This window comes from Phascolarctos cinereus, unplaced genomic scaffold (genome assembly GCF_003287225.1).
Source record: "Phascolarctos cinereus isolate Bilbo 61053 unplaced genomic scaffold, phaCin_HiC Scaffold_7;HRSCAF=346, whole genome shotgun sequence".
NCBI lineage: Eukaryota > Metazoa > Chordata > Mammalia > Diprotodontia > Phascolarctidae > Phascolarctos > Phascolarctos cinereus.
Window position 1 is genome coordinate 37,367,665 of NW_027556180.1, and position 288,358 is coordinate 37,656,022.

At 37.9% G+C, this 288,358-nt stretch overlaps 1 pseudogene; it reads left to right on the forward strand.

Annotated features, from left to right (window-relative positions):
- Window positions 1–74,200: 74,200 nt before the first annotated feature.
- On the forward strand, window positions 74,201–230,414 carry LOC110203492 (elongation factor Ts, mitochondrial-like; annotated as a pseudogene).
- The last annotated feature ends 57,944 nt before the right edge of the window (window positions 230,415–288,358 follow it).

Genomic DNA, 288,358 nt, shown 5'->3' on the forward strand with positions numbered 1-288,358 from the left:
GAATTTAAGGATCATTTGGTGGGCACATACCTTTCTTCAAAGTGGCAAAACAGCCATTCACATCAATTCGGTAGAGACAAAAAATCTGCCAGATTGACCAGTAAGTTGCCTGAATGGAGGTTAAACATTTCTTCCATTAGTCCAACATACATTTAATCTGAACCGGATTGGGTAAGAAGCATGGGACAATGAAAGAAGGATATACTTTGAAGTCTGAGGTTCTGTTTTCAAATATCAACTCTCCCTTTTAGTAACTATGTGAGTAAATCAGCTAGTCTTTCAATGACTCCATTTCATTACATATAATATGAAGAGAAATAACAAGGTTCATTCAGGTTCTAAATCCCCATGATAAAGAGTATTTACCTAGGTTGATATTTAAATTATTAGGCAATGTTTCTCTGTGGTCCCTTTCAGTTCCATACAGCATCCATACATGGATGAAGCATTTAAAAAACACTGAGTAAAAATATAGCAAATACACCATGCAGTTGGAGAGGGATAAATAGCAAAAAAGTATCTCTCATGCTGGCTTTATTACAAACTTTTAAAATAATCAGAATATTTTGGTTAATTGGAAACCCCAAAGGAATGTTGGACTTCAGTGAAAGTCACCTTCGTCTGACTTCTCATTTTCTGATGGGAGTTTGTCACCTGCTAGGAAACCAGATGCTGCTTCAGAGTTGTTACAGTCCCAAGTTTCCCAGTTAATGAAACAGTCATTTGCACATCTGTAACATTTTTCTTGTCAGGATTCCCAGAGATTAATGATTGTGCATACCAATAATACAACCCAATCTATGGTGCAAATTGGTTTTGTTATGACATTATATCTTCATAAGCATAAAAAATGGTAAACTTCTTGAGGACAAGGGACTTGTACTTTTTTTTTGCTAGACCAACCCAACCTTAGTCAAAAGAATGTAATTTAGGTACTCAACAAATGTTGAATGAATTATATTTATGCATTTCTATGAATAGAAATATTAATTGAGGACAATTGCTATGAATTTTTGACAAATAATCAATATAATTTAAATTAATTTTAAGAGGAAAATGTAGTATAGGAAGAGCTCTGTAGTGAGTGGAAATAGGCTCATATCCTGCTCCTGATGTTTACTACCCATGTAACCTTGAACAAATAACTTATTCTCCTTAGGCCACAGTTTTTTCTTCTGTAAAATGAATAGATTTGACCATATGGTCTTTGAGGTCTCTTCCAGATCCAGGTATATGGCACTACTTTACAAATTACTTTTTTAAAAGTCATAACCAAGAATCCTCAGTACATTTCAATGGCATCATGGTCTCTAGAAGCTCAACCAATAGCAAAAAGTTCTGGAAATGAAACTCAAAAATCAGAAGATGGCAGAACCAGAACCATAATTAAGGAATTTTGTGCTGTAGGCCAATTCTGGGGTAAGCAGCCCGAAGGACTCACTCATTTAAGGTAGTCAAACACCTTCTATAACCTTCTTTTAACTAATTGGGGTTTTTTTTTTGTTTATTAGATACTATGCTTAATTGTTTCTATTATGTAGGGGGCTTTCTAATGCAGTCAATGTTCTCTAAATTCTTTGTTCAAGACACAAGTTCTAGTCAGCTCACCTTAATGATGGCTCTGATCAAGATCTACTTAGGATTTTGACCTAAGTTCAGGCCATACCTCACTGGCCCTCTTTCTTTAGAGGTGAGGACTCGGGGGAACTAGTTCTCATCAAGGGATTGTTGTTGCTGTTAAGTCATTTCCAGCTGTGTGACCCCATTTGGGGTTTTCTTGGAAAGGTACTGGAGTGGCTTGCCATTTCATTCTCCAGTTCATTTGACAGATGAGGAAACTGAGGCAAGTGGAATTTAGTGACTTGCTTAAAGTTACAAAGCTAGGAAGTTTCTGAGACCAGACTTGAACTTGGAAAGATGAGTCTTCCTGATTCCAGGCTCAGCACCCTATCCACTGCACCACCTAGCTTCCTGTTAGGGGATTGGAGATTAATTTATTTGGTCAGTCTAAGAGACCAATTAATCAGTCAAATGCAGGTGGGAATTGTACACCTACAAAGAGAAGGGTAGACTGTTCTGAACATTACAAGGCTTTTAATTTCTCATTTCTGACGAAAGATAATAGAGTTCCTAACATTATTATTTTTCAGCATTGGGAGAGGTGGCAAAGAGAGAAAATAAATACTTGATAACTGAATAAATAAAATATAATTTTAAAAATCCCAGTGCCCTCTAAAGTAGTACTAAGGTAGGCTGAATTTAATTAAAGCAGGAAGACCAGGATTCATATCCAACTTCTGATACTTACTAGTCATATGAATGCCTATAAGTTATCTAAACTCACTGAGTCTCAATTTCTTTATAAAAGAGTATGATCAACCCTGTAGTATCACCAGGGTACTGTAAAAATCAGATGTGTTTCTCATCATACACAATACTAATATATGTATGTATATAATATATGTATATATATACACACATTATATATACATATATCACACACATATGTACCAGCTATTTATATACATATATAATTACATTGCATATGTGCTGTCTCACACTCTCTCTACACAGAGAAAAATAATAATACACATACATACAAATGCAGAGATTCTTTGTTAATTTTTTAATTGGTCAGCACCTAACAAAATGACTCTAATCTCATAGATAATAACCACTTATGGGATTGAATGGCTTGAATTAAGGAAGGTAACAGGCTCTCTTTTCTTTATGTTGCCACTACAATTCTGATCCAAATTATTCTGCCTTGTGTCCAGAGCAATAATGTTCTGTCAAACAAGGACTGGTCAGGAAAGGAAATCTTTTTATTTACTGATAGCACTTTTTGATAATGAATGCATAGGGAAAGCCACTGACTCTATTGTTCAGCCAAGAATGATTTCTTCCCAAAGTGCTAGAGTAACATTTCTTCAAAGGAAACCATTGTCCTACAACATGTTTTCTCTGGCTGCCATTGATGATTGCAAGGAAGAGTCAAAATTAATTTGCTGCTTGTGAACTAACATTCAGCACATATTATGGCTATTTTTTTTCTAATGTACCAGAGCATTTCTGCCAGTAAGAAGATGATAATGTACAGAATGTAGAAAGGAAACATTTTAGGTTTTATCATGAAGTTTGTGAATCATTATGGACATCACAAATCAATGTGCTGATCTCCACTGCACCTATAATGTATTATACCTACTTGCGCACATGTCAATTGTCCCTACCAGACCATAAGCTCACTGAGGGCAGGGACTATGACTTATCCATATATTTTGCATCATAGGGTCATAGATTTAGAGCTGGGAATGACTTTAGAGTAGAAATAATCTAACACTCTCATTTTATAGATGAGAAATCTGAGGCCCAGAAACATGAAATGATTTGCCTAAGGCCACACAAAATAGCAGATAGCATAAAATAGGGTGAGATTTGAAGTAGGCGCTCAATTCCAAATCTAGTATCTTTTCTAATGCATCACACTGCTTCTTGATCTTCTAGTCCAATACTTTCTTTTCACACATCAGGAAATAGAAGACAAGAAGGGTAAGTAATTCACCTAAAACTACATAGATGATAAATGTTGGAGAAGATGTGGGAAAATTGGAACACTAATGCATTGTTGGTGGAGTTGTGAAATGATCCAACCATTTTGGAGAACAATTTGGAGCTATGCCCAAAGGGCTATAAAAATGTGCATATCCTTTGACCCAGCAATAGCACTATTAGGGCTACATCCCAAAGAGATCATACAAATGGAAATGGGACCCACACGTACAAAAATATTCATAGCAGTTGTTTTTGTGGTGGCAAAGAATTGGAAATTGAGAGGATGCCCATTAATTGGGGAATGGCTGAGCAAGTTGTGGTATATAAATGTAATGGAATACTATTGTGCTATAAGAAATGATGAACAGACTGACTTCAGAAAAACCTGGAAAGAATTGTATGGTCTGATGCTGAGTGAAGTGAGCAGAACCAAGAGAATGTTGTACACAATAACAGCTATGTTGTGCGATGACTAATATTGATTAACTTAACCCTTCCCAGCAATACAAGGATCTAAGACATGTCCAGAGGCCTCATGATGGAAAATGCTATCCACATCCAAAGAAAGAACTATGGAAGTTGAATTGCTGGGGTTTCTTTCTCTTCTGTTGAGTTTTGTTTCCTCTTTCTGATGGTTCCTCCTATTGGTTTTAATTTTTACTTACAACATCACTAATGTGAAAATATATTTAATAGGAATGTAAATGTATAGTCTATAACAGATGGTGCACCATCTTGGGGAGGGCGGTGGGGAGGAAGGGGGAGAAAAAATTTTAAACTCAAAAGCATACGGAAGTGATTATTGATAAATCAAAATAAATTAATAAAAAAAAAGTTCCTGTCAAATCTAAAAAAAAAAGATGAAAGCTATGGATTACTTGCACATTAGTTTAGAGGACCTGTAGTATGAATGTACTAAGTTCCTAAACAGCAGAGACTGCTTCACTTCTATCTATATATTCAAAGTATCCAATACAATGCCTTTAACATAGTAGGTACTTAATAAGGGATTGTTAAATTAGATTGAAAACTTACACCCAAAGGTAATGTCTTTATCAAATCTCATTACTTAATCTTTTCATCTAAATCCTTCCTCTTCCAAATTTCCCTAATTTTTCAAGGGCATCACTATCCTTCTAGCCACCTAAGTTCACAAGCTAAGTTTCATTCTCAACTTCCCACTTTCACTCACCCCACATGTACAATCAGTAGCCAGGTTTAATTCTTTCTCCACACCTGTCACATTTGTTCCCCCTGTCTCCACCCACATAGCTTCCATCATTATTACAATAGCCTCCTAGTTGCTCCTCCTCACCCCCCCCCAATTCCTGGAATCTTGCAAACACTCTAATCTGTCATCTACTCAGTTGCCAAAGTGCTATTCCTAAATTTTCCTTATTATCATGTCCTCCTATGCAGTACCTTCTAGTGGCTCCCTCTTTAATCTAGGATCAAATAATATTTCATCTTTGTTTAATTCTATTTTTGTGTAAGTTCTGTAATGTGCTAATTATTAACATAGCCATTTATGTATATGATTTATAAATGCATGAACATGCACATATTGGGATCATATGCTCCCCAGTTTCCTGATAGAAGTTTATCATCAAGAAAGTTTAGAGACCACTCCTTTAGATTAGTACATACTTTCATTCATCAATTTTAAAATTTTCTGCCAACAGTAAATGCTACTCTTAAAATTAAATAACCTTGATGCAAGTTGGTTAGACTAGGTATCTTGCCCAAGGAAGATGTGGAGAAAATAAAGAAAAAGAATGCTTTATGAGTCCATTGAGTATAGTCCCTGATACCAAAGGAATTCTACCAGTTCCTGAGTTTGGCATCATATTGATGTATTCCAAGATACCTGATAGCTTCTAACTTTAAATTGGTGCATTTTTAAAATGCTCCACTTCCTCTTGTTTACTTCAATTTAAAATCCCCTAGACCTTAAACTCCACCTGGAATTAGCCTGAAAAGTTTGGTAAAGAATGAATTTCCTGGAACTATCATGTGTGCTTTTTCATTTCTAAGAACTAAAACCCATATCAGGACCCTGGAGAGTGGTGAGGTGGCCAGGGAATATATGTCCTCAATATACATACTTTGACTGTTAGAATGTTTTCTATGTTGTATTAATAATCCTTGCAGTCAGAGCAACTCAGTGTGAGACTCCATATCGATACCTTGAAATCTAGGTTGGGGTCATATTGGTACACACCCAGAAACTACCTTTTGTTATCTATCCATCAACACACTGAATTTCACATTATTTGCCCCAAAGGTACCTCATGTTCTCTCTCTCTGTCTCTCTCTCTCTCTCTCTCTCTCTCTCTCTCTCTCTCTCTGTCTCTCTCTCTCTCTCTCTCTCTCTCTCTGTCTCTCTCTCTCTCCCTCTTTCTCTCCTTCTCTGTCTCTCTTTTTGTCTCTCTCTCTGCATCTCTCTCTGTCTCTGTCTCTTTCTATCTCTCTCAAATCTAAATTTTTCCCCTTACAAACCTGAAGGATATAAAATCAAAATAAATTTAAATATCAATACAATTCAATGTAATAGGACACTTCTCCTTATCCCTAGTCCTAGGTCTCCCTTACCCACCCTTGCAAGTTTTGTTGGCCTTTCACACATCTGAATGAAGAAAGATGAATGTAAAATGCAAATTAATTTTTCTGTGATGTCAATGTGGATTCAGTTTTTATTTACATATTGAACTGAGCAGGAATAACCAAGGAGTTGTTTTCTTTTTCCCTCTCTAAGAAAATGATTTAGGTTAAATAATAGATCTTTTTCCCCCCTTTCTTCCAAGGTAGAGAAGCTATCCAATTTATTTGTCAGTTACAATAGGATAACAGAAACATTTCCAGCTTAAGAGATTATTTGCTCCCCTGAAATACTATTTAAAAATGCTTTGTAGGTATATTCACAAATGGACTCTGATAAGGGTGCTTGGACTCTAAACTTCTTTCTGAATAATTTGATCAATCCTCTCCAGGAAAGAAACCAGTAGGCATTAGAAAATGGTAACCTGATTTTCCAGTCCACATTTGGAAGAGCAGCTTCCAGGAAGTCTCTGTTATATTCTCCAACTCAGAAATGAGCCCTTTGATATTTTAATTGATCTTATTTTTGAAACTACAGCACAGCCTCCAAATGTATTTACCTTAAGTGACTAACACAATTACGTTGAGAGATTTCAGTCTCTGCCTGTGTGTTTAAAGGACTTCATTTTGATGCAAATCAATAAACAACATTTGGGGAGGATATTATGATCCAAATAAGCTAGATTAATTTTTTAAGTGACTTTATAATAGATTACCTAACTGAAAATGTTAAGAATTGAGCCAAAATATTGATGAAATAATCTAATTACATGAGTTTCTGTTTTTATGAAGATGAAATTGATTTACAAAGAAATGTAAAGTTCCACAAGGACATTTGCCAAAATTCTTTTTTCAGAAGTCTTATGTATCTCTTGAGCACATTACTAGATAGACTCATCACTGTAAGTTCAATGATCAGGAATCTCTCTTAGATTCCATTGCATTCCAATTGTCAACTTGGTTGCTGAGCTGTTAAACACCTACTCAACTTCCACATTCACCGCGGGAGAGTAATAGCTTGCATGCATGTTTAGAGCATTTTATATTTTAACAGTTGTTTTCTTCACAACAACCATATGAAGTAGATAGTGAAAATAATATCCCCTTTTTGCAGATGAAAGGACTGAGGCTCAGGGAGAGTTATTGGCCCATGGTAATCAATCAGGGCTGAAACCTCTTCCATCTCCAAATCCAGATCTCTTTGCATAGGCAAATTTTTGCAAACTCAAGTTTGACACAATTAAACTTGTCCTTTGGCATTTGTACAAAATAGGGCCAATGGCTTATTGCTTACCAAAGAATGTATATGGTCTGAAGGGCTCCAACTTAATTCCACCAATGCAAAAGATGAATGGCTGAGCAGTAAGAAAGGTGACGTGATGCCACTTGCATCATTTCAACATGTTAATAAACTTACCTAGGAAAATGGCCTTATCCTTCCAGATGACACTTGTAAGCAAAGGGTGTTCTAGGGGACTGATCATGCTATAGGGCATGACAAGTTCTTGCTAGTCTGAGTTGAGCAGCTGGTAGATCCCAAAGGTGCCAATTAGCAGCTGCAAAACACAAAGACTGCCTAGGAAATTGTGGTGTCTCTGAGCCGAGAAAAGTAAGCTCAGGACAGGGTGTGCAGGGTCTTAGGATGCTAGGATCATAGATGTAGAATGGAAAGGGACCTTAGAGATTTACTAGTCCAATCCCTTCATCTTACTGATGAAGAAACAGAGGCGTAGCGAGGGTCGGTGCCTTGCCTAAGATCACTTATGGAGTAAACATTAGAAACATTAGTGTGATTTGCACTCCTTACTTCTGACTCCAAATCTACCATCCTTTCCACTACAATATGTTTCCTAGAATTCCAGGCCAAAGCAGACTCAAAATACACCAGTCACATTAGGAGTTATTTGAGTTGAAATATGTATATGGGAAAATAATCAGAATAATTTTGTTAGTACCTGGTTAAACTTAACATATACTTAAAAAAACTTTGTAAGTTTACAATTTCATATAGATGCTGCTTTTTGTTCATTTATTATCAAGTTCATCGTAAAACATTTGAAGCTATATTCGAATACTTTTTAGTGATCAGCTGATTCACATAAGTTAATAGGCATCATGCGCTAATAAGTAGAACACACCAAGGTTTACAAAGAGCAACACACATCTTTCAGCATTTGATCCTCACAACAAGGTAATGAAGTCAGTAAAACATGATTAACTGTCCCCATTTTACAGATGAGGAAACTAAGTCTTAGAAAGCAGTGACTTGCCCAAGGTTGAATCACTAATAAAGACAGCAGGAATTTCAAGTCTCTGGACCCCCAATTGTGTTCTCTTTCCACTTCATCACAGCTGCATCTCCAACTTGTGTGCTTTTTACCCATCATTTATGGATCACATGCACTTGAGGACATTTTTAGAGTCATGGTGATAGCATTTGGCATACTAGAATAATCTATATCACATTTGATGACACATGTTTAAGAACTTCTTTATAGACAAAGTAGTGGAGGGAAGGGTCTATTCAGAGTGAGGAAAGGAGACTGAATTTAAAGAATTCATGTGAGTAAAGGAGGAGTTAAGAGAATAGTTAAATAGTCCTATATTGCTTATTTTATTAGCCAGCCCCTCAGATCTGAGCTATTATTGGGACACAGCTATGTGTAAACACTTGGTTACATCACAGCCTCAACCTTAACTTCAGGCTGGCTCAATCAGATACATTCAATCTACTCAATTTCATACCTGAACACTTGGTCTTCACTACCAATAATAGAGTCATATAAATGGACACCAAATGATCAGAGCTGCATATAGTGTCGGAACTTAGAGGGACCTTAGAGACAATCGGATCAGTTAATCATAAAACTTTGTGCAAAAAAAGACTTTAGAAGTCATTGAATCCAACCCTTTCATTTTGCAGATGAGGAGTTGAGACTTAGAGTGGTGAAATAACTTGCCCAGGATCACACGGCTAACATGTCAGACATAGGATTTAAACCCAGGTCCTTCTAACTCTAAATCCGGCACCTTATCCCTTGTGCCATGTGACCCTGATATTCAGTCAATGACCCAAGAAACATTTATTAAATGCTTGCCAATCACTGGAGGTATAAAATTAGAAATGACATAGTCTGTGTCCATTAAGAGTAAACATTTTATTGAGATGATAGATCCACAGATGTAAAGAATCTCAGAGGTCATTTAATCCAACACCTTCATTTTACAGATGAGGGAACTTAGGCCCAGGGAAGTTAACTGACATCAAATGCTCAGTTTGCCATTCAAAACCTTCTATAACCTAGACCCTTCCTACCTTTCCGGTACTCTTTCACTTTACTCCCCAACATATACTCTTCAATCTAGTGATACTGACCTCCTGACTGTTCCACAAATAAGACACTCAGTCTCTCAGCTTTGGGCATTCTTCTGGCCATTACCCAGGCCTGGAATGCTCTCCCTCCTCTACTCTAACTATTGACCTCCCTGGCTTCTTTTAAGTCCCAACTAATATCCCACTTTCTACAAGAAGCCTTCCTCAACCTATCTTAATTCCACTGTTAATTACTTCCAATTTATCCTGTATATAACTTCCTTTGTATATATTTGTTTGCCTGTTTTCTCCTCCATTAGACTGTAAGCTCCTTGAGGGCAGAGCTTGTCTTATGCCTCTTTTTGTATTCTCAACACTTACCACAATGTGTAGAACACAATAGGCACTTCATAAATATTGGTTGATTGCCCAGAGTCACATAGTATTGGATCTCATGGATTTTATCTTCATTTTTTTTATTTCAAACAATCATTCCTTTCACTAATAATAGTGTTGACTCCAAAGATTTAGGTCGTAATGTATCCATGACCTTTCAACCTATGAACCTGCATCTGACTTTATAGATGGGAAAACTGAGTCCTAAGGAGGGGATACAGCTAATTAAGACCAGAGGCAGAACCAGAATGAATTTCTTTTGGCACTCAGGATCTGGGAGGCTCTTCATGCTCTCTGAGTGAGCATCCCATTTCTAACCTCAATACACAATCAATTAGCCTGAATAGTTCCACAGCTACTGGTTTATAGTGGCAGCCATGTTTTTAATCATTCTCTCAGAGTTATGGTACTGTTGGAAATGCATCAAGAAAAGGGTATGTGTTATGTCATAAATGCCCCAGAGTAGCTTTTGAATTAAAAAAAAAAGTGTGCTCATTTTCTAGAAACTGTGAAACCAGAATCTACTTGTTAAGATCACACAACTTGGCAGAAAACTTAGTCAACCAACCCTCTGAGGTAGAGTAGGGGACTTAGAACCTCTCAATCTTCTCTTCTAATCAGATGATCCAGGAAAGGAACAGGAGGTACTGTGACAAGTGACACATTTCAGAGACAGAACATCCTTCATGTTCAGTCAAATGAAGAGTTATGTGGGGATTAGTTGTGTCCTCTGTGTGTGTGTGTGTGTTTCATTTTCAAGCTTCAAGCACTTGACAGATTTGTTTGGTGTGAGCTGAAGAGAATGATGAGGAAAAAAATAGATGGGAATGTGACAAAGTGCTGATGCAGAGAATTGACAAACAATTAGAGTGAAATGCACCCTCCTAGTTAAATCAACAATTATATAAGAGCCTACTGTGTACCAGCCTGGCAATGGATAGAAGGGTTCTCTCAGAGTCGCGAAAACCTGTGACACATCTATTTGAGGGCCTCTGGAAGGAAGCCTTTTCAACTTCTCAATGCCCTAGGCAAACTCTCCAAGAACAAAAATCAATCAGCATTGATTGAGGGTGCTTCCATACCAGGACCTTTGTGCTAGGTTGCTCTCTGTCACATAGCTAGTAATTGTCAGAGCCTGGATTTGAACCCAAAACTTTCCTGACTGAAAGTCCTTGTACCACCAACATCTAGGAGTCTTGTTAGATGAACCATATTTCTTTGATTAAAATCCATGATCAAAACCATAATATAGCAAAGGAATAGAGGGTGAGGTCCTCATGTGTTCCTGTTTAAAGAGGACATGGAGCTGATATTAAATATTAAGAATACTAAAGAGCCCACACATTGAAATCCATGATTTTTCAGCAGAGATGAAGCCCATAACATGTAATGACATGTCATTTGCATAATGTATTAATATTTGCAGAGTACTTTGCATAGAGTATATCCCAGGATCTAAGCTCAGCAATGCATAAAAAGACAAATAATACTCAAATAAGTCTCTGAGCTCAGTGATATAGTTGCTTCCTTCAATACTGCACCTCATATCTATCCATCAATACCTGACCATTCTGTGCTACTTTTGTCCATGTCCTTCGTTAAACTGAAGAAAAACCAGAATTGAATCATTTTGCTGCCCAGAACCTGGCACAGTGCATGGCACAGAGTAAATGATTGATAATGTTTGCTGTTGATGAAGAACAAAGTAGAAGTCTGAATTGTCCTTGGGAAACTATACAGTGTTTTACATGGTCCCTCCCAAGATGCTCCCCAGGGCAAAAATGATCTTTAAAACAGATGTTCTCCCAGCAATTTTGTCTGGCTGTGAGCCATATTAGAACTCTCTAAAAAGACAAAAGATGGCATGATGAGGGGCCAGTGTATTTCTATTGATGACTTCTGCCGAAAAAGTGATATGAGACATTGTTGAGAAAATACATAATTGGGGGCAGCTAGGTGGCACAGTGCATAGAGCATCAGCCCTGGAGTCAGGAGGACCTGAGTTCAAATCCAGCCTCAAACACTTGACACTCACTAGCTGGGCAAGTCACTTAACCCCATTGCCTAGGAAAACAAAACAAAACAAAAATGAAAATACATAATCAAAAAAAGGAGAACTGGTCAAGGGAAACTTGATGGATAAATTGTCTGATGCATTGGCAATCAATGCCTGTACAGAGACCAACAGGCGGGCCTCTTAAATTTGAGGATAACTCTTCTATGGAGGAAATGTGGCATACTCTGTGGTATGCTATGGAACATGGGTACTATTTGCATACGATAAAAAGCCACAGCTAAGCTGCAATATGCACCGGTGGAGGCGATATCCACACTGCTGACATCTTGGATATATTTAAGCATATGCAAAGTGCATATCTGGAACTGGAAAAGATGAACCTTGAAGGCCATCAACCCCTCATTATACAGATGATGGAATGAAAGCTTGGACACGTTTAGTGAATTGTCCAAATTCACATAACTAGTACATGACTGAAGTGGGATTTGAACCCAAGTCTTCCTGATCCCAAGTCTATTATCCTATATAATATAACACACTCTTAGTTTTTGAATAGACAAAACAAAATAATCCCTGCCCTTAAGGTAGTGGCAATGTGCATTTAGAAAAGCACTCTAACATTCCAATTGATCTGTGATGTCATTAATGTTGGTATGCTCTTCAGGATGCAGATCTAATCTATTCGTGTCTGTCCAACCCAATATATTAACTTCCCTTTATACACATACAGGTCCACACAATGTTTCAAGTACTTTCCTTGTATTCTCTTGACCTTGAAATGATAGCAAAGCAGCATGAGTGTTATTTAGTTATGCTTACTTCCCCTCAGTCAGATGACTAACCCAATTCTGGTGTGATTCTACCTCACTTTGACATCCTTACCAACAATTCTGAGCCACTACTTATTTGTAGTGGGATGCATCCTCGCCCTACCTGTCATGCTTCTCTCCGTTGACCTTTGGACGAGCCTCACTTTCAGTTAGCTGGAGACTAGATTGTGTTGCAAGACTGACAAATACATCAATGTGAGTAATTGAGAAAGGAAAATGCAACAACAAATGGAGTATGGGAGGGTCAACTTGGTACTCCAGTCATGGCACCACATATTTTTGGAAATGGAATTATGAATGTCTCCCAGGATTTCAAATGATATGAGAATGAATGGTTTGTGATCTTCATTGGTGGAAGCTGTATTCCATGTTGATACAATCATAGGCTACACTGAAGTGTTATGGGATATCATAACTAGAAAGACATTCCTAAAGTATCTGCTTAATTCAAGGAATTAAAGAATTAGGAAAAAGGAAAGGAAGAAGAGACTCAGAAAACTTAAATGACTTACCTAAAGTCAGATGATTAGCAAATGGCAGAATCAGAACTTGAACTCAGGGTCCTTGACTCCAATGGAGTGGTCTTTTCATTAGACCATGATGCCTCTAATACTAATAGATGCATCTATACTTTTAGGACAACTTGATGTCATGCTAATTGGAAGAAAATAAGATTTTCCATCTTTTCAACTTGAGCTAGCATGATATAATGGATAGAACCTTGGACTTGAGATCAAACCTTACCTCAGACACTTACTAGATGTGCGACCCTAGGCAAGTCATTTACAGATGAGTGCCCTCATTTATGAAGTGAAGTGGCTGGATGAAATGGCTTCTGAGATCCCCTTCTAACTCTAAATCTATGATTCCCATACAGAAATTAAATTTAAACCCTTTATATAAAACATCTCAGATGTCTATCCCAAATTGATAATCCATTTAAGAAAATATAACTGTCTATTGTAACTATTATAACAGTCTTCTATACTTACAGAGTTTTCTTCTTAACAAGAAATCTTCCTACCTCCATCTTTTCTCTTGTTGGAGGTTGTATCAGTGATTATCTGTGTCCTCTGGTTCATGTGCAATACACTTAAAAGTCATAAGTGAGCTGAGCTGGGAGGGTTTCAGTGCCCCTTAGCCAACTCACCTTCTCTTTTCCCTTCTTCTTCCCCTTTCTCTTCATGTACAGGATAGGCTGATTATTGTATAGGTGTTTTTTGGTCACTATTCATTTTCCAATCTTTTTCATCATTAGACTTAGAATGATCGTTACAAATGTTCCTGAGCTTATACCATGTATTTCAAAACAGTGCAGGAATCACAGAAGCATATAACCAGAAAGGACAAAAGGGAAAGATAGAAAAAGCTCTGGTATTGTAGTCAAAAGTCCTGAGTGACAATCTCTCCTCAAATACTTAATATCCATAGGACTATGGGTAAAACACTGCAACTCTCTGTGCCTCAGTTTCCTCTTTTGTAAAATGTGAATACTAATACTTGTATTAGGAAGCTAAGCATGAGCATTCCAACCTGTAGTTGGCAAAATAAACCTCATCTTGGGGTCTAGATTACAGATTCAAGTCCTGCCTTTTATACACATTGGTTGAATGACCCTGACCATGTCATGTATCCTCTTCATGCCTTACATGATTCCCTAAGACCATAAATTGCAGAGTAGTTGTGGAACTCAATTGACATCAATCAATCAACATGTATTTAAATTGGTAAAGGGGCTTTCCTCATCAGGAGTCTCCTATACAAAAGAAATTACAGATACTCTATTTTGAAATCTCATCATCTACCTCATACCCAGAGTTGCTTGTAAATCTTAGTGCACTATGAAAATGTGAGATATTAATATTGTTCCATTCTTCTGTGGTGTTTGCAAATGTTCAATATTTACTAAATGTACTCATGCACAATGCATTATGTCTAACCAACTCATCCTACAACTGATCTCCAAGGATTTGTGACACACTGCTACCTCTGTGCATCAGCCACTATTCAGTTTTTTTAACCACCGAAGATCTCTCTCTCATTCTCTCTCTCTCTCTCTCTCTCTCTCTCTCTCTCTCTCTCTCTCTCTCTCACACACACACACACACACACACATATACACACACACAAAACACACATGTGTACATGTATACGGGTGCACAGACATACATTTTACTAACACAATATAAAAAGAGATTAATGAACTGAATTGAGCATACATCTAAAAACAGAAAAATCCATAAATATATATGCTAGAGAAGGAATTTCATTGATAGAGGAAACCGCCCTATCAATGGAGGGAAGATGGGCAGTTTATTTGTAACTGATGTTCTTAGGGAGTTGCCTAGTGTACCTAGAGTTTAACTAATAATAGTAACAATGACAATGATAACTCGCATTTACGTTGAGTTTTAAAGTTTGCAAAGCACGTTATATATACACACATACATATGTGTGTGTGTCTGTGTGTATATATATATATATATATATATATATATATATATATATAATCTCATTTGTTCATCACAACAGCTCTGTGAGATAAATGCCATTGTTGCCTTCATTTTACAAAAGAGGAAATGGAGACTGCAAGAGATTAAATTATTTGCTTAGACAAAGTCCTACAACCCATATGTCAGAGTTGGGGCTTGAGCTCAAGTTTCCTGGCCCTGAGGTCATCTTTCTATCCACTGTTCCATGCCTCCTTTGCATATTTAAATCTCCATACTACAATCTCTGATGAATCAACATCATGGTCACCCAAAGGACACTGGAGAAAAGCATGGTAGGCATTCCTGGCATATAGTAGATGTTTAATAAAAACTTATTGACTTGATTAGGCTGCCTCATGTTCTGAAGTATGAACTACATGCTTAATTTATCCCCAACAAGACATATGACTGGAAAAAGAGGCTGGCTAGTCATATAGCAAGAGTGGGGGATAAACAAGAAAGAGCTTGTGTACTACACTTATGCCCAAAGAATGTCAAGACATGAATAGACAGGGTTCCGACATTTTGGGAGAACCTCTCTTCAAGGATTTAGAGGAAGACATGGACAAGAATTGTCCATGATGTGAAAGTATAAAAGGATTGCTATATATGTCTTTGAAAGTAGTATTGCTTCTGGTGAGATCACAGATGCATCTTAATATTGAATACACCAAGACAAGGAGCCAGTTTAATCAAATGGGACAAGAAAGGGAAAATGCTTTGGAAAAAGTACCTCAGTTTACTTGGCTATACATCCCTCCTCATACAATCTTTTTGATTGGCCATCCTTAAAAGTTGGCTTATGTTTCTGAATAAACCTCTTTAAAAGAGAGAATGGCTATAGTACCTTAGATTTCATATACATCTCCTGGCTTCTTCACTTGAGATAAAATCATAAAAACTATCTTCAAATTAAATAATTGAAAAGTTTTATGCAATGCTTTGCCTGAGATGCTGATATATTTTTAAAAGCTAGAGAGTTAGATATATAGCAATATGTTGATTGCTTGAAAAATCAATCACATTCTAGTCCACAATGAAAGCTACAAAGCAGACTATTTTGGATGATACGAAAGTGAAGTGGAAGAAAGGCAGTGTTGAGAATATTAAAGGAATTTAAGTTCTATTTACTGGAGAAAAGCAATCACCTTTTTCTGCAAGGATATATTTACTGGTAGGTTGACCTACCTATGCATCTTTACTCCCGCTTTAGTCATGAGGTCAAAACACAGGCTATCACCTTCTGAGCCTTTTCAAAGAAAGATTATTCCTTCCAGTGTTTTGCCAGTTATTGCAGTGAAGTGGGCTTGCAACAATTTTCCGTTCCTAACTTATAGGAAAAAAGTCATTTAATTTTAGTTTAAATATCCGTGAGCTGCTGACAAGGACAAAATTCTCCCATTAATTTGCATTAAAGAAGCAACTAAATAAAATCATGAATTTATTATCATCTATCTTCTCTACACTAGCCTGCATGGCCACAAGTTTTTTCTTCCTCTGACAAAAAGATGTGCCATACACCAAAATAGAATCATTAAAATTTTCTCTTTTTGTACTTCCCTCCATCCTCACTGCAGGTGCAATTGGTCTCCCATGTTTTCAGAACAAGAGGCGAGCAGCCAACTAAACTGGGAACTTACCAATTATAAGGACGGTTTTTGGCAGGCATGAAGTCACAGATGCTGAAGGATTGGCTCCAACGAAACCATAATGTGTGTAGACAAGTCAATGGGTGGCCACACCTTGATCTCATCTGGGTTCTGTTTAAGTATCAGAAGATGGGCTACAGCTTTCTATCTTACACCCACAGAACACTTGCCTATAAAAATATGGTTTTCAAAGCAGTTGCGTGTTCTTTAAAATGATTGATAGTCACCAACCCTTTGTAGCTGTGTGTACCCTATGCCAACACTACTTAACAGTAGAAAAAAAACCAGTAAACAAACTTTTGCAGACACATATCACAAAGCACCCAAATGAGCTCCTTTTCCCCTGCTGCCTTAGTGAATGGTACACATAATCTTATAGCATGCTTGCTCAAAGACTATATCTCTGACCATTATTGCTCTAGCAAGAACATTATTTAAATTCAGTTCAATACAGTGAGCATTTATTAAGTGCTTACTATATGCCAAGCTCTGTGCTTGGCACCAGGGACACAACACATAATGAAAGTCAGTCCTGTCCTCAAGCAGCTTGCCTCCTGTAGGATACAACATGAAAACACTCCAGCATATCCAAGAAGATGTAAGGAATTCTCCCTTTTTGGGTAAAGACACTTTCCTTTATAAGAATTACATTCGTCATGTGCACTATATATAAGGGCAGCTAGGAGATACAAGGGATAAAGTTCTAGATCTGGAATAAAGAAGATCTGAGTTCAAATCTAGCCTCAGACACTAGTGGTGTAACCCTGGGAAAGTCACTTAACCCCATTGCCTAGCCAAAAAAAAAAAAAGAAAAAAGAAAGTCCTTCATCTAAGAACCATGTTAATTACTGTGTATAAAGCTGTGTCTACACCTACCACAGAGAAAGACTATCTTTTCCAGCTTCCTTTCAGTCTTAATATTTTTTTCTTCCTTTTTCAGTCATTTCAGTCATGTCCAACTTTTCATGACCCCATTTGGAGTTTTCTTGGCTAAGATAGCAGAGTGCTTTGCCATTTCTTTCTCCAGCTCATTTTACAGATGAGGAAGCTGAGGCTAACAGTTAAATGACTTGCCTAGGGTCACACAAATAGTTTCTGATGCTGGATTTGAACTCAGGTCTTCCTGACTTCAGACCTGGTGCTCTATCCACTGTTCCACCTAGCTGCCCTAGAAGAGCCTTATTGCAGAGCAATATAACATATTTTTTACAGGAAGACATAACAGAGGTTAAGTGACTTGTAGCAAATGTACACATCTTTTTCCAGGTCTTCCAGAAAAGTAACTAAGGTAGGACACTTTAGGATCTGACCCAGGAAATAATGAACACCAGGATATGATGACAGCATTTGTATTCTTTCAGAAGACAGAAACAACTTATTTTGCCATCTAGATAGGCAGCTAAAATTGGTAGGTATCAGGGCCCTTGCTTCCTGGTAGCCCTATTCCAGATAAACTGTTCCTCAACCTGGATTATCTCTAACCCTTACCCCTACCAATGGCTTTCCAATGCATAGCCTAAAGGTATCTACTCTCTCCTTTAAAATTCCCTCCTTAGATTCTTCCACACCCATTAGTTATCTATATCTATAGCTATACATGCATATACATATATATGTATACATACGTATTTATCTAACTATAGATACACACACACACACACACACACACACACACACACACACACACTCCCCTTTGTGATCAAACTCCAAGAGAAAAACATTAATGTTTTTTTCTTCCACTTTCTCTCCTCTTACTCTCTTTTAATCCCTCTAAAATCTGTTTTCTAACCTCATAATTCAACTGAAAGCATCCTCTCCAAATTACCATGATCTCCTAATTGCAAAATCTAATTGCCCTTCATCCTTTTTTGACCCTGATGATCACTTTCTCCTACTCAATGCACTTTGCCCCCCTGGTTTCCATGGCATTGCTCTCTCCTGGTTTTCTTCTTTTTGTCTGACCACTCATCATGCACTTTATCTGGTTCTTTATCCGTATCACACTTGCTAACTGTGACTGGCCCTTGAAGCTATACACTGGATTTTGTCTTCTTTTTATTCTATGCTATCTTGATTCATGCTCTCATTAGCTCCCATGGGTCTAATGATTATCTCTATGAAAATAATTTTTAGATCTATATATCCCCATCTCTCAAGCATGCATCACCAACTACCTTTTTGACATTTCAAATTCATAATGTCCACAATAGAACTCAATATCCTTCCTGTATGCCCACTCTAAACCCTCTCCTTTTCTGAACTTTCATATTACTATTGAGAGTGACACCAACTTCCCAGTTACTCAGACCTTCAACTTGGTGACATCCTCATCCCTCACTGTCACTCACCAATGCATTTATATATCCAATCTGTTGATAAATCTTACTGTTTTTGCCTTCACAACAGCTCCCAGGTGTGATTTATCACAGCCACCATGTATTTCAGGTCTTTATCACCTCTGACTTAGCCTTGTCTAAGGCTACCTCCAGTCTCTGCCTATTCCAAGGTCTGACCATGTCATCCCATCCTCCAATGAGATCAATTGCCTCCCCTTTACCTCCAGTATCCAGTATGAAGTTCTCTGTTTTTTCCTTTAAAACTTAGGTAACTACACACTCCCTTTCTAACTTTCTAGTTTTTTTTTTCACTCCACTACATGCATGTCATAATCCTTGAATACGATACTCCATTTCCCATCTCTGCTTTCACATTGGCGGTTCCCCATGTCTGGAATGTTCGACTAGCCCACTTCCATTTCTCAGTTTCCCTGACTTCTTTCAAAACCCAGTTCAAGTCTTACCTTTTGCATGACGCCCTTCTTGTTCTCCTAACCCACCAGTGGCTTCTCCTCCCAGATTTCTTTCCATTTATTTTGGGGATATCTTGTAGATGCTTAGTTATTTACATGTTGTCTTCTCCATTACAACGTGAGCTCCTAGAGAGCAGCTACTCTTGTTTTCCTTTCTTTGTATTCCCACGTCTTAAGCATAGTGCCTGACACATAGTAGTATTGACTAGATACTTGTTGACTTACTGAAGTGTCTCTGTCTGCATAGACCTTTGTCTGTCTCTGCTATAACAACAAATTGACAATCATTTACTTCCTCCTTGCATTCTGCAGCTTCTCACCTCCATGGAGGATGTGGATCCCAGTGTCTGAGGTCTTTATCCCCAGGAAACATGTTAATTGAGTTTGATTAGAAAAGTTGATTGAAGAGTATTATTTGCTGCTTTCCCTGGACATGTAGAACTTGTCCTGAATGTTCAAATTGGTAGGGTTCTGAAGGCAAATTATGATTAACCATACAGGTTGAGGATGTAGTTGGCTAGCAGGTTGAAGGGAACATTTCATAAGAAGTGATGAAGTTTTCACTTGCATTATTTTGCATTTCTCCTTTAATGGCCAAAAGAAGAAGAAAGGAATAAGCATGTATGTAACGCCTATGATGTGCTAGGCGCTGTGCTGTGTTTTTACAAATATAATCTCATTTGATTCTCACAACAATAATCCTGGCAGGTGAGTGCAATTATTATTCCCATTTTACCACTGAGGAAGCAGAAGCAAACAGAAATTAAATGACTTGCCCAGGGTAATATAGCCAGTAAATGTCTGTGGCCAGATTTGAACTCAGGTATTTTTGACTTCATACCCAGTGCTCTACTCACTACACCACCATATTTATAGAGCCTGATAATTTGAAAAGTAGTAGTTTCGCTTGTTTATAAATTGGGAATTGATTCATCAATCAATAGGTATTTATTATGGGCTTACTATGTGTCAGGCACTGTGCTCCTAGGAATATACCTGGGGATGCTTGAGGCAGATCCAATCTCTCTTGGCTTATTTCCCTTCATCTCTGTACATCTTTGATAAAAGAATAGGGAGAGTAGAAACAAATCCCCAGCTTTAGCCAAAGGTCTGAGGCTTTCACTGGAGAGAATGGCATCATGCAGAATAATTCACACAAAAGGTTTCAATGTTCTTGTGACTGGGAACACAATACAATAGACTTTCTTTGAAATGCAGAAAAACATGAGAGCAGTAGTAGTTAATGAAACATGAGCACCTTTTCCCCATGCAGAAATCAACTCTGAGAGTTAGAATGCTGATAATTAGACTTTCAACAGAATAGCACAGGATTTGTGATGAAGTGAAGGGCTTTAGCCCCCATGGCAGGAACATGGAAGCTATTCATCTCTCATTGCTCTCTCTGTCAGGGCTTGACCATGACACACAAACAGCTGAGTGAAGAAATAGCATGAATTCCACAGGGTGTTCATCAAATTCCTCTTTTCGGCTATGGACTAAAACAAATCTATGTGCCCTAAGACCACTTTCTTTTAAAATTTTATACAATGTTCCACATTTTCAATGTCATCAAAAGGAAGGAAGGAAGCGATCTACTGGAATAAATTATTATTGAGTAATTAATAAAAAAGATGGTCATTTGGCTACATCTCATAAACCAAGACCCCCTACGGAACCGGCTCAACACTTACATGCTTTTGGAAGATTGGGTGTTTCCAAGAGGTGGTAATCAACTCCGACTGGTTAATAATTAATGAGAAAATAAGCATTATAATGACAGGTAGACCCATTCTAATGAGAGGCTGGGAGAACCTGACAGAACTCTGATCACTCTTGCACCAAGACCATCCCTAGCCTAGGGCAATCTAGACAAAGGATCTACCCCCCACCCAAGCCTGAGTAGGACATGATGGGCTTCCCCACTTGAATGAGGTCTGAAACAAGATTGAGGAGAAAGTTAATCCAGTTTCATTATCAGTAGTGCCCAGATGCTAGTTTGACCTAGTAGAGAATAAGGAAATAAGAAGGGGAAAAAAACTGGGTCTCTTTAATAATTGCCTATTTAATAATCATTTCCTTCAGAATCTACTATGGATTGTGATCCACTTCCTCTACTTACCCCACTTCCTATCAAAGATGTTGTTGGAATACCAAATGAGGTGAGGAAGAGAGGATGAAGACTATACAGTTTAGAAAAAAAAACACAAATCCCAGTGTACAACTAGGAAGAAAGTCAGGACCCTCTGATGGAAGGGTATCTTCATGTGAAGTAAGAGGTCTTATGCAAGGAAGAGACTCAGAGTATGATACTGTGACAAAGTGCCAGCAGTGGATCTATGAAGCCATGCTACAAAGAGGCATATTTAGGACTCATGCCGGGAAAATTTTCCTAATAATTAATTGTAGGGGAAGGGACTTGCCTTGGGAAGTATTGGGCTTCCCTTCACCAGAAGTTATCAAGAAAAGGGTCAATGACCACTTTTTGGGTAAGTTGTAGAGTGAATTATTTCTTTTCAATTTAATTTATTTTTCTTTTTCGTATGTGTCATAGTGGATGGACATTGGAGTCTTTTTCCAATGCTGAAATTCCATGACTCTCTGTGTTTATTATTGCCAAGTCTCAAAGGATGATCTCTATCAACAATCCTTGTTTCAGAGGATAAAATAATAATAGCAAGTGATATTTATATAGCACTTAGCGTGTGCCAGGCTCTATAATAAGCACTTTACAATGATCCAATTTGATCTTCAAAATATTCCTGGGAGGTAGATGCTATTATTATTCCTACTTTATGGCTGAAAAAACTGAGGCTGACAGGGGTTAAGTAATGTGCTTAGAGTCACACAGCTAGGAAGTGTCTGAAGCCAGATTTGAACTCTGACTCAAGACCCAGTGCTCTATCCACTGCACCAACAGATGCCTCCTACTTTAGTGAGGTAATAATAGTGAGATAACTCAGCAGGTAGTGGGTAGAGAGAACTGCAACCCTCATCATCAGAGAATAGGTGAAGAGGGGAATTCATACAAGAGCTGTCTAAGCTCTTACTTCATAAGAAGTGATAGGAGGTGACTATTTAGGAAGGTAGGAGAGGATGAATATCATCTGTTGGGAGACAAGAAGAGCAAATAAAGAGATGTGAGAGAATTAGAGTTAGAACTTGCCACCAAAAGGACCGCAAAAGATTCAGTAGGAGCTGTGTATGGAAGAGTCACACCAGAGAGAATTGCAGTTGGGAATTCTACCCAGTCTGTAAGTGGCTGAGCTTATACAAGTCTCTAAGGGGTCAACTAGACAAAGTGCACTAGAAGAATTTACACTCACTCAATTGCTAGTGAAAAGGGCTATGCTCTAGCATGGGAGGCCCAAAGATTACCTTTGCCAGGGACTGGGGACACAGATTCTAGAAGGAGGGTGCACAAGATCCAGATCCAGGAGGGTAGCAGCACCAGAGCAGATGTCAAAATGGTTTGAGTGGATGGCTGGCTGGCCAGAATGTGGAGACAAAAGAATAGCCACTATTTTTAACTAAGCTTTTACATTCCTGTGACATTTACTACACTCATGGCCATCTTCAAGACTGACTTCAATTGGAATGTTGCTAAGAAGTATAGACAGGGAGCCATTGTAACATGATTCCAAGTTACAAAGCATCCCCTGATGAACCTGTTTCATGCATAAAACTTAGTTCAAGTATTAATTGCTCCATTCTTCAGGCCTTAATCCTTTAGGACCAGGGAAAGTGAGGTACATCTCCACAACTGACTGAGGAACTTTGTCTTCACAGAACACAAATGATTGGGAAGCACTAGTTTTATAAGAAAATGGGGAAGATCCCCTGGAGCAGCCTTCCAATAGCAATGAAGGAAAGCAATGACAGCAACAGAAAAAGCCTGCCACTCTGGGCAGCTTTCCTGGATTCACATCCACTCAGTACTCAGACATCTATGTGCTTTTCTAAACTTCAATGGAGTGGGATACTGAGGGTGACTTCTCTTATTGTTCAGTCACATCTGACTCTTTGTGACTTGTGTGGAGTTTTCTTGACAAAGATTCTGGAGTTGCTGGCATTTCCTTCTCCAGTGAATTAAGGCAAACAGAAGTTAAATGATGTGCCCAGGGTTACATAGCTACTGAGTGCCTGAGGCTGAATTTGAATTCAGATCTTCTGGACTCTAGGCCCCGCGCTCCATCCACTGAGTCACTTCCCTACATGTTTATAATTCATTAGATTGTGAGCTCTTTGAGTGCAAGGGCTGTTTTCCAACACTTTTTGTATCCCTAGTGTTTAGCACTGTTCCTGACATATATAATGTGCTTAACAAATGTTTACTGACTGACCACATGTTAGTGATCTGCAGTGATTATGCTCTTAAATCATAATAAGCTGTTTTTGTTGCCTGCATAGTATATTACCTATGTTACTCATGGAAAGGGTATAATACTCAACATGTTTTCTTTTCTTCAATAGGAAAATGGCATTTTTTCTCTAACTTTTAAAAATAGTAAGTAACAAGGATTACAATTACTGATTAGTGTTATGGGATGATGGGATAGTCTTGCCTATTTGTATCTTTGGCATTAATCAGGAGAAACTGTGTTCCATTGTTCATATTTATTCAAAATCCCCAAACTATGCAAAATGGGTGGTGGAGCCAAGTTTTCATTTTGTTCTTTCCATGCTAGACAGGGTTCAGTAGAAGAAAAGTACTCTAACTTTGGACCTTCTTAGTCTACTTACACTATATAGTTTGTATTGTAATTGTGTTATATGCATTTTAAAGGTATACAGCTTTAGACCTTAGACATCCAATCTCCTTTAACAGATTACAAAAATCTAGAGACTAGGGACGATGTATCATTAATCTTTGTAGCCACTTGAATGCCTTTAGTAATTATAGTAACTTTTTCATTTAGCATTTTAAGGCTATGAAGCACTTTCTTTTCATTATTTCATTCCATCTTCAGAAAAATACTATGAATTGGGCACTTTTTATCTTCGATGGGAAGTGGGGTCAATACCAATGAACTATGTGACATAAAGAACTCTCATTGTGATAACTGCCTCCCCTGATACAGAACTGCCAATACCTTCTATTTTAGACAGCTACCTAGGGCATTAAGAAGGCAAGTAACTTTCCCAGGGTCATGCAGCCAGTTTGCGTCAGAGGCAGGATTTGAACCCAGGTCTTTCCGATTCCAAGTCCAGGTCTCTATCTCCTATTCCATTCCACCTTTCTGATGTGCTTTTATTACCACTATGAGGCTCAGACAGGTTAAATAACAACTCCATGGCCACTCAACTGGAAACTCTTAGAGGCATTATTTGAACCCAGATTTTTTTCCTACCCCAACATTAGTGCTCTTTCTGTTATCCAATATTCTATTTTCTTTAAATGAAGGAAATATTTGTTGACTCAGTGTTCTAATATGATCATGTAAGAGCCCAATGGGTAGCAGCATTTCCTCATATATATCAATAATTATAATTAACCCACATATCAATAATTATAATTAATCCAAGTAGTAACAAACCATAGAAATATGGTTAATAGTAGATAGAGCTATGCTCCAAAGATTTTGATTAACAAAGGGACTTTCATCAAGCCAGAAAGATACCATTTTGCAGTGACTCCTAGAAAGTCAGGAACAAAAGCTTCTCAGATTTCTAAAATACATAATTGTTCTCTGGGAGAAAAAGCAAATAATTATAAGCAGGAGTAAATTTGTTATGCTGATCAAAGGCTGGGAGTTTTTGAAATGCTGAGAGATTTGACCTGGGACAACAGTAAAAGCTGGTCTATTATCATTTACAGAGGAGAAAATGCAAAACAAAGGGACACAATTATTCTGAATCTTTCATGCAGATGGTATAAAATTACCTTATGTAATTAAAAAAGAAAAATTATCCTGAAAAAAGGGAAATATTTTTGCCTTGAATTTCTATGACTTATCTGGGCACGGAATAGACAACACAAAAGACTGGAAGAAGGGGTAAGAGAACACTGCTGTGGAGCTGTGTGGAAGACAAAGTTTACACGAAAAAGCAGCAACTTCAGAATAATAGCAAATAATAGCAATGTGTAGTGTTTTACATGTATTAGCTCATTTGAATTCTGAATATTGTTATTCCATTTTACAGAGAAAACTGAGGATTGAACTCTGGGTACAAATTCACATTTTTTTTTTAATTTCACTTGATTTTTCTTGGGGTTTTTTTTGGCAACAAAGCTAACATGGAAATATTTTTTGCATGGCTCCACATGTATAATGGGTATCATATTGCTTGCCTTCTTTATGGGTAGGGAAGGGGGTGTCACAATTTTAAAAATGTTAAAACCCAAAAAAATGCTTTCACTATGGAAAAAGAAAGAAAACTGAGTCTTATTAGAGAGGTTAAATAACTTCCACAGAGTCAAACAGTTTGCAAGAGCCTGGAGCAGGATTCAAAGATCTTTCTCTCTCCAAGTCCAGTACCATTTTCACTATATCATAGGGTTACAACTAGATTGCAGGCTCACTGAGGGCCTTTCTCTGTATCCTCCAAATAGTCTTTAACATAGTACTTTGCACATGATAGGTCCTTAGTAAATATTGGTTGACTGAAGAAAACAAATTCAAATATTTAGTAGTTACACACTGTGTGCTAAGCAATATGAGTTAAAGAGATGAATGAGTCATTTCTGTTCTTAAGGAGAAGCATCTGAAGTTAATCTTGTGTTTGTACATGAGCCAAGAAGTTTGTTTGTTTTAACAATCTTCTCACCAAATCATCTTTTTCTGTCTCACTAGCTACCTCCCTGAATCACTGCCCAATGGGTTATAGGAGGGTAGGGGTCACCCTATCTTGGGGTCTACAGGAATCACCCACATTCATGGTAATAAGGAAAGCCTGCTTAGAGAGTTCACAAATTCTTTAAATGATGGTGCATGTCTTGATCAAATAAATGTAATGGACAATAATCTCAAAATGTCTTCATGGACTTAAAAAATCAGGATGTAACCAGGTTCTAATAATGTGGTCTGACCATAACTTTGTCTCACAATATATACAGAGGTGTAAAGAGCATTTAATATTTATGTTCATGTAGTATAATCTCCCTTCATCACTGAAATCAATATATAAGAACTATATTCTGTGATCTATATGGATCCACAGGGAACCAAATCTAGCCATCCCTGGTACCACTTTCCCCATAGAGTGATAGAAAGACTTTTAACCAACTATTTACTTTGAGATACTAGAACTTTAGTTAGAAAACTCTGTGGTAGCCATTCATCATGCACTTAGGTATTGAATAGCTAATTCACTTAAATCTCTCCTTTTCTCATTATTCCACATATAAAATCAATATAATTTGTTCAAATAGTCATAATCTTAGCTTCTCCCCAATATATAGATTATGCAGTTAAGTAGATGGATACTTACACACTAGTACCACTTGAGGTTTCATTAGCTCATTTCCTGAAGTGCTCATGAGCAAAATGTAGAATACAAAGCCAAACACTATTTTGTTGAGTACTGGAGTTCTCAGCAGTATGGTTCCTACACTCTAACCTGGGAAGCAGATTAAAGTGATTTCCATTGTGATACATTTTTCCCCAGAGTGAAAGAAAAAATAATTCTCATTAAACAACCCCTTTATTTTACAGTATACCTATGAAATACAGTGTAATATACTACCTGCCACCCACCTGTCTCGCAGGGTTGTTTGAAGATTAACTAATAAATGATTGTAAAGAGCTTTGAAAATAGAACATGCCACGTACATGATAAATAATAATGAGCCATCCAAAGAAAACTGGAATCCCTTCAAATTAAAATGAAATATACTAGTCATAATGCATATACCCCACCATTTCTACCTTATTGAAGATGAGAAAGTGTTTTCCAAAAAAGGAAGGAAAGGAGAAATAAAAGAACCCTGTTTCTGGTCCCTCTTTCCAGGGGGTAGAGTAAGTAATAAATTAATCTTTTCTAAGGATTAAGAAAATATTTACCTTGGTACAGGCAGAGGGAAGAGGTAAACACTTTTATTCTCTCCTTAATCTATGGTTCAAACTCATTTTCATCTATCATAGTAGACACCTTAGACTAAAGGTGTTAAATATGCACCTAGGGCTTTATGTGGCCCATAACACTCCTGAGTGTTTCAGAACCAGATTAAAATGTAATTGGAAAATATTTAACAAGATAAAGATACAATAAAGCATAAATAATGTTAATGCATGGTTTTCTAATTCAATATGTGGCCCACAGGGATCCTTATGTACGATTTAGTGGGCCCCATTTCTAGTTGAGTTTGATACCCTTGCCTTAGACTTAGAGCTGGAAGTAAGAATTTATGTGGCAAATGGCATGAATTTCACCCTTCCTTGATGGCTGGCAAATGGTGTGGGACATGAACATATATGGTGGTTGGGGAAGGCACTCTTCCTTCTGTGAAAACTAAAAGGGGCAGGAAAAGGTCCTACTTTAACTACTTATTCTTGCTAATTAGGTGATAAGCCTTGGACCTTTGAAGACTACAGATATTTGCAGTACTCTTGGCATATGTCACTTTAGGTAAAGCCTCCCCATCACTTCACATTAGGTAGAACTTTACTGTGGCCTTCTGGTGAGGATAATGAAAGGCTGCTATGATTTCTGACTTCCTTACCAATAGTCAGCAAGGGAATTGAGTAGCCTACCAAGAGACATCCACATAGCAGCTGTGAAAATAAAGAGAATTGAGACCACTCCATTGATTACTCAAAGGTTGGCAGGTGCTTCCACCAAGGTCAAGAAGGACAAACCCTGTTTCAACATTACTCTCTTTACCTGTAAGCTACTCTCCCTGCTAGAAGAGAAAAAGGAGGGGATCTGATCTGTCCATGTTCTGATTTATGAAACTGATAGTTCCCAGCATAGGAAGATATTTTAGATAAGATATTTGATGAATTGGAAGATGACCAACACAGTGCAGTAGAAAGGGGATTAGCTCTGGAGTCAGGTGACTTGGGTTCCAATCACAATTCTGATGCTACTACCTGGGTGACCTTGGACAAGGTACATCACTTTCCTTGGCTTCAGTTTCTTCATCTGTAAAATGAAGGGGCTAGACTGGATGGCCTCTAATGTCCATTTCAGTTCTAGTTCCATGAGCCTAATCCACTTCATGTCTCTGATCATTACCTACCTCATTTGTAAAATGAGAGGGGTTGGACTGAATAGCCTCTGAATTCTCTTCTATCTTTTAGGTTTATGACTCTATGATCCTATATTTATGATCCTATATATAGGATTGATCTCTCTCTCTCTCTCTCTCTCTCTCTCTCTCTCTCTCTCTCTCTCTCTCTCTGTCTCTGTGTGCGTGTGTGTGTGTGTGTGTGTGTGTGTATCTGAGATTATTTCCTATAAACAATAGTTAGAAGGAATTGGGGTTGTTTTGAGAAGTGTTTACTGGAGTTGTGGTGCTATGTAATAACTCTCTTCAAATATTTAAAGCACTTTTATATGGAAAAGAGTTTGGGTTTTCTATGTGTTCCAAGAGGGCAGAATGCTGAGCAATGGGTTGAAGTTATAAAGAGGTAAATTCAGGCTTGATGTTTTTAGGGAAAACTCCTTAGGACTAGGATCCTTCTATATAATAGTAGAATGGGCCATCCCAAGACAATGAATATCTACCTCATTGAAGGTCTTGGAGCAGAAGTTGGATAGCTATTCATCCAGAATATGCGATAAGGAATTCTTTTTTTCAGGTATGGTTGGAATAAGATGGCCTCTGAACTTTCTTTTAACTCTGAAATTCTATGACTATGACTATTATATTTAAACAAGGTCAGGAAGAAAATATATAGTAAGAGACAGAATGATATTAAAATCAGTGTCAAGGGGCTGTCAAGGGGAAGAATAGGAAACAGAGAATAATCAACCTTGCATGATTAAAGGCATGCAGTGGGTCTGAGGCTTTTCCCATAAAACGTAAATCTTGAGAATCAACAGCAAACCATGCAATAAGGAGGATTTGCAGGCACTCAGAGATGTAAGAGACTCTGCGCTAAGGAAAAAAGAAACACAGTGGTGATTGGTGACTTCCTGTTAAAGGGAAGAGACAGGAAGGCTCCTGGTTGTCATGGATAATAAGGGAGATGGGACATGTATCTTAGACATGACAAAGAGTTTGCCAAGGTTCATCAGATTCAGGGATGGCTATCTGCTTCCGCAGATACATCTAAGAACAAATGATACCATCAAAAGAAAACTGGAATGTATTTCTAATAACTTTGAAGTCCTGGCCAAGCAACTGAAGGACCTGGGACCATCATTTAGAATATGAAATAAAAAAGAGATACCAGACATTGCAATATATTACTGTAGAATTTAGGGAAGCAGATTTCAGAGAGTCTAGAAAAAAAAGAAAGTCATGGTTTCATAGTCAGAGACTTAGAAAAGAGATAATAGCTCAAGAGAGCTATGAATCATTAAAAAATTCCTACATTGTAATACTGCATGGTGCACTGGAAATTCAAGTCATCTACAAGCATTTGTAATGTACTTGCTATGTGCAAGGCACTGTGCTAAACACTGGGGATAAAAGAAAGGCAGAAACAGTCCCTGCTCTTAAGAAGCTCACAGTCTAATGGGGGAGACAACATGCAAACAACTACGTACAAAGAAGATATAGATGGGATAGATTGGGAATAATCTCAGAGGGAAGGCACTAACACAAGGACTGGGAAAGGCTTCTTGCAAAGGTAGAATTTTAGCTGAGACTTGAAGGAAGCCAGGAGGTGGAAGAGATGAGGAGTTGGAGAATTATAGACATGGGAGACAGCTAGTGAAAATACCCAGTCAGGAAATGGAGCATCTTATGTGAAGACCATCAAGGAAGCCAGGGTCACTGGATCATAGGGTTTGTAGAGGGGAGTAATGTTTAAGAAGACTCTAAAGGTACAAAGAGAACATGTTATGAAGGGCTCTGAGGCATAGAATTTTATATTTGATCTTTGAGGCAATAGGGAGCCTTTGGAGTTTATCAAATAGGTGAGTGCTAAGGTCAGACCTGTGCTGTAGGATGATCACTTCTGTAGCTGAGTGATGGTTGGGCTGAAGAGGGGAATGACCAGAGGCAGGGAGGCAAACTAGAAGACTGTTGCAGTAGTTCAGTCATGGAGTAATGAGGAAGTGCACAAGAGTGGTATCAGTGTCAGAGGAGAGAAGGACATATATATGATATTGTAAAGGTAGAATCAATAAGACATGGGCAAAAGATTGGATATGTGGGGGAAAGAAAATAAACAGTCAATGATGACAACTAGCTTGTGAACATGGCTGAATGAAAGGATGGAAGTGCCCTCCACAGTAATAATGAAGTCTGGGAGACAAGACTATTGGAAGGGAAGATAAAGACTTCAGTTTCGGACATATTGAGTTTAAGTTGTCTTTAAGACACACAGTTTGAGAGGTCTAATAAGCCATTGGAGATGAGAGACTGGAGTTCAGGACAAAAGGGAAGGCTGGATAAATAGATCTGATTATTATCTACATAGAGATGATAATTGAGTATATAGTAGCTAATAATATCACCAAAGAGAGTAGTATAGAGAGAGAAGAGAAGAAAGTCCTGGATAGAGCTTTGGGTAACATCAATGTCCAGCAGGTGAGTCCTTGATAAAGATGCAGCAAAGGAGATTAAGAAGGAGCAGTGAGACAAGCAGGAGGAGAACGAAGGAAGAACAGTAATGGAAAATTAGACAGAAGACAGTATCAAGGAGAAGAGGATGATTGACAGTGTCATAAGCTGTAGTGAAGTCAAGAAGAATCATAATTGAGAAAAGATCATGAGATCTGGCAATTAAAAAATCACTAGTTGGGAGGTAGCCTCAGCTCCAGACACAGAAATTTTCACCTCCCAGACAGTGTGGGGTGTTGGGAGCCTGAACAGGGGAAGATTGAGGGAATCTCTGCTGATAAGGGGGTACCAGGTTCATCTGTGCTGCTGAGACACTGCCCTGGGTGAGTAGAAACCAGCACATGCCCAATGAGTGCAGAAGCCATGGGGCAGGGACTCTTCTGGCTATGGACATTTACAGGAAGGTGGAGCCCTTGGTCTCAGTTCCAGGCCAGAAGGGAGAACTTCAGTTTGATCTGAGACCAGAGACACTATCCCCCATACTCCAGGACTAGAAATTATTATAATAACAAGCTGTTATAAGCAAAAAAAAAAAAGCAGCAAAGGAAAAAGAACCCAACCATAGAAAGTTATTACGGGATAGAGAAGACCAGGATTCAACTTCAGAGGAGGATAGTGAGGCAAAAAAAAAGCCTTTCTTACCCAAAGAGTAATGTCAAATGGTCACTTGCCCAAAAAGAATCCATAGAAGAACTTCAAAAAGACTTTAAAGATCAAATGAGAGAAATTGAAGAAAAAAATTCAAAAATAAGAACAATCCAAGAAAAACAAGATTATAAAAAGTCAACCAACTAGAAAAGAAAAGATTCAGAATCTTAAGGAAGAAAATGACTCCTTGAAAATTAGAATTGGGCAAGGGGAAGTCAGTGAAGTTATGAGAGACCTAGAAATAACAAAACAAAATATGAAGAATGAAAAAAAAAAGAGAAAGTGAAACATCTTATAGGAAAAACAACTGATCTGAAGAACAGATCAAGAAGAGAAAATATAAGAATAATCAGACTACCTGAAAGCTACAATAAAAGAAGAATCTTGATACAAGAGATCATTAGTAAATTTAGACAGGGCAATCTGAGTCAAATTATGGAGATGCAAGTCAGACTGCAGAGTTATCAAGAATGTGAAAAGAAAGTAAGTGGAAGCACTAAATGTAGACTGTCTACTCAATGAGTTTAGCCACAGAAGAGAAGACAGATACAGGATGACAGCTGGAGGGGATGGTCAGACCAAGTGATGATTTTGGGGAGAATGAGAAAGATAATGGGAATGTTTACAGGCAACAAGGAAGCAGCCAGTAGATGGGGAGAGATTAAAGATTAGTGAGAGACTGAAGATGTAAAGGGCAATCTTCTGGAAAAGATGGGATGGGGTTACTTTTGTTTGTATAGGGGTTTGTCTTGGAAAAAAGAAGGGTCACTTTTTCATGTGAGACAGGGATAAAGGAGAAGATAGATGCAGAAGGCTTCTAGGTGATGTGAGACAAGGAGGAGGTTATAAGGGGACCTCTCAGTGAATGGCTTAATTTCTTTTTGAAATGCTTCTCACCTGAGAAGGTTGGGTAAGGAGGAGCAATGAAGAGTTTGAGGAGAAATAAAAAGGTTTGCAAAAGCCATTGTGGTCAATGGGGTAGTGAATCAATTGGGAAGGTATAAAATTATTGCCCTACCACAATGAGAGCCCATTTGAGATTATGTAATGTACGTTTGTGCTAAACTCAGTACAGTTTCATGATTTTTCCCAGCTTTATTCAACAGCACACAGGAGAAATGGCAGTGATAGTTGGAAGTAATCCAAGGTTTGGCTTGACAGGGCAAGATTGACAACAGGATAAGGGGACAAGGGACTAGAGGAAACAGGATAGTGCAAAGCTGAACTAGTTCATCAAAGAATGAAGATGGAGAAAGAAGCAAAGGGTCGCCAGTATAGGATGATACAATGGGAAAAACTGAGAGATCAGAGGTTGTAGTAAAAACAAAGAACAGGGTTAGGGTCTTTAAGGAGAGGGAAAATTGGAATGATAAATGATTATGATCATATAAAAGAATTTTGGAGTTCATGAACACTAAAGTGAAACACTTGTGGGTGGTGACAAGATTAAGGGTACGACCATGTTTGGATAAGAGTGAATGAGATGGAGGAGGAAGCTGTTGGAAATTAGTAAGTTGATGAACTGGCAGGTTGGAGAGTTTGAGGGAGTGTCAACATGTATATTGAAGTCTCTTAGCGTGGGGTCATGCTTTGGGGAGGAAAAAAAAAGACTGTGAGTCAGGCACTAAATTCATTGAAAGAAAGGTAGGTTTTATTCAAAAGACTTGAATTCAAATTCTAATTTTGTTACTTCCACCTGTGTAACTGTACTAATCCACAAGTCAGAATGTTTTGGGACCTGTGTTCTCAGCTGCAAAATGAGGCTGTTAAACTAGATAATCTCTTCAACACTAATCTTTTTGATCCTATGAGAAATAAAGGAGAGAAGGAATTTAAGGAAAATATTGTGATAGTACCAGAGACTCTTTCTAATGAACCTAGGTTTATCTCATTTATTCATTTTTATTGTGTTAGCTAGCATATGCCTTAGCAATGCAATAATCAAAAAATAAAAGTGTCTGCTTTAAATCTTCCACACATTTTTTCAATAAATATTCCCCAGTCACTGCCAGTAACTAATATCAATAACAATATTATCTGATTAAGGTGGTATATTAAAATATTTTTAAGCAAGATTATGGTGTATATTTTCACCATACCTCTTTGGTGGTGCATTCAGTGCCTGAGGTTTGTTAGTTTTGTTGATGTTGTTGGTGGTGGTGGTGGTGGTATTTTTTTCCCCAGAGCAACACTACTGCTTGGAAATAAATTATATTGAAATAAATGTTCTATATCATAAGTATCTTCTGTTATTGTTTAATTTATCTGTTCTTTTACTACTCACCCCTTTTCCATTGAGCAAAAGCTAAACAAAAGTACCTACATTGGCTATATACAATGTATAGGTATCTTTCTTGAATTTCAAGTTTATTGTCTTTTTGATCTGAGGTGAGTGGTATTTTTCCATCTGTTTTCTTTGGAATGCTTGGTTTATCATTGAGTCAATCAGAGTTCTAAAATCCTTTAAAATTATTTTTTCTTGAGAGGGGTGGAGCCAAGATGGAAGAGTAAAAGTAATGACTTGCTTGAGCTCTCCCCCAAGCCCCTGCAAATACCTGTAAGAAATGGATCTAAACAAATTCCAGAGAAGTAGAACCCACAAGAAGCCAAAGTGAAATAAATTTCTAGCCCAAAACAACCTGGATGGTGGACTGAAAAGATCTACTGTGCCAGGCTGGGAGAGGAGTGCAGTTTGGCATGAGCCACATAAACAAAGACCAGGCCTCAGCAAACATGGAGCAGGCCTTAAAGGACTAAATCACAGGGAGATGTGGTGGTTTCCAGACTTCTCAACCCACAAACACCAAAGACAAATTAGAAGGTCAGTAGGAAAGGTCTGTCTAACTGTAGTAAGAGAAGAACTCGATCCAGCCCCAGTTCTGGCACAGCCCCGGGCTGGCGGCTGCTTCTTGACCTCTTGGCCGACAGACAGAGGGGTAATTGAGTGCCTAATCAGAAAAGAATTGTAGGGATCTCTTTGCTTGTGCTGAGGCAGGATTCTCTTGCTTTGCCCATGCTTGGATCTCGGTTGCAGTTTTGGGTGGTGGTCCTGGGGCAAGGAGGAGTGCTGGCATGGTGGAGCTTCTGGTAGCGGTAGAGTTTGTGGTAGTGGTACAGAGTGAATCCTCTTCACAGTTCCAAGTCAGAAAAGAGTGCTTGTGGTCATTCTTAGACCAAAGCACAGTCCAGGAAAGAGTAAACACCTCACCCTTGATCATACCACCTTGGAAGAACTAAAAACTTACAGGTCCCTAGAAGTATCTCTGAAAACAGCTTCACAAAACCCCCGAAGCTTGGGACAGTACATTCTCCACACTGGAAGCAGACCCCTACCTTAACAAACAGTTTAAAACTCAAGTAATTGGCTGGGAACATGAGCAAACAGTGCAAAAAAAAAGTCACACCATAGAATCTTACTTTGGTGACAAAGAAGATTAAAATATACAACCAGAAAAAGACAACAAAGTCAAAGCTCCTATATCCAAAGCCTCCAAGAAAAATGGGAATCAGTCCCAGGCCATGGAAGAGCTCAAAAAGGATTTTGAGAAGCAAGTAAGTAGAGGAAAAAGTGGGAAGAGAAATGAGAGTGATGCAAAAAAATCATGAAAAACAAGTCAACAGCTTGATAAAGGGGATCCCCCAAAAATACTGAAGAAAATAACACTTTAAAAATAGCCTAACCCAAATGGCAAAAGAGGTCCAAAAAGCCAATGAGGAGAAGAATGCCTTAAAAAGCAGAATTGGCCAGATGGATAAGGAACTCCAAAAGCTCACTGAAGAAAATACTTCCTTAAAAATTAGAATGAAGCAAATGGAAACTAATGACTTTATGAGAAATTAATAAATTGCAAAACAAAACCAAAGAATGAAAAAATAGAAGACAAGGTGAAATATCACATTGGAAAAACAACTGACCTGGAAAATAGATCCAGGAGAGAGAATTTAAAAATTATTGGACTATCTGACAGCCATGATCAAGAAAAGAGCCTACACATCATCTTTCAAAAAATTATCAAGGAAAACTGCCCTGATATTCGAGAACCAGAGGGTGAAATAGAGATTGAAAGAATCCACTGATCACCTCCAGAAAGAGATCCCCAAAGGAAAACTCCTAGGAATATTGTAGCCAAATTCCAGAGTTCCCAGGTGAAGGAGAAAATATTGCAAGCAGCAGAAAGAAACAATTCAAACATTGTGGAAACACAATCAGGATAACACAAGATTTAGTAGCTTCTATATTAAGGGACTGGAGGGCTTGGAATATAATATTCTGGATGTCAAATGTGATAAGACTACAACCAAAAATCACCTACCCAGCAAAACTGAGTGTAATCCTTCAGGGGAAACATGGAAATTCAATGAAATAGAGGACTTTCAAGCTTTTTTGATGAAAAGACCAGAGCTGAATAGAAAATTTGACTTTCAAATACAACACTCAAGAGAAGTATGAAAAGCTAAACAGGAAAGAGAAATCATAAGAGATTTATTAAAGTTGAACTATTTACAGTCCTACATGGAAAGATGGTATTTGTAACTCATGAGACCTTTCTCAGAATTGGGGGTAGTTGGAGGGAAAAAAATTATATGGATAGATAGATTAGATTAGATAGATAGATAGATGGATAGATGACACAAGGTGAGTTGAATATGAAGGGGTCATATCTAAAAATAAAATTAAGGGATGAGAGAGGATTATACTGGGAGAAGGAGAAAGGGAGGGGTAGAATTGTCTTACACAAAACAGACAAGAAAAAGCTTATACAGTGGAGGGGAAGTGGGTGAAGGTGAGAGGGAATGAGTGAATCTTATTCTCATCAGATTTGGCTTAAGGAGGGAATACCATACACACTCAATTGGGTATGGAAATCTATCTTACCCTAGGAAAATACGGGGGAAGGGGATAAGAGAGTGGGGGGAAGATAAAGGGGAGGGCAGATTGGGAGAGAGGGTAATCAGAAGCAAACATTTCTGAGGAGGGACAGGGTTAAAAAAGAGAATAGAATAAATGGGGGGGGCAGGATAGGATGAAAGGAAATATAGTTATTCACAACATGACTACTATGGAAGTGTTTTGCATGACTACACATGTATAACTTATATTGAGTTGTTTGCCTTCTCAATGAGGGGTGAGTGGAGAGGGAGGAAGGGAGAAAATTTGGAACCCAATGTTTTAAAAACAAATGTTAAAAATTGTCTTCACATGCAACTGGGAAATAAGGTATACAGGCAATGGGACATAGAAATCTATCCTGCCCTACAGGAAAATAGGAGCAGAAGGGGATAAGAGAAGGCAGGGTGGTGATAGAAGGGAGGGAAGATTAGAGGAAGGGGTATTCAGAATGCATGCCATTTTGGGGTGAGGGATGGGGTAAGATGGGGAGAAAATTTGTAACTCAAAATCTTGTGGAAGTGAATGTTGAAAACTAAAAATAAAAAAAAGTTAATAAATGTTTAATATTAAAAAATAAATAAATGAAAAAAAAGAAAAAAATTTCTCTATAATGTGATCACTGTATGAATTGCTTTGCTAGTTCTACTCACTTTGGTCTCCATCGGTTCATAAAGGTCTTCCCAGTTTTTGTCTTTAATTTTCTATTTTATTAAATTTTCTGAGGCACAATAATAGAATTATATTTATGTAATGCAATTTGCTTAGCCATTCTCCAATGGGAAGACACTCCTTTAGTCTCCAATTTTGACTACCATGAAAAGAGCTGCTGTAATGTATTTTTGTACACATAGCTCCTTTTCCTATTTCCTTTATTTCTTTGAGAGGATTGACCTAGCAGTAGTATTGCTGGATCAAAAAATAGACACACTTTTACTAATTTGAAGAGGGTGGATATTTCCATATTGCTTTCCAGAATGACCAGACCATTCACGTGCAGTTAGATTTTAAGGAAGATGTATGCTGAATATGGAAGAAGGGGCACATAATCAGAGAAATACAAAAAGGGAAACAAAATGTAAAGAAAGAATTATAAAAATTTAATCCCAGGATAATCCGAGGCTTATAGAAATGTCAAGGACAACTGCAAGTAACTTTTTAAGACAATATTTGAAGCAAAAATAAGGACAGAGTGGATACACTATTTCTGATGTTGCTTTGGAGGACTTTGAGGATCTTTATCCTAGCTCCCATTCTCTCTGGCACAATGAGTCCCCCAGAAGGCTCTCCCCAACTCCTCCTACAGTCTGAGGCATATCCCTTGGGGTCAAGAGATTCTTTTTTCAAAAGTAATCAGACTGATCCAAGACAATTCCAAAAAATAAAAAATGCTATCCACCTCCAAAAAGGGAATTGATGAACTCTGAGTGCAAATTGAAGTATACTTTTTTAAACTTTATTTTTCTTGGGGTTTGTGTGTTTCCTTTGGAAACATGGTTAATATGGAAATACATTTTGCATGACTTCACATGTATAATTGATATCATATTGTGTGCCTTCTTAAAGGGTGGGGGAAGTAAGTGAGAGAGAGAATTTGTAACTCAAAATTTTAAAATCTGAATGTTAATTTTTTTCATCTGGTTGAGAATACTGAATGAAATAAATAAACACATATTTAAAAAGTAATCAGATGGAATCCATGTCATGGTGGGGTTTCCACAGCATCAATTAGAAATTTTAGTTAACATTTTCCTTGCTGATCCAGTTATTAGTGCCCCCTTATGATTTAACTTTTGCAAAGGAATATTTACTTGAAGATATAGCAAGAACAGATGTACAAAAAATATCCCTGCAAACCAAGGGCACATTCTCCCCTATATCATCTTGTTCCCTAGAGAGAGTTTCATAAACTTAAAGTGGTTGCTAAAAAGCCTTCACCAGACCAAGTCCACTCCTAAATATGGCGGAGCCAACGGATGAAATTCTTCTCTTCTCTGGAGTACATTGTTTAGATTTTGTTCCACAGCTAGAGTAGGTCAAACAAGTCATTCCAGGCTTTGTTCCACACCAATCTCTATCACAGACTCCAGTTCCTAGACATCTGGTGCTCTCTCAAGCTTTCAAGGCTCACAAGGTTTTGTTTCCCCAGTCATACTACTTCCAACACTCCACCTAAGATATAGAAGAAGAGACACAACAGTAAGAGAAGCAAATGCAGGGCTATGTGCTTATGGCTTTATATCCATTCAGGTGGGGAGAATAGGCCACTGGTGAGCTCTCTCCCCAGAGTCTTATAGCAATTATTGCTTCCTCACTGAAACACAGCCAGGCAGAAAAGAGGCTGAGTAAGCCCCATGGGAGCCTTCTGTATGTACGTCCAATTCTGGCTCAGCAGCCTGGCAAAAAGGCCTACAGGAAGGGGAACAGAAGAAGTCAGAAGATACCTCTGCATGCTCTAATGTCCAATTGCACGAGTCTGAATGTGCTGCACATATACATAAGGACTGAATTCTCATTGGCCACTCTCATGTTCCACTGGGGTTTGTGTCAAACTATTCAACTCTTAGTTTGTTTCTATCTTCTCCAATGAGGGAACTGATCTCTAAACAAGAACCATTAGGAGAAAAATGACTAAGAGGGAATTGTAATAAATTGAATTTAAAAAGCATTTATTAAGTGCCTAATATGTATCAAAAAGATTTTGATGGTATGAAGAAAAAATTAGTCTCTTTGTTCAAAAAGTTTAAATTCTATTGGGGGGACAACACATATATATGTAAGAAAATTAGATAGTTTAATCAATCAATAAACATTTATTGAACACCTACTCCTGAGGATACAAAAGAGGCAAAAGACCATCCCTATCCTCAGGAAGTTTACAATTAGATAGATGGATTAGATAGATAGATAGATAGATAGATAGATAGATAGATAGATAGATAGGTAGATAGATAGATAGATAGATAGACAGACAGAATGATAGAAATTTTGAAGAAGGCTCATGTTAAATATAAAAGGCAGTTCATTTAAAATATATTTTTCCAATTATATGTAAAAAAATTAACATTCATTTAAAAAAATTGAGTTCCAAATTCTCTCCTTCCCTCACCTTCCCCCTCTCTAAGATGGCAAGCAATTTAATACAGGTTATATATGTGCAGTCATGCAAAAAAAAAATCATATTAGTCAAGCTGTGAAAGAAAACAGACAAAAAAGAACGAGAAAAATAAAGAATTTTTTAAATTTTATTTTTTTAAATTTTAGTCTTTTAAATTAAATTAATTTTTTTAAAAAAGTATGGTTTGAGCTGTATTCAAACATCATTAATTGTTTCTTTGGAGTTGGCTAGCATTTTTCATTACAAGTCCTTTGGAATTCTCTTGGATCATTGTATTGCTGAGAATTGCTAAGTTATTCACAGTTGATCATCATATCAATTTGTTATTACTGATACTATCCACCCTTACAGAAACAGAGAACAAATAAGTATAAATGTATATATACATATATGTATATGAATGTATATGTGTATATATGAGTATGATTATAGATATTTAAGAATATATATGTGTATAAATGTCCATATGTATTATACCTATGGTTGTGTATATGGGTACATATGTATGAGTATATGTATGCATGTATACATACATGTGGGGTAGAAGAAAAGAAAAAAGGAAAAAAAGAAATTTACAAGATAACTTTGTTGTATATTTGGAGAGAATACCAAACTGTATAGGGTAGATTTGGAGTTTCATATGCAATCATCTTTTTTATTGTACTGTGATATGTAAATACTTGTTTTGTTCCATGAATTGAAAAGAAATTTTTAAAAAATAATGAGCTCTTGTCCCCAAAGCTTGGATCTTTACATTTATCAAATACTAGATTACTACAGGCATTTACTACTATGTGTTGTGTACCTAATCTATTCCACAGATCCACCACTCCATTTCGTAGCCACTACCAGGCTGTTTTGATGATTACACTTTGTAATATACTTTAAGATCTGGTATGGCTAAGCCACCTTCCTTCACATTTTTTTTTCATTGATTCCCTTTGATTTTCTTAACCTTTTGATCTTCCAGATGATTTTTCTTCTTTTTCTAGTGCTATAAAATATTTTTTGGTAGCTTGGTATGGGAAGGGTAGTTCATTCATAGGCATTTACTAGTTGTATGATCTTGGCCAAGTCACTTAACCTCTGTTTATTTCAGTTTCCTCGTCTTTAAAATGAAGCTAATAATAGCACTTACTTCCAGAGTTGTTTCAAGGAACAAATGAGTTAATTATAAAATGCTTAACACAGTGACTACACATAATAGGAACTATATAAATATTAGCTACTATTAGTAATAAATGGGACCTCAGGGACAATGAGATAAGAATGTTAGAAGGGGAGGATAACAGGGATATTGAGTAGATTGTCTTGCTCAGGGATTGGGTAGGAGGCTTAAAGATGATTTTGTCTTTGTGTGGAAAAGTTGGGGCCCTCATCTATTCCTTCCTTTTGACTAAGACAAGAGTTGGTGGATTCCTGGTGCTAAGCTGGTTATGTAGTAGTGAAGCATATTTGACTTCTGAGATAGTCACAGAGAGAATATGAGAGTACATAGCTGTTTTAAATGGAGTCTAATTCTTTTTCAAGATAAATTGCCTCCAAGGTACAAAATTAAAGACATGACAACGGACCTACCATTTATTACTTTAAAAAATCATGTAGAATATGAAAGGCAACAGAAAATTAGAGGTGAATAAGGATGAGTAAATGGTAGATTCCCCACCCCATAAGCTAAAATGTTTAAGATTAATCCCCAGCAAAATTTTATAATTTATGAGTCAGATAGTGTATGATGACTTAGAAAAATAATACTAAAAAAAGTATTGTCAAAGTAACCTTGTTTTTATTTTGGACAGAGTCCTTAGGTTTATAAATCTGGGGAATTTCATAGACATAAGATATTTAGATTGCAGCTAGGTGTATGAGAAAGTTTCTTAGAATATCTTTATGGCCAAGATGGATAAAGGCAAATTGCCTGATAAGAGAGTAAGGTGGATTCATAGATAATTTAACAACCATATTTGAAGAATACTGACTAATAAATAAGTCAATATCAGCCAGGCAGGAGGCTCTCCTGTTTGACATATTCATCAGTGATTTAGATGAAGACATAGAAGGCATACTTTTCAAATTTTCAGAGAATATAAATATGGGAGAGAGAGCTAATATGTTGGATAAAAGACCAAAAATGGTTGACTTCTGCCTCTTGGAACCCTTAGCCCTTTTAAGACTCGGTTGAAGAGTCATATCCTATGATGTCTTTATTTCCCTAGTTAGTTTTACCCTTCAAAATTACTTCTTATTTTCTTTGAATGCCTTTTGTATTTGCTTATCTGGGAAAACACTATTTCTCTCCAGAAGAATATAAATTCCTCGAAGGTAGGTACTGTGTCATTTTTGACTTGGGTTCCCAGTGACTAGTCAAGTGACTAGCATAAAGTAGATACTCAATTAAAGCTTATTGGATGTTTGAAAGTACAAAATGATCAACAAACTATAAAAAGTCAAGCAGTCAATAAGCATTTATTAAGTGCCTACTATGTGCCTGGCACTATCCTAAGCACTAGAGACATAAAGAAAGACAAGAGATAGCCCCTGTCCTTGAGGAGTTCATGATCAAATGGGAGAGATAATGTGCAAATAACTACAAACATGCTGTAATGAGAGAAATAGGAATCATAGGATCATAGTGTGTCAGAAGTGGAAGAGACCTCAGAAGTCATCCTGTCAAACCTCATCATTTCACATGTGGGGAAACAGGCTCGGGGACACGAAGCAACTGGTCACATAGCAAATGTCAGACACCTATAATATAAGCCATGGTAATGATGACCGTGAGAATCATAACTAGTATTATTATAACACTTCAAAGTTGGCACTTTACATACATAGTACAAAGTTCAATATTTAGGTTTAAACAATGACTCACATGAGAATAGGATCAAAGAGACCTGAATTAATAGTGGCTCATGTGTGAAAATGTCTAATGATTTCAGTTAACCAGCAACTCAATATTTTTGTTTGGCTGCTAGAACACGTAATGCAATCTTACTGCATGTTAACAGAATTGCCTTATCTAAATAAAGGTAAATGATATCCCATTGAAACGTATTCCAGAGAAACCACACATGAAGAGCTTTTGGCCATTTTTAGCACCATATTAAAAAAGGATCTTGAAAAATTGGAGTATGTGCCCATAAACAATAACAGGAATTGCTTATGTCAATAAAATATATCTGGTCCTAAACATTTTTCTGGTAGTTTTCTAGACCATTAAAATTCTAGATTCACATAGATTCTCTGTAAATGCAAATGGTTCAACTTTCTCTCTTCTTTATTTTTCTTTTCTTTTCTTTTTCATTTTTTTTTTTAGTGAGGCAATTGGGGTTAAGTGACTTGTCCAGGGTCACATAGCTAGTGAGTGTTATGTGTCTGAGGCTGGATTTGAACTCAGGTTCTCCTGACTCCAGGGCCAGTGCTCTATCCACTGCGCCATCTAGCTGTCCCTCTCTCTTCTTTCTGAAGACATTATTAACATATTTGGGAAAAATGTGGCTGCTAGGTGGTGCCATGGATAGAGTACTAGATTTGCAATTAGGAAGACCTGAGTTTGAATCCTGCCTTGGTAAGTCATTTAATCAGTCTTAGCCTCAATTTCCACAACTGTAAAATAAAGATAATTAAATCACCTGCCTAATGGGAGTTGTGTTGTAAAGACCAAACGAGATAGATTATGTAAGGCATTTTGAAAACCTTAAAACACGATATACATGCTATTGATACTCTTATTTTCCTAAGGTGCTTCAAACTAAAGCTTAATATATCTCCAGAGAAATGCCTCCACTTTTACACAATATAACCCAATTCAGTATTCAACATTATAACCTCACGTTCTCACAGTTAATGAATGATTGACATTTTCTGAGGACATTTGTTCCCACCGCTCCTTTTAGGGGTTTCTCAAAGCAATGGCAGTATAAGCTAAGTTAGAGTCCCTGCCTCATTATTGCCACCTGTCCAAATCTCCTCTTACACATTTGAGGTACAACCAAGGGTACATAGAAAAAAGACAACACGTAAGGGATTAGAACAGGTCAAGAGCTGTATCTAACTTCTGACTTAAAGAAGTGACCAACGTCATTCATAGTTAGATATGAGTGCTGAAAAAAAAGAAAAATTGTGGTGTTGGGAAGGAATTGTAGAAAAATAGTACATTGAGCAAAACCTTGCAACATAGTGAGGATTGGAAGTGACCTTGTTAGTCATCTAGCTGAAGACCCCACTGTGTTGAACAAACATCAGACTACAGATTCCCTCTTAAGTAACATTTGTTGCTTCATCATCCACAACCTGAGATACATTCTTCTTTCAAACTCCAGCACCATAATTTACTCTACCAACAAATATTCATTAAACACCTACTATAACTAGATATTGTGCTAAATGTTTCAGATACGACAAAGGCAAAAATAGTCCCTGCTATGAGAAATGATTATTTCTCTCTTGTATTTAATAACTAATTGTTGTATTAGGACCAAGATTTTTCCCCTTTTCTATTTCCATACCCAGAAGCAAAACAGTATGGGAAATCTCTCTTAAAGATATATCCAGGCCAAGATCTAATCAGACAGTAAAAGAAATTCCAAGTTTGGGTTAATGGGTGCATTCCTGCTCATTGTGTTTGCTCAGACAGCCTGAAAAAAAATGTTGATTCTCCCTTTTGACAGACAGGTGATATGGAAATTGCTAAATCTCTTTGACCAAGATTTGGGTGCCCAAGTCAAATATCCCAAGACCCTTACATTAACATAGCTCACCTTCTCAATATTCATCTTCTCATTGTTAACCAATCAGAGTTGATTGCCACCCACCAAGAACACTTCCTCTTTGAAGGGCATATAAAATGTGAGCCCACCACTATGAGGGATCTTTGGTCTAAGAGAGAGATGGCCAAATGACCATCCTTTTATTAATAAATGTGCTCGCCTTATTAACAAAATTATTAAATTATCCAGAAATTGTTTCTTGAACTTTTTTAAATGCCATACTGCCTTGAAGGAGCCCATATTCTAATTAGGAAGATGGCATACAAACAACTACATACCTACAAGACATTTGTAGAATATAAATGGGTGGGATTTCCAGAGGCAAAGGGCATCTGGTTATAGGATCATATAAACCTGAAAAGGGACTTTAGAGATCACCTAGCCTACCTTCCTCATTTCATAGATGAGGAAACCGAAGTCCCCAGAGGTAGAGTAGCTTGTATAAAGTCACTTAGGAAGCAGCAGGGCCAGGATTCAGTCCCAGTGCCTCGGTTTAATTTCCTTTCTATTCTATCTCAGCTCACATGGGTTCCACCAATGAACAATATCCAATACAACCATGTCTGATGTTCCAAAATCCCCCGGGGGCTTCATTTCCTTTTTCTGCTTTCTCAGCTTGTTCTGCTCATTATGTTCCTGTATTCTTTCTTCCTCCCCTTTTTTATTGTCTTCCCACTTAAGCCTCCAGGTCGGACTGGCAGCTGTATCATTCATTCCTGTTGACAGAGCCTCAGAGTTAATGAGCTTGCCTGTTTCTACTTTAATTAAAACTAGAGTTCAGGAGAGTAATCCCCAGATATGCAACACTGGTATTTCAGGGGACAGCCTGAGTTGAGTGGGAAAATTCTGTGAGTTTACACACTTAGGCTAAGGTGAAGGTCCAAATATGATCATTGTGCATTCTGAAGAACAATTCATGTTGGGAGAGAACACATCTATTCTGTTTTAAGTGATACATCTGAGTTCATTCCGTTAGCATCCAATGGCTAAGACTGCTTGACCTTCCCAACTTCAGCACCTTCATTCAGGAAAGAAATGTGGGCTTCAGGAGACAAATTTTATCCTGACTCCACCAGCCAGTGCTGGGCCACAGCTTGTAGCTACCAAATATAATCAGGAAAAAATGTATAGCCTTGGGTGAGTTCCCTTGGAGGATATCATAGCGGATATGTCCCTGGAGCACCTACAAGTTATTTTTTTCCTTTTACTGTATGTTTATATATTTTTAAAAATACCACCACCCATAGATTGAAGTATTTCCTATGATGAAAAAGAATAGGTAAGATAAATTGGTCACGGGGAGAAAAGGGAAGAAAGCAAACAGTTTAGAATGGAATCCAAGTAACATCTTTCAAAAGATATACAGTGTAAGCTGGGGAGTCCTTAGCAGCTCAAGGGACTATGGGTCAATAAATTTAATAGGCTGCAACCACAGAGCCCTTACCAGTGCAATATGTAAATGGGAGCTTAGGAAGCACAGTCCTCTTTTCAACCTTAGGACACAGTTAATAGAAGGGAAATGACAGAATGCATAGTGGGGAGATGAAAGAGCAAGATTTTTTTTTGGTCCACCCCACAGTTCCTTTTTTTATTTATTTAACTTTAGAGCAAGGAACTAGACTCTTAGTTTAGAGATATCAATCAAGCCAGGAACTTTTCTTATCATCATCTGTATGAAAATGGTATTTTTTACTATTAGTAAATTAAGCATTTTTTTGCACTGCAGGCAGAGATCTTGAGATAAAAAGGCGATGGCAACTATGAGAAATATTTATTTGGATAATAGTAAAATGGTGATAATACAACATGTTGGGGTTCTTTCTCCCCAAGATAATGTGTATCCTCTTCTCTGAATGTAAGTCCCTTGAGGGCAAGGACTCTTTCATTCCATCTTTTTATCCCCAGCATCTATCACAGGTAAGAAATGCTTTTTGATTGAATGATTTTCACGTAACTTCTTATCTCCTCACATATTGTATCTTCTAATAGAATAGAAGCTCCTTGAGGTCAGGGACTGGTTCATTTTTGTCTTTGCATCTCAAGGACCTAGCACAGTGACTGACATATAACATGTGTCTTCCACTCATTAAGCTGAATCAATGCTTATTGATCAATTGACTGATTGCCCTCGCACTGAAGCTCTTCTCATAAGCCCTTCCCAATCTGGATGACTGATTGGTGGTATTTTTTCTCTGATTCCAGGACATACATGTTCTTGTATTACATTTCCTGGAGAGGTAGTCTGATACAGTGCATACAGAGCTGGCCTCAAAGTCAGGATGACCTGGGTCTGACACACACTGACGGCGTGATGTTGGGCACGTCATTTTACTTCTCAGTGTCCAAGGCAATTCTCTAAGGCTAGAAACTTCAGAGTGGGTGCTCATCTAGACTGGCAGAGAGCTTCTCAACCCTATGCATTCTCTTTACCCTTACTGTTCTCCACAGGGATGACATCACAGATCCAAACAAAAAGAACCCCTTCCTACCCATCCAGCCTTGGTCAGTTTCCCTGAGATATTCTCTCTAGCCTCTAATGACTCAAGTCTTCTCTGATTTTCGTCTTTATTTTCTGAACTCAGTCCTTAATTATTTTCCTTTTTTCTGACTTTCCTATGCTGTGGTTAATTGGGGTGATTCTTCTTTCTGTCCATCTCATTTCTCTCTACTATAAAATCATAATGTGTCAAATTCAACTTTAAATTGAATATTCTTAAAATAACTCCAATAAAACAAACAAAAAGAAGATAGGATTGGGGAAGGTGATTAGACATCATAGCTCCTCCCCTTTCCCCAGACTTCTTACCTAGTCTATTTCCTCCACTATGTCTTACTTTGCTATACAATTTCCAAGCCTCGTGGGTTTATGCTTCAATTTGGTACTCAACAAGGTTCCACACAACCTACTTTGGTAAAGACTCAGTCATTCTTGACTTGATGGGAAGATTTCTGATTTTGTGGTAAGTGCCTGACTGATGTGGCCAGCTGGTGAAGCATCAGGGATAAGTTTAGACACTGAGCGATTGCAAGGGTCACAAGAAGACAACAAGAGGGTGGTCATGGGAATAGGACACTAATTGAAGGCCAGGAAGATAATCAAGGCCCAAAAAGTCATAGCGGAATGAGTCAGTTGGGAGCAGATGGGAGGGAGACATCACTAATGATCACAAAACTTGGGTAGATCCAAAGTCAGAAATGAAAGCAAGAGAAACTCTTACTATCCTAATGAGTACTGAGCCTTGGTTTGAGGAATGAACTCCCCTTTAATGCAAAAAAAATCCAGCTGTGATGCAGATTGAATTATCGTTTCTTTTCTCTCCCCTAAACCCTGGTGGAGGAAATGGAATTTTTTGTCCTAAGTATAACCAGGAGGCCGAGGTCCCTAATGGTGAAAGTGGAAGTTTTAATGGCAAGAGATCTGGAGCCTGAGTCCTCAAAGGTTATAGGATAATGGGTCTCTCCACCCAGACTTACCAGGAATCCAGTTCAGATCTCAATTATCAGAAGTCAGGCCATTTCCATCCTCACCCCAAAGTATAAGTTCATTTCACAGAGATGGAAGAATCATTCAGGAGACTCAGCTCAACATAAACATGTATTAATAGTTTTTTATTCAATGGTTGATTAGGGAATGAAATAAGTTGCTGTTTGCATTCATATTGCGACACTCTGCTAGATAGTGGGCCCACCTGGTTTCCAGACAGAAATCTTGGCCATAACCCTAACTATTTCCTAACAAGGCATGAATGGATCAGTCATTTGTTTGCCTATCAGGCCAAAAAGGCCTCGTCTCAGTGGACCTCAGAAAGCTAACAGACAAGCTTTTGCAAACTGCTAAGGAACCTTGAAGCTGTTGATGTCAAGCAGTCTTTAAAATTGGGTTTTCCTGCTGAAATCTTTCCTAAGACAGAATTCTATTCAGCTCCAGCCCCTATAGAACACTAGCTTCTGCATTCACAAAATTAAGATTCATATCCCTCTCCGGACATTCCCTATGTGACCTTGGGTAAGCTTTTTTCACTTCCTCAGCTCATTCGTGGATATACCTCACATATTTGCATGTGTGAGATCAATTAGATGGGGATTCAAGGGGGCTGCTAGAGGATTGTGGCAATGATATAGGAATAAATATTTGGATTCATAATAAGGAAGAACTTCCTAACAATCAGAACAGTTTCAAAGTGGAATAAGCTCTGTTCCACAGTCAGTCATCTGCTTCTGGCTCTGAAGGTATTCAAATGAGATCAGATGACTCAGTCCAGGATAAAGTAGAGAGGATTCATGCTTAGGGAAAGGAGGAAATAGAGGTCTCCCCAGGTAACAGACCCATAGAATTAGATGGGGCTTTAGGGACGCTTTAATCCAACCCTCACGTTTTGCAGATGAGAAAACTGAGAAAGAAATCCAGTATCTTTGTCAAAAAAAAATAACATGCAGGGTGATGAAGAGTTGGACATGACTGAGTGGACTGAACAATAATAAATCCAATCCTCTCATTTTATAAAGGAGATAACTGAGACTCCAGTAGTTCAAATGAATTACTCTAAGTCACATAGCTATTAAACATTAGAAGTGGATTTTGAACCTTAACTTTCTGTCTCCAAAACTAGCTCTTTGCTTGGTACCATAATGTATCCCTTCCCATAATGCCTCCCTTCTACCCCAATTTCTCTCTTCTCTTCCATTTTCAGGATTCTAGGACATAACCTTCTTATTTGGAGCAAAGGGAAAACATCCATATACATGAATTGCACTCTTAGAATGCTAAACACAAGACACAGCATGGGATTGTAAGACAGGTGCTAGTTTTGGAGTCAAAAGAACTAGGTTCAAATCCTGAGTTGGCTTTCTATCTACTTTGCAGCACTGTCTCTCAAATATCTATACAAAATAAATACAAGGTGATGTGAGGGATGAAGGTACTAAGAGCCCTCATGAATAAATACTTGCATACAAGACAGATACAAGAAGATTTGAAGAATGAAGACACTAACTGATTTGGAAAGACTTTATATAGAAACTGATGCTTGAGTTAAGCCTAAAAGAAAACAAAGAATATTTAGAGTCAGAGGTCAGGAGAGAGTGTGTACTGGGTGAGTACATAGACATGGAGACTAGAAATGGAGCACTATATTTTTGGGAACAGTAAGCAGGTCAGCTTGACTGGACCATAGAATAGATGAAGGGAAATAATGTATAATATCAGTAGTAAATGTTTGTTAAATGCTAAGTTAATATTCTGTATTCTCTTCTAGAGACAGTAGGGAGCCAGTGGATCTTCTTCAGAAGGAGAGTGATATGGCCAAATATGTGCTATAGAAAATTCACTTTAGTAACTATGTGGAAGACAGATGGGACAGGAGAGACTCTTAAGACAGGGAAACCAATTAGGAGGTTGCTACAATAGTCCTGGTGAGAAGGGATTAGGCTTCAACCAGGGTGATAGCTGTGTGAGTGTAGACAAAGGATTTTATGTAAGAGATGTAATGGAGATGGAAATGATACAATCTGGCAATCCGTTGAACATGTGAAGGAAGGGAGAGGAAGGAGTTTAGGATTCTGCCAAGTTTATGAATGTTGGTTGGTGTCTGTCAAGTGCTGTCCTTGACAGTAATAAGAAGTTTGGGAGAGAAATAGGTTTCAGGTGAAAGATAATGAGTTCTGTTTTTGACATGTTGAGTTGGAGATGTCTATAAGGTATCCCATGAGAAATGCCCAATAAGCAGTATAGAATGCAGGATTGGAACTCAGGAGAGACACTAAGACTGGATATATAGGCTGAGAATAATCTGCATATTGATGGCAACTGAATCCATGGGAACAGATGGAGTCTCCAAGTGATATCTATAGAGGGAGAAGAGAAAAAGGCCCAAGACAGACCCTTAGCTAACATTTGCAGTTAAGAGTGTGTGATCTGAATGATGATCTCGCAGAGGACCAAAGTGGTCAGACAGGCAGGAGGAGAACCAGGAGAGAGTAGGGTCAGGAAAACTCAGAGATAACATCCAGGAGGAGAGGGTTATTCATAGTCTCAAATGCTGGTGAGAAGACAAAGAAGATGAGGACTGAGAAAAGGCCACCACTGAGAAAAGTGGTATCACTTCAAAAATAATGTGGTCGAAAATACCAAACCTAACCATTTTCAGACACTTGTGAGAAAATGGGTCTCTTTCTACATCACAAATAATACGATTATTAAAAGACCATTCTTAAAATAATTAAAAGACGATCTATTTTCAATTTTCAGAAACCCATAAACACTTTATGGCATGATTGTTGGTGATGTTAAAATCCATCATATTTTTTAAAAAGAGGCTGCCAATTACCTTTTAAATACTTGTCATTTTCCTCCCTGCATGACAGACTCTGAAGGGACTGTAAAACAAAGTTTATTTCCTTTCCAATTTTTCTTTTCCCTTCCAGCAAGTGCTGATTATTCTCCCTTGTGTTTTGAATGGAGTCTGAAATCAATGTGGATTTTGGGTTTACTATTTGATTAGTGCACCTGAATCATTAATGATATGAGCTCAGCTCTTAAAATAGTTTGAATAAAGTGCTGCTGTCAGTGAGCAAGTAAGAGGAGATCAACAATATGAACCATCATTTCTGGGCATAAATATTAACCATTACCCTGTGCATAAGTTTCTGGTTTTCCCGCCTATAGGCTAGGGTTTGGTGCCCAAAGAGAACCTTTCTATATGTAGACAAACAATGAACATTTTCCTTAGAGTATATAGGGCTTAGGCTCTCTGATCTAGGTTCTCTCCATCTCCATGGCCTGTCTGCAGGCCCAATGGGCTTCAGTTGTGGTCTATGGTTCACTTCAGCTTACACACAAACAGAGCTGCTCTCTCCTCTTCTTCCTTGGTCTTTCCTCAGTCAACAAACAGTGGACTTGCTAAAGTACATCTGACTATACCCAACCTTAGGAGGCCTGAGAAGAACAGAACTTTATGCCTCATGGTTAAATGAAACCCTTGTTCTAAGGAGTTCAAAGTGTTTACTTCCATGCTTCCATGGGCTCATAATCTCCTCAGTGTGGATCATACTTCAGTGGGCACAGATCACAGCTCATCTACTCTTCTGAACTTATTCTTATTCACACTGTATGATTCTGGCCAAGCTCTTTGTACTTCAGTCTTACCATTTATAAAGTGAGGCAATTGGATCTGAGGGCCCCCAAGTATTCTGTGTTCCTATATCTGTGCATAACTCTAATAAAGCAGCTGCCCAATGAGCTTCTAGGTTTTTTTTAACATTAAACGGATATCAGCATGGCACTCAGTCTGTCCACATGTTAATGCCTCATTCTTGATATTGACATGATGTCTTGATATTTCTTGTGCCAAAATCATTCTTGATAATATGTTTCAGCCTGCATACAACACCAGCACCTATAATCCAAGAATTCAATAAGCATTTACAAAATGGCTATTATTGGGCAGTATCCTAGGCACAAAGACAAAAAGAAAAAGAGCTTAACATTTGAACACTGCAGTCAGACAATACAAACACAGACACAGACATAGAAATACCATAGGGATCCAAATGACAAAACAAAGTAAATTTCAAGGGTGGGGAATCCAAAGATTAGGAAATCAAGCAAAGCCTCCTTTAGGCCATATCCCTTGAACTGAGGCTTGAAGAAAGCTGAATGAGGAAGGGGAGAACATGGCAGCCATGAGAGCAGTCTATTCAAAGGCGTGGAAGCAGAAGGTGGAAATTAGCAAACAAGTCAATTTAACTAGAACTAGATTGTGTGAAGAGCATACCGAATGTAATCGACCTATAAAGAGACTGGAAAAAGACCCTGGAGGGTTTTTTATATCAACCAGATGGGCTTCTATTTAAGTTTGGAGGCAATAGAGTGATAACAAATGTTCTTCATGAGGGAAGTGACATAGGCAGACATGTCATAGAAAAGTAATAATAGTTCATATATACACAATGAATTTATGAGTGCTTTTCCCTTAACAATCCAAAGGGGTAAGTAGTTCAGACATTCAATTCAATGTTAGGGATCAAAGACAAAAGAATAAAAAGAGTCCCTTCCCTCAAGGAGCTCCTATGCTATTTTGGTGGGGAGAATGATTGAATTTATATCCAACAACAATGCAAATTCAATCAACCATAAATCAACAAGCATTTAAGCATCCACTATGAGTTAGGCACTATTCTAGGCTCTGGGGATAAAAATACAAATTAGAACAATCCTCAGGAAGCAGACATTTTAATGGAGGTAGAGGGCACAACACTCTCAGAAACAAAATAAGGATATATAATATAAAAGCAAGGCAACTTGGGGGGGAGGGGAAAGAAACATTAGGTTCTAGGAGAGAGGAATCAAAAAATATTTTGTGACCCTGGGCAAGTCACTTAACCCCAACTGCCTCATCAAAAAGAAAAAATAAATAAAAATAAAAATAAATTTCATGTAGGAGATGGTGCTTAAGCTGATCTTCAAAAGCAACCAGGGATCCCAAAAGGTACAGAGGAGAAGGGTGTAAATTCTATCCATGGGGGTGGGAAAACAGCTTGTACAAAGGCCAAGAGATGCAAGATGGAATGTTGTGTGAGAAATAGTAAAAAGGGCCATTGGGTTGGATGGAAATGCATGTTAAGGGGAACAATGTGGGATAAGGCTAAAGAGGTTGGTTGAAACCAGCAAGTGAAGAGATTTAAATGCCAAATGGCAGGAGCTATTAGAAACTGATGTTGAAGTTGTGTGCCCAGCGTCACACAGCTTATAAGTGTGAGAGCCAGAATTAGTATCCAAATATTCTGATTTCATACTTGTGAGACCTTGGGCAAATCTCTTTACCTTTCTTGGAATCAGTCTCTTTATCTACAAAATTAGGAGATTACACTAGATATTCCCTGGGGTCTCTTCCACTTCAGGTCTGTAATCCTATAATCCTAGCTCTACAGGTCCCATGCTGATGATAATGCAGTTTCTTTAGCGTCACAAAATTGTATTTGTTTCCTTGAGCCAAAGACTTGGGTGGAGAGAGCTTTCTTCTCCATATCTTTTGTAGACACCAATACATTAGGAAGACCCCTTGTGGTGAATGTATGGGAGGCCATGCATTGGAATGGCTCAGGATGGACAGGCATGGATTCATTGAGACCAGTATTGTTGGAACGGACTTTCAAATCGACAACTTCCACATTCATTGGAGCACTGGTGTGTGTAGCAATATGAAAGAGGATATGTTTTCATTCTTTTTAATTACATATAGTTAACTTAATTTCTCCTATGAGTCACTCAAATCTGCTTAAAAATGAACATTCTTAGCAAAGGGGAGGATAGGTTTTAGTGTTTGAAACACATGCAGGTACAGTGGTTAAGTAAGGAAACCAATTATGGTCATCTTCCTGGAAAAATGCAACATAGAAGACTTTGGAATAAGAAAAAAGGGGCAGGTTATAGTCAAGATGAATTGTGCAAAGATTCCAAATTGGAGGATAATGAGAAGGTTTCATTTGGCCTAAAACCTGCCTATCAGTTAGCTGGGAATCACCATAGTGGAATGTTGTCAGTGGCCTCCTTAGACAGTTATTATTTTAGGAATGGCAGGAACTAATGAATTTTTCAGACTTGTGTCTAGTTTTTATTATACTCCTATACAACCTTTATTATACTCCTACAGAGTCTGGTTTTTATGGATTGTGCTATCAAGAGTAGGCCGAGGATGCCAGTGATTCTCATTGAGTCATATATTTTATAACTTTATAATACAGGCTTTTCACCCCTCCTGGTCCAGAGCATACAGCCAATTGTCAAGCCCAGCCTTAGCCTTCTAGATTCAACTCAGTGCAACCAACAAAGTCTTATTAATTTATTACTATGCACCAGGAACCATGCTAAGTGCTGGGGATACAAAGGTAGAAATGAAATAGCCCCAACCCTCAAGGAGATTACATTGTACTGGAAGTACTACAACACATAAACAGATAAGAAAATACAAAATATGTATGATTAAGTGGGAGGCATCATGCTATAGTGGAAAGAACATTAGGCCTGGAGTTAGGGGATATGGGTTCAAATCCCATCCAATGATTATTACCTGTGAGATTAGACAAAACACTTTACTACACTAAGCCTCAGTTTCCTCATCTGCAAAATGAGTGGGATGGAATAGATGTTCTCAGAGGCCCCTTCTAGCTACGATCCTAAATACAGAATAATTTCAGGAAAGGAAGACTAAGTGACCAATGGGAAAGAAGGGGAAGAACAATAGAAATTTACATCTAGAGGAATGTTAGTGATCATCTAGACAAAACTTCTCATTTTACAGATGAGGAAACTAAAGCCCAGAGGAATGAAATGACTTGGATGATGTCACACATCTAGATTGTGGCAAAGATGTGACCACAGTACACAAGTCTCCTTTCTCTTCCATATGTCACAATATGTGTATATATGTACATGTATATGCATATGTATATATATGTACACATGACTAGTCAGGCATATTGTCAAATGTCATATTATGTGACAATTTGAAATTGGCCCCAGCAGTTATATAAAAGTAGAAAAAAATACTTGTCAAGTGTTAAAGCTATCAGTTGAATCTTACTACAGAACAGTTTGGCAGTATCAGATAGCATCACAGGATATAGAGCTGGAAAGGATCTCAGAGTTCAAGACATGCCCTCTGTTCCCCAAACAGACTCTGCCCACCACCACTACCATTTTATAGAGGACACAATGGAGGCCTTGGAAAGCTTACTTCCTTTAAGCATTAATAAATGAGTTTTTCATTCATTCACTTATAAAAGAACGGGCCTGCTGAGGAGTCTTTCATTTTGATTCCCTCCAAAGCTTGGCTGACGCATACCTATGTTGAATACACATTTCTTGGGGGATTTGGGGGATTGCCAGGATGATAGAATTGTTTGCACACAGGTCTTTTTCTATGATATGAAACAGCTCAGATAGTTTTCTTCATCAAGTAGAATCACAGAGTCTCCTAGACAAGTCAGGCCACAGCTGAGTTCTCTTTCTTTGAACTTCTTAAGATCCTCTGTCAAACGCCTACTATGTACCCATGATGTCTAACTTGCGTTATAATTATATATTCAAATGAATCACCTCCACCTGAACTCTGGATAGATTATAAACTTTTTAAATGTAGGGATTGAACCAGTTGTCACAGAATCCTAGACATGTAGCTAGGAATTCTGGTGCGAGGGGAAAATATGGTTGAATGGAGGTCAGGGAGTAGCAATACAAAGGATAATTAATCTATATCAAATGATCATGAGAGAGAGAGATGGGTATATCCCCAAGAGAGCCCAATGGGATCCTCAAAGAAGGTGTTGTATGGCATGAGTATAACAGGGAAGTATATCAGGGGAGACAAAGGACCATGAGGTCTAGAAACACTGGCTACCTCAACGTACTCTTAGATGAGAATAGTTGTCCCATCCTAGGTATCCCTTTGATCACAGATTTGGATCCAGAAAGAACCTGAGATGTGATATAGCTCAACTGCCTCATTCTGTAGATGAGGAAATTAAGGCTCAAAGAAGGTCCCACAAAGTAGTCAGTAGGCAAAATGAAATTGGAACCTGAGTAAAACGACTTTTTTTTCCCGATTGCTCCAAATTGCCAATCAACTTTGTGTCCACAACATTTGGAATGGAAGAGGCCTTCAATAAATACTTGTTGATTGTTTAATTAAGCTAAGGGCTTCCTGTGTTCAAGGCACTTGGTGTGAATACAAATAAGCAGAAGAGAGGGTCCTGGTACTTGAGGAGCCTGTCACTCAATTGATGTGACAATACTTTTCCTAAACGATGGGAAAAGTTGTCCAATAGAGTTATGTCTAACAGTTCAAGACAGCAAACACATAAAGAACGAATCAAACAATAGCAATGAAGTCATTCATTACTTTGGTGTAGAATACAGGATTTGGAGTTAGAATGGCCTTTCCCCGAATTTATCTTGCATTTATTTTGAGTATATTTATATAAGAATGTGTAAATATTATCTCCCTTGATAAAATATAATCTCATTAAAGGCAGGAATTGGTTAATATTTGTCTTTGTGTCTTCAGAGCCTGGCGCATTGCCTGGCATGCAATCAGGCCTTAATGATCGCTTGTTGATTGGTCAATTGATTGACTGACTGACTAATTTGAGTTTGAATCTCTGGTTTTGTCACTTACTTGCCAGGGGACTTTGGGAAGGTAGACTAACCTCTCTGGGCCTTAGTTTTCTCATCAATAAAATGAGAAGTAGCACTTAATGATTTCTAATGTCTTTTCTTGGGCAGCTAGGTGACTCAGGGGACAGAGCTCCAGGCCTACAGTCAGAAAGACCTGAGTTCAAATTTGGTCTCAGACACATACCAGCTATATGACCCTGGGCAAGTCATTTAACCCTTTTTGCCTCAGTTCCCTCATCTGTAACATGGAGAAGGAAATGTCAAACTATTCCAATATCTTTGCCAAGAAAGCCCTAAATGAGGTCATGAAGAGTAGGGCATGACTGAAATGAATGACAACAACAATAAATGTCTCTTCTAGATCCAACTGTATGATCCTAAGTCCTTGGGGAGTTTGGTAGTGGGGTAGAGGAGTCAAGGGAGAGCTCATCATTTTGGAGTAGTCAGAAAAGGATTTATGGAAGCTTCATTTTATTCAAGTATTTTGGGAAGACATTCAACTTCTCTAAATATATTTGTTGAGAGAAGATAGGGAGATAAAGGTCAAATAGGAGCAAAGTCAGGTAAAATCACAATCAGTTAAGAAAGTAGAACCTAAGAGTTGTGATAGATGGATTGAAGTTTCCTAGTGGAATATCCTGGGAAATTCCTGGCCTCTGCTGTCTTAAAACATCCTTGCCAATGACTTAGAGGAAGCCATAGATTATGACATGCTCAGTGAAAATTTTAGAACTAAATGAAAGAATTAAAAATTTTCCCCAAATTCTAATAGGTAGTCATACACTTGAGCTAAAAACAAAGAAATCAATTACATATATTCAGGAAACATGGCAGAAAAACAGTTCACTTGAAATCAGCTGCAAATGAGGAGCTACAGCAGCCTTGCTTTTAGGACATTCATGCCGATGATGCTGGGGTTCGCACATGAGCATCATAATGCACAGTAAACAATGGGGAAATGACACCAGCTTTCTGGACCCAGGATGTTGGGCCACATAAGGGTCATCAGTCCTTCAAGAAAACAACTCCTGGAAACTTTATCTGAGACAATTTTGTGAACAATTGCCAGGGGGAACATGGAAAAATCAATATATCAAGAAAAGGCAGAAAGCTTGAGAATAGGTGGAAGTAGAGGATTAGAGTAAGAAAAAATAAAGTAAAAAATAGAACACAAACAAAATACAGAAACATTGCAAAGTAACACATTAAATAAAACAAATATAAAATGATATTTTAAAAATACATTAAAAGAGAAACATTGTGAAACAATTGTAAATTAAAAAACTAAAAATTGCAAATATATCTAATCATGAGGTTAACATTAGTAAATATAAAATAGATAAATAAAATTTTTTCAATATAAAATTATAAAATGAACAGTAAATGAAACAAATGATTTTTTTTGTTTGTTTTTCAGTAGGGTTCAACTCTTCACGACCCCACAGAGGGTTTTCTTGGCAAAGATACTTGAATGGTTTGCCACAGATGGAGCAAACAGGTTTAAATGATTTGCTCAGGGTCACAGAACTAGTAAGTGTTTGAGGCCAGATTTGAACTCAGGAAGAGGAGTTTTCCTGACTCCAGGCCCAGCACTCTATCCGTTGTACCACCTAGCCTCCAAAAACAAAGGAATAGTATATGTTATAAGCAAAATTCTAAAATAAAATACAAAGCAGAAAATACAAAAATGAAATTCAAATAATTAAATGAATCCATAGGCCATCAATTTAGATTTTTCCTACCATGATGTAGATAATAAGTAATCTGTCTCTGCCCATACTATTCAATTTGATTCTTGCCCATATCCTCCTATGAGTCAGGAATAAGAGCTCCTTCTAGAGATGTGCTAGTAGCTTTCTTTGATTTCTCCTGCTGTTTTGAGGGGACCAGTGCATTTCTTCTTCTTCCTCTTCATCTTCCTCCTTGTCCTCCTCCTCCTTCTCCCTCCTCCTCCTCCATCTTCTATCTTTTTATCATACATTTCCCTAATGACCTTCTTTACTCTTATTCTTCATGTTTCCTTGTTGGTTGTACATTGCAGCCCATTTAGGTGGCAGTGGAGAAAGAAGGCAGCATGGTACCCTGCAAAAGAGGGCTGACTCTGGAGTCAGAAGACCTGGGTGCATCCATATCCTACTACTTCTGTTTACTACCTGTGTGGTCAGTTTATTTCCCTGGGCCTCAGTTTCTTCATCTGTAAAATGCAAGGGTTGCTCTAGATGACCTCTGAGGTCCCTTCCAGCCCTAGTACTATAATCTTCTCTATTCTCTGATATCCATTTTTCATATCCTTAGAGATTAACAAGTTCCACATCTCATAGCCATACAACAACATAGCATATGATTATATTATAGCTTAAATAATAATAATTATGTTTATACAAACACATATATATTAGGGTGCTAAGAACAAATGCTCATTTTAAAATTAAAATAAGAAAACAGATAAAGCCGAAGTGAAATATAAAACGTACCTTGATACTTCAGCACAATAAAACTAAAAGATGAACCCTAATATAAACATTTACCATCTAAAATTTAGAAACATAAAGTTAAACATTTTGAATAACCAGAAAAATAAAATATGCAATAAAAAATAAAAATGAAATTATGAGTTAACATAAAAAGTCAGTATTGAAGCATTGAAATAATGAAAGGTTAAACGATAGAAAATACAATATAGTATATGAAATTGAACATAAACCAAAATTATATTTGAAAGAACACTGGAATTAGACCAAGAATCCTGGCTCTTTGGCATACCATCTGTGTAAGACACTTAATGACTTTGTGCCACAGTGCCCCCTTTTTATAAAACAAGGAGTGCAGAGTTAACTGAGTTCTAAAGTTTTAAGTTGATGATCCCAAAGCAAACTAGCAGAGAGCCCTTTTTATGATCAGACGGAAAGAACCTAGTCAAGGCTCCTAAGCTTTTATTGCAGGTTGAGAAAAGAAGTTGGTTCTGGTTTAGAGCAAGGAGGTTGAAAAGGCAAACTGAGGCCTTACCTTTAATTATCTCCAAAAGCTCAGACTGCCTGTGGCTGAAAGCAAGGACGTCTAGCCAGCCATAGAGAGAGAAACTCCCCAAGGTGATGCTTTGAAGCTGAGCAGAGTCGGCAGATCGAGGACCAACCACAGGGAAAGGCTTTGGACTCCAAGCTAAGATTCAAGGTGAGTGGATAAAAAGAACAAGTTAAAAAAAATTGTGAAAGAGAAATACTCAGTGATCCTGAGGTATTCTTTCTTTAGTCAGATTTCTCTCCCAGAATGATCTGTTTTATTGACTAAAGTTGTTTTAATTTGGCTTACATTCTTGGTAATAAGATAAGACAGAGAAAGCTTGCTAGTCTCTGCCCTAGGGGAAGGAACGTGGCTTGTGAGTTCCGAGACTGGCTTCTCTAATCCATACTTTATGACCAGTTGGCCAGGGAGCACTTCCTGTCTCTTGGCTTCAGTTTCTCCTTCTACCAAGGGGCAAGTGGTTGGATTAGACGACCTCTAAGTTACCTTCCTAATTCCAATTCTTTGAGATCTTCCTCCAATGCATCTATAATGTATAAGTTTGAACTATGACATACACTGCTCTCTGGGGGCAGTATACCTAAACTACAGGTTTAGGGCTATTTTTTTGAGAGATGTATAAACCCCTTTTGAAGACTGAATCTGCAAATACATGGGATAAAGTGAGAGAAAATGACATAAATGGAAAGAAATGTAAGAGTCCTTTGAAGCTAAGAGCGTACTTGGAGAAAAAAGGAAACAGGCAAAGCTTGTCTTCAGGGTCGTTTTCTGTCAGGTTCCCAGAACCTCAAAACCTTCAGCCTTCTGCAGAAAAATCTTGTCATCCTCCATTGAATCTGTTTCTTTTCAGCCCTTTATGCTGTTGATAATCTCCCCATACTCCCAAAACTTGGAGCAGGAGGCATCCTCAGAGAACATTTAGTTGGCCCCCTTTCCCCACTTTATGTTTCAGGGAATCTGAGGTCCTATCAAGTGGTCCTCTGATGCCAAAGTTATGACTCCTAACTTGATTCTGTGCTGCTTCTACCATCTAGCTCCTGGGTTAAGAAATGGAAAACAACTCAGAACTATTGCCAATGGAAGAAGATTCCTTAAGACATTGCAATTCAAGTTTCCCTTCCGCTAAAAATGTTGAATGAGAGTCTGAATGGCCATTTATTGGGTATGTTATAGAAAGAATGCCTATATTAGTTAAGGAGTTGGAGTTCGTGAGTGCTAGAATTTTCAGTGTTATTTATACTAAGTAAGTCTAGATACTCAGTCAATATCTATTGAATTAATACGTGCTATTTAATAACAAAAACAACATGATAGAGTGGATGGAGGAAAATCTAGGTGTAAAAGTTGCCCCTGACATACACACATGTGTGTGAATGTGTGTGTGTGTGTGTGTGTATACATATATATATGCACCTATATATCTGCATACACATACATGCATGTGAATTTATACATGCATGGTTGTATATATGCATACATTTATATGAATGCTGGCTATGTGACCCAGGGCAAGTCACTTAATCTCTGAGAGGCCTAAGAGACACTACAAACTGTAAATTGCCAGTAAATTACTAATTCACATTCACATTCCACACTGGAAATTCCCTTTACTGATGATCTCAGAGGCTCAGACCAATAAATCTGACATTCCTAAGATTTGTTCTCTAGGTGGTACTTGTGCTTCCGCAGGAGTCTTCTAGAGACACAGTCCTTTGAGTCACAAGAGTGACTTTGATGGGAGGAGTTTAGGCATGGTGGAAGATTTGTGGGAGGGAGATTTGGGGATTGGTGGTCTTCTTGGATATTCTCAAAATCACCCCACTTCAAGGTTACCTACTCTACCTACTTCTCCATATATTGGATTAGGCACACAGGGGTGCTGCCCAGGACCCTACACAGATTAAACATTCACTGGTGAGTAGCCAGATTGCAGGAGGTAGGCAATGATTTGCATCAGTCATCACTGCAGGGAATAGGAGGGAAAGAGCCCAACTCTGACATCAAAAGCTGGGGAATCAAATTGCATTTCTGACTCTTAATACTGGTGTGACATGTGGCATACCACTTAATCTGCCTAGCAGTCATTTTTCTCACATGTAAAATGAGAAGGCCTCTGAGATCCCTTCAAATCCTAGTTCAAGCTTGTAATTCTGTGTTTATGAGGTTGGAGGACTCAGAAATTTAGCAGGTGGAAACTAGATCATTTATGACCCTATGATGGCATTGTCATCTGAGATCATGAGATACTAGTCTATATTCACCCATCACTTTTCTCTGTGACCCAAGTAAGGTCTAGACCATCTTAGGTCTTGCTTTCCATTGGATGCTTTCAGACACGGTCAACAGGTCAGTCAGTCAACAAACATTTATTAAAGGACTACTATGTGCTAGGTGCTGTACTAAGCTCTGTGAGTACAAAGTCAAGCCAAAAGAAAGATAATCCCAGCCCTGGAGGAGCTTACACTCTAACGAGGGAGGATGACTCAGAAAAGAAAGGTGTTTAAAGAATTAGGATGGTGCTTGGCCTGGGACCATGGTAGAGAAAATCCTGCGGAGCTAAGTCAGCGGTGCAGCTTGGAGAGGAATGAAGATACCTTTGTCCTGGACTTGCTCCTTAAATTGGAGGGTCTGAGAAGAACCAGCCAATCAGAAGGCAGGTCTTAGGAGTGCAGAGTGCTTCCAGTGTGAGAAGCAGTCCACAGATGGAGTGAATTTCCATTATGAAGATGTTTCTATGGCATTGTAGAGAAAGTCTTATAGAGAGGAGTCAGCAGTGCAGCCTAGAGAGGAATGAAGACTGAGAACTGAAGATGGTCAACTTTAGAGGACGCTTCCTATTCTCTCAGTGTTTCTCTTCTAGTGACCCTCTGCACTAAAAGGGAATGTGTGGTAGTGTGAGGAAATAGATCCTGGTGAGAAGAGTTAGACAGCCACAGCTGCATCCAGCTGTTCCCCATTCAGATTCCTTCTCTTTTACAGCCCCCATTTGCCCTGATTCTCCCTAGATCCTAGAAATGGCTTCATCTTGCTGACACCATTGAATAATAATAATTATAGTAATAATTTCCATTTCTATAGTGCCGTAAGGCAGACAAAGAACTCTGGAAGGAAGGTAGTACAAATATTATTATACCCATTTTCCAGATGAGAGAATCAAGGCTTAGAGAAATTAAATTACTTGGTTGCACAGGTGAATCCCTAGACTAGAATTCTATTGCTTCATAGGTTGTCCACATAACTGTATGTTATAAAAGGGCCAGACATGTTTTTCATCCACATTTCCTATGTGGATGGTCTGTCCAAATACTATTAGTTGGTTATAGATTTTTTGGGGGGGGCTTCTACAATTATTTGGGGTTTAATGTAACCAATGTAATGTCATCTGTGAACAGGAGCATTCAGAAGACCTTACCATGCAGAAGGAAAAAGGACAGCCCCAGACTCAGGATGACCTGGGATCAAGTCTTGTCTCTGATAAATATTGGCTTTGTCAACCTGGGCGGGTTATTTAACCTCTGAGTGCCCCAGGAGATAAGATTTTTAAGTATCAAAGATCTATGTAGATAGAGGAAGGCCACCAGTGGGAGACCTCCTATAAAAAAAAAAAAGAAATAGCAGTTCTGGTAAAATACATAAATGAGGGAATATTTTTTAAAGTACCAGAATTTTGAGAATTAAGAAGAGGGAGGAGTTATTTTTGGTTGGGGTGGCAAGGTTCAGGAAAGATTTCTTAAAAGAGATAAGCACTGTAACTAAGAATGACTTTAAAGGATGGAAGGAAAGAGGGAAAGAAGTGAGAGAGGGAGGGAGGAAGGAAACAGGCATTTATTAAGCACCTATTGTGTGTCAGGCACCCAGGCATTGTGCTAAGCATTTTACAAATATTATCTTATTTATCCTCACTATAAATCTAGGGTATAGGAGTGTGTGTGTGTGTGTGTGTGTGTGTGTGTGTGTGTGTGTGTGTGTGTGTGTGTGTGCGCGCGCGCGTGTGTGCGTGCATGCATGCAAGTGCATTCTAGGATTAGCAAACAGCATGAGCTAAGGGGCATCACTTAGTTTCTGCTTGGCAGTACAGGGTCTCAGTCTAATCAAACATAACAAAGTCAGGGATTTCAGCAGAAATAAAAGGCAGAAATGTATTTTGAATGGATCTGACAGGCTTATCCAAAACATTTTTCACCTTCATAAGATCATCCAATCCCCACATTTTAAAGACAAGGGAACTGAGACAAACACAGGTTAAGTGACTTGCCCAGGGTGACCCACTTAGTATGGCCAGATTTGAGCTCAGTTACAAACTGAGCACTCTACTCATTGAACCACTTAAAGTGGGCTTCTTAGATAAATGTAGAGAGGACACTGTATCACATTTAGTGCTACCTTTTAATAGCACAAGCACCTGCATATTGTGTGGTTTTCACGATGTCCACAGCCAATCAAACAAAAGATTAAAGAACAATGTAAAACAACAGGAACCTGGCACAGAACACAGATGCCTCTTCCATCAAATGTACCGTTTCTAATGACAGTATTTCATAAAGAAGAAGCAAACTGACCCCTAGTCTCAGGTGGGCCATTAAAGTGTCCAGCTGTGTTAGATACATAGTGAGCCAATATAGAAAATAATCATTTCTAATTACACACACCTGTGCATACAGGCAGACCTACTGCTCCTAATGCTTTCCCAAAGTTGAGTCAAGAGAAATCAAGAGACCTCCATTACCGCTATGCCCTGGTCAGACTACATTTGGAGTACTCTGCTCACTTTGGGGTGCCACGTATTGCTAATAAACTAAACAGGGTCAAGAAAAGGAAAACTAACACGGGGAAGACTTTGGGGTCCATTGAAGGAACTGTGCATGAAAAGGCCAGAAAAGAGAGGACTTAGGAAGGAATAGGATATTTGTCTTCATGTAATAGAAGGACTTTCTTGTGGAAAAGGGATTATTCTTGTTTTTTTTGGCCTTGAAGAGCAGAACTAGAAGAAACACATGGAAATCACAGAGAGGCAAATTTAGGCTCCATGTCAGGAAAACCCTTAATAGTGAGAGTTGTCCAAAAGTGGGATGAGCTGTTTTGGGGTGTAGTGAGTTCCCATCACTGGACATCTACCAGCAAGGGATAGATGACCACTCCTCTGGTCTGTTATAAAGAGGTTTCTAGCTCTGGTGCAGCCTTGACCTGATGCCTCTGAGATTCCTTCTAATCTGAACATGGTGATTCTATGATTCTCAGGATTGTGTCCTACACTTTTTTCAGAAATTACATCCACATAGCTTTCCATATTTTATTTTATTTTTAATTTATGGAACAAAACAAGCATTTCCATAACATAGTACAACATTTTTTAATAATTAGAACTTTCCTGAAAGAAAGCCCTTTCAATATTATATAACAAAACCCCCAGATTTGTGCACTGTTTTTCTTAATATAGACACACCACAAAAAACATAGATGCCGGAGTTCTCACAAAATAAGTGCTTGTAGAATTGAACTGAATTGTGATTGATTTGAAGTCTGTCTACTGATATCAAGTAATATTTAAAAAATCCTGATCCAAGCACAGTGTGCTCTAGCAGAACGAATATCGGTCTTGAAGTCAGAAGACATAAGTTTGAGTACCACTTTAATGGGCGCTCAGTCATTGTCAAGCCATTTAATTTTTCAGAGACTCAATTTCCTCATCTGTAAAATGGGGATGATAATGTGCATGCCAACTTACAGTTAGGAAAGTAGCATATAAATGTGAGTTATTATTATTATTGACAGTAGTATAGTTATTATCTCATTCTAATCTTTTTTTAATGCAGTTGGGGTTAAGTGACTTGCCCAGGGTCACACAGCTAGTTAAGTGTCAAGTGTTTGGTTTGAGGCTGGATTTGAACTCAGGTCCTCCTGACTTTAGGGTCAGTGCTCTATCCACTGTGCCACCTAGCTGCCCCTTCGTTCTAATCTTTTTGTTTGATAGAGTTCAAATAAAAAATCATAGGACAAGCCTCTAATCTATTATTTTTATGCTTAAGTTTCTTTTTTCCTTTTTTTTGGTGAGGCAATTAGGGTTAAGTGACTTGCAGGGTCACACAGCTAGTGAATAGCATGTGTCTGAGGCCGGATTTGAACTCAGGTCCTCTTGACTCCAGGACTGGTGCTCTATCTACTGGGCCACCTAGCTGCCCCTATGCTCAAGTTTCTTCAAACTATTATTGTACATGTGTATATGATTATATATGTGACTAAAATAACTGCTCTTATTTTAGTTGAATAAAAGCAATGAGATATTTCTTTTTTTGTTGTTGTTTGGTTTTTTTGTTTGTTTGTTTGTTTGTGTTTTTTTAGCAATTGGAATTAAGTGACTTGCCCAGCGTCACATAGCTAGTAAGTGTCAAGTGTTTGGTCTGAGGATGGATTAGCAATGAGATATTTCTTCACAATGCAGAGGCTTACTGTAATAATTCTTGGTATCATGCTTGCCATTAAAATTAGCATTATCACTTATCTTATTTTCATCTTTTTTGATGACAGTCCTAGATCATGTCACCATCTTGCTATTAATCTATTGTATTTAATGTTCTTCAGACTATTATCAATACTATCATTGCTTATTATTATGAATAAAAGAATAGGGATGCAGAATCATCTTCTGTGGACTCACTTGAAAGCATCTTTGGGACAAGTACCGTACAGAGAGGATATTAGGGATGACGTGTAGCTCATCCTGGTTCCATATGGTTTAATAGTCTTCTGCTAAATCTCTACGTTTTGGAGGCTTTTAATTTCATGTCCTTTGAAGATTGTGTGTTCAGTATAGGGACGTTACTAAAAACGTTCTCCAATTTCTGTCAGCAAATGTTATGTCCAGGCAGTTGGAACAAAGGCTCTGTCCATAGTGGTTCTCCTGTCCCTGTACAGTTTATTTGGGGAATTTTCAAGGATATTCAAGGGTTTGAAATGTTATCATGATGGTTATCACCCTGTAACAGAGTCAACCTTCTATCTCTGGAAGCACAAAGGGCTATAGGCCACAGGGGGTAGGACACTTGGAACCCATCAGATGCAGAAATGATTCACAGATGGCATGTTCTTAGATCTCATGTCACTTCCTGGGCCTCACCAAAGCTTTCAATGGAAACTCTTGGCAGCTCAGAGTCACATTCAGTTCAGCAGAGAAATTCCTGCCAATGCAGAGGGGGCTTAGAAATGAATGATAAGGCCAATCAGGGTAAAGCTGGCATCCTGACCACTCCATTCCCAGTCACAGCATTTGGAGGCATGCTCTTTGGCAGGTTAGTATTATTTTAGGCATCCACAATTAAGGCTACAGCAAGGAAAAGCTGGCATTTCACTGCATTTCCAGGGTTCTTGGGATGCTTTCCCATTTCAGTAGGTTGCAAGCTGCATCAAGAAACTCTCTAACAGGCAAAATTATGGAGTTAAACAGGACTGTTGCAATCACACAGGCAGTTAGATAGTGTGGCTGGAGTCCTAGACTTAAAATCCAAAAGATCTGAGTTCAAATCCTGCCTAAGACACTGTTAAGCTGTGTCACTTTGATCAGGTCACTTATTAACTCTCAGCCTCAGTTTCCTTATCTGTAAAATGAAGATAATAATAACACCTACCTTAAAGAGCTGTTGTGTGGATCAAATTAGATAACATATACAAGAGCTTCACAACTTATAGTGCTCTATAGATATGTGACATTATTATTATCTCTTGAAGGAGATAATTTTTTTTGGGTGAGGCAATAGGGGTTAAGTGACTTTCCCAGGGTCACACAGCTAGTGAGTGTTATGTGTCTGAGGCCAGATATGAACTCAGGCTCTCATGACTCCAGGGCCAGTGCTCTATCCACTGTGCCACCTAGCTGCCCCCTTCCCCTGCCTTTTCTTATTTGGTGAGGCAATCAGGGTTAAATGACTTGCCCATGATCACACCATTTTTTTTAAACATATGTTTTTAAATTTTTAGGTTTCAAATTTTCTCCCTTCCTCTATCCCCACCAACCCTCATTGAAAAGGCAAGCAACTCAATACAGGTTATACATGTGCAGTTATGTAAAACACTTCCATAGTAGACATGTTGTGAAAAACTAACTCTATTTCCCTTAATCCTATCCTGCCCTCCCATTTATTCTATTCTTTCTTTTGACCCTGTCCCTCCTCAGAAGTATTTGCTTCTGATTACCCCTTTCCCAATCTGCCCTCCTCTCTATCATCCCCCTGCTCTCTTGTCCCCTTCTCCCCCTATTTTCCTGTAGGGTAAGACAGATTTCCATACCCAATTGAATGTGTATGTTATTCCCTCCTTAAGCCAAATCCTATGAGAATAAGATTCACTCATTCCCTCTCACCTTCCCCATTTCCCCTCCACTGTAAGAGCATTTTCTTTTCTGTTTTTTTTGTGAGATAATTTACCCCATTCTACCTCTCTCTTTCTTCTTCTCTGATATAATCCTCTCTCATCCCTTAATTTTATTCTCCAGATATGACCCTTTAATCTTCAACTCACCCTGTGCCCTCTATCTATCTATCTATCTATCTATCTATCTATCTATCTATCTATCTATCTATCTATCTATCTTCTATCTACCTATACATACACATCATTTTTTTCCTCCAACTACCCTAATACTGACAAAGGTCTCATGAGTTATAAATATCATCTTTCCATGCAGGAATGTAAACAGTTCAACCTTAATAAGTCTCTTATGATTTCTCTTTCCTGTTTACCTCTTCATGTTCCACTTGAGTCTTGTATTTGAAAGTCAAATTTTCTATTCAGCTCTGGTCTTTTCATCAAGAATGCTTGAAAGTCCTCTATTTCACTGAATGACCATTTTTTCCCCTGAAGGATTATACTCAGTTTTGCTGGGTAGGTGATTCTTGGTTGTAATCCTATCTCCTTTGCCCTCCTGGAATATTATATTCCATGCCCTGTGGTCCTTTAATGTAGAAGCTGCTAAATCTTGTGTTATCCTGATTGTGTTTCCACAGTACTCAAATTGTTTTTTCTGGCAGCTTGTAATATTTTCTCCTTGACCTGGGAACTCTGGAATTTGGCTACAATATTCCTAGGAGTTTTCCTTTGGGGATCTCTTTCAGGAGGAGATCGTGGATTCTTTCAATTTCTATTTTGCCCTCTGGTTCTAATAATCAGGGCAGTTTTCCTTGATAATTTCTTGAAAGATGATGTCTAGGCTCTTTTTTTGATCATGGCTTTCAGATAGTCCAATAATTTTTAAATTCTCTCTCCTGGATCTATTTTCCAGGTCAGTTGTTTTTCCAATGATATATTTCACATTTTTCTATTTTTCATTCTTTTGGATTTGTTTTACAGTGTCTTGATTTCTCATAAAGTCACTAGCTTCCAATTGCTCTATTCTAATTTTTAAGGAAGTATTTTCTTCAGTAATCTTTTGGACTTCCTTTTCCATTTGGCCAATTTTTCTTTTTGGGGGCATTCTTCTCCTCATTGGCTTTTTGGACCTCTTTTGCCATTTGGGTTAGGCTTTTTTAAGGTGTTATTTTCTTCAGTATTTTTTGGGTCTCCTTTAGCAAGCTGTTGATTTGTTTTTCATGATTTTCTTGCATCACTCTCATTTCTCTTCCCAGTTTTTCCTCTACTTCTCTTACTTCTCAAAATCCCTTTTGAGCTCATCCAAGGCCTGGGACTGATTCATATTTTTCTTGGAGGCTTTGGATGTAGGAGCTTTGATTTTGTTGTCTTCTTCTGGTTGGATATTTAGATCTTCTTTGTCACCAAAATAAGATAATATAGTCTGACTCCTTTTGCGCTGCTTACTCATGATCCCAGCCAATTACTTGAGTTTTAAACTCTTTGTTAAGGTAAGAGTCTGCTTCCAATGTGGAGAATGTACTGTCCCAAGCTTTGGGGATTTATATAGCTGTTTTCAGAGATACTTGTAGGGACCCGTAAATTTTCAGTTCTTGCAAGGTGGTATGATAAGGGGCAAGGTGTTTACTCCTTTCCTGGCCTGTGCTGTGGTCTATTAGTGACCACAAGCACTGCTTTCTGTTCTGGAACTGTGGGGAAGGTTTCCTTTACACAGCCACTACAAGCTCCACCACACCAGCGCTCCTACTCATCCCAAGATTCCTATCAGAGCTGTGACCCAGATCCAAGTACGGGCAAAGCAAGAGATTCCTGCTTCAGCACCAGAAGAGAGATCCCTGCAATGCCCTCTCTGATGAGCCACTTGATTCCCCCTCAGTCTGTGGGCTGGAAGCTCAGGAAGCAGCTGCCCACCCCAGGGCCGAGTTCTCGGGGAACTGGATCTGAGACCCCACCTTCCTCTCTCAGCACTGCAGAAACAGACTTTTCCCACTGACCTTCTAAGTTATCTTTGGCATTCGAGGATTGAGGAGTCTGGAAACTGCCACAGCTACCCGAGATTCAGTCCTCTGAGGCCTGCTCCAAGTTTGCTGCAGCCTGTGCACCCACTCCAAGGCTGAGCTCAGCTCTCAGACTGGCCCAACATCCCTTTCTGATCAATCATCCAGGTTGTCTTGGGATGGAAATTTGTTTCACTTTGTCTTTTTGTGGGGGTCTGCTGCCTTAGAATTTGTTTAGAGCCATTTTTTATAGGTATTTAGAGGGGTTTGGCAGAGAGCTCAAGCAAGTTGCTGCTTTCACCTAGCCATGTTTTCAAAAGAAAAGATCGATCAGTTGATCACCAAACATTTATTAAACACCTACTATATGCTAGGCACTAAAGATATAGAGACAAAAGATGAAATAGTCCCTGTCTGCAAGTACCTTTCATTCTACTAGGGAAGACACCATGTCTTATGTATGTGTTTATATATGCAAAATATATACTATACACAATAATAACATGAATGTAAAAATGACCTTCACCACAGGCTGGAAGTCAAGAGGACACCCAAACTGCAATTGTAAGGTTGGCTGTCCTAATCAAAAGGAAGAAGCCAGAATTCCCCATAACTATGGACTGATGGGATATGACTAATAATTCTTAGTATCTTAGATCTAGAGATCAAAAGTGGACCTTGGAGGCAATGTAGTCTAAACTCGGGTGTTTTCTAGCTGTAGATACTGAGGCTTAAAGAATTTTCAGTTACTTCTCAAAGATCGCCCAGGTAGTAGGTAACAGAAGTGGGATTTGAAGCTTGGTCTTCTGACTTCCAAAATGATGCTCTTTCCACTGTACCATTGAGCAAACATTGTTTAAACACCTACTATGTGCCAGGTACTGTGCTAGGTGGGTTCTGAGAGTAAAAAGACAAAATTGAAACAAGCCTTCTCTTTAGGAGTTTGCATTCTACAGGGGTGATGCAATGCCTTACCCAGATTGTAAATGCAAAATATATGCAAAATAAGGCAAAGTAATTGGGGGGGGGAGTGGTTAAGAGTATGATGAAGAGAATTGGAAAGGCTTCATGGAGGAGATGTCACCAGAACTGTACTTTGAAGGAAGATAAGGATTCTAAGACAAATGTGTCAGGCAGGAGTATAGTCCAGATACCAGAGAGAGAGGGGAAGAAGGTAGCATGTACAGGGGTTTCCAGGCAGAAATGAAATATTATGTGGGGCACAATTCATCTTAGGAAGACTTGTTATACATAATAGACTTGTAGTTTATGTGCAATAATTGTTTTTTATTCTACTATGTTATGGAAATGCTTGTTTCATAAATTAAAAAGTAAAATAAATTTAAAAAAGAAAAATAGAAATACTCATAAGAGATGGAAACAGTTCTTTTGGAAAACAAACATACAGACTACTGCTCATGAGGGGAAAGTGACATAAGCTGTTAAGATCGAAAAAGAGATTCAGCCATTACAAGTTCTCAGAATTTGAGAACTGGAAAAGACCTCAGAGCCCATCAAGTTCAAGTTCAGACTATAACTGACCAATACCTTCCCCCCATGACCACACACACAACAACAACATTGATGGTTATCTCCATTTGAGTTGAGAGAACTCACTCTTCCCTTAAAGAGGTACATTCTACTTTGGACAGCTCCAAGTGATAATACAAGCTTTCTTAACCTCTGTAACTGACACTCCAGTAGTGTAGTGGCTGCAGAGCTGAATCTGAAGACAGGAAGATCAGGGTTTAAATCCTATCTCTGATATCTACTCTGAAATACGTGTGTGTATATATATAAACACATAATATATATATATATATATATATATATATATATATATATATATATATATATATACATATATATATACACATAATATATATATATACACATATATATGTATATATATACACATATATATGTATATATGTATATATATACATATATATAAACACATAATATATATATATATACACATAATATATATATATACACATAATATATATATATACACATAATATATATATACACATATATATGTATATATATATACATATATATGTATATATGTATATATATACATATATATACATATATACACATATATATACCCCAAATTATATATAAAATATATACAATTTATATATAAAATTGTATGTATACCATATATATAACATACGTGTGTGTGTGTGTATGTGTGTGTGTGTGTGTGTGTGTGTGTGTGTATGACTCTCTAATACAATAAATTGTAAAGAAAGTATCAGTCTCACCTGGGGGGTTCTCTGTGTCACTGAAATCATAGATCCAGTCCCTCTCCTAACTTCCACTCATTGCTTCTAGTTGTGTCCTTTGGGTCCCAACAGGACAAATCTAATATCTCTCCATTGTGGCAACCCCGCACCTACTTGAAAACGGCCATTATGTGTCACTCAAGTCTTCTCATTTTCCTATGAATCCTCCTCATTTTCTTCAATCTATCGTGATTCACCCCTAAGGGTGAATACCATAAAGATGATACTTTAGGGGTGATACCCCTAAGTATGTTTATTATTCTAGCCTCCCTCCTCTGGATGCTTCCCAGCTCATACAAAGGATGGCTTGTACCCAGTATGGTGGGGACCACATAGCTTGTCAGCCATCTTATGGTCTGACATTACCATCAACACCAACACCAGTGGCAGTATGTTCAGATTCTAAAGATAGTTACAAAGTTCCTTGAGGTCAAAGTATTCCTGAACAAAGGTCTTGGCAAGAGACTTAAGATCTGCTGGTTCCTAAGCTTGTCTTTTATGATCCCATGGAGTTTCATCTTTTTGACTCTATCAAATTTCATTTGAGATCATTGTATATGGCTTGAGCTTCCTAGGTAATTTTTTTTTAAATTGTTAGGGAAGGAGAGGTTGGGATAGGGCAGATTCTGTTAGTGTAGGGAACATTTAATGAAGACACTCTCTCAGCTCAGGTCAGCAGCTATTTTGTGACTTAAAACAGCTGCTAGGTGGCAGTGTATAGAGCACTCGACCTGGAGTAAGGAAAACCTGAGTGCAAATTTGTACAGAACCATTTTAACGCTATGACCCTGAATAAGTCACTCACACTCTGCCTCAGTTTCCTCAACTCTAAAATAAGAGTTATTATAGCACCTACCTTCCAGGGTTATTGTGAGGATAAAAATGAAATAATATTTTTTAAGTATTTTGTAAACCTTAAAACAATGAGAGATTGAAATGACTTGTCCAGGATCATGCATCCAATGAGTCATAAGCAGGATTTGAACCTGATTCTGAGAACATTTCCCTATCTACTCTGCCATGTTCTTCCTCTAATATATTATTATTCACAAAATATAAAAATGGATTGTCATTTTGGGGAGATCTTTGGAAAGTTGTGGTAACTAAATTTCTCTTAAAAAATAGAAAACAAACAAAAAATCAAGCTTGACATGATGAGAAACAACTTAATAATTCAAGAATGTATAATGGATTAGTTTGCATTTGGAAAGCAGTAGTGAAGCTCCCAATCATTCTTCTTTTAGCTTAATTTGGGGGACACGATTCTTCAGAACCAGCCTCTGAAGTAGACCACTACTGCCATCTCCTGGACAACTAATCACATGACTCCATCTCCAAAGCCTTTCTCAAAACAGCCATACATTGTAGGACTGCTGAGAGGGGCCACGATAAATAGACGATAAAGAATTTAGGGTATTTACAGTAAAGACGATCATCACATTTGTATTATTTGTACCATGAATATCTTGCTGAAAATGCATTGGACTTCCAGTGCCAAGATGTCAAGGTGAGGAAGGAACCTTCTGAAGCCCTCCCAAATTCCCCTCCAACTAGAAAACCACCTCAGAATTGATCTGGGGAGCAGGGAAGCAGCTTACCAGCATGACGGGAAAGATCTATCTTGCTGAGCTAGGAGGGGAGCAAGGTCCAAGTGCAGCAGCAGCAGCAGCCAGCCTCACAGCAAGGGGCCTGAAGCAAGGCCCCAAGTCTGGGGCAATCCACCAGCAAGACCTCTTCCTCCTTCAAACTAGCAGCCACCTAGGCAAGTGAGCAGTCACTTGCACAGCAGGAGCTCACCTCAGCAACCCCCAGCACAAGCTACCAGCAAGATCTTGACCTCACTGTTGACCAGTAGTAAAGCCCTGCCCTGGGGCTGGCCAACAGAGAGATCAAGTTTCCTCAGCAAACCTCAGTACAGTCTGCCCTGGGGCAGACCAGCAATAAGATCCCTCCTCCAGGGCCAGCCACCAGAAAAAACTTTGTTACCATAGCAACCCAGCAGCAAGGCCCCACCTCTGGAGCTGGCCAGCAGCTAAACCCCATACCCAGGGGAGGCCAAGAGGAGGCCCCATTCCTCAGTCCAAGCCAGAAGGGAAGCCTACCCTTCAGAGAAAGTAAGTAGCTAAGTCCTGAAGCCCAGTGAAAGCCAATAGTAAGACCCAGAGCCCTAGCATAAAGAGCTTGGAACAGTGTAGGAACAGAGCCCAACTCTCACATAGAAACACCAAGTCATAAAAAAAAGGCAGAAGAAATGAGAAAAAAAAAAAAAGCTTGACTATAGAAAGTTACTATGGTGATAGGGAAGATCAAGGCATAAACTTAGAAGAGGACAATGGTGTCAAAATGGCTACAAAAAGAATTCCTGGAAGGGCTTAAAAAGGATTTTAAAATGCAAATTAGAGAAGTAGAAGAAAAATTGGGAAAAGAAATGAGAGTAATGTGAGGAAATCATGAAAAAAAAAGAATCAGTAGCATGAGAAAAGATATACAAAAATTTACCGAGACAGGGGCAGCTAGGTGGTGCAATGCATAGAGCTTCAGCCTTGGAATCAAGAGGACCCGAGTTCAAATCTGCCCTCAGACGCTTGACACTTAACTAGCTCTGTGACCCTGGGCAAGTCAACCCCAATTGCCTTACCAAAAAGAAAAAAAAATCACCAAGGAAAACAGCTCCCTAAAAAAAGGATTGGCCAACTTGAAAAATAAAATGCAGTACAAAAGCTCATTGAAGAAAATAATTCCTTAAAAATTAGAATTGAACAAATGGAACTAATGACTCTATGAAGACATCAAGGTACAATAAAACAAAAGTAAAAAGTAAAAACAAAATAGAAGAAAATGTGAAATTTCTCATTGGAAAAACAACTCACTTAGAAAATAGATCCAGGAGAGATAATGTAAGAATTATTGGAGTACCTGAAAGCTATGATTTTTTTTAAAAAAAGGCCTGAAAACATCCTTCAAGAAATTGTCAAGGAAAACTGCCCTGATATAGTAGAAGCAGAGGGCAAAACAGAAATTGGAAGAATCCATGTGAAGCTGGTTTTATGAAAAAAACAATAAAATAGATAAACCATTGGTTAACTTGATTTAAAAAAGGACAGACAAAAATCAAATTCCTAGTACCAAAAACAAAAGGGGTGAATTCACCACCAAAGAAGAGGAAATTAAGACATTTGTTAGGATCTATTTTGACCAATTACATGCCAATAAATTTGACAATCTAAATGAAATGGATGAATATATATGAAAATATAAATTACCCAGATCAACAGAACAAATGAAATACTTAAATAACCCAATCTTAGAAAAAGAAATTGAACAAGCCATCAGTGAACTTCCTAAGAAAAAATTCCTTGGACCAGATGGATTTCACAAGTGAATTCTACCAAACATTTAAAGAATGATTTATCCCAATACCATGTAAACTATCTGGGGAAAAAATGGTGAAGAAGGCATCCTACCAAATTCCTTTTATGACACAAATGTGGTGTTAATACCCAAACCAGAAAGAGCCAAAACAAAGAAGGAAAATTATAGACCAATTTCCCTAATGAATATCAATGAAAAATTTCAAATAAAATACTAGCAAAAAGATTACAGAAATATATCACAAGGATCATACACACTGACCAGGCAGGGCTGGTTGAATATTAGGAAAGCTATCAGTATAATTGACCATATCAAAAATAAAACCGAACAGAAATCATATGATTATCTTAATAGATGCAGGACTTTGATGAAATACAGCACCCATTCCTGTTAAAAAATACTAGAGAGCATAGGAATAAATGGAGCTTACATTAAAATGATAAGTAATATTTATCTAAAACCATCAGCAAGCATTATCTATAATAGGGATAAGCTGGAAATCTTCTCAATATCGGGGGTGAAGTAAGGATGGCCAGTACCACCTCTATTATTTAATATTTTACTAGAAATGTTAGCTATAGCTATAAAAGAAGAAAAATAAAATAAAGGAATTAGAATTGGCAATGAGGAAACAAAATTATCACTCTTTGCAGATGATATGATGTTATGCTTAGAAAATCCTAGAGAACCAACTGAAAAACTATTTGAAGTTATTAACAACTTTAGCAATTACAGGATATGAAATAAACTCACACAAATCACCAGCAACAAGAAATAGAAAGAGAAATTCCATTTAAAATATCTGTAGACAATAAACACTTGACAAGACAAGACAAACCCAGAAACTATGTGAACATAACTATAAAACACTTTTCACATGAATTGTCCGATCTAAATAATTAGAAAAAATATTAATTGCTCATGGGTAGGCTGAGCTAATATAATAAAAATGACAATTCTACCTAAAATAATATATTTATTCAATTCCATAGCAATGAAACTGTCAAAAATATTTATAGAGCTAGAAAAAATAATAACAAAATTATCTGGAAGAATAAAAGCTCAAGGTTCTCAAGGGAATTGATGGAAAAAAATGTGAAAGAAGGTGGTCTATCCATACCAGATCTCAAACTGTATTGTAAAGTGGTAATTATCAAAACAATCTGGTACTGGCTAAGAAGTAGAGTGGTGGATCAGTGAAATAGATTATGTACAAATCATATTATTGTAAATGACCATAGTAATCTAGTATATGATAAACCTAAAGATCCAAGGTTTGGAACAAAAACTCATTATGTGACAAAAACTTGGAAAAACTGGAAAACAGTATGGCAGAAACTAGGTATAGACCAACATCTCACACCATACACTAAAATAAGGTCAAAATAGTACATGATTTAAACATAAAGGGTGATACCATATGCAAATTAAGAGATCATGGAATACTCCATCTGCCAGATTTATGGATAAGGGAAGAACTTAGAACCAAAGAAGATATACAGAGTATTACAAAATGTAAAATGGATAATTTTGATTATACAAAATTAAAAAGTTTTAACTAATGCAACCAAAATCATAAGGAAAGCAGAAAACCGTGGAAATTTTTTTTTTTTTGCAATAAGTATATCTGATAAAGGCCTCATTTCTCAAACAAATAGAGAACTGGGTCAAATTTATAAAAAACACAAATCATCCCCCACGTCAAAGGCTATGAATAGGCTGTTTTCAGATGAAGAAATCAAACTTCTCTGTAGTCACATGAAAAAATACTCTGTCACTATTGATTAGATAAATGCAAATTAAAACAATTCTGAGTTACCACCTCACACCTATCAAATTTGCTAATATGAAAAAAAAAAGGAGAATGTTTGATGTTGGAGGGTATGTGGGAAAACTTGGACACTAATGCACTATTGATGGAGTTGTGAACTGATCCAACCATTCTGGAGAGGAACTGTGCATACCCTGCAATCCATCAATATCACTGCTGGGTCTATATCCCAAAGACATCCAAAAAAATGGAAAAGGACCTATCTATACAAAAATACTGATAACAACTTTTTTAATGGTGGCTAAGAATTGGAAATCAAAGGGATGACCATCAATTGGGGAATGGTTAAACAAGCTGTGGTATATGATTGTAATGGAATATTATTGTTCTACAAGAAAAGAAAAGCAGGATGATTTCAGAAAAACCTGGGATAACTTACATGAGTGGATGCATAGTGAAGTGAAAAGAACCAGGAGAACATCGTACACAGTAGCAACAGTATTGTTTGGTGAAGAACTATGAATGATAGCTATTCTCAATAATACAATGATCCAAGATAATCCCAAAGGACTAATGATGAAGCACACTATCTGCCTCAAGAGAAAGAACTGATATTGATTGAATACAGACTGAAGCATGCCATTTTTACTTACTTTCTTTCTTTCTTTCTTTCATTTTTTTCTTTTATTTGAGTCTTCTTGTACAAAGTGACTGATATAGAAATGTTTTACATAATTGCACATGTATAATCTATATCTGATTGCTTACCATCTCAGAAAAGGAGCAGGGGAGGGACAGAAGGAAGGATAGAATTTGGAATTAAAAATTTTAAATAGAAATATTAAAAAATTAAAAAGAAAGTATTTTGGAATATACAAATGGCTACATTTATTTTCTTGAGCTCATTTGGAACAGAAAATCATACTGTTTATGAATTTTTAAATTAAAGGTATCTACCTGTTATTGAAACAAATACCAAGAAGGCAACTAGGGGAAGGTATCCATTTTCAATACATTATGATAAGTGAGCTGGTACACTGCCATTTCAGACAGCTAAGAAAGTACTGCATGCAAACCACACAATCATCCTGATGGTATGGACAACACAATGACAACATTAATCAGTCTCTCTGCTTTGAGAGTTTTCAAGAAAGATGAATGATAGAGAAAAACCTTTATTTCCTGCCTTATTATATTCCCATGTTTCTCTCTATTTCTTCTTTCTCTCCTTATTCTCTTTCCACAGTTGCATGTGGCTCATGACTTAATTTCCATCCTTCCCTTTCTCTACCTCTGGGAGCTCACATCATCAACTGCTTCAAAGTTTGGTCTTAAAACTCCCTAAGTGTGTTGGGGGTAAGGAGTGGAAGCAGGAGAGGCTGTTTATGAGCCTGATATCATTGAAGTCTGTGAGCTGCACCTCAGGGTGCCATCCTATGGATTGCCATCTCCTGCTGAGGTCCAGTGAAAGAGGAGAATGAGAGGTGGCTTCGACTCATTACCCTGTCAAATGTGCCATTCCATACACAACCAGAACCTAGTATGTTGCCTTTTCAAACTATTCATTAGACAGAAAATGGTCATGATAGCAAAGATCTCCCCAAATCAGATTAGAATACCAATGCAATTAAAGGTTATTTTTAAAAAGAAATGCTAAAGTATATATTCCTTGGAAAAATAAAAGGACACATCCTTTACTTTTATCATATTTTATCATAAATTTTACATATTCCCTACTCTATTCCCAGCCTATTATCTCCAGATCACATTTTTTTTTTCACGTGAAGGGAAAGAAGAATGAACTTTATAAAAATGTTTAGAATTGAGCTCTGAAGTATGAAATCAGTCCAGTGAAGGGGGTTGGGAGAGTGTGTTAAAGTTTCACACTGCCTGCCTGTTCTACATGAACTAATTCAATTTCTGAAAGACACAGGTCTAGGAAAACACTAGTGGGATGTATTAGTGTGGCCTCAGAGACTGATCAAATGACTCAGAAAGCCAGGGGATAGATAGGAAAGTAGATCAGGGAATGGCTGTGGACCAGGGCTCTGGGGCTGCTGACAGTCTGTTTCTAATGAATCAGAGAGATGTCTCATGACTAGGGAGTGACCAAGCAGAAGTAAGATGAGTCTTGAAGTGAGGGAGAACTCAGAGTTAAAATGAATCTAAGATCTTAAAAGCAGACAGAGAAAACCTAATGAAAACTTCTGAAAAACTTTATTTTCAAGGAATTATTTAAAAAAAAAACTCATCTGAATTAAGTAGAGAGACAGTGTGGGGGATGGGTAAGAACATTGAACTGGGAGATAGGAGACATGAATTTTAGCTCTGGTTATCCTATTGACTTGGGTGGCTTTGGCCAAGACAGTTATCCTTCTGGGCCTTCTTTCTTCATTCATAAAACTGAGAGGATTCTTAATATGGAATCTATCTATGTATCTATGTATCTATGTACCTATGTATCTTTCTATCTATCTATCTATCTATCTGTATACATACACACATATACATACACACATTTATGTATATGTATACACATATCTGATAACTGCGTTTCAATATGACTGATTTCTGTTGTAATTCTATGTATTTTATTTAAATAATTTAAAACACTAGTTTTAAAATACAAAAAAAAAACCCACCAAAATTATACGCAAATGAATCCATAGGCTTGCCTACTCTACAAAAGGGGTCTATGACTCAAAAAAAAATTAATAATCTCTTGATTAGATGACCTCTAAAGGCATGACACTCTATGATTTTAATGGTTGCTGATCTCAGAGTGATTGACAATCCCTTTATATAATCCTCAGAATACAAACTCCTAGAGAATGAGGATGGTTTTATTGCTTGTTTTTGTATCTGCAGTACCAAGAACAGTGCCTGGCATAAAGTCAGCACTTAATAAATGATTGTTGATCAAATGACTTATTGACTTAGTAAATACAGGTATATGGCATGATGCTATGGAAATAGTAGTGCAGTTAGAGTCCCAGGACCCAGGTGCCAATTCTAGGGCTGCCATTTTCTACCTCTGTGACTATAGGCAAGACAGTTAACCTCTGTAAGAGTCAGTTTACCAATGGTAAAATCAGACTTTTGGATAAGATGACCTCTAATGTCTTTCTTGGCTCTCAGGCAATGACCCTATGATCTAATCTGCATTTTGCTAAGCAAATCTTGCAAATCACTTTCTATCAAGTGGTGCCTAAATTTGGCCACTTCTAGCTTTAAATGCTATGGCCTAAGCCTGGCACCAAACCTCTCAAATAATGGCTAGCATTTACAATAATGATAGCTGGCATTCATATGCTTTAAAGTTTATAAAAAGCTATTATGATAGTAATGGTAATAGCTAATATTTATATAGTGCTCAATATGTTCCAGGCACTGTGCTAAGTGCTTCACAATTATTATCTCATTTGATCTTTACAACAACCCTGGGGGTGGATACTATCATTACCCCCTTTTTGCAGATGAAGAAAGTGGGATGGCTAATCTAGTACCTTTGGTATAGCCTCTTAGATGAAGAGCTTGAGAAATCTTAGAGACCATCTAATACAACTTCAATGAAAGATCTATCATGTGATAGATTAGTGATTTTATTACTGAGAAAATTCCATAGCTTAGTAGTTGAGTCTGAAGGAATGGCCTGAGGTTCAGACATAAACTAACTTGCTCATAAGATATATAGCTAATGAGTGTCAGAAGTGGGATTTGATCCCAGTCCTGACTCCAAGTTCATCACTGTTTCTATAATCTCAAGCTACCTCAGTTTGACTATTATATTGATCTAGTATAGACCACAATCTCCCCCTTCTCCCAACAATATCATTTGTATGAGTAGACAATTAGTGAGTTTCTTCCCTCCCACCTACACCACACTGCTCCCCACCACCACATTGTTAGTGCATTTTTACATCACAGAGGCAGCCCTATCCTGGGGAAAGACAACATAAAAAGGATACTGGAAAGGTGAAGTGAAAAAGAGAGGAGAAGGTGCCAGCATGGGAACATATTAGTTTGTGTATTCTGATCATGGATACAGAATTGCAATCTCTCTACAACTTCTTAGATGCTTTTCACAAGTTGTCATGCAGAGATGCCATCAATCTGGGGCCACTCTGATGCTTTTACTAGTCTGGTCCTTAGATGACAGGCTTGCAGCCCTGCGCTACTCCTTCCCTCCAAACCTCTCTACAGCTTGGTAACATAAGTCAAGTCTGCACTTTGCTGAGATTCTAGCATTCAGTGCCATAGTTCCCAGCCCAGTACTGACCTCAGCAAAGCACTGCTGGCGCTGTCTTGGAGAATTGTGCTGAAGCATTCCCAACTTCCTTTGAATGGCTCCCTCTAGCCAGCGGTGAATTCATCTAAAAGAAGGATGGTCCAGCAAAAGCTTCTTAGCAGTGTCATACTGAACCTCCCTAGGAACCTTGATGATGTTCAGACAGATTTCGTCTCTTGCTTTCCCTTTATCTACATGACGGGTCACTTTATCAAAGAATGAAATTCAATTGGCCTGACATCATTTTATCTTCACAAAGCCAGGATGGTTACTACCCAGTACCTAAACTTTTCTTGGTGGTTGTGAATTGGTTTTTGATGAATCCTAGTAGCTCAGTTCTAGAGTTCAGTTGACTCCACAAGTACCAAGATCATCTTTCCTCTCCAAGGTCACCTTCCATCTACTCTATATGTAGCTTGTATTTTTGTATTTATCCATAGTTTGTCTTTTCTGTTAGAAGCTCTTTGAGGTCAGAGACTGGTTTTTACTTTAATTTTTATTTGTCTTCCTAATGCTTAGCACAATGTCTGGCATATAGTAAGTGCTTATAAAATGCTTGTCAATTGATCTGTTTTCTCCTTGCCTTTGAAAATAACATTTTCCCTTGATTTGTTCCTAGGACTTCCTGTGCTCTTCATCAGCTCTTAGAACCAAAGTGTGTACAAGAGTCATTTGTAGTCTCCAATTCCTCATCACTCAAGCTTTGCTCATTCTCTTCTAATCTGGCTTTGAGCCCACCATTCTACTCAAATCATTCTCTTCAAAGATACCAGTGCTCTCTTGTTCACTAACCTTAATGGCTTTTTTTTTCCCAGTCCTCCTGCTTGACTTCTCTGTTGCTTTCGATACTAGAGGCCTCCTGGTTACTCTTGGTTTCTATGGCATGAAAGACTTCTATATTAAGCCTTTCTTGATCCCTGCAGTTGCTAGTAGTACCTCCCCAACCCTAGACCAAGCTTGAGAGTCCAGTGGTTCAGGCTTGAACAAAACGGTGGGTAAACAAAGCAAGCCTTTATTCAGGACTTACTGGGTGCCAGGAAATGTGCTAGTAACATGGAATACAAATACAAGCAAGAAAGACAGTCTCTGACCTCAAGAAGCTTACATTCTAGTGGAGGAAGACAATACATGAAGGGGAGGTGGAAAGATGGGGTGCTCTATGTATGTAGCAGCATGGTTTGGAAACAGTGACTAGAAAGTAGAGCACAGGCCTAGTTTGGGGCAACATGAAGGCAAAGCTTACCCACCACAGTACAACATGCCATGAGCAGAATCCAACGTCGTGTTTGTGTGTGTGTGTGTGGTGTCACTCTTGGACAATATAATATTTTAACAAAAGGAGTTTATTTAACAATACTTCAGAAAGGATATTCAACAAAGAAAACTGAATTCATTCAGGCAGATTCAGTTCCACTCTTCCATTATATATTTTTAATACTCATTCTGTCTTCAAATGACTTTATACTTAACATATACAAAATATTTTTATTTACATATTATTTATACCTGTTTATTAGATTTATATATCTGTGCATATTTATTATTTATATATTCCCATGTTCAGTATTTATAATATTTATTATTTGTTATATTTGTATATATATAAAATATTATGTTTATTGTTTATATGCTGTTTGTGGGTATGTATATATTTCTTATATTTGTATTAATGTTTATTATTTTATTATATGTTCATTACTTTTATTTATTTATTATATTCATAGAATTATTGTTTGTATATATGCACATCTTGTATCTACACAGTAGAATATAAGCTCTCTGAGGGCAGGGACTTCTACAGCATCAGAGTCCATCAAGCCTGGGTCACCCTGACACCTTGTGAATGAACTCTTAAATTATATCAATGGTTTGAGCCTTAATCCTGTGGAGTAGCCTTCAGGGCATCATAAAAGAACTTTGGATTGTTATTATCAGCAGAAAACTGAATTTTATCTGCCTTATTACTGAACCAAGAATCCTGCATCTCTCTAAACTTCACTTGTACTTTACTTTTGATGGAATGAAATGCCAGGAAACTGAACTGCTTCCATTTGAATTATCTTAGAAAGATTCTGAAGATCACCTGGTAGTATAAGATACCAGACACTGGGGTCTTTTCTCAAACTAAACTGCCGAACATTCAAACTCTACTACAGAGATTGCAACTCCTATGGGTTGCCACATTGTTGGAATGCAAAATGTACACTTGCCAAAACAACTATTTTATGGAGAACTCACACAGGGCAAGCATTCACATGGTGGTCAGAAGAAGGAATACAAGAACATTCTCAAGGTCTCTCTTAAGAACTTTGGAATTAGTTGTGTGACATGGAAGACATTGACACAGGACTTCTTAACATGGCATACCCTCATCAAAGAAGGTGCTGTGCTGTATAGGGAAGCAGAATGAAATAGCTTAAAAGAAACACGAGATGTGCAAATTTAGAGAATACACCCCAAAAGTTCACATGGACTATTTGTACCCAACCTGTGGTAAAATATTCCAAGCTCATATTGGTCTGATGGGCCACAGGAGGACACACTGTAGTGATGTCATTTTGGTCCTGTTTGAGAATGAAGGACCACCAGTAATCAACAACTAATCCTGTGGACCAATGAAGTTTCAAGGATAATTTCATTGCCTTTTTTAGGGAAAGACTAGTCAATTTCACATGGTGGGGATGTCGCTTCTACCACAATAACCCAGTTGTCTAGCACTTATTTTGAATATGTTTATGTATGCTTATATATGTACATGTCATCTTCCCCTGGAAAATGTAAGTTGTTTGAGAGCGAGGGCTATTTCATATCTGCCATTGTATCCACAGTGCCTAGCATAGTCTCTAGCACATAGTAGGAACTTAATTAATGCTTCTTACTTGATGGCACAATGGATAGGGCACTAATTTGAGGAGTCAGGAAAACCTGGGTTCAGATACAGACTTTTGTCAAGTCACTTAACACCTTTATGCTGCAGTTTCCTCATATGTAGTACAAAGAGGCTGGACTTGATGGCTTCTAACATCATTGAAAGGCATGATCCTATGATTAACACAAGTCTTTATTGAATTCCCTCCAATTCATCTAGCCACTCTTTTGCCATCACCATTGCTAAATTATCTGGGTCTCCCATCATGTAAGTGTGAGTGTCTGTCAAAGTTTTTCCATGGGCCTCTTCTTTCTCTACACTTGGTGATCGATTTTAAGCATCAATCTCAAGTAGTCATCTGATTATGGAAGATCTCCACTTGGAGGCTCTCTCACTGTCTCAATCTCAACATTTCCAAAGTAGAACTCACTGTCTTCACCCCCAAACATATTATTCCTCTAAATGCCACTACCACTGGTGAGGGCACCACCCTCCATTTAGTCACAGATGTATGCAATCTTGGAATCATCACTGAATCTTCACTCTCCCTCATCCCGTGTCCAATCAATTATCAAGTCTCATTTTAATACCAACACAACATGCTTTGCATCTATACATTTCTTTACACTCATATGATCACCATTCTACTTGAAGACTCTGTAACCTTTTCCTAAGGCTTTTAAAAATAACCTCCTGACAGCCTTGCTTCCAAGTCTCTTTTCTTTAACATTTATGCCAGGTTTAAACATGCCACTATACCTCTGTAAAGCCTTCAGTATCTCCCTATTGCCAAAGGATAAACCTCAAATACACTAATGTTACATTCAAGTCCCTCTACAATCTGACTTTAATCTGCCTTTTCAGCTTGATTTCATAGTTTTCTCCTTTAAGAACTCTACATTTCAGCCAAACTGTCCTGCCAGCTTTTCCCTAAACTCTACAGCCAATTTCTTCCCATCACATCTGGTTCTGCCCTCTGGGGACCAACTGAATAAATGATCTGCATCAAGCTGTTCTTCTTGATTGGAATGCACTGCCTCTTCCCCTTCATCTGTGGTAAGTATAACCTTCTTTCAAGGCTCCACTCAAGTTACATACTCTCTGAGGCTTTCCCTCATGCCCCCCCATGTTGGTGTTCTCCATCTTCAAATGACTCTGTACTTACTCCTGTGTGTACACAATGAAACTCCATAGTAGAATGTAAGCTCTATGAGGGCAGGCACTTTTTTTTTAATCACAGCATGATGGAGGGGCTAGAGAACAGGTTTTGGAGTTAGGAAAACCTGGATTTAAGTCTTGCATATGATACAAACTAGCTGTGTGACCTTGGAAAAGTCACATAATCTCAGTGCTACAAGAAAGTCCCTAATACTGTAATGAGTTGCTCAGAAATTGCTGATTTTCCTCAGGGGAGTTTCCATGCTGGGAGTTATTTACCTATGAAATCAAAGTCCAAAAAGATCATGTTGCAAATGAAGAATTATGCAGGAGAAACAATGTAAAAGATGTCATAAGAGATATGTAGGACTAGGAAAATGTCAAGAGTGTAAAATATTTAATGGACAACCTAAATGCTCCATTAGTATCCATGGCATGTCAAGAGAACTAAAGAAAGACCCCCAGCATATTGTATGGATCCCATATGAGGGATGTATAAGTGAATGCAGACAAGAGTTTCATGGGATGGAAAGCAGGGATAGGTTCCCATATTTATTTTTGGAGGGAATACCCATATCACTGAGATCACAGATCCATAAAAGCTCTGAAAAAATGCTCCTGGTATCTATCACATGGTATTATACAAATAGTAGATGCATAGGATATTTTTAGGAAATAGAATTGTCAAAGTATAACAATATCCAGAACTTCTTTAAAAATACCAGAAGAGTGGCACCAGTAGATCCTGTTAATTTGAATCAATTTAGTCTCCTTTAGAATTATCCATTTCCTTCCCTTTTCTAAGTCATCTTTTAGGACAATCACAGTTATCATTATATTGATGATGATGATGATGATGATGATGAAGATAAACATTTATATGCTACTTTAAGGTTTGCAAAGAATTTTCCGTACAGACTGTGGAACATTTTTGAAATTTTTTACCCAGATTTTTGAACTGTATTAAAAGCTTCCCTTGCTTTAAGAAATCTGTTAGCATATCCTTTCTCCCTTTTCCTCTCATTCTGATTTGGCATTATTTAAATAAAGAACAGTCTTTGTTACTTTTGAAGTTCTCTTCTTTCCACTTTTAGTCTTCCTGTTCTTGTCTTTATATACATTTCTTTTCGCACTTCTTTGTTGATCTGAGTGGATTTTCATTTTCTGATTCCTCTTTGCCTTTGATGTTTGGCATAGTTTAAAATTTATGGAAAGCCTTTTCTATTCTATAAGTAGGAAAGGTCTGATTCTGTATAAAACTAGAACTATTCCCTTTCTGGATTCTTTGGCTCTTCTCTCTCAGATGCTCTTCCATTTGAAGCTAAAAGCTCCTAAAAATGCCCTTTGTTTGTCAAAATAGTTCCATAAAACTCAAAGGATCTTCATTTGGAGCTGGAAGAGACCATTAAGCCTAATCTCCTCATTTTACAGATGAGAAAACTGAGACACAGAGAGGGTAAGTGACTTAACCAAGGTCACCCAGTAAGAGTTTAAGGTGGGATTTGAAATCAGGTCTTCCTGATTAAAAGGCCAGTGCCCTAGCTACTATTGTATTATGCTTCTTCTTATTAATTTCTCTGCCTTTCCTTTGAATTCTGAAAGGCTTATTGTTAAACTACTTCCTTCAAGGTTAATTTGGAAACTCTGCCAGTTTATAAGGATCAAGTTGAGTACGGAATCTGGCCTTGCTGCTTTGGACTACTTCTCAAAACATAATGCTTAAACTGCTTCATAGGAGCATAATTCATGATGGCAGAGTTTCTGTGGAGTAAGACTGAAAGGAGATGGGTTTTCAAGCACTAAGGCTGCTCAATTGGAATCCATTTTATATCAGATAGTGACCTACAGTGTCTCCTTAACAATGGCTGAGAGGTATCATGGTGTAGTGGAAAGAACAGCAGACCCAGGACAAGCTAGGTTTAGATCTTGCATCAGACCCTTACTATTTTTGTAGTCATAAGAAAGTCAAACTCTCTGAGCCTCAGTTTCCTTACCTGTAAAATGGGAATCGTAATACCTACAGTATCTACCACAAGGTGTTTTTCTAAGGCTCCAAGGTGGTAATCTATATAAAGAACAAAGTATACAGAATTTAAAAGATGAGACAAATGTCTAATATTATTGGTAGCCTCCCCAATAGGACCTAAGTTCCTTGAGAGTAGAGACTTTCATTTTTGCGTCTGCATTTTGAGTGACTAGAAGGCCTTTGTACATAGTAGACACTTATATGTTTGTTGAGTAAAGGAGGTGTGAGGTCAGTGCAACCCAAATGATTTCTGAGACTCTGAGGCTGAGAATAGTCCAAATGAACATGAAGGCAATGGGAAAAGGATATTTAATGTCTTTATAGAGCATGTTGAACACTTCTAGCTCTTAAACCCTAGGACTAAGTGAAAAGAAAGATTATTGACTAAGCAAGACTAGATTTGGAAAACCTGGGTTCCTATCTTGGTTATAGCACTTACTGTCTGTATGACTTTGGGCAAGTCGAAATATCTGGGCCTCAGTTTCTTTATCTGTTACATTGGGGAGTTGAATTCTGTGATCTCTGAGATGCCTCCCAGCTCTAAATGTGCCATCTCTGATCTATTATTTTCTCTGCTAATAATCAGGATCAAAATGTGGGAGAGAAAACACCCTCCTTTGGGCTGTGAAAGCATGTACTAATTTTCCTATAGTTCAGTATCAGAATTTTTCAGGAGATTAGTAGCTTTCCCTGATCGTTTTCTTAGATGGTTTTGTCATGGGCTGCTAGACAGCCCCCCATGGGGAAGAGCACCCAGCTGACAGCAGCCTCCTCTTTTTCTTTCCCCTCTGCTCTGCTGAGGGATTTCATTATCATTTTTTCTCCCAACCATAACTCTGGACTTGTGTCACTACTTTTTCTCTCCTCCCCCGGAGCTCTCATGATATCTGGAAAATATAAGGTAGCTATAGAAACTTGAAGGGTTTTTATTATTCTCCCTGAGGATCACCCCTCCACACTTTAAAAAAAACTGTTGCTGGGAGAACAAACAATCAAAGACTGAATCAAATCACTGATACATGAATCTGCAGGATGTGTGACCAAGGTCTCCAAGGCCCTTCTTAGAATAGTGACTCTTGCCACTATTTCGGTGATACTGGACAGATGGAAGGGGGATTCAGTGGTCAGGAGTCATAGTGGTCTAAAGATGGAGACAGAAAGGAGCTATGGGAGAAGTAAAATGCTTGAGACTGATGAATAAACAAACAATTGGAAACTGCATTTTCAACCACAGTGAGGCTACACTGGGTTTAATTAGCACTTACGTGGTACCCTGAAGGACCTGGCCCTTGCTTAGACACTATAGTGGGAAGGCAGAGCAGACTTAGGCTCTGCCCTCCGGGGATCTACAAACTAGAATAGGCAAGCCAGAAAACAAAGAGCAAGGCTGGTTAAATATGTATAAAGCCAAATCCAGAAACAGACAGACAAGAAAGTGCAGTAGCTTATGTAATAGATGTATTCTAAATGTCATGGTAGAGTGTGATCTTTAAAGAGTTCAGTGTGGACCCTTTTGTAAAGAGAATTGCCACTCCCTGGGTTATGCTGAATTTCTGGTTATTGTGTATTAGACTTTCTACAGGTACTCCAAATATGTGCTGAGTCTGTGGACGTAGGGTTATGCGTCCTGCTTGCAGAATACTCACAGAATGTGGGACTTTGAGAGGAGGAGAGCTGGCTTTGAATCCCAATATAGATGCTTATTGATAGATATCCAGAGGCAGCTAGGTCCATAGCGCACTGGGCATGAACTCAAGACGACCTGTGTTCAAATTCAGCCACCGACCCTTACTAGTTATGTGACCCTGCATAAGTCACTCAAACTCTATCGGCCTCAGTTTTCCAAAATGTAAAATGGGGATAATAATTGCTCTTATCTCTCAGGGTTGTTGTGAAGATCAAAAGAAAACGTATTTGTAAAGCACCTAGCACAATGCCTGGCACATAGTAGGCATTTAATAAATTCTTGTTTCTTTCCCAGTTTGGTAAATATATATATATATATATATATATATATATATATATATATATATATATAAAAATAAAACTCTAGGCTTCAATTTCTAATTTATAGTAATAGCCAGCATTTTAAGGTCTGCAAAGTGATTTATGAATATCTAATTTGATATTCACAACAACACTGAGAGGTAGGTGTTATTTTCATCCTCATTTTACAGATGAGGAAATTGAGGCTATGAGACTTGCCCCGGGTCACACAGCTAGTAAGTGTCCAAGACAGGACTGGAATTTAGATCTTCCTGATTCCAAGTCCAAGACTCTATTCACTGCCACCACCCAACCATCTTTCTAGAGGCAGCATGTTGTCTTTGAAAGAGCAGTGAATTTGAAATTATAGAGTCCCTTTGAGCTGTAAATCTATGAGTTTGTGAGCTAGCCTTAGAATCACATTGTTTGTGAAAGATACTGGCTGTGTGACACTAGATAACTCCTTTACCCTCTCTGTGCTCTAGCATATTCCCTAAGACTAAATTGCAGAGCAGGTACTGATCTAAAATAGTAGAATTAGTTTTGTACACAAATGACATTGCGGGTCTGGGGGGAAAAAAAGAAAAATATACATGCATGCATGCATGCACGCATGCTTACATATATACAACAAATATATATATATACATATGTTCACATATATGTATGTGTATCAAACCTATGATTTCATATATATATAATATGGATTTCAGTATGTACATATAAGATACAGGGATGCATTGTGCACCTGTCTCACAGATTTGTGAAACCACTTTTATGCCAATACCACCTACTAATATTTCCTAATAAGAGAAAGTTCCATTGTCGTGAAGAAATCTCAATTATAGAGCATTTTAAAAACGATGTTTTCTCTTATTGTCTTTTCACATTCTATCTTACACTACTGGTCATTTGTGCTCCCGTCTTATCTCACCTGTTAGATTCTAAGCTCCTATAAGATTCTTGTTCCTAGCCTCACACAAATTCTCTAAAGCAGCTCCACACAGCATGCCAGACTTTTTCCTCTTTTTTTGGTTTTTGGTTTTGTTTTGCTAATTCACTAAGTCTCAGCACCTCACACCGGTTGTCTTTCCCTTTTGTTGCGTGACTGATCCACTTCCTTATGTGATCATATATCTCCTCAGTGCTGTGTGGAATGTTCTTTATTGCACGAAACGATCCCTGGTAATGTGCTACAGCTTATTTTCACGAAAAATGTGTCCCTCTATTCCCTTTGTCTTTCTTGCAAGCGACATCTTTAGGGCATTATGGTATTCCCAGACTCCCATATACATCAGGGAACTCTCTGACTTATTCTGTCACCCACTTCCCCTAAGTAGAGTGTCCTCCTATTCTAGATACTCCTTCAGAAGTCCATCACTTAATAAAAAGAAGAGACATTGGTTATGATAACAACTATGGGTGGTCTGAGTCCAAACAGACTGTTAATTGTTAACAAACAGTTCCCTTTGATATTTACCTAGTGGCTAGAGTGAAGGCTGAAGAGGAGTCTAGGACTCAGTGAGTGACATGACAAACATGGGTTGTGTTACTGGTAAGACTTGTTATTAAAGAAAGAGCAATACACCTCTCAGTCTTTGTGTCTATCTTTCTGTCTCTCTGTCTCTGTCAGTCCCTCTTCTCTCTCTTTCTCCTTACCTCTCTCCTTTCACATTCTCCATTTCTTCCTTTCTCTTCCCTCTCCTTCCCACTTTCTTTGTCTTTCACCCCAGTCTCCCTTTATGTCACTCCCTCTTCCTGTTTCAACCACCTCTCTGGGTCAAGTCTTTTTTTGTATCTCTCCCATTGTCTCTTTTGCTTCCTACTATCATTATTTCCCCATGTCTCTCCCTATCTCTCTCCCCCTCCCTCTCATTTTCCTGTTTCTATGTCTCTGTATCTCTTTCAGTCTGCCTTTCTCTCTGACATTGTATCTCTCTGTGTCTGTCTATCTTTCCTATCTCTGTCACTGTCTCTGTCTCAGTCTCTGTGTCTCTGTCTCTCTGTCTCTGTCTCTGTCTCTCTGTCACACACACACACACACACGTCTAAGAAGTCACATTATAAAGAAGTATTGCTAGACACAATAAGCTAACTTTACCCCCACCCCCAAGTGATTTAAATTACATAGATCAGATATTGCTTTAATACTTTGTCAAGAGCTTTGTTTACACTCCTCAGGTTTAAAGTTTGACTAAACTAATTTCATTAGCATCTCCATTTTGCTCACCAAATTATGCATGCAATCTACAAGGTCTCTCTGCCATGAATCCTTGGAGACCTATTTTGTTTCCTTGAAAGTGAAATGAGTTCAGGATGTATAAATAGGGTCAGCTGTGGAGGCCATTTTTCAGCTGGGCTGAAAGAAAATGCAACAGGGCAAGGAGCAGAAGAGAACAAGTTCTCTGTTTACCCAAAGACAGTCATTTTGTACTGAGAAAGAGAAACCAGCCTGAAATGTAAGGAGCCATTTGCCCTTCAGCTCGCAGTGCTGTAATATGGAAAGGAGAGAACAGAAGGGTGAGAAACTGCTTCTAGGTAGATGAAAGGCCTGAGATGAAAGGATACTTAAAGAACCTATGATTGCACATAGTAGGCACTTAATAAATTCTGCTTTGAATTGTATTATATTGAATTTTACTGAATAGAATTAAGTTGAATTTGATTTAAGCTACTGGAATGCTTTCGCATTAAGAGTCAGCAGCATAAGGAGGCAATCATACAAGCCAAAAGGATAGTGGCCTGCCTAGATTGTATCCCAAAGTACGGGTCACTCTTCTGTCCTCTGCCCTGGTCAGATCCCATGTGGTAGGGTGTGTCCATTTCTGGGCTGAACAGTTTGAGGGCATTGATGTGTCTGATGGCTGACCAGGATGGTGAGGAAATTGGAAATGCCAGATCAATAGAAGGAACGGGGCGTGTTTTTCTGAATCGTGGATGACTTAAAGGTTACAAAATATCTGACTTCAAATTTGAAGGACTGTCAGAGGAAAGAGCAAACAAACTTGTTCCTGCTTGGCCTGAGAGTACAGAACCAGTAGTGGTCAGTGTAGGTTGCAGGGAGGTAGATTCAGCTTACCCCAAAGAAGCAATATTCCAACAACTGGAGCCCAAAAGTGGGATGGCCTAGTTTAGAATGTAGAATATTTCCTATCACTGTAGGTCGCTGGGCATAGAGCTAGACCTAGGAAGTACTTTAGAGGTCATTGCATTCAGAGTCTTCCTGTGATAGGTGAAGAAACCAAGACCTGGTGAGGTTAAGTGACATGCCTATTGAAGTGGGATTTGAACCCAGGTTTTCCTAACTCCAAGCATAGTGATGAATCTATTACATAAGGTGCCAAAGAGATTGTTATAGAACAGATTAGATGGCTTCTGAGTTCTCTTAGCATTCTTAGAGACTCTGGACGATCAAAGTAGAGCCTGTCTACAAAGCAGGTGGAGGAGTCTATGAAGCTGGGCAGCTCAGTGGGAGGTCTCATCCTCATGAGCCAATCTGGAATCCAGGAAACCTCCTGCTTTAGGTTGGATCATTTGAGCTAAGGACTTTTAATTTAGCAATGACCTTTAGCATCTGAAAATAACCTCCTTGAAGTTCTATTTCTTCTTCAAGGGAAAGGGATGGGAACTGGAACTATGATTTCATTAGCATAAAGAACACCTCACTGAGGGAAGTCCCTCTATCAGTGCAAGTTGGTACCTTCTCTACAGTTTATTGCCCCAGAGAGTTGCCTAGAATAGTAGTTTCAAATGAAAATAAAAATGGGGCCACTAAACTATATATAAGGACCTCTGCAGTGGACTTAGAAAACCACATATTAACATTATCTGTATTCTATTATTTTTTATTTATTTTATTAAATATTTCCCAATTATATTTTAGTCTATTCACCCCTGAGAAGTATTGCTGCATATAAGGGGAGGAGGAGGTCCAAAGAAATCTCAAAACAATGTAGTTGGTGGGGAATGGGGAGAAAACTGTAGCAATCCTCTTTCTTGAAGAGAGTCCCTGGAACCCATGTCCCTGCCCTCCAATCAAAGGGTATTGATGGACAGAGAGTACTTATGAGATGTGAGTACCAGACAGATTTAATCCTGTAGCATAATAAGATTTCCCAGTGATGAGTTTCCTGAGGAAGGAAAGCATACAGGAGAGGATCAAAGAAGTCCAAAAGCAGAGTAGCTGGTAAGGAATTGAGGCCCCAGGGGTCTATGTAATGTAATGCTCTGATATGGATCCCCAGGAGTGAGGTCATTCTTAGTACCATCCATACCAAACATAACTAAGGAATCTTAATCTTGTTTCTTAGCAAACATTTGTCACTGCAAAAGCTTCTACCTTTTAATTCTAGGCCAGTATTTCTGGGCTTGGGAGTCTACAAGAATTAAAGAATTTCAGAACTTAAAAGGACTATGGAAATACCCCTCTCATTTTATAGTTGAGGAAATGGAGGGCCATAGATGTCATATATTATAAGATCATAGATTTAGATCTAGGCAGGACCTTAACATCATGTCCAACCTCCTTATTTTACAGATGAGGAAGCCAAGGTACAGATAGGTGAACAAATACCCCCCTCCTTCTCCGACACTGTTAACACCCCTAGGACAAGCCCTCCTTTCCTTATTCCTGGACTATTGCAAAAGCCTCTTGGTTCCCCCCCACCAGCCTCATGTTTCTCCCCACTTTGGTCCATCCTTCACTCAGCTGTCAAAGCGATCTTCATAAAGCCCCAGTATGACTGTGTCACACCCTGTCCCCACAGAACTCCAGTGGCTCTCGATTACCTCTAGGATCAAATATAAAATCTTCTGTATGGACTTTAGAGCCCTTTATGACCTGTTGCCTTACCACCTTTCCAGGCTTCTTGTACCCCACTCCCTTCCATTTGCTCTATACTCCACTAACTTTGTTGCTGTTCCTTATACAAGACTATCCATCTTCTGACTCCATGCACTTTCTCTGGCTGCTCTTTGTGCCTAGAGTACTCCTTTGTTCTCATGTCTGGCTTCTGGCTTCCCTGGTGTCCTTTAAGATTCAGTTGAAATCAGAGGCCTCGGGATGGAAAATGCTGTCCACATCCAAAGAAAGAACTATGGAAGTCAAATCGCTATCACTTATTTTTACCTTCTGTTGAGTTTTGTTTCATCTTTCTGATGGTTCCTCCTATTGGTTTTAATTTTTACTTACAACTTCGCTAATGTGAAAATATGTTTAACGGGTATGTAAATGTAAAGCTTATGTCAGATTGTGCGCTGTCTTGGGGAGGGTGGGGGGGAGGAAAAGGGAGAAAAATTTTCAACTCAAAAGCATATGGAAAAAAAATTTTTAAAAAAAATTAAAAAAGAATATTTTGATAACTGTAAAAAAAAAGATTCAGTTGAAATCCCATCTTTTGAAAGAAGCCTTTGCCTGTTCCCCATAATGCTGATGATTTCCATATTAGTCTACTTTCATCTTGCATGTATAAAATTCTTTGACATTTGCCCTTCCCTATTAGAATGGGATTTGCTTGAGAGCTGGGATTATTATGCCTTTCTTTGCATCTATAGCCCTTAAAGCAGGACCTGGCACATAGTGGGTACTTCATAAATGCTTATTCACTGACAGGCTGACAAATAGTTATTAAAATACATTTCTTTTATTCTCACAGACCTCAGGTTAAATATATGTGTATATTATGCATATATGTGTACATATGCACATATAAGTGTATCTTTATCAAAATATGTCAATGCACATATCTATATCTTGACATATATCACGTATGTGTGTATGTATACACACACGAATATCTCAACATCATTTGTGTTCTGATCTTACCCCATTTATTAGATTATAGGCTCCTTGAAGGTAATGTTCCACACTCTCTTATCCTGTGTGATTTTGTTCACATTGTCCTATAGATTTTCTATAAATATGTATGTATAAATATACGCAATATACTTATACATTATCTTCTGAGAATAGCTATATAAACATACATATCTATGTGTGTGCAAATATATATTATGTGTATATATATATGTATATATATATATATATAATGTATGTGTTTGTGTATGTGTATAGTAGAGCAGGAGGGACAGAGGTTCTTTTTAATTTTTTTTAATTTTTAATTTATGGAATAAAACAAGCATTCCCTTAACAGTATAATTAAAGAAAGATGGCTACATGTGAAATCATAAATTTATTATGTACAACTTGCTATTCTTTTAAAATATATGATAAAGTTATCATTCAATATTTTCCTTTTTTTTGTTCCCTCTCCCTCTACCCACCCCAGAGATGGCTACCATTAGTTGCAAATGTGTGTTTGTGTGTGTGTATGTATGTAAAATCACTCTATACATCTGTTTATCAGTTATTCCTCTGGATGCAGATAGTATCTTCATAATCAAAATGACTTAGTCACTCAAAGTTGTTCATAAAACAATTTTGCTGTTACTGTATACAGCATTCTCTTACAGGAGTTCTTAAAACTTTATTCATATTTTGAAACAGCCCATTTCCATTCTGGAATTTGGATAGTCCAAGCAGTCAATATGCCTAATTCCATCTGCACATGCCACCTAGAGGTAGCAGCCCTTTCTCTCTCTCTCTCTCTCTCTCTCTCTATATATATATATATATATATATATATATATGGATGGGAAATTTGCTGCTTCCTATTTTGAAACATGTTGGTGTGTAATTGTGGGATTGATGAATTTTCAAGACCTTATATTTCATGACCATGACATCTTACTATCTGTAGTGTAAGAAGGCCTTGTGAGAAGTTCGGGAAGTATAGCACAATCCCTTGACAGTTTTGACTGCACAACCTTGTAAGAGTTGGATAGAGTGCTATGGCTTACAGCGGTTTTGATCCATATACCTTTGTCTTCAATAACATCTCAGTTATTTTAACATTGATAGTTGATTCATTAGAAGAAGTAACTTTTATATATTGCTTGCTATTTATAAGGCATTGTGCTGTACTTCATAATTATCTCATTTGATCCTCACAATTCTAGGAGGTAGGTGCTATCATTATCTTCATTTTACAGATAAGGAAACTAAAGCAAACAGAAATTAAGTGCCCAGGGTCACATGGATAGTAAGTCTGAGGCCAAATTTGAACTCAGGATTTCCTGATTCCAGGTCTGACACTCTGTCTACTGTGTCACTTCATACCATTGAATCATGCTGCTGTGGGACATCTCTCTGCAACCTAGCTACTTTCTGACAAAATTAGGATATCTAGATGCTTCACATATTTCACAATACAATTTCAGAAAACATGCCCTTTGCCATAAGAAAAACCAAAAAAATCAAGCTAAAGGAATTTAAAGGCAAAACCTTAAGATTCATGGATTTTGGATGGATTTTGATTGAGCATTTTCTCAAAACTCTTCATGAAAAAAATTCTACTTTTTATCACCTATAAACTTTTCCCTCCAATTTGCTTTTTAAATTGTCTTTCCTTTGAAATCAAAGCTAGTGAATCCTTCCTCCTGCACCGTGGGAGTCCTTCATTTTTCAGCAAATAGCTCTGCTTGCCAAGTTTCAGCCCACAGCAAATTTTTATGATTGAGTTATAAATCCCCCAAAATACAGATTTATAATGGAAATGGGCAGCACAACATTAACAACAGTGGCAGTGTGGGCTTTGCTTTAATGATGTTTTCCCCCTTGGTTTTAATTCTTCTGGTGCCTTGATTTCACATCCCCCAAGCTAGGCATTCCCTCTTCTATTCTCCCAACTCCATGCGCCTGAAGATAATGTTTTCATTTTTTCCCCCATGGGAATTCCAGTCACCACTCCTTGGAAGTTCTGCTGTCCTTTTCAGATTTCTGAAAGGCAAAGACATGTCACACAGAGTTGGCATTGCATAATGGAATATCCATGGATTTCTACATTGTAAGATCTTGGTTCAAATCAGGGCAATACTATATATTGCCAAGTCATTGAGTGTCTCTTCTTTAGGCCTTCCTGGAAACTAGCTGGCAGATATCTCTCCCTTTGCCAGAAGTGTTAGTTATCAGATTTCAGAAAGGGAGGAGAGCAAATAGAAAAAAAAATGGGAGGGAGGGAAGAACAGGGACACACATATTAATTTAAACATAATTGAAAGCACATGTATACGTCTAGCTTTTTAAAAATGTAATTTACTTTTTGGTATTTATACCCTCCATCCCCTACTCTGCTTGGAGTAAAAAAAATGATGCTTGTCACCTTCATTTTCAGCCTACAGTTAATTTTACTTTGCAGTCTGACGCATGTTTTCCAGATTTTCTAACACTGCAGACCACAATTTAAATCCTTAAAAAAAACCCTCCACAACCATCAACTTATAGAAATTTTTCAAAAACTTTTTGCATTAGGCCCTAAAAGCCAACCTTTAAAATGAAGGTGAAATATGAATTTGAAAGCCAGTTGACAGTTCTTATAAATCTGATGTTTTTCATTCTGATTTTACATCATTTTGTTTTTCTTTTCATATAGAGTTCTTTTGGGGTTCCTAAAAGCCATTACCATTTTCTTACAAATGAATACATAAAGATCACCAAAAGTCATGGATCAATTTGTCCGCAGTGAGTTGATATTTGTTAATTTTTGTTACTCAATAACATTTCAGGACATTTTAGTTGATACTGACCATATGACCATAAAGAGAATAGGATTCAGGTTAATTTAGCCAGTATTTATGGTAGTCCATGTGGCATAATGTTCAGAGAATCAGACTCAGAATCAGAAAGACCTGGGTTCAAGTCTCATTAAACATATGGAGTGTGTAAAGCTAGGCAAGTCCTCACTCTCAGTGGTAGAGGTAGCTTTCCAAGACTCGAAATTGCAAAGCCATTTGTCAATCTGCATTGAGAGGATTTCCTCATGAATTATTATGAAACCATGTATCTTAAGGGGAAAATTTACAATTCTGGGGAGATATGAAGACAGAAAAGAGACAGACCCTGCCCCCAAGAACTTTTTTTCTGATAACAGAATCAAACACATACACAAATAAGAGAATGCAAAATAATTCTAAGGGAGACACAGTGCTAATAAATGGGAGTTGGGTGGGTAGATGAGGGAGAAAACATCAGATGTGGCCTCATAGGTGAGATAGCACCTGATCTGTGTTTTAATGTAAGCTGAGAATTCTACAAGACAAAAATGAAGATTCCAAACATGGCGGACCACTGGTGTGAGAGATGCCATGTGACATTCAGGGAAGAGCTAGCTGACCAATTTGACTGGAACAGAGAGTTCATGAAAGGGAGTAACATGAAATAAGACTGGAATGATAGATAGGAGTCAGATTGAAGATGGCTTTAAATGCCAGCCTAAGCATTTTGAATTTAGCCTTAAGGCAACAGTGTTGTTCATTATCTTGAGACAAAATGATTACAGGTAAAAAATTATATTGTAAGGCTATATTTGCATATGCAAAGCAGAGTTAGGAGAAGGTAGCTAATTCAATAGCCTAATCCAAAACTTTTGGGGATTTGGAGGCTACTATAGGTTGGCTTGGATAAGTCAGGAACTTTTTTTTTTTAAACCAGAGCTGTCCAAAAAATTGCCTTAAATTTTATTCATTTTATGCCTATTTCTGCATGTTTCCTCTCACCAGTAGAATGTAAGCTCCTTGAGGGAAGAGGCAATTTCTATTTTTTTTTGCCTTTGCCTAGGACAGTGTCTCACTCAGAGTGGGGGTTAATAGATGTTTGTTGAATTGAATTGATTTATTTAAACTTTTTTGCACATTTTCCAAATTGTTGTTTCATGGAAATTGCAAACACATCATTCCTCAGCAATTGCCTCTATACTTTTGATGTTAATTGACATTTTCAAAAAAGAGTTAATGAAGATATCTTTTTCCCATCTCCCCCCCCCAAAAACGAGAAATTGAATTGAATATATCTCAGTAGTAGAATATTAAAAACTACAAACATTAGATTCAAATAATGCATAAATTATAATTGTCTCTGAACTATTAACTTAATAACGTTTTTAGCTAAACATGTGTTTTCTAGCTGAACTATTAAGCATGATTCCACCATATAATTTGTGCCAGCTAGAATCTGTGAGAATTCATTGTGAGAATTTTAACTTTTTCATTTGGGCTTTAATTCATCATCATGACATGACCTGAGCAGATTATATTGCATAGGACTACCCGTAATTTGGCCATTTAGCTGAGGGCAGGTCACCACATTAGAGTGAGAGACATATTGCTGGGAAAATATCTTGTAGTAGTAAATAAATCAATAAATAGAATCATTTGGAAAGTGCTTAGTAATTAACAAAAATATGAGAAAAAAATTTTCTGTAACAGTGGGATTCAGGTCAAGAGGCAAGCAACTGATGGATACAGGAACAAATGTGGGGTTGCTCTCCTGGTCTTCTTGGAACCCGTTCTTAACATACATGGGTTTTTACCAATAGTTACAGGAGTTTGCCTATTTCAGAATTATTGGCCAACAAGAGTCGTAATCTAGAAATATTTCACTAATAATTTCCTGTATCAGTTACCAAATCCCCAAATGCTTTGAGACCATATGAGGAAGGTCAGAATATTGAGGGCTAACTGACCCCAGTCAAAAAAGTGAATAGGCAGAGGAGTTAGAAAGAAAAAGGAAAGGTCAGAGGAACAGGAAAGATCTTTAGAGTCACCTCATACTCACCACCATAAACCCCTCATCTATTTCCTCCTTCAAAGATCAAATGAATTTATTTAATTAATTCAAGAGATTGCAAAAATGGGGATGGTGTCTTATGGAAGGAAAGGAGGTTCTGTAGAGAAAACCTAATTGTTATAACCACCAGAGCAACATTTTCCAATGGAAAGAGCACTGAATTTGGAGCTAGAGGAGCTGTGTTCAAATCTTGGCTGACTCTTATTAACTGTGTGAGGTTGGACAAGTTACTTAACCTTTCTGGGCCTCAATTTCCCCATCTGTGAAGTGAAGGGACTGGACTAGGTGGAGACTTAGATGCTTTTCATTTCTAGACCTATGATTCATGAGCATTTATTGAATGTTTACTCTATTCAACACCCTGTGCTGGAACTAATTCTTGTTAAAAATATAAGGCATATTTTTCAAGAACAGGACATGCACATGCATACAAGACATATGCATAAAGAGATATCAATTAAAAGCACAATGAATGTGCCCAATGAGGGTTATGACATTAATGATCAGTAGGAATTCAGAAAAGGAAAAAGGTCAGTCTGCACTGGGGCAAAGATGGAAGGTGTCATGGATAAATGGATCTTAAAAGAATCAGAGGATTGAGCTAAGTGAATCTGAGGGTCTGGGGATGACTCACAGAAGAAAGAAAAATGGAATGAGCCATTCCAGAAATGAGCAATAACTGCCAGAACAGTTGGCTTGGATTTGGGAGTTTCTATAGGAAAATCATAAGAGAATGAAGAGGAAGGTATGGACCAAATGGTGGAGGATATGAATGTTAGGCTAAAAAATTTGGACTTTATTCTTTAGTCAAATGGTAACTACTACACTTTTTTTGAGCATAGAAATGTATTCAAAATAGCATTTAGAATGATTAATCTGTCCATAAACATCAACCATAATAATTCCAAACAGGTTCAACCCATGTAAATCAATTGCCATAATAATGAGATCAAAAGACTCTGAAAAGCCCCTTAGTCAGTAAACACTTGACTCCATGCTAAGAGGAGTGATTTGGCAACCAAGAACAGTACAGGTTTAGCATATGAGACTGTCTGTGAAATCTTGTGGAGAAGGTGCAAGATAATAAATCTCATAAAACAGACAGAAGCAGTAGAGTAAAACTAGTTTTAAGATCAAACTAAGCAAAGTCATCCCAAGAGCATTTAAAAATAAAGATGACAACAAACAGCAGAAAGAAAATAAAAAGATTCACAAATATATTAACAGATGTTCCCTACCATGACCACCCAGGACAGTGGAGCCACCACCCTTCAACTGACTGTAACAAAAAAAACAGCCCTAGATGTTCTGATAGAGGAGGCAGAAATGACATTTTTAAAAGCATACATAAGAAAAGCTCCTGGACTAGATCAAATGTACATAGAGGAAATCCATGCTGGAGGTGGCAGGCTGAGAGAACACTGAGGAATTTAATTACCAGGTAGCTGAAGGAAGGGAAGATACCAGAGATATGGTGTTGGGGGAAATAGACCTTAATAATACTCCCAATCTCCCAAAAATGCCTGGTGAGAGAGCATTAGTAACCAAGTTCTATAAAATTTTAATGAGAATAATCTATACTTATGTTGAGGGCATTCTTCCTGAGAGTATTAGGCTTTTACAAATAATATTCCACAATAAACCATAACTTGGCCATCACAAAATTGGCTGAAATATGTAAAAACTACTAGATCCTGCTATAGTTATTTATAAGTGATTTTTTAAAAGCATTTGATCCCATAGAGCAAAATGCCACCTGAAAGCTTATTTTCCAATAACGCATTTCCCAAATTAGGCAAGATTCCTGAAAAGATACAACAAAAAATAACCTTGGTTAGCAACCCTTTGCTCCTTAATATCAGGTGAAGCATAAATTCTGGAGGGGTATGTTCATGAAATGAGTTGCTCCAGGCATGAATGTGATCCAAATTGAAAAGGGGAATGCTATAGGTAGTAAGGCACTCCAGATCGCGTTGTTTTGGAATGATATAATTTTGATTACAATGCCTGGATAAAGCAAGGATGGCTTTTAATACATAGGATCCATGGAGAACTTAGAGAAAGATAGCTACCAGAGTCAAACAGGATGGACAAACATAAATGGGTTGTGGTCTATATCATTGGAGGCAACATCCACACTGATGAGGTCATAGACATATTGCAATATTTGAACACTTGGGCTACGGTGTGTTGGATTAGCTAGAAAAAGGAAGCCAACTAAAAGACTGTTGCAGTTCTCTAGATACAATATGATGAGGGGGTGAGCTATAGTAATTGAAATGAAAATGAGAAAGAAGGACTAAGTAGGAAACGCATTGTAAATGAAGGATAGATTATCTTTATAATATTGCTGTTACTGCATAAATTATTCTCCTGGTTCTGCTTGCTTCATTTTGAATCAGTTCATACAAGTCTCCCCAAGTTTTTTAAAACCATCTCCTAAATTAAAAAAATTAATTAAATATTGAAAGGACTTAGTGACTGGAAATGTGCGGAAGAAAGTGTACTCATGGCTGAATCTATGATTATGAACATCTGTTATGATGGTATCATTCATAGAAGTAGAGAGCACAAATTGGTTTGGGGAAAACTTTTAGACATGGTGAGTTGGAAGTATCAGCAAGGCATCCAAGTAAAAATGTCAAATAGGCAGTTAATTATGCAGTACTAAAGCTCTGGAGAGAAGTCAAGGCTAGAGATGTAGCTTTGAAAAGCAAGAGTTGACACATGAAGAGAGGGTAAACATAAGAATATTCATTCAATCATTCATCAAATGGTTATTAAGTGCCTACTTACTATATGCAAGACACTCTGGCAGGCTTTGGGAAGAAAGACAAATGTAAATGAGGCACTGTAAGACATCTACATGGATAAATAGAATATAAATTACAATATAAGTATATAAGATGAATAAATTGTGTCATGAAATCAGATAACTTAGGACTGATTATTTCACATTTTGTAGGTGAAAATGTTCAATTAAATTCAGTACGTTATAAAGAGTGCTGTATTCAGAGCCAGAGGACTTGTGCTTGCACTTTTAGATCTAACATTCTAACTAAGGAAACCTACGTCAAGTCCCTTAACTTCTCTGGGCCTCTGTTTCTTCAACTCTAAAATGAGGACATTGGACTAGGCATTGTCTAGAATCCCTTTTAGATCTAAATTGATGATCTTATGGGCTTATAATACTATGAGGAAGCACTTATTATGCATTTAGTAAATGAATATATTTGGCTCTGTCCTTGGTGCTAGGGGAGATACAAAATTAAAGAGACAATTGCAACTAACAAAAGAGGAGAGGCCAGAGAAGAAGTAAGGGTTTGAGATGCAACTTCCCCTCCCCAATTCCCTCACTCGTTAAGGAGAAGTGCAGGTAGAGGTACTTTGGAGGGCATAGGAATAGAGACTGAACCTGTGACTTCATTAATAGAGGGAATTTCCAGATGAGGTGACTCCCTTTACCTGTGCTGGCCAGCACCTTTTCTGTAAGATTTGATGAGATACTTTTAGGTATTTATTGTATGAAGGGAGTTGGGGAAATAACAACAGTAGCTCACATTTATGGAGTGATTTAATATTTGGGAAGTACTTGATACAAGACTATAAAAACTACGTTACCTTATTTATTCCTCACAATCCTTAGAGATAGGTCCTATTGTCATGCCTGATTTTCAGAAAAGTAAATGAAGACTCAGAGAGGTTAAAAGATTTGTTCCTGAATATTTAGGTAGCAAGTGTCTGATACTGGATTTGAATTCAGGTCTTCCTAACTCAGTGTTCAGTGCTCTACATTACGTCACACCACTTTGCATCTGTTGTCTATGGTTTATGGTTTCTGGTTCTGACACTTGCTGATTGTATGCTCTTGAGCAAGTTTCTCTCCCAACCTGTTTCCTCATCTATAAAATGGGTATAACAAAACCAATTCACTAGGTTGTTATGAGGGATCTGCTCTATAAATATGAGTTATGGTTATTATTTCCTAATATGAAGGACAGGGAACAATTTTTAAATATATTCAACACACCAAACATTGATTAAGTATCTACTCTATGCTAGAAGCTGAGGGAGATACAAAAATTATAATAATACATTATCTCTGCCATCATGGAATTTTCAGTGTACTAAGGGGATATGATACACAATATGATAGAAAATAAGTGTAGTGTTAAAACAAAATATAATTATATTTTTATATAGAAATATTATAAAATAACTATGATCTAAAATATTATGTGATAAGTTCATTAGAGAAGAGCAAAACAAATTTCTGTACAAAGAGCCAAGTGAAAAAAGCTCATTACTGACAATGAAAGATCAGGGAAGATTTCCTAGAGGGAGCTTGGTATTTGCATAGTACTTTAAAGGATAATTAGCAACTCAAGAGGAGAAACACGGGGAGAAGGGCACTGCAGGCCTAGGGAGCCTTATCAGCAAGGGTACTGAGGCAGCAAAATGCAGTACATAGTTGAGAGACAGAAGTTCAATTTGGGTAGAAAATAAAAAGCTTAGAGGGGAGGAATGGCATATAAGGATGGAAAGGTTGGGTGACTCCAGATTGTGGAAGGCCATTTATGCCAGGAGGATGAATTTGAACTTTACTTGGCAGACAGGGAGTCATCAAAGATTTTTAAGCATAAGAATACTATGACCAAATTTATACATAAGGAAAACTAATCTGCCAACGTATGAAGGATGGATAGGAGGACATTAGGAATCAAAGTGGGAAGACCTGTTAGAAAGTTATTACATTTATACTTTTAAAAGTATGTAAAACACAGGGCAAAACCATGGAACTGGGATCCAGCCCTCTTTTGGAGTCTACCTTCAGCCCTAATATCCATGGAGGGGAGAGCCAAACATCCTCCCTCTTTGCATAGGTCCCTTTTATGGACTTGTGCTCTCCCAGGGTGCATTTGCACAACGTGTTTGATTTTGGCCAGATAAGGACCACAAGGGGAGCTGCCATAGCAATGATATTCTTCTCTCTACCATATATCAGCAACCTGGGGCAAAATCCAATTAACCCCAGGCTTGTCATATAATAACATATAGATCTGTAGTCATCTCTATCCATTGCTATTTTTAAAAAATATTTTTTAATTTGTGGAATAAAACAAGCATTTCCAGAAGACAGAACAATAAAAATGATGATTGTAGATGGAACTGCAAATCCACCATGGACAATTTGCTATTACCATCAAACTTACAACAAAGTTATCATGTAAATTTCTTTTTTTCCTGTTTTTCTTCTCCCCCTCCACCCTAGAGATAGCCACCATTAGACGTAAGTAGGTATGAATTTATGTATGTATGTATGTATGTATGTATGTATGTATGTATGTATGTATATATATGTTAAATTATTCTATACATACTTCTATTTATCAGTTCTTTCTCTGGATGCAGTTAGTGTCTTTTTTCATATGTCCTTTACAGTAAATTTGGGCATTTGTAGTACTCAAAATAACTTATTTGCTCAAAGTTGTTTTTAAAATAATATTGCTATTGCTGTATATAATGTTCTCTTGGTTCTGATCATTTGCTCTTCATTATTTCAGGCAAGTCTTTCCATGTTTTTCTAAGATCGTTCGGGTCATCATTTCTTACAACATAGTAGTATTCCCTCATAATCATAACCCTCAACTTGTTCAGCCATTCCCCAATTGACAGACATCCCCATATCCATTGTGAAACATGGGAGTTGCAGCCCATCCAGACTACCTCCTGGTGAGCAATAGGAGTAACCTTTGCTAGCTACCTCATATGCACATCTTTGGGGGTGATCCATAATCCCTAGCAGTACACATTCATTATTTCTCCTCTACAAAAAATTATCCTCTTTACTTAAGTAAGCCCCAGTGATACACAAAACTATCTATTAAAACAAATAATGAATGTGCTCATGAAGAATCTAAAATGAGCGATTGAATGAATGAAAGTAATGAGAAGAAACAGCATTTTTCATGTTGCAGCTCCATCAGGAGAGAACATTTTAAGAGAGCTCATTTGCCATCTTGCTCTGAGCATGAATAAAGTAAGCTATTACGCATCTAGCATTACACACAGAGACACGTATGTATGTATATATCAGGGAGGAGAAAGAATCTTCCCAGGGCATTAAACTCTTGTTTTTATGGACCTAAGATTTTAGCCACTTTAGTGTGTTTCCATAAGTGAGAAAATTGTAAGAAATACAGAGCCAAGGTATTTGCATTGGTTGTTTTACAAAGCAGATGAGAAGTGCTAAGAGTACCTAAATAGAGAGGATGCTTAAATGAGACCAGCTGAAACAGGACCAGGTCAAGGCTTCTTTTGACTCCAGCAAGGTATAGTAGAAGGAGCACTGATTCTGGAAGTAGAGGATCTGGATTCAAATCCCAGCCTTCTCACTTACTACCTGTATGACTTTGGACAAGTCATTGCCTCCTCTAAGCCTCAGTTTCTTCATCTGTAAAATCAAATGGTTAGACCAGATGACCTTGGAAGTCTCTTCTCACTCTAGATCTATGATCTTATGATCCTAAGGCACTTGCCTGCTTCGGCCTCAGTTTTCTCATTTTAAAATGAGGAGGTTAGATTGTGTGATATTTGAGGTTCCTTACAGCTTCAGATCTATGATCCTATGATCCTTACCTCTTAGATACACCTTCTTTCTCTGGTATCCCTAAGTCATTCATCACTGGTTAACGGAAGAAACTGTGGGATGGACAATCTCAGGGCTGATCCTGTTTGATGATAGGGAGGGGGAGGTATTAGTTTGGAGGTTACACCATTGCATGGTCCTATTTGAATTCAGGATTTCTTTGCTCCCTGGGAAGATTTTCCATTTTTGTTCCTACCTGCTGTATTTTAGAGAATGACATTTGGATGCCACTTCTACAAACAGAACTAATTCACAGGAGGAAAAAGAAGCTAATTTTCCTGTAAAAATCGACTCCTATGTTATTTCTCTGTGAATCTTTGTGCTTCCTTGGAGCCAGGATTGGTGGATGAAGTCTGGGAAGTGTGATCCCCTGGTTGCCATGGAGACCATTCAAAGTTTAGTGAGCAGGGGATGAACAGCCAAAGACAAAAAGAACCTAAGCCTTTTGGCAGAGGAAGTGACACTGGGCATTGCCGAGCTTTGGGGTGATGTCGAAGCAAAATAATGGAACTTTTTTTGCTCTCCCTCCCCCTCCCTACCTCCTCCTCATTTCTTCAGCAGAAACTTTAAAAGGAAATCAGAAAATTCAGGAGAGTACAGACAGCCTGTCTTCTTGTGGCTAGCATTGCCTTATGCTCTCAGGTTCAAGGGCACCAAAGGAAACATCCTGGGGGAAATACATCAGAGCTCAGCTGATCCTTTGATTGCCAAGCCACACAATGGGGGAATAAAAATTGAGAAAATTATTCAAATGATTAGAGGGGTCCATTTTGTACCGTGTCTTAAGAATTAATAAAGTTGGTACTACTAGGAGGATTGGGAATGAAAGGATTTCTAAATGCTTAGCCTTCTATGTACCAGCTGTTTTCCCACACTACTTTCAGTCCCTAAATATTCAGGCCAAACAGATCTCTTTTATCATTCCTGCTCCCCAGGACAACAGGAATTGCCTGGCATGGGCCAAGCATATCTTTACCTGTTGAAGTGTTTTCCTTCCATTAGGATCCAACTCAGGTGCCATTTCCTCTTTGGATTCTGTTCAGATCTGTACCCCTTCCCCCCTCACCAGATAATATTGATCTCTTCCCCAAAATGTTCCATGGCATTTTTCCAGCACCTTTCATTTTGCATTTAATGTATTCCTCTTTATATCATGAGGTGCATGTATTTTCTGACCTGTACCTAGAGGTCATTTTCATGTTGATATTCTCATTGCTTATCACAACATTTTGCACACAGTTGTTGTTATTTTCTTTTTTGAAGAGGACTAATGATATTGTGGGGTAATATTTTGACTTATGGGTGAATTGAATTTAAATGTGGCAGAGTTGCCCAAAGTCAATAGCCTCACTGTCATCCAGAATCATTGAGGTCCAGTGACAAGACACTAGTCAGGATGACTGGTGACTGGCTATGGCCTGGAGTCTTTGATGTCTGACCAAGCTCTAAGTGCGCCACAGCACCTGCTTCAACCACTTTAATGGCTATTAAAACAAAGTGTTCTCATCCACCCATTCCACTGGGAAAAGTCTTCAAATGCTTGGGGTAGACCCCCAACTCACCAATGATCTGACCAGGGCAGAGGACAGCTGGATTGTCACTTCCCCTAGCTCTGGAAACTATGCTTTTGTTCAGTCTAAGAGTCCATTTGCTTCCTTGGTGGCTATATCAGCTGGTGCTGAATACCAGAGCCTAGTTGGGTTTTTTCTGAAACAAATAAGCAAACCTAAACAAAACTTTCCAAGACTTTTGGAAAATTTAGTTGATGGTGGGTGGGAGGGATTTTACATGTACGAATAAGTCCTTTATAATGAAACTACCTTGTCATTGGCAAAGTGACTTTTAGGTGTGACTTTTACTATTAAAAATGTGTTTTAGGATGTATGGCATAACTTACGTAATATGAGAACTTATGGGTAATAGAATCACAGAACAGGAAAGAATCTTATACATCATCTAGTCCAACCCCTTCATTTTATAGGGAGAGAACTTAGACCAATAATGAGGTTGGTGCCAACAACAGAACTGTTTTCTATGTCAATGCAACACAATCTGGCACATAGTAAGCACTTAATTAATACTTGTTGACTGGCTAACTGACAAACATTAACCTCTTTGTCATGAAAGGAATGCATCTTTGGCATGAAGGTAATGAGCTCCAGTTGTGGAGGAATTCATAGGATCTAATCCATATTTCCTCAATTTATAGATGAAGAAACTAAGACCTGGAAAGATGCTGCTGCTGGCTATCTATATAACCCTTCAGTGAGTCATTCTTCAGGGCCTCAGTTTCCTTATTTGTAGAATGAGGGGATTGGACAAGATGACCTTTCATGTCTTTTCTGGCTCCAAGTGCAAGTTCTAGTTCAAGAAACATTTATGTTTGGGAACATTAAGTAGGCCAGTAGAAAGAACCTTGGATTATAAATTGGAACACTTGGATCTTTTCCTGCTATTAACTAAAGACAAACAAACAAAAACAAGGGAGATGTTCTTTCATTATGCTGAACACTCTTCTTCAGATGTAGCAGATTCCATGGGTGGTCTTTTCCACTCTGAAAAATAAAGCCTTTACACTCGGATATATGGCGTATAGTAGATACTTAATAAATACTGATTGACTGATTCATTGACTGGTTGGCATTCCGAAATGTTTCCAGTAGTTTCATCAGGAAATAATACTTCTTGCTTTAAAAGAAGTTTCATATTCAAAAGGTAGTTATGATTTAGTGGACAAAAGCCAACATCAGAGGAAAAAAGGCCATGCTCTAAGTCCTGTCTCCTACACATGCTGTCTCTGTGCCCCTGGGTAAGTCATTCAACTTCTCAGAACTTTAGACAGGTCAATAATATCATTAGTGGCAAAGATGTTGCTGATCTGAATTGACAGAGGTAGTTTTGTTACTGAGTTCTCTATACAAATGAAACCTCAGATCTGGGCCAAAAACAAAACGAGACAAAACCCCCAATAGCAACAAACATTGTGCTACATTATACTTTTGGAAGTATGGTCCTGTCATTAACCAACCAGATCTGGTGGTTTAGTGGAACCATCGGATTTCAATTCTAACTCTGACACTTCCTTACTGAGTGATTATGGGTAAATCAATTTATCTCTCTGGCCCTCCACTTTCTCATGTACAAAATGAAGGGGTTAGGCTTATGTATATACATGCTTTTATATATATATATATGTGTGTGTGTGTGTGTGTGTGTGTGTGTATATATATATGTATATATATATATATGTGTGTGTGTGTGTGTGTGTATATATATGTATATATATGTATATATATACATATACATATTTGAGACTTAGAGATGGAAGCCACCTTAAAGACCATCTAATCTAACTCCCTCATTTTTATACAACTAAACTGTAGCTTAAAGAAACAAGAAGACTTGCTTAGGTGGCCAGTGAGAAAGGGGCAGAAGCAGGATAGAAACACAACTCTTCTTGCCCACAAACCAATGTTCTTCCACCATGCCACCATAACATTACTGATTTAGTTTATGATACTTTTTACACTTCAAAGAATATATTATGACCTTTTCTTTCCCAGCTACATTTCATTTCTGCCTTAACCCCAGTCCTTTATATTGTTGGAGCAGATAGATGGGTATATAGATAGATGGATAGATAGATATAGTGATGGATAGATAGATGGATAGATAATAGATGGATAGATGGGTAAATAGATGGATAGAAAGATGGATGGAAGGAATAGATGGGTAGATGGATGAATAGATACATGATAAGTAGTTAGGTAGGTAGGTAGATAGATAGAGAGAGAGAGAAAGAGAGAGAAAGAGAGATGATAGATGATAGTAAAGCATTTATGAAACACTTTCTATGTGTCAGGAACTGTTATAAGAACTGGAGATATAAATACCAACAAGAAAGACAGTCTCTCTCTTCAAAAAGCTTGCATTTTCATGGGGGGACACATAAAGGGGAAGTAGAAGAGAGAGGGTGAGCCCTCAACAACGTTACACGGGTCATCCTCCACATCTGGAATGCATTCCCTTCTCATCTCTGCCTTTCAAAATCCTTAGTTTTTGTTGTTGTTGTTAGCTCAGCCCAATGTACTTTCTATAGGAAGCTTTTCCTAATCTCTCCCAATTACTACTACCTCCCCAAATATTACCTTGTCTTTATTTTGTATGTATCTTGTCTTTTTTTTAAAATTGATGTGCATTTTGTTCATTCAGACAGCATGTAATCTCCAGGAGAATTGTTTCATTTTCATCTTTTTACCCCCAGCACCTAACACAATGTTGACTCTTATTAAATGGTCATTTGCTGAATGACTGGCTTGCTTAAGATAAAGTACTGATTCACAGGATCATAGATTCAGACCTGAATGGAATCCTAGGGACTTATTTAGGTCACCTCCTCATTTTATGCTTTTGAAACTGAGGCACAGAGAGGTTGCAATTTGTCCAACGTGGCAGTGGTCATACGTGGGTTTTGAACCCAGGTCCTTCAAATACAAATTTGACACTTTCCCCACTGCACCACACTTCCTCTTGCTTCAAAGAAAAGGATTTATTGAAACAAAATTACAGGCAATAATATGGAATTAAATCAGCTATTAAAGTCTTCCAGCACTCATTGCCAAGTGACTGCTATTCCTCCCTCCCAGATGTGTCTCCCAAGAGAGTGCCAGCCTTGTTTCCAATTAACCTCTGTGTCTCTCTAACAAAGAAGGAGGAGGATCCATTAGTCACTTAAAACTGGCTTAGTAGGTTCCCTATGGCTTCAGACTCTCCCTCATTCACTGTCCAGTTCAGCTCTTGGTTCTTTCAGCTTCTGCTCTTGCTTCCAGCCTCAGGTTACACTTCTATTGTGGCATTTGCTCATTACTCTTTCTCTTAGGTGACTGCTGTCCTGCATCTGACCAGTCTCCCATATGACAGATCACCACTACTCCCATGATGCTCCCTCTCTCCTCAACAATTTCTGTTGTCTTTTTCAAATGAGACACAATATATAATGCTAACTCACGCAAAGACTCATTGTAGATGTTATAGTTAAGTCATTTTTTTTTTAGTGGTGTCTGACTCTGTGTGACTCCATTTGGGGTTTTATTGGCAGAGATACAGGAGTGGTTTGCCATTTCCTTCTCTAGCTCATTTTAGGCAAACAGGGTTAAGTGAAATGCTCAGGGTCACACAGCTAGTAAATGTCTGAAGCCAGATTTGAACTCAGGAAGATGAGTGCTCTATACACTGTGCTCTATCCACTGTGCCACTTAGCTGCCCCCATTGTAGATGTAGTTGTCTAAAAAAATTCTACACTCATCTCCTAGACCCAACAACTCACATTTTAAAAGGAAATTCAAACTATTTGTTTTGAAGAAATTTTTGAAGACACCTTGGGGGTACCAAAAAAGCAAGGTGGGAATCACCTCAAAGATTTTAAATTTCAAGGGTACAGACAATTGGTGTGGCCTATACCAGTGAGAGAAAAATCATTAACATGAAAGAAAATCTGATCCCTTAGTTTGTTTTATTTATTGTTTAAATTAGTATCAGATGCTCATGTCCAGAGTTGGGTTGTTTCTATGCTTTTTTTAAAAAATGTATTATTTCATTTTTCCCCAATTGCATGTAAAAACATTTTTCATATTTATTTTTAAAACTTTGAGTTACAAATTCTTTCCCTTCCTCCCTCCCAAGTCCCTGATTAAGCAGGCAAGCAATTTTATAGGATATACATGTGTAGTCAAGCAAAACATATTTCCATATTAGTCATGTCGTGAAAGAAAACAAAGACCCCCCCCAAAAAAAACCTCAATAAAAATAAAGCAAAAAAAAAGTATGCTTCAGTCTGTATTCAGACACCCTCAGCTCTTTGTCTGGGCATTTTTCATCATAATTCCTTCACAGTTGTCTTGGATCGTTGTATTGCTGAGAATAGCTGAGCCATTCATAGCTAATCATCTGACAGTATTGCTGTTACTTTGTACATAGTACATTTCACTTTGTATTAGCTCATCTAAGTCTTTGCAGGTTTTTCTGAGAGCATCCTACTCATCATTTCTTATGTCACAATAGTATTCTATCACAACTACATAGCACAATTTGTCCAGCCAATCCCAAATGATGGGCATGCCTTCAATTTCTAATTCTTTGCTGTGAGAAAAGCTCTGCTAAAAGTATTTTTGTACATACAGATCCCTTTTCTTTTTTTTTTTTTAATTTCTTTTTGGATACAGACCTAATAGTGGTATTGCTAGGTCAAAAAGTATGTATGGTTTTATAACCCTTTGTGCATAGTTCCAAATTGCTCTAAAGAATAATTGAATCAGTTCACATCTCCACCAACAGTGCATAATGTCTCATTTTTTACACATCCCCTCCAACAGTTGTCATTTTCCTTTTCTGTCCTATTATCCAATCTAATAGGTATCAGGTAGTACCTCAGAATTATAATTTGCATTTGTCCAATCAATAGCGATTTAGAGCCTTTTTCATATGGTATCATTTATCAATTGAGGAACAGCTCATATTTTTGCAAATTTGACTCAGTTCTCTGTGTTTTTTGAGAGATGAGCCAAATTATTAGAGAAATTTGCTTCAGATTTTTTCAGTTATGATTGCTAAATGTATTTCCTCCATCATATTTCCTGCTTTCTATTCTATTCTCTCTCTCCCTTCACCCTGTGCCTTCTCAAAAGTATTTTGTTTCGGATTACCCTCTCCCCCAATATGCCTTCCCTTCTATAACTCCCACTTCTCTTATCCCCCTTCACCTCCTACTTTCCTAAAGAATAAGATATTTCCATACCCAAATGAATGTGTATGCTATTCCCTCTTTGAGCAAATTCTGATGAAAGGTTTAATCACTCCCCCCCAACTCACTTCCCCTCTACTGTAAAAGCTTTTTCTTGCCTCTTTTATGTGAGAAAATTTACCCCATTCTACCTCTCCCTTTCCCCCCAGTGTATTCCTCTTTCTCACCCCTTAATTTTGCTCTTTTAGACATCATCTCTTTGTATTCAACTCATATCTGTGCCCTCTTTCTAGATATATATCTAGAAAATGAGAAAGTTTTTATGAGTTACAAGTATCATCTTCCCATGTAGGAATGTAGACAGTTTAACCTTATTAAATACCTTATGATTTCCCTTTCTTGTTTACCTTTTTGTGCTTTTCTTGACTCTTGTATTTGAAAATCGAATTTTCTATTCCACTCTGGTCTTTTCATCAAGAATGCTTGAAAATCTTCTATTTCATTGAATATTCATTTTTCCCCTGAAGGATTATACTCAGTTTTATTGAGTAGGTGGTTCTTGGTTGTCATCCTAGCTCCTTTTCCATTTGGAATATCGTATTCCAAGCCCTACAATCTTTTAATGTTGAAGTTGTTAAAACTTTATTTATCCACAATTATCCTGACTGTGGCTCCATGATACTTGAATTGTTTCTTTCTGGCTGCTTGCAATATTCTCTTCTTGACCTGGGAACTCTGGGATTTGGCTATAATATTCCTGGGAGTTTTCATTTTCAGAGATCTTGCAGGAGGTGATCAATGGATTCTTTCAATTTCCATTTTACCCTCTGGTTCTAGAATATCAGGGCAGTTTCCATGATAACTTTTTATTTTTTTTTGGTGAGGCAATCAGAGTTAAGTGACTTGTCCAGGGCCACACAGCTAGTATCAAGTATCTGAGGTCTCATTTGAGCTCATGTCCTCCTGACTCCAGGGCTGGTGCTCTAGCCACTGTGCCACCTAGCTGCCCATCCTTGATAACTTCTTTTTTTTTTTTAAATATAAATTTATTTATTTTTAGTTTTCAATATTCACTTCCACAAGTTTTTGAGTTCCAAATTTCTCACCCCTCCCCCCACCCCAAGATGGCATGCATTCTGAATACCTCTTCCCCTGGTCTGCCTTCTCTTCTATCTCTCCCCTCCCTTCTCTTATCCCCTTCCCCTTCTATTTTCCTGTAGAGCAGGATAGACTTCTGTACCCCATTTCCTGTATTTCTTATTTCCCAGTTGCATGTGAAAACATTTTTTTTAAAAACATGTGTTTTTAAAACTTTGAGTTCCAAATTTTCTCCCTTCCTCCCTTCCCACCCACCCTCTTTGAAAAGGCAAGCAACTCCATATAGGTTGTACATGTGCAGTTATGCAAAACACTTCCTTAGTAGACATGTTGTGAAAAACTAACTCTATTTCCCTTAATCCTATCCTGCCCTGCCATTTATTCTATTCTTTCTTTTGACCCTGTCCTTCCTCAGAAGCATTTGCTTCTGATTACCCTCTTTCCCAATCTGCCTCCTCTCTATCACCCCCTGCTCTCTTGTCCCCTTCTCCCCCTATTTTCCTGTAGGGTAAGACAGATTTCCATACCCAATTGAATGTGTATGTTATTCTCTCCTTAAGCCAAATCCTATGAGAATAAGATTCACTCATTCCCTCTCACCTTCCCCTGTTTCCCCTCCACTGTGAGAGACTTTTCTGTTTTTTTTTTGTGAGATAATTTACCCCATTCTACCTCTCCCTTTCTTCTCCGAGTATCATCCTCTCTCATCCCTTAATTTTATTCTCCAGATATGACCCCTTAATCTTCAACTCACCCTGTGCCCTCTATCTATCTATCTATATACATACATACAATTTTTTTCCTTCAACTACTCTAATACTGACAAAGTTCTCATGAGTTACAAATATCATCTTTCCATGCAGGAATGTAAACAGTTCAATCTTAATAAGTCTCTTATGATTTCTCTTTCCCTCTTCATGTTCCACTGGAGCCTGTATTTGAAAGTCAAATTTTCTGTTTAGCTCTGGTCTTTTCATCAGGAATGCTTGAAAGTCCTCTATTTCACTGAATGACCATTTTTTCCCCTGAAGGATTATACTCAGTTTTGCTGGGTAGGTGATTCTTGGTTGTAATCCTATCTCCTTTGCCCTCTGGAATATTATATTCCATGCCCTGCGGTCCTTTAATGTAGAAGCTGCTAAATCTTGTGTTATCCTGATTGTGTTTCCACAGTACTTGAATTGTTTCCTTCTGGCAGCTTGTAATATTTTCTCCTTGACCTGGGAACTTTGGAATTTGGCTATAATATTCCTAGGAGTTTTCCTTTGGGGATCTCTTTCAGGAGGAGATCTGTGGATTCTTTCAATTTCTATTTTGCCCTCTGGTTCTAATATATCAGGGCAGTTTTCCTTGATAATTTCTTGAAAGATGATGTCTAGGCTCTTTTTTTGATCATGGCTTTCAGATAGTCCAATAATTTTTAAATTCTCTCTCCTGGATCTATTTTCCAGGTCAGTTGTTTTTCCAATGAGATATTTCACATTGTTTTCTAATTTTTCATTCTTTTGGATTTGTTTTACAGTGTCTTGATTTCTCATAAAGTCACTGTCTTCCAATTGCTCTATTCTAATTTTTAAGGAAGTATTTTCTTCAGTAATCTTTTGGACTTCCTTTTCCATTTGGCCAATTTTTCTTTTTAGGGCATTTTTCTCCTCATTGGCTTTTTGGACCTCTTTTGCCATTTGGGTTAGGCTGTTTTTTAAGGTGTTATTTTCTTCAGTATTTTTTTGGGTCTCCTTTAGCAAGCTGTTGACTTGTTTTTCATGATTTTCTTGCATCACTCTCATTTCTCTTCCCAGTTTTTCCTCTACTTCCCTTACTTGCTTCTCAAAATCCCTTTTGAGCTCTTCCAAGGCCTGGGACTGATTCATATTTTTCTTGGAGGCTTTGGATGTAGGGCTTTTGATTTGTTGTCTTCTTCTGGTTGTATATTTTGATCTTCTTTGTCACCAAAGTAAGATAATATAGTCTGACTCTTTTTGCGCTGCTTGCTCATGATCCCAGCCAATTACTTGAGTTTTAAACTCTTTGTTAAGGTAAGAGTCTGCTTCCAATGTGGAGAGTGTACTGTCCCAAGCTTCAGGGGTTTGTGTAGCTGTTTTCAGAGATACTTGTAGGGACCTGTAAATTTTCAGTTCTTCCAAGGTGGTATGATAAGGGGTGAGGTGTTTACTCCTTTCCTGGCCTGTGACCACAAGTATTCCTTTCTGTCCCATAACTGTGAGAAGGAGTTCCTCTCACAGCCACTACAAGCTCCACCACGCCAGCGCTCCTCCTCACCCCAGCGCCGCTGCCAGAAATGTGGCCCAGATCCACACATGGGCAAAGCAAGAGATTCCTGCCTCAGCACTGGCAAAGAGATCCCTGCAGTCCCTCTCTGATCAGCCACTGGATTCCCCCTCAGTCTCTGGGCTGGAAGCTCGGGAAGCAGCTGCCCCCCCAGGGCCACTCTCGTGGGGAATGGAGCTGAAACCCCGCCTTCCTCTCTGACCACCGACAGAAACAGACTTGTCCCACTGACCTTCTAAATTGTCTTTGGCATTCATGGATTGAGGAGTCTGGAAACCTCCACAGCTGCCCGCAATTCAGTCTTCTGAGGCCTGCTCTAGGCTTGCTGAGGCCTGCGCACCCACACCACGCTGCGCTGCGCTCCCAGCCGGCGCGATACACCTTTCTGATCAATCATCCAGGTTGTCTTGGGCTGGAAATTTGTTTCACTCTGTCTTTTTGTGGGTTCTGCTGCTTTAGAATTTGTTTAGAGCCATTTTTTGTACATATTTGGAGAGGTTTGGGGGAGAGCTCAAGCAAGTCACTGCTTTCACTCCGCCATCTTCCATCCTTGATAACTTCTTGAAAGATGCTGTCTAGGCTCTTTTTTTGACCATGGCTTTCAGGTAGTCCAATAATTTTGAAATTATCTCTCCTGGATCTATTTTCCAGATCACTTTTTTTACAATGAGAGATTTCACATTGTGTTCTATTTTTTTTCCATTCTTTTGGTTTTATTTTATTGTTTCTTGATTTCTTATAAAGTCATTAGCTTCCATTTGCTTAATTATAATGTTTGAGGAATTATTTTCTTCAATGAGATTTTGAAACTCTTTTTCCATTTGGCCAGTTCTGCTTTTCAAGACATTGTTCTCCTTATTGGCTTTTTGTACCTTGTTTACCATTGGGCTTATTCTGTTTCTTAAGGTGTTATTTTCTTCAGTATTGTGTGTGTGTGTGTGTGTGTGTGTGTGTGTGTGTGTGTCTCATTTATCAAGCTATTGAGGGGCAGCTAGGTGGCACAGTGGATAGAGCACCGTCCCTGAAGTCAAGAGTACCTGAGTTGAAATCTGGCCTCAGACACATAACACTTACTAGCTGTGTGACCCTGGGCAAGTCACTTAACCCCATTGCCTAGCAAAAAAAAAATCAAGCTATTGACTTTTTTTCATGGTTTTCTTGCATCACTCTCATTTCTCTTCCCAATTTTTCTTCCACCTTTCTTATTTAATTTTCAAAACTCTTTTTGGGCTCCTCCATGGTCTGAGATCAATTCATTTTTTTCTTGGAGGCTTTAGATGTTGGAGCTTTGACTTTGTTATCTTCTTCTGAGTGTGTTTTGATCTTTTTTGTCACCACAGTTACTTTCTACAGTCAGAATTTTTTCTGTTGTTTGCTCATTTTTCCAGTCTATTTCTTGACTTTTAACTCTTTGCTAAAGTAGGGCACTGCTTCAAGGGTGTAGGGTGCACTATCCCAAGTTTCAGAGGTTTTTGTGACTGTTTTTAGGGACACTTCTACGGACCTATAAGTTTTCAGATTTTCCAAGGTGGTATGATCCAAGGATGGGTGTGGTTACTATTCTTCTGGCCAGTCTTTGGGTCTGTGATCTTGCTCTGGTCTGACTGACCAGAACCACTCTTTTCTGCCATGGAACTGGAATGAGGCTCCCCACTGTACTGTAGCTACAAAGAGACCCCTGTAATATCCTGATCAGTTGTGGGCTGAGAGCTCCCAATGCAGCTGCTGCCACTGCCGATTCAGTGGCTCCTAAAGATTGCTCCTGGTTTCCTGGGGTCTGTCTACACTGCGATGAACTGCACTGGATTGCACTCCCCTCTCACCCAGTGCAACAGACCTTTCCTGCCAACCTTCTAGATTGTTTTTGGCTGGAAAATTATTTCACTTTGTCCTTTTGTGGGTTCTGCTGCCCAAGGAATTGTTTTATGGCATTATATAAAGTTGTTTGGGGGAGAGCTCCAGCAAGTTGATGCCTTTTCTCCACCATCTTGGTTCCACCCTCTCCCCCACCCCCATTCCTTTTAATGAATTCAAGATCTCCCAGGGTCAGTGCAAAGCAGTTGAGTATATTTATATTGTAGCCACTTATAAATGGAAACATTATATTCATGGTGCCCATTGTCACAAGGCAGATGGTTCCATAAAGGCCAGAAAATAAGGCCCCTCCTTCTTGGGACCAGGACCGGGACCAGGACCAGGTGAAGGTAGGGGCTAAAAGCAAGCTATAACTCTTTCCTTAGCTGCTTCTTACAGGGGCACAGACAGAAGGCCCCTTTGCAATTGACCACATTATTTCAAAGGCTGCTCCCTGTGTCCCAGGTTGTTTGGGTCATTTAGATTTATTGCTAGAAGAAAATTAAATTCAACTTAGAGAGACATTAATCTGCTCCCAAGCTTGGTGAACAGTGATCGGTATTTCCCAAGTAACAGTGTTTTTCTTTGGCTCTGTTTCTACCCCTCCCCCACCCCTAATAGCATTTCTTTTTCATTTAGAAGAATTTTTAATATCAGCATTTCAATTAAACTTTAATCCTCCCTGCACCAAAGCAAATTGAAAGTGTCTGGCTTCTGCTGCTCCTCTAGGAAGGAAGGATGGCAGGTGCTCTAGCATGGATTCATTTATATCTTTGGTTTCTACTTAGTTCTAAAATTCAACTATACCACATATGGGAATGAGATAGAAGCCACCTTAACACTTGACTTTCTGAATCTATCACTAATTTTTTTTAACCATTTACACTCCTAAGAGTGTAAATTTCCATGTACGTTCCTAACTATATTTGCTAAAAGTTGGCTAGGAGTACTGACACATTCTTATAATTCCTGCTGCTGGGGAGACTGAGGCTAGTGGATAGCTTGAGTTTGAGAATTCTGCCCTTCAGTAAGGCTAAAACTGCCCAAATGTCTGCATTAAATCTGGCACTAAGATGGTGAGCTCCTGGGAGGGAGGAGGAGAAGGAAACTGGGCTGTTTAAAGAAGAGCAAACTGTCAGAAGTCATAAATGAAACAAGTCAAGGCCTCTGTGCTAATCAGCAGGGTCTTTGAGCGGCCATTATGTTTGTAGTCTGGAGTAGACAGAAAAATCTAGTCTCAGTAAATAAGCAAATAAGTGCTTAGCATAGTGCCTGATGTTTAATAAATATCAATTAATTAAAGTTAATAAGGTAAGGTTATTTTTCAAAATGTCCAGTCACTTATAGGTACACCATATTTGAATTGCTTAAAAAGGGGACACATTTATAGTAGCTGTCAAATATAGGACAGGCAGATATAAAAATGATATGCCCTGATATTGCAATGAATTTGTGATTTTGCTGATATAGCTATTCCTTCCAAAAATATAGATTGAAACCCACCTCACCCCACCTATACTGAAGTTAAATGACCAAGGAGAAAACCTTGTCCAATGTCTTTCTGATTGTTAATATCAAATGAAAATAAAACTGGGAAAGTTCTGCAAGGTTTTTTGCCCACATAGGCCATGCATATGCCCACGTGGATTGTCTAAATGTGGGCACCCACCCCTCTCCAAAGGATACCTTAATTCCTACCTGGAATAGAACAGGCGATTGGGGCCATGCGGCCAGTCATTCTGTTCACCTCAGAGAAGGACTAGGCTAGAATTATATCTATGTGTTTCCTTAAATATTGCTAACTAGAGAAAATAAATTTGAAAGGGGGAGGGGTAAGCTACTTCCTCCTTTCTTTCCCTCAAAGGAGAAAGACTGCCCCAAGCTGTATTCCAAGGAATGACACCCCTCTGCCCAAATTCTAGTTACACAAAAGACCATCACAAATAGTGAATAGTGAATTAACCCAAATTTTCAAGCAGACAGCAAACAGAAATCAGAAAAGTTATACAGATTAGAATATATCAGATCTCACCCAGGGAAAATTTCCCAATGTATATAGGGAGGCAAGCTGAAAATCAGGAACAAATTGTGGCTTTGGTTCCTCTGAAAATCTACTGCTTCCCAAAGTCTCCTCTCCTTCTCCAGGGGTCTCTCCATGAAAAGAACCTGAAAATAAGTGTCTCCACTCTCAAAGCTAGGAGCAAGAAGAAAATCACTTGAAAGCTCTCACCAACTCTGCCCTTTATGCGGGTACACAACGTCAAATAATCCTTCTCCACCAATGAGAAGAGTCTTACGCGAGTGTACCAAACATGAACCACAGGTTACGCATGCCCCCACTGAAGGTTCTATGGAGGAGTTACAGTACAGAGTACGAGTCAAGGAGGGGCTTCCAGTGGATGGTGAGGTCCTCCAAATTCGCCTGTTTACGGATGGCATCGTGTTGATTGAATCTAGCCTCAGAGTATCTCAGAACCCCTGAAATGAGGTGCATAATCATTCAAAATCTGTGAAATGGGGATAATAATTCCTACCCTCCCTGAGTCACAAAGTTTCTGGGACACAAATAACATGTTTAAAACATTTTGCAAATGTTACATTGCAATTTAAATATCAGCGCAATACAGAGTCGCATCTGCAGTAGCTTGGTTACTAGGTGACATATTGTTCATTAGTCAATCCAAGAAACAAAATTTTAAATATTGAATGACTATAGTCTTGATACTAGCAATCATTATTACTATGAGCATCTAGATGTCATAGTGGATAGAGCGCTGGGCTTGGAGTCAAGATAACCTGAGTTCAAATCCTGGCTCAGATACTTATTAATTAGGCTAGTCATCTAATCTCAATTTCTTCATCTGTAAAATACAGGTGATAATAGCATCTACCTTCCAGGGCTGTTGTGAAGATCAAAGAAGAGAATATTTACAAAGTGTTCGGCATAGTGCCTGGTATATAATAAGCAATAGAAATGCTTGTTTTTTAAAAAAAGTTAACTAACATATGTTGCTTTAAGAAGTCCATATATTTTGCACATATTTGCATATATTATCTCACTGAGACCCTACAACAACCTTGGGAGGTAGGTGCTATTTGTATCTCTGTTTTGTAGAGACCCTGAGAATTTGCCTAGGGTTATATAGCTAGCATCAGTCAGGGTTTAAACTTAGGCCTTCCTAACTCCCAGTCCAGTGTTCTTTCCATTGCACTACGGAACTAGAGCTACTGAGAATATCTAGCACTCGTCAGGCTTGCAAAGCATTTTACATGTGCCACCTCATTTGATTCTCGTAACAATCCTATGTGGTAGGTCTGTCATCATCTCCCTTCTTGGGAAACTGAGACCGACAAAGGTTAAGTGACTTGCACAAGGTCACATGGCTGGTAAGTATCTGAGGCAGATTTTGAGCTCAAATCTTTCTGACTGTAACTCACACATTCTTTCTTTTATACCATGCTGCCTCTAAGACAAGCACCTTACTATTGGGAACAAATGTATATGAACAATTCTCTTCTTACCTATAGCATCCAGATGCCAATTAGAGATCATCTAATCAAAGCACTACCTTCACCTAAAAGCCTGACAAAGGCTTTGATCCAAAAGAAAACCGTGAAAGTCCAAGAAGGAAGGAAGACAATCAAGCTTTCTTCCTGAAGTTGACTTGCAAAGCGAGTGGTAAATCTTTTTGAATTTTTCCACAAAATGGACACCATCTGAAAGGTCAGGATGGAAAATACCTGATGATATCCACCAAAAAGTAAGTTATTGAACCTGTCCACCAACAATGGTCGTCTTTCCCCCACTCCAGAATTTTTCATTTCAAGTTGAACTTTCTCTGAAAACAACAGCCCACAACTTCTGCTATGAAGAGTAAGTGATTAAAGTAATTTCCTCTACTTACTGATTTTGATGAAGAAAATCATGGAAAATGCGGAATCATTTCGATGCTCAGGAAGAATAAGGTAACTGAATGGGATATAATTAAAAGAATACAGAGTACCTGCTGATTCCTAGATAGTCATGGGAATTGCATTTGCACATCGGTCCTTCAATTTTATCTTTAAAAAAATCTCTTCCTTTTAAAGATGCATATTTTTGCAATCTGTGATTGTGTATAACCTTTGAAGAATTGAAAATGACATTTGACAGAATTGGTGATTCTATAAATCTAATTACAATAAAAGTTAAATGCTTTTAAAAAGCAGTTACTAAAGGTTTAGTAACTGTTATATAGAAATCATGTACATCTTGGTTATGGGCATAGAAACATCAGTTGAAATGATATAATTAGGTAATAAATTAGGTTTAACAACTCCCAGCAAGAGCATCACCAGCCCTTTGTTGTCAACTGTGTGTCGACTATTTGGAATACTTCCATTAAGAAAAATATTTAAGTATTCATTTCATTGAATGAACTTACACAGTTCCAACCTCATTTAATATTCATGCCTTACTGCAGCATCATAACTCATGCTCAAAATTAGTCCAAGTTTTTCTGTGGTAGAAAATAGAATAAGAGTTGGATTAGAAAAATGTGGACAGGCTAGATGATTTATGTTCATACTACATTAGAAGAGGCTGACATATAGAGCTCATCTTATCACAGGGGACTGTAATCCTTTAGAACAGGCTAGGACCTCAGAGACATCTTCTAGTCCTATTCCCCTCTCATTTTACTGAATGTCACTAAAATTAAGTGACTTATCCAAAGCCTTATAGTTAAAAAAAAAAAAGCAGAACTGGCATTTGAAACATCTTATTGTGAAGAAACTCTGACACAAGACATCAAATGTCTTACCCAAAGTCATGTGACTAGGACCAGGACAGAGATAACTCCATCACATTCCCTAGTATTATCAGATGGCTTTTTGTTCTAACTCTGTTTTCTTAGTCCACATTTTCTTCTTGAATAACTCAACAGGAAAATAATACAGTTTCAAGGAAAAAAAAAAACATTTTTCCATGTTATTTTCTCTTATTGTCCTGGTAAAATATTCAAGGAATGGCCTACATCCCAAGGAGGAATGAATACTACAACTCAGAATATCCCTACAGGGTTCAAAGTGTGTTCTGTTGCAAACAAGCACTGATGTATTATAGTCAGAGTCAAACTTAGTTATTAGATTTCCTACTTCACTCTGAAGCACCTGATGCAGCAAGGAAAAGCCAGAATGCATGGAGGCTTTGTTATGTAACACCAATGATGGAGAACTGAGAGGTTTATGAATATCAAGATGTTCTGCTATCTTAGGACAAACATCTGGATGAAGGACTAATCTTCCCCACCCCCTTTTCACTGTAATCTTCAGGTGCGAGGTAGATATGACTTTGGTTTTCTTGGAAGTGCTACTCCTAATTGGGGTTAACTGGAAATATTTGTTTGAAAAATCCCTTAGATGTTAGAGAACTGTGTTGAAAGCAGGAAAGTCTTATGCAAGGATACAATTACAGAAGAGCCCCATCACATTACTTATTGGAATGAAGTATCTAAGTGCATGTGTGTGCATATATATAGAAAAATATACACAGATGTGTAAATATACGCACATGTTCACTGATCGTACACACATATGTATATACACACACTATATGTATATGTACATATGTTACATTTATATGAAAAACATACAGATATTACATAGATATAGATGCATGTTATTATGTATGTATATATGTGTTACATTGTGTGCATGTATTATATATGTGTATGGATGCATTGTGCATAATATGTGTATACATGTATATGTATTATATGTGTATATTGTATATGTATGACTATATGCATTGTGCATATATTATACATATATTATAGATATATATCTACGTTTGTGTAGGTATATATGAATATGTATTCTGTATTTAACTATTGTATGTATAGTTATAATAATACAGCATATAACACATTGTATACATGCATGTGATAAACACACATATGTACTGATGCATATATAAGACAGAGGATTTACTTCAGAGTCATGAAGACCCAGGCTCAAGTCTCACTTCTGACAGAGTGTCACAGTGGATAGAGTGCTAGGTTTTGAGTCAGGAAGATATGAGTTAAAATCCTGCCTCAGCTATTTATTAGCTGTGTGACCCTGATCAAATCACTTAACCTCTGTCTGCCTCAGTTTCTGCAACTGTAGCACTTAATCGATGTGTGTTCTGCCTTTCACGCTACCCCTCCCTCATCGTGGGCCATCCTCATTGCCAAATACATGCTGATTTTGTAACCTCCCCATCTCCCAGAAAGTCACTTAACTTGCCAGTTCCTCAGACAACTCTCCAAATCAAACTAAGAAATCAGAATGAAAACAAAAAGCCACCTGTAATACTAGAGAATGGAATGGAATGGAAAGGCCTCTGTCTTGATCATGGCCATGAAGTTTTGGGTGAGATATCTAAAGTCTTTGGGCCAGAGTTTCTTCACTGTAAGATAAGTCAGTTGGGCTTTGAAGGTGAAAATTTAAATTGCAGAGCAGGTCCTAAGATGTATTGGTTGAGGGAATTTTCTCATAAGGCACTCCTTACACAGAAGAAATCTCAATCCTGGCCCAATAACATGTATTCTCATCTAAGTACATACAAAACAAAATGTCTTATTGCCTCTATGTATTGCCAATCACTTGTCATGGGGATCCTCAAAATGTTTTTTTTACTACAGAAAATAAAATGCGTCAGTTTACAAAAACAACCAATTATATTGAAATGCATGTATGTACATACATACACACATATGCATGCATGTATATGCACACGTATATATGCACTTGTATGTGTGCATATACATATATATATGTGTGTGTGTACATGTATGTGTGTGTGTATGTGTGTGTGTGTGTGTGTGTGTGTATTTCAAAGTTCACAAGCCCTATGAAATCAAGTAAAACCTGAGTGTATTGGATAGATACTCTATGGAGAAAAGTATGGGTAAAAATCGCATAGAATGAGTAGTACATAGAGGAGGTTATAATATAGGCCCTGGAAAAAGTGCATATTGTTGTTGTTATTTTATGTTAAACTCTCCATCTAGGAACACCCAGGCCTTCTGTCTGTATAGGAGACACATTTAATGGCCTAGAATGACATCCAATTTTCTCTCCCAATAGAATGTGGTTAGACAGCATCCTTGTCCAACCACACTTCTACAGCATAGCCCTATTTCTCGCTGGAGGTTAGACTTGGAAAACTTGTCTCAAGACCATTTTTTGAGTCCCACTCACCAGTGCTGCCCCCACCCTGCCTTTGCCCTTACATAATTCAACTTAAAGTATCTTTTTTTTTTTTTTAAGACTTTCATCAGGGGAACTGACACCAAGTAAAGCCATGCTGCTATTTACTTCTCTCAACTGCAAACTTGATACTTCTCACTGAAAATACACCTGACAGACTTGCTTTCCAGGTCAGCGGAGACTTTTATTCTTTGACAAACACAACTGCCAAGTGAGCATTCGTGCATTATTTAAGGAAGAGGATGCAAACAAAACCCAGGGCTATATTCAGGATCTGAAATGTTCCAGGAAAAACCAAAAGTAAGCCCCACATTTGGAGAATGTGGATGTACTGGAGAACAAAGCTGTTTCAGAAAAAACTTCCTCCAACTCCTCTGGGAAGACAGAGGAGGCCAAAAGTCATGGTTGGGCCAAATCTGGAGTTCATTTCTAAGCCTCATTTCTCTTTAGCTTCATTCTTTTTCCCCAGTAAAACACTAAAGAAATAAGTGAATGAGTAACAGAAACGATTTAATTTGGTTTTGACTTCTTTCTATTTCTCCTGCCTATGTTATAGTGGAGATCCTAGTGAAATGCACCAAAGGCAGGTAACCTAGAGGAGTCAATCAATATTGACTGAATTTCTCTGAGTGTTCAGTCTTGTACTTGTCTCTCCTGAAGAACACACAAAGGAGTTAAAAGGAGTATCTGTCTTCAAGGAATATATAATTTTGCTGGGGATGGCCAAGCACATGACAATTTAAGAACTTTGACTAAGTAATTCACAAGTTGGTGGGTGCAACCTAAGGATCTTTGTGAAGTTCTGGATGCCCTTTGGAAGAGGACATGAATCAATGGAGTAAGAAGGGTCGACAGAGTGACCCTGAAGCAGAAGTAATCAAATCATGTTTAAGGTCCATAGATTTAAACCTAGATGCAACCTTAGAGGTCATCTGTTCCAATCCTCCCATTTTATATAGGAAGAAACTGAGGCCCAGAGAGATTAAATCATTTGTCCAGTCAACCAGGTGAATTCAGATACTTAATCTGCAAACCTTGCTCTCTTCCCACCACTCCATACTGTGTCCCTTGGGATAACAAACATTCTTTTCTCAGGGAAGGAAGGGCCCATAGCAGTGGATAGCAGAGTCAGAGAAATTCAAATGAGACAAGACAGGTAAGAGGCAGTCCCTATAATCTTCTGACTGGAGAGTAGCACAGTGAAAATGGTGTTTAAGGAAAATGGTTCTAACCATTGGCTATAAGAGGGATTGCAGAGGATAGAGGTGTATTCCCAATAATTAGTGGTAGAGATCAGAAAAGACTGGCTGGAGGGGAGGGTGTTTGGTTTAATTTTATTTTAAAGGTAAAAAAATGCCATGTACAGGCCACTCTGGCTAGCATCTGGACCAAATAGAGCAGCTCTGATTGTGAGGTAATAACTTAGGTAATAAAATAATCTTGACTATAAAACTGCTCTTTTAGTAGTAAAGCCCTGGGACATCTCAGAGCCTTCAAAGTGAGATCTAGAGTTATTCAAAAAGAGGTCTGCCTAACAATACATATTGGGGAAGACAAGTAGATGAAAAATATCTGTTATGCAGACAATTATATGCAGTTGGGCAGACAAATACTAGACTTGGTGCATCTATATATTTATATTGCACAGGCATTAAGCTGGGCAATGATCTGAACCCAGAAAGAACAGCAGGAGAAGAGCAGCCTGGCATGAACCCATGCTTCTCCCCAAAACAAAAATTCATCTCTTTAGCAACAAAATTCCGGTGATGTTGCATGGCTGTAAGTCAAGGAACAATACCACGCTATCCATAACTTTTTGGTTGAGGTCCACCCAGAAAGAAATAAAGAAGTAAAGAGGAAGTGATATGATGAATGAAGTGCTGTGCAGGTAAAGAGGGACAAAGGCTGTCATCCACGAGATACACGGCTGGAAGAGATGATTTGTTAGTTATGTATCAAGAAGGAAGCATAACTGATGGATAGCCTGTATGTTTGTTGTTTCAGTTGTGTCAGACTCTTTGTGACCCCATTTGGGGTCATCTTTTCTTTACTGAAGGGATTTGCCATTTCCTTCTCTGGATCATTTACAGGTGAGGAACTCAGGCAAACAGAGTTAAATGATTTACCCAGAGTCACATACATAGGAAGTGTCTGAGGATGGATTTGAACTCAGGAAGATCCTTAATCAGTTCAGGGACTGGATCAACATATTTCTCTCCACTCTAATTCCTGCCTTCATATTACCTGATTTCAACATACATATCAATATTACACCAAACATCATAACTTCTTAGCTAATTTCCCCTGACTTATTCCTCTACTCCTCCTCAGCTACACACAGAAATGTTCATACCCTTGATCTTTCCATGACTCACAAGAGTTCCACTTCCATGTTAATGGACCTTGAAATTCTTCAACCTTATTAAATTAATTTGTGATTCCATCTTTCCTAATGCCTTATGACTTACAACCACGACCTTCATCCTCACTGTGACCTTCTATTTCTTCAAACTCCAGTTTTTTTTCCTCCCAGGCCTTCACCCCATGCACTTGTTACATTCCCATCCCTTCCCTATCTTGACCTCTTTGTCAGTCAGTTAAATTCAACACTGTTCTCTACTTTTGAATCCTTTGTCCCCTTGTCCTATTACTGAATGTGTATTGTCAAAGCCTACCTCTGGATTACTTCCATAGCAATCCCTTTCACTCCTGTTTATGTGTTACCAAATGGAGCTGGAGAAGATCATGAAACTATGCTGATTGGATCCACTAAAATTTGTTACGTAATGTCAACTGGGCCCTCACTGAGTTGTCATTCTTCTCTAATTGGCTTACTGTCTCACTCAGCACAAGAACTTTTCCGAATGTTTTCATCCTTCCTCAGACTCCCATGGCTCCTCTTCCCTCTACTCTTTCAGCTTTGAACCATGTCTCGTTTGAATAATGTCACTGAAAAAAAATTAAGCCATTTCCCCCAAACTCCTCAAAACTCAGGTCATCCATGTCTTTCCTAAATATTTCCTCTTTTACACAAGGAGGCCCTTCTTGCTGAGGTAAACTCCTCTATATGAACTCTTAATCCCACTGATCTCATCTTTTCCAGTACTTGGTGGTGTATAAAGCAGAAGACTGGAAAGTTGGAGTTCTAAGCTAAACCCCACCATACACTCTTTAGTTCGGTGACCCTGGCCTCATTGCTGTTCCACAAACAAAACACTTTATCTCTTGGTTTGATTATTTTCGCTCTTTGTCCACCATACCTGAAATGCTCTCCTTCCTCCTTCTTTCCAGGCGGGGAGTGATGGCTTCCTCACTGGTTTCCTTCAAATCCCAGCCCAAATTCCATCTTCTACAGGAAATATTTTCCAATTCTTCTAAATTCTAGGGCCATCCTGTGTTATTCCCAATTTATGCTGTGTGTAGCTTGTTTGTATGTAGTTGTCTACGTGTTATCTCTCCCATTGGATTTTAAGCCCCTGGAATCCAGGGATTGTCTTTTGCCCTCCACCCTCCTTTCTATGTCTCCAGTGCTTAGCAAAGTGTCTAGAACATAGTAGGTGCTTAATAAATATTTACTAACAGAATGACTGTAATGGTCAGACTGGAGTCCTCCACTCAACCTCCCTCCTCCAATCAGACTTGTTGATGAAGGGAAGAGAGGTAACTAATTCTTAGGATCATAGATTTTCAGCCATCTAGTTCAGCCCCCTCCTTTTACAGAATAGCAAACAGAAGTCCAATAAGTCAGGTAACAAGCATTTATTCAATGCTTATTCTGTTCTCGGCATTGTGCTAAGCCCCAGAAACACAAATAATATAAAAAATACGGTCTCCACCCTAATGGAACTCATAATGTAGGAGATAATATAGGAAGAATTAGGTATGTACAAGATATCTAGAGAATAGTTAGAAGGCATTCTAAGAGAAGGAGGCACAGAAACTGGGAGAAGGTAGGACTGCAGCTGAATCTTGAAGGAAGTCCAGCAAACTAAGAGGCAGAGGTGACTATCCAAGGGTACCTGGGTAATAAGTGGCAGAGCCAGGACTTAAACCTCTGTTCTCTTACTCCAAGTTCACTGCTCTTTCCATTGTAGCACAGAGGCTTCCCATTCTCCTTGTATTCTGCAGCAACCAAGAGCTGCCTGTTCAAATTCTCACAGAATACTTTGCACATAACTCTTCCTCGTTCCCCTTATACCTCACCTTGTGTTATACCTCTCTGTATACATGTCATGGCCATCCTCCCAGGGGAGACCAAGATCTGTGTCATTTTTAATCTCTGTCACACTAGTGCCCAATGAAATATTTTACAGTATGGCACTAGACCCTTAATAAATTCTTGTTGAAATTATTTATGTATTTGTTCTTTGTTATCAATCTATGCATTAGTCATCCAGGTCTAGTACCTAGACCTCTGCCTTGTTCCTCTATGCCTAAGTCCCTGCCTTGGCTCCCTGCACTCGAACCTTGGGACAGAGTGCCGGCCTTGCTTTTCCCAATCTTGGAATCCTACCTTGAACTGCAACTCTTAGGAATAGGTCCCCGCTGCCAAAGCTCTCTGATACCAGTTAACAACCAGCCAATCACTCTGCCTGGCTGTCCATTTCTTATCAGCTGACAGCTTACCCAGATAGCACATCCCACCTCCCTTTCATAGAGACTCACCTGCGTCTCTGCCTATCACTCCCTTGAATTTCTATCCACTTGTCCAAATGTCAAGCACTTGATAGGCCATCATGTGGAAAAATGATTCACTTTGCTCTGCTTGGCCCCAAGGGCAAAACAAGGAACAGTGGGCCAAAACTGAGACAAGTGGTTGGAGAGTAAGTCAAAGTATGTCTACAATTTGTGGGTGTTTTTTTTTTTTTAATGGAATAAGGTATCACCAAGTTTCGTCTAACTGGAGGTCCTCAAGCAAAGGCTGAAGGAACATTTTCGGTTCTCATTCAGAAATAGGGTAGACACATTGAACTCACCCAACTCTGAGATTCTCTATGACTTTTTGCTAGTTCCACTGCTCTATTTCTTCTATCATGCTGATGGTCTTATCTTTTATCTTCTCCAGGTCCTAGTTATCTCATTTTTTTCTTGTTCCAGTTGCTGTAGAAGCTCCTAAGATTGCTTGACATTTAACTCTTTAAGATTTACAAAATCCTTTTTTATATTTTATCTCATTTAAGTCTTACAGCACTTCTGAAAAGTTGGTCTGATTATAGCCAATTTACAGATAAAGAAACTGAGGACCAGAGATGTTATGTGGCTTCCTCATAGTCACACAGCTAAGAATCATCAGAGACGGTATTATGAACCCTGATCATCCTTCAAGTGCTTTCTTGAGAACAAGGATTAACTTTTGTCCTTCTATTGCCTAGCACACAGTAGGTGCTTAACAAATGCCTGTTGAGTGCCTGAAACTAACTCTACAATCACAAGAATAATTGCTATAACTACATGCTCAAACCAGAGAAAGATTGTTGAAAGTCATATGGCAGATAGATAGATATAGGCTTTCTGAAGTGCTTACACTACACCAGGCTTTGTGCTTGTTTCTAGGGACTATTTTTTGAACATCATCATATCAACAAAGCACCATAACTAGGGTAAGGAGAAACATATTTGGACTCCGAACATTGACATTCTGTGGTGTGTGATCCTTCCCTTACTCACAAGAAAGGTAAGACTTTTCACAAGTTTTGTTTTTTCCTTGGTAAAACCACTCCAAATCCTTTGCCCCTAAGGTCTAATCTTCACAGTGTCCCTTTCCTAGGTTACTTGTCCTTTGATGGAGACGAAGATTGAGGTATAGTTGCCAGTGCTAAGGAGAAAAGGCTACCTCTCCCCCCATTCCATGGCAATGGTACCCACAGTGAAATCTTCTTTCTGCCCCTATACACCACCCAGTTGAATTTGCCCCCAACACAAGAATTCCTGGTTATGCTTCTGTGCCAAAACTTTTAGAATAATCACTCACAATAGGGAGCAGGGCCTTTATGTGCCCTTTCCCCAAAACATTAAACATTAGTGGCACAGGATACGGGAAGCAGATTTGAAATGGACATCAATTTGAGACAATGCAAGTATGCCCTGCATCTACCTAACAAAGACTTGGGCCACATCAACCTCAATTTACCATTTTGCTTCTGTTGAACTCATCAGGGTAGATTATTCTCCTGACAAATTACCCCAGCTTGACTTAAATACCTGTTTAAACACTAAAGCCTACCCTATATTTACTTGAAAGACAGCAGGTTAATGAAACATTAAAAAATGCTTCCCCCGAATGACAAGAGAAGGTTGCAGCCTTTGTGAGGAAAATTGCCTGATTCAAGCCCTGAAAAAACCCAGTCTATTCTTCCTGTTTGAGGTAGCAGCCTGAGCCCAATAGGCTGATGAAGCACTGGAGCTCACCCCTCTGCCATTGCTCACAAAGGGCTTTTGACTGTCTCCTGATCTACCCTGTCATAGAGGTTAAAAATGGAGGTGCCAAAAGGAGCTAGCTTTCACTTTGCATTAGGAACATCATCAAGTGAAGCCCTTCAGCCGCACTCTTCTCATTTAACACCATCTTACCTTTCCCATTTTGAAGACTGTTTTTGGCAGATGTTTTGACACCTGGAGTTGTTAGAAAGAGAAAAGAAACAGGTTTCAACTACATAGTAAATTCTCTGTCACGCAATGGCATTTTCATCTGGCTAATATCTTTGCAACTTTTAGTGGCCCAGAAAGTGATCACCTGCCACTACAGAGGGTTCGAAGGTCTGAATGAACCTCAGTTTTCAAATTTCTAAAATGTGACATTAGGCTAGGATCATAGAGCTCAAAGGGAATTCAAAAGTCATTTATCCAACTCCTTCATTGTATAGATGAGGATTCTGATCCTCGGAAGGTTACGTGACTTGCCCAGAGTAAAACAGAGAGTAAGCATCAGAGATGAGATTTGAATCCACATTCTCTGACTCCAAAGGCAGAATTTTTTTCCACTGTGCTATGCTAGCTCTCACTTTAGATCTTGTCAATCAGCTTCCTTAGCAACTGGTCAACATGACAAAGGAGGAGGAAAGCATAAAGCAAAGCTCCCCAGGCCACTTCTGGATTCAACTGGAGCAGAGGACAAGGTTATATCATTCTGATCCTGATCACTGTCAAGAAGAGGACCTAAAATTAGGCTCCCAGGTGAGGAACTGAGACTCAGCATCTTCATTCTGATAGATAGAGAGGTATATAAAACTCCAGGCAGCTAGGTGGCACAGTGGATATAGTGCTGGGCTTGGAATCGGGAAGATTCATCTTCATGAATTCAAATCTGGCCTCGAACACTTAGTAGCTGGGCAAGTCACTTAAATCTGTTTGCCTCAGTTTCTCATCTGTAAAGTAAGCTGGAGAAGGAAATGGTAAACCACTCTAGTGTCTTTGCCAAGAAAATCCCAAAATAGGGTCATGAAAAGTTGGACACTACTGAAATGCCTCAACAATAACAATGATGATGATGACAACAATGAAAACTTAGGTCTCAGGCACAGGGACCACTCTACTGTCATTCTACCAAGGAGAGGAAATCTCAGAACTAGACCTGATAAAGAGGCCTACAGGGAGACATGTCTCTCTGACCCTAGCAGCAGAATACCAGTTAAGACAGGCTAAGACCATACAAGTTTACAACTGCCAGAAATGCACAGAGCTTAGCCTTGAAATAAAATTCTAATATAGGAACTAAGGCTGGAAGAATGAAAAAACAAAGACAGATGAAGATTATTATGAATCCAGGGATGCCCAAGATACAAATTCAGAAGAGGACAATAGTTCTAAAATACCTACAAGAAATGCCTCAAAGAAAAACACTTAATTAGAATTCCTAGAAGAAAAATGCAAAAATTTAAAATGGCATTATAAATAAAATTAGAGCTGTCAATGAAAGAATTGAAAAAGAAATGAGAGTTTTAGTGGAAAAAATAGAATGAAGTAAACAGAAGTTAATGACTATATTAAACAACAAGAAGCATTAAAAGAAAGTGAAAAAAACTTGAAAAATATAGAAGAAAATGTAAGATATCTCACATTAAAATAATAGAAAAGAAAAACAGATCAAGGAGAGATAATTTAGGTATTATTAGAATGCACAAAATCCTTGATTAAAAAAAGGGGGGCCTGGATATGATCTTTTAAGAAATCATGAAAGAAAACTGACAAGAGATATTATAACCAGAGAGCAACATGAAAATAAAAATAATCCTTCGATAACCTTCTGAAAGAAATCTCAAAATGAAAACTTCAAGAAATGCCATAGCCAAAATCTATAGCTTTCTGATGTAAGAAAAAACAAAAAGCAAAATGGGAATAGGATGGAGTATACATATTTTTCTAGTGTATATGACATTGTCACAAAGATTGACCATACATTAGCACATAAAACCTCACAAACAAATTCATAAAACCAGTAATATTAAACACAATCTTTACTAAGAAGAATGCAATAAAAATCATATCTATTAAAGGTTGCTGAATAGGATTAAAAATCAACTAGAGACTAAACTTAATTCTAAAGAATTGATGGATGAAAGACCAAATAATAAAAATGATAGCTAATTTCATTAAAGATAATGAAAAAATGAGACAATATCCCAAAATTTGAAGGATAAAGCAGTCTTTAGGGGAAATTTTATATTTAATATTTATGTAATATTTTCATCAACAAAAGAGTGAAAGAACAGATCAGTAAATTGGGCATTCAATGAAAGGAAAAAATCCTAGAAAACCAACAAATTAAGAAACTCACCATTTAACACCAAAATAAAAATCCTGAAAATTAAAAGATGTTACCAAAGATGAAAACATGAAAAGAAAAATAATTAATAAATAAAATACAATGTTCAATCAAATATAAATACTCTTTTTTGGATAATTTATTTTTTTTTAGTTTTCAACAGTCACCTCCATAAGATTTTGAGTTTTAAATTTTCTCTCTCTCCCACTTCTCTACCCCTCCCCCACCAAGACAACTTGCAATCTGATATAGGCTCTACATATCCATTCATGTTAAGCATATTTTCATAATATGAAGAACAATCAGAACTAATGGCAGGAATCATGATAATGAAGCAATAAATCAAAACAACAAAGGAAAAGGAGAGCAAATCATAAGCTTCCATCTGCTTTCAGATTCCATAGTTCTTTCTCTGGGTGTGGATAACAACTTGTACAGCAATAGCATCGTGAGTCTTTTTGAGTTGTCTTAGATTTCTACATTGCTGTGATGAGCTAAGTCTGTCAAAGTCAGTCATTGCACAATGTGGCTGATACTGTGTACAATGTTCTCCTGATTCTGCTCATTTCATTCTGCAACAGTTCATGTAAGTCTTTCCAGGTTTTTTTTTAAGTCTCCCTGCTCATCATTTCTTATAGTACAGCAGTATTCCATTACATTCACATACTGCTTGTTCAGCCATTCCCCAATTGATGAGCATCCCCTCAATTTCCAATTCTTTGCCAACACAAAAAGAGCTGCTTACACTCTATACCAAGATAAAGTCAAAATGAGTGATTTAAATAAAAAGACTGATAATATAAGCAAACTAGAAGAGCAAGGAATAGTTTGCCTTTCAGGTCTATGGAGAAGGGAATAATTTATGACCAAACAAGAGGTAGAGAGCATTATGAAATGCAAAATGGATAATTTTGATTACATTAAATTGAAAAGATTTTGCACAAAAGCAATGCATCCAATATTAGGAGGGAAGCAGAAAACTGGTAAAGAATTTTTGCAACCAGTGTCTCTGATAAAGGCTTAATTTCTAAAATATATAGAGAACTGAGTCAAATTTATAAGAGTACAAATCATTCCACAATTGATAAATGGTCAAAGGATATGAGCAGGCAGGTTTCAGAGGAAGAAACTAAAGCTACATATAGTTGTATGAAAAAATGTTCTAAATCACTATTGATTAAAGAAATGCAAATCAAAATGACTCTGAGGTACCATATCACACCTATCAGATTGGCTAACATGACAAAACTGGATAACGATAAATGTTTAAGAAGATGCGGGAAAATTGGAACACTAATACATTGTTGGTTGAGTTGTGAAATGATCCAAACATTTTGGAGAACAATTTAGAACTATGCCCAAAAGGCTATAAAATTGTATATACACTTTGACCCAGCAATACCATTTCTAGTCTGTATCCCAAAAAGATTATAAAAACAGGAAAAGGACCCACATGTACAAATACTCTTAAAATAGATAAACCATTAACTAATTTTAAAATTGGGAAGGAAGATTAAAACCAGCATACCAGTGTGGAAAAGGAGAATCCACAACAAATGAAAAAAATTATTATTTAAAAAGTATTTTGCCAAATTATGTCAATAAAACTGACAAATTAAATAAAATGGATAGCTATTTCCAAAAATATAAAATAACCAGATTAATGGAACAAAATATTAACAATTAAAACACCCAATCTCAGTAAAAGAACTTTAAAGAACTACAGCAAATTAGAAATGAACTCACAAGGAAAATGATCCCAAGACCACATGAATTCACAAATTCTATCAAACATTCAAAGAACAATTAATCATAATCATATACAATCTGTTAGCAAAAATAATAAAAGAGATCCTACTAAATTCTTGCCATTATAAAAATATGATCATGATGCCTAACCCAGGTAAAGTCAAAACAAAGAAAGAAAACTATAGACCAATATCTTAAATGAATATTGATGAAAAAAATTTAGGTAAAATATTAGCAAAAAAGATACTTCAACAGATCATAAAGATTATATGCTATGACCAGTTTGGACCAAGGATGCAAGGTTAGTTTAATATTAGGAAAATTATAAACATAATCGACCATATTAACAACAAGAATAACTAAAATCATATGATTACCTCAGTCAGAGCAGAAAAAAGCTTTTGATGAAATACAATACCTGTTGCTTTGAAAAATGCTAGAAAGTGGGGCAGCTAGGTTGCTCAGTGGTTAGAGCACCAGCCCTGAAGTCAGGAGAACCTGAGTTCAAATCTGGCCTTAGACCAAACAATTGACACTTACTAGCTGTGTGACCCTGGGAAAGTCACTTAACCCCAATTGCCTAAAAATATATACTAGAAAACTTAGAAATAAATGAATCTTTCCTAATATAGTAAGTAGTATATATCTCAAACCCAGAGCCATCATTATATGTAAAGGGAATAAACTAGGGTTCTCTCCAATAAAGTCTAGGATGAAGCAAAAATGTCCACTGCTACTTCTTCTGTTTGATATGATACCCAAAATGCCAGTTATGAGCAAGAAAAAAATAAAGTATTATGTATAGACAAAGAGGAAACAAAATTATTACTTTTTCTGCTATGATCATGTACTTAGAGAGCCTGAAAAAATCAACTGAAATAAAGAAAATCATCAACAGCCAGAAAAATTGTACGATATAAAATAAATCCACGTGACTTATCATCATTTCTTTATAAATAAATAAAATCCAGCAGGAAGAGACATAAAGAGAAATTCCATTTAAAATAATGTACTAAATATTTAGGAGTCTAGCTAGGAGTAACTATATATATGTATGTATGTATACATGTGAAACACTATTTACAGACATAAAGCCAGTCCTTATAATTTGGAGGAATATAAATTGCTGATGGGTACACCAATCCAAGATAATAAAAAAAAAATAATAATACTACCTAAAATTATTTACTTATTCAGTGTTGTTCCAATCAAACTACCAAACAATAGCGAATTTCACCATTAGGAAGAAAAGGTCAAGAATTACTAGAGAAATAATGAAAAAAAAAGTATGAATGAAGTCAGATTTCTAGTTATACTAAAAAGGCATCATTGCCCAAACAATTTGATAGTGGTGGAAAATTTGGGGGCATGTAACTTGAATAAATTAGCTACACAATATAAAGAAGCAAATGAATCTTGTAGCTCGGTGTTGAATAAATCAAAGATCCCAGCTGCTGGGGTAAAGACTCACTATTTGATTAAATAGTGCCGGAGAAAACTGGGCAGCAATCTAGTAGAAATTAGGTTTAGACCAATACCTCCCACCATATATCAAAATAAGTTCCAATGGATGGATACATGACCTAGATATAAAAGTTCACATCAGAAACAAATGAGAGGAATAGGTAAAATTATTTTTCAGATCTATGGGTAGGTGAAGTATTCTTAATCTAATAAGGTATAGAGAGAATCACAGAAGTTAAAATGGACCATTTTAATTACATGAACTTATAATGTTTTTATACAAACAAATCCATGCAACCAAAATAGCAGAAGGGAAACCACTAAGATAAGGAAAAAGTCATTGTAGCAAATTTCTCTGATAAAAGTCTCATTTCCAACATATATGTATAAAGAACTTATTTAAATTTATAAGCATAAGGCAATTTTCAATTAATATATGGTCCAAGGTAATGAAAAAGGCAGTTTTCAAAGGAAGAAAATAAACCTATTTAAGGAACCTATTTCAATAATAATGAAATAAACCTATTTCAAAGGAAGAAAATAAACCTATATAAAACAGTAATATGAAAAAAATGCTCTAAATCACAAATAATTAGAAAAATAAAAATTATAACAGCTCTGAAGTTCTACCTCATTTGATTGGCAAAATTGATAATAAAGAGAAATGACAAGTGTTGGAGGGGCTCTGGAAAAAAAGGCACATTAATTTACTGTTGGAGAAGTTTTGAATTAGTTTAACTCATCTTCTGGAAAGCAATTTGGAATTATGTCCCAAAAGTTACTAAACCGTGAATGCCATTTGTTTCAGTAGTATAATTACTAGGTACCTCAAAGATGTCAAAGAGAGGAAGGTCTTGCACTTACAAAATTATTTATAGTTGCTCTTTTTGTATTGGCAAAGAATTTGTAATTCAAGGGATGCCCATCAGTTGGGAAATGGCTGAACACATCATGCTACAGAAATGTAATGGAATGCTATTATACTAGAAATGAAGCGAAAGTTTCAGAAAAACCTGGGAAGACTGATGCAGAGTGAAGAGAGAAGAACCAGGAGAAATTTATCTTATAACACATATCACAAAATAAAAATATACAATTCTGCTCATGAACTCTGATCAACACAATGATCAAACATGCTTCCAGAAGGCCAGTAATAAAGATTGCTCATGACAGAGTTGTGATGGATCAATATGTGGAATGAGGTACAAAATTGTGGATGTGATTGATGTGGAAATCTGTTTTGCTTGGCTGCACTTTCTTTGTTACAAGCTTTTTGTATTTTTACTCAGTGATGGGGAAGAACAAATGAATGCTTTATAACTGAAGGAAAATAGAAATGTAGTTTATTTTTTAAAAAAACAACCTTTTTTTTTATCAGCCATGCACTGTCTAAGTAACTCATTGGCTTTACTCTCTAAGTGTAACTCTATGGACAGCCTCCTTCTTTCTCTAATAAGCCAGCTGTACCAGAATTTTTTTTTAAATAAAAGGTCTGCTAGTTGAATGCAACACCTCTTGATTTTACCCAGAAGGCAGTGCCCAGCAGTAGTGCTACCCAGGAAATTTCCCTTCTATGGCTAGGAGGTCCGATTCTGGGATCATGCTACTTTGGGAATTAATCTCTGCTCCCTCCTCCCCCCACCTTAACCATGTCTTCTCTATAGGAATTTGGGACTCAGGAACAGTGGCCTTGTACTTCCTTGCATATTCATATGCCAACAAATACTATGTCCTCCTGCTAGGCATAATTTTCTGTTACAAGAGGAGGAAAAGAGAACCCCCACACACACACATACACACATACACATGCACACACATGCAAACACCCCCCTGAACTCAGGAAGAGGCACAAAGGAAAAAAAGCAAACAGGAGATTCTGCACAGTTGGAGGGTGAGAGACTTTGAGGGACAGGTGATCCTCACGCCATCACTTGGAGCTCCTTGTGCCCTTTGTTGGCTTCCAATCAAGGACCCAGGCCCTATAATCTTATCAAATTGATTAGAGGAACCCTGAACATTAATCAGAGATTCCTTTACCACTCTTAGCCACTTGAAAGCTGTGGAAAGAACTCTAGGTTTGGAGTCAGAAGTCCTGGGTTCAAACATTGACTCTGCTACTGATGATTTACATGATGTTTGACAAGTCACTTGATGTTTCTGAATCTCAGCTTCCTCAGAGATAAAATGAGGGCCTTAGAAAAGATGATTTCTGCCAGCTCCCGAACCAAGGATTCTATTATGGAATAGCATCCAATGTTCTTATACTATGAGTCTATAACCTCTCAATAGATGACTCTAAACTAGCATCTATGCACTGCCATCGTCAGCATCCTGCCCCTGCAAACCCCTTTTTCCACTGGTGATTTCTTAGAGGCCTCCTTTTTAAAAATGGGCTCATGTTAGCTATGCTTCGTTCCCCTCCACCTTCTGCTTCTGGGTCTCCAGACTTGTCCATCATTCTCCCTCTCAGGTACATCCACCACCTTTCCTTTCATGTATTGTCTTTCCCCATTAGAATGTAAGTTCCTTGAGGGGAGATACTGTATTTCTTTTTGTTTTTATTCGTATCCCCAGCTTTTAGCTCAATTCCTGGCACATAATGTTTAATAATGCTCTTTTCCTGCCTGCCTGGTTCTAGATAATTATATCTAGTCAAGCAACTATAATGTAAATTCCAAGTAAATGAATAATATGGCTTGACTGACTTCCTACCAAAATCCATGACCTAACATAGCTTATAGTCAATTGTAGGTCTAATTATAAAAAAAAAAAAGATAGGTAATGATCTCATTCCTTTTGTTTTAAGTAGTGTGAAATTTTAGCATTTTCCTGTCTTCTTTTATCTTTTTCCTTGCAGAGATGAAATCTTTGGAGAGAAGAAAACTTCAAACATGTCCTCTTATGAGCAGTTTTTCTGAACCACACCAGGATATAATTGGAGAATGGGAATTTTAAAAAGCTGCTTTGTTCTCGTCCCTCCTGGGGCCTTTTTGTTCCTTGTTCTTTTCTTTCTCATGTTTAATGTGTAGTTGATTCCTTCCTACTTTACTTCCTTCCTAACCCTTTTGCTCAACTGTCCAATATCCCAGGTGGCCATTCCCTTCACCTGAATGCTATCTTAGGAATGATGCCAAGACTAACGTACTATGGTTTTATTAAATCACCATTTGCAATGTGCACATCATATTGAGCCTCAGACACGTCTGTTTTTGTAGAATAAAGAAATATTACATATGGACACAAAGAGATCCTCTTTCTATTTCATGTCAAAAGTGTTTTCAGGAATATTCATAGAGGCTCACACTGTAGTAAAGATCACCATCTGAGCCCGATGACAATCACGAAAAAATGGTTCGTTCAGATTGATAAGACATGAAAAAAGTACCTGACTAGAACCCACTGATACAAGAAATAGTGCAGTGAAAATTACAAGTACCTTATGACAGGTACAATGAAAATTGGGTTGAGATCCTAAATATGGTTTCCTGTTACCTTGAATTTCTTTCAAGTTCTTCTTAGTTGGATTTCAAGAGATTCTGTGATTCAGGGAAAATAGTATAGTTACTATAAGGAGAGCCTTATTTTCCCTTACCCTGATTCAGCTTTCCATAACAGACAGAGCATTAGACTCAGTGAGAAAGACCTGTGTAAAATTCCTGTCTCAGGCACTTACTGGACAAGTCACTTAATTTCCTTATGCCTCAGTTTTCTCACCTGCAAAATGAAGGTGTTTGACTCAGTGGTTTTTAAGTTCCCTTCCGGTTCTACATCTATGATCCTAAATGGGAAGAAATCAGAGGTGCAACTTACTAGAAAGGAAAGATGAGTGTAAATGGCTAAATATAGATAGGACCAAAATGTGTGGCAGATTGAAATGCTTTCTATGGCTAAGGTGTAAGTTACTTGAGAGCTTTGGATCTTAGTAAAGTATCTCATAAATATGTTTAATAACCATATTTTGTTGTGATAGAAAGATGATGGATAGGTGGACAGATTGATGATGGATGGATGGATGGATAAAAAAAGAAAGGAAGGAAGAAAGGTACATAGATAGAAAGGTAGATAGGTAGATCGATAAATATGTAACACCAATGGGTTTCATTGAAGAAGGTAGAGGTGGTCAGCTGGCATTTGATCTTTTCCTCCTTTCTGAAAAGGGGTAGAGTTGAGTGCTTGTAAGGCTTCTCCTATTTCCTCCCAGAATGGGACAGGTTAGTATATGTTCTTTCTTCAGTTACCACCCTCACCTATTTGTACCCTTCCTCTCCAGAAATTTAATCAACTGCATCCTATTATAAACATTTATTATTCTTTTAGCCTAGGGACAGCATAATGGACCATGGGTCCAAGTCACTTTCTCCTCTATTTATACTAGATAAAAAGTTATTACTACAATTATAGTAACTCTGAACACCCAGTTTGGAAATCTCTAACATTTGGCCAGAGGCTTGACTTGTTGCCCTCATTTAAATGCCTTTTAATTTCTGTCCCCTGTCTTCCTCTGTTTCCCTTTGCTGAATAGAGACTGACTATACAAAATTTATTGTTTGGTTTTGGTTTTCATCATTGTTGTTTTGACCAATCCCAGATTTCTATGTAGAGGAAGCAAAATCTGTTTACAGGATTAAAAAAAAAAGATAAAAAGATCAATAATAGTATAGGATAGCACCTGTCAGTAGAAAGGTACATGAAAGGTAAGTTGAAGAAAATGTTGCCCTCAGTTGTCGAATAGGTGATTAGAGCAGCTTTTTTTTTCAAGGTTTTGCTCCAAGATCCCTGACCTACACCTTCTCTGCCACGACTCAGTTACCCTTTTCTCTCTATTTGCCAATTGCCCCTATGTCTCTGCTTCTCTTTATGTCTTAGCTCATAAAGCCATATCTAGGGCTGAGGATTTCATCTCCTCCATTGCTACCACTGCTCACCTCATATTTGAGCTCCTTCATCTAAGTCTGTTATTTGAGTTATTCTTTTTCAAAACTCTCTTTTTCAGCGGTAAGGCAATTGGGGTTATTGCCCAGGGTCATTCAGCTAGTAAGTGTCTAAAGCTGTATTTGAACTCAGGTCCTCCTGACTCCAGAGCCCAATGCTCTGTCCATTGAGTCCCCTAGCTGCCCCAAAAACTTCCTTATAGGATTCAAGTCTAACTTCCAGCTTAAAGATCACAACAGTACAATTTGTTCCCATGTCTGAAATAGAACGTTTGTCCCTCTCTGAAGTGCAAATCCCAGAATCCTAATCAGTTTTCAAACCCCTGTTACTGATGATAGAAATAAATAGATATTTTTCAAGAAACCATTGGTAAAATATGCAAAAAAAAAGCCTGTAATGATCAATCACAAAATCTCCAGGATACTAAGCTGCAAAAATGTTAAAGCTTATTTAAAAATGTATATACATATAAGTGTTTTGTTTTGAGTTTACAGTTATTTCTGTATATACTGTCCTACCTCCTGCCTCAGAACACAACCCTCCTTTATAACAAAGAAAAACAGTTTAGTAAATACAACAGATAGATTGACCATGTATGACAATGTATGCGACATTCTGTCTCCTAAAGCCTCTTACCACTCTGCCAAGAGAAGGATCACAGGATCACCTACTTTAGCTGTAAGGGTCCCCAAAGGACATCTAACTCTACTTCATTAGTTTACAGGTGAGAAATCCAAGGCTCTTTACCTCAGCAGTTATTTACCTGCTATCATTCAAGTCAACCAATTCTGCTTTTGGGCACCAGTAATTGTGTTCCCAAGTGAAACTAGTCCGGAGTGCTAAGTCTGGAATTAAAAAGAATCATCTTTGTAAATTCAAATCTGGCTTCAGATACTAACTGTGTGACCCTGGGCAAGTCACTAAACCTTGTTTGCCTCAGTCTCCTCATCTATAAAATGATGAGAGAAGGAAATGGCAAGTCACTTCAGTATCTTTGCAAAGAAAACCCCAAATGGGATTGCTAAGAGTCGGACACAACTGAAAAAAATGACTAAACAACAAAATAACAATTGTATTGCATCTATTAATTGCTATTTTATTGTAATAATAAAAATTTGCCATTATGCTTAATCATAGTTTATTTTTTATCAACAATTCTCTGCTTTGTGTTTTATCCTTACAACTTATAGAATTAGACACCAAAATCTATGCATAAGAATGTCAATATTTTCAAAATATGTAGATTTGTATTGACTCTATATCAATACTATTTCCAAATCAAACACTTTGTTATTATTAGATTTTTCTTAATTTAGGGAGAATAGTGAGAAGGAGGCAGCTTAAAAGACTATTTTTGTTAACAGACTGGGATATTTCATAGAATCACAGGATTTACAAGGGACCTAAAAGACTATCTAATCTAAGTGCCTCATTTTAAAATCAAGGGAAGTGAGGATCAAAAAGGGGAATGATTTTTATTAAGAGAAAAATAGTGATTTGCAGATAGTATGATTTGAATCAAAGCCTTCTGATGCCCAATCCCAGTGTACCAGAATATAAATAGAATTAATTCCTATTTATAGTCTTTTTGTTGACTTGTAAATGTGCCCATCAAATGCAGTCTAGAGTCATGGTATAAAAATGGAAGCCAAATAGTGTTGTAATGATCTGTGATACGAAAAATGGAATATTGTCTCCAAGTTCTACACAACTGAGGGATGAATGCCTTTGTGTACCATTCTCTCTTGGTCTCTAGGTCAAGCGCTTTAAGAAGTTTCACACACACACTCACACACACACTCACACTATAGAACTAATGCCTAATTTTTTAAAAAACTGTATAGGATGTGACCAAGCCTCTGTCAATATTAGTTAGTTTCATGAATGAGAAACAGTAGCCTTTGCATAAAAATTCCACAAGCGACCAGAAAATGATGAGAAAAGCCCCAGAAACCTCTTGGGCCAGTACTTAATGTTCTGGTGCCCAGAGAGATTGCTTTGCCTTTGTATATTATCACATCTGTCCTTCAAGTTAAGGCCATCTGTTCCACGGACTTCCAAGAGCTGGGCCACGGGGAACCTTATACTAAATAACATTTTTCTCCAAATGTCTGGGGCCATTCTTGGCATCTGGCTAAAACAAGAGAATCCAGCTTCTTATGTGATTAGGTTAGTCAAGATGTTAGAAACTTCGTGCCTTTCCTGGGATTTCATGATTCTTTTTTAAAGCAGCAGATGCATCGTCAGCATTGTTGACCATAAGCTGAGATGACATGCCAAGGAGGCATCCTGCCCAATTTTCTATTCACCATTGGACCAAGTAGAACTCTTGCTGGACAGATTTGTGAAGTTAAAGTTTATCTCCAGCAACCCCCATAGTCAGAATTTCATACGTCCTTGCCTATGTTCTCTTCTTGAACATAGATGCACCATTCCTTCCTGATGCTTATTCTGTGCTTCTTTCTTACTTTCACTCGGTTGCTAAATAATCCTTTTTAAAATCTTAGTTCTTAAATTATAGAATCACAGAACCTTAGAGTTGGAAGGGACATCAGACATTGTGAAACCCAATACATCCTGAAATAGGAATCCCCTTTATAGTATCTCCAACAAATGATCATCAAGCCCTTGATTAATGACTGTGATTGAAGGTGAAGAGAGGAAATGTAACCTTGAAACCAGGAGAAGCTGGGTTCAAATCCTTTCCCTGACACATACAGGATAAGTGACCATAAGAAAATCAGTTAGTCTTTCAATGTTCATGGCAACTCTCTAAGATTTGGAGAGAATATGCTAACTTGCATTGCTAGAGTGATTTTTTTTTTAATCTGGACTTCCCTATACTGATGAAATCATAGATCCAGGGCTGGGGAACCTGTGACCTTGAGAACACATGTGGCCTTCCAGGACTTTGGGTGCAGCCTTTTGACTGAGTCCAAGTTTTACAGAACAAATCCTTTTATTTAGGGGATTTGTTCTGTGAAGTTTGGATTCAGTCAAAGGGCTGCACTTGAAGACCTAGAGGGCCACATGTGGCCTTGAGGCTGCTGGTTCCCCATCTGGGGAGCTAATTTCTAGTCTGTCCTTATTACCACTTCAAGGATACCTGATACCATTCCAGGCAACATATTCCACTTTTGGAGACCACCAATTGTATTCCCTAGATCAACTGTTATGAGATGGCCTATTAAGGATGTGTTTAATCTTGCTTTTTGAGGCAGCTCAGTGGATACAGCACTGGTCCTGGAGTCAGAAAGACCTGAATTCAAATCTGTCCTCAAACACTAGCTGTGTGATTCTGGGCAAATCACTTAATTTCTGTTTGCTTTAGTTTCCTCCTCTGAAAAATGGAGATAATAATAGCACCTTCCTCTCAGAGTTTTTTTTTTCTCCTGAGAATCAAATGAGATAATATTTGTAAAAGCTCTTAAGATAGTGCTTAGCACATGGTAGGTGCTAAACTAATGCATATTCTACTTCCTTTTAAAATTTATTTGTTATTTCTCTGTGCCCTAGTATATAACCTGGTTTTTTTGTAATTCTACCTTTGTTGTTGATAAATATGTATACTCTTTAAAGTTCCCATTTAGGAAGATACCTATAATTGTTAAAAAAAAAAAAGTCTTCCTTATGTTGAAGCTAAATCTTCTTTTGCATAACTTCTACCCATCCTTCCCTGCAGGCTCAAGCAGTCCATGTCAAAAATCTTTTCTCTTTGACAGTCCTTAAAATAATTACAAAATCATTAGACAGGATCTCAGTGGCCCCCTTGTTCAAGCTAGACTTGAAAAAGATTCCTTTTTTTTTACCATAACAGAGTAGTCATCCAACCTTTGTTAACCTCCAAATGAAAAGGAATGTACAACCTCCTGTGGAAGTCCATTCACCTTTGGAATAAATCCAATTGTTAAGACATCAAACTGAAATTTGTCTATTGGAAAAGTATCTGTTGCTTTCTGAGATCAAACAGCTTCCATATGACCACCCTCCAGATAGTTGAATGCAACTATCATCTATGACCTATTTTGCCTTAATTTTTTCTTCAGGCTAAATTTCCCCAGTTATTTCAATTAATACTCATATAGCATGGACCTCTCACCATGCTGGATTCCACCTCTGGTGAAAAAAGGATAATTCATTTTGTGATGGCCTCCCATTCCCAGGGATATTTGAATTTTAAAGGAAGAAATCATAAAGACAGGGAAACATTCAAGACCCAAAGGACAGAAAATATAATGGTAGGATAGGAACTCAAGCAAAGTAAATTAAATCAGAATAAAAGTGTATTCCACTAGTTAACAACAATATAAATAGAAATTCCCTAAAACAATAAAAAATGCATACACACTCACATACACACTCAACTGAATAATTATAATGTAATTATGTGTGTAATTATAATGACCAAGTGTGGCCCCAAAGAAGAGATATGAAAAGCCACATTTCTCATTTCTTTGTAGTAATTGAGAACTAAGGGTTTGGAATACTTAATATTGTTAAATTTGACAGATGTGTTTGGTTAATTTTGTTGAACAATTTTTTATTTATTTTTCTTACTTCTTATTCTTTACAATAAGGAATGGCTTTCTGGGTGAGGGAAGGCAGAAGGATATATTTGGGAAATGAAGGCAATGTAAAACAAAAGCGATACATATAAATTTTACAAAAACTGGTTTAATGATAGTTGAGGAAGAGAGTAAAAGAAGCTATTTTAGGGATGAGGTCTTCCATAGAATCCCTTCAAATAGCACTTGGTAAAAGCTTCTTGTAAAGTTAAAAGTTGATTTTCTCTCTAAATATAAAAACTTAGATACAGTTGCTATTTATATGTCTGGCTTCTTTTGACCTTGGTCAGTCTTCAAGATGGCCCCATCTCACTACTAGGATCTGTTCTGGTAAGAAACATTACTTGGAAATCCTGTTAGTACACATAAGAGGGTTTTGAGAATAATGACATTGTTTTTGTCATGGCTTTTGACTTCTGACTCTGCAGGGTAGATGGATAAAATGCAATACAGTGACCAAACATATGTTGATTCTCATCCTCTAAGACACTGGTTGCCAAACTGCCATAATGCCATACTTTAGAAATGTGCTATAATACCACTATAAAATCTTAGAAATTTATTCCTGAAAAGGATCTAAGAGATCATATAGTCCAATTCCTTCATGTCAAGTGATCTTACCTAAACCTGTTTCCTCATATGTAAAATGGATTTAATGGCATTTGAACCGTCTGTCCCCACAGAGTTGTTGTGAAGAATGTATTTTGTAGATCTTAGAGAACTATTAAAATGAGTTCCTATTCTTATAATTTTATGGTTTATTAATGACTTGATTTTTTGCTAGAATCATAACATAACTCATTATATACTGCTTACCACCATTGAACTTGCCTTTATATCAACCACAAAGTGGAGAATACTGAAACAATCCAGGGGGGGGGGGGGAATTGAATAAAAATAAAGAGGTTGTAGAAGCATAAGGAAAGGAGAGAAAATAAGAAAATTTGGAAAAACCATATGTACATGTTTCATCTGTGGTGTAACAGAGTTAAAGTTGTAATGATTACATTATTTTCCAAATAAATACACAAAATTGCAAGTTATAACTGATCTGTGGTCAAGTCCACCAACAGGTCTTAACAAGCAAGTGTTCACAGGCAAGCAGGAATTCCAGCATGCATAAGCAGGAATGTGTGTGTGTAATGACTTGTTTACAATGTAATACTATATGGTTACATGATGCAATCATGCATCATCAAAAATTCAATGTAGGAAAAAACCCACAAATTTACAATAAATTATTAAATTTAAGATGTCATTAAAATATTTTATGTTTTTTTGAAATAATACAAATTTTTAAAAAAAATCAAAGGGTTAAAGAAAGTAGATTTCCAGGGGGGTGCTGAGTAATTTTTTTTAAAAAAGGGGGCAGTAGCCCAAATAAGCTTGGGAACCTCTGATTTAAGCAAAAGCAACCAACTCAGTGACTATATCTGACAACACATGAGACATTTCCCTGCTATAATCCTTCACTTCTCTATCCAAAAAAAGGAATTATTTTTCAACATGTGTTCTCAGGGGCCCAGACCAGTCATATTAAAATCATTCAAATTTCTGCTTCCTTTTAGTGTTTTTTTTTTTAATTTAAATCATTATAGTCATTTTTCCTATTGTCCCCTGGTTCTGTTTCCTCATTCTGCAACAATTAATTTAAGCCTTACCAGATTTTACTGAATTCCTTGCATTTGTCATTTCTTAGGGATAGAGATTGGACCTATAATTTAATTGGAATAGAACTGTTGGAGGAGAAAACTTCTACCAGTGAAGGTTGGTACCTTCTCTGCAACTTGAAATCTGAGATTGCCTAAAATAGATCACTATAAGGTTAAATGGTTGACCTTAGAGTCACATGGGCAGTAGGCATCAGAGACAGAACCTGAACCCAGGCCTGGCCTCTGACGCTGGCCTTCTCTCAGTTTTACTACATTGCCATGGTGTCATTGCTTATAGTGCAATAATCTTCCATTATACTCTAACGTCACAATTCTAGCCATTCCCTACTTCGTGGACACCCAGTTTTTTGTTACTCATTATTTAAAAAATTACTGTTATAACTACTGGAGCACATGTTAGAACCTTTAGTTCCCTCTGATCTCCTGGGGTATATGCTCAATAGATGATTGTTGGATCAAAGAATACATAAAGATATTTTAGTGATTTCATGAGTTGGCATTTATTACATATAATATACATATATAATACACACACACACACGTGTTTCATACCAAAATATTATATCTGTATATTTATTAGGCATAATTTATATATTGTCTCCCTTAATAAAATAATAAATGAATGAAAGAATTTATTAAGTACTTACTATGTACTAGGCCCTATGCTAAACATCACACCAGGATGAGTTGTATTCATTTTGTGTGTGTTTCTTTCTTCAGTTGGAATGTTAGCTCCTTAAGAGCATAAACAGTATGACTTTTTGTCTTCATATAACCAGGGACTATGTAGTATACAATAGGCACTTAATAAGAGCTTATTGATCAGTTAATTGATTATATTGATGAAAAAATATTATTATACTCTGAGCTTTACATTAAAATGTCTAAACTGTCATAGGTCACCACCATCCCACTCCCATCCCTTTGGACATTTTATCACAAGACAATTTGGGGTAACATTGTTGGAATCTTGGAAAAAAAGTCACATATTTAAAATTACAGTTTGGGGTTAATATTCCAGAACAAGATTCACTTAATCTTTTACTAGAACTATTCAATTCTTTCTTTGCATATCCCTCTTAAGGGCAGCTAGGTGATACAGTGGATACTGGGACTGGAGTCAGAAAGACCTGACTTCAAATCCAGCCTCAGGTATTTATTAGTTATGTGAACCTGGATAAGTCACTGAACTCTACTTTCCTCAGTTTCCTAATCTGCAAAATGAGCGAGAGAAGGAAATGGCAACCTCTAATGGGGTCACAAGGAGTTGGACACAACTGAAAGGAGTAAGCAAATATGTTCAAGGATTCAAAGGATCCTTCCTGTGATCAATACTTAATCCTCTCTAAATAAAAGAGGTGAATCACAGGCTGATCTCTTCAAGGAATGGGAAGGCAATGATCTTAAGTAAACTAAAGATATGTTTTGTCCTACATTTTGGTTTCTATTCTTAATATAGTTTCTGCAGGAAAGGCCTATTCCATGCCCCACCTTCCTAAAGGGGTAAGTCTGGCAAGGGTTTTTAGAGGAGAGAAATATTTGCTTCTTCCTAGGTACAGAGAAACTCAAAAGGAAATATTGAATGTGTTTCCACAGGTGATATGATATACTCCTTCATTTTTCCATTGTTATTTAGCATCTAAGCCTCCCAATTCACTGCTCTTCCCACTTCAAGAATATTTTTCTCCATGGACACAACCACATGAAATGTTGCTGTTCAGAAGACAAGAAAGAAGTTGTACATTACATTTCCCATCCCAAATCCCCAGCCACAAGTGGTTTCTTCCCTCCTTGCCCAGATCACATGAATACCTATCAAGTTACCACCAAAGCAAAGAGAATCTTAATTAAGGTACAAAGCCATAGGTGCCACTTGAGACAGGTTTCTGAGCGTCAGAGCTGCCATCCTCCAGCTCCTTCCAGGTCCATCTTCCTCTTTATCACATGGTGTACACCTGCTTCCTAGTACCTCCTGGAACGAGAAGGCTCCCAGGTCTGAATTCACAGGTTAGACCCCTTGATGAGTCTTAATGTTGATGCTAATCTTTGATGATTCTGTACCTTGAGCAGGTGAGAATAAAACGTCTCTCAGCAGAGCACAAAAGAGAAAAGACCACAAAAGATCTGAGTGGCAGCTGGTCCTATGGGTCCACCAGCAAGGGCTGAGAATAGAGACGTTAAAACCCCCAAGTCACTTTTCTCCTGGGTTCAGATTTTCTGTTCCTGTGAACTCATTGCCTCTCAGACTTGGCAGGCTCCCCTTGCATGCTTGGGGCTCAAAATGAGATGCAATCATTGTCTTTTACCTTAAACAATTCTTCCCCTGGATGACTAACCAAGGAGATCTTTAGCTGAGGGCTCAAGCAGAGAGGCAAGCCAAGCTGTTGCCCAGGAAGGATTCTTGTCGTGACAACCTCATGCCTACCATCTGTGAGTATCCAATTCACCTGAACCTGTTAAAGGCAACAAAAACCACCTCTACTGCCCTGTCTTCTCTCGTCTCTGGAGAGAATGAAAGAAGACCCACTTTCTTTCAGCCTTATTCAGTCAATAGTCAGTCAATAAAGATTCATTAAGTGTTTACTATATGCCCAGAACTATGCTGAGCCCTGAGAATACAAAAGAACACAAAAACAAGGTTCCTGCTCTCAAGGAACATTGGGGAAAATACCATCTAAATAGTTAGGTTTGCTCCAGATAATGTTTAGATTAGAGGGAAGGTAGAGAGGAAGGCACTAGGTGGGGATGATGGGGTTGGCATGGTCTTCCTGACAAAGCTAGATTTGAGCAGAATCTTGAAGGAAGTTGGGGAATACGGGAAAGACAATGTTTTAGCTTGCAAGAAGGAGCCCAGAGTCTCCTTTCTCAAAAGCACAGGGTAATTAAGGTCTGGGAGTAGACTGGATGCACTTGCCTTCAGAAAGGACAGAGCTAATAGTGGTAATAGAGCAATGATGTAGCACAGAATAAAGAATGCTCTCTATCCACTGTGTGGCCACTTGGAAACCAATTATAGTGAAATTGCCACCAAATTTAAAAAAATAAGTTTGTGGACCTTAGATTAACCTCTAGTCTAGCACAGTCTGCCACACAGTAAGAACTTAACAAATGCTTGTTGATTGAAAGGACCATGAGTGTGTTTCTTCCCTTTTCCAAGTATCAGTCAAAAAACATGGGTTCTAGTTCTGTCATTAACTAGCTATGTGACCTTAGGTGTGTGATGTACCCTCTCTGTGCTTTGGGTAACTCATTAATTAAATAAGGGGTTGGCCAAATGATTTCTAAAGTCCTTCCAGTCCTGATGTTGTTCCTTCATCCTTTCTTTCAACAAATATTTATTAAGCTCCTACTAGGCACTAAATTCTGAGGATAAAAAAACAATTGCCCAGTCCCTCTCATTATGAAGTTTCCATTCTATAGGAAAATGAGGAAATAACATGTAAATCAAGCATTATAAAAACAAGACAGCAAGGGAGGGGGCAAAGGAAGGACAGAGTCCAAGTGGCTGAGGTTTTGCTGGAGGAATCAGGAAGATTTCCTAATGCCTGAACTTAAGCTTTGACAGGTGAAGACAAAACAGTCAGGAAGAGAAGGGAGTGTATTTTATGAATGCATGCAGCTGAGAAAATGACCAACTAACCAATCAGCATTTGTTAAATGCCTACTCTGTGCCAGGGACAAAAAAATAGAATGAGTCCTACTCCTAAGGAGTTTATAGTCTGTCAATCAACAAACATTTATTAAGCACCTATCATGTGTCAGACACTGCGCAAGATTCTAGGAATACAAAGACAAACACAAAACAGTCCCTGCCTTCAAAGACCTTCTATTCCATTGGAGGAGACAATGTATTCATATGTAATATCCCGAGTTTGTTGTGGCAGGACGGATGGAGGATATATCCTCAGTTTGCAAGCAATTTTATAGTCTCAATAGAAACGTGGGAGAAATTGTCTACCACTTTCCCTGTCTCATTAATTATCTTTTCATGCAGCAATGTTTTCTTTTTTCAAGTATGTTATAAGTTCTTGGAAGTCCAGGCTGCATGGTACTCTTGAGAGGCAGGGTAGTGAAACAGATGAAATGCTGGGCTCTCTATTGAGAAGATTTGGATTCTTACCTTGCCTCTGAAAGTGACTAGCTACTCTTATCATAGGGTCCTAGATCCAGAGCAGAAGGGACCTTTGTTCAATCATCTAGAACAACATCCTCAGTTTGCAGATGAAGAAATTGAGACCCATGAAGACAAATTGACCTGACCAAGATCATATGGGCTGGAAATACATAAGGCAGATTTTGAGCCCCGAGATGGTTTTCTTTCTGAACATCCTGTCTTCTTACTAATATAAGGAGAATTCTTTACTTTTGGTGTGTCACAGACTCCTTTAGCAGTTTGATGGAGCCTTCCCAGAATATTTCTAAGTGCATAACATAAGATATGTGGGGTTACACAGGAAGGAAGGAAAAAGACATTTATTTAGCACCTGCTATGTGCCAGGCACTGTGCTAAGAGCATTAGAAATATTATCTCATTTGGTTCTCACAACATCCCTGGGAAGCAGGTAGTATTATCACCCTTATTTTACAGTTGGTTAAACAGAGGTTAAGTGACTTGGCCAGGGTCACACAGCAAGTAAGTATCTGAGGCCACATTTGAACTCAGGTCTTCTTGACTCCAGGCCTAGCTCTCTATCCACTATATTGTCAACTAGAAACAAATTATGGTGAAATAGTCACCAAAATTTAACAAAAAGCTTAGGACCTCAGATTAACCTTTATTCTAGCACAGTCTGCCACAGAGTAAGAACTTCACAAATTCTTGTTGATTAAAGGAACCAAAAGTGTGTTACTTCCCTTTTCCAAGTATCAGTTTTTTCATCTGGGAAATGAAATGTTTGGAGTAGAGGCTCCTAAAGCCACTTCCAGCTGGAAGAATTCTGCCTAATGGGCACAGTCTTCCTGACTGTCCATTCTGGGTCCTTATGGAATTATTCTTTAGCATTTTAAGGAGACTTATTTTTTTCTAAATTTTCTCTAATTAATTATACTTGTCTTTTACTTACTTTAGATTATAAATCAGTTAAGAAACTACAATAAGTGTTAATCTCATCCTCATTTGAAATTCAAACTCCAATACCCTTGTGTCTCACTGAAGGGAAAATCATCCTGCCATTTCCATGACATAAATAGAGGCTAGATTTCTTGTGTTTTTGCTACTTTCAAGTTCAGCCCCCAAATTTCTTATGTTCCCAGGGCTATCTCCTCAGTTAAAGAAAGAATGAGAAATGAAATCATTCTAGGTATAATTCTGACACAAACGCGTGGGTGTATATGTATATATGCATATTTATATATACATGTGTGTTGTTCACATGTACACATTATACATATGCTTGTATAACTGCATGTGTATGCATATGTGTTTATTTGCGTTCATGTATACATACACATATCAAGTCCAGGCTCTGACACTCACTTGCTGTCTGATCTTGGCCAAGTCATTTTACTTCTTTAGTGACCTAGATACTTAACACTAAAAAATCACTGAAAAGGTGCATCTTGCATTGGTAGAGTTTCCTAATCACAGATCTACTCCCTATGATTCATTCTCTCTCTCTCTCTCTCTCTCTCTCTCTCTCTCTCTCTCTCTCTCTCTCTCTTCCTCCTTCTCCTCCTCCTCCTCCTTCTTCTTTTTCTTCTACTTCATCTTTCTATCTCTCTCTCTCTCTAGAGATGTAAATATTTACATATAAACATACATATGTATTTATTTACATATTTATATATATATATATATGTATAAATATACATGTATGTATATATTTCTATTTATCATCCATCAAACTGTATAGATATGTATATATGTGTATATTAATACAATTATTTGAATTCTTTACTTTTTTAATTGGGAGCTATGATGTCATCAGGTTAGTGAACTCCTACTGAGGTAACCACCTCCCTGAAAGCGATCTGCACCATCTGTAATGTATAGTTTTGGAGAATTGCTTGGGGGACCGAAAGAATAAGGGACTTGTCTATGGTCACATAACTAGCATGTGTTGATTCTCATACTGAATTAGACTTTAAGATTAAATCAGTCAAGATTAAAAAGGAAGCAAAATCCCAATGCAGGTTATGTTAATGCCCCAACTACATCTCTAGCTAACTCAGGCAGAATTTGAACTGAGGTCTTCTGGACTGCAAGGCTAGCTCTCTGTCTACTCTTCCATGATGCCTCTGTTAAAATCCACTGGTGATCATTTGATTAGGAAACCTTCTATTTCTCACATTAGCTGTGACTTCATATTGAGCATTAGGTAATTACAAAAGATTGCTTTACTTGGAGTCAGAGTTCAAATCTTGCCTCAGACACTAGCTGTGTGACCCTAATCGAATCACTTAACCTCTGTCAGGCTTAGTTTCTTCACCTTTAAAATGGGAGTAATTGTAACATCTACCTCACAGGGTTATAAGAATCAAGTGAGATGATACATGTAAAGCATTTTACAAACTTTAAAGTGTGATCTAAGTGCTAACTATTATTACCATTATTATCCAACATAGAACTTTTCCTCCCATTACTTTTGCTGTTTCTCCAAAGACACTGCCTGTAATGCACAAATTCATTTTGTCGCACTACTGAGTGAGATTTCCTCCCCCATCACTTCTCTGTTCCACTTGTTGTTGACGCCTGGTATTCATGGTGGTGGTGGCATAGCATATGCTAGAGCCTGTCAGCTTAGTCTTAAATAACGATGATGAAATGATTATGGTAATAATAATAATAATAATAAAATAACAGTAATAACAAAAAATCAATTATATACTTTTTCAAAGTTTAAAAAAAAGAATATTCTTGACCAATTAGTAGGGTGTATTATCTCAATTTTTCACTTGAAGAAACTGAGGCTCGGATACATGGCATGACTTGTTCAGGGTCATGCAGCTAAAGGTCACACATCCATTGTTCAAAGCTAAGTGTCTCACCCCAGATCCAGTGAGGTCACCATCTCCCATGCTGTTTTCCCTTTCAGTAGCCATTGCTGTTACCACCATCATCCTGAATCATTGGTCACAATTTTCTATTCATTGTCTTTAATTATCTAAACATTATCTTTCCTTTCTTCCCATAGACTCTCTAGCACTGATGTTCTCTACTTTTTGTGTGTCATCAGCCCCTTAGGGAATCTGGTGAAGTCTTTTGACCACTTCTGAGAATAATTTTTAAGTATAAAACAAACCATATAAGATTACTAAGGAAATCAACTACATTAAAATGCAGTTATAAAATATTTTTCACATCCAAGTTCATGGAGCCCCTGAAATCTATCCACAGACCCTTTGTGAGTCCAGGTTTAGAACACATGCTCTAACAATAGAGATGCTCGAAGGGGTTGGCAGGCTATGAGGGTAAGATTCTTACAGTCAGCCCTGATGCCTTGCTCTCCTTCACTCCCATAAGTCTTATAAATTCTATGTCCACAGTATTTCTCACATCTTTACTTTTCTCTCTACTCACATAGACAGCGTCCTTGTTCAGACCCTTTCACCTCTCACCAGGACTACTGCAATAGCCTCTTAAATAGCCTCCTTGTCCCAAGTCTTCTCTCTCTTCCGATCCATCTTCTACACAATCATCAAAGTGATTTCCCTAAAGCACAGGCCTGGTCATTGCACTCCATTACTCAAGAAGCTCCAGTAAAAACTGATTGCCTCTAGGGTCAAATGCCACGTTTTCTGCTCTCTCCCTTCCTTCCTTCTGCCTCCTAGAATCTTGAGCTTCCGCTAAAGCTCAGTTCAAGCATCAGCTTCTATATGAGGCCTTTGCTGATCCTTTCTGGCTGCTGGTTTCTATCCTATCTAAAAAAATCCTTCATATTTGTATATTTATTTTGTTTACCGCTTTCATTTACATATGTATGTATGTTTCTATGTAATATAAAAACACACATGTAAATCTATACATATATGTGTTTATTATATATAGTTTCTCCCAATAGAATGCATGCTCTTTGAGGGCAAATACATGCTTCATTTCTGTCTTTTGTTTCATTGGCACTTATCAAAGCACCTAATACTTTTTTTTTTTTGTCACGTCCAATCTTTCATGACCCATCTAGGGTTTTCTTGGAGTGGTTTGCCAATTCTTTATTCAGTTCATTTACAGATGAGGAAATTGAAGCAAACAGATTTAAGTGACTAGCCAGGGCCATATAGCTAGTACGTATATGAGACTGGATTTGAACTCAGGAAGATGACTCTGAATCCAGGCCTGGTATGCCATCCAGCTACTGATATTGGAGACATAATAATGATAATGATGACAGTACCAAATACTTATGTAACGCTCACTATGGGTCATATACCATGCCGTGTTTTACAATTATTAATGAATATTTATTCATTGATGATAGAAGTATGACAGTGAGTGCTAAGTAGCTTGAAACCACTGCTGTTCCCAGTCTAACCCACCTACCCCATGTGCAATTTATCAATGATGCTTTTGGGCTGACTCCGTACCTCAAGGAGAAGATGAATGGTGATTACAATAAAAAATAAATGCCCCTAAGCGTATTTTACAGTGTAAGGATTAGAGGTAAATTGAATAAAGATTTTAGCCTGAAATGTTCAATAACATTTTGATAAGAACTTTGAAGCTGGCAAAATTTCCAGTGCCACCACAATGATTCTCAAATAGCGATTTCTTTACATAACTATGTTTGCCTTAGGTCATTTTAAGTTTTGCCCGACTATGCTTTAGTCAATGAAAGCAGCAAAGAATAGAGAACAATGACAGGGAACAAAAGCAGAAAGAAAAGAAAACAACTGCGTTGGAAAACTAATGGCTGTATCCTAAAGAGGATTGCTTGGCTATCTGCAGAGATGGCATTTCTAGGCCAGGAAATAAAGATTCCTGAACAGAAGGAGACACATATGGATTCAAAGGGACCCTAAACTAAATTATAAATGACAGACACCCCCACTCTGCTTCCCAGCTTCCACAAAAGCTGAACTACCCTGACCCTTAAGCTTTGGCATCAGGGGAGAAAATAAGGTCCTTATGTGGCTCATCCTCAAAGGCTTTGTTGTTGGCAGAATTCTAGAGTGCTTGGTTATAGGGCTGATAAAAAATAATGTCATGCTTCTCTGTTCCTAAGGTCTCCTCTGTGATCATTAATGGTTATGAATCTGTCTACTTATTTAGATGATATCCTGTATGCTAATAGAAGCTATAAGAACCAGTATCATTTATTAGTCTGTAGCTCATTCATCACCAATGTAGGGAAAGTAAGAGAAAAAGAGTTTTAAAGGTAGAAGGGACCTCAGATGTTCTCAAGTCTAACCCCCTGAACTTCACAGATAGGGAAATTGATATCCCAAAAGGTGAAAAGATATGACCATGGTGGCAAAGGTAGAGCCAGAACTAGAACTCAGTTCCTCTGATTCCAAATCGAAGGCTCTCTCCATTGTGACACACTTTCTTTCTTCTTGAAAGTTCATAGGATAACAGACCTAGAGGTGAAAGGGACCTCGGAGGCCTTGGAGGACCTCAAAGAATTAGGTAATCTAATTCTACAGAAATTAGAGCTGAGATCCAAGGAGATTTATTGATTTGTTCAACGCCGTAGGGTAGTGAGGCAGCTGTGATTCAGTGGATAGAGTACTGGGCCTTGAGTCAGGAAGACTCATCTTCCTGAGTTCAAATCTGGCCTCAGAAATTTACTAGCTGTGTGACCCTTGACAAGTCACTTAACCCTGTTTGCTTCAGTTTCTTCATCTGTAAAATGAGCTGGAGAAGGAAATGGCAAATCACTCCAGTATCTCTGCCAAGAAAACCTCAAATGGGGTTACGAAGAGTCAGACATGACTGAAATGACTGAATACAGAGGTAGTTGGAGGCAGAGCTGTGATCTAAACCCTTTGATTTCAGAACCAGTCTTCCTAATGAACCCCACCAAGTCAGTGCTATGGCAGCATATGGCTTCAGAGGGCCTTTTAGCTTCTTGTCCAAATAGTTCACATTCACATGAGTTAGAACCTATTTTATCTAGCTCCAGACAAATTCCTTCTGCCTTATCCCATGAATGAAAGATCCTTCAGAATACAAAATACTAGACTCATGAAGTATATAAAGGTCCTGTGTAAATGTTAATCCATTAATTGTCCTCATTTCATGTTATAATATCTTGAGATAAGCATAAGAGAACTGAATTATTGTTCTGCTTTGCTTGCACCCCTAAAACCACTTGAGAAGGTTTTCCCTGTTGTCCTGATTATAATTTCATAGACAAATGTTTACTCAGACCCCAGGGCCTCAACAAGACCTGGAATCATAGATGTGATCTTTTCCAACCCCCTTGTTAACAGACCTCCAGCATGGTGGAGGGTGGGGCTGGGGAGACTGTATTCCAGCTCTTTTTATCTCAATCCCACAAGGAAATACAATGTGCAAGAAAAAGTCTTCTGAAGTCAGAGAACCTGGATTCAAATCCTGTCTCTGGTGTTTATTGCTTGGGTGAACCTGGACAAGTCATAAAATCCTGAATGAAAAAAATGGACATTTGATGAACTGAAAGACTTTCAGGTATTTGTAACAAAAAGACCAGAACTCATTCGAAAACTTGGTATAAAGGATCCAGAAGAAATATAAGGAAATCATTAAAGACTAATTATGAGGCACTGATTAAGGTCACACTGTTTACTTATGATATATGAAAAGGTGATTAATATTAGTAATTCTGAGTTATTGTGTCACACTGTTTACTTATGATATATGAAAAGGTGATTAATATTAGTAATTCTGAGTTATTGTTAATTGTATTCTTAAAACTCTTATCATTAGTAAGGCAGTTTAAAAGAAAGGTTGGGGCAGCGTTGTGTATGATGAGGTGATTCCAAAAAGCAAAACTGGGTAGGAAAAGGTTAAAAGGAGAAATTATCTCATAAAAACAGGGCATAAAAGGAAAAATTAATACAGAGGAAGCAGGTTGGGGGTGGAAGGCTAATACTGTTAGAACCATACTCTCATCTGGGTTGAAGAGGAAACAATGTATGTATCCGAAGAGGTTTAGATGTCTTCTGAACTTCTAGACAGGTGACAAAACTGGGGGATAGGATGATTGAGGGACTTTTAGAAAGGTATTTTGATTAAGATTAGGAGGGTGGGGTAAACAGATAAGGGAGGGGCTTACAGAGGGGAGAATACAATAAGGAATAAGAGGGTAAGGGGAGAAAATAAGTTAACAGGGATAGGGTGAAAAGAGAGTCTGAGAAGGAAAATAGTGAGTAAAAAATAAGATGGAGGGAAATTCACAAATATCAGTTACAACTTTGAATCTGAATGGAATGAACTCACCCATAAAGTGGAAATGGGTAGCAGAATGGATTAAAAATCAGAATCCAACAATATGTTTTTACAAGAAACACATTTTAAAATGAGAGACATGCACAGAGTTAGAATGGAATTTATTGTGCTCCAGCGGTTGCAAAAAAAGGCAGGGGTAGCAATTATGATCCCAGACAAAGTTTACTGTACTATAAGAAATGATGTTTAATGATTTCAGAAAAATTTAGAAAGACTTGCATGAAATAATAAAGAGTGAAATGAGCAGAACCAAGACAATATTATATATATAGTAATAGCAATATTGTTTTAAGAACAGCTTTGAGCAAAACAATTGTTTTGTCTATTATAAATACCCAAATTAACTATAAAGAACATATGAAGAAAGATACTATTTGCATCCAGAGAAAGAACTGATAAATAGAAGTATGTATATAATAATGTTATATACACACAAACACATATACACACATTATACATTTGTGTCTAATGATGGCCATCTCTAAAGTGAGGGGGGAGGGAAGGAAAAAAAGAAATTTACATGATGATTTTGATGTATATTTAAAAGAAATAGCAAGTTGTGCATAGTAGATTTGCAGTTTCATGTACAATCTTATTTTTTATTGTACTATGTTATGGAAATGCTTGTTTTATTACATAAATTTAAAAAAAATTAAAAATTTCCAAAGGCTAGCTTTATTTCCTGCATGTTGAAACAGTTGAAAAGTCAATGGTAGCAAAAAGCAGACAAGTTAGGCATGAAAACTAGAGCAAACCCCCTTTATTCATTACATTCTTTGCTTCTTATAGCAGTAACACAACACGTGTGCACCACATTTTGTAAAGATATTTTTCAACTAATGGCTCACTATATCCTTTTGGATGGAATGAGTGAGTTCTGGGGAAAAGATCTCTCACCTCTATCCTTCTAGCCCTGACTGCTGCCATGAAAATATTCTCCATATTAAAAATCAGAATATCTCATTTTATTAAAAATATTTTTCGTTATTTGGTCTATTTCAGGGGTTCTCAGCCTGGATCCACAGAACCATAAGAGATCTATGCATAGATTTCAAGGGATTGATATACTTGGACGATGAAAAATCTTATATCTTCATTTCAATATAATTATTTTCTTTCGTAACACTGTGTTTTATGAATTAAAAAAACATTATTCTGAGTTCAGAGGCTTCATCAGATTGCCAAAGGGTTAAGACTCAGAAAAGTTTAGGAACCTCTGGTCTATGGAGAAAACAATCAATATTTGAAATTGGGGACTAGTGAAGAAAGCTTCATAGCTATGGTGGTTCTCTTACAAAGCAGCATGAGTAGCAGAAGTAATAATGAGATGACACATCTTATTCAAATCCCTAATCCACTAGGATCTTCAGTCTTCCATCCAACAGATACTGATTTTCTAATTCCCACAGGGCTTGGTGTCAGCTGTGGTCTGCAGCTCTTTGGCTTCAAACCTTAGCCCTCCCCAAAACCACCCCTCCCTTTTCAGCCATCATTTCTCAGAGAGGATTGACTTTTAGGATCAACATTGGAATTAATCACTGTAGACTCTCCACTTGCTTTGAGCTAATTTAGCTTTATAGGCTAATCAACCTTCATTACTTATGATTCCAACTCTATAAATGGGTGGACAGAGAGAATACCTGAAATAAGTTAATTGAGGGGGCTGGAGCAGTAACTAAAGAGCTAAAATTAATCACTGAAATTGAACAATCAATGTACCATTATGCGGTGTCTAAATTTACAGTCACCTTCTTATCATGAGATGCTTTCTATTAACTTCGGCCAGTGTTCCCCTCTACTGACCGAGATAATCAACATTTATTATGAGAGAGAGGCCACCATGGAATGCCATCTTCTGCATAACATGGCCACTGGCACCTGCATATTCAGAACAGAGATTAATAAACACAAAGTTGCAAAGAATGGCACCAGCATAGAGCAAAAGTATACTGGCCTCGGAATCTGGAGACCTGGCTTCTGTCGTTAATTTGCTTTGTGACATCGGGCAAATTATTTCACTTCTCTAACCCTCAATTTTCTCTCTGTAAAACAAAGGATAAAAAAGAGGTATAATTTCCCCTTGCTCACATTGGCTGAATGTAAAGAAACACTTCTTAATAGTTAGAGTGACTTTAAAGTGGAATGGGCTGCCTGGGGGGTAGGAAGTAGTGGGTCCCCTCCCCCATGTGGATGTCTTCAGACAAAGACCCAATTATCAGGAATGTCATAGAACACAATGTTATAGAACACTTAAACTATATGGCCTCAGAGGTCCCTTCTCAAAGATCACAGAGTCATAGATTTGGAGGTAGAAAAAACTCTTTGAGAGTAGCTAGTACAACCTTCTCATTTTATAGATGTGCAAACTGAGGCCCAACAAAAATAAAATGACTTTCCCAAGGTCAATGGTTAGCAAGTAACAGAGTTGAGATTTGAACCTAGGTCCTCAGATTTCAAGTCCAGCATGGTTTTCAATATACCACAAATATTATTCTTTCCAGGTCTAAAATTCTATTCTGTGTTAGGAATTTCTAATCCTTCTTTTCAAGCTGGAAACCAAAAAGGACATCTCTGATATGTTTTTCTTACTTTATCTGATAGCTCATATTCTTCCAAAAAGGAAGTAATATACTAAGAAAGTGCCTACTTTGACTCTGTTCAAAGGAAATAGTAGTGTATTTGCAGTAAGATGAGATCAATCTGAATCCCAGCCCTAAAACTTGATACCTATATGTTTGGAATTCAGTTTCCTTATCTATAACTTGAAGAAGTTGGGAGTAGAGGACTGCTGAGGATACTTCCATCTTTAACTGGATGGTCTTCTCTGTTTTTATGTGATAGGGAAGGGATAAATTATTCAACTTTTATTCATTTACTGAAGAATATTTCCACATGGGGCATATTGTTAATTGTTTGATTTAGGGGTATATTGCTTTGGGCTGGTTTTATTCTTTGTTTAATAATAGGTATTTTACATTCTAAATGAAGAAAAGCCTTAGCCTCCATTATCCACTTAATGGTAGACAGGTTAAGTTTAAATGTGAGGAATTAAATATTCCAAAGAACAATGGGGTGAGGGTGGGTTAGGAGAAGACATTTCATTAAAACCCACTTTTAAAACCTTTTTTTTTTTGAAAAATAACTGCATAATTAGGTGCTGATAGCAATGAACTTGGGGGGGCTAGTCTGGCCCCTGCTCTTGGGCTACAATGTAGGGACTTAATTAAATGAAAGAAGTTGCTACTCATGCTTTATTTATTGGATGTTCCTGCCAGAGTAATACGAAAATGAGTTGCAGGTCTAATAAAAGAGCAGCAAATCTTGGATTTCATTCATATATAATTTATATACTGGTAACTGTAATAAGGATATATTAGCATTTTCCATGCTTAGATCATGATGAATAGCTATTTCATTAAAAAAAAAAAGAAACAGAAAAACAAGGCCAATAAGAAATAGCTTGGGTAAACATAATAGTCCATATTTTGCATTATGTAATGGTTGCTAAAGAGGACTCGTTTTACTTACATATATGTGGGAAAGAGTCCTACTATATGCTACTCTTCTTCATCTTAGATTGAAGATAGGTTTGGTTCCTCAAATGGCATTCCAGGAGACTATGAGACACAATGGACAATATTTGTGTATGGATGTGGGGTGTGTGAGAGTCATCTTAAATCAACTCACAAGAACTCAGAAATTAGCAAAGACAACAAATCAGGCTTAGATTTACTGGGTTCTTTTTTTAAACTGTCTACACTTGAAAAAGATGTACACACATACATTTACAATATACATAGCATATACAATGCACACAATATACATGGTAAATTGACATCGCATATTTATATACACATGAGGATTTATGTACATCTATATATTGTGTATCTGTATACATATATTTGCCTCTATGTTAATAGATATGTGTATATATGTATGTACATGTGTGTTTTACAAGTATATCAGTGCAGCTACATATGTGTATGCATGTGTACGTTACATATGTGCATATTCGTATGTATATATATGTATTTATATATGCTCAATTGAATTTTTTGATTATCAGACAAATACCTGCCAGCCCCCACTAGTTCACATAGGAAAGAGAGAGCACAGAAGGGCCATAGTCATGCTCATGTTGTTTCCTAGATGTTGAAAGTTAGCGGTAGTTGAAAGTCCCACAAAATCAGTAGGATTCTTCGTGAATTAAGTCCAGTTAACCAGAGGAAGCCTAAAGGTTTAGATTGGAAATGGAAAAGCAGCTACAGAGAAGGAAGAGAGTAAATGGCCATTGTATCAACTGTGACTTTGCCTGGGTAAAGACACTCTGCTAGGACAGGTTTGGGGCAAAGTATTAAATAAAAAAGAAAATTTGGGATCCCATTAATGTCTGGTGTGATCTGATCTGAGGAAGCAGCTTGGAGCCACACACAAAGCCTCACTCTGAGTATGAGGCTTGAGCAGAGTGTCTGAGAAAGAAATTATCTCCCTTTAGAAAAGCAACTGTTCTAAGGAAAAGTCTTACCTTGCTAATATAAAGCTCAGGGTCAGCTTTCAGACAAGTCAATTCACCTATTAGGGCATCAGTTCCCTTAGCTGTGAAATGAATGTGGATGGACAAAATCAGTGGTTTGCAACTCAGGATGATGAAATCCTGGCAAGTTGAGAAGTTCTAATAAGGGGGCCATGTAGTTACATGCCTACCCAAGCACTGCCATTGGCTCAGTATGGGCCTTGGAGTTAGGAAGACAAGTTCAAATTCAGCCTCAGACAGTTACTAGCTATGTGACCCTGGGCAAGTCACTTAATCTCTGTTCACCTCAGTTTCCTCATCTGTAAAATAGGGAAAATAATAGCATCTACTTCATATTGTTGCTGTGAGGATAAAATGAGGTAATATGAGAAAGTGTTTTGCAATTCTTAAAATGTTATATAAATATTTCAATATATGCATACCCCAACAACCCCAATGGATCTGAGATCTCATTGATTTGGGTATTCCCTGCAATGACACAGATTGCAACCTATATATGCCTGTCTATCCTACAAATCTATGTCATCCCATAAATCATGCCAAGAATTTCACTGAAACTGCTAGGGATAGTCCTCACTTTCTCCTGGGACACCAATGAGACCTACAGGTTGTCCCTCTATGGGCTATCACCTTTTCTCATCTTTTTTGGCTTATGCTTTCCATTGATGACATTCAATTTTCAATTTTTCATTATTCCTTATAGTTAACATTTTTTCAGTCTATTTACAGTCACTATGGGTCTTTAATTATTCACTGACTCCTACTGGAGGCAACATTCCATCTGTGGTCTATAAGAGGAAGCTGTGAAAAGGATTGTCCACTTTCCTTTTTTCTTTTCCTGTCTCTCCCACCCTACCCCTTTTCTTCTCTCAGGAACAGAAAATGATTAATTGAAGGAGAAGCACATGGTGAATAGCCTTTAATCACTCAGCTGTCCTGAGAGGGGAATTCCTGGACCTTCAATCAGCGGATATCTTTTTTTTTCCATTTCTGGTAATGGTTCTGAGACTAGAAATTTGAATGGATATTTCCAGAGTTGGGGGTTACCTCATGGGAAGTCCTGAGTTCCAAAATTTGAGATTTCTTGAATTTGAGGTTCAAACACTAGGCTTCTAAAGGTGTGTGTGTGTGGGGGGGGTGGAGTAGGGCTAAGGTTTCCTTAATAGTCTGCTTCTTATAGAAGAAAAAGAGAACTGTTTGCAGATCAGCTTGAAGCTTAGGAGTTAAAGACATGACACGAGGGTCCAGGAGACCTAGAACTTTTCAACCCTGCCTTATATTTCCTCTGAATTGTTTTGATGGTGAGAGTTCTAAGGGAATATACAATATTTGTTTGTCAGTCCCCAAAACGTCTTTACCTTCCCATGAGGAATCTAATGATTCAAAGGGCTATGCTTTCTGTTCCTAAATTTTTTCATGAGTTACTATGAAGCCTTTGCATCCAATGTATTTTCTGAGGTCAGTAAAATAAATGTTGCCCCATACCAAACATCCGTATTGCTTATCAAATGGCTGTGTAGGAGTTAGGGGACACTGTTACCTACATGTGAAGAAACCTGGATACCTCAAATTTCTTTAGTAGATTTTCACCAGAGTAGGGACAAAAGACCAAAGTGATAAATGGATCCCTTGGAGATCGGCCTCCAAGATAAGATCCAAGTCTGTGTGAACTCAAAATCATTGGGGAACCCTGGACCATGGGCAAAACAAATTTGGGTTTAGAATCAGGAAAAATTTCCCAATTATCATAGTTATCCATAAGTGGAATGGGCTTCTCTAGCAAGTGTTAGGTTTACAATTATTTAGGGAATTCAAGCAGAGGCTAGATGAACATTTCTGTTGTTATATTGAAGTAGGGATATCTTTGCAAATATGTGTTAGACTAGATAGCCATTGAGGTACCTTCCAAATCTGAAATATTGTGATTCTCATTCAATTGAATTCATTGCTGACATCTAGAAATCCCAACAGAAAATATCTCACTGTCATGGCATCGATATTGGAATCGTAAACTTAATTCCAGTGCTGCCATTTACTAGCTGTGTGACTTTGAGCAATTCATCTAACTACTCTTTGCCTTAGTCTCCTAATCTATAAAATGGGGATAACAATGTCTTGTATTATTTATTCACCTCACAGAATGGTTATGAGGATAAAAGATGATTATGTAACATGGTATATAGGATGTCAACTTCAATCCTTCCCAACACTGACATTCTGTTCTGTTTTGAACACACACACACACACACACACACACACACACACACACACACACACACGTGTATGTATGTTTAAAGGATAAGGCATTGTTTTTGCTCCTGAGCCAGAACGGATGAAATGGGGATACAGCTGAATAGTTCTACAATTTATTTTTATCCCTCCATATTTCCACCAGAGGATGCTTGTCAGTATATTGGGCTCTCCCACCATTTGAACTGATTTTTGTCTCCTATAGAGAAAACTTTTATTTCATCAACGATTCTCTTGCATACTAGCTGTACTGAACTTTAATTGCTTCCTGGACTTCTCATTAGATTGATTTGGATCTCATTAATGCAGCCTCTAAAAGCTTACGTTTATAAAAATAAATTATTTTGATGAAGAACAGCAATTAGAACTGGTTTCTTTGATAGCAATTTGAGTCAAGTTAATGCAAACCTCTGTGGAGTATTTGGTTTCTGTTCCATGCCAACTATTCCCTATTATATTCCATGCACACAATATTCTGCTCAGGGAGCACAGAGGAGGGAGAATTTCCACATCAATAATAATGAAGGAAAATTTTTTCTTACCTCTACTTCCTTTGATTTGGAATAAATTTAAGATATTCACTGGTATGGACACTTGAAAAGCAGCTGCTCTCAGGTCTGAAAATAAAAGATGATGATGGAATTGAATATGGTTGCAAAAAGAAAAAAAAGGAAAATGACCTGTGTACATCAGTATAGGGAGTGCTTACTTAAATGGGGATACTGCAATGGAATATTGTAAATACTATTAAAATGGATAAATATGAGGAATACAGGAAAATATGGGAAAAAACTTTATGAAATAATGCAGAGTAGAAAAATAGAATCAGAAAAATGGAGTACACATTAACACCACCATCAATACCACAAGAGAAAGAGGATGAGAATGCATGGTCTCCTGTTGGGAATTTGGAAAAACTGGAAAAATGTCATGATACTTTTTTAAATGTAAAGTTATAGATTTCACTGAAAATCTTCAACTTCTCTGTATTTTATCATCTGAGAGTTAAATAACTTGACTAGCTGGGCAGCCAGTCTGTATCAAAGGCAGAAGATGAAACCAGGTATTCCTAACTCCAAGACTAGCCTTCTATCTACTATTTTTCTCCACAAAACATTGAAATTAAGTAGTTTAAATGTAAATAGTTACTAAGCAAATTTCATGGTCTGTATTCATGGTTAATGTTATATTTGCAATAAAACATTTAATTAAATTATTTTTAAAGATAATATTGGAGTCTAGGGCTGTACTAAAAGATGAGTCAATGGAGTTGGGAAATCATAACTGAGGATGTTATAGGCTTTGTTTATTGTCATTATTTGTATTTGTTCTTCTTTCTTAGAATCCAAATCAGATTAATTCAGTTCTTCTCTCCATGAAAGCCATTTCCACATGTAAGCTTGGCATATTATGGCCTGGGTGAGCCAAGTTGAATTAGCAAATATTTTAAGCATCTACTGTGTGCAGATCACTTCCTTAGGCAGGGAGGGCAATACAGATATTAACGATTCCGTGGTACCTACCCTGGGGGAGCTGACAATCTACCTATAAAGCAGGATCCTTGACATCTCACACAAATATAGCATACTAGTCATGAGAAGCACTAGTCAAATTATAGGTTTCCATGTTGTCCTGAAGTCTGCATATTTTAAAACCAAGAGTATTTCTCTTTCTTTATTATAGAGTCATTAATTACACAGGAGAGACATTAACTACTTATTTTCATATTAATGCCCCAAATCCTAAAGCTGTAATAACCAGAGATGAGATTCAGATACATCTTGAAATTCTACTTTTCACCTCCACTGGAGATTCCATCCAGAACATCTCTCTGGCTGTTAAGACTGAACGTATCCACAATCCTACATTTTGCATGAACAGTGGTAGTATTTCTAAGTTTCTACTTCTCAAATACTACCCACAGTGAAAAAAACCCCACAATTCCAGGCATGGGGTTCAGCCTATATAAAGGCACACAGAGAGAATATTGAATGGTGTGTGTGTACGTATGTATGTATGTATGTATGTATGTACACACACACATAGAAAGATATGTATGTGTGTGAGAGAGAGAGAGAGTCAGAGAGACAGAGAAAGAGACAGAGACAGAGAAGCAGAAAGAGAGAGGGAGGAGGGAGGGAGGAAGAGAGGGTGAGAGAAGGCTAATTTGACTGGTTGTTACAAAAAAAAAACCCCAACCTTCTTTCTGTTCAAACAGGTAACACTCCATCCCTTATCTCTATGCCTTTGTATTAAATATCCTAGATTGCACTCTCTCCTCACCTCCAAATTTTAGAAGTTCCAGTTTCTTCAAAGCTCATACAATGCCCCGAATTCCTAGTGCCATACCCCAACATATTTTTACGTATTTTGAGAATGCATTTTATATGTATTTTTATGATTATACATCTCCTCCATTAGAATGTAAACTCCTTGAGACTAGGGATTATGGGGACTGGCACTTAGTGTATGCTTAATAAAAAGGCTTGTTGATTGATTGAGTAATGTTTAATTTGCCTAGAAAGATGGGGTGGAATCAGATTGTGAAGGTTTCTCAAAGGCTATGCTAGCACAACCCAGGCTTTGGACAGATTCGATCATGCCTGGAAGTCTTTAACACAGCAGTAGAGATAGACTGACCCCTGTTCAAGATCAGCCTATATAAGTATTAAGCAGCTCTGCATTAGCAGGTTGGCCAAGAGATAATGAATTCTTTGGCCGTGACAATGTCTACCTGCACCACATGGCAGATCACTGGAATTTTGTTCCCAATAAACACAGTAGGATTGAGACTTATCAACCAGAGTTGCAAAAACTCCCAGATTTGAGCACCTTGTCTTGAGAATGTTTTTTTTTTCATCACTGAGGCAAAATGACATGTTGATTTTAATAAGTTAACCTGGTGTCCTCACATTCTACTCATAAATCTTAGATATGAAATTATATACTTAAGCATTAATCATATGAAGCAAGATGCAATTAAACACTCATCCCCAATCACAGAATCCAAACAAGTTTTTCTTTCTTGAAATTGTAAGCCTTTAATTTTGTCCTCATTTGTCCACCTACCCAAGTCCTTACATAACAATATTAGTTTTAAGCAACCACTAATATTCACATGCAGAATGTTGCCTTGGCAATCTCATTGCATGTCGACTCCCTGATTATGTATGTCTGAAGCCTACGTTGTTCACATCGGCGGCACATCTGGGAACTTCCCAGGAGCTGTTAGCATCCGAAGACAGCTTTTACTCCCAAATTTGCCATTTAACTCATGACATTCAAAGGTGAGTGCCTCCAGCAGTGAAGACCATCCTCTTTTTCTATTGTACTTCAGTCTTAATTTGTGCGCATTTTGGAGGAAAACATTGTAGAACAATACATAGTCGTACACAGATCTAAAGATTAAATTGGAATTGTTTAGAATTAACAGTCTCCAAGTTTAAGCTCAAAGCTGAAATGTTCTCTTCTTTCTCCTGACCTTTTATTCCTCAGAGATAGATGCTACTGGTACTGGCCACGCATCACCCCCTGACCCTCTTCCGGCTAAATGTTTGTCTTTGTTTTCAATTAACATTCACATGATATAGACTCAAGGTCCTGATACTCCTCTTCTTATCAATGTCCCCCAGCTTATTAATATCCTTTTCCTACCTTTGCGTCCTGCTCTGAAGACAAGAATCTCATGAGATCTGATGACGGCAGAGTACAATGGGAGCATAAACTTCCTATTCCTAGAGTTAGGCCTCACTTCATGTAACCCAAGATCAGATTAGATTTTTGGGCTTCCATATCATGTCTGCTACATATTGAGCATACATTCATATGAAGTCCACTAACCCTCCAACCTCTAGATATTCCTAAAACAACTGCTGTCTAACCATGCATTTTACTTAAGAAGTTGATTTTTTTTTTCAACCCAAGAACAAAACTTTAGGTTTACCTCTATGGAATTTCATCTGCTTAGATTTAATTAGATTCAGCCTTTCAAGATCCTTTTGAAACATCCTCAATTATCTCCTCTTTCTTGAAATTTCAACCTCTCCTTATCTACTAGTCCCTTCAAGTAACTAAGCACTGCAATAGATAGAATGTTGGGCCTGGAGTTCAAATTCAGCCTCGGACACTAGCTGGGTGACCCTAGGCATCTGTGGGTCTCAGTTTCCTCAGTTGTAAAATGGGGAAATAAAAGTACCTGCCTTCCAGGGTCATTGCCAGAATCAAATGAGATAATATTTGTAAAGTGCTTAGCACATAGTAGGTGCTAAATAAATACTTGTCTCCTGCCCCCCTTCTCTATTTAATTCTGTTTCTTCTCACCTTTGAACACGTGATAAAATCAAATGCAATTCCTTTATTTTTGTCTCACCAAAGGAACCTGGAAGCCAAACTCCCATTTATGAACTACTTTCTGGCTTCCAATTGTGTTTACTGAGCAAACAGTAAGAGCTTAATAAGTGCTTATTCATTCATTAAGTTTTTTATAGCATGTCCACTTACAGTTCATTGGCCAAAAATGTCACATTTCGAATGCCAATAGCTAGGTCCAAAAATAATGTGATTTTAGAAGACCCTTTATCCCCTTTTTTTGTTCCTGGTGGCATAGTAAGTGCTAGGCCTGTGGTAAAGAATACCTGAGAAGGGGCAGCTGGGTGGCGTGGTGGATAGAGCTCCAGCCTTGGAGTCAAGAGGATCTGAGTTCAAATCTGGCCTCAGACACTTGATGTTTACTAGCTGTGTGACCCTGGGCAAGTCATTTAACCTGTCTCTGCCTCAGTTTCCTCAACTATCAAGTGAGGATAATAATAGCACTGTCTATTGTTATGAGGGTCAGAGGAGATAATATTTGCAAAGCATTTAGCATATCCTGGTATGTAGTAGGAGCTTAATAAATACCTATTCTTTTCCTTCCACTCCCTTCCCTGATACTACAAAAGGGGAAAGGGACTAGTGAAGACTGGTGGTCATCAATTATTTTTTATTTGTTTCACGGGATACCATGAGCAATACTTTATCCAAATGAATGTTTAGTATTTCACTAGAATTGATCTTGGAAAGTAGATTCCAATTATGGTCAGGAATTCTTTTTCATGGAATTCTAAATGTTATTGACAATTGTATTAGCGGATAATGCAATTCAGTTATAGCTTTCATATGTAGATATTTTGACCATAAGGAATAAAAATTAGATTTTAGTTTACTGCTAGTCTTCTAAGGGAACATTTTCCTGTTTTTGTCCTGATCTTGTTAAAACACGATTTGAATGTGATAGAAGTATTTGAACACAGTTACAAAAGGTATGCTATTGTCATCCCTTCCAAATAATTTAGTGAGTTCATATTCTTTTCTCACAGGGGTGGATACTAGCATCTGAATGAAGGCCATTGTGCCAAGAAAATCTCCGTAGTATATTTTAGTTATTCAAGCAAATTCACAAAAATTGGATAGAAAATCTCATACTTATGGATGTACATAACTGTACTTAAAAACAGTAATATGAGTTCACATGCCTTAGATAGATGATGGCTTACCACTGAAAAGTGTTTTACTTGGATATCTAAAAAGGAAAAAGAAAAGAATTCCCCATCATCATGAGCTAGCATTTTGTCATTATATTATCACTATATGTTCTATAATTTCCTAAGTATGGAAAAGATCCAGCCATTTATTCAACAAACACTTATTGAAATAACATTTGATGCAGCTGTACTTAGCTTCCTCTTCTTAGACTCCATTCTAAGCATAAAGTTCATACACTAGAATCTGAGAACCAGAAGGTACTTCAAAGGTCATTCATCTCTCAGTAAATTGCTCACAAATTCATAAATAATTTCAGCAAGTGGAGACATAAGCTCTGTAGGAAGCTCTTCAGTGACAAAAGAATTAGGCCAATTCTCCCTCCCCTTGAAATCTACTCCTTTATCCTCATTCTGTCCTCCAAGCCTACTGTGCTTTAAGAAAATCAGACACTTGCTAAATGCCTCCAATATGCTAGGCACTAAAGACACAAACACCAAAGACTAAAGGAAACAAACACTCTATCCAAGGAGCTTATTGTCCATTGAGAGTATACAACACGCACACACATAATCAAATGCATGACAGTTCTAACTTCTGGAGGGATCCAGAAAGGTCTTGCTTCAGAGGAACATCTGAGCTGTGTCTCCAAGGAAGTTAGGAGATAGAGAACAGGTTGCTGTAATTCCGAGACAAGGCATGGCCAATGCTTAGGCAGCAAGACAAGAGAGATGAAAAAGTTGAATTCAGGGGAGGGCTGGCTAACGAGGTTTGTTGTAACACAGAGTGCATGAAGCAGTGTAATACGAAATCTCTGGGAAAGTATTCTTGGGGACAAATTGTGGAGGGATTTAAGTACTGAGTAGTGAGGTGGCGCAATGGATAGAGTGCCCCAGAGTCAGGAAAACTCATCTTTCTGAGTGCAAATCCAGCCTCAGACACATACTGGCTGCGTGTCCCTGTACAGGTCACTTCACCCTGTTTGCCTCAGTCTCCTCATCTGTAAAATGAGCTGGAGAAGGAAGTGGCAGACCACTCTAGTATCTTTGCCAAGAAATCCCCAAATGGGGTCCCAAAGAGTCCAACATGACTGAAAAAAAAAATGACAACATATGATGATGATGACAATGTCAGTAAATTGACTGGCTGACAGCTTCTCAAAGGTTCCAGGTAATTTTCTAAATCTAAAGCGCAAAGCAGGGCCAACCTGTATTGATAGAGGGAGTTTCTTCATGGAGGTTCCCTATATCAGTGAACTAATAGATCTAATAAAGACAAAAGATGAAGTAATTTCATGAGAGTTGAAAAGCATAACAACTGGGCAAGGGGGAAAATGGGGTGGGGAGGTTCAGGAAAGACTCCTCATATGGATGGGGAACTAGAACTGAGCCTTTAAGGGGCTTTGAGTTTTCAAAAGTAGAGGTAAGGAGGGAATATTCTAGGCTTGGTAGGGGAGGGTGCATCCTGTACCTAATCTTGGACCTCATGTTTCCATTTATGATGCTCAAGATCATATTAGCTTGTGTAGCTGCCATATGACATTGTTGGCTCATAATTAGCTTTCAGCCCATCTACCCCCCCTCCAATCCTACCAACCTCAACCTTACCATATTTCTAATCTGTTATATACATGATTATTTCAAATACACGTGACAATTCCTCTGTATTCTTATTGGATTCTATCTTGTTGGATTCAGCACAAATTTCTAGGCTTTCGAGATCTTTGGGGGTCAATCTCTATATGCACATTAATTATGGTATCATGATCTTCCTTTCTCTGGACACTGTATTTCCATCAGGGCCACCTAAAATCTCACTGATTCTCAGTCGGTAAGACAATAAGTCTTTATTAAGCCAGACACTATGCTAAGCCCTGGGGATATGAAAAGAGGTAAAAGACTGTCCATGTCCTCAAGAAGCTCATAATCAAATGGGGGAGATAACAAGCAAACCAATCTGTACAAATTAGCCATTGCCACATCACAGTGTTGAATCACATTAAGCTTGCACTCCAATTTTTTTTTTCTGAAAAATGAATTAAAAATTATTGAACACATCTTACATGCACAGCACCATTCTAAGCACTAGATTTAGAAACAGATAATCAAAACATTGCATGATAACTCTCTACTGTGGTAAATAACACATAGGAGTTTTCAGTTGCAAATCCAATAGAAAGGCCCAGTGATCCTTAGGGTACACCAACGAAATAGATGGCAGTATATTTCTTTAATGTCAATTCCATTAATAAAACCCTATCTATTTTTGATGTTGAGCTTTTTGGATTTTGCAAAGAACTTTGGCGGTGTGAATATGATTTTCCTGGTTTTCCATAGTTGTCACTACTAAGAAGGTGGGGGCTGCCACCCCTGCATAGCCAGTTGCCAGGTTCCATCTTCAGAAAGGTAGCTCCCCTTGCAGGGGGCATGCTAAAAGCAGGACCAGTGGTCTGGGGACACTGCTATCCTGATGCTCTTGGCATTACTTGTTTGTAGGTAACACTTACTTAGTAGTTGGTGCTGGTGTTGGCAGGATGATATGGGCCCATTTTAAACTGTTGTGTTTTTTTTTTCATATTACTTGCTTTCTAAACGTATCTCTGCTATCTTGCACTTATAGACTTGATTTTTTTTGCAGCTCACTTGACTGATTAAATCTATTAAATGTGAGTCCAAACAGCTTGGAAGTTTCAAATTTAAACTAAAAAAAAAAGTTAGCAGCACCAAACTGACAAATTATTTCATCTTTTTATTTTCTTCTGGACAAGCACAATTTTAAAAAGATAAGTCTGGAAGAGACAGAGGCCTTAGATGATGATTTTTGTTGTTGAAAATTAAAATTATTGAATGAAAAAATCCAATCCAAGCTGTTGATCCCCAGACACTTTGATCATTGCAAGCAAAAATGCTAATTATTCATATATTTGGTCTTACTTTGAATCTTAATGACCCACTTGTCCAAATTGTCTTTTCTCATAGTCCAAGGTGAATAGTCTCAAGATGTGCTAATTTTCTTCAGGAAACTAAAGCAGTGTGGAATAGAATAAAATTTTTCAATCAATCATTTTGACATTTTGATCAAAGATAACATTGATCAAATGTCCATTTGATCAAATAGATAACATTGAGATATTTTTGTCCATTTTAATTTTGAAAACTATAAAAAAGAATCTATAAAAAAGGATTTTTTTGCTATTAAAATTGAACAAAGAAAGCTTTCCCCTGAGATCCTCTCAAAGGAATCTGTGGAATCCTTAGGGAAGGCTCATTTGTCTAAACTTTGCTCATTCCACCAAGTTTTGATTCCTCTTGCCTCCCATTTAGAGTAATTTGTCTTTAAGAAGACCCATGTAGAAGTGTTTTTAAATGCAATTTCCATAATTAGGATGAGCTCCTTTACAAAACCAGGAGCAATGGCACCAGTCAGGTATAGATGGGATTACTGCCTTATTTTGTACACTAATTAGATGCCTTATTGCACAATCCCACAAGAATCCTATCCTTGAAAAAAAGAAAAATAAGCAACACTCAATTTTGTGTGATTCTGAAGCTTGTCTGACTTAGGAAACCCTCCTTGATCAGGATTATGAAACTCTTAGAATCCTGGAATAGTAAAAGTGAAAGAATCTGAAGGATAATCTTGTTTAATTTTACCGTTTTAGAGATTAGACCCAAAACAGTGATGGAAAGGACCTGGGCATCATCTAGTCCAATGTTCCCATTTTGAGGATGAGAAAACTGAGGGTTAATAATCAATCAATCAACAAATGGACCTACTATGTGCCAGCCACTGTGAAAGGAGATGGGGTTATGAATACAATGAAGGAAACAAACCCTCCTCTCCAAATACTTGCATCCTGATGGTAAAGCCAATGAGTAAATATGTAAGTCTGTGGAGAATAAATATAAAAATAATAAATAGATACCCATGTGAAAAGATTTGTAGGTTTTACTCAACTGTAAGCTCAATATAAGTCCATAGAAGCCAAGAAAGCAAAGCCAATCATAGGCTGCATGAATGAGATAACACCAACACACAGTGCCTGGCACCCATCACATCGAGCTAAGCTCTAAGATTCACAAAGTGCTTTGTATGCATTACGTCATGTGATCCTCAGAAGAGCCAATATTTGTTTATTCACCCTTTAAGGTTTGCAAAGTGCTTTACAAATAGAATCTTATTTGATTCTCACAACAACCCTGGGAGAGAGGTTCTATTATTGTCCCCATTCAACATATGAGAAAACTGAGGCAAATTACATTGACATTGACAGTATTACACATCTAGTAAGGGTCTGAAGCCAGCTTTGAATTCAGGTCTTGCTGACTCCAGGACCATCGCTCTATACACAGCAACAATTAGGTGACTAGATAATTGTTCCTATTAACCTCATTTAGATTTGTAGTTGCTTCTTTGGGGAAAAAAATCAAACTCATCAAATAGATAAGCCTTTAGTTAACCTTTTTAAAAAGATAAGGGAGAAAAATCAAATTATTAAAATAAACGAACCAGGCAAAATCACAACAAATAGATTTGGAGTGTATAGGCATCTTTATGGCCAATTTTTCTAACTCCTTCAGTTCACAGGTGAGGAAACAGACCCAGACAAGAAGTGACTTATCCAAGGTCACATAGGGAGTAAATGGAAGAGCTGGAATCTGAATCAAAGGCAGCGTAAGAAGATCATAACTAGAGATCTGGAAGGGACCTCAGAGGCCATCTAATCCAGCCCATTATTTTATAGATGACACAACTGAAGGTTAGAGCAGGTAAGTAACTTGTCCAAGTTCACAGCAGGGGGAAAATTTGAACTCTGGTCCTATGACTGTGAAGCAGTGTTCTCTCCAATGTACAAGCTTAATCTTCTGACTCCCAGTTGAATTCTCCATACATTATTCCATGCTGTCTCAGTGGTCAGGACTTGGGAAACAGCAAACCTGTTGCCTTAGTGAAACCACATATTTAATATTATGCTCCTTACTGGGTACCACACTTCAGGATGGATGTTGATAGGTTCGAGACTGTCCAAGGGAAGGCAACCAGTGTGAGGAAAGTTCTTAAGATCATGCCATCTGTGGATCAGTTGAAGGAATAGTCAGAGAAGACTTATGAGAGATGGGGCATGAAAGTTATCTTCAAGTATTTGAATTGCTGTCAGGGGAAAGAGTCAATTTGTTCTATTTGGCCTGAGAGCCCAGAATCAAGAGCAATTGATAGATGTTATAGAGATGATGTAGGATTAATATAAAGAAAAAGAAATTTTCCTAACAGATAGAAGTATCTGAAAGGAGAATGCATTGTCTTGGTTTCTCTTTCATTGATCCTCCTCAGACAAAGTCTGTTGACTACTTATTAAATATGATGTAGTAGGGATATTTTCCCCCCAGAAACAAATTGATGTAGATGGCTATTGAAGACTCTAACAAATTTGAGGTCCTATAATTCTATCATGACTATTTTGATCTCCAAATTCCTGTGATTAGCAGAATACAAAAAAAGGTCCGTACTTCAGAATCCCCATAGGTCAACACCAATCTTGGCATCCTAATATAAAGACCATTCCCTAAATGATTCTACCAGATCCTTTATGAGACATCTCCCCTGTTGTGGGAAGTGGGAAATCATCATATTTAATTCTTGGTTGGTGCTCCAGCTTTCCAGCTGTGGTAATCACATATGCTCAGGAATGAAGACTGTATAATCATTGAAATAAACACAACCCCAGATTTTCTTTCAATTTGAGATTTCTAGTTGGGGGAAGGGGAAGGGAGTTGTGCATAAATCACCCTATTTTCAAGTGTTTATTACTGTGAAGAAATTTGTTTTCAAGTAACAAATATGCCTCAGGCACTTGTCTTCATTGAAACCATTGTCCCTATGCCAGTTAGAAGCTTGAAGGAAAGCGATTGAAAGTTATGCAAGTATAAAGAAAACATCTGCAAAATAACTTAATTAGTGAAAGGCTAATTAAACTTCCCCCCCTACACACATTAACAACCCCCACTTCCAATTCTGTGTCTCCAAAAGTGTCAATCCTTTGCCTTCTAATTGAAGTCAAGCAGGGCAAATAGCAACCTATAAGATAGTATTGAGTTCTGTTTAAGCAACATAATTGAAGAGCTTTGTCTGTTTTCAGCATGATGGCTGCAGTGCCATTAGAATTGACGGGAATGGTTGTCTGCATCATAGGATTATAGTTTTAGAGGTGGAAAGGGGTCTCAGAGGCCATCATAGTGTTACAGAGAAGTTAAGTGACTTTCCCAAGGTCACACAGTCAGTAAATGGCTAAGAGGAGATTTGAAGCCAGGTCACTGGACTCCCAGTCCAGATTTCTTTCTACCATATCCCACAGAGTACTTCACAATGTATTGAAACTATGGTTGAGCTCACCAGGTGGACAGCTAATAGGACTAAAAAGTCATTCAATTTCTAGATGGAGGCGAGAATGGAAAATTTAGAGAAGTGAATGAAGTTTATTTTTCCGTAAAAGGTCAAATGAATGATTAATTAACAAAAAAGAACATAAGTGAGCTTATCTACACAGTGAAACAGTATAAGCTGATCATTGCCACAGCTCAAAAGCTGAAAGGAACCTGAGTTCCACTAGTCCAATGACCTCATTTTACATTTTACAATAAAAAGAAATAATAAATAACCCAGATCCAGCAGTGGAAAGAGTGAAGGAATGGAGGGCAGAAGACTAGGGCTCTATTTTCATATCTGCTACTAATTTGTGACCAAGGCAGAATTTAAACTAATACTCATCAGTTTCATATCTAGGGCTCTTTCCATAGATTCACACAAGGCAAACTTCAGAAGATGAGATGGATAAGGCATATACACATAAAAAGATAACTAAGAATACAAGATAAGAATTGTAGAGAAAGTAAGTGCTACAGAAAGTCAGGGGGTTGTGACAGGTCACTGCTCAAGCTATAGTCATAGTGCACCTAGCATCCAAAGAGGCTTCTTCCCTTGCAAGCATGGACGAATAACAGCTTCTCAGAACTTCATTTTCTTTTATTAAAAATCAATCAGTAGACATTTCCTAAGCACTTACTATGTTCCAGGAACTGTGGTTAGCACTGAGGATACAAGAAGAGGCAAAAGAAAGTCCCAGATTTTACAGGAAACTGAGGCCTAGAGAAGTGAAGGGACTTGTCCAAAGTGATATAGCAAGCAAATGGGAGAGCTGAAATTTGAATGTCAAGTCCTATCATTTCAAATAGGGTTCCTTCCATCCTATCACACTTCTTAGTTTCATCATTTATAAAATGAGAAAATTCGACTAGACAGCCTAACTAGGGAGTAGCTAGGTGGCACAATGGCTAGGGTGCTAGGCCTGGAGTCAGGAAGACTCATTTCCCCGAGTTCAAATCTGGCCTCAGACACTCACTAGCTGTGTGACCCCGGGCAAGTAACTCAATCTCGTTTGCCTCAGTTTCCTCATATGTAAAATGATCTGGGGAAGGAAATGGCAAACCACTCCAATTTCTTTGCCAAGAAAACCCCAAATAGGGTCACAAAGAGTCAGACACAAACTCTAACATCCATGATTTTTGTTTTATCCCAGTTACAACATTTGTCAGTGTTGAAATTGTTGCTGAAAAATGTTCCAACTGGTAGCATTCATCTTTGGCTGCATCAAACCCTGACTTCATAAAAACGGTTTGTAGCTCATGAGCTGTCATGGCGGTAACAGACTTACTTGATACATTTTCTAGACAGCAATTGTGGATAAGTGTTCTTGCAATGAAGTATAGGAATAACTGGCATGACTAGATTGTCTGTCACACATCAGTCAAGAGAGAAATAAGAGGAAATCAATTGCACCAATGATTGTGGGACCCTTGTGCCCCTCCCTTCCCCCACACTGCCCCTGCCACCCCAATAGCTAAAAGATACAGATGTTGAACATCTCTATAAGAGGCAGCTAGGTAGCACATCGCATCATATTTGGGATCAGAAAGACCTGAATTAAAATCTTATCTCAGACACTTACTACTTCTGTGATACTGGGCAACTGGGCACATTAGCCTATGGCTGCCTCAGTTTCCACATTTGTAAACTGGAGGTAGTAATGGCACTTACCTCACAGAGTTAGTGTGAGGTTCAAGTGACATAGCATATATACAGCACTTCATTAATATTTAAGCGCTATGCAAATGCTATTTGTTGTTATCAGGATTATTATTGTTACTATTATCCATTGTGTTGTCTTGTAGGCTTCTAATGCATCTAAAACAGGGCTTATTGCATTTCCAAAGCACGAAAACCAACACTCCGCACCACCACATACACATTCTGTCCTCCAAATTTTTCTATTATGATGCTTTGAGCCATTCAGGTTCATAGCCTTGGAATAATCCTCAACTCTTTACTCTTCCTAACTTTCGTCATCTAATGTTACCAAATCTTGTTGGTTCTACTTCCACAAAAGCTCACTTGTCTCCATTTTTCCCCTCAAAAACCTTGCACAGTCTCTAACCTAGTTCAACCCTCATCACCTCTCACCTTGACTCAGCATATATAAGGTCCTCAAAGGCAAGCATTGGGTTGTTATTATGTTTTTATCCCCAGTGCCCACCACAGTGTTTGACCCATAGTAGGTGCTTAGTAAATGCCTTTTTCATTGGACCACATTAAACTAGACTACTGCAATAAGTGCCTAATTGGTCTCTCTGTATCCCCAACCTCTCTTTTATATAATTTCCAAAACAATATGTCTAAAGCACAGATCTCACCATGTCACTCCCTTGCTCAAAATTCAATTTTTCCTATTGCCTTTAAGGAAAAAACATAATTTTAAGGCTAGCACTTAAAGTCCTCCATAATAAGACTCCCACCTATCATTCCAGGCATGGACTTATCCCAGTCTGGACGTATTTTGGTTTACACTTTTTTATTCAGTCGGTGCTCAAGCCCAATTATTCTATCTATTGCTTCGTAGTCTTTGCACTGGCAGTCCTCCATGTTTAGCATGCACTCCCTCTTCACCTCTGCCTCTTAAAATCACTAACTTCCTTCAAAGCACCATCTAGGGGTCAAATCCCACCAAATTCCTTCTTGATCCCCCTCAGCTGTTAATACTCTCTCCCTACCAAAACTGGTTTGCGTTAACTTTGTGTATATGTTGTGTATGTAAGATCTAGTGAGCTGTTTCAGTTTGGCCTTGCCTAAAAAGCTTAGGTAAGTCCAAAAAAGAGCTGAAGATCGGCCAAGGACACAAGTGAAGTATGGGTGGCTACCACAGGAATGTTGGGGAAAAGAGAAGCAAAGTGAAGACAAGACGTACCATCATGGACAGAGTCATCTTCTAACTCTTTACTTTTTCATTGGGTGTATGGGGTGTTCAGGAAAGACTAGCACCTCATATGGAGGCTTGATAAGCTCTTTTCCTTCACCTTTGGTGTCCTCCTTTCATCCAGCTCTCACCTGTGTATCCAAAAAGCTGTAGCACATCCTAAGGAACTCTAGGATTTTGATTGGATCATGGATAATATCAGCACCAACCCCCCCACTGTGGCCACATCCTGGTAAACCATCTCAGTAGGCAGGATAAACCAGGTTGAAGGTAACTTATAGGCCTCAAAACTGTTGGTCAGTTAGGGGGACATCTATCCCAAGCATGTGAAAACCTCCCTGTTGGTGGAATGGGCAGATGAGAACAATTTGTCCCAAAGGCCATGAATGTGGCTGAAGCAGGTGCTGCGGATTGCTTAGAGTTTGGTCAGATGTTGAAGATGCCAAGGTCACCCACTGCAGTCTGGATCATCACCAGTCATCCTGACTTTTGTCTTGCCACTGGACTTCAGTGACTCTGGGAAGAGAATGAGGCTGACAACTTTATGCAACTCTGCTTCACTTAAATCCAATTGACGAGCAAGTCAAGACATTCCCTATGATATCACTGGTCCTCTTTGAAACAAATGAACAGCAACAAACTTTGTCATGGTGAGACCACGATGTCATGGCTATGCCTCTGAGTGAGAGCAGGCTCATAAGGTGAATAGTGAGGCAACAGAAGCTGGAGGTATGGGCAGAACAAAGCAGCTAGGAGCAAGGAAGAGTGAAATCAAAATCTCAATCCAGATTACGAGTGCCTGTCCTTAAGGGAGGGCAAAACACCAGTCACCTGCAAACTGCCCAAAATCATTTGACTGGACATTAACCTCTACCACCATTCCCCATGGACACTGTGAGCACAAGAGTACAAGTGTACGTGTTCCCATTCCCTTTGGAAGCATCTAATGGGGAGGCTGAATCTAGGCAACTAAATTGTGTCTAGGAACTCCTGGGTTTTGGTCATGCCTAAGAGAAGTTGTTTTGATGTTATTTATTCTATTTTAGTTCTTTGGGTAGGAAAAAAGTGGTATACAGTAAAGCCAGGCTTATATAGTTAAAACACCATAATTTCTTTACATGATCAGGATCTTTTGAATGGAAATATAGAATGGAGAAGATCAAGAAGGTTAAAAGGGATACACAAGCAGCACTAGGCTGGTGTTATTGTGTTAAAACTAGCTGTACAAAACAGATTCATGGTTTCATATGGACTCCTCTTCTTACTCTTTAATTTGAGATAGAAATATTCATGGTTGTTAATGTCTTAAAGCTTATAACACAAGAACATTGAAAAGACAGGAAAAAAGAAAATGCAGGAGGGAAGAGAAGAAGGCATTTTTCCTAGTGTTTGAGGGGCTCGAGTCAAGATTTAAATTGGATAAATCCATAAATACCACACCTACAAAGCTTAAGATACTAGCATTACCGCTCACAAATGGGGTAGAATTAGGGAACTACTAAGCATCTCTATGAAAACTGATTTGACTGGGATGATCCCAGCCCCCCAGGATGCACATATGTCAAAACTAATAAATGTTCAGCTTCTTGCTGGAAGGGGCATAGTAAGGTGAAGTCTCCTACTTCCCTAGTTGAATTCTCCATTCCTTATTAGGTCATTTAGAAAATACCCTTACTTCATTGGTCCTATAGGTAAAAGGGTAGTCTTTCATTGATATCACACAGGCCTTTTTGTCTCAGATTGAGTTTGACTCCTGAGAAAGACTAGGATTTTGATTGCATCATGGATAATATCACCACCAACCCTCCCCTACACCACTACTGTAGGCATGGAGGCCACACACTGAGACTGTCTCTGTTAGCAGCTGTTCTCCTCTCCTTGTGAGTAGCAATAAAGTTGGTTAAAGCTATCTCTGTGTGGGCTGCCACTTTTCATCCAAGCTCCCCTATGCTACACTAAGGTCACACAGTTAGCAAGTATCTGATGTGGATTTTGCTTTCTTCCATGTCAGCAGATTGACCTACTCAGTTAGATGAACCGTAGGCATGAGATCACAAGACAGGAGTCCAGGAATTTTTGAGGTAAAAGTGGTGATCAGAATAGAGACGGCCTGCATGTGCTCTTCTCCTTTGCTCAGACTGTAAAATCAAGACGAGATGCTCTCATAGGCATGACACATACCTGTGAAAGGTCTTCTGCAGTTAGACTAATGAGCAGACCATAGTAGCAATTAGTGTAGGAGTAGAGGCAGACCTGACTGAGGAACTGAGCTACAGGAAAGGTTGGATTGGAGACCTTCTGGAATACAGTTCTAGGGAGTAAGAAACTGACACTCAGACCATGCAGATTTAATACATAGTGAGGAGGCAGGGCAACCATGCCCTAAGATTCTGAGAGGTTATACATAACAACATAGCTTGAATAAGAAGATTAGGCTTTGTTATGATGGGAACAAATAAATAAGAGTGAATGCTGGCCCTTATTGATACTTTTGTTTTACATGCTTCTATTACTTCTATTAAGTGTCTATTTTAATTACACATGGAGACTTGAGTAATTAAGAAACAGCTGGAATCTAGATTAAAAGGAGGAATTCTTTTTTTCTCTATTTTCTTTTCCTTAGACAGAGTTGGAACGAGCTATGCAAGACCTATTTCATTGAAACTGAAAAGAAAGAGATAGCATAGCAAATGGATCATCAACCAGTTCTCTGAGCGCCAGAGAGAATTTGACAGTCACTCATAGCGCCCTCTGGTATTGATATGTATGGCAGGTGGGAATATGCACTTGATTAATAAACACTACCTAGTCTGGTCTAGACACTAGTTAAAGCTTTATCTAGCTGCTAAATTCACAAGGCACTATGCTAGGCATTAGTACATAAAGACAAAAAATGTGTTGGCTTGTTTGTTTGTTTGTTTTACTCTGAAGAGCTTCCATTCTACTGGTGGAATGATATGTGAACAAAAAAACAAAAATACTTTGAAGAAATACTACTGGAGAGTTTGACGATGTCACCAAGTTGTAGGTACCTGAAGGAGGAAGACAGGGGCTGGACCTGTAATTTCATTGGTATAGCGAAATCCTAGGTGACTTGATTCCTTCTACCAATGCAGATCAACTCTTTCCTTGATTTTTTTTTAGTGAGGTAATTGGGGTTAAGTGACTTGCCCAGAGTCACACAGCTAGTGTTATGTGTCTGAGGTTGGATTTGAATTCAGGTCCTCCTGACTCCAGGACCAGTGCTGTATCCACTGCACCATCTAGCTGCCCCTTTCCTTGCAATTTTTATACTGAGATTGTTGCCTAGAGTGCTCAGAGGTTCAATGACTTGCCCACAGCTGTGGAATCAGTTATGTTTCAGAGGTGGGACTTGAAATAATATCTTCTTGGATTCAAACCCAGCTTTCTAGTAATTAAACCAGGATGGGGATGCCTAAAGGCAGAGATAAAGATGAGGCCATCTCATAGTCACTTGATGGCCCCAGCTGATCCAACAGTTTAATGCCATGCCAATGTGACCAAAACAGTAAAGCATGATCTACTGACGGTGCATTTCACCTCCCCTCCACACTGGTGGAGGGAGATCATGTGGTACCTATCTCAAGTTATAAAAGCCCTCTAAGGTCCTTTCCATCTCTATATCCAGCCTCAGTTTACTCATCTGTAAAACAAAGATATTGCAGTAATGGATTCCAAGACCTCTTCTAGTTCCAAATTTATAAGCTGATGACCCATTTCTCACCTGCTCTGGATTAGGGGGTGTAAGGGTGATGGGATGCTGGCGGAGACTTACAGTAATATAGCAGTGAGGCAGGAAACAGCCAGGGCTCAGGGAAAGAAACTGGGGAGAAATGAACTCAGTCTCCCTCTAATAGGGAATCTTCCTGACATTTTGGATCAGGGCCCTGGAGTTTTAATTTTTTTTTACAGTGATTGGGTGATGTTTGGGCTGCCCTTCTTCAGTCATTCATCATTCACCTTATTTCTCCCATTGCCTGATACTTTGAATCCCCCCCTCCCCCTGCCTTGGGTGATGACAAAGCCATCTTGAGCCAGAGTAGCTTAAGGAACTTTGCCATCATGGTGCTAAATGCGGCAATGGGATTCCATTTCCACATAGAGCTATTTAAATACTAGCTTAATGCTCCTAGAGAAGGCTTCAGTTTAGCAGGCCTCCAAAAATATTGCCTTGGTATTTCTGGTCTGTTGAAGATGTGAGGATGCTTCTTGTTACAGAAAGATGTGTTCTGGGGAAAAGGCCGCTGTCCTTTAATGGGCTAGAATCACAAGCCCTGTGAAGTCAGATTTTCTCCAGGGAGTCTCTAAGAATTGAGGGATTTAGGTTGCTCACAAAGCCAAGTCATTCAGTTTCAAGGCAGGAAAAGGAATCTAATGTCCAAACTTGTATTTGAAAAGTCAAAGAGACCACAAGAACAAAGAAAGGCAAAGATACAATACTTGCTTTTAAGGAGTCCACAGTTTAATTTGGGAGACAACGTATAAGCAACTATGGACAAATAGTATATAGACAAGATAAATTGGAGAAGTCACCATGATTAAGAAGGATTGGAAATGACTTCTTGAAGAGACCCAAAGGAAGCCAGAAGGCAGAGATAAGCAGAAGGCTCCAGGTAAAAGAAACAGTGAGAGAAGAATCCTGGAGTCAAGAGATAGAGTGTCTTGTTTGGGGATCAGCAAGGGGGCCAGCATGACTGGATCATAGAATTTGTGGAAGAAGTAAGGTAGAAGAAGACTGCAAAGATCAGAAGGGCTTTAAAAACCAAACAGAGGATCTTACATTTGATCCTGGAGGCTATAGGGAGTCACTGTAGTATATTTAATGGGAGGGATGACGTGGTCAACCCTGTACTTTAGGAAGATCAGTTTGAGAGCTGAGTGTGGAGTGGAGTGGAGTGGGGGGAGATGAGGCAAGGAGGCACAAACAGGCTATTGCAATACTCCAGGAATGAGGTGATAAGGATCTGCACAAGGGTGGTGTCAATGTCAGAGATGATAAGGGGGAGTATATGGGAGATGTCCCAAAGGCAGAAATGACAGGACAGCTGATTGGATGTGGGGAGGTGAGAGCAAGAGAGAGTGTGTGGAGTCCAGGATGATACATTCTTTACTAGCCTGGGTGACTGGGAGTATGGTGCTGCCCTCATTAGTAATAGGGAAGTTCGGAAGAGGAGAGAGTCTGGGGAAAAGAAAGTGAATTCAGTTTTGGACACGTTGATTTTAAGATGTCTATAGGCTGTCCAGTTTCAGTGGTCTAAGAAGCAGTTGGAAATGTGAGGTCAAGAGAGAGCTCAACGCTGGAAAAATAGATTTGAGAGTCATTATTGTTCCATAGAGTGTATATATAGTCACAGTTGCTTTTATTACTAGTAGAAGCAATAAATAACAGGAACTGACCCCTAGAGAAATTCAAAAGCTATAGCTGCTTGTCTCGTTACATATTCTACTGATGCAAAATGGCCAAATTCAAGGATGCCCCCTCCCTTTAACCAACTGCTACTGACCAAGATGCCATGTGGCCTCCTAACTGTTTTGCCCTTCTTCTTCTATATTCTCTCCAACTTTCTCTTCAGCCCTTCCATCCCCCTTTAAGTTGTCCTTCAACTGAAGAGATGTCTCTTCCACTTTCTCACATTCCCTGTGGAAGAATGCTCTTTCACCTTTCATTCCACAGACGATTGTCTTCAACCTCTTCTCTGTTCCTTTGAGCTAGCCTTCTATTTGGTGGACCAATCAGAATGGACTATTTCCTTTTACCCAGATGGGTTATAAAACCATCTTTGAAGACTAATGAGAGATTCTCTGATTGAAGCTGAGATAGAGGCTGGAGCCATAAATGAAATGATTCCCTGGGAGCTCCCATACAGTATCCTGAACCATTTTTTTTTCAGCAGGACACTCTCACGTTTTCTCTCCATAGCACATCCTCTTATTACAGTGCATTATACTGTTCAATATGATGCCCTAAATTAAGTGCTAGAACTCCTCCTGCTCTGGTATTGTGTATTCCCACTCTATTCTGCTTTGAAGCAGGATATTAGTTTATCAAAATGGCTTTTTCAGATAAAATTAAGGTTCAAGCCAACAAGAATCAAGCATTCACAATTGGATACTGGCCTCCTATTGAGGTAAGATTCAATGTGAATTCAAGTACGAGAATGTGTTCTCTGGGTGTGCTGGAGGGAGAGGAGGAATGCATTCCTAGATTTCATCCATTTGTATCTAAGAGCCCATGGAACAGTGATGGGTTTGGGCTAATGTCCCTAAACAATAAAGCACTGTTAGCAAATATGTGGATCATGGTTGTGTTTATACTTTTCTTGTCATAAGATCGCAGCTCTAGAGAAGTAAGGGAACTTCAAGGTCAATGAATTACACTCCTTAATTTTATGGATAAGGAAACTGAGGCAAGCAAAGGCAAAATGACTTGCCCAAGGTCACATAGCTGGTAGGTGCTTTAGGTGAGATTTGATACCTGGTCTTCCTGACTCCAAGTCCAGTGAGCCCTATCTACTACACTAGTAGTGTCAACAAAATAGAAATGGATCCCTGTAGATTATATATTGACTTAGAAAACCATAAATTAACATTATCTGTCTTGTATTGTATTTTTTATTTATTTTGTTACACATTTTCTGATGACATCTTAATCTGGTTTGGGTTGCTCTAGGGAGTTGATTATTTTTCTGGGGGTGGGAACATGACACTGGCTTTGCTGTCAATGATAAATACTTGTTTTTCTCTTTGGTTTATGGCAACCTATCAGCTATCACTAAAAGACAAGGTGCTTCAGTTTTATAAGTACACATGACCTGTACAAGCATGACCATTTCCTAAAAGTTTTTTTCCCCAGATAATATTTCTACATAACATTTGTCACAAAATGATCAGGTCACATAAAACTTAACATATCAAATTATTCTTCTTTTTGGTCTGGATTTATCATTACATAAGTATAGTGAATTTAGGGCATGGAAATTGACTCCACTGATACAGAGAGATGGAAATAATTTGACAGAGTAGGAAAAAGTAGGTGTGGAAGCGAAGGGCGACAGTTCAAATCCTAACTCTCTAATTTACTGGTACCATGACCTTGGCCAAGTCACTTCTCCCTGGACTACAAAGTCCTCCTGAAACAATAGAGTGTCTCTTCTAAGGACCAGCAATTACCTGAGATAAGCATATGAGACTCACCTGAAATACTTTTGTGAATTTGCCACAACTCACTTGGCTAATATGTGTCGTTGGAAAAACTCAATCCCATGTCTTCATGCTTTCAAGCCTGGCCTTCTTTCTATCATGCTTCAATGACTCTCAAATTATTACACTTTACAATTGATTATCAAATAGATCACTACTTAATGAATTCATTCTCAGCTTCTGATTTGGGAGTGCCAGTTTATTATTTAGTTCTCTCTGTCTGTCTCTCTTTCTGTCTCTCTATCACTCTCTCCCTGTGTGTGTGTGTGTGTCTTACTGTTTGTCTGTCTTTCTCATACACACACAGCACAGTAATTCTCTTAATGTTGCCAAACACCTGCCTGGCAACTGAAACATTCACTTAAAAACCTGGCCATAGACCAGAACACCCAGACTTTTGAACGTAGCTTTCCAATTTTGCCCAAATGTTTGGCATCATTATCGACAACAAATTAAATTAAGAATTGAATCAATTTTCCCTATAGTGTATACTCCCATCTCTTAATAGGTTAAAAATATGAAATCTTTTGCTAATCAGGCCAGAGTATTTTGATGCCTGAATTGACCCATTTTCCTCATTTTTCGCTATCTGTATGTGAAACACAGGTGAAAAGATAACATATGTCTGAATAAAAAAGTCACAATATTTTAAAGCTGGAAAAGACCTTGGAGATCATCTAATTGAATGCCCTCATTTTACAGTTGAGAAAATTGAGTTCCTGGAACATAGTAGATACATGATAAATGTGTGTTGACTGATTGAATAACTGTGTACTTGTACACAGGAATGTGCATTTATATTTTCATTTTCCCCAAGTAGTTCTGTTTTCGTGCCCAGGAAATTAAAAGTAACAACAAGAAATACTTAGGAAAGAATAAGATCCCATATTCTTTATATCCAAATATAGCAGGAATTTGGAGTTTTGTTAACCCAAGGAACTCGCTCCCTCAAAGCAAATCCAAAGCCTTTTAGCACTTAGCAGACAAATCCTTGGTAGCAGCATGAGGCACACAGGGGTTGAGTGACTCATCTTGAGTCACAGAGTTAGTACATGTCAGAGACAAGACTTAGACCTGAGACCCCCTGACTCCAAGTCTAGAATTCTATACACTCTGCCTCACTGTAATGTGATAGAAATTTCGTGGAATTCAACTAGCATTTACCATATGACTACTGTGCATTAAGGCACTGTGCTAGGCACTAGAGGTGCTGTGTTGGCAAAAGTGAATTTTAACTTTTAACACATTCCTCTATTTGACATTCAAAGCCTTCCATGCACTGGCCCCTTTCTACCTTTACAGACTTATTCTGAATTACTTTCCTTTATATACTATACAGTCTAACCAGACTGGCCTTCCTACTGTTACTCACATGTAACACTTCATTTCCCATGACTATGCCTTTGCATTGGCCAACACCCAAACCTGAAATATGTTTCCTGCTCATTTCCATCATCTAGAATCACTAGTTTCCTTCAAATTTCAGCTTATGGGCTACCTTCTATTTGAAGCCTTTTATGAGCCCTCCCTTCTCCCCACTTCCCCTTCTTCTGTCTTCATTCAGCACATACTTTGTGTATGCCTATACATCTAAATAATGTCTCCTTGAGGGTAGGGACTTTGTTTTTGTCTTTGTATACTCAATTCCTAATTCAATGTCTGACACATAGTAGGAGCTTAATAAATACTTGTTGATTTACTGAAAAAGATATAGCTGTCTACTTTTACCTTTCATCAAAGCATTAGAATCATAGGCTTCATGTATTCACTTAACATAATATGTCTAATAAGTAAATAACATGTTTCCTTCAACACCACAAGCTACCAAAGAGGACACTGAGTTTGTAAATCTCCAAGTAGTCAATTAGTATAGTGACATGAGAGCTCTACTGACTTTATGGCCTTTCCCAAGCAAGCACTGTAATTAAAAACAAATTACTGCTCAGCCCAGATGTGCTACTTCACAATTGTTCTCGCTCCTGCCCACCAGTGGCTAAATCCATTCCAAGACAGTCTGACCAATCAGCTGAACTTCTGTTGGGTGGCACAGAGCCCATGGGTGAGAAACATTAACATGGCTGCCCATTGAATGGAATCTGTTGCGCTCTAAAGACTGAAGATCTTCCAGATGACTCAAGAGGAAGTCTCCATCTAGATGAGTTGGCCTCGGTGGGAGTTCTCTCTTTGTATTTCACCATACAATGGGCTGGAGATATTCCAACTGCAATACCAGAATGTGATTCCTGGGATGTGAACAAGAAAACTAATAATGTGCCTTCTTGCCATGGGTGTTTTGTATTTAAAAAATAAACAACAGATTTTTGAGTCTTTTTCCAAAGGCTCTTACAAAATGTCTTATCTTTTCTCAAGGTTGAAAAAAAAAAAGATACAGTTATCAAAGTGGCTGCAGTGAACCTAACTTATGCTGCCAAGATCTGCATATCACATTTGAACTAAGTGGTGTAGGCAAGATATATTTCCATATTATCCATACCACAAAAAAGAAAAAAAAAGTGAGAAAATTATATTTTAAATTGCACTAAGATTTAATCAGTTCTCTCGCTGTAAGTGGATAGCATTTTTTTTTTATCATGACGCCTTTAAAATTGTCTTGGATCGCTGTATTGACCAGAGTACCCAGGTCTTTCACAGTAGATCATCATTACCACATTGTTGTTATTATGCACAAAGATCTCTCAATTCTTCTCATTTTACTTTGCATCAATTCACATAGGTCTTGCCATGTGTTTTTTTTTCCTGAAACCACTCCTTTGTCGTTTCTTATAGCACAACAGTCCTCCATCACAATCATAAGTCAGAACTTCTTCAGCCATTCTCCAACTGATGAGCATCCCCTCAATTTCCAATTCTTTACCACCAAAAAGAGCTGCCATATTTTGGTACACATGGGTCCTTTTCCTTTTGTCTCTTCAGGGAACAGACCTAGTAGCGGTATTGCTGGATCCAATGATATGCACAGTCTTAGAGCCCTCTGGGCATAGTTCCAGATTGCTCTTCAGAATGGTTGCATGACTTCACTACTCCAGCAATAGTTCATTAATGTACCTGTTTTCCCTCATTCCCCCCTAGCATTTGACATTTCTGATAGGTATGAGGTGGTACTTCAGAGTTGTTTCAATTTTCCTTTCTCTAATCAATAGTCATTTAGAGCATTTTCTCATAGCTTTATTGATAGTTTTCATTTCTTCTTCTGAAAATTGACTGTTCATATTATTTGACCATGTATGAACTCAGTAATAGCTTTTTATATTTATAAATTTGACCCAGTTCCCTATATAGTTGAGAAATTTGGCCTTTATTATAGAAATATGTTAGATTTTTTCTATTATCAAATATTTTCTTTTTTTACCAATTACAAGAAAAACTTTTTCAACATTCAGTTTTTAAAATTTTGAATTCCAAATTCTCTCCCTATTTTAATTTGCTTATGGTATCATCCTTTACGTTGAAATAATGTTCCCATTTTGTCCTTATCTTGCTATGTGGTATAAAATGTTGGTCTATACCTAATTTCTGCCAAATTGTTTTCTAGTTGTCCCAGCAGTTTCTGTAAAATAGTGAGTTCTTGGGGCACCTAGGTGGTGCAGTGGATAGAGCACCAGCCCTGGCTGGAGTCAGGAGGACCTGAGTTCAAATCTGGCCTCAGACACATAAAACTCATTGGCTGTGTGACTCTGGGCAAGTCACTTAACCCCAATTGCCTCACACAAAAAAAAAAAAAAAAAAAAAAAATAGGGGTTCCAAATAGTGAGTTCTTGTCTCAAAAGCTTGGATCTTTAGGTTTATCAAACACTAGATTACTCTGATCATTTACTAGTGTGTATTGGTACCTAATCCATTCCACTGATCTAACACTATTTCTTAACCAGTACTGGTTTATTTCGATAATAACCATTTTGTAATGCGCTTTGAGATCTGGTACTGCTAAGACACTTTCTTTCACATTTTTTAATTTATTTTTTGATGTTCTTGACCTTTTGTTCTTCCAGATGAATTTTGTTATTATTTTTTCTAGCTCTATGAAATAATTTTGGTAGTTTGATTGGTATGGCACTGAATAAATAAATAGGCAGAATTGTCATTTTCATTATATTGGCTTGGCCTACTCACAGACAATTGAGATTTCTCCATTTGCTTAGATTTGACTTTATTTGTATTTAGAAGAAAAGAGTTTTGTAATTGTTTTTATGTAATTCCTGGATTTGCCTCAGCAGGAAGACCCCCCCAAAAAATATATTTCCTTTTGTCTGTAGTCATTTTATGTGATGTTTTCTTTTGTCTTTTTTTATTTTCCTCAGGACTTTTATAAATAAGTCCTATGGGTTGAATGTTTTGCTTGTGCTATATTCCACTTCCTGTCCACTAACTGGGATAGCTACCTTGTGATTTCTTCCTCTTCTAATTTCTTTAATATTTCCAGAAACATAAGTATAGTTATTTCTAGGTACTTCACTGATGTTCGTGGTTATTACTGTAGGATTTGCATGCTGTAAGCCTTCTGAATAACATGATTCAACAATATCTGGCCTTCTCTCCTATTGATCCAGCAATACCACTACTAGGTCTATTTCCAAAGATGATTATGGAAAAAAGGGGAAAAAACCTATATATTCTGAAGTGTTTATAGTAGCTCTCTGTGGTGGCAAAGAACTGGGAATTGCAGGTGTGCCCATCGATGGGGAATGGCTGAACAAATTATGGTAAACTATTTTGCTATAAAAAATGATGAGCTCAATGATCTTAGAAAAACATGGAAAGACTTGCATGAAATAATGAAGAGTAAAATGAACAGAACCAATAGAACATTGTATGCAATAACAGCAATATTGTTTTAAGAACAACTTTGAGTGAATAAGTTATTTTGACTATTATAAATACCCAAATTAACTCTAAAGGATATATGAACAAAAACACTAACTTCATCTACAATGAGAACTGATTATTAGAAGTATGTATAGAATAATTTTACGTGTATGTGTGTATGTGTGTGTGTGTGTGTGTGTGTGTGTGTGTACCTATTTGTGTCTACTGATAGCCATCTCTAGGGTGGGATGAAGGGAGGGCAGAAAAAAAGGAAAAAAGAAATTTACATGATAATTTGGTTGTATATTTGAAAGGAATAGCAAGTTGTGCATAGTAGATTTGCAGTTTCATGTAAAATATTTTTTTATCGTACTACGTTATGGAAATGCTTATTTTATCCCATAAATATGTACTAATGTAATAAAAAGGGAAAATTTTATAGCAAGTTTTTTTCTAATAAATGCCTTATTTCTCAAATACTTGGGTAATTGAGTCAAATTTGTAAAAAAAAAAAAAGAGCCTTTCTCCAATTTATAAATGATCAAAGGATATGAACAGGTCTTTTTCAGAAGAAGAGATGAAAGCTATCTATAGTCTTAAGAAGAAAAAAATGCTCTAAATCAGTATTGGTTAGAGAAACACCAATTAAAACAACTCCAAGGTAACACCTAACACCTATCAGAAATGATAAATTCTGGAAGGGATGAGGGAAAATAGGTACATTAATTAATTGTTGGTGGAGTAAACTGGTCCAACCATTCTAGAGAACAATCTGGAACTATGATTAAGGGCTATAAAATTGCATACTCTTTTATCCAGAAATACTAATGCTAGGATTGTACCCCAAAGAGAGTATAGAAAAAACAAAAGGACATATACATACCAAAATATTGACATCAGCTCTTCTTGTGGTGGCAAAGAATTGAAAATTGAGGAGATTCTCATCAACTGGGGAATGGCTGAAAAAGTTGTGGCATAGGATTGTGATGGAGGACTATTGTGCTGTAAGAAATGAAGAGGGGGTGGTTTCTGGAAAAATAAATATGGCAAGACCTATGAGAACTGATGCAAAGTGAAATGAGAACTAAAAGAGCATTTTGCAATGTGTGTAATGATGACCAACCATGAAAGATTTGGCTATGTGACCAATACAGTGATCCATGGTGAAATATATGCTATCCACATCCAAAGAGAGAACTGAATACCTCTCAGTGCAAATTGAAGTTAAATTTTCTCACTTTTTTGTAATATTCCTAGTAAAGAAATATGTCTTACATATTTTCACATATATAATTGATATCATTGTGCTTACCTTCTCAGTGGGTAGAAGAGGTCTTGGGAGAGAGGGAGAGAATTTGGAACTCAATATTAAAAAAGAAAAGAATGTTTAAAATGAATAAATGCTATATTGATTTAAAATAAATTTAAAAACAAATAATATTAATAAATGGCTAACAAAACAGTTGTAAAAATTATATGTGTGCATTTGTGTGTGGATGTGTGTGTGTCTGTGTATATATGTGTGTGTGGAATCAGGAAGACTCAAGTTCAAATCTAGTCCCAGGCTTACTAGCTAAATGATCCTGAGCTAGTCATTTAACCCTCCTTTACCTCAGTTTCCTCATATATAAAATGGGGATAGTAATAGCATTTACTTCCCAGGGTTGTTGTGAGGATCAAATGAGACAGTGATGGTAGAATGCCTAGCACAGTGCCTGGCGTATAGTAAGCACTATATAAATGTTAGCTAGTAGTTATTATTATTATTGTGGGAAGTCACAGGAGCTGTGTTTAAATCCTGGTTCTCCTGTATCCTACCTGTGTGACCTAAGGTAAGTCACTCCTCATCTCTGGACCTCATTCTCCTCAAATGTAAGATAAAAAAGATGATCCCTGAAGTCCTTCCTAGTTCTAAATACAAGATCCTATTAACCTTTCCAGGTACCCTCGACTAATATTCATTCACCACGGTCATTACTGGCTTCTGGTGAGGCACTCACATTCATTACTTGATTATGTTTAGCTGGAAGATTGGAGGCTGGAATCATTGTTTGAAAAGACTGTTTTCTGTGCTCAAATGAAAAACAGTAATGAATTAACCAAGCAAAATGGAATTAAAGCACCCTAGGAGTGACTTCATAGTTATAACAATCAGAAAAAAACTGTCTGTCAAAGGAACTGGTATATTCATTATGAGCAATTAAATTTGGGAAACTAAGCTGTTATCACAGATGCCTGTGTATTGTTTGACCACTTCAGTTCATGCCTCAGAATAAAAAAGTCCTTGGCAATGTAGATGTGAGATAGCCAGAAGAGGGCCATGGATCTCTATAGGGAGTTTAGCAAGAACATCCCTTCAAAGAAATGAAGCAAGTCACAGCCTCTATTTCAAACACAGTGAGTGCAACATAATTCTTTTCTGCAAATTCACAGGTTAAAAAAATACCTCTAAGTCCAAAAAGCAGGAGGATGCAATATAAACAACATCTCCAAATTCATTCTAGTGTCACTTGCTTAATAATTGTTTAACCTTGGAAAATCCAATTCAGTGCAAAGACAAATCTTTAAGTAGGGGATATGCTGTAGAGGATATAAAAGCAAAGATGAAATTATCTTTGATTTCAGTAATCTTCCTACTGAAAAGGTCATTTTTTTTTCCTTTCCTGAGCCTTAGTTTCCTCACTTGTAAAATGATGACAACTGAGCTTGATGTTATCTATGGTCCCTTTCCACTCAAAATCACACTGTCTTTAAACATGTCTAAAAGGAAGTAACAATGCATTCACTTGTTTTGGAAACTAGTAAAACACATAGGTATAGTCACCCTTCTTTACCATCTACACCTTCTCAAGGCATGCTTATCTTATTTATCAGGATTATGTCAATGTCACTTGTAATTGAGCTTCACTTCTCTGATGCTATAATTCTGTGGGATTTTTGTCACAAAGAAGAAAGTTCCAAATATATGAAAATATTTACAAAATCATGTTAAGGGAACAAATAACTGGAAAGAAATCGTCTTCCCATTGATTAGAGAATAGCTGGTTAAAATTGTATGTTATACAAATGTAATAGGAGATTAGGCCATAAGATATATTCAACATGGAGTGTTCAGAGAAACTCAGGAAAATTTGTAGGAGATAATTTGGAGTTCTGAACCAGGAGTAAAGGGACCTGGTTTCAAATCTTAGATCTTCTGCTTATTGCTTGTATGACCTTGGGCAAGTCACTGAACTCAGTACCTCAGTTTCTTCATCTGTAAAATGGAGTTGGACTAAATAGCCTCTTCCATTTCTACATCTATAATCCTATAAATCAATGCAAAGCAAAATATACCAGAGAATACTTTATCCATAGTAACAAAAAGGAAAATCACATGAAAAACTTTCAGAACTCTGATCAATCCTATGACCCAATCATTGTGAATTCAGAGGACATGACTGTGAAGCATTTGTGTGGTGAAAAAGAAGCTGTCAAATGAAATAAACATTTTCAGACATGACAAATGTGCTCATTAGTTTTGCTTGAATGGAATGATTCATTCCAAGGAAGGATTCCATAGGACAATGGAAAATAAAAGCTGCTTTAAAAAAGAAAAGAGCATCAACATATGACTTGGGGTTTAAGCCTGGAATATACACATTCAACAATCCTTACTGATGGAGAGAATGATTACTTGATTCTTCATGCCTATGGGCAGAGTTGTCCTGAGCTTGGTGAAAAGAAACCTTCTGCTCAGTCTTGGAGAGAAGATTGAGGGGGTTTCAGAGGTTCCATCCTTGAGTCCTTTGGTGAGAGAAAAAAAAAGATTTTGGGAAGCAGCAGATATGGAGAGATGACAGCCTGGGTTACAAATAAAATGTTTTAAAATTTTTAAAAAAGAAACTTGATTATAACATGAATTACTCTTGTATATGTACTTATGGTAATTTTTTTTCCTACACAGCATCGTAAGTTCTAAGATGTGGCCTTACTGAACTTTTGTCTGGCACAAAGTAGGCAATTAATAAGTTTGTATTGACTGACTGCAGGTGTTTCTGAGGACACCCACTCAGACACAATGACTTAATGACCATATGTGGTTATGTATAAAGTCTACAATTCTTTTCTATACTTGAGATTCACTTTAAATTTAAACCCAACAGATGAGATGAAAATCCCGATTCATAAAAGAGATAAATTAGGGAAGGGAAGGTGAATTATTCCCTATATAAATAATTTAGGGGCAGCTAGGTGGCACAGAGCACCTGGCCCTGGAGTCAGGAGGACCTGAGTTCAAGTCTAGCCTCAGACACTTGACACTTACTAGCTGTATGACCCTAGGCAAGTCACTTAACCCCACCACCCAACCAGAAAAGAAAAATTTACAACTGCATCTGCAGTATATTATAATTTATAGACATTCATTTACATATGAAATGAATAAATTAAATCTATACAATAAATCACAAATATTTAGTAAGCACTTACTGTATACCAGGTTCTACAGAAAAAAGTCTTGAGGTTTAGTGGATAGAGGACTGGCCATAGAGTCAAGAAGATTTGGATTTAAGTCTAGCCTGGGAAAATCACTTCACTTTTTTGCACTAGGTAACTCTATAGGAGACTAAGTTAGAGTTGATCTGCTGGTTCCTTAGGCAGTCTGTTCCACTTTGGGATACCTCTGATTGTTAGCAAGTTATTTTTTCTTCTATCAAGCCTCAATTTGCTTTTCTCAAACTTCCAGGCACCATGTTACTGGAACTGTGGTAAGTCACACTATCTTTAGAGTATTAGACATTGGTATAAAGTGCTGTTTACAAAACATATGACCTACAACACTTTATTTAAAAGGGAAAAATAAAATTTTCAATCCTCTTAAATTATGTCAAAAGTCATTCTACTATTTTAAAATAAGCTCTCCAAATTATTTTGGCCAATTTTAATCTAGTCATATTGAAATATGCTGGGAATAAATGGACTATTGGACCAGTGCTTGGTAATCACTTTGTTATATAGATATAAGTGGGATATGGACATTTGTTACAGCAGCAGAGATACAAGAACAAAGGCAACTCTCTCCTGCATCCCCACTTCCAGTGTTGCTAAAGCCTTCCCTGAGTTTTGTTGAAGTATCAAGATAGTTGGAATGATTTGAGCTTTAGCTGATTAAGACATGAAAAAAATTGAAAGGAATTGATTGGACCATATCTAGTTGGGCTACCTTGATACCTACCTATGGGGATACTTGTGGAGTAAGATTGCTTTCCTAAGAAAAGAATGAAAAAAAAGTGTTTCTTAGTCCTACAGGCGTGTTTGTCTAGGGCAGCCTCACAAATCCCCCTCTACATCCTACTGTGTCCCCTTCCTCTGCCCAAGGACAAAGATGACCCAGTAGTGTATAACAGCTCCAGAGCACAATAGAATGTTGGCTTGATCCTTGATTCCCTTATGAAAATATTGGCATGTATGGGGTATTCAGAGAGGACTAGCACCTCTGGCGTGAAGGCTTGCTGAGTCCTTTTCAGAATTTATCCACCTTTGATGTCTATCTGTCCCTTAGCTCTTGCCTATAGCTCCAAGAAACCGTAGCATGTGCAGTGGCCACACCCTGATAAAACCATTTAGGCAGACAGGCTGATAGGCTAAACCAGGCTGAGCATAACCAGCAGGTCTCAAACCCATTGGTGAGGTAGGGGAATGTCTATTTTAAGCATGTGAAGACTTTGCCTGGCAGAATGGGTGTTTGGGAACAATTTGTTCCAATGGCCATGAAGGCAGCTGAAGCAGGCATTGGAGAGTGTTTAGAGACTGATCAGACATTGAAATGCCACAGTCATCCGCTGCATCCCAGGACATCTCCAATCATCTTTACTTTTGTCTTGCTGCTGGATTTTGATGACTGTGGAAGAGAGCATGAGGCTGGTAACCTTGGGTAGCTCTGCCTCACCTAAATCCAATTCATGCCAGAGCTAAGAAATCACCCTGTAGTGTTATTGGTCCTCTTCGAAAACAAAGGACGAACAATGCAATAGGAAGTGAAATCTTGATCATGGCTTTTATTGCTTCTACTATAGACACAAGCTAAAACATTTCCAATTCCTTCAATTTATCCATATAAATTGGGCCACTAGATGATACAGTGGATAAAACGTGGGACATGGGGTCAGGAAGACCTGAGTTCAAATCCTGCCTCAGGATTTAGGTGACTGGGTGACCTTGACAAGTCACTTAATCTCACTTAACTTCAGTTTTCTCCTCTGTAAAATGTCCACAATAATAATATCTACCATACAAGGTTATCTCAAAGGTGAAATGAGATGACATATATAAAGTACTTTGGAAACCTTAAAGCAATTTATAAATCCTAGCTGCTATATGGTATAATTTTGAGGGCCTTTATCATCTTGGTTACTACTATTATCCTCAATTTACAGACAAGGGAATTGAAGTTCATAGAGTACAAGTAACTTGCCCAAGATTACTTCACTAGGAAGTACTAGAATTGGAATTTGAACCCAAGTCTTTTGATTCAACCAATAAACATCTATTAAGTGCCTAAAATGTACCAGACACTGTGCTAAGTTCTGGGATCCAAAAAGAGGCAAAAGATAGTCCCTGCCCTCAAGGAACTTGCAATCTAATGGTGAAGACAACGTACAAACAAATATATACAAAGCAAGCTATATACAAGATAAATAGGAAATAATTAGTAGAGAAAAAGCACTGAATTAAGAAGGGTTGAGGAAGGCTTTTTATAGAAAGTAGCCTTTTAGCTGGTACTTAAAGGGAGGATTCTATATGCCTTTGATGTTCAGAGAGCACCAAGTTCAACTCCATTGTTCTACAGATGAAGAAACTGACTCCCACAAAGAATAAATTACTTCCCATGGTCAAATAGGTAATAATTGTCAGAGGCAGGATTTGAACCCAGGCCCCTTAACTCCAGGGCCAAGGATCTTTCTATCATGGCAAGCTGCCTCCCATTTTTCCTTACTGCTCAAGAGCGACTCAAGAGTCCTTTATTGCTCACTTCCCAGGCCGGCATCAATATTGTGAACAGTTGAAATCTGGCCAAGTCTGACATCTAGGTAAGTGGAGTATTACTATATTGGTCTGTCTACCTCACAGGGTTGTTAGGAGAAAAGCGTAGTGTAAACCTGAAAGCACTCTATAATGCAAGCTATTATTATTATTACTTCTGAAATGCTGGGCCACCTATCTTTATTTCATTTACAATAAAATCCTTGAAAACTTGAATGGGAGCTAGCTTACCTCCATGAGGGGTTAACAAACACAGGAATCTTATGAACAGTTTATTTTGTTTATTTAAATGCCTCTCTGGGCCCATGCTCTTTGATTTCTTTTGATATATTTTTAATGCAATAAGAAATGACATCTTGCTCAGAAAATGATAAAAGTAGGACAGAACAGAATTGGCTGTGTAATTTGGGCATGTAATTCATTCTTCTAAAGAACTGTGGTGACCTCTGAGCACAGGCCAGGCATTTATACCTTCAGAAGGATGGATTTCAAGTCAAAGGGCCACTTGTTTTCACCATCAGTCTGTGAATGAAATTGTCCTCCATTTCTAGAAGATTTGAACCCACTGACTGAGGATCAGGCACAAAGTGAGGGGTAAAAGCCAACCCTTAAGAGTGGGCATGAAGCCCTTGGCAATCACTTATCTTTCCCTCTGTATTGAGAGAGAAAGAGAAGCAATGTGAAGCAAAGAATAATCGGGGCAGCGGGGGAGTAGAAGCTGAATGGTATCTTTGGAGAGCACGTGGGTACAGGACAAGATTTCTTTCAGCAGGATATGAGGAGGAAGAATTATTTGAACTAATCCTCAAAATCAAACATTGGACTTTACATAGATTCCTTTCTTATTCCCTGACCATCACCTTCCTACCAAATCAAACTTCCACTTTCTGCAAAAGGCTTTTCTCAGGCTCCGTTACTAGTGTCTTCCTCTGAGATGACCTTCCATCTAGTCTACACATCTCGTCGTAGATCCTTCTTTATACACGTTATGACCCCGTTAGAGTGTAAGTTCCCAGAAGGTAGGACAGTGATTTTGCCTTGTCTTTGTATCCCCAGCACTTCAGTTGTTTCAGTCATATCTGACTCTTTGTGATTCTAGTGGTGTTTTCTTGGCAGAGACACTGGAATGTTTTGCCATTTCCTTCTCCAGCTCATTTTACAGATGAGAAAACTGAGGCAAGCGGGGTTAAGTGACTTGCCCAGGACCACACAGCTACTGAATGTCTAAAACCAGATTTGAACTCAGGAAGAGAAGTCTTCCTGATTCTAGGCCCAACACTGTAGGCCCCCCTCTGCCACCTCGCTGCCCATATGTAGTAGGCATCTAATGAAGATGTGTTGACTGAGTGACCCAAGAGAATATCTACCCAGAGGTCATGTTTTTCTGAATTGTGACTCTTACAGGGAAAATTATAGGGCTCAATAGTCATCTTTGCATTCAACAGTTGAGCTCAGATCTTGAGTTCATCTTACACATATATAAGCTCCCTAAGGGCTCCTGAATGCTTCATTTCATTCAGGCCCAAATTCCTTCTCTAGACATGCTCTCCCTTTCAGTTGTCTTCCCTCCAACTTTCCAGCTCCTTTTTATGTACTGTTTCTCCTCACAAGAAGCTCTTTGAGGGCAGGAAGTGTCTTGCATATTTGAGCAAATTAAAGATTACTTATCTGGCACAGCATAATAATGGAATGATTGAATGATCTGACGTTTCAGATGATTTACCTTTTTGAAATGTTTAAATGTTTTGACTTTTCTGTCTTTTTCATGCTGATTTCTACATACTTGATTGGACTGAAGTTTTAAAAACTGACAGGTATAAATCTCTATAAACTACTAAATCCCATTCCCAGAAAAACAACAACAACAACTCTGTTCTTAGCACAGAGCCTGGAATATAGTAAATGCTTAATAAATATTAATATATTAATTAATTAACTAGCAAAATTAGCATATTTTCTCTCATACATGCACATACACACATGCATACATGTGCACGCACACACACACACACACACACACACACACACACCATGTATCTATATCTATTGGAATATCATAAATTTAGAACTTATATAATTTGGCCCTTTAGCCTAAGCCACTGATTTTATATACAAGGAAAATGCCCCAAAATTTTAATTGACTTCCTTGAGGTCATATTGGTAGAAAAGCATCAAGAGCAGTATATTTCTTGAACCAAGTGCAGATTCATCAATTATATTAGCCCAATTCAGGATTTCTTTTGGAGGGGTGCATGAGAGTAGAATAGAAAAGGGATCAACAGGACTTGGTCAAATAGAAAAAATGGAAAACCAAGAGGAAGAATACAAATGATTAGACAGAAGAGGGGCTAAGCCTCTTCCTTCTCACATGTCTTGAGAGGAAAAGGAAATGGTAATTAACCTGATGGTAGACTAAAATATTAAAGTTGCGACATATCACGCATTTAGAGAAAAATTCTGCAAAATAATATTAGTGATTTTAGCCTGTGTCTACACAAGGTACACAAGGTAATTAAAGAGAAATAGTGAATTCATTCGTCTTCACATTCCACCAGGGGTGGGGTGGGCGAGAGCGGTGTAAGCTGTCATTCTGCATTAACGTGCAAAGATTGCAAATTCCACGTAAGACTGAAAGGTTAAGATCCCAAATGTCATTGAAGGCAGGAGACACATTTTCCACAAACTCAGAGGATATTGAAACCCTCTCCAAACAGATTCATAGAAGACAACAGAAAAGCTTGAGAAGAGGGATCTTAGCAATTACTTGATCCAATCCCACCATTTGTTTCATCTAGGAAATGAAGCCCCAGAGACAAAGAGGTAAATAGGTCATTATAACCAGGTTTTTAAATCTAAGTATCCAGTAATCTTAGGAATATGCTTCTTTTCAGTAGCAAAGCTCTGGCCTATCACCCCCCCAATCCCCATGATTGTCCTGGCATGGAACCACCTAGAGTAACCATATACCATCCCTTTGCTTTGCTTAAACCCAGGCTGCTGTTGTAGGGTCCTACACCTCCTCTCCCCATGTTTACCTTCTCTGACTTTCATGGCTTCCACCGGCCACAGTTGAGAATTAAGGTTTAGGAGTCATTGGCCATGCTGCATAGTTGCATAATAGACTTTCTTTGGGATAGTTCAACCCCTCTCTCCTGACACAATTGGTGCTACTGGTTCTGGGGCTTCTTCATGAGGAATGTCTGGATCAACAGTGATCTCAGCATGCCACTGTTGAACTGAGATCTCAAGTCTATCTTACGCCTAAAGTATCTCCATTCTAGAATTGTCCATAAGGCTCTTAGAGCTTTTCTCTAAAAGGGCTCCTCCCAGATACAGTCACTGCTGTAAAATGTCCACTTTGCTACTTCCTCTCTTGCCTACTGCTCTAAAACACTGGCAAGAACTTCAATTAGCTAAATAAATCAGTGCCAGTAGTCTATAGGAGACCTGGCATCAATTATTATACACTGGAAAGAACTGAGTCAGATGACCTGAGCTCTGATTCCCACTCTCTACTTACTTCAGGAATAATAGTGTTGGAAACAGGTGCTAACATATGTAAGCAAGGGTCCGATATTAAGAATAAACAGAGGCCCACAATCCAAATCTTATTATCATTTCCCTACCTGTTTCTAGAATCTAACATTATTTCCTTCTTCCTTTTATAGCTCGGTACTGCATGTCACAATCATCTCAAGATTCCCTTGCTAAGATATTCAGGAGCTAAACAAAATCAAAAGGAATGATTTCTTTTAGGGGCTGCCTAATCATTGAGTGATCAATTATTGATCTCTGCAGGGGTTAGGTATTTCATTTAGCTTAACCTCCACATCGCTTAACCTCTACTTTTTAATATGACAACACAAGCAAGAGATTGCAACATCATCATGGGTTTGATTAAAGATGCTGCCCCCTAGAAGCACATTTCCAGTAAGATAAAATATTCAGTAGCATGATTTCTAGACCATATATTTTCTACCCTCTGACACAAAGCTGGCTCATCAGCCACAAAAACTGAATAATAATCCAAGCTAACTGTCATATTTCTTAAAGTGAGACACTAGTGTTTCCTATCCTAATTCTTAACAATGACATTTGTTAAAGAGGGGCTAATGCCCTACATTTTATGGTGGCTTCGATACTGTAAATAGATGGGCAACACAATGAAAATATTTATGCATGGCACTATGCAGAGAGACAGAGTTGGGAAAAATATGGTAAAGTATAAGTAACCTTGACAAATTAGTCTTCATTGAAATACTTCGCAGGCTCTGCTTAGGAACATAAATAATTCACACAACCCAGAACCAAATATAAATGAATAACATTTGTTATTAATTCATTCTTCTTTAGCTGGCCTGAGCATTAGGCCTTTGTAATGAAACACATCATTGAACCACTTTGCCGTAGTGCTCCCATGCCATTAATGCCAAGCTAGGAAAAGTCTAATTTATCTTTAAGTAACTAACAATGCCCCAAGATGGGCTTTCCTTTTTTTTTGTGATGGGAAATAGTCCTCAGAGCCCTTTGAATGCCAAGTTATCATCAAGTCAACTATGACAAACAATTGTTGACCATTATGGCTTACATCCCCAGGGGAACTCTTAAAGCATTCTGACCAATCCATTAGCAGAACACGTAGTTAGAGGCCAAACCAAATTTTTACCCCAAAAGCAAGATCGTTCATAACAGTGAAGTATTTGAATTACATTTTCAATGTTCCAGAGACACACTTTACTATTTAAAAAAGTTAAAAAAAAAAGGAAAGAATGGGAAGCTTTGAACTTAGATAATGTCATAGTACTCTCTGAAAAATGATTTCTTCTTATTCGAGTCAACTTAAAAAAAATGGCTAAATTGAAAGTTCACCAAGACTTTTTTTCCTGTAGGTCTGTTCCACTTTTCAATAACCAAAGCTTTCTGCTTTTGAAATTTTTCAAGCCAGTGCAGAAATCAATCTGAGTCCTTGGATTTTCCTCTTTGCTAAAATGTTCCAGATATCTACAAAGGAGTAAAAGAGGAAATGGAGGGAGAGAAAAATGAAGAAGATGAAAAGGGGATAGGGATAAAAAAAAATGGAATGTAAGGAAAGTGTTAATATAGTCAGAGAAGCAATATTACTGAGCTATGAGAATAGGAAAGAAAGCAACTGATGCTTATGGCACCAGGCTTATGTCCAAACGAAGGCTGCAGAGGACACTGGACTGGATAGCTGCAATTTCTGCTTGGTGTTATTAAACTGGTCTTTACACTATGGCTATAGAGTTGACAGTGTTGGAAGTAGGGAAAACAAAGAGATGAACAAAGAATGAAGTAAGAAATCTTTGCGGTGAAGAGCAACTGCTTTGGGAGTCTGGTTTTCTCTGGAGGCTTTCCCTGTTTCCATGTGTCCCTGGGAAAGTCTTATCCATCTGGCTGTGCTGAAAACTGCCTAAGGACTTAGGCAGAAAATACAATAAAGGGCTAAATCATGAATATTCTGTTGGAGCAGGAAAAAGCTATAAGTCTGAAAATATTTTCTGAGCTCTTTCAGAGTTTCAGGTATATGGGTTGCAGAGCCCTATCAGAAAAGGAAAAAGAAATTTGTTTGACATTTTAAACTTTTTAAGTGTTTTTACATATATTGTTTCATTTCACCTTCCCTATTTCCCTTTGAAATAGACAGTCTATGGATTATTAACCTCCATTTGACAAATGGCAAAAAAGAGAGGTGGCAAAGAGGGTAAATTCAAGTCATATAGGTGGTTGGTAGGGCAATTGGGATCAACTCCTACATTCCTTCTTTCCACAAAAGTGCAAATGGTAAGAGAAAAAGTAAGGAGAGGGAGTAGTAACTTGAAAAGAATGTGGTCAAAGCTTCAGGGACTCAGGCTATATGCCTCCATTATTCAAAATATCAGATAACAAATGAAAAATGCAGTCTATGACCTTTAACTTCTTTTTAAGTGCAAAATATTCTGAAACCTATGTTCTTGTGGTTCCTTATTGCTTCTGTAATAAAATAACAACTCTTCTATTTGGCCTTTAATATTTTGCACAATCTGAATCCAGCCCACCTCTCCAGGCATGTTCCATGTTATGCCCCCTCACACATTGTATCAGTCTCAGTGTGTCTGGCCTACTCCCTGTTCCATACTGACAACATTCCATCACACACCTGTGTATCTTGGCAAAGACTGCCTCCCAAGTCTAAAATGCACTCCCTCCTCACATTTACCTTGTATAATCTCTGGTTTTCTTCAAATAACAGCCCAAGTTTCAATCTCTTAATAAGATCTTTCCTAATCCCCTTAATTATTAACATGCAGAAAAAGTTATTTTGCATTTATTTTATTTTTTTTTTTGTATTTACTCAACTTTGTGTATTTTGTTCCCTTAACAAAATAACAATCCTTTGAGCAGAGGGTCTGTTTCATATTTTATCCTGTAGCTCCAGTATCTTGTACAGTGCTTAGCTCATGGTAGCCACTTGATAAATGCTACTTGAATGAATGAATAAATGAATGATTCACATAGTTCAAATACAAGAGTTCAAATTGGCTGGATTTTCCCAGTTCACATTTCTATGTTAGAGAAATAATATTTGAGAAGAAAACAAGCAAACCTACACAACTTTAACCATAGAGAATATTGTAGCAATCATAAAATTTTGCATCTGGAAAAGTTCTCAGAGATCAGTTAGTTCAACTTCTTTATTTTACAGATTAAGTCCCAAAAGGAAGCCACAGAGAGAGGTTTATAAATTGGAATATTTGCTTCTCTTTTCTGCCTTATTTATCCTATTCCTGATCCATAATATAAAGGTCTCAATCTACTAATTAACTTTCTTTGAAAAATACTCTCTGAGGCTATTTTTCTGGTGAATTACTAGGTAAAGTAGGGAATTTTTTTTTCAGAAAAAGTGATTTGAATTGTCCAGGTCTGATTTTGTTCACAAGGCTTTTGCGTGGCTCTGCATTTCTCATTGTCTGGGTGGGTAGAAAGAGAGATGCCTCCTCTGGGCTTTTAAATGCTGAGGAAGGGCAAAAGTGAAAACCAGATTAAGTGCTAGAGAATCATCTCCCATCATTAGGCAGCCTTCCTTTCTCCCCCAGGGAAGATTTCAGTCTTCTCATGCCCAAAAGAAATCATACGAGCCCCTTATGCTAGATACCCATTTACAGAATTGTATCATTATGGGCATCTGTTAGTCCCTACATTGTCTATAGTTAGAAGTCAATGCAATGGCTTCATTTTATTTTATGCAACTTACATGTTTCAATGAAGGATAAATATAACACGTGGGGGACTTTGAAAAGCAATCAAAGTATTTGGGGGTCTGGAAATGCCTAATGACAGATCACGTAAGTGACCAGAGAGGTATATTTTCCCCAAAATGAAAGTGCAGTGTTTCCCTAATGTCAACTTTAATGTTTTCCTCTTGCTATCATGAACCACACAACTATCACTCATGGCAACTACCTAAGATTAGTCCAAGTAATTAACTACCTTTGCTCAGTGGGAACAGAAATTCCTATGATTATATATGCTTTGAAAGTATTTTTCCCTTTAGAAAATGGGGAAAGTTGGGGGAGGAAAGAAAGGCAAAGCGGTAGTGCATGAATATCTTAGAATAATAAGACATTTATATTTTATAGTAATCAGGTGTTGACTATAACATCTGAAGTTAATCAGTCAGTCAATAAACATTTATTAAGCACTTATTATGTGCCAGGTTCTAAGTTCTGGGCATAAAAAGAGGGCAAAAGGTAGTTCTTGCCCTCAAGGAACTCACAGTTTGATTTGGGAAGTCAACACAAAAAAAGAAACTGAAAAGGGGGATGGAGGGAAGGAGGATACCTGGTGAAGGGGCATCATGAAGTCTTGCGGCCAGGTGGGAAAGGTAAATTGCCCTGGGTACCCTCCTTAAATAGAGGACCTACAATGTCTTCCCTCTCCAGAAGGGCAGGGAGTATTGAAGAGATATAAGTTCAGATAAGGTTGATGTTAATAAGAAATATCATATAATAATCATAATTTGCATTAAGGTTATCTGAGTGGACCTCACCAGCGCCCCTTGCTAGGCACAGAAGGGAAAAAAGGACCACCCATCACTCTACTTTTCAACTCTATAATGAGAAATGAGGCAACTATTAGAATAATGTTTTTAATTATGTGTTTTGTATATGTATGTGTATTCGTATTCGTACAATAGAGAGGCACTTGGAAAGAGACTGAAAAGACTTCCACACTGAACCAACAAGCATCTACATCAGTCAACCAATCAATCAAAATAATCAAACAAAAATGAAAAACCTACAACTTTCACTAGTTCCTACTATTCTTCAAGCTGTCATCCTATTTATCTCCCCCCTTTCATGAGCAAAGTACTAGAAAAAGCAGTCGATACTTATCATCTGTACTTCTTCACCTCCCTTCTCAATCCTCTATAATCCAGTTTTTACCTCAATTATTCCACCAAACTTCTCTCTCCAAGGTGACTAATGAACTCTTTATTGTGAAATCAAATGGCTTTTTTTTCAGTCTTCATCCCTATTCACCTCTCTGAAACGTACACCACTGTTGAACACCCCCTTCTGGATAATCTCTTCTCCCTTGGTATTCAGGACATCTCTCCTGATTTTCTTCCTACTTGTCTAGTCATTACAGCATAATCAACTAAACACATCTCAATACCTCTACATGGGGATATATTAGATATCTGTCCAAATCCCTCTTCTCTCATTAGACCCTCTCACCTGGTTATTCTATCAGGTCTAAAGGATTGTAATTATCATTTCAATGCAGGTAGTTCTTAAATCTACATATCTACTTCCCCCTAGTCTCTCTTGGGCACCTGCCTGACATCATAAATTCCCTACACGTCATATCTACGTCAGTTTTCTGGTTGTCAAAACACAACAGGTTTAAACTAGAACTCACGATTTTCCCGCTAATTTCAACCCACCTCCTGGGTTTTCTGTTTTTATTAAAAATATCACCATATACCCAGGTTAAAAGCTCAGTTATTTCTAATTCTCCCTCACCCTGTGCCATCTTTAGTAAGTTAGCAAGTCTTTTGAATTGTATCTCCACAACTTCTTTTAAAACTGATCTCTTGGGGCAACTAGGTGGCGCACTGGATAGAGCTCCAGCCTTGGAGTCGGAAGGACCTGAGTTCAAATGTGGCCCCAGACACTTGACACTTACTAGCTGTGTGACCAGGGGCAAGTCACTTAACCCCTGATTGCCTCACTGAAAAAAAACAAACAAAAAAAACCTGATCTCTTCTCTCCAATCATAAGTTCCAGTTCAGATGTCATCACCTGTCATTTAGACTTCTGCAATAGCTTTCCAATTCATTTCTCTCCCTCAAGTTCCCCCCTTTCAAATCCATCCTACACTCAGCCACCAAAGTGATTTTCCTAATGCACAGGTTTGACCATGTCAACCCCCGTTCAAGAAATCCCAAGGAGGCTGCTAGGTGGCTCAGAGGATAGAGCACCAGCCCTGAAGTCAGGAGGACCGGAGTTCAAATCTGGCCTCAGACCAAACACTTGACACTTACTAGCTGTGTGACCCTGTGCAAGTCACTTAACCTCAATTGCCCCCCCCCAAAAAAATTAAAAAATGAGAAAAAAATGAAGAAATCCCAGAGATTCTCTATCGCCTCTAGGATAAAACATAAACTGTTCTCTTCACAACCTGTTTCTAAACCATATTTCCAAAAAGATTTCACATTCATCTCCTTCTTGCATCATACATTGCAGACAAATGTATTGTCTTGGAAAGACCTGCTGTTTCTTGTAAAGAACAATCCACCTCCCACCTTTGTTTCTTTGTATAGGCTTCACTCTTTGCCTCCAATGCTCTTCCTCCTACACTCCACTTCTCACAAGTCCGAACTACCTTTAAGATTCAGCTCAAGTGCTATCACACACAATGGGTTATTTTCTGGATTCTTCCAGGTATTCATGCTTCCTCCCCCTCCAAAATTAATTTTATTGTTACATGTACAAATATAAAATATTAAATAGTATGTATATATATGTATGTATATATCAATATTACATATACTGTAATCATTATACGTAATATTATATAGGCTGTGATCATATACAATATATCATATATATAAATGGTATATCATATACTATATGTAATTATTTATAACATATAATATATGATTATAAGTAATATAATATAATTAATATATAATATGCCATTGTTCTATTACATGTGTAATGTGATATGATGTAATGTGATAGATTTACTTGCCTGAATAATATTGCTCCCCTCAGTGAAATGCAAACTTCTTGTGTTTATTATCTTTCTATCCCTAATGCCTGGCAAAGGTTAGTTTATTGCTAAATGTTATTGAATTGCCTTGACTTAAAGACCTTTTCAGATTTTGACTTTCGTCCACCATCATCCACACCCTCAGTCCTCTAGTTTTGTGCCCCATGAAAACTTAGCAAAAATAATGACTGTGTGGGGCAGCTAGGTGGTACAGTGGGTAGAGCACCAGCCCTGGACTCAGGAGGACCTGAGTTTAAATCTGGCCTCAGATCAAAACACTTGACCCTTGCTAGCTGTGTGACCCTGGGCCAGTCACTTAACCGCAATTGTTATAAAAAAATGACTGTGCTTTTATCCAAGTCATTGATAAAAATGTTTAAAACGGCCAAGAACTGATCACTGAGGCACTCCATTGGAGATTGTCTGCCAAGCTGACATGACATTAGTGATGACAGCATTTTTTGGTGTCTGACCAATTCCAAATTCATTTAATTATACTATCATCCAGTCCTGTTCTGTCCAGCATTTCTATAAGACCATAAGTTATTTTATCAAATGCCTTGACTCAAGTTAATGTTATCTGTAACATTTTGTGAATTCAAAAAGAAATAGAGTTAGTGTGGCTTGATCTGGTTTTCGTTTGTTTGTTTGTTTGTTTTCTAAACCTACATCACTCTTGCAATTGTAGATTCTTTTTTTTTTTAACATATTCACTAACCATCTCTTTAATAACACATTACTTATTGCTTACAGATTATATCCTTTCCACCTTTTTATAAAAGTCAGAACATTTACCCTTCTCTAGTCCTTTCCAACTCTGAGATTCTGTAATTCTATAAAGATGCCCATAAAGACATCAATTAATTAATTCATACAGTCAGTCAACAGTTAAAAACCATTTAGTAAGTTAAGCTCTTACTAATTATCACACACTGTGCTAAGCTCTGACCTAGGCATCCTTCTTAAATGGAGGAGCCATACAATCAGAGGGTAGACAGAATGTATTTCTGGAGGGTGAACCTCAGCGCTGAAATGATGATCTTCTGTAAGGAAGCATGATTTGTTCTGCCCTAATTATGCCAACTGCAGAGTAAAAAGCTCTGAGAGAATGCTGAGGTATCAAAAGAAAGTCTCCTATCAGCTTGGTTATTAATAGGTTTTATTTGGGTTAATTAGGTTAATTGGGGGAGTTTACTCACAAGATGCCAGTTGTCCTGGGTGGCAGCAAAAGAAAGTAAAATTGTGAATCCCAGAATCAACCCTAGACCAGGTCAGGTGTTGTATAGAAACAGAACAAAGAAGGAATAGTGCCAAGATGGCCCAAGGTCACATACAAGTTTTCCCATGGGATAGTTGGAGCTTCTTTTGCTGTTTACATTTACTCAAGGCAATTCACATTTTTCTGTGGAGTCATCAGTAACATTTCACTCTGGTTACCATCATACATCTTCCAAGATAAAGAAGTTTCTGGGACATGATGAAATAGTTCAGAGTGTAATGTGATGAGATATGGAGAGCATACAGATCATGCTATGAACTAAATTTTGGTAACTCGTGGAATTAAGGTGCTTTTCCCCATGGCTCTTAAAAACTATAATGTTTTTACAGATTTACAGTTATTGTGATTCATATATCAAGTAATTTGATTTTCCTGTTTTCATGATTCTAATTCTTGTGCCATGTACAGGGGATGGGAGCATTACCTGAGTTCTCTTTGGGAAATCCCCTCTTCTAATACAGGTCAGCACCATTTCTGTAACATATAGGCTTAAAGAGTTACCTAGAACACTGAGAGAATAAGTGATTTGTTAAGGATCATATTACCAGCATGCTTCAGATATGAGACTTGAACTGCAGTTTTCTTGGCTTTAAGGAGGGCTATCTATTCACTACATCATGCTACTTCATGTCACATACACATAATTTGATTTTGAATTACACAAACTGTTATTTTATGCACTGATGCTCTATTTAATCTCCTCTTATCTGGATTTGATACTGAAACTTTCATTTATGTGAGGATTGTTTTTCATTACTTTCTCTTGCCAAAGGAATATTATGGATCACCATTTAGTGAAACTCTGAGTGCAAAAGAAACAAACTCTAATCATGAAACCTCTATTTACTAAAAGTAATTACCAAGAAGAATTTTTCCCAACTCAATCTCCTTTCAATGATTAAAGGTGCTAGCTGGTGGATAACTAGGGAAATAGCAGTACAATCTGATTTCATTCAACTTAATTCAACAAACATTTACCTACTATGTGCAAATCATTGTTTTCACTGGTAATACAGGGACAAAAATGAAATAATTCCTGCCATCAAGGAGCTTTCATTCTACCAAAGGATAGATTATATACACAAGTGATTACAAGGCACATGTGAAATAATTGTCAGTCAATTAATAAGCATTTAAGAAAACGTTCCTATGGGTCAAGCACTGTGCTAAGCAATACAGGCTGCAAAAAAAAAAAAAAGTGTTTTTTTTTAAAAAAGACCTTTCCCTCAATGAGCATACATTCTAATGGGAGACAACATGTAAAAAAAAATAGAAACTAGGTAAATACAAGATAAATACAGAGCAGATAAGAAAGAAAGGGAAAAGAAAAAGAAAAAGAAAGCAAGAAAGGGAACTGCATTGAGGGAGGGCAGAAAAAGTTTTGTCAAAGTGGGGATTTCATCTGATTCTTGAAAGTAGCCAAGGAAACAAAGAAGGAGAACATTCCAGGAATGGAAAACAGCCAGGGTAAGAGCATGAATATGGGAGATGGAGCATCACATTGGAGGAACTGCAAGGAGGCCAGTGTAGTCAGTCAGCAGAGAGCAGTCCTGTGTAAGAACTCTTCTTAAGGGAAGGGAATGCCTCACTTCTGTCTTTGTATTCCCAGCACCTAGCATAATACCTAGTATTCAATATCAAGTCAAGTCAACAAGTATTTTTTTTACTATGTGGCTGGTGCTGTGCTAAACACTAGGGATCCTTGAAAGGAAAAACAGTTATTACTATCCACAAGGAGCTTACAATCTAATAGGAACATTCACACATGTACACATGTATACGCATATTTATGCACAGATACATAGATATGGATATGGCTATAGATATATAAATATAGGATGGGGTGGGTAGTCCACATAGGTTATGCGCAAGAGCTTGTCCACTCTGCTGTCTTCAGGGAAACATGGTACTTGACTAGAATTATGTCTTTCTGCCTCAGTAAATATTGTTAGTGTAGAGGTTTGGTTTAAATTGAGCTCCTGATTGTTATCCTTCAAGGAGAAAGGAATACTTCAAGTTCTATATCCAAGGTATAACTCCATTCCTAACAAATGCCAATTCCACAAAGATCTAACTAGATCTGATTAGATCATAACTAGTAATAAATAAGAATATCTACTTGAGCTGGTATAGCACATAGAAATCAGAGTGAATAAGCTGTCCCAAAGGGAGCTATTTCAGAGGGAGGAGGGAGAAGAGAGAAGAAGAAGGAGTTCGAGGAAGAGGACGAGGATGAAGAGGGAGAGAGACAGAGACAGAGACAGAGAGAGTCACAGACTTCAAAGACAAATTCCCTGAAGTATCAAGTATAATAAACTGAGACTAGGAACATGATAGAAGCACTAGTTTTTCTCTATATGCTTTTCCTCAGCATCTTCTTCCAGGCACCTCTTCCTAGAGGAAATCTGGAACCACATATCTTTATTCTGGAAGACAGAAGACTTAAGATATCTTTTCTCTCAAAGTCTTACCTGCTCAACATCTCACTCAAGCAAGGAACACTGGGTAATTGATACAGACAATTTGGGAGACTCTTATAAAAATGAGATTTGAACTATAGATGTCTTATATATAATATATATACAGAAATACATTAGACCTAATGTATAAATTATGTAACATTTTTAGATAAAATATATGAAATCTAATACATTCAATATAGCATATATAATATTCAATATAACATATATAATATTTGTAGAATTAATTTTAATCAAAGTGAACTGAATTGGACTGAAGTGAATTGTAGCATGCCCAATTATCAATTGCTCTCAAAGAGCATATATTGAGGAAAGATATGTTTGGAAAGTTTGTCTGGTCCCATAGAGAGAGGAATAACAGAAGGGAAGCCTGAGGGTTACATTGTGACCTGTGATATGTCAAAGGTACACAAGTGAGGCCTCACTCTAGTGAACTGGGTGCTTTGGGAGAACATGATCAAGACCTGGATAGAGTGCTTAGTTGTGGATGAGCTAAGATTTGTATTACTGTCAGATGAACCCAACTCAATGGGACACTGAATTTACTGAGGTATTAACATCGATAAGGGTCATATCTTTTCAATTCTGTAAGTTTCTGGTCACAATATTTCAAGATCTAGGATTAATTTAATCAGCTGAATAATTAAAAAGTATGTGACATCATGGGATAGTGGAAAAAAGTACTAACTCTGAGTTCTCAGGTAGGCCTGACAACTTACTAAATGTGGGACTCTGTATACTTTCGACCTCATTTTTTTCTTAATTTCCTTAACAATTAAATAAAAGAATTATGCTAGTAAATTCCTAAGGTTTTTGTAGTCAGAACCACAATTTAAAATTCTTGTTGTTTCCCAGAGTAAATATGGAGACATAGAAAAGGGAGAAGACTTCAGGAGAAATGGGAGGCTACTAAGGAAGAGGCAGTCAGAGAGTGGGGTGAGGGGGTGGGGGAGTAAGAGAGAGATTAGGCCAAAATGGAATTCACTTGAAGTATAGAAATGCCTCTGGATTCATAATCTGGTAGACACAAAATTTCATCTTCAATAGATTATGGGTAGCTTTTTTATGAACTATTAATGGTTGCATGCAATTGTACTTGGGGAGCAGTAGTAGTAGCAGCAGTAGATACAAATCAAAACAACTTTGGGGTACCACCTGACACCCATCACATTGGCAAAAACATATTTTAAAGCTACAATCTCTATGCTGATGTGGTTGTAGAAGAAGAAATACACTCAGCCATGACTGGTGGGATTGCAAACTTGTGAAACCTTAGAGAGAAATGACAGCTCACAGGAAAAATTACAAAAAAACATTCCTTTTGATACAATCTTTCCACTGTTGGCCATGTCCTCTAAAAAAAAGTTTATCAAAAACCAACAAAAAGAGTTCTCTGTTCAAAGTTCTTTTGACTCCCCAGCAGCATTCATTATAAATGATTGGGGAGTGGGGAGATAGAGGACTAAAAACAATCTTATTGAGAGAAGCAATAAGGAAATGGTGAAATACATTGTAGAACATCAATGTAATGGACCCTTATAATGCAAGTAAGACCAAAAATATGAGAAATACAAAGAAATCTGGTAAGATCTTTATGAAATGATTTAGAGTGAAAAAAAATCAGAACCAGATGAATGGGAATTGATAACTAAGAAATCCGGTAGAAAATTTAGAAGTGAATGAAAAATGGTTTTAATACTTTGTACATTGACATAAACTTCATAAATGCCTGTTCCCTTGACTAATTAAAGTGAAGAGCTAGAATAAATTATTATATTTCAGGTGATTCCCAAACTGAGAAAGCTGTAATCATTATTTTAGACCAGGCAATAGTAAAAAATTGGTGCTATCGAGATAGATGAACAATAAATTCATGTTGAGTTTAATGATGTCAACAAAAAAAATGCCATTATTAAATATCTATGTACCAAATGACATACATATAAATAATTCTCAACTTCATGTAATACATTTCCAAAAACTGATCATCCTAAACAATAAAGAATCATAAATGTATCAAGAAAGTTATAAATATTAGAAATTCTTTAGATTATGAAATAATGAAAATAGCAATTAATAAATACAATAAGATTAAATCCTAAAAAGAGAGGTTAATATCTTGAATAATGAGCAGATAAAAAATTCATATAAATTATAAACAATTATCTGTTAAAATATTTTATTTTTCCCCAATTACATGTAAAAACAATTTTTACATTTAGTTTTTTTAGTTTCAAATTCTCTCCCTCCTTCTCTCCCTTCACACCTCCTTGAGACAGTAAACAATCTGATATAAGTTATACATATGTAATCATTTAAAACATATTTTCACATTAGTCATTTTGTGGGAGAAAACTTGAATGAGACAAACACAGACAGAGAGAAAGAGAGAGAGAGAGAGACACAGGGACTAAGATGAGATAATTGTACATAGTAACAGCAGTATTATACGATGAAGAATTGTGAATGGCTTAGTTATTCTCGGAAATACAATGATCCAAGACAATTCCAAAGGACAAATGATAAAGCATACTATTCACCTCCAGAGAAAAGAACTGATATTGATTGAATACAGACTGAAGCATGCTATTTTTCACTTTCTTTTTTTATTTGATTTGCACCTAAAGTTTTCTCAATAAATTTAGGTATAAATCAAGGATTCTTTATTTCTTGACCATTATTTGGCATATTACTAGAAATATTAGCTATAACAACAAAACAGAAAGACATTAAAAAGAACAAACATCAGCAATTTGGAAGCAAAATTGTCACCATTTCTGACCAATATTTTGATTTATTTAGAAAACCCTGGAGAATTGGTGAAGAAACTATGTACAATTATCTCATCTTAGTCCCTGTGTGTCTCTCTCTCTCTCTCTTTCTCTCTGTCTGTGTTTGTCTCATTCAAGTTTTCTCCCACAAAATGACTAATGTGAAAATATGTTTTATATGATTACGTATGTATAACTTATATCAGATTGTTTACTGTCTCAAGGAGGTGTGAAGGGAGAGAAGGAGGGAGAGAATTTGAAACTAATAGTGTCAGAAAAACAGCAGGACACAAAATAAAACCACAAAAATCATCAGTAGTTTTATATAGTAATAGCAAAAAACAGGAGGAACCAATAGAAAAATGTTTAAAACAGCTACAAATTGCACTAAATATCTGTGAATTAACCTATCAAGACACCAGCTGGGCTAATATAAAGACAACTACAAAACACTCATTACAGAAATAAAAGAAAGGACTAAATAATTGGAGATATATTCAATGTTCATGACTAGAACAGACCAATACAATAACACTGAAAAAATTACCTAAATTAATCTACATGTTTAGCACTAAGGAAATAGAAAAAAAAATAACATTAAATTGAAGGTACAAAGGGTCAAGAATTTCAAGAGATATAATTAAAATAAATAGAAAGAAATGAGATGAAACATTAATAGCTCTTAAATTATAAAGCAGTACTTATCAAAATTATTTGGTATTGGTAAAAAAAAATAGAAAAGTAAATCAGGCTAAATAAGATGTAAGCAAACACTATAGACTCATGTTCAGAAAGCCAAAGAATAAAAACTACTTGGGAAAGGATTCCATATTCAAAAGAACTGATATAACTTATAGAAAAGCTGGAAAATGATTTGTCAGAAAATAGGTTTAGATGAGTATCTTACACCATATAGCATGATATACTCCAATAAACAAGAGGTCTACATGCAAAGTTACATCATAAATAAAAAAGAGGATAATTCAATATTGTGTGTTTGGCAGTATGACTATGAGGAAAAAACATAAAAAGTAAAAGGGTAAATGAAATCAGAAAAGATAAAACAGACCATTATTAGTAGAGAAAAAGAAATTAAAGCTTTTCTGTAATCAAAATCACTTCAGCTACAACCTGAACTATTCATTAGGAAGAAATTCTTGCCCTGGTGATCTCTGGTATGTCTATTGTCAAAAAGCTTTAGGAACTTTATACTTACTACCATTCTTCAGTAGACAAGTGCTCAAGAGATCAACAATTGAGAATACTGAAGAGAGTGACTATGGTAGTATTGAAGGCTCTTGAATCAGTGACTCACAACCATCCATCGAAGGGTCTAAGCATAATAATTCTGAAGTATTTGAAAGGCTATCATGTGGAAGAAAGATTAGGTTTCTTCTGTTTAGCACTGAAAGGCAGAATCAGGAGCAAGTGAATGGAAACTGCAAAGAGGTTAATTTCAACTGATGTAAAGAACATCTGAACTGTCAGTTACCTAAAGGTGGAACAGGTTGCCTTGGAAGATAGGGGTTTCCACTTCACTGTCAGTTTTTGAATAGAAAATGGATGAATAAAGATTGTTTCAGATGCAAATTGGACTAGATGTGTCCTGAGGCCCTTTCTAATTCTAGAATTATTGATGAAAACTTGAATGAGAAGTTAGTAAGTGGCATATTGATACCTTGTGTTACCAAATCTCCTTTGCTGGATGGATTGTGTGTTCCCCTGTCCTTCCAATTTCAACACTCATTCTTTAAAACAATGTTGTCACCCCTTCATGCAAAATAATCTTGAATTTCCCCCCTTTATGCTGCTCCATCCTGATGCAATGTCTCAAATTCAAAAAAATCTAATGAGTCCATCATTTCCCCCAGATTTCTCTTCCTCATCCAAATTCCCCTGGCTCTGAAAATGGCAGGACCCTTATTCTAGATTCATTAATCTGTCAGTCAACCAGCATTTATTAAGCACTTACTTCATACTAGGCATAAAATAGTAATCTATTTGATACCTCCCCATTCATAATTCCTACACAAGGAAACAGTTGTCAATACTATCATTTGTGTCTCTAGCTATGTCCTTTACTTGCCATTCCCATACTGCCTTGAGAATTGAGTAATTTATTACCACTGATTGAGACTATCTCAAAAGCCTCTCTCAGATGCCTAGACCTCCAGTCTCATCCTCTTCCAATTCATCCTGCACAAAAGCACCAAATTGGTTTTCCTACTATGATCATATTTTTGCACTGTGCAAAATCCTTTAGTGTCTTTCTAAAAAAGATGAGACTCATTAATATGATATTCAAGGCCCTCCATATAGCTAGCCACAAACTACTATTTTTATCCAATAACCCCAATACTTGCAACTTCTAGTTTCAGCCAAACTGCAAAACAGACTTCCTTAAATGTGTCCCTTCCCATACCACACTGACTTCTCTATTTCTATCTCCATTTACATTTATATACATATACATATGAGTGATTATTAAATAACATCCTAGGCTTATTGGCAAAGAAAAATTCAGCAGGTATTCAAAGAGAACCATAAATATTCAACTACAAATGGAAGTGTTCCTGGCAAGGCCCACTACAGTTGTGCCCACTGACTCTTGCTGGCATGGCAGAGGGTGTCTGCTGAATGAGCTCTGGAGCCTCCTCTCAAAATCTGCTCTGACTTTCTAAATAAAGATGTTCAAATTTCCAAGATGTGCTTTGTACAACATCTTCATGGCAACAAAGAAAGCTTCTTTCAATGTGCCATGGTAGCATAAACACAGGATGAGGTCAGGATTGAGTCAGCCAGAGGCATAACGGATGTGACACGGGAGTTGAGGTCAGTAACTGGGTGACTGAATCCCACCTCGTTCATTTACTGGGTAAGCGGCTTGCAGTGAGTCACTGAACCTCTGTGTACCTTCTTTGCCTCACCTATAAAATGAAAAGATAACAGCTCTAAATCTAGGATTCTGTGAGCCTCACTAAACATCTCTGGATTTAGGTATTTCACTGTAAAATGGAAGTAATTATTCCTGTATTAGACTTGTCTTTTTGGCAGGGGATTCAACCTCTTGCATTTCTGCCAGCTGTAAGACCTATTCTATGGCTATAAGAAAATTAAGGACTCTAAAGCATCTCCTGGGGCAACTAGGTGGCACAGTGGATAGCACTGGGCTTGGAATCAAGAGGACTCATTGTCATGAGTTCAAATCTAGCCTCAGACATGTACTAGCTATGTGACTCTGGGCAAGTCACTTAACCCTATTTGCTTCAATTTCTTATCTGTAAAATGAGCTGGATAAGGAAATGGCAAACCATTCCAGTATCTTTGCTGCTAAGAAAACCCCAAAAAGTGGTCACAGAGAGTTGGACACAATTAAAACTACTCAACAGCCACAAAAAAAAGTGTTTACTTGGTTATCCATACTATTAGGAAAAATCAGATTAGCACAGTGTGTGGAACATAGTAGGTGCTATATAAATGCTGATTCTCCTTCCCTTCCCAAATTGAATGTTGTGTAACGCAGTGGTATCAAACTGAAATAGAAATAGGGCCACCAATCAGCACATAAGTATCCTTGCTGGGCACATATTGACTGAATTTTAAAATATAATGTTATTGGGGCAGGTAGGTGGTGCAGTGGATAGAGCACTGGCCCTGGGTTCAAATCCGGCGTCAGACACATAACTTACTAGCTGTATGACCCTGGGCAAGTCACTTAACCCCACTACCTAGCCAAAAAAAAAATTTTTTAAATATAATGTTATCTATGTTTTATTATATTTTATTTATTTTGTTAATTTCCCCAATTATATGTTTTATATGGCTCAGGCTGCAGTAATCAGCATTGTTGGTGACATATGCGTGTCAGAATTGTTTGACACCTCTGGACCACACCTCCAGGATTCTAGTAATGCTCACTTTACCCCTTCTGATATCTCTTTAATCTCTAGATCATCTCTGGATGTTCTATGATTGCATGATCTCAGTAGATAGGCCTGACATTTATAATTTAGAAGAGAATAAAAGTAACTCCCACATACACAGGTTTAGCGAACCTATGCCGTTTCCTCAAGTCATAATCTTATTTCCTATTTGTGAAATAGTTTTGAATTTTGAGAGTGATAATCATGATGAAAAGAATTCCAAGTAGAATCAGAACTAAGTTCAAGAGATCATGATATGTGAACTCATCAAATACCTCTTGTCTTCAGTCAAGAGGTTACATGCAAATTGTCTCAGGAAAAAGGTTATATTGACCCTTGAGAGGGCTAATAAATTCTCAACCATTTTTAAAGAAATTAGTCAGACCTGGTGGTGCATGCCTGGAATCACTGATACTGGGGAGGATGAATCTGGTGAATTGGTAGAATGTGGAAATTCTGATCCCTAGTAGGGCCTGGATGCATTGTAAGGCACCAGTGTGGTGACTCATCAAGAACACAGGTCTACAAGAACACCTGAGTAAGGCAGAACAGGCCCAGGTCAGAAATTTAGTAGGTTAAAGCTTCTGAGCCAATGTGCAGACCTTTGCGTGGTCACTGCAATTCCAGCCTGGAACAAGGCAGGAAGACTGAGTCTCAAAATAACGATAACAACAACAACAATAATATTGGATAAAATTGACCCTACCAGTTTCTCCAATTATTTACTATTCCTTGGTAAGAAGCAAATGGTGGTTAGAAAAAAGGGATAGAGGCAACCATTCTTTCAGTCCTGTCACATAAATCCTCATGAATTTTTTCCAGTATTTTCCTTTGAGGTGAGCTCAGGGCCATGTTTTTTTAATATACAGAACAGACCACAGTGGAATGGGCTGCCCTGTGACATAGTGGATTCTACCTAACTGGATGGCTTTATGAAAAAGCTAAATGGCTCCCTCAGCCCATGATTCCCTAGACTATTTCTTGACCTCCACCCTCATGGCCATCGCTTGCTGGCACACACTCCAAATCTGTAATCTCCTCTTCTCATTGTTTAGTTCTCTGGTATCTACATTTGAGGAAGTACCCACATCAGCCATGCTCACTTCAAACCAAGCTCAGCCTATGATTCCCCATGCTATTTCTCCAACTTCCTACTGCCACACCATTCTTCAGCTCTCTTTTATGTGTTGCCTTCCCCCATTAGAAATGTAAGCTCCTTGAGAACAGGAAATCTTTCTTATATTTGTGTTTCTAGAGCTTAGCATAATACTTGGCTCGTGGTAAGTCATTAATAAATGTCCTATCTATCTCTCAAATCTATCTAATTATCTGTCTGTCTATCTATCATCTTTCTATCTGTCTATCATCTATTTATCTACCTTCCCACCAAGTGGGGGTTATTGTTCAGAGACAGGATTCACTAAGTACCACCGAAGTCCCTTCTAATACTGACGTTCTATAAATCTATTAAAATCCATTTGTCTGTCCAAATGCTACCAACCTACAGTATCCTTTTTTATAACAGCTTTACTATTTGTAGAGTGTAATATGTATATATATCATTAAGGCAACAAGCATTTACTAAGCAGTAATATTGCCAGACACAAATATAAGCAGAAGTGAAGACTGTCACTGTCCTCAAGGAGTTCACATTCCAATGGGAGAAGACAACAGATGAAAGGGAGATGAAAATCAGGGAAGGGGGGATTCCCTCAATGGGAGCAGAAGCCTATGATGGCAGAGGTTTAAGTCAAGATGAGAGGGCTCCAGTGCTGAGGGAAGTTTCAGGGTGAAAAGAAAGTATCAAAGAGAGAGAGAGAGAGATTAATAGTGTCAAATACTACAGAGATAATCCTTCAACACCATCCTCAAGTAAATAAGAAATACAGGAAATGGGGTACAGAAATCTATCCTTCCCTGCAGGAAAGCAGAAGGGGAAGGGGATAAGAAAAGGAGGGGGGGAGAAAGAAGGGAGGGCAGACTAGGGGAAGCAATATTCAGAATGCATGTCATCTTGGGGTGGGGAGAGGGGTGAGGTGGGGTGAAAATTTGGAACTCAAAATCTTGTGGAAGCAAATGTTGAAAACTAAAAATAAATTAATTAATTTTAAAAAAACTGAAGGAAAAAAACCACTATCCTCAAGTGACACTTCTTGTAAGAGACTTTTCCCAAGCGTGTAGTTAATCCATTAGGCAATAACAAAAAAAAGCATTTATGAAGTGCCTACTATGTGCCATGCAGTGTGCTAAGTATTGGGGATACAAATGCAAAGAATGAAGCAATTCCTAAAATTGCTCAGGGAATTTACATTCTACACTTCAATCTATCCTGAACTAAAAGTCAATGTAAATTTATTTTGTATATATAATATATTTACTTCTCTGTGCACATATTGTATTTACCCTGTAGAGTGTAAGCAAGGTTCTTTAGGGCAGGAATTATTTTTTGCCTTTTTTCATGTCTCCTCAATGTAACATAATGTCTACCATATACTAAGTGCTTAACAAATGCTTGATGCTTTATGAACTGATTGTTCAATTGCTAATCCTACATTGCCCATGTCTGCCTTCTCTATCTGGCAATAAAATCACGTTAGTTGGTTAAGGTGGTTTCTAATATCTTTGGGCCTCTTCATTGCCCCCACCACTCTAAACCTCTTTTCCATCATTCTACTACCATGACTGTGGAAACAAAAGGAGCACACAGAAGACTAGGAGCTATCATATATTTTTATTCCTTTCTTAGGGTACCATAGTGAAAGTGTCAATCACCTGGTAGCCAATGTAATGATCATGAACTTCTCTGTTCTCAGCTGAGCTGGTACTTGGACAGCAGACTGAGTCTTCTCCTGGGACCGTGGTCAAAGACTAATTATAGCAGAGTAGATTTTTCCAGACCTCCCTTGTGCTCTGAAAATATTGCCTTATAGACATCATTTAAACATCTTATTTACAGATATTTGTTGAAGAAGGAGGAGTAGACTATAGGTTTCAGGGTAAGAACTGAGTGTAAGCAGATCTCTTTATAGGGTCTAAAATCATGTAGAACTAGCCTCGCAACAACCTTTTGAGAGTACTTTTCTTACCCTCATTTTCTCAGTGAGGAAGCTAAGGTTCAGAGAAATTGAATTACTTTCCCAGGAACACCCAGCTAGTATGTGTTGAATGTGGCTGTCTGAACCAAGAGTTTTCAAGATGTCTAAATGAATAATGATGACAAGGGAAGTAATTAGCTCAGGTAGGCAGAGTTCATATAAGTTTTCTGAAATCCTAAGTCTTAGAAGTTGAAGTGAGGGGGAAACATGTAAAGAGAGTTGAAAAGTGACTTTAAACTGATTGGCGCAGGGAGAGCAAGCAGGACAATCCTGACAAATGAGTGAGATTAGGTTAGACAGGGCAGGCTGATAAAACAAGCTTGAAGCTTATAATCAGGAATTCAGATTTGATGGAAGCCACAATGGAGAGCCAATGGGGGGTTGGAGCAGCTCAGTGAATGACATTTAACTAATACAAGTTACTGAGAAGGAAAATAACACTGGCATTTTGGATTAATAGAAGTGAAGTTGGTGATCTGAAGGCACATAAGGAGAAAAAATAAAAAGAGAGGTGACCTGAGTCTGAAATAAAGAACTTTAGGAAAAACGGAGAAGTAATGTGAATATGAACTGTGCTATTTAGAAATATGCAGGTCTGAAACTCGATTAGATTTGGAAGATAAAAGATAATGTTCAGTCAAGGAGTCAGACATGAAGGGCTAAAATCCTTCAATCTCTCCTACCTATTTCTTGAACTTGTTCATCCATTCATTCATTGGCCAAAACTTACTGAGCACTTTTGATGGACTGAGGGTGGGTGGGAAGGACAAAAAAAATAAGTAAATAAATAGTGGTCCCTTCAAGAAGTATATAGGGTTGGGCAAGCATCTTTCTTTCCTCTTCCTTGTAAGGAAGACATGACATGAATACAAATTAGAATGTGGAAAACACATTAGAGAGATACTCTTTGCCTTAACACCAGATGAAAGGCGAGGAACTATTATTTATTTTTATTTCTTTCCTTGGCTTCCATAATCAAAGCATCTATCACCCAGTGGCAAACTTAATGGTCATAAACTTCTCTGTTCTCAGCTGAGCTAGTACTTGGATGGCAAATTGTCTTCTCTTGGGATCATAGTTAAAGGCTTTATTTACAGCACAGTAGAGTGTTGAAAGAGATTGGTTCCAGTTGAGGGTAGATAGTAGAGTGTCAATGAAGGCTTTGTGATGAAATTCCCTTTTGAGTTGAGCCTTGCTTGATGAGTAATATTTCAAGGGTAGTGATGGAGAGTCAGCAGGGCTTGGGGATGTGGGTGTAGAGATACTCTGGGCATGAAGAAGAACATGAATAAAGAAGGAGACTTGGGAAATGGTGGGATATGTCTATCACACAGCTAATGGGCTATTTGGCTAGAGATTACTGGGAGGGAAGGAGAGTAACGGGAAGTGTGCTTGGAGAGTCGGTTGTAACCATATTTGTCTAGAGAATACAATAAAAGAGGAAGAGTAATGGGAAGTGTGTTTAGAAGCTATGTATGACAACAGGGTGAATTTTTAGTCACACAAAGGCTAGAGGTGATCACAAAAATAAATTAGAAAAAAATTATTACATGAAATTAAAAGGATTTTTTCATTTTAAAAGTTAATGCAACTAGTAGAAAAGAAATAGCTAACTTAGGGGAAATGTGTTGTATCAAATATCTCTGATAAGGGTCTGCTATCCAAGATATAGAGGCAATTCTCAGAAATACATCCATTACCCAAGAGCTAAGTGGTTAAAGTATACAGATACTTCTCCCTCCATCTATGTCTCCTTTCTGCTCACTCCTGAAAACACAGCTTTCCTCTTTGTCTTCTGTTTATTTTTTTTCACTTTTCTTAGTCTGATTCATCAGTTTTCATTTTCCATCTTCATAATCCCATTTCCCTTGACTTTTCCCACTTATTCTTCCTTCCTTCACCAAACATCTTCTCCAATATCCCACCATGGCATAAGCATCACCCTTCATTCTAGTGATCTATTCTAGTAGACCGCAAGCTCCAAAAAGTACCAACAAGCTAGAAAGCATTCAGAGACAGGCCCTGGAGACCACAGAGCTAACTTAAGAAAGAAAAACTCACCAGTAGAGCATTAGCTATCAGATGATGATTTTTTTTTTACCATTGCAATCTATCTATACTTAACCTCTACAGCTGGCAAATTTTCTCAATACGACAATTAGACTGATATTAAATCAAATTAACAAATCAACCAATATTTATTGCAATCTTATGATATACAAGTCATATAGTCCAAATAAGAATAGCAAACTTGATAATCACATGAAAAATTGATCCTAGTCATTAACAATATGAGAAAGGTAAATCAAAACAACTGAGTCATCTTATTAGAGTTAGAAAATTAACAAAGATGACAAAATGTAAATAGTCAATGTTGGAGGGTTGTGGAAAGGTAGACATACCAATACATTATTGGTGAAACTGTGAATGCATCTACTCATTCTGAAAAACAATCTAGAATTATGCTAAGAGAATCACTAAAATATTTTAACCCAGAATGCTAAGCATACTCTAAAGAGGTTGATGTTTAAAAAATAAAGACCCTAAAAATATTTATAGTAGTACCTTTTGTGGAAGCAAAGGCATGGAAACAAAATAAATGAACAATGATTGAGGGATGTCTAAACAAATTTTGGCTCTTGAATGTAAAAGAAGATTACTTATGCTATAAAAATGATGAATATGATGAATATAGAGAAGTATAGAAAGAGCTATATGATCTGATGCAAAATAAAGAAAACAAAACAAGGATAACAATATATAAAGCTATGATGGCAACAATGAATATGAGGAAAAAGCAAAAATGAAACAACCAAAACTGAATGATGAGATATTACAGTGACCATGCATGACCCCAAATAACTGACTTGAGCTATACAGTTATGCCTTCCACATCATTAGGGTTAAAGGTGCAGTGCTCCCACAATCTAGAAAACCCACTTGAATTTTTTTGGCCCTCCCTTTGTCCCAGTGAAGAAGTCCGAAATATTATGGTATTGAAAGATAAAATGTGTTGATATTATACAATACTGAGTTTCTAAACTTTCTGTGTCAACTGCTTTCTTTCACTTGTCGTCTGGAGAAAGTCATGGTGTGGAAGGGATAACTATACTCCACTTATTTGAAGATGTGGGGACAATGGATGTCGAACACTACTTGTATTTGATAAACATATTTGATAAGTTGTCTAATCTTGATAAACTTTTCTTCTACTTTATTATAAGAGAGAATCTCGGAGGGAGGGAGAGATAAGGTGGAGAATACAGGTGATACAAAAACAGTATATATCAGTAAGTTTTATTGTTAAAAAGAAAGGTAGTAGTGAAAGAAGGAAGAAAAGTGGAATGGGAGTATAGTGCAGCCAAAGAAGGGGGTATTGTTGCTTTTAAATAGAGGATTTCTGAACAGAAGAGGAGGCGGCTGAAGGGGGTAGGGAGGTAGAGTTGAGAGGCAAGAGAAAGATGTTTATATCACTCTAATTCATATGGGCAGCTGGGGTGGTGCAATGGATAGAGCATTTGGGCCTCTGGAGTCAGGAAGACTTGAGTTCAGATCTTCAGACACTAGCTGTGCCCCTAGGCAAGTCACTTCACCCTGTTTGCCTCAGTTTCCTCATCTGTAAAATCAGCTGGAGAAGGAAATGGCAAAGCACTCCAGTATCTTTGCCAAGAAAACCCCAAATGGGGTCACAGAGAGTCAGATATGACTGAAAAACAATTCAACAAAAATCCAATTCATAACTCAACTCCAAGTTCCACTGGCAGGCTAGATTTGCAGAGGATAGCTGACCAACTTTAGACATAAATCTGAAGGACTAGGGGTCTTTGGTGCTGACATTCATTTGTACCCATTAAGAGTTATCCCTGCTTCTCTCACACATGGACATTCCGGGGTAGGTGAGTTGCTGCTGCCAGAGCCTGAGAAGAATAATGTCCTTTTTCTGGACTTGGGTATCCTAGCCAACTCGTACCCCTGGGGTCCTGCCCCTTCCATGTGGGCATCATGGGGCCCAAGACTTCATCCAGAAAGGAGCACCAAAAGAAGCTGAGGCAAAAGATAACTGCAAGAAAGCCCTGGAAACTTGTGGTGGCAATCTGGCCCAGGCAGAAACTTGGCTACATAAGCAGGCCCAGAAGGAAGGATGGAGCCAAACTACTAAACTTCAGAAAAGAAACACTAAGGGAAGGCTGATTGGATTGCTATGGAATGGAATTCAGCTGTAATGGTAGAGGTGAACTGTGAGACAGATTTTGTTTCTAGAAATGTAAAATTTCAACAACTGGTCCAGCAGGTGGCCCTTGGAACCATGCTGCACTATCAGAGGTCTGAGGGAATAGCTCTCCACATACGGCAAGGCTTTTTTAGAGACTGCTGAGCTCTCTTAACTTAGAGCTGGACCTAACAGAGAAGACTCTCTTAAGAACCAGTTGACATTATTTATTGGCAAACTGGGAGAAAATTTGACTCTTAAGCAAGCTGCTTGAGCGACTGTACCAAATGGATTCTACATTGGTTCTCATGTACCTAGAGCAGGGCACAGTCCCTCTCTCAGTAATGTGGTGCTTGGAAAATATGGTGCACTAGTCATCTGCCAGAAATCTAAAGAGAAATTAAATCTTGACGACCTTGACGGACAACTTGTTCAGCATGTCGTGGGAATGGCTCCTTTGTCTGTAGACTCAATGGAAGATGAGCTTGGTGGAGAAGAGGAAACAAAGATGCTTGCCCAACCCTATTGGCTGGATCCTAGCATCACATGGGACAGTATGTAAAGCCCACAGTGTGTCTGTGGTAGATTTTTTTGAGATTTGCAAGTGGAGAAGATTTAGGGGCAGCAAAAACAATTGATTCTGCAGACATTCTGGACCTTAAAATATTATTAACTGAGCCACTTTATATCCTGAGGGGGTTGGTTTGATCACTGGTTCAGTAGTACATGTGAGTTACTCCTCTTGGGGTTTATGGTAAAAGTGAAAAGGTAATTCAGTGCAGCAGCTCTAGATAAAGATGCTTTTCTCCTTGTTAAAAAAAAAAAAGTTACCCCCATTAATTTTCAGGCAGAATTAAATAGCTTTTAGCAAGGGTATTTATTGAGAAGGTATAACAAGACCTGTTATAGAAACATTCCACCAAACTGGGAATGCACTCTCCCTTCAGAAACACACAAGGTCTCCAGGGAGTGTGGCCAAAGAGCACAATGAGGCCAAAGGTTAAACTCACAGCTCCTAGTTACTTGAAGTCCTTTCATCTCTTCATGAAATCCTTATGAAGTTTGCCTTACATATAGCTCACAAAGTTCTGAAGTCATCTTTCCTTGGTGTGTCAATCCATTCCCAATGAACACCCTGAAGTCAACCTTGGCTGCTGTGAGGACACTGTTATTCTTCTCCTGGATTTGCTCCTGACTCTCATGGTACAATTGCATTGCTGAGGCTATCCAAATGGGCCACAGGTCATGTATTTTTGTGTTTTTTTTTTTTTATCTTCAGCATATAGCAGAGCTCTTAAACACTAAGGCCACTGGTCTCTCCTTGATCTGAGCTTTGGAGTCATTGGCTAATAAATCATGTAATTCTTTATGACAATTCTTCCATTGCTGTTCTGAACTGTTATTTAAATCTTGTGTTACATGACTTTTTGTGAGTTTATGTCTTTTCTTCCTAACCAGATTATAAATTCCAACTGGGCACATCTTTGGGTCACTCACATTCTTCAGTGTATGTCTTCTCTATGGTAGTCATGCAGTAAATATTGGCTGTCATGATGAGTCATTGGAGGGGGAGTTTGATTAAGGCAGGTAGAATAAGTGGGAAAGGCAAAGAGGAAATAGGATTATCAAGATGAAGGAAGGAGTCTGAACAGTGAGGCTAAGAGAAAAATGCAAAAGAGCAAATGTTAAAGAGTAAAATTGAGTTTTCAGGAATGAACAGAATAAAGACAGAAATAGAATGAAGGCAATGATGGTAAAAGTGGATTGAGGAATGTTTTAAGCCCAGAAATGTGAGGAGAAAATAATATGTGAGAAAAGAAAGAAAACTTTTTCTTTAACCACTGTCTACATTGTTTGCTAATAAGACACTAGAAGAAATAAAGTTCAGGGAAAAGCATGGTGGGTGGGAAAATCAATACTGCAAGAGTCATTTGATTAAAAGGAAAAAAAAAGAAATTCTGTCTCATTTTTCCTCTTAATAATTATGAGCCCTGCTTCAGCCCATTGGCAAAAGAATATCATCTTTGAAAGGCCTCCTGGATGTACTTGAAAATTGTTTGGAGAGAGGTACACTTTAAAGGTGGTAATAGAAAATGTCGTTGTGGGCAATTCTCTGTGTGCGTACTAGAACTTTCTACCATGGTACAAGTTTGTTCCTTTCTTTCCAGGTGTCCTAGGGCAGAGCTATCTCTCAGGGACAGAGTAAAATTTTGCAAGTGATTCAGAAAATGTTGGTTCATTTGCTCAACCTGAGTTTGCCATGCTTTGCCCATTTCACAAATGAGGCCCTAGAAAATTCCTGAGGAACTCTGTAGTCAATACCCACTCAAAACTGTATTTCAGGGGCAGCTAGGTGACACAGTGCATAGTCCTCTGGCCTTGGAGTCAGGAGGATCTGAGTTCAAATCCAGCTTCAGACACTTGACACTAGCTCTGTGACCCTGGGCAAGTCACTTAACCCTGATTGCCTCACCAAAAAGAAAAAAAAAACTGTATTTCATTAAGTGACATCAGTGTCTTCATTTTCATCAACCAACAAGACACTTTAGCTTAATAAAATCTGACAAATAAAGTTACAAGAAAAAAAGTCCTCCAAACCCCTCATAGCAATGCCCTTCAAAGGTGCATAATGGTTCATGTGTCCACTAATATGGAAGATTAGTCCCCTTCTCCCAACCTCTCTATAAAGCTTCAATTCCACTATGAAGTAATTGGGTACCAAAGGGTGAGATAATTGCAGCTAAATCTATAGGAAGACATAGAATCCCTGACAAGATAAAATCCTTTATGAACGTTTAGAATATTCACATATAGCCTTTTCTCCATCTGCCACCATGTAGGTTCACAAGCAAATTAAGAAACACTTGTAAGTCCTAACCCTGTGATATGGAGTCACACAATGACAGGGATGGATCTACTATCTCTTGCCCTACCCCTGCAAGAAGGAGCAGACACTAACTCTTCTCAGACATGTGAAGGAAAGGCAGAAAGCAAAGACAGAAGGAACCCAGCCACATGCCAACATATACATTTATATCAGAAATTAAAACTCCAGCAAAGGCAGTAATGTTTTCCACTCCACTCTCTTAGGTTACCCAGGAAAGAGACACAGAACAGCAGAACTTATGTCCTCCAAGGTGAAGAGGGTGAGGCAAATTCTTATCTCCACCATTTCCCAGAGTCTGTATCCCATGAATGCTTAATTTGAGGTTTTCTGCACTGTACCTTGTCCTTTAACTAAACATTAAAATAAACCCTTGTATGTTTATCTCATTGAGTGTTACTTTTATATCATAAATTGCTTTGTAAACAGTAAGGGCTGAATAAATACTGTGGGAAAGAATTAATTTCTTTACCCCAATCATACATTAAACTGATTAGATGCAATTTTTGAGGACCTTAGGTGTAATGGATTGAGTAATAGAATTGGAGTTGAAAATAAGTGGGTTCAGATTTCACTCATTAGTTTGGTGGCCATAAACAAGTCACATAATCTCTAGGAGCGTGATTCATCATCTTGCCTGCTATTTCACAATATCGAGTCATATTGAGCCTGAAGTCCGTTAAAATGCCTAGATCATGTTCTGAAAAATTTCTGTCTAGACAGGTTTTCCCATCTTGTGCTTGAGAAATTATATTTTTAACTTACATATAATTCACTTCTTAATTTTTAATATTGGATTTCATAATATTAGCTATGGCCTGTTGAGATATTTGGGAGCCTAACCCTTTCACTCATTGTATCATATATTAATCCTAGCTTTGAATTATCTGTGAGTTTTTAAAGATGTCATTTATGTCTGCGTCCAAATCATTGAAAAAAAAATTGATGGCACAGACCTATACAAAAATCACTAGGCTAGTGTCTTGTACCTCCTTCCATATAAGTATGAAATCACTAATAATTATGCACAAATGTACTATCCACAGGCAACGCAAAAGAAGAAGTAGGTGCACTAATGCAATTTTGACTGCATGGGTGTCCCTAATGCTAAATTGGATAAGATCCATGGCTAGAATGAGGCTTTGCATGGGAATACCTTGTTCAAAAGAAACAAATAGGTAAAGGGGAGGAAGTGTAGCATTGCATACTAAGAAGACATGCTTAGGAAAATTTGGGAACCAGAGGGAGAAATTATGGTAGAAAGCATTTGGGTGAAGGTCAAAGGAGAGAAAAAAGGAAACAAATTTGTCATTATAGCGTATTCTAGACCACCTGGCCAGAACAAATAAATGAGTGAGTTAGGGATCAGATCAGAAGCCTATCAAAGGACATAACAAACTAGTCATGAAGGACATCAATTATCCAGATTCATGCGAGCATTTTTTTATGCCAAAAACAATGGAGTGTCCCAAGATTGAGTCTTGGCTCTATGCTGCTTAAGATTGTTGTCAAGATGGCATACCTACCAAGGCTGCCAATGATGCAAAGTTTGTATGATCAACTAGATGATTAAGTAAGGATAAGAAAAGTTCTTGACAAGCTAGGACGTAGGTCCATCAAATACAATGCCATTTGTGTGAATAAACATGGTCACAACTGGATTCAAAAAAGTAATTTCACCAGTACAAAATGGAGGAAATCTGGCTAGACAGATAGCTCTTGGGGTTTCAGTGCATTGTAAGCTCAGTATGAAGCACCAATGTGATGTGGTAGTCCAAAAAGCTAATGTAGTTTTGGACTGCATAAAGAGAATCATGGTTTCCAGGGAAGCTAGGTACCTCAGTGAACAGTACTGAACTTGGGGTCAAGAAGACCTCAATTTGAATCCTTCTAAAGATACTGGCTATGTGACTATCAGAAAATCATTTAACATTTCTCAGCTTCAGTTCCCTCTTCTGTAAATTAAGAATATTAATAGCATCTCCCTCACATGGTTATGAATATCAAATGAGGTAATATATCTATGTGTAGTAACTTACAAACCTTTAAGTGCTATAGAAATGGTAGCTGTTTATGAGAAACTATTTCCCTGTATTCCACTCTGGGCAGACCACAGCAGGTGTATTGATTATGTTCAGTATTGGATCATACACTGTAGGAAGGAGATTTAAAAGGAGAGTGGGAAGAGAACAGGAATCTGGTAGATGACTAGATCACATGAGAGAATAGGGGATGTTTAGTCTAGAAAAAAGGGGACATATTGAATTTCTTCAAGTACTTTGAAGTGTTGCCATTTGGTGAAGGGATTATATTTCTTCTTTTCATTCATACAAATCAGAACTAGGAACCATAGGTGAAAGGTGGAAATTTCAGAAAAAAACTTCCCAATAATTGAGCTGTCCAAAATTAGGATGAATCAGCTGGGAGTGAGAGGGTCTTTCCCTCTCCAGCTTCCATAAACACCCTCACACATGCAAGCATGCACACATATACACGTGTGCATATTCTTCAAGAAAAGACTGGGTAACTGAAATGCCATAATGGGGACTGATTTTCAGGCATGGGTTGGAATAGATGACTGTTGTATTCCATTCCATCTCTGAAATCGTATGGTTCTTTGACTCTTCTTTGATCCCACCACCTGACCAGTTCTAAAATTAAGTAATAGAACAATCATCTAGCCAACATTTTCCACATCTTTCCCACAAAAAAAAACACAAGACATTCTATCAAATATTTTCCTAAAATTTAAGAAAAATCATAATAACAATAACAGCTAGCATTGATATAATGCTTTATGGTTTACAAAGCACTTGCATATATTATCCCGTCTGATCCTTACAACAACCCAGTGAGGAAGATGCTATTATTGTGCCATTTTTTTTTTTTGGTTAGGCAATGGGGTTAAGTGACTTGCCAGGGTCACACAGCTAGTAAGTGTTATGTGTCTGAGGCCAGATTTGAACTCAGGTCCTCCTGAATCCAGGGCCAGTGCTCTATCCACTGCACCACCTAGCTGCCCCCTATTATGCCATTTTTCAGATGAGGAAACTGAAGCAAGAAGAGGTTAAGTCATCTGCTCAGGGTTATACGGCTAGTAAGTATATGAAACTGGATTTGAACTCAGCTCTTCCTGACTCCAGGTTCAACTGTACTACCTAATGAAAACTATATTTTCAACAATTCCCCTGATATATCAATTTAGTAACATTATCCAAAAAAGGGAAATAAAATGATGATTGACAAAGCAAAGCTGCGTTTTTGTAATCATTGATTTTTTTCTATATATTCACTTATCATCTCTACTTCATTGATTTTTTTGGGGGGGGGTTGCTAAAAAAATTAACTTGAGCTCACTAGCCTGTGGTTTATATATTCCATTTTCTTCTTGCTTTGGCAAATCAGAATGGCATTTATGATGTATCAGAAGCCCCAGAATTAAATGACAATTAATGCCATTTAGTATCAGGTTAGTGAATTAATTATGCAAAGATTTCTGACCCATTACCATTTTATAAGCACCCAAACTATAAAATGACAAAGATGCAACAGAAATAACTCAATTAATTATCATATTTAAAAGACAAAAGGGTCAATGTTAATTCTTTTTTTGTCACTTAAAATTATAATGTAATGATGTAAAAGCCATAATTATGAAGGAAAAGAAAGAGGAGGAGACTTGCATATGTTACATGTGAGTATGTTTTTCAGAGCACAACGAATTTGTCTCCTCTGTAATTGATGAGTACACAATACAGAAAAAAAGTGCAACAATGGGGACACAATGAAAGCCCATAAAGGAATAGTGATTTCTCTGCTGAGTGTACTTTTCAGTACAATTCAGGTCATTTTGATATATTATTTTAATTCAAAATTGTAGGTGGAAAGATTCAAAACCAGTGATGCATACTGATACAGACAGCCATGGTTACAAAGCCCTGTTTTGAAAACAGGTCATTATAGCTTAGATAAATTCCAGAGGAAAAACAAGGAAAGGGAATTTAAAAAAACAGAAAAATGTAATGAGAGACACTTAGTGGGATATTAGTTTCTACATTTCACTTCTGAGCATAGATAAACTTGAAACATGGCATAACAAAAGCCAGAATTTTATGAGATTTGGTCAACTCTTAATCATGTGGCCACTGTTCTTATTGGAAAGTCCTATGTTTAGTGACATCTTTAGAGGTGGGATTGGAAGGGAGAAATTATCATTCAATGAAAAGTATATACATTATATTCAATTTCACAAGAGTTATAGAACATTGCCTAAGCTTGTCCACATTCAGCAGGAAGTGTTAATAGAATTCTTTGCAAAACTATTCCACAACTTCCCAGAATGAAGGAAGAAATAAAATTAAAATGTAGTAAGTCTTACTTCAGGGTTTTAAATTCTCTGATCATGTCCCCTACCCCAATTTTTTGTTGTGTCCTGAATTTTAACTCTGTATGCTTAAGGCAATATTTACACAAAAAATCAATTATCAAAATTCTTGGTCTTTTTTTTTTTTTACAATGACTTGGAATATAGTTAATGATCACTGGCAAAAGGAGTAATAAAGGTTCCAGATAACAAAGGAAGCAAAACTCCCACTAAAAACTACATCCCACAGGAATTAGTTCAGAAGAATAAATGTAGAATTTGAACCCATTTTTGTAATATATTGTATAAAGGAATTCGAAGAATAGCACAAAGGTCCTACTTTGATGCCCCATCAGGCTATGGAAGTGGCCCAGAATTCTCAAAGACTAGGCAGAGAGAAGACTAGGCAGATACGCTCTCATGTTTCTGCCAAGCTAGGAAGGCTTAGAGTCGCGTCTCAGGGATAGATTGAATCTATTTTCTAATGACCAGCTGAGTTAAATTTTGAAGGCTGATCACCAGTAAATTATCCACTAACTAATGATTTTTTTGTCTGTGGCAGTGCATAAAACGAACAACAAAGAAACAAAGGAAAATGCAAAATAGTTATCAGTCCCATGTGACCCCCTTAAGCTTCTATAGTGATAATAGCAGTTTGGTGATTTTTTTTTAAAAAGAGAACACTTGGTTATCTCATTCTGCAGCAGTTATGTTGGATATGAGCAAAGTAAACACTGAAAATAAGTGTAGCCATTCCTATGTCTATGAAATTCTACAAAGAACTTGACAAGATATTCCAAACTAAGTCAGCATACAAGTTAATGCTTGGTGATTTTAATGAAAAATCAGACATTAGACAGTATAGAAAATGTTGGGCCCAAAGGTTTTAAACTACTCAGAAGTTTTATAGCTATATACTTTCTTTAAGAAGAAAGCCACAAAGCACTGGCCTAGGAATTGGGCCTGTGATATAATGATAATGATAATAATAATAACAATAACAATAAGTATAGTATTTATGTAGCACACAGCTATGTGCCAGGCACTGTGCTAAGTGCTTCTCGAATATTTCATTTGATTTGCACAATAATTTTGGGAGGTAGGTGCTATTATCCCCATTTTGGAATTGAGGAAACTAAGGCAGAGTTTAAGCAATTTGCCAAGGGTCATACAACTAGTTAGTATCTGAGGCTGGATTTGACTGGGGTCTTCATGACTCCAGGCCCAGAGCTCTATCCATTGCTCTACATAGCTAGCATAGGGAGCTTTCTGTGAGGAATTTCCACTATCTATAAAGATGGGTTCCCTTTCTTAGAGACCTACATGCAATATTGAGATGTAAAGTAACTTAACCAGAATCATCCAGCCACTATGTGTCAGAGAGAGAACTTGAATCAAGATCTTAGAAAGTCAGAAAGTGCTAAATATAACAGCAACCAAACAGGCACATGTTAAAAGAAAAAGAAAAAGAAAGAAATTGACTAACTTAATAGAAAATAAAATGATTAGTTGCTGATATGGAATCTGACCATCTGACCAAATCTGACCATCCATTGAATTATTATAGCAAAGGTTAAAACCAGCACTCAACTAAAAGAGTAGATATAGAAAAGAAGATAAAATGTGCAATGGCAACTCTAATATGCCAACTCAAAAAGGCCAAAGAAACTGAAAAATGGGAAATGACATGTGAGGTTCATTCCAAGGAGCTAGGAATGTTCCCTGTGAGAAAAGAAAACTCTGGGGTTCATGGTAGTTGCCTATGTGTATTTGAAGGTCTCTCAAGGAGAATAAGAATGTGAATCATTCTGCTTTGCTCCATTGGATAAAACTAGGAGCAATGGATGCAGAGGACCACTTAGGTTTGATTCAAGGAAAAATGTCCTAATAATTGTAGCTAACTCCAAATAGAATGGGCTGTCTTGGGAAAGAGTAGGTTGCTCCTCAATAGAGGTCTTCAAACAATCTGGATAATTATTTATGGTAGAGAGTATTGTTGGTATGGTATGGGTCAGACTAGATGGTGTCTGAGATAAACTACAACTTAGAAATTTTGTGATCTTATGAACTCCCTAAATTTACAGTTGAGGAAATAAGATCAGAGAGGTAAAGTCACTTTCTGAAGGTGACAGATCTAGTAACTAGTAAATCTAGGATTCAGGGGCAGCTAGGAGGCACAGCAGATAGAGTGCCAGGTCTTGAGTCAGGAAGAATAATCTTCCTGAGTTCAGATCTGGTCTCAGACATTTGGTAACAATGTGACCCTGGGCAAATCACATAACCTTGTTTTCTTCAGTTTCCTCATCTATAAAATTAGCTGGAAAGGGAAATGGCAAACTACTCCAGCATCTTTGCCAAGAAAACCCCAAATGGTATCACAAAAAGTAGGACACAACTGAAACAAGTGAACAACAAGAATACCAAAATCTGGGATTCAAAGCTAAAGTGTATGACTTCAACAATACTGCTCTTTCCACTTAATCCTCTATACCATTCTACCTATAGATATTTGGAAAGCAGTTTGGTGTACACCAATGTGTTAGGGCATCATAAAGGCCACAAAATGGATCTGTTCCTTCTCCAAAATATCTTTTAAGTTATTGGCTTTTTTCATAATAGCAAAAGATAGGGTAGTGGAGCCAAGATGGTAAAGAAAAAGCAGTAACTGGCTTCAGCTCTCCCCCAAACCCCTCCAAATACCTGTGAAAAATGACTAAACAAATTCTAGAGCAGCACCCACAAAAAAGACAGAGTGAAACAAATTTCCAGTGCAAGATAACCTGAATGGTTGATTGGAAAGGTCATTTGCGCCAGTCTGGGAGAGGAGAACAGTTCAGTGTAGGCTACACAGGCAAAGACCAGACCTCAGTGAACCTGGAGCATTCCTCAGGGGATTGAATCACAGGCAGCTGTGGCAGTTTCCAGACTTCTCAATGCCAAAGACAACTTAGAAGGTCAGTAGGAAAGGTTTGTGACCTCAGTGAGAAAGACGCTTTGTCCTAGCCCCAGTCCTGGAGCAACCCTGGGGTGACAGCTGCTTTCCTAGCTCAGCCCACAGACTGAGGGGCAATCAAGTGGCTGGTCAGAGGGGGATTGCAGGAATCTCTTGCTTTGCCTGTGGTTCGATCTGGGTCACAGTTCTGGGTGGCAATCCTAGGGCGAGGAGGAGTGCTGGCGTGGTGAAGCTTGTAGTGATAGTTGAGAGGAAATCCTCCTCACAGTTCCAAGGCAGAAAAGAGTGCTTGTGGTCACTCATAGATCAGAGCATAGGCCAGAAAAGGAGTAAACACCTCACCTTGGAAGAATAGAAAATTTACAGGTCCCTAGAAGTGTCTCTGAAAACAGCTGCATAAAACCACTAAAGCTTGGGACAGTACCTTCTCCATGCTAGAAGCAGACCCCTATCTTAACAAAGAGTTTAAAACTCAAGTAATTGGTTGGGAACATGAGCAAACTGTGCAAAAAATGTCAGACCATAGAATCTTTCTTTGGTAACAAGGAAGATCAAAACATACAACCAGAAGACAACAAAGTCAAAGCTCCTACATCCAAAGCCTCCAAGAAAAATGCAAATCAGTCCCAGTTCATGGAAGAGCTCAAAAAGGATTTTGAGAAGGAAGTAAGAGAAGTAGAGGAAAAACTGGGAAGAGAAATGAGAGTGATGCAAGAAAATCATGAAAAACAAGTCAACAGCTTGCTAAAGGAGACCCCCCAAAATAGTGAAGAAAATAACACCTTAAAAATAGCCTAACCCAAATGGCAAAAAAGGTCCAAAAAGGCAATGAAGAGAAGAATGCCTTAAAAAGCAGAATTGGCCAAATGGAAAAGGAGGTCCAAAAGCTCACTGAAGAAAATACTTCCTTAAAAATTAGAATGGAGCAAATGGAAGCTAGTTACTTTATGAGAAATCAAGACATTGTAAACCAAAACTAGAAGAATGAAAAAATAGGAGACAATGTGAAATATCTTATTTAGTAAACCAACTGACCTGGAAATTATATCCAGGAGAGATAATTTAAAAATTATTGGACTATCTGAAAGCCATGATCAAAAAAAGAGCCTAGACATAATAGCAAAAGATAGATCTGCACAGAGAGGCAACCATGGTGTGTGAATAGAGGGCTGGCCTCAAAGCCAGGAAAACCTGGGTTCAAGTCCTACAGATTGACCTGGACAATAATCTCTTAGTACCCTATACAATATCCTAAGACTATATATTGCAAAAAAAAAAAGTGATGACTAATCTGACAAAGGGAGTCCCTCATCCACTACATCCCTATACTAGTGAATCACAGGTCCATACTCTCTTCCTATCTTTTCTCTGTATTACTACGACTACTACACAAGCTTCTGGCCACAGTGAAGCACGGCTTTGCTCTGAGGAACCTCTAACAAAAAGCAGTTTAAATATAATGGGACAGCAGAGTGACTCTGTTAATATCCAATGGGCTGCAATGGCTCTCTCCTTCCCTACAGGGTGATAAACTGGTTGTTTCAGCATTTATTTTTTATTGAAGCTGTGAGTCAGAGCCAGGAAAGTAAAGGGTTTTTTTTCCCCTAAAACACATGAGAACATTAAGTTGCAGTCAAGCCTCACACATAGGAATGGAACTGGTCAAGAAAAGGAGGGTTGATACAGTGACATGACCACTGCGTATGGAGTCACCAAATCACTGAAGAATGAAGTTGGAAGGAACCTCAGGGACTCATCTAATCTAACCCTATTGGAAAGAGGACACTTTCTGAGATACAGGTGACCAACAAGTGCTCATTTAGCCTTTGCTTAAAGCCCTCCAGTGAGGAGAAATCCACCACCTTCTGAGGCAGCCCATTTCCTTTTGGGACAGCTTGCATGAGTTGCAGGTTCATCTTTACATCATCTACATTTTCCTCTTTGCAACTTCTGATTACTCCTACATTTTCTTCCTGAAGTCAAATGGAATGGTTCAACCTCTCTTCCATATAACATCTATTCAAATAATTCACAGTACACAGAACTAGAACGAGAGGGGACCTCAGAAGCCATCTAATTCAAAACATATCTTCTTCCAGATAAGCTTCTATTTAATTCTACCTCTTCCATCTTATACTTGTGGAACTGATGCTTAACTGCAAGTTTAAGACTTTCCACTTATCACTATTACATTTGATTATATTAGATTAAACCCAATCCTCTGGCCTAACAAGATTTTTTGCATCTCCTCTATATCATCCGGTATATTAGCCATCCCTCCCAGCAGTCTGGCATCTGTAAATTTGAAAAGAATGCCATCTATGTTATCATCCCACTCGGGGATAAAAATGTTAAATATTCAGGGCAAAATACAAATCCTTGAGGCCATGTCCTAGAGACCTCCTACCAAGTTGACATTGAACCATTAATGACCATTTTCTAAGTCAAAGGACATTGGTTTGATCTCTAGCTCTTTGACCTCATGTGAGTTCATTCTTGGGCAACACTTCATGTTCCCAGCCTTTAGTTATCACATCTGCAAAATGAAAGGATAGACTAAATGTTAGTCAATTAGCCAATAAACATTTATTAAGCACCTACTATGTGCCAGGTACTATATTAAGCACTGAAGAAACAAAGAAAGACAAAAGACAGTCTCTTCCCTGAAGGAGCTCACAAACTATCAAGGGAGACAACATGTAAATAGCTAGGTACAAACAAGCCATATAAAGCAAAAATTGGAAATAATCAACAGAGGAAAGGCACTAGAATGAAGGGAGAGGGTGAAAGACTACCTTTAGATGGCAGGGTTTTCGCTGAGATTTAAAGGAATACAGGAAAGAGATTTTTGGGTACCTTACAGCTCTAAAGCTATGATTTTGTTTGGGTATTATAATATTTAAAATTCATTCTGGGATATATATATGACTGCCTACAGTAAAACATACTAGAACATCAATACTATATAGAACTGTAACCCCATTTTGAAATTCTTATAGATGAAGACCATACACAGACAAGTTATACATCCAGATATCCATTAGAAACCAGAGAAAATAGGACATGTGCTATTCAGAGAAGAGGCTGATGATGGAAAATATCACACTTTTAAACATTTGAGTTCTGCCAGTGTTATAAGGCTAAATATACCAAACTGTTATGATTTGGCTTGTTCTGTAGTTAGTAGAATTATCTGGAAAGAACACTGGGTCAGGAATCAGAATACCTGAGTCTGGGCACATCATCACTTATCAGCTATGTGATGCAGGGCAGGTTTCTTAATGTCTCTGAGCCTCAGTTTCCTGATCTGTAGCATATGTCTAAAATGCAAGAATTAAAATATATCTTCAATTTTAGATTCATCCCCTCTGAATCATCAAAGTGAATTTTAAGGTCATGGGAATAAATACCCCACTTGGTTAATCAAACCCAGGCATTTCTTGTTGGTCAGTTTTCCTCTCAAGGAAATAGACACAAAGAGCATATGGATATTCATTCAATTTAATAAGCCTTTATGAATGACTTACTATGTATTGAGCTCTGTTCTTAGTATGGAGACTTAAAAACAAGAATGAAAGTAGTCTCTTAGTTTAAAGTACTTACATTCTTGTATGTATGTATGGCGGGAGGTAGGTGTGGGTGTGGATGTTTGCTGTTCAAAATGTACATGGTAAGTACAAAATAAATAAAAGAGAAAGTAATTTCAGAGTGTACTAATAACTGGGCATAAAAGAAACAGCAAAATTAGTTCACAGCTTGTCCTGTATGTAAGTCTATTTAAAAAATCATTGTTTATTCTATGCATACCAGGCACCTGTTTTGTGAAGCCTAAATTAGGTTTAAAGAATGATGTTAAGGAAAAATTGTTATGTTAGGAGTCATACAACTTAATTCAGGTTCCAGCTTAATGACTTGTTACTTATGAGTATGACCTTGGGCAAGGCACTTCACCCCTTTTCCCTCTATTAAATGAAGGATTTAGCCTGGCTGATCTTTAAGGTCCTTTCCACCTTTAAATCCTATGTCACATACTATGAATGCAGTATGATGCAGTAGAAAAAGTCCTGGACATGGAATCCAACAACTTGAATCCAAACTATATCTCTGTTACTGAGCATGTTTGTGACTTTGTATATAAGCCACTCATCTCTCTGCTCTTCCATTTCCTAGCCTGTAAAATAAGAGGATTGGGCTGACTGATCTCTTCCATGTCTGCAGTCAATCTATGAGCCTGTGAACTGGTTGGGCACAGAGGTCACAATGAGATCCCTTGTATTCTTCTATGACCTTGGCCAAGTTTAAACACTGTACTTTCTTTTTTTTTTTTTTTTGGCAATTGGGGTTAAGTGACTTGTCCAGGGTCACACAGCCAGTAAGTGTCAAGTGTTTGGTCTGAGGCAGGATTTGAACTCAAGTCCTCCTGACTTCAGGGCCAGTGCTCTATCCACTGTGCCACCTAGCTGCCCTAGCGTTGTCCTTTCTAAAGACATCGAGGTAGAATAATCATCTCAAAGATCCCTTTTAGCTTCATCATCCAACGGAAATCATAGAACAGTGGGAGGATAAATGAATGACCCAATTCAGATCAGTCTTTGTGGCACCATATGTAGATTTATCTTTACCAATTGAAAGAGTTCAGAAATCAAGTAACAAAAAGCAATATTCAAAATGCTATTTCAACCTTGACTTAAATTGCCCTTTCTGGCAGTCACTTGTCCTTAATTTTATTTATATAAGAGAATCCATTAATTCTAAACAATCCCCTCATTTTAAATCAAATGGTAAGATTTACACTCAATGTCAATTGCACTCAATGTCAATAAAACTCTTCCTTCTTTCGCTCTGCCCCCAGTCCTTCTCAGATCAGCAGTGAATTTCAGTGGCAGTAACCAAAAAATCTTACCTCATGTACCGTTTGCCTAAAATTGTCAGATAGAAGTCACACACATGGTTCTATAGAAATAAAGTCATTACTGGAACCATAGGAGCCAAATGAGCCATGTAAGGTGTTAATTAATTTTGTATTTCTAACATTTTAGTCACCATTCCCTTGTAAGTGAACACCTATTTGAGAAAAAGAAAATGCATCCACATGTAGCTATTAGATTAAAAAATAATAAACAAACTCTTGACACTCAGGAATAAAGACCATTTTTATATTGGTGGTGGTTTTTTTTAAACATAACATTTGCGTTTTCCATTAGCAGTTATCTCCTTGGAAATAAAGTACAGTTTTCATGACAATGTGCCTTTCAGAAATATAAAGTCTTCCTTGCCATAGTCCCCATTTCCAAGGCTCAGAAACACTGAGTGTGATTTATAAGGTTATCACCTGGGAGGAAGCAACTGCACTGAGTTTCTGAGCAGTAAAATAAAACTAACGATAGGACCAAAGAAATAAGACAGGGTTTCAATGTGCACGTTGAAGGGTCAATAGAGGCAAAGCAGAAATAAAAGTCAGAGGAAAGTGAAATATGGGATTGTAGATGCAGACATATCTGAGAACTCAGGGAACAAAGGTATCATATTGTATTCATTTTTGCATCCCCCAGCCCAGTGCCTGACACTTAGTAGGTACTTTATAAATATCTATGGAATCTCTTTGTTTTTATTTGCTTATAACAACAAAAAATATCCTTAGATTCCAGGACCCCCAAGTAAAACTTTTAGAAATGTTCCACTTTTCCCATTGGTCATTCCAGAAGAGAATGATTTCTGTTAGAGATTTCTGTTATAAGGGAATGAATTTGGAAGAACCAGTGGTACTTAAATTTCCATGCCCTGATTACATTGTTCCCCTGCACTTAATGCTGTACCAGAGGATTAAGAAAAAAAATTGATAAAAGAAAAATATTTGTTTAAGATTTGGGTTTGGCCAATGTTTTAAGGAGAAAAATACAAAACTGTTGTGATTCAGTTCTACCTCTAGACCGTGTATTGATAGGGAGAGAACACTGAATCAGTTCTCTTTAAATTTAACTTACTACAGTCATTACAAGCTATGTTGATGCAAGTAACATGAAATGTCCCCCACAAATCAACCATGGGAGTTTAGACTTGACTTCAGTCATGTGGAAGAGAAGACACTAGGACACTGCTTCATGGTGGAAAGACAAAGTGCCTGGGGCATTGGTTTTTATGAGGCAAGACCCTGGCATGAAGTCATGGTGATGGATGCTGCCACCTGCAGAAGAGAAAAGTTAGGCCAGGCCATCTGGTGTCTTCCTAATTTAAGTAATCATTCTTTCTAATTAATTTCAATGCTGATAAAAGAATTAGGGTGTCATTGAAGGGCAAAATAGCAAATTTTTAAATTGCAGGATCTGTTAAAATAATTATTTTTAAATGTCATGACCTCTAAATTTCTATGCCCTGCAGCAGAGCCCCAATTGTGCTACCCTAGTTATAGCTCTAATTCACCTTCTTGTTGAAAAACAAAGGGCATTTGAACAGGAAAATGTCAGGCTCTGAGGTTTTAATCTGGGAAAGAAGAGGAGCCAGTGGTTAAAGGAAGGCAAAATGTGAAACACATATAAGAGGAACTTTTGGGTCCAAGATCATTGTAATTACATGCTAACTTTGCCACTACCATCTAAATACCTTGTTTTTTCTGGGTACAACGGGGAAAACACTTACTACAATCAGAAGACATGTGTTCAAATATTACCTCTGATGTTGTGTGACTTTAATTAAACCCTTTGAGCTCCCTGAGCCTTAGTTTTCCCACTTGCAAAATAAAAACTAGCTTCTCAGAAACATTTTTATTCTAGATCTGTGGACCTAGGTTTGTTTCTTATTTTTCATGTACCTGACATTATGTGACTTGAGTAAATGCTGGAGATAAAATTTACCTCAATTTCAGCAAAGGAATTAATACATTTGGCCTAGACAGTAGTATAGACTGATTCATACATGGTTGATGACCATATACAAAGGGTAGTACTTTTTTTTTTCATTTTGAAACAATCAGGGTTAAGTAACTTGTCCAGGGTCACACAGCTAGAAGTGTCTGAGGTTGGATTTGAACTCAGGTCCTGCTGACTCCAGGACTGGCGGGTAGTCCTTAATTATTCTGTGTCAAGTTGGAAGGAGGTCTAGGCATTGGGTAAAGGATGCTAGAACCCCAAGTAATCCTGAGACATCATTGTCTTAGTTACAAAGTTATCCTATGCTTCCTGTGAAGGCAGATACCACTTAATTAATCAACAAGCATTTATTAAGCACCTAGGTGATGCTTGAGATACGAGGACAAAAATGCCTTCAATGGGGGGGCCTCCCCTAAGGAAGCTCCCATTGTATCAAGGAATACAATGTTATGTATTTAAGTATATGTAGCATGTATATAAAATAAACACAAAATTATTTCAAGGGAGATTACTAAAAATTGGTAAAAGGAGATTAGGAAAGGCCTCTTTCATAGCAAGAGATGATGTCTGAACTGAACTTTGAAGAATCTAGGGATTCTAAGAGGCAGAGGTTAAGAGGAAGAGCTTGCTAAAAGTGGGTAATAAGATGTGCAAACCCATTGAGGTGGACAATAGAATGTTGAACGTTAAGAATGATGAGGCCAATTTGGCTGAACCAGAGACCGTGTGAAAAGGAGCAAAGAGGGCCTGGAGTCAGGTTGGAAAAGGCTTTAAATGCCAAACAAAGGGGTCTATTTTTGGTGTTTGTATTTCCCACTGAAGATTATTGAACAGGGGAGTGAAATGGTCAGTCTTGTATTGTAGGAAAATCACTTTGGCATCTGAGAGGACAATACATCGGAATGGGAAAAGACAAGATAGGGAGACCAATTAGGAGGCTGTTGCAATAGTCTAATACCAACCCCCAAAACTGGCTGTTCTTAAACTTACAAGTGAATGGACACATGTGCCTGAAGTGGGTAGTTAGAGGAAAGGAAAGAGGATTTCAATACAACTGACAATATTAAAAACTTACTATATTCAGGGCACAGTGTTAATTTCTGGGAGTAAAAGATAAAAAACTAAATATCAAGGGAAAGAAGGAGAAAAAATTAGTCTACAGTTGTCATTTACTTTAGGATGGGAGGTTATTGCTAAGTAGGTGAGGGAGGCAAATATTTCATGGAATAAAAAATGGGAAAAGATCGTTCTTGTTCAGAAACCTATAGGTCAAAGTTAGGAATTCTGTGGCCAGTGACTATAAGGTAAAAAAGGTTCACAAAATCATAACTCACGGATCTGGAGTGGGAAGAAATCTTGGAAGCCATCTAATCTCTTTCATTTTGCACATGAGGAAACAGAATCCCAAGATAGCTAAATGGTTTCAGCAAAATTGCAGAAGAAGCAATCTTCTGTAGTGAGGTTTGAACCCCGGTCTTCTGACTCTGGAACTAGTATTCTTTCTAATATATCATACTTCCTACCTGAAGGTGACTGCCACTTCCTTATAGTTCCCGAAGTTCAAAAGGAGGGAACCAGAGTTGGGGGAGATACCTGCTGAAAGGGTAGGACTCTCACAACTGGAACTAATATTTGGTAGAAGCAGATTCTAGAATTAATGAGGTACCCAGTAGCCTCAATCAGAAAGAAAGCCATAACTGATCAGATATCCAGTCCAGATAGAATAGAGCTGGATGACACAAAGAAACAGGATTAGAAAGAAGAACCACAAAAATGCAAAGCTCAGTTTCCTGTAGTTAGGATTAAGAAACAGAATGCTCCAGTCAATCTCTGTACCCCATATACATTTTCTTTTCTGGTAATGTTATAATTAACCTACATGTTTCCCTGTAGCCTTCAAATACTCCATCACGAGATGGATCTGTCATGTGATCCATTTGGATGCAGCCTCCAGTGATACAGTTTTCAGCCCCTCAATACTTTTCTTTACTATATGACTGTGGTCCCATTCCAATGACTCATTGTGACTCTGGGTTTTCCCAGGCCAGGCCAGTAGAGCACAAACCTGTCAGGTGCTTTCATGATGGAAAATTTTAGCTACATTCTCAATGATGAATTGAACCCATTCTTAGATCATCCCAGCCCAAGTTGGAGAAACTCTTCTCTGGTAGGCTTGACACTTGGAGTTAAATAATTTGGCTGTGACAGCCCAGGACCTTTAAAAAACACCTAAATAAATATTGTTGGGTCTGTTTTGAAAGAGCGGGAGAGTGGAAGAGGTAGAAGAAAATATATGATCTCCCCTCCAAGCTAAATTAGGAACTAAAGAAATCAATGATTTAGCAATATCAATAAGCCAGAAGGGGATGTTGGAAAAAATAGTGTGATCCTTGGGTGCAAGAGGGCTTGTGGTATCACACCCTTCTTAAGGAAAGAGCTAAACACAGCTCAAAAGTTGTCTGATTCAATTGGATTTTGTTTACGAAGCCCCTTTGAAATTACTCCAAATAAGCATGCTTAGTAATCAACTAACTAAAATATAACTCAAATCGCATTTCTTACTTTCTGGGTCTTACCTTCCATATTATGGACAGAAGATGAAAATATGTGGCTTCCTGTAGACAAACACTTGAAGGAGGAAAAAAATGGAAAAAGTCAAAAAGATGTTCTTTGGATACCAAAGAAAAGTCATAGAGAATTATAGTGATTTAAAAAATATAAACCTTTTTTTAGGAAGGATCTGTTCAATTGCTGTCTCCTACAAGAGGCCTTTTTTGGTCTTCTAGAGGCCTCTTTCAAATAATTATTTGGTATTTGCTTATGTATACATAGTATCAGAATATGCTTAGAGCTAGAAGAAAGCTTAGAGGCCATCCAGTCCAAGTATCTCATTTTATAGATGGATAAACTGAGGTCCCAAGAAGTTAAGTGACTTATTCATGGTCACACAGCTAGTAAAGGTCTGAAGTACATTTGAACCCAGATCTTTCTGACTCCAAGTCCAGGGCCCTACATGTTACACTGTGATACCTCTTATTATTGCTTACCACTACTATCGCCAATAGAAGGTAAACTTCTTTAGGGGTAGGACTATTTCTTTTTTGTTTTGGGGTCCCCAACGCCTATAGCATAGTGGACACTTGGTAAATGTATGACAAATGAGCAAATGAAAACATGAGCAAACATCTCAATGGAGATCTGAATAATCTTAAAAGAAAGCCATGGAACATGGAGCTCACTTCGTTTAGGGTGAAAGATAAAAATGCAAGGAAACTAATGTACATATAGGAGCATAGCTACAGCTAGTGTAAGACCAGGGCCTCAGGGTGTCCATATTCTTTGTTGGAGTAGCATGTATCTTCTCAGAGGGGGTCTTCCAACTCACTGCTCCCTCAGCTGAGTTTTCCCCAGGCACAAGAATTCCCAGTCATGGTCCTGGTATAGAAAAATTAACACCAATAGCATACAGTACCTACTGGTAATTTTGCCTCCAAGAAAAAAAAATTTAAGCAATGGATTTAAGATGGCATAAGCATTCTGCTAGCCCTAGCAGCTGTAAACTGAATGCAATGGTTCTGTTGAAACAGGAATATTCAGAATATCATTCCAGAGTTGTTTGTTTGTTTGTTTGTTTGTTTTTGTTTTGTAAAGCAACACTCTGGGATCTGGACATATCCCAGTTCTGCATCCACTGTCAGATTCTTTTCCTTATCACCCTTTTCTGTGATTTGGCTCCAAATGTGAGACAGATAAGGAAGTGTGTCCAGTATATTTCATCTAGAGAAAAGTGGGGGTGGGTCTCCAAAGAGCTCCCATTAATGTTACCTTCCTTCTGTGTAGTGGGAATAAACTAGATAAAATTGTTTGCCATTGCTGAGAAAAACTGCCTGTGATGAGAGATCGATCTGAGGCTTCTCCATGTAACATGTACCTAACAAGTGGCTACCAAATTGTTTTCCAATGGGTACCTTAAAAGTGTATAAGCTACTTACTCTGTTGTCTGTTGTCAAATCATAAATCAAGCTCAAAATCAGAGGCTAACCTCTTAATAAAAAGATATTTTCAGTTTCTACATTATCCATGGAAATATGTCTCATTGCACAGAGCACAAATCGACAACTGCAGGTTGTTAGCCTATAATTAGAAATATGAGGATAGCCAAGTACCATACTAGCATTTGCTCACATTTTATTTATTTGATTTTTGTTTCTTCTACATAAGAGGGGCAAGAGACACTCAAAGAAATGCAGAGTGGCACAAGGACACTGAACATATTGTCCCCACTGTGGAAAAGAATTAGAATAAGTGAGGATGACACTGAAAAAAAACTCCAAATGATTTTCTTGCCAGACCATTACTAGAAAGAAGAGCTGTGAGACTAATCAGGGATCATGGCAAGAAACCAAGAGCTCTGAAGAGGAGGTGTTAAAGGAGGATTGTGATAAAGCCAAATAACTTTAGTAACTTATCTAGACGACACCGGGAAGCTAAGAATAGAGAATGCATATAATGGAGTCAGGTTCATTAGAAGCAGGGAAATGGTTTAAGTAGAACACACTGAGTTAGAAATTGGAAGAAATGCAAAGGGAAGTAGAAACCTGGGAAACTGTAAAAGGAAGAAGATACAAGAAAAATCAAATCGGGAGGCTAGTTGAAATTCTGGAAAGTATAGAAAAAGGGGAAATATCAAGCTGTCTTGAAAATATAAATGTCTGAAAGACTGATTCAAAATAGAGCTCATTTTGGAAGGCTCTGGGGAGGAGGATGAGGCTACAAAGGGCTCAAATGTTGCCGATGTGAGGAAAGACCAAACAACCTGTCTAGACACGTCAGAAAAGCCCATGTTACACATTCAACAGCACTCACTCCACACACAGAACACTGTCAGGTGGGATCCATTCACCCTTTGTTACCTGCAGCTTTTATCTGTATTATGGATAAAAGAAAGATTGATTCTACTGTTAGAGCTGCCCTGCAATTCCTGACCAGACAGAACCATGGACAGCAGTAAATCAAACTACCAGAGAGAAGCATCTGCCTCTTGACAATAGAAGATGGGGATAAAGGATTCAATCCATGCAAATAATAGCAACCTACACAAAGAGTGATATTTTTAGATTTATTCTTTTAAAATTATGTTTACACAGTAATTGTTAAGGGAAAACCTATACAGTCATTAATTCAGCAAGCAACCATTTATGTAGAGGGTGTAGTGGACAAATAATGTATTGGGTACTAAGAAGAATGTAACAATATAAGATAGAATTCAATTCAATAGGCATCTATCATGCATACTGCATGCCAGATGCTATGCTAGGTTCTTGAGGTACAGAGCCAAAGCAGTGTCTGTCCTTAAGAGGCTTATGTTCTATTAGGGAAAAGGGGGATGGCATGGACACATATCAGTAAATACAAAATACATACAAAGTATAAATTGATTTTAAGAGGAACACTAAAAACTGGAAAGATCAGGAAAAACTTCTTGTAGAAGGTAGTACTTGAGATAAACTTTGAAGGAAGCTAAGGATTCCAAGAGGCAGAGATTAAGGAAGGCATTCTGAGGAGAGGCAGCCTAGGCAAAGGCATGGAGACTGGAGATGAAACATACTTTACAGGGCATAGTGGACACTAGCTGAGTAGAGTGTATGAAAAGGAGCAATGTGAAATTAGGTAAGCTGGAGCCAGGTTATGAAGGCTCCACTGCTGACCCTTTTGATTTTCACTACCATGCCTAGAAGTTCATTTCATTTCACCCTAGAAGTTCACTCCAGCCTTGTGGCCCCTTCCTCTGATTGGTCAGTTCCTCTCAGAACGTCCATTTGAAGTAAAGTGCTCAGGATAACCACATCTTCCTTCCTTACTGGAATTCATTCTAGACTTTGTCTACCATGTCTCCTTAGTCTCCCTCCTCCCCCGACCATTTTTTCATTTTTCTTTTATGTGTCATCTTCCTCCATTAGAATGTAAGCTCTTTGAGGTCAAGGACTGACTTTCTATCTGTATTTGCATTCCTGTCATTTACCACACAGTAATCACTGAATAAATTCTTGTTGACATGTTGGTGAAAGGCTTTCTGTGTCAAACAGGGGAGTTTTTTTACTTTATCCTAGACACATTAGGGAGACGCTAAATCTTCTTGAGAAAGAGACTGACCTGTTCACTCTTATGCTTTAGGAACATTAAGATGGCCTCTGTGTGGAGGATGACTTTGAGAGTGTACATCATGATCTCTGATCCTCTTTTAATGTAGCATCTAATAGAGGAAAAAAGATCGTGGGATTCTAGATGGCAAGAGGAAGCATAGATTAGTTAGCCCAACCATTTTATTCTATGAATGAACACTGCATTTCAACCCAGAAGACTCTGGCTGACATACTGGTTCTACTGGGAGACCCTAGACAAACCCCTTACCCTCTCTGAGTGATAATGTTACCTACATTGCCTATCCCGTGAAGCTTTAGAAAAGGGCAAGTGATATCATAATAATTGACATTACTATGGCATTTCAATGTTGACAAATCAATAAAAAGTATTTATTAAGTACCTACCATGTGTTAGGCACTGGAAATACAAGTGCAATGAATGAATGATGAGGCATTTATTTAGTGCTTACTGTGTGCCAAGCACTGTGCTAAGTGCTGAAAAAGAAAATTGAAGACAGTTCCTTCTCCCAAGGAGCTCACATTCTAATAAGAGAGACAACATATATGGATAGTGGTTTTTTTAATGCAAAGAATAGTTTCCTTACCTGGTCTCATTTGTGCCTTCTTATAGGCCAGGTATTATCACATCTTGTAGGTAAGGAATCTAAGGCTAAGAGAGATTAAATGACTTGCTTACATTCCCATGACCAAATAGTGTGGTGGAGTCAAAATAGCACTGAACTTGGCATTCCCAAGATGAGTTTGAATCCTGACTCTCACTAACTGTGTGAGCTTGAACAAATTATTTCATCCCTCTGGGTTTCAGTTTCCTCATTGGTAAAATGAGAGACCATTGGTAAAATGAGAGACGTTTGCTAGTCATGACCCCAGACCCACAGTTTCAGAAGTGCTGAAGGAGTAGCAAGTGGAAAAAGCTTAAGAAGCTCTGGGTTAGAGGACCTCTTACAGCCATTGTTGCTCTAGGTCAAGGTCAAGTGGCAGAGATGAGATTTACACCCAGATCTTCAAGTATCCTATTCCATTGCCTTTCCTACATGGATACAAGCATTGAGTAAGCCTTGAAGCATTATATTTCATAGACCATAGATCTAGAGACACAAAGGACCTCAGAGCCTGCCTGCTCCAACCTTCTCCACTTTACAGATGAGGAAATGAAGTCCCAGGATGTTGTGTCATTTGCCCAAGGACCCACAAGATAGCAAACTCTGGAGACAGAATTGGAATCCATTCTCTCAAGCTCTAGAGCCAATGGTCTACACTGCACCACACTGTTGCTGATGTTGAGGATGGTGATGATGAAGATGATACAGATGGTGATGATAGGCATGGAATGGAGAAAGCACCAAGGAAAAATTTTTGCCTTCTGAACATTTTGGGCTTCAGGTCAGCAAGGTGCTGTATGCAAAGAAAGGAGGCAGCTCTCCAGGAATTTTGAGATTCAGTCCCCATGAAGGTCCACATGGCCTTCTTCAACCACCTCCGATGTTGCTGCACACCATGCAACCACTTCATAAGCCTCAATAAGCATCGTGTCATGGTAATTGTGTAAACAGCCAAGCTGTTTGATACTATAAACTGCAAGAAAAAAATCAATATGCTAAGTAGCAAATGATTAAACAAACTGGCTTACAGTGTTTTAAAATGGGCTTCTTCAAATTTTCTCAAGACACTTTTTTTTTCATTCTGGCTCCAGCCTCATAAACTTAGTCTGATATAAATATTTTTGGCTGCCTTTCTCATTCTTCCTCTAGTCCAAGGACAATGTTTGTCTCTATGCAGTGGCTTGGATTAAATTGTGTTCTGAAGGAAATGAGGACAGAGAAGATTCAGTTTCCCATCAATATCTATACAGGTCTGCAATGTTATCCACACAGGCCCTTCCCTGATAGACTCATAGTCCTGGCACTGGAACAGACCTCGGATGTCATCTGGTCATTTAGTCCTTCTCCCTTATTTTACAAATGAGGAAACAGAGGCCTAGAGAAATGAAGTGACCTTCCTATGGCCATACAGTCAGTAAGTGGCAGAGTCAGGATCCTAGCACTGGTTCCCTGAATCCAAAACCAATTCTTCTGCCACCCTGTTGCCTCTCTACCCCTGTATATGTCGACTCCTGCAGACATTACCATCTTATACAAATCATGTCCATGTCTTTCCAAAAAATCTCCATGAAAGATCTATCCAACCTTCCGTAGGCTTTCATCTGTCTCTTTTAATATTCCTGGGCTACTATTCAGAACTGAATCTCAATCCCTCACTTTCACTACACAAGACTTACCTACCTTTCTTTTTAATTATATGTGTCTTTGGTGATGACTTTTGTGCTACTTCTCCTATGCATATCACTAATAGGGCAATGTATACACGCCATGAATCTTTCCATTGTCTTTTGGGTCACATGCAATTTAGAAGACCCACACAGGCTCATTGACTCTCTTAGGGTCACATAGCAAATAGATATTGGACCTGAGATTTATACAAATACATATGGTGTTAGGTAGAATTGTGGAAAGAGGGGTGGGCTTCCAGTACCATTTATCCCTTACGTGCAAAGACCACTGGACAAATACACCCTCATCCTCACAGTTCTCCTGCCAATACCCCTAATCCCTAAGGATTGCATCTCCTCCTAAATATCTCTTTTATTTCTTCCTCGCCTTCTTATGCCTTTCTTCTTTGACGAAATGCTTATTTGCTATGCTAAACTATGATTAGACTGTGGCATTTCCTCTCCTGTTGAATAAATAGTTCCTCTTCCAGCACTTCCTAAAGCAATAACCATGCCCATTCCAAAATTCACACTCTCAATTCTTCTCCCCTACTTTAAGTCTAAGGCACCCTCAGATTAAGGCACTCAGAGTAGAATTAGAATATTACTTAACCAACCCCTGGATTGATTTGTCCATCAATTCTTGAAACTGGTTCTAAAAGGAGAAGAAAGGGTCAATGAGGTAATGACATCTCCAAAAAAAAAAAATCTTCTTCTGGAATAACCTTCTTTTCTACTCAGATGTATTATATACCAAGGCAAAAGTTTTTTCTGAGGACTCTTAAAAGTACCTGGGGTATATTGCCATCAAGCCAGCTGTATTCTAAGAGGAATCAGGCACTTATAAAAGATACAGCTTGAACAGGAGGGGGAACCATGGAATAGTTCAAGAATTGGAAGGGCTCTCCTGTGAAAGAGTAACTAGATTGTTTTGTTTGTCCTGAAATGTTAGCAGTAGGACAATTGCAATGCAAATTGCAAAAAGGTAAACTTATGCTTAAAGTCAAGGGGAAAGAACTTTAACTCAATTAGGGCTGTCCAAAAGGGGAAGGGCTTGCCTCTAGAGGTGGTATGTTCACCTTTCTGGAGGGGTCTTGAAGCGGAAGCTTAAGTACCATTTTTGTGAATGTTGCAGAGGGATTCCTTTTGTGTATAAGTGTGAGTAGATGGCCGCTGAGGTCAGTCATTTCCAAACCCTAAATTTTGTGGCTCTGTGATTTAGTAATATCTCTGGAGCTTAAAGGTCTGAGCACAAAACCTGGTGACAGTCAAATTTCAATGTGTTTTAAGACCACACCTAGACCAAGATATATAAATAGTGGGGCTGATTCTGACTTGACAAAACTTCCCTGCTTTCCTTCTCCCTTTGTCCAGAGAACTCAAGTTCAATCTGCTTTCAGCATTAGACTCATTGAAGAGAAGTGTTATGTCCAGAATGAGGGCAGTGGTGAGCCTACAATACTCCACCATAGTCAGACCAAAGTGAATATTGTATTCAATTCTAGGTGACACATTCAAGGAGGGACATTGATAAGCTGGAGTAAACCAGACAAGTGTGACCAAAATGGAGAAAGGAGTAAATATGACTCCATGTCAGAATCAGCTGGAGAAATTTGTGATCTTTAGATTAAAGAAGAGAAAACTTAGGGGGCCACGATAACTATTTGAAAGGCTATCATATGGAAGAGGGATTAGATGTGTTTCTTTGCAATGGGGAGCAGAACAAAGAGCTGTAGATGAAAGCTTCAGGAATGTAAATCTCCAGTTTAATATGAGTAAAACCTTCCTAACAATGACACCTTGGCCACAGTGTGATAGGCTTCTTTGGAGGGGAGGAGGGAGAAAGATGGCGAAGAAGTTTCCTGTCTCTGGAGTTTTCAAGGGGAGGCTGGAGAGCCATTTGTTGGAGATGTTCATCCCCCAGGTATTTAGTCACAGGATTTAGAACTCTGAGTGATCTTAGGGATTGTAGCCTAACAGCCCTCCTTCATTTTATAGATAAGGAAAGACCAAAAAAGAGAACTGATTTGTCCACAGTCACAAAGGTATTAAGTAGCCAGGTTTTGAACCTAAGCTCCCAACTGTAAATACAGTGCTTTTTCCATGACAGTATAACTAGACAATATCTGAGGTACCTCCCTTCCAACTACTCTTAGATTCTAAGATGGTGGGCATCACTGGAAGAAAATGGGAACTAAAGAGATAGGATTTGTGACAACAAGCATGTTGAGATCATAGAATGTTCTATATTCTTTCCCAGTCCAATAACTTCCCCTACATTTCTAGACCAAGTTAATTGTCTATTGCTATCTTATATATGCATACATATACTATATATATAGTATATATTCATATACATGTAAAATATGCATATACGTGTAAAATATGCATATACATGTAAAATGAGTTAGAAAAGGAAATGGAAAACCTTGCCAAGAAAACCCCAAATGGGGTCATAAAGAATTGGATATGACTGAAAAATGACAAATACACCCATGAACATGCATGTGCATTGTGTGTTTATATGTATATACCAACAGGCATTGAGTGAGTTCCATCAGTATGCATAAATATATATACATGTTCATGAATAATATATATATATATATACATACTGCCATACATAATATATACTCACATATGTAAATACACACATGTATACAGTGTGTGTTAAATAGTGTGTATATGTATATGCATGTTCACATATACACATATGACTGGGTATAAATGTGTGTATATATACATATATATACATATGTTCAGTCACGTGTGTGTATATATGCAGACACATTTATGGACTAAATCAACGGCTATATCTCCAACTGAGTCTGTCCCTTTTTATTTACTTTGTCTTAGTGTGAATTACTAGGTTAAATTCTTTTGAGTTAACATATACATCATTGAGGGAAACCTCTTGTGTTTGAGGCCGCACTGAAATTAGCATATGGTAGCTGTTGAATAATTAACTCAGTACTATGTGTTTCTGGATCATCCAAGGAAACTTTATTACTGGTGGTCCCTAGAGAAGATCCAGGCCATAGACACACACTCATCCAATGTTTTAACCAACTCTTCATCCCAGTTAAGTGCAGTTAAATGATTTATAGTGTTACAATTACATTTGGAAGACAAAGGGATAATTAAGGGTAGTATAGGGTTGAAAGACAAATGGAAGTTATACAGTGCTAGGAAAGAGAAGTACAGTTAGGAGATTGATGAAGTTTCCTCAGGTCAGAAATACCTAATTTACCCATAGACTTCTGCAGTAACATCAACTCTCTAGAAGCACAATAAATTAAAAGAGGCCTAGCATCCTAATTCCGTACCTTTGGCAAACAGAAACATGTGGAGAACTTCACCTCTGACAAGGAAAATTTGTATGCATATATATACATATACACACACACACATACATACATACATACATACATATATATATACACATATATACATCTGTGTGTGTGTATACATACATATACATATATATGTATATTATGTGGAAGCTAGCTTCCATGATACCCGAGAACATTTTAGGGGACCATATGCCTCCTTCATTAATGAATCAATTGATGTTGACACTCACTGGAAGAATCATTTCAAAAGGAATCATCTCCATAGTGCATCTTTCATGAACAGTCATTGGGTATTGAAGTAATACAGAACAAAAACAGTAAATCAGTACGGAAATGCCAGATGATTTATATTCCATTTCATGTATATTTCATATCTTTCTTCCAATTTCATCTACCAATGATGCTCAGGAATTTCTAGCTTTGCTGGGTTACACACTAAGCTCTCTACAGCATCCTTTCCCCCTCCACTTCTTTTTGTCATTTAATGAGAATATATGCTCTTGATATTTGCCATATTACTCTATAATGCTTGGAAAATGAGCTTGTACTCTAAACCAGTCCTCTCCTTGGCTGAAACGTTTCTCTCTTGGGCAATGAGATTCAGAGTTTACTGGTTTAATGGTTTTCTGAACTATTTGGGGGCAGCTAGATGGTGCAGTGGATAGAGTACTGGGCCTGAAGTCAGGAAGATCTGAGTTCAAATCTGACCTCAAACAGTTTCTAGTTGTGTGACTTTGGACAAGTCACTTGATCTGCTTGCCTCAGTTTCCTCAACTATAAAATGTGAATCATAACAGCTCCTACCTTGCAGGATTGTGAGGATTAAATAATAAAACATCAGTAGGAGCTAAATAAATGCTTATTCTCATCCCCCTCTTTTCCTATTTTATCTAGCTCTTTATAGCAATTGTTTTGCTCCTGTTAAATTTCTCTATAAAAACATAATCAGGCAACATCTTTAATGTTGCTCTTTTCCAATCTTTCCCAGCTAAATCTTTCTTGTTAACAGGTTGTGTTTGGAACTGCTGTCTAAAGGCATCCACTTCAATGTTATCTTTGACGCTGGTTTGGTACTGAGGGATCTTTGCTGTAACCAGTTGATGACTTGACTGTAAGCTGAGAGATTGATATTGAAAAACTTCCCATTTCATAAAAAGTATTTCCTGCCTTTTAATTTTTCATGAAGTTGTTTGATGCTAACCATGTCCAGTGCAAAGATCAGCACCAACTACAACAATCCTGTGAGGGAGATACTATTATAATCCCCATTTTACAGATAAGGAAACTTAGGCTCAGAGAAATTTAAAAGTCCCAAAGCTAATAAGTATCTGAAAGGGCAGGGAAGGAGAAAAAGGCAAGCATTTCTCTAGTACCTAACTGTGTGCCAGGCACTGTGATAAAGGCATTACAAATATTACCTAATTTGATCCTCACAACAACCCCATGAAGCAGGTACAATTATGATTACTATTTTGCAGTTGAGAAAATTAAGGCAAAAAAAAGTTAAGTGGCTCGTCCATGGAAACACAACTATTAAGTGTCTGAAGCTGAATTTGAACTCAAGTCTTCCTGACTCCAGGCCAGCACTTTAACCACTGCATCACCTAGCTCTTGTGAGTTCTGAACCCAAGGCTCCTGACTCCAAATTTAATGTGCTGCCTCTTGGGTCTTTAAGAACCTGCAGTGGACATGTGGTAAAAATGTCAGATGCATTCTGTTCAGCTCATCTCCAGTTTCCATATAGAACATTCCAGAATTTCAATGTTACTAGCCTCTAGTGGATAGCGTATTATTCTTTTGTGAAGTTGGGGAAAACAAGTAAATCTTATTAATTTTTTTTGTCCCATTCAAATATTTACTTACTTCTGTGCTTCTCCTCAATAAATAGTAAGTTTATGGAAGTCAGGGAATGCTTCATTTTTGACTTTGTATCTCCAGTACTTACTACAATGTTGGGTATACAGAAGGAACTTAATAAATGTTTGCTTAATTGGATTGTCAAAAGCATGTACAGAGAGTCCCTCATGCCTAGCTGCCTGAGAGCACAGTGACTCTCTCAGGCCTGTCACACTCCATTCTCTAGTAATCCATCAATTTCAGGTGGCTCAAGAACAAATGTGTGAATGATGATATGCTAATGGGGATTTAACCTGGATATAAATTATCCTGAACTCAGAAAATCAAATGTGCTATTTATCTGAAAGAAGGAGGGGTCTTGCTGTTTTCGGGATGGATTTATTACATGATGGAGTATAAATGTTAGCACAAACACAGAGAGAGAGAGAGAGAGAGAGAGAGAGAGAGAGAGAGAGAGAGAGAGAGAGAGAGAGAGAGAGACAGAGACAGAGACACAGAGACAGAGAGACAGAGAGAGAGAGAGAGAGAGAGAGAGAGAGAGAGAGAGAGAGACAGAGACAGAGACAGAGACAGAGACACAGAGACAGAGACAGAGAGACAGACAGAGAGAGAGAGAGAGAGAGAGAGAGAGAGAGAGAGAGAGAGAGACCGAGCATTGGCTTCCTGACTCCTCAGAGTAATAGAAGTACATTTCAGGGTGGGTACTGCTTTCTGTTGATGTTGAATTTCTGTCATAAAACTAATAAATTTGATTCATTTTCTTTGGAAGAACATCTATAAATAGATCCACACAACAATAAATACCTAGTGGCTTATGTGGCTGTAGTTCCTCATAGTCATTTGAAATAAGCCTGCAGTGAGAGGGTTTGAGGCTAACGTAATTATTATTTCCACTGCAGGCAAGACATCGCTCCTCTGTGACTTTCCAAATGCCCTTTTAAACTCAAGAGAGATGGTAGAGTTGCTTCTTTATCAAGTCAATGCCCTTAGGATACATTTCCCTTTATGAGATTTCCCAATCTGCTCTGGTGCATCATCTGCCTTGCCAAGGACGACAGAGAAGTCAAGGCCACAGTTAGGGGCTGGTACTTAGGGTGCACTCTTCAAATGCACTTAGGTTTTCTCATTCTGTGGGAGGATCTTATTATCTCTGCCAGGAGGGAGAGCCCAACACAAAACTCCTCAAGGTTTATGGACATGACCTCAAGCTTTCCAAAGCCCTAAGTAGAATGTAAGCTTCCTGATGGCAGGTACCATTTTTGCTTTGGAACACAAAAGGTCATTAATAAATGCTTGTTGAAAAAAAAGCTGAGAAGGAAATGCATGGTTCTACTGGTTCTATCAACATGGAAAGAATGGGGTCTGGTGATGGCAGACTGTGTTTACTATCAATAAGAAGCCTCGCTAAAAGCAGAAAGGTTCCCCACGAAGAGGTCCATCAACAGATGTTGAATGGTTTGGTCATGGCAACCTACAAGAGAGATCAAAATGCAGAATGGCCCACCACTGTGTGAATCACTGTTCTTTTGTTGCTGTCAGTGGGGCAGAGAGTCCTAGGAAATACAGTTTATAATCTATTTCCAAATATTAACTTAGCTGTCACTCTTTTTTTTCTTTCATTTTAAATAGTACTTTATTTTTTCCTATTACATACAAAGATAATTTTAACATTCTTTTTTAATGTTATTTTTAATTTGTGGAATAAAATTAGCCTTTTTATAACATAGCATAATAAAAAAGATGATTGCACATGAGACTGCAAATCTACTATGCCCGACTTGCTATTCCTTTCAAATACACAACAAAATCATCGTGTAAATTTCATTTTTTTCTTCCCTCCCTATGGCTACCATTAGACCCAAATAGGTATACACACATATGTGTGTGCACATAAATACACATATTTACATATATGTACATATATTTTATATATTTTATTTATATATATTATATATATTTATATATATTTTATATATGTATGCATATATTTTTATTTATATGTGTGTATATACATATATGTATATACACACATAAATAAAATGTATGTGTGTATGTGTGTGTGTGTGTACATGTATATATACATATATACACACACATATGTGGTACTTCTATTTATTAGTTCTTTCTCTGGATACAGATAGTGTCTTTCTTCCTATGTCCTTTATAGTTAATTTGGGTATTTATAATAGTCAAAATAACTTATTCACTCAAAGTTGTTCTTAAAACAATATTACTATTACTGTATACAATGTTTCCTTGGTTCTGCTCATTTTGCTCTTCATTATTTCATGCAAATCTTTCCATATTTTTCTAAAATCATTAAGCTCATGATTTCTTATAGTACAGTAGTGTTCTATCACAATCTTATGCCATACCTTATTCAACCATTCCCCATTTGATGGGCATCCCTGCAGTTTCCAGTTCTTTGCCACCCCAGAGCTGTTACTCTTGATGAATAATCTTTGATGACAATCTAGTGATGTGCAGCTGAAGGAATTGAACCACAAACATGATGATGTTCTCATTACAAATGAAAACAGAAAACAAAAAATTTTTGGGCCTAAATGAATAAAGAACTTGATGAAATACATAGGATAATGGACCTAAACCTTTAAAGAACTTCCATGTCTCTCTATTTTAACCCTTCTCCTTTTTCTTTACAGATGAGAAACCAAAGGCCTAAGGAAGTTAATTGACAAGTCCAAGGTCACACAGGTACCAAGCATAAAAAGTAGGAGTTGGACCCAAGTCTTCTGGCTCAATAATCAGAATTCTCTCTACTATATTATGCTAAATTGGTTTTGTCATTCCCTTGAAGGCACCGCAGAAATCAAATCACTTTTCTGTTGACTCACTTTTTCTCTCTTGTGTTGATGGTTTCCAGAGATGATCAGACACATAATATGTAAACTTGATTTCCCCTTGATTTTAAGGCTGAGGGAGAGAGTCAGTGTGAACTTCCTAAATGCAACTCAACTCTCTGTGTACTCTTGGAAATAATATATGCTGATAGATACCTCCCACAAATATCCATAAGTATCCCTTCTCTCATTCTAGCCTCTCCCTTGCTGCCTTCTTTTTCTTGGGCCCTTCCTTTTAAATGGTTTTTTAAAATGTTTATTCTTATATTCTTTTTTTAAAACACCATGTTAATTTCCATGCATATCCCTCCCTTAACCATTGAATCATCCCCTGTAACAAAGAATAAGAAAGAGGGAGGAAAGATAACTTTGCAAAACTGAGTCTTATAGTGTATCCAGTGTTATATACCCATGTTCTTCCACCTCTACAAAGAGAGGAAGATGCATTTTCTCATCTACTTTTCAGGACCAAGAAATTTAATTTCATTGTTCAGGTTTTTATTTTTCTTTTTTTTTAATTTCCATTTCTATTATTGTAGGAATTGTATGTATTGTTTTCCTGGTTATATATTTTCACTTGCATACTTATTTACTTGTATACTAATTATACTTCTTTCATTTTGCATCAGTTTATAGAAGTCCATCCATGTTTTTCTGCATTCTTCATATTTATCATTTCTTAGGGTACAGTAATATTTCATGACATTCAGGTGCCTCAGTTCACTTAACCAAATCCTTTACAAACCCTAAAATGGTATGTCAATGTGACATTTTAAAACTCATAATAATAGCTTACATTTATATAGCAACAACACTGGGGTAGGTACTATTATGTCCATTTTACAGATGAAGAAACTCTTGAGCCCCTAGCAATGCACTTAGATTTACAGAAACCAGCCACCCACAATGACACTTTTACATCTTAAATATAGCCATTTAATTATCAATAAAGCAAGAGATATGATAATACTCATATAATAATAATAATAATAATAATAATAATAATAATAATAATATCATAGGCAAACCTGTAGTAAGGCACATTCAGGAATAATGGATAAATTACAATTCACTCATAAACCTGGGCCCCAATCTTTCAACAAGACATTCATTATCTGTTGAGGCAGAGTGGACACACATTTACAGAATGTAAAAGGAATCCAATGAAGGAGTAAAAGGAATGTGCTCAGAGTAGTTCATATCCCTCGATGGCTATGTTTGATTTTCTATTCAGGAACATAAGCATCACACAAAGCAGTTTCTCTTCTAAATGTTCCCCTTCCGTTCCTCACCTCCCTCCAGCTGGGAACATTCTTTTCTATTTTCAAGCCAATAAAGCAGTTACAAGTTCTTTGAACTTAGAATCAGTCTTAAAATGGGACTTAGGGAGGGTTACACTCTTAATTTAGTTAGCAATTGCCTTTAAGACAGAGAACAACAAAGATCATTAATCTGGGTCTCTTTGGGCAGTATAGATCCACCTAGCCAGCTATTCATTCACTAGGATACTGGATCATCCTGGCAGCTTGTAGCAAATAGACTTCACGGCACAGCAGTTCAGGTTGATTCTCTGAGCAAGCTACCTGAGTCCATTCAGCTCTTCGTCTGCCACTTTCTTTACCTACTCTTCATATGCTTTCAGGGGCTTAAATCACAGATTCCTGGCACTTAAAGGTCCACTTTTGAGGTTAAAAGGCACCAAAACTCCTCTACAGAATCAACAATCCTTATTTAATCATCCTACAGTCTCCAAAATGGTAAATTTCTCATTTTGTGAATTTGAACATCTGAAGTCTTAAAACCATTGCATGTAAATAAACTGAAAGACTATAATCCCTGGCCCCTTCAACCATTCCGTAATCTGCAGAGGAGTCCATGTTCCTGAGGATTCTTCATAATCACATTTTATGAATTTTTAATCAATACGTTATGTCACTGTCCCCTTCAAACTTTAACATCAAACTATCTGTGTGCAAAAGAGACCCCATCCCATATACTTCACAAGTAGGTTGGAGCATATACTTTGTTTCTGTCCATTTTTTTCAGCCAAACTGCTGACTAATAATAATAACAATCACTCACATTTCTCTAGTACTTACTAGATGCCAGGTGAGGTTACTGATTATCTCAGAGGATAGAATGCAGGGGCTGGAGTTAGGAAGACCTGAGTTCAAATCTAGCTTGAGACACTTACTAGCTGTGTGACCCTTGGCAAGTCACTTAACCTCTGATCGTCTTAATCCATTAGAGAAGGAAGTGGCAAACCACTCCAGTATCTTTGCCAAGGAAAGCCCACTAGCATTAGTGCACCATGTTCGACGGGCTTACAAAGAGTCAGACCCAATTGAGCAACATGCCAGCCACTGTGCTAAGTGCTTTTGCTATTATTATCCTCATTTTACAGATGAGAAAATGAGGCAAGCAGAGAATAAATGACTTGTCCAGGATCATACAGGTTGTAAGTGGCTGAGGGCAGATTTGAACTCATGACTTCCTGACTCACTGACCTAGCACTCCATACTTTGTACCACCTAGGTATCTTAAAACGGTGTTTCTTTGCACTTATACTTTAGCAAATTTTTATTGCAACAAAGTGTTTTTTTCCCTACTCCTTTCAGGTACCAAATTGTTCTCTTCTGAATAAGGTGATACCATTTATCAGTTGATGTAATCGTTTTTTCTTATGCAAAAGTATTTTTCTACCCCTTTTATCATCCAAACTGCATCATATAAAGAGTTTATATGTTAAAACAGATAGTACCTGTCACAAGAAAACATAAGCTACTACCATCCTACTTTCTAATTTTTGTTTGGTTTTGGCTAGGCAATGGAGTTAAGTGACTTGCCCAGGGTTACACAGCTATTAAGTGTTATGTGTCTAAGGCCAGATTTGAACTCAGGTCTTCCTGAATCCAGGGCTGGTGCTTTATCCACTATGTCACCTAGCTGCCCCTAACTTTCTAATTTTTACAGAATTTTTATGGGAATATTCTAGAAATAAATCAAAGGTATACTTGATGAAAGTAGGAGAAAGTTACTGAGAAACTTTCTAAAAATTTATTCATACCCTTTCTTTTTATATCATACTAATTTCTGTATAGCTCTCAAACCCAATCCCCCAACATCCACACGAACTCCCAGGATTGAAACCTCCCTATAACAAAGAAAAAGTTTTCATCAAAAACAACTGACAACATCTAGTATTATATACACTATTCTCTGCCACCATTATTGGCTTATTAATTATTCAAAGTTATCACTCTTTCAATTTAATTCTGGTAATCAATACATATACACATATACATATATGTATATATAAAATCAGTATATTTTGTCAGCATATTATATTTATACATGTATATGTACGTGCACACACACAAACACATATAGCTTTGCTCATGTCTCCCTACATCAATGTGTACAATTCTTCATGTTTTTCCGAGTTCTTTATTTACATCATTTGTTAATATGCAATATTATTCTATGACATTCATATACCAGAGTTTATCCTACATTCCTCAGCCAATGGGCATATACTTTGTGGTAAGTTATTTATCACCAAAAATTGCTGCTATGAATATTTTAGTATATATTATACTTTTTTACATCTTTGACCTCCCCTGAGTATATTTCCAGTAGTATGCTCACAGGGTAAAAGAGGATATGAAGAGTTTAATGACTTGGATAATATGAATTGTTTTCATTCATTTAATGAAGGCAGTTCGGTGGTGCTGTGGATTGAGTGCCAGGCTTAGAATCAACAAGACCTCAGTTCAAGTCTGGCCTCAGACACTTACTAGCAGTGAAAGCCTGGGCAAGTCACTTAATCTCTATCTCAGTCTCCTCAACTATAAAATGAAGATAATACCAACACCTTCCTCCCAGGGTTGTTGTGAAGATCAAATGAGATAATATTTGTAAATATTTGATAATATTTGTAAAGCTTTAGCACATAGTAGGTGCTATTTCCCTATTTCACATGCCCACCAACAGCCCATTAGTATACAACAGGCAGATTTTTACCAGCCATACTCTGCGGAAGATCACATTTTCATACTGACACAATAGATTTAAAGTCATATAGCATACAAGATCTAACTGTTATTGCTTGTTGACTAAAAAAAAATAGCATTTGATTGATAGAGCTTAAAGGTTCTATTCCAATAATGTACCTACCATAAATATGTGGGGAAAAAATGTCTTGAAGGGGGAAACAAGAGATATAACTTTGATGGACAGTCTCTGATTATAAATCTCAAGGGAGCAAAAAGAGAAAAAATACAAAGACATTCTCACAATAAAGGTCTTTTTCACTGTGAAGAAGGAGATCTGCAGTAGAGTCCAAGTAGAAGAAAGGTAACTTATAGACAATGAGATTCTAAGCCCAGATATCCCAGTTTGTGGGTGATGTTGTGCTCATTGCCAAGCCCTAGAAAATTAGAATGCCAAAATACTAGCCTAACAATACACATAAGAAAAAACAAGTAAAATAACAAGTATAAAGCAAGTATAATAGAAAAAGAATCAAATCTACTGTACATATAGCATAGAGTTGGATGGTGCTGGAGCTAGGCTTTACTCAGGCCACTTCCCTAGTAGTCAGGACAGATACTGAAATAAAATGAGATATTCATAGGTCATCAAATAGCTAAACACAAAGAGATTTACTTACTGAGAGCAGGAGAATGCTATTCAACCAAAAGAAGCATTGAAGACCCCTGACCCCTCAAGTTGAGTCGACTAAGTCCTTTGACTTAATTGCCCATTGTTCTGTCATCTTCCCTTCCCCCTCTATACTATTTCATTGGGTGATCTTATCAGCTCCCATAGATTTAATTATCACCTCAATTCAGATGATTCTCAGATTTATTTATCCATCCTTGACCTCTCTCCAGACCTCCATCTCCAACTACTTTCTAGACATCTTGAACTGGATAGCCTGTAGACATCTTAGAGTCAATATTTCCAAAACTGAGCTCCTTATCTTCCCTGTCGCCAAACTCTCTTCTAACTTGCTTATAATTGCCAAGGGTGCCACCATGCTCCCATTAACCCAAGCTTATAATTTGGGTGTCTTCCTGGACTCCTCCCTCTTGCTCACTTCCCCCTTCTCCACCCATATCCAATCGAGTGCCAAATCCTGTAGATTCTATCTTTGTAATGTCTCTCAACTAGGTGGCTCAGTGGATAGAGTGCTGGACCTGGAGTCAGGAAGACCGGAATTCAGATTTAGCCTCGGATGCTTACTAGCTGTGTGACCCTGGACACTTGACCCTGTTTGCCTTAATCCACTTGCAGAAGGAAATGGCAAATCGCTCCAGTATCTTTACCAAGAAAACCCCGTGGATGATATCAGTGTGCTGTGGTCCACAGAGCCATGAAGAGTCGGGGCGTGACTGAATGACTGAATATTTATCATATGCTCCCCCTTCTCCCCTCTGACACTGCCACCACCCTGGTGCAGGTCCTCATCACCTCATGCTGGACTATTACAATAGCCTCTGTTTTGTTTCCTTGCCTCAACTCTCTCCTCATGCCAGTCTAATCCTCCACTCAATTGTCAAACTGATATTCCTAAAGCAATGGTTTGACCATGTCACCCTGTATTCAACAAACTCCAGTGGCTCCTTATCACATTCAGGATCAAATTGAAAGTTCTGTTTGGCTTTTAAAACCCTTCATAAACAGGCCTCAATCTATTCTTCCAGTCTTCTTATACTTTACTCTCCTTGACTAGCAGATAGACTGCTCTACCTAGTGTCAAATAGACCCGATTCAAATCTTGCCTCAGATACCACTAGCACAGTGACCTTGAGCAAGTCACTTAACCTATGTCTGCCTCCGTTTTCTCCTCTGTAAAATGGGGACAATAATAGACTATATAAATTCAAGCCTTGTTATTATGTACTCTTCCATCCAGTGATATGCCTCCTTCTTGACCCTCACACAAGATAGTCCATCTCCTGACTGTGTGCATTTTCCCAGGATGTCTCTCATGCTTAGACTTTGTTCCATCCTCACCTCTGTCTCCTGATTTTCCCGGCTTCCTTCAAGGACCAGCTAAAATCCTAACTTCTACAAGAGGCCTTTCCCAAATCTCTTTTAATGACAGTGTCTTCCCTCAAAGATTATCTCCAGCTTAGCCTGCATATATCTTATTGTTACACACTTGTTTGCATACTGTCTCCCCACCCTAAACTGTGAATTCCTTGAGAATGGAATTTAACATTTTGGTGGTTTTCTGTGGTTGTTATTTTAGTTTTAGTTTTTGTCTTCTTCATATGACAGTCGTTAGGCTCTGGCACATATTAAGTGCTTAATAAATGTTTGTTGATATAGATCTAGATATGGAAAGAGAGGGGGAGAGAGAAAGGGAGAGAGAAAGAGAGAGAGAGAGAGAGAGAGAGAGAGAGAGAGAGAGAGATTGATTCAGACATACAAACTGCACATTTAAGTACTTACTCTATACCAGGTACTGTCCTAAGTACTACTGAGGATACATAGAGAATCTTCAAGTAACTCACATGTTAATAAAGAAAGACAGTGCATAAGGGGTGCTAGAAGGTGAGGTGGGGAAGAACGAAGTGTACCTCCATGGGAACATTTGCAGGAAGTGGCTTGGTGACCTAGTTCTTGCCTCGATACCTATCAGAGCCCTGGAAAGGCAGGAAGGGAGTCTTTGTTTTTAGTGGGATGATGGTCAGGGCTCTATTCTTCTGAAGATGCTATATGGCTACAGACCCTGGAATACTACATTCTCTAATTAATTTTGGAGGAAATCAAAAGGGATAAGGAGGTATTCTTGGTAAGCATAAGGAAGCTACTGAATATAAAAGTGAAGATGTACATGAAATGTTTCATAGAAGATACTATCACAAAAGGTATGATTGTAAATGGAGATGGGAAGGTAGGCCAAGCGAGGAATAACCTAGAGACACCTGTGGGCTTCTCTGTGGATTACCTGGGGGTAATCTGTTTTGAGTGGAAGGGAATAATGAAGGGCAAGGAAGGATCTGGAGGTATGATTTTTATAGTGTGAATGCACCTCCAAACCCTGGGTTTGGAAAACAATATACATTGTTTTCCCAATGGAAGAGGGCATCCATGGAAATGTGTCATGAGATCCAAACAAAGGATTATGCATGTCGAGCAGAATCCATGAGCAAGATTTACCGGAGGGGGGGACAGCGAGGTGGCACAGTGGGTAGAGCTCCAGCCTTGGAGTCAGGAGGACCTGAGTTCAAATCCAGCCTCAGACACTTGACACTTACCAGCTGTGTGACCCTGGGCAAGTCATTTAACTCCAAATGCCTCACTAAAAAGCAAAATTTAAAAAAAAGATTTACTGGAGGAAATGGACAAGACTCATGATGAGTCTATAGGAATGCATGGGTTTCAACCTATGATATTAAAGAAAATAGCCACATTGATGAAATCACAGATGCATTGAGGTGTTTGAAGTTACGGCTACCTATCTAAATGGAGAAAATCATTAGGAGTCAGAGACAAAGAAATGTATCTCCTGAGAAAAGCCACAGCTAAAAATGTTGGGTTCGGAGTTATTCTTCCTGAGGTCATAACTGAATTTATGAGAATTAATATACTCTCCAGTGAAAAGATTATAGAGAAGGAAGAACCAAAGGCTTTCAACCCCAGGTTGGTTGGCTTCTCAGTCTTTTCATGTCCCCATCTGGGGTTTTCTTGGCAAAGATACTGGAGTAGTTTGTCATTTCCTTCTCCAGCTCATTTTACAAATGACTAAATTATGTAAATAGGGTTCAGTGACTTGTCCAGGGTCACACGGCTAGTAAGTGTTTGAGGCCACATTTGAACTAAAGAAGATGATTCTCTCTGACTCCAGGCCTGACACTCCATCCACTGTGCCACCTACCTACCCTTTGAACCTTAGGAAACACACTCAATTTGGGAATGGGAGAAGACAAAGGAGCTATCAAAGGCTAGTCAGAGAGGTAGGAGAGCCTGGTGAGTACTTTGACTTGGTTGCAAAAAAAAAAAAACCATAAGGTTTCAAGCAGAAAAGAGGTCACATGCAGCATAAAATGCAACAGGGAAAATCAAGGAGGATGCCAATCAAGAAATATGTCTGCCTTTAACATTGCATGAGGCACTGGACAAAGTGTGTCAAGGAGATAACATAGAAGCCTCTAAAGAGCCTGCAAAGTCTAAATTACGTGAAAACTGTGCAAATTCACTGGTCTACCTTTTATTTGTTATTGATGTCCTCTACTCACAATGAGAGATACGCATGGCTTTCTTTCACCTATCATACAAATATGACAGTAGCCCAGTTTCTTTCAACAGCCCAAAAGCTTGGTTGCCATTTCCCAACATGAACAGCATGATTCCCTAGACCTCTCCACTGTTACAAGTGAGATCTGTACACTCTGAAATTTGATTTGTAACGTTCTATTTTTCTAATAAGCTTTTATAGGAGAAGATTTAGAGAATGGAGAAAAAGGGAATTGGTCCTAGAGCTAAGGCATAGATATTGTGCAGCTAATTGTCTCTTAGATAAAAGTCAACTATTTTGAAGCTTAGACAACAGCAATAAAATGCATTCAGGAATGATGTGGGTTCAGCATCAAAATAAAGGGAGATACAAAATCCATTTCTGGCTGATAGGATAATGAAGAAAAATTAATCACTTACAGAATATGGAAAGAGTACATGGCCTATATAAGGACTCATTGCTCTACCATGAGCAGGAGCTAAGGAGAGTTAAGTTTTTCTCCTACAATTCAGATAGCATAGTGAGGTGATTAGAGCATCAGTAAATCCCAAGCTTTAGTCAGTTTTCTTATAGAGAATTACCAAGTGTTATTTCAACAGGCAGCTGGCTTCAATGCTAGGTAATTCTGGTTGTTCTGTTTTTAAAATTCTGTTTCTAAATTCTTCTCTCCAGACTTCAGGACCTTCTCGACCTTGCTCAGACATAATTATACTCAAGGCAATTAAGAATTAGAGGGGCAAGAGCAAAAGAATACCTGCTGCCTCCAGGTCTCCTGAGCAGCCCAATGCCCTTTAGTATTTGTTGGCCTCCTGTTCCTAAACATCTGCCAACAGATGATTGTGCCAAGTAGCTGAGCAAAGCTCAGGTGTGAACAGTAATCTGTTTCAGGTGGGAGGGAGCCAGGAAGGGTAATGGAGGATATGGAAGGATGATTATTATAGTATGAATGTACCTTCGTGCCATGGGCACTATTGCATGATTATACATTGATGGAAAAGGACATCTCTCATAAGAGGACCCTGAATCTGAGGCTTTTTTGTTTCTTACAAAGACATAACAAAAGAGGGAAGGAACCAAACCAGTATTCAATTCCATTTCCAAAGCCCTCAAACCAATCAATGAGCATTAAGGCAGCTGGGTGGCCTAGTGAGCTAAAGTGGTGGACTGTGATAGGAAAACTTAAGTTCAGATATTTACTAGCTTGTGATCTTGGACAATTCAATTCTCTCAGCCTCAGTTTCCTTATCTGTAAGACTCATAATAATAGCACCTACCTCCCAGAATTGTTGAAAGAATAAAATGAGATAATATTTGTAAAGCATTTTACAAACCTTAGAGCACTATATAAAGACTAGCTGTTATCAAATTAGATAATATATGTAAAAAGCTTTGCAAACCCTAAAGTGCTATATAAATGCCATGTCTTTTTAAGTGCCAGGCATTATGTAAGGTACTGAGAATACAAAGACAAAAATGAGACAACCTTGGCTTTCACCTTGCCTACATGTACATATATAAATATAAGGTAATCTTGGTTGGGGGGAAACATTGGCAGCTGAGGTGGGGGAGGAGTCAGGAAAAGTCCATGTCCGTGTAGAAGGTGATACTTGAGAAGGGCTTTGAAAGAAACCAAGGATTTTCAGAATCAGTGGTGAAGAAGACAAGTGTTCCAGGAGGGAGATGTTCAACCGAAGGCCAAGCCCCAGCTTCCATTATCACATGCATAATGCTCTTACAATATTTATGCTAGATGAAAATCTAGGATGGTCAGACTTTCAGCAAAACTCACAGCCTTGCTTTTCTTTGGCCCTTGGCATTTATGCTAGAAGACTGAGCTAAAGGGAAATCTATTATAGACAAGGAATGGTCACTGTGATCTCAAGAGCCTTGGGAAGAACTCATTAGGGTGACTTATTTTTTAATTGTCATTTGATTAAATGAATAAACAATAGGATTAACAAATAATTGTTAATTATTAATAATTAATTGATGGAGTTGAAAAATTGTCTCCTTTAGCAATAACATCCCCACAACTTGTGCAAAATAAATAAATAAATAAATTAGCAAATAAATAGATAAATAAATAGACATGTTTGGGACTCTGATGTGGCTGTTCATCAAATGAGAAACATTAGTTATTACGCCTAATTGGTATTTCTAAAGTACAGGTCTGATCATGCCACTCTCTAGCTCAAGAAATTTCAGAAACTCCCTATTGGCCCTAGAATGAAATACAAATTCTTCCATTTGCTATTGGAAACCCTTCACAACATGGTTCCAACCTATTTTTTCCAGACAGACCTCATTTCTCTTCTTCATTCACTCTCACACATCTCAACAAAACTGACCCCTTTGCTAGTTCCAGGACAGAAGATACCATTTGCTATCTCTGAGTCTTTCCAAATACAGACTACCATGTCTGGAATGTTGTCCCTCCTCACCTCTGTCTTTTACACCCACCGCCCCCCGCCCCAGCTGTTGCTAAGGCTCTGTTTTAGTGATATCTCCTGAAAGAATTTCTCAATTACTCCAAGTCGTTAGTTTCATCCTTCCTTAAGTTACATACTATTTTGCATATGTTGTATCTACTAATCGATCTGAGTTCATATTGCTTTATCCCATTATAGTGCAAGAACATCTTAATTTGTGTCTTTATATTCCCCAATAATGAACATGTTAAAATTAATATCCGTGGAATTGTATTGAAGCCTGGCACCAAAGTTACTGTGGAATAGTGTATAAAGAGTTGACCTCAAAGTTGAGAAGACCTGTGCTCAAGTTTCGCTTTGATATATATGGTCTGTATGACACTGGGCCCCTTAATTTTTTTCAGCCTCAGTTTTCTCATCTGTAAAACGGGGATAATAGAAATTACCTCTCAAGATACTAGTGCTAGCTATTATTACTATTACTAATGTTCTAGATAATTCTAGGGCCACAAGTCGCAGAGAATGTGCTGACTTCTCTGGGTAGAATTCAATTTCCTTACCTGGGAGTTCCCTAGATCAATGAAATCCCAAATCCAGTCCCCATACTATCCCTGTCATCTCAGCACCTGTGTTGGACACATGCATTAGCTAGACAAGTTGCAGAATGATTAGTTATGAGACTGCCACACCCTGAATCTGTTTAGAGCCAATCTTTCCAGGACATCCTTCCATACCTACTGTGTTCTAGGTACTCTTCTAGGCATTGGATTTATAAGCACAAAAAGAAAATAGGCCCCGTCTTCAAGGAGCTTACTGTCTGCTGGCAGGTAGAGAAGGCGATACCACATACGCAGCAAAGTAAATACAAAAAGAGAGAGAGAGTAATGGGAGGAGCAGCTAAGAACTAGGGAAATCCAGATGGACCTCCTATACAAGATGGGCATGGGGAAGAAAAATGGAAGGGTGTGTACGAGAGACAGCAAGTGGGCCAATGATGTTGTTATTTGAAGAAGTTTGTTGTAATCCCAGAAAGGTAGTCTAGAACCAATTCTGAAGGTCTTTAAAAGCCAGATGGAAGAAGTTGTATTTTATATTAGAGAAGAAAGAAAGTCTCCAGCCTTCCTTTCCCAAAATAGATTATTATGGATCTGCTTAGATAAAACTACCTAATCAGCACCAAGATGGAAGGGTTCCCAGCATTATATGTCGTAATGACAGCAACAGCGACGCCAAAAGCATCACTTCCCTTTCCTTTCTACACCACGGCTCATTCATCTTTGAATGAGGCCTTTGGCTGATGTTTTTGGAATAACTAATTAATTAATTAATTAATTAGAGATTGAGGAGTGAGTAGCTTTTGGATTTCTATAAAGTTCACTGCAGCAGTCCATGCTCTGTCCATTTTTTTTTTAATATGGACCTGTGATTTCATTGGTTTAGGAGTTCCAGGTGAGGAAACTCATCTATCAATGTAGATTGGCACCTGCATTTCAACTTTCAAAACTTAGCTGCCTGGACACTGAGAAATAAAATGATTTTCCCAGAGTCACACAGCCAGAAAGTGTTAGATGTGAGACTTGAATGCAGGTTTTCCTGGGACATTAGTAGGTACGTGCATCTGGAACGTCTCTAAGGCTCTAAGTCATGCTGACTGCACTGTTGCATGCCTGTGAAACCTGGACAGTCTTTCAGCACTATGTCAGAAAATTGAGCCTCTTCCGCTTGAATCGTCTCAGGAAGATTCTAAAGATTACCTAGCAAGATGAAGTAGTGGACACTGAGGTCCTCTCTAGAGCTGAACTGCCAAGCATTCAAATTCTGTTACAGAGAACACAACTCTGACGAGCTGGCCAAGTTTGAATGCCCAAACGTTTACCCAAAAGACTATTTTACAGAGAACTCAGACACGCTCAGCCCTCACACAGTGGTCAAAAGAAGTAGAATAAAGACATTCTCAAAGTAGCTCTGAAAAACTTTCGTATTGACTGTGAGACGACCTGGGAAACACTGGCACAGGACTGTCCAGCATGATAAGCCCTCCTCAAAGAAGACACTGTGCTCTATGAGCAAAGCAGAATCATAGAAGTACAAAGGGAACATGGGCTGAGCAAATCCAGAGCCAATTCCACTCTCAATGTTCTAACAGAGTACTTGTGCCCAATCTGTGGTATTCCTTTCAAACTGGTATTGGTCTGATCAAACACATGGCACCCTGACTCTAACATTGTGGTGTCATTGGTCTTCAAAAATGAACAACAGGGGCAGCTAGGTGGTGCAGCGGATAAAGCACTGGCCCTGGAGTCAGGAGGACCTGAGTTCAAATCTGGCCTCACACACATAACACTTACTAGCTGTGTGACCCTGGGCAAGTCACTTAACCCCATTGCCAAACAACAACAACAAAAAAAAACAACAAGGCCAGTGCTCTGTCCAGTATCTTGCATTACTTCTTGCCCTATACATTGCATTTATGTTTAGTAGTAACAGTAGTATTTGTAATAATAGCTACTATTTATCTAACACTTTAAAGTTCAGAAAAGCCCTTTGCCAATAACGACTCGTTTAATGCTCACAACAACCCAGAGAGCTAGGTGCTGTTATTGTTTCCATTTTTTACAGTTGAGGAAACTAAGACTGAGAAAAAGTAAATGACTTGCCCAGGGTCACACAGCTAGCACGTATCTCTAGCAGAATTTGAACCCAGGTTTTCTAACTCCAGGTTTGACACTATCCCCTGCAACACCCAGCTGCCTGGTTATTAAATAAAATGTTCATCGTTGAATTAGGTCGAATAAAAGCAGACAGGAGAAGAAGGAAGAGAAAGGAGAAAAGTAATATGGTTCATCGATGTCATCAAGAGCTAATATTTCTTTGGTGTCTATTGATTTTCCACATTTGTGAAATAGCGATCATTTTAATACTGCCTGTTTTACAGGGTTGTTGCATGCAAACTGTTTTAAAGTCTTAAAATGCTACAGATACAAGATTTGCTTTTGCTGCTATTATTATTACTGTAATAATTGCTATTGTTATTGTACTTAAAAACTGTACAATAACAATAGGAAATGAGTCATGCATATAAGCATCAACAGTGCCCTATGTCCAATAAGTGTTACAAGCTAGAGAATGCAGAGTCCATGGAGGCCTATGGCACTAGGGGAAAAGCCTCACAGGGGAAATAAGACTTGACTTGGGTCTTGAAGGTACAGTAAGAACAATGAGGAGGGGGATGATAACTCGCTTTTATATGGGAACAAAAGATGAACAGCTGCAAAGAATCTTAGAAATCATCTCCAACCCCCTTATTTTACAAACGAGGAAAATGAGGCCCAGAGAGAAGTCATAGGATCATGGAAACACATACTTAGAGCTTCAAGAGAACTTAGGGGCCACCTATACCGCCCCTCTCATTTTACAGATAAGGAAACTGAGGCTCAGAAGAATTAATGAATGACCCACTTTCATATAATTTGTAAATATTTTGTTCAAAACAAACCAGTGAGGTGGGGCTTGCATTTAAGATGAGATCTCAGAGAGACACAAGCAATTGGGCAGACATCAAGGAGCATAGTCCTACAAGCCAAAGTGCCCTCTTTTTAATGGCTGCGTTTTATTCTTCCCTAGAACTTACTGAATCAGGGATTGAATACCTTGAAAGGTAATATTTGTCTTCTCCCAGGGGCCAAGTAGAATGATGTCAGAGCATAAAGCTGATGAATGATTCCAGGCATTTCAGCAAATTATATAAAACCATGCAGATGTAAAGTACTAAACTTTAAAGAGTGAGTTTAGAGACATCCAAAAGTGAAATGGTGTGTGGGAAAGGTTAGAGCACTGGACTTGGAGTCAGAAAGACCAGGGTTCAAATCTTCCCTCTAACAACTTACTAGCTTATAACTCTGGGCAGTTCACTTAGCCTGATCTACAAAATCAGGATAACAGCATTATCTTACAGATACATGAAGAGGACTAAATGGAATAATGTATGTGAAGATTTTTGTAAACTTTCAAGAGCTCTTTAATGACATTGATGTTTCTTCCCCCTGACTAGTGGTCTTTAAACAAAGGCCAGATGGACCTTAAGGCTCTGTACTTATAGCAGGACTTTTGTTCATGAATAGGTTGGACTAGATGGTCTCTGCAGTTCTTTTTCAGATATGAAAATATGTGATTCTCTGATTCTCTTCTAGAATGACAATCTTAATCTAAGATCTATTTTAAAGTTATTGTCTCTTCCCATAATTGTCTGTGGAATCTCCACTACTCCAATCTCTTATGCAATACTCCTGTAGTCATAACATTGAGATAACCATCTCTCTCTCTCTCTCTCTCTCTCTCTCTCTCTCTCTCTCTCTCTCTCTCTCTCTCTCTCTCTCTCTCTCATATATATATAATATATATATAATATATATAATATATATATATATATATATATATATCCCCCCCACTCCTTCTCTTCAGGTTTTTTAAAATCTTCTTACCAAGAATACACAATGAACCAAGACGCATTTCAGGGTAACCCTTATGAATGAACATCGGGAAAGTCAAAGAAGCAGTACAAGGACACTCTCAAGGTCTCGATGAAGAACTTTGGAATTGATTGTGTGATGTGAGAGATAGTGGCACAGGACTTCCCAGCAAGGCATGCCCACATTAAAGTAGGTGCTGCACTCTATGAGCAAAGAAGAATTGCTATAGGTCAAAAGAAATGTGAGTTGCACAGATTTAGACACAGCTCTAATCCAAATGTTCATGTGGACTATTTGTGCCAGACCTGGGTTAGAGCCCTTTGAACTCATCTCAGTCTGATCAGCCACAGTCGAACATACAGTGCCTTGATCTCAACATGGTAACGTCATTTTGGTCTTCTTCAAGAGGGAAAGACAATAACCAACCAGTGCATCCTAACATAACCTTAAACTTGCAGTCATTCCTTGTCTTTCATTTATTCAATTAAGTTTTTGAAATCAAGTGCAAAATATTACATTTATTTTGAATTTCATCTTATTAGGTGTGTCCTCATGTTCAAAAGAAAGTATTTGAAAAGTTACTAACAAATTAGTGCTCAGAGAAGACTAGCATCTTTGGGATGAGGGCTTGCAGAGCCCTTTTCAGGCCTACTCATCCCCCTTCATTGTCCACCTGTCCTCCACCTCTCACTGGTGGCTCCAAAAAGCTCTAGCATATGTAGCAGCCATGCCCTGATAAAAACCATCTCAGAAAATAGGCTAAACCAGGTTGAGGCTAACCAACAGGCCTCAAACCTCTCTGTGAGTTAGAGGGATGTCTACCCCAAGCGTGTGAAGACTGAATAGGCAAATGAGAACAATTTGTTTCCACAGATACTGTGGAGCCCTTAGAGCTTGGTCAGACATTACAGACACCATGGTCATCTACTGCATCCCAGGTCGTTGCCAGTTGTTTTGAATTTTGGCCTGCCTCTGGACTTTGATAACTCTGGAAGATGGAATGAGGATGGTGATTTTGTGCAATTCTGCCTTACTTAAATCCAATTCACACATGAGTCAAGACATCACCCCATGATGTCATTGGTCCTCTTCAAAAACCAAGGATGAACAGCAACAGATTAGCATGAATGGGTTTAATAGATCACACATTTCTGGCTTAATCACTAGACATCTATATATGTATCCCCCTGAGTGAGTTGCTGGCACCCTTTCTAGGGCCACCTGCCCACAGAACACTCACATTCAGAGGTTGGGGCAGCTAGATTTTTCTAGAGGGTAACCTCGAGGGCTTGGTTTTCTAGTACTGTTGCTCATGAGTCTACATCTGTGTAGGTCTCATGATGTTATCAGCCAATGGCCTCAACAAGTGTTTAGCAAAAGTATTTACTAAGATGACCATTGATACAAAATCCTCCCCCTCAAAAAAAAAAAAGAAAATCCTAAGACACACCACCCACAAATATACTCAGAATCCAGGGGAAGGGTGTGTTAAACTTAGAGCATGATGGTATGAAGTACACGTGTAAATAATACATATGACCAAAAAGGTAATTTTACAGCTGCTAGTTACTGGAAGTCCTTTGTTGAGGACATAAGCAGAATTCTTCTCTGGTGTAAGAGGCTACACTCCTTGAAGCTGCTCCCTCCCTCAGGTGGTTATCTTCCAATATCTTCCTATGTGCATGTCTTTGATGTGTTTCCTGAATTCATTATCATTATCATTCATCTTCTCTCTCTCCCTCTGCTCCCCTCTTCTCTCTCTTTCTCTCTGATAACATGGTGAATGGAGAGGGAAGGAGAGCAGGGGAAAACAGGAGAACTGAGTGATTCTCTCTCATGGACTTGTCTCAAACTCTGGAATTTGTATTCTCAGTTCCCAAACATGAAATTATCCATCACTGAATTATTTTATTCCTGTGCTGAGCTCACCCCTGAACTAACTGCTCTTTCTTATACGTAGTTTAAGAATCTGACTTGATGATCTTCTCAACCTAGCAAAAAGTGCTTCCTGTGTCCTATGTCCCTTATCCTATGTCCCAAACTCCTATGTTCCTTTCAAATTCATTGAAAGTTTCTTTACACATTGTGATGACATTATTAGAAAATTCTTTAATACCTGCTTTACCAGGCTGATTGATTAATTAGAGTGAGAGTGGAACCCCATTGTATATGTATAGATGTTCTACTTATTAATGTATATACATGACATCTCCCCTTGGTACAAGGATTCTTAAACTGGGGTCTGTGGATGCCCCCCATATTTTAATAAATGAATTACAGTATAATTTGTTTCCTTTGAAATCCTATGTATTTTATTTTATGCCTTTAAAAACATTATTCTGAGAAGGGGTCCATAGGTTTCACTAGAGCGTCAAAAGGTTAAGAACCCCTGACTTCGTAGACTATGAGGCAGCTATGGGGAATAGTAGCTAGAGTGCCAGATTTAGAGTCAGAAAGACCTGGATTTATACCTCCAATCCTTACTAGCTAACTTATGACAGTAAGCTAATTCACATGCCTCAGGCTAGATTTTCTCATCTAGAGAAAAAGGCATAAGAATAGCACCTATCTCATGGGGTTATTGTCAGGATCAAATGAGATCATATATTTAAGGTACTGTATACATGCCAGCCATAAGTTCACTTACCTTTACTTTCCAGGGATGTCCACATAGATGATGAGGTTGACACATGCATTAACAGAGCCAGCTCAGTGTTTAGGAGGCTCCTAAGGAAAGTGTGGGAGACAAGAGGTATTAGACTAACTCTACAGAGCCGTTGTGCTGACCTCATTGTTGTATGCCTGTGAAAACTGCACAGTATACCAGGGCTATGCCAGGAAACTGAATCACTTCCATTTGAATTATCTTAGGAAGGTTCTGAAGATCACCTGGCAGGATAAGATACCAGACACCAAGGTTCTTTCTCCAGCTGATCTGCAAAGCATTCAAACTCTACTGCAGAGAGTACAACTCTGATGGGTTGGCCACGATGTTCAAGTGCCAAACATACATTTGCCTAAAAGACTATTTTACAAAAATCTCAGACAAGCCAAGTGCTCACATGGTGGTTGGAGGAAGTGATACAGGGACATTCTCAAGGTGTGTCTGAAGAACTTTGGAACCGATTGTGTGATAGGGGAGACACTGGCACAGGCCCACCCAGAATGGCATGTCTACATCAAAGAAGATGTTGTGCTCTATGAGCAAAGCAGAATTGCAGTAGCTCAAAGGAAACATGGAATGCACGAATTTAGAAACATCTCTATCCCAAATATTCATGTGGACTATTTGTGCCCAAACTGTGGTAGAGTCTTCTGAGCTCATCATATTGGGTCTGATCAGCCACAGTTGGACACACCGTGCCTTGATCCAAACATAATAATTGGCCTTCACCAAGAATGAAGGACAACAGCCACGTAAGTGTTTTGAGGGCAAGCTATTTAATTTTTGCCTTTTTCTCTAGTACCTTGTACGTCGTGGTTGTTCAGTTAAAGCTTATTGACCTGAGTTGAAAGGAATTTGCCTTTTAAATGGAAATCACAGGGAAAACAACCTAAAGGAAGTGGAATTCTATACTTCAGGCTTGTGTGAATAAGATACTTCTGAGCAAAAGAGTCATCCGTTTCACACCCCTCCCAACCCACACCTACTCACATTCTCCAGCAAACCACACTACAGCAAGCCTGCTCTACTTATATACATATCTAAGCCAAGGATGGGCAAGTAGGTGGCAGAGTGGCTAGACTGCCAGGCCTGGAGTCAGGAAGACTTATCTTCCCGAGTTCAAATCCAGCCTCAGACACTTACAAGCAGTGTGACTCTGGGCAAGGGGGATCTGGCAGTTGGGTGGTACAATAGATAGAGCTCCAGCCTTGCAGTCAGGAGGACCTGAGTTCAAATCCAGCCTCAGACACTTGAAACTTACTAGCTGTGTGACCATGGGCAAGTCACTTAACCCCATTGCCTAGCAAAAAAAAAAGATGGATCTCCCATGATTTGCTTATATTTTTCGGACTTTTCCCTCCTGATTTGAGCTACTTTGGTATTTATTAATGGGAAGGCAAAGGAAAAGTTGTCTAATATTTTTGCTACTTGTTAATGTCTGTAATAATGAAAGTGGGGGGACAATTATGGAGTTTAAAATGATAAGCAAAATTTGGATTTCATTTTTATGCTGTACCTGTCTCCCATTATCTAAGATAATAGAAAGCAACTACTCTTCTCCCTGTGTTCTCATGATTAATTTTAAGGTCCCTTCCAAATTTTGCCTACTGCATATTTGAGCCTCCCAGTCTGTAGGAGATAGGTACGCTGGGAAGAATGCTAGATAAGGAATCACAAAACCAGAGTTTGAATTTTGGCTTTGACAGTTATTACCTGTGTGGTGTTGGGGAAGGCACTTGACTTCTCTTCAGATTCCTCAGTCAGTACAGTGTAGTGCTGAACTTGGAATCATAAGGGACTGAGTTCAAATCATGGCTCTGACATTTGATATCTGTGTGACACTGAACAAGTCACTTGCCCTCTCTGGGCCTTGGTTTTCTCATCTGTAAAATGGGAAGGTTGGACTACATGACCTCTAAGGGCCCTTCCAACTCTGAATCTATAATCATCTATCACCTGAGTTCCAATCTTTATACTTCCCATTGTTATTTATATAACAGACAAACCATTTAACCTCATTAGGACTCATTTTCTCATAAACTGGATAATGCTAAGTTTTTTTTCCAGTTCAAAATGATATGATCCTACAAGCTGATAGGAGAATATGGCCCTACTTAAGAAGGAGAGAAGCCCAGAAAACTTTTCTTTTTTTTTTTTTGCAAGGCAATCAGGGTTAAGTGACTTGCTCAGGATCACACAGCTAGTGAGTGTCACGTGTCTGAGGCTGCATTTGAACTCAGGTCCTTCTTATTCCAGTGCCAGTGCTCTATCCACTGCACCACCTAGCTGGCCCAGAAAACTTCTTGAAATAAAGGTCTGTCATATTCTGGTAAAGGACCAAGCTTTCAAGATGGAAGCAATCAAGGGGTTCTGGCAAACAAATATTGTGAAAATACTCCATGTGTTCAAATGAGCATTTTATAAGAAGCGTTCTTCTTTCTTTCAAAAAAGCTTTTCTCCATCCCTGTTCTGGGCAGGATTGTGTTAGATGCCCTAGCTAAGGCTCACCTGGCCTCACTGACAGGTCCTCAGTCTATTGGATGCCTGGACCTGCATCTGGAAGCATTCATGACTCGTACCCATCAGCTCAGCAACTTCAAAGCCTGAATTGATCATTCAAAGCCTCTGCTCTCAGACTCACCTAGCATTTGAACAAACACTGTTGACTCCCCTATCTCACAGAAGCAATTAACAGAGATTAACCGACCTTTCAAAGTTAAGCTATGTACTGTGGCACATCTCAGAGACTGAGAGAGATCTTCATGACTATGTCATCGTTTGCAACTCAGATGCCTTGATTTATTGGCTTTTCCCCTCTTAGCTTTGGCACAGAAGTGATGTTTCTCACCCTTCTAGACAGTGACTTGTAGTCAGACAGATATGGGTTTGAATTCTACCTCTGATGCTTACTGGTTGTGTGACCATGGGCAAATCACTTCATCTTTGTGACCCTTGGTTTCCTCATTTGTAAAATGAAAGGATCAGACCTCTAGGACCCAGTTGGGATCTAGACATGTGGTTCTGTCAACATATGACAAATGATTTTGACGGTACCTTCCAGACAAGCAGCATGGAAGAGGCCTCACACTCCTGATATTTACTTGTTCTGTCATCCTTTGCAAGTAATCATACTTTTTGCTTCCTCAGTTTTCTTATTTGTAAAATGTGTCTTATAATGGCCCCTTTCTCTCAGTGTTGCTGGGAAAATCATGATGATGATAACTACCATTTATATAGCATTTTAAAGTTTGCAAAACATTTTACATCTGCTATCTCATTTGTCCTCACCAAAACCCTGGGAACCAAGTACTATTAATATCCCTTTTTTACAGATAAGGGAAACTGAGGCTGAGAGAAGGCAAAGGACATCCTCATGATGCCACAAGTAGTAAGCATCCAAAGAAGTATTTGAACTCAGGTCTTCTGACTCCAAACCCAGTACTCTGTCCATTGTGCCATATAGCAGCCTAATAATCACTCTCATTTCTATAATGCTTTAAGGTTTGCAAAGCGCTTTATATATATTACCTTCTTCCCTCCACAAACTACCTTATAATTTGATATGTATGTATGTATGTATGCATGTGTGTATGTATATGTGTATGTGCATGTATGTGTATGTGTATATATGCACATATTACATCTCCAGGTGCTGCATGCATATGCCACATATATAAATACACGTGTGTATGTGTATATGTGCATATGTACTTACATTGCGTGCATTGGTGTATACATATACATGTATATATACACATGTGCATATATACATTTACACAATCATATTATTGTATTCCCTGATGAAAAACAACTTCCTTGAGGGAAGAGACTGTTTAATCTTTTATATGTATCCCTGACAACAGCCTGGCATACAGTAGCTGCTTAATAGATATGTATCGATTAATTGATTTCTTGTGATCCTCATAGTAGCTCTATATGGTATATGCAATTATTTTTGTCCTTCATCTTATGGATAAGGAAAGAGGATCAGAGTAGTTAAAAGGCTTGTCCAAGTTCACAAAGCTATTAAGTGTCTGAGGTAGCTTTTGAACCCAGTCCTTAACTCCAAGAGCAAGGCTCTATCTGCTCTATTACCATGTTGTAAATAAACCATGCTTTATGCCAGGGATTCTGCCTCTTAAGAAACTGTACTCTTTGTCAACCTTCAAGCACTCTAGAAGTGTGACCTCTCAGTATAAGGAGAGACCATGGCAGGTCTTCCTCTCCTAGACCAGTACCAGTTTTCATATTTTCTACCTTATTTCACTTCTGCCTGCTAAATACACTAAAGAAACAGCAAGCCTTTTCCTGAACCGTAGGGAGTATGGAAATGACAAGCAGATGACATCATTTTCTTGGGAAGTTAATTAGAGCAAATAATCAAAACGTCTCAACAGGTGGTCATTCTTTTGTAACTTTGTCTTTTCCCCCACCTACTCTCTGTCCATAAAATATGAACAAAGAGAACTATCTTTGGGGAAGAAATACCAATTTCTTGCTCTATTTAACTGGGCATAATTTCAAATTTTTTTATTTTTAAAAGGAAGGTATATGAATAATATGTCCATTTTCAAAAACAGCAATTCCAAGATTGGTCCATAATGTATCTATGGTCCAATGGCTTTTCATATTACAGTCTTATCTTTCCATCTTGAATTCAGCCATCAACATGCCTCAGAAGGTGAGGGATGCCTCCCAGGGGCTTGAGGTTTTGTTCTTGTTATTATTTGTTCTCTTCAAGAGCTGACAATTCAAAAATATTTGAAAGGATTAGCTAAGGCACTTGTTGTATTTTCTGGTTCTCTTCCAATAGTCAATATTCTTAATAAGATAATTGTCATCATTTCCATATGAGCGTCTTATATGTATCACCATGTCTCTCATTCTGCTCTATTGCCTGGTTGGAAGTGAGCACAGAATTCTTGATGGGAGGATGGGCAGGATTAAAGAACAGTTAGCCCCATTCAACTGTTTTAACATAACTGAATTAACAAGTTCAATGAATAATAGTGGAATCAATAGATTCTATCAACATTGAAGCTGAACTTTTTCTGTCTGTACCTAAGATTTCAACAGGGTAGGAAACTCCTCAGAGAGGAAATACCCTCTACCAATACAGATTGGAAATTTTCCTGAAACCTACAGTCTTGAAGAACTGCCTGGGGCACTGAAGTCTTGCCCAGGGTCATATAGCCCATATGTATCCGAGGTGAGATTTGAAACTAGGTCACTATACTTCTAGTTACTGTATCTCATTACTGAAGTCACATTTGGGGTAACTTGAGGAACTCTGAATCCCAGTGGTCCCATTTTGTTTTCCATCCAAAACGCTAATTTCTATGGACCTTAAGGTTTATAAAGTGCATTACTTGTGGTTACCCTGTGAGGTAGGTCTTGTAAGGATTATTATTCCCACTTAAAGTAGGAAGTGAAATCTACTTAGTTTTCCACTATATTACATTGCCTTCTGCTACACAGAAGTCACAGTAGAAGCATCCATTACTCCCATCTGTTAGTTCAGCTACCAAAGGGCCAAATCTATCATTTGAAATCTGTCATCAGTCAATACCTGACCATCCTACTATAAAACATGAGCCCAAAGAGCTACTTCTTTAGAGAAAGGATATTTTGCTCCATAGTTAAGCAAGTGTTTCAACAAAGTTGGTGGGGATAAAGTGAAATCATGGTAAAGTGCTTTGGAAATCTTAACATATTCCGTTAATGCTAACTATTGCTGATAATGATATTATTATTACCCCATTTTAGGAAGGTGATAAACAGTGTAAATTTTGAGGTAAATAAGGAAGGGTGTTGTTGGCTCATAAATTAGAATTGGAAAGGAATTTGGAGGTCATCACATCTAACCCTTATTTTTAAAATGAGGAAACTAAGGACCAGAGAAGTTCAGTTAATTACTGAGAGTCATAATCCATACTAGTTGTATGAGGCAACTTTTGAACTCAAGTCTTCTTGACTACAATTCCAATACTCTATCCACTATACCATGTTCTAAAGCAGACAAAAAAAAACCGTGAAATTTAATTTGTTGAAACAGCTGGGTAGAAGACTTGAATTTAAATTGTGCCTCAGTTATTTTCTAGTGTGACCAAGGGCAAGTCACTTAACTTCTCTCAACCTCAATTTCTTTATCTGTAAAATGGGGATAGCAATAGCACCTCCTCTCCACAGGTTATTTTCATGATCACATGAAGTAACATATGTAAAGCACTTTGTGATCTCTAGAGACTATATAGAAGCTAGCTATTAATTTAACAAATATATGTTAGATGACTAGTATATACTCAGGGCAGATTCCTAGAGGAAGATCACCTAGGACTTAAAGGAAGATTTGAGAGGCAAAGATAAAGAATTAATTGATTAATTGACTGGGGGGTTGGTTGATTGATTCTGGCCTTGAGAAATGGCTTGTAGTAATATAGGGAGAGAATATAAGAAGTATCATATTCAGGAAACTCTTAATAGTCCAGTTGGACTGGAAAATAGTTTTTTTAATTAGTCAAAAAAGCATCAAATACCTACTTCATATAAGGCAAAATCCTTGCCCTTACGGAGCTTACATTCTGTTAGGAAGATACCATATATGTCAAGGAGCACAGGAAGAAATCGATGGTCTAGTAAGTCACAGAGATTGTATAAGGATCAATAGGAGATGCAGGGGATGCAATCCTTTCCTACAACAATGGTATTATTGGTTTGATTCTTGTTTCCTAAACCAGAGGTAGAAAAGGGCTGGGAAAATTTGGTGGACACATGTAAAAGTAAGGCAGATAGCTAGCTTCCTGGACTATCTAGATTCTAGTGTTCTGACAAATATTAGTATAGGACATGAAGGAGATTTGTGTGAGTTAAGGATGGATACCCAGTTGATAAATGGTCAAAAGATATGAATAGGCATTCCCTCCCTCCAGAGGAAAAAAATCCAAGTTATGAACGGTCACATTGAAAAATATTCCAAATGAACAATAATTAGGGAAATGCAAATTAAAGCAACCCTGAGGTTCTGCCTCACACTCATCAGATTAGCGAAGGTAACAAAAAAAAAGAAAGAAAGAAAGAAAATGGCACATGAGGGAAAACCGAGGAAAACAGGTATATTAATACTCTGTTAGTTGAACTATGAACTT